Here is a 288,358-nt window from a genome sequence, read left to right on the forward strand (position 1 = left end):
TTCACTTTGGCAACCGTGTTAACAGGTTAGAGCAGCCAAACAGCCTGCATGAGATGTGCAGCTCACTCCTCACTGCTGCGACGCATCATCTTTTTTCAGCTTCTCACCTATTTTTCAAGTGTGATATGCACAGTTCCCAGTAAGAATAGACAGGGATGAAAAAAAAAAAACAGGCCTATTTTGCCTCTTAGATTGAGGTTCCAAACAATGCAGTGTTTTGGGCAGCTGGGTGACTCTCTTCTTTACATTGGATCACAGATGAGTTTTCTTTTTCTCCAAGAGACAGTCAGTTGATGTAGGACTCAGTCAATGATTTGAATGTGTGGCAGCTGTAGGTTTGTAACTAAGCAGTCAGATGATGCCGTTTTCAGTCAATTGTCAGTGACAAACACCTACACATTTACCGTCTTGTCTCAATGCACAAAGCACATCAGGGACTGGACGAGAAGAAGGTCTGTCTGTCTTTCTTCCTGCATTTTTACTCTGGTCTTTTTTTTCTTTTTCTCTCAGACTGAGAGAGAGAACTGAGGGTTTCACTCTGACAGTCCAAAACACACAGCGACAGAAAAACACCCACTAACACTCCCAACCATGGCTAATGTGACAGCCCAGGCTGCTTTTCATTCACTCAGTCACACTCATACATACACACGCACCCACACATACACACACACACAGCCAACACCCCAGTGGCAGTCAATGCCTTTTTAACACATGCTTTCACTCCAGTTGATAATGTGACAGGAAGGTGATGGGAATCCCTCCCACACCACTGCTTTTTACTGGGATTATTTTCATTGTTAGTTAGCCTTCAGTACAGTTCTGGCATTTTGTAGCTGTGTTTATTCTACAACGGCAACCACTTGCTCTGCATCATATTTTTTTATGTTAGCTTTGCATACATAAGTTTTATATATTTGTGTCATAAAGATGGTGAAATGAACACACCAAAAATGCACTATCAACTTTAACACCTAAACGTTTTTAGATATGAGCATTCTTTTGTTTGAAATAAGCAAGTTTGGCTGATTTCAACTGGTTGACACGATGATGATACTCCAATGCCAATACAGTTTGCTGCTGCTGCTCCTTCCACCTTCTACTCCATATACTTACAGATATAACCACACTGCCATACATTTTTTGGTATATCTAATGTTCATGTAAAAAAAGAGCCTTTTCTGCTAAGATAAACTACTCACACACTCCTGCACATATACTATTGTATATTTTAATTTTTTATTCTGGTGTACACTGAAGGGATGTTATTTAAGACTAATTCTCCAAGGTTAAATAAACGTAGTGAAACTGATGTTTACTAATGTTGCACCATTTTTGCAGTTGGTATACAAGAAAGCAAGGTACTGTAATGTTTACTAAAAGGAAGAAATTAAGAGCTGACAGACACAACAGTAACTTTGGAACTTTATAGTTTCAACTTCAAATTAAAAGATTTCAGTCAAAGATTTATTATTTTATTCTTTTTTTATGAGATGTTGCACCAATGCGTAAAATTTTTATCCTATCAATATGCTGGATCAATGGCTGATCGAATATTTGGCCAATTCACTTTGCAATCAATAATCGCAGTGAAACCAACCAAATTGGGCTTCATTCACTGTTAACCTGTGCCTGCCCATCCTACTGTACACAGCATAAAAGAACTTGGTGCAACACTGTAGCTTTCAAAGCAACGTGACATGCATGTCTGTTCAGATTAGTGGCTTGGTGATCGTCTTATAAATCATCTAAAAGTGTCATTTCATGCAAATTATGAAACATATTCTATTTTTTGACTTACCCCTAACACTATCTAACCATTCAAATAGTTGTGGTTTTATTTTATTTAGCTTTTTTGGTTTTGAGATATGTGTCTCTGAGATTACTGCCTCCACTCCAGGTAAAAGATAAATGCATTTTTGTTTTGTTCAACTATTGGAAATGATATTTTAAAAAGTATCAGCAACATATCTTTCCTGAATCAAACATTTCACAGTGAGGTCTGTGGATTATTCAGAATAACTAAACTTTTTCTCTTGAAAGACAAATATCAAAACCAAGCAAAACATACAAATAAAATCACAATTATTTGACTGGACAGATACCACTGGCGGTACAGGAGAAAATATGTGTTTTGCAATTTGAGTGAACTGACCCTTTAAAAGACTTGACTTTTTCAGTGTATAAAATAGCATGGCCGCCTCTGAAAGCTCTACATCATGTCTGTGTGACAGTGCGCTGGCTGCCCTGGCAGACTGCTCTAGTCCAGCTCCATCTACGTGCCTGCAGGCATATTAAAACTGAGTTAATCAATGTGTTCTGGGGTTGACCTCTGTCTGCCCTGACCTTCACCTGCTTCCCTGACCACAAGCTTTAAATCAGCCACTGCACCCCATTCACAATACTGGCTGAAGGTCCTGAAGAAAGGCCAGCATGCCCATTCACAATGCAGGACCATGAGCCATGAGAAAGGACAGCGCTAGCCAGGTCAACCCAGGCTCTTTGTAGGAGCTGGAGCTAATGGCACAGCAAGCCCTTAAGGAGCCTGAGAGTGGCAGAAAAACATACAAAGGATTTAAAGAAACATACAGAGCAACGCCTCTTTAATTGGGATGTAGACTTAACATGTTGTGAAGGATGTCTTTACTCAGTCACATGTGATCTATTAATTTGTAGTCAAATACACAGCCATGATTAGGCTTGCCTTAAGACCACGTTTGTAGTGTTCCTTGCCTTTTGGCCGACTGGGGAAAAACATGAAAAACACACAGGACCACCGAATTAAAAAACCTCAAATTAGAATGCAGCATGAAAAAAACAAAGCTGGCATACTGTATATAAGTCTGAGCTGGTTCATATTTGGTCCTCCAGTGCCGCAACAGCAATTGGCTGAACTTGGCTGACTACCTGACAGTGCTCACCGTCTCTATTATGAGGAGTAGACTACTTAACTCACTTTATTTATGGCATTACAAAATATGAAAACATAATAGATTAATTCTTGAAGTTCCTGATGATGTTTCGCCTCTCACACATTTCGATGAGAAGTGAAACGTCTTCAAGAACTTCATGAAAGTCCAGCTGCCTTCACATAGCACTTAGAATTTACAGAGACAGGCACAGCGAGGACACAACACCCTTGTTCAATGGGTGGTATATTGATGGACAACACTAGGCTTCCTCTGCCATTGTCTTTTTGCTGAACTACTGGTGCAGAGCAGCCAGGAAGACTGACTGACACACATTTTTGAAATGTGCATGCACATCATTTCTCAGATAGCCTTGAGGAGGGTTAGACAGTGTTTTAAGGGGTCTCAGGGCCAATCATAGGAAGCTGACATAAAACATAAAAGATGTGAAATACAAGTGGTTAGGAAAAGACAGAAAGTGTACAAACATTGTACCGCATGAGTATTAAATGTATGTACTAAAGTACACTGCAAGAAATATTAATATCTAAAATAATATAAAATCATTTGTACATACACTCAAACAAAGTCATCATTGTCATATTTACCTCATACAGAACTGTTTGTGAGCATGCAACAAAATCAAGCATAAATATGTATTAATCTCTTCATTGCCAGTGTGTTCATTCTTCTTCATTCCACATATACGCACACATATCATTGTGAATTAGTTACTTCCACTCGTTTTTCACTGCAAGACATTTTGATACGAGCAGATCAAGGTTCACCAGGTGCAGGTCCTTTTAAGCCCTACTCGTCTCACCCAGCTTTTCACTTAACCAATGAATATTCATACTGCCATGCTGATTCACTGAGACTTTAATTTGTCTTCTCAGCCACGGGGAAAACAAATGCATTCACTGCACACACACACACACATGCAGCTATACAAACACTCACATGCACCAAGGTCTCTTCTTCTACCCTTAGAAGGATTTGCTGAACATCATTTAGGGGAAGTTAAAGCAGAGAAACACAGAAACTCTGTTGTGTTTTTATTTTGATTAAACAATGGACCAGAGTTTAATTAAACATGGAAAATGCACCCAAATCACAAACAAACCCAGATTCTCATTTATTCCTAGGGACTTCCTGTGAGGCAGATGGTTTTAGCTTTTTTATGCTGAACCTTTAATGTATCTACAACAATGTAGGTAGTAAAACCTGTACTCCATTAATAGAGAGAAATGGAATTTCACTTGGGATGCTCACAGCACTGACTAATGGCAAGTTTATACTTTTCTTTGGGACTATTTGTTTGGTACAAAACAATCATTTTCACAGCCAACATGCACCTCGTTACATTATGTGCTCCATTATCGTTACACATGTGCTGTTCATTAGACATGTGTGTCTCATGTCTGACTATGCTCTTCATGGGTGACAATATGAACATCCAATATGTAAAAGGGCATTATATGAAAAAATAGAAATCAAATGAGAGCCCCAACTTGGACTGTAATAAATGGTAAAACTGACCTTTAAAAGGTATTAGTGGATTCCCTGAGGATGAGCATCTCTCAAGCTTACAATGATCATTAATTATGTTTTCAATGGCATAATAGGTTTTAAACTCTAACAGAGATATGTGAAATACTGTTGCCCCACTTCCAAACTCACTGCCATTCTTCAGCGGTGACACCACTTTCTCTCGCACACCAGGTGACAGATATTACGCAAGTGCTGTGGCTATAGCTGCAAAAAGCCTCACATGTCTGAATAAAGTCATAACAGAATCCTTACAGTCTGAAAAGGGCTTTTTTTTAAAACAGGTGCAATAAAATTTTTAATGGCTCTATGATTAGTGTTAGTAACACCTGTGCTTTTTCTACTATGGAAAGTCAAAACATATGCTGTAGGCCTATAGTCCCAGGGAAAACCTTAGCTCAGTGTATGTTTAAACTGGTTCATACTGAGCGTTGTCTAAACACATTCAAAGGCAGAAGAGATTACAGTTTTTCGAACTGCAAACACTAAAAGCAGTACAAAAAGCCTTCCGCCATAAAGAGGGGAAAACGCTTCAAAAGTTGGAATAATGCCACGTCATATTGTTTAAGCCAATATTATGACCAGCCAAGTGGGAAGAATCATTCAGACACTGACTTGTAATTCCCAGTTTTGTACAAATCAAGTATAAAATTCCCTGTTTTTGTTTCTCTGGGCAGTCTGTCTGAGCCAAGCTGCGAGGGGAGGGATAGTAACACAAAAATGGAATTTAGTATTAAACAGACAGTACCTTTGGAGGATACATGTCTAATTTAGACTGCTGAAGTCTAATCTTAACTTCAGACTTTGGACTTTATTTTACACAGAATTAACAAAATTGTCTTCTTAACTATGTTGTTTTGCCTGATGTCTCCTCTTGATTCCAAAGAGGTTTCCAACACTGTTAGATGATCTTACAAGCCACTTAGTCACATTAGTTACATCTGCTTTCCCTGCAATGGCAAGTCAAAAGTCTGTAGTCCAGGTGAAAACTATCATTGGGGATGCTGGTTGATCTAAAGTCATGTAATCTTCTTCAATCCAAACTGTAAGCAGATTTTGTGATTTTCTTTTTGAAAAAGGGAAATTTGAGCTTTAGTAACTTGGGTTTAGTTTGAAGCCATTTATAATCAATACAGACGTCACAAATCCTTTTTCAAAAGCGAGATCATTTGTCAGACTTCGCATGAAATATACCTCAAATTAAATTAGTCTACATTGCTTGTCACCATTGACACCTGGCAAAAAGATCATGGCTGTGTTTCCTCCTGAAGCTCCTGATAGGATGCTAGGACTCACAATGACCTGAACAGCTGAGTTAACTGCAATAATCTGCTGGTCTGATATTGATTTAGTGATAATTGGTCTGTGGGCTTAATGAGTTTATTCTACATGACTTACACAGATAAGTCCCCCAGTATGGAAGCTCAGACCATGGCCTGAGACTGAACTATGATGCACTGAAACCAGCCTATTAATCTGAGCAGATTATACTGCTGTTATACTGTTTATACTGCTACCAGCCCACCTCATGAAAAACAGTATGGATTACATAGTTGATGTGCGAAGTGTAGAACTGCGAACAATATATTTTCTGCATTATCAGAAGTGCATCTCCTAATCACAACATCTTGTTTGAACAATCAAATCTTTTCATTACTAGTGTTTAGATTAAATAATAAACGTACCAGGGCTCTGAACCAGCAGCTGTGTGGCATGTGGCTTTTATCTTAGATTATGTATGACTACTGTACATCCCATGTGAAATCTAGGTCTATCTTAAGGTACCTTCACAGATGGAGGTTTCATATACAAAACATGGATAAAGCATACCATCTTTTAATGTAGCTTTACAGCGTACACAGACATTTTTTGAATTGAAAGCAATTGAAACTATGTCATTAATTGATCTACTGGCAAGTATGATGAAAAATACTTACAAGGCAAGGCCATGTTTGTGAGGTTTGTGTTTATAACACTGAAGACAAAGGAATTACCATGTTGACAGGCAGTGCATGAATATGAAGGTGGGGGTCATCGATACCAACAACAGTACCACCTGTTGCCCAGGTGTGATTTGAACTATCGCTAGCAACTGAAGTTAGCAATGGCCATGCAGAAGTTATTTGTCCATGTTTTAAGAAACCTTGGATTTCTAACAAACTGATCAACTCCTACTTTCAATGAAAACCTTTTTAAGGACTATACCTGAACATAGAGTCCTCTTTAGTAAAAATACTTTGGAGGATTTTATTCTTCTGTTCTAACACTTTACTGCTGAGACACATAGATGCTTAAACTAGATGTTCCTTTTAAGCTAGCTTCATCTGTCATCTTTGTTCTCCAGTTCATTTTTCAGCAATCAGTGTCTTTTCCTTTTTCTCCTTAACTATGAGTCATATGACTTATGATACAATTATTTGGTGTTATATATGTGTATATATATATATATATATATGCACATGGTTTTATATATTTTTATATATTATAACTGACTTTCTTGGTTGTTGTTGCTGTCATGAAAAATTGCGTCTTTTATGTATGACTATGCACTGAGACATTTCCTAGCACTTTGATTGATTTGGCAGTAACCCTTGGGTCCTCTGTTGGTGATCAAAGAGCACCTCCCTCCACATCCACATGCACTGAAACAACTATCAATAGCTCAGCATATGTCTGACCATCTATCACTGCGTCCGTCCTACTTGTGAACAGAGCTCTATGACTCCCTCTGTGTGCTCCGTCCACTCTGCGCTGAGTGCTGCAGTCAAGTAGAAGTCAACGGGGCTGACAGGGAGTGTGCTGGAGGGCAGCCGCCCTTGAACAGGCCTCCAGCCACTTACACTCTGAAAGATACAATGTGATCCAATGAGCTGGCCTTGCTAAACTTTACCTTCCCCCTTCCTCCTATAAGCACCGTCACCACAAGTTTTGGGTAACTTTATATTAGCCCAGTGTATACACACACACACACACACAATCACACTCACCCACCATGACCCAACCATGTGGTCCCAGGCCACCTCCAGCCAGGTCCCAAGCCCCTCACCTCCTGCCCTTCTCAGCTCATTGATCACTGCTGACACATCAGTAATTGAGCTGGGATAGATAAGGGCCAGCAGACAAGGCCCTGGGGTCCTGACACTACTGAAAAGCCCAGAACAAACACTGTGTGTCACTATACAAGACCTGTTGGCTCTGCTGCCACTCGTTTCCCCTGCTACTCTGTCGCTTGGTCCATCTGTTTAAGTCCTGATAGGACTCTGGTCTGAGCTGCAGTCAAGATCAACACATGTCATTTCTTCAGTGGTAGTAATCCAGTGAGACGTCATGTGAAGCAGAGAAGAAAAAACACTTCAGTCCTGATTGTTGTACCCAATAGTGTTGCCCAAAATATTAACAGCTTTCTGTTGTGATGTCATTGTGTTTGTTCATCACTTATTTTTCTTTTCCCATGGTTTAACCCAAAGTGATATTTTTTATGTTTATATGCAACTGAAAATACATTGCTTGTATTTTGTCCTGAAACCACCAGTTAATCAGAACCGATAAATCGATTTCAGTGTTAACTTTGGCACCTGATTTTGATTTAGTAAACAAAAGTTAAGACTTTAGTCTAGTTTTCTTCAGTGATTTTTAAGTCTCAGTTTTATCTTGCATCTTAAATTCTTATGTCCTCTAATCATTCTACAGCTGTCACCATCTTTGATGTGCACGATTAGAATAACAGGTTATGAACAAGTCTGCTCAGCCACTGTTGATTTTGCTCTCCACTGCAGAGCAGCTGATCAGTCAGAAGCTGTTCACTGCCTGGGTTTACCTTGTGATGAATAGCTGAAACCTAAATTGGAAAAAACTGGGACAAACCACAGGCAGGCTAGGATGCTGACATTTACAAGGAGGTAAGCTAGAGTTAACATTTAGGGGAAGACTTAGATGACTGATAGCTTCCATTAACTGGACTCATTCCTACTGGTACTCAATAAACACAAAGGATAGCCAACTTAAACTCACCATAATGATACCATAAATTTGAGAATGTTAGGTTAAGGTTAGTTCACCTTTCTATAAAAGTCGACGTTGGCCTTCCTGTTTATGTGGTTTATCACAGTTTTTTTGTTGCTGCTTTTTGTGTAATATTCAGCAGATTTGTTGAAGCACTTAATCCGTGTATTACTATTTACATTCAAGAACCAGATATATTTGCCAACATTACTGGCAGAAAGATATCATTAGGAGAATGCAATATGCTGCTCATTGCAGCAACAGGTCAAAGAGGTAAATCAGCTTCAATGATTCATGTATAATTGTTCATAAGACATTGTTATTTATTTCATCATAGTTCTCATTTTCAAAGATTACTATTTATTTCATTTTCGTTTGTTAAAAAAATGTTGTCGACATATATTTTTCATCAGGTTTTCAATGGTGAAAATAACAATGATCAAGAGAAAAGAAAATTAACTAATTTTGATGATGTAGTAAAAGCTCATTAATGACCTCAAAACACAGAATACTACAAATGTTTGTATTTGCTTTTTCGCTGTTTCACATAACTGTAAATTGAATATGTTTTGGTTTGCTGATTGTTGGTCTGACAAAATAAACAGTTTGAAGGCTCTTGTAACCTGAGATGAGTGTTGGTCATTACGCTTCACATTTTATAGGCGGACCAATTCATCGAAAAAAGAATCAATAGACTAATAAATTATGAAAATAGTTATGAGTTGCAGCTACACTAAACAAAGCATGCTATTACCACTGTATGCATGTGTTTGTTATCAGTGTTTAAGCTTCAAAAGCCAGAAAGGCTAAAAAAGAATCAGGGTTTAAATAAAAAGAGAGAGAACATGTTGTTAGCAGGACATACAAGCGTGATAAATTTCCGTTCTTCTTTTGTCAGTGAATACGTCTGGGCCCATATGCTGGACTACAAAGCTATGTGAAAGCAGCGTTTAAAAAGCCAGGCCTACCACATTAAAGCCTATAACAATCTCTGTTCATGGTAAGTTATCACTCTCAATTAATCACCTCCCACAATGGGATTTCTGATGTGTTCAAGCCCCCTGAAAGCTGCAGGTCAGGCTGAGGGCAGACTGACTCTTGGTTCTCCGTTCTCCATCCCCTCACTCCCCTTTCACATTATCACAGCTCTCAGGCACTGCCAACTGGAGCACCTTTACATTTGTCTTATTCCTTAAGCTTTCTGAAAGAATGAGAGAGTCAAGCATCACACAATCCAAAACAAACACAGAGCGATAGATGTAGGTGTGGAGATGTGGGGCTTTATGTAAAGCAAGGGCCTCTGTAGTCTGACTGACTGATTGACTAGCTGAGAGCCTTTCTGCCCGATTAGAACCCCTCCCTGGTCATTCCACTGTGTTCCACAGGCTGTGTAAGCCTATGAATGGTATTGTATTGTTAGGGCTCTCCCCATTCCTGCACTACTGAATGGGTTTAACCACTGGTTTAGATTCAGTTACACGGTTTTGGTTGAAAGTGTCTCCCTCCCACTGCTTTGGATTCCATGGTTCGCTTGGCTGACCTGTTTAGAAGCTGCCGTGGAAGTGTCATGTTGCCCCTCCTATGGGCTGGACCTGACATCCACTTTGATAGGTAACAAAAAAATGACTTGGGATGGGATTAAATCAATGGCTCTTTTTTAACAAGAAAGAACTGCCAGTTTATTGTGGAACAGTGTGGTGATGGTGGACTTTGAATTGGATGATGTGGTGATTCACATCTTTACCATATCAGGAACGAGCATTGTTGGATTCGTGGAAAGTTAAGTATTACCTGAAACAGACACAGTTTATGCAAAAATTGAAAAGTTTTGTAGCAAAAAAAGAAATTTTTTGAAACCTTTATCAAGAATATACAGATATAAAGCATTAAGTCATTTCTCCATTAACCTTATTTTATTTTTTCAATTGAAAAAGGACATGAGGTTGACATTGCAAACAATGTGTGGGTGCAGAAGTAGTTTTTTAAGTGTAGGTTAAATCTTAATCTATATACAGCATAAGAGATGAAACCAAGAAGAAAGAGGAAGAAGAAATACATGAAAAACAATGTTAATCAACCAGGAAGTCATTGAAAACTAAGGGGGTTTTCATAAACATCAAAGTGCAAAAAGCACTTGTGAAACTAGCTGACAGTGAACTATAATTATACATGAACTATATGGAGTCTGGTCTAGACCTGCTCTTCACAAAAAGTGCCCGGAGATTACCTTTGTTATCATTTGGCGCTATATAAATAAAATTGAATTGAAAAAAATTAAATTGAATTATTTTTTGCATTATTCTTGTAGTCTCAGAAGTCAGCCTCATAGAAGATGAATTTGATGATGATGAAGATGATGAGCTGCCTTGAGGGCTTCGTCTCCCTCTCCATGTCCCGAAATAAATGCATAGGTTCAATTTATCATGAGAATGTAGGGCTGTAAGAATGGTAATGTCTGTCAATGGGCCAGTCAATCCGTCCAACACTTTGGTCCACAGATGATTGCCATGAAAAATACAGGATACATAGGATGGATCCTAATGTTGTGGTATGTTTTTGAGCTTTTGTCTAATGTAATTATAAGGACATTTTTGTTCCTGACCCTACATTAATTTATCAATAAATTATCCAAATATAATGGGAAGTTAGTCATGAACTGTGCTGAGGCCAGAGGATTAACTCTTTTCTGTTTGAAAACTCCATCAGCTTTCAGTCTCAGGTTTAAAATATCAACTCTGTGCATAAGAAACCTGGTTTCTGTAGGAGTTGTGTTCTGACATACAGTGCCAATGCTCCATGCTAACGCAGTTCATGAAGCAAACCAGAATGTAAAGGTGTGGAGGCTGGGGTGGAGACCCACCTAATTTTCATCAATGAAAGGCGTATGTTTGTTACTACCAGGAATGTTGTATTGGCGACGCTAATAAACATTGCTGCCTATAATGGCCACTAAAAGGGTTTTGGATCAGTCTTGTTTCCATTTTGAGTGTATTTTGTGCATATCCTTCATTCTTAGAGAAATTAAGACAATGGCAGCAAACGGCACATGTTAAGTATTCAATTTTTATCACCCAGTGGTCCTGTATTCTAACTGCTAGCAGGACCCTTTACCAACGCCACTGCTCTGTGCTCAATACTAAACATGTTGAATGTTCAGTCACTATTGTTTCGGACGCTTTTTTCTTGATGCTAATGTTTAGATAATGACCATACTCACACATTTAATTTGGGCCAAAAAAGTTATTGATGCTGCCCCAATTAGTGACTGACAGGATGCTACTCTGTTGAAGCAACACATAGCCTAAAAAGAAATATGCATTATTAAGTCAAAACTTGCCAATACAGTACATTCACTGTAACTAGCCAATTCATTACCCAAAAGCTGTAACACACTATTACTATACTGATGAGTGAACTCTCTACTGTTCTCCTGGCCACTGCTGATTGTGTTTGACTGTTAAACTGAAGAGCAACCTGTAGCTTTCTTGCCTCTGTGTTACACAAAACACAGAGGAATGCCAACAAGGCTCTTTAAAGGAATTTTTTCTTTCAGTAACAGTTAACAGACACACAATGAGGCCCAGGGAGGAGGGCATGATGCAGACCTTTCTTTACATTGAGCCCAGTTTAGGACAGGAGAAGCTAAAACTAAACAATCCCTCACTTCTTTAATGGGATACAGCCTCTGTGGAACTGCATTTGGAAGTCTGAGGGCCCCCTGCTGTGTGGTAGGACGTTTTCAATACAAAATGTCAAGACACACAACTAACAGCTTGGTTTATTTATGGCTCCTTAAAGAACTGGGGACTTGCTAAAAAGAACTAATTTCAAAGAAATATACACAAAAGTGTTTCCTAAAAAAACAAATTCAAGTGTACACACTCTCTCACACACAGTCAGACACAAAATTTACCTCAGTCTATTTCCCATCAGTCCCCTGTTGTGTTGGAATAGGACAAGCCTATAATCAATTAGCTGTTCTCTCTTCATGTGGCTGTCAATTAGCCTTGCCAGTGATTTGGGATATGACTGCTTTATTAGCTGAAACAGCTGCCCTCCTCCTCTGCTTACTACATTACTTACAACTAGTAACCTAATAACAACACTTTTACTTGACATTTATTAGACAGATGCCTCATGCTCCTACTCTAAGGACCACACGATGGAGACACAATAAAAGCAGTACTCATTTGACTTTTGACTGATGGATTCTAAGCTAGAGAAGCAGCCTTCTAATGTTTCTCAATTGGTGTTTTGTCAGCACTCAAATCTGCGTTAACTTTGGCTTCCTTTCATTTTCGCTCAGCTTATTTGAAGTGGTAATGTCATCCTAGCCTGTATCTCATCCAGTCTGGAGGCTCTTGTGGCAGTAAAGGAAAAATGGTAATGTGTATCAAGCAGACTTTTGTGAATTCATTTATTATAATGTTCCCATTTCATGCACACCCAAAATTTGGTTACAGTGATAAAGAATATTGAATTTTAATGAATACCTTATCTCTATCCAAGATGTTTATCTGGCCTAGTTGTTTTTGTACAAGAGCCAAGTCTAAGAGAACATCCATAGCCCCTTTTACAAAGCCTGTTCAACAAAGAAACGAGTATTGAGTTGCATCAGAGGAAATGCAGGATCAGGAAGTTTTGGAAGCTTGAACCATACACAGGAATAGAAATCAAGACATCTCAGCCTCTGCTGCTTTGCTTATCATCACTTAAAAAAAAAAAAAAATGTCCATTGTTAGTCCCCAAACTTTATGGAAGCACAATGCTAAAGCACTGGAGCACCCCTTTAAAGATTCATTACGTTGATGCACAAGAAATAAATTAAGCAGAATGAAAGTTCTACATGACTGCGTTTGAGAGTACCATGTTTTTTGTTTGTATTTAGGCCATTTGCTACGAGTACTGCTTATCATTTCCCAGAGCATATCTTAGCTTAGTATTGTAAGATGTTGAATGTGTTGTTCAGAGTTGAAACTTGCTGAAGTAACAGTAGTAATCATTTAACATCCGGCCCAGTTTGCTAAAAATTACATCCATACGGGATCAGATCACAATTTAAGTTCAATGCCACAGTTCACTGCTAATGCAGCAAGCAGTGCCCCCTTTATGTATCAAGGGCAGAAATGAAGGGTGTGCAGGTCAAGTTGGTGTATGAACATGTGGTGCTTTTATGTGGTAAAGTGTAGTGTGCATTCTGTCATAGACCAAAAGTTAACTGCAGCTGAGTTGCCATGCACAGATATTGTAGAAAAAAAGAATTTTCAAAAGACTGGCATTAGGCACAATCCAGGGTTTTGCAAAATCACCCAATATTAACATTCTTGTAAGATAACATTGGCTGTTAATTGACTCACAGCATCATTACTGTAATGTGATAACACATTGAAGATTTCAAATAAATCTGCTCTACAAGTAATTCTGCATCTTTAGCTGCAAAAGTACTGTCATTTTGACAACAAATATTGCAGTCACATTGTTCACAATTACGGTCTACCTTTCCTCCAAAAATTTGAAAGTTTCTGCATGGTCATAGACACCAATGATGCTAGGAAGGTGGGGAAACACGCTGTGAAAAAGTGTAAATTACAGCGTGCTTCGGAAACTGTTCAGTTACAAATTACGTTTTGCAAACAAACTAAAAATGCATTACAAGTGTGAAAATGCTTGAACTAAATAAAACACTCAAACATCTGGATTCAATAAAGGCTGAGCTGGTTTCAGTGCTCTGTAGTCTTAAAGAAAGTAAGCACAATGTAAAAACAATAAAAACTGTGCAAACTGGGTTTGTGTTTACATTTTGGCTACAACTAGGAAAAGTCAGTGATGGCTTGACAACTCTAAAACTGTTTTGATATCAAGTTAAAAAAATGGCAATAGTAATAATATACTTGAGTTTTATAAAAGGTTTTGTGTGTCCCTCATGCTGCTCTCACACATCAGTGGGTCTCCATGGATACTGACTTTAGGTATATTTTACAGCCTGTTGAAGCAGCTCAGGAGGGTTTCCTACTTTACGTCTGCCTCTCCTTTCACAGCCATACTCTATTGGTCTGCAACAAAAACACATATAGTGTTGGCACCGAGGCTTGCTGTAAAAGTAATTGGTTTCATTGGAAAGTGGATAAATAGCAGTGGCTGGTTGTGGGGGGCTTCCTGCCGAGTTTGACCGATCCTGGGTTAATCACAGTCGCTCTGAGGCTGGAAGCTTTCCCAGTCAGCACTGGCCACCAGCCACTGGAAGCTCTGACTTGCAGCACAGCCAGCTGGGGTTCAGCTGCAGGGAAGAGGAAGAGAGGACTGTTAGATGGGAATTTTTTAGTGCTAATCCTTTTATTATGCCTTCACCAGTGTCATCACTTGTGTGGGAAGAATGTTCCATGTATACTGTATTTAAGAAAATTTTTAATTGTCTATTTCCATGTTGTGAAACTTTTTTGCCTTTTTTTACCTACGTATCAGAAGAGAAGTTTTAAATTGCTGTTCATTGAGTATTCTTGTAGACTGACTGACTACATTGTTGTTTACAATATTCCCAGTGTTTCCACACTTGCATTGCTGTTATGCAGTAACTTATTAACAATGAACACAATAAGTGATGTTGTCTGCAAAACTGGTCAGGAACTCCACAGTGCGAATTCACGGAGTGGTGTGGCTCAGGTGACAGCATGGGTTGTCTGTTACCGTAGGGTTTGAGCTCTCTTCCTCCAGTCCTAGTGTGAAAGTATAGACTGAGACACTGAACCTCAGCGTGATTTCAGTGACCAGACCAATGATTGAGGAATGCAAGATTGAAATATAATTTACAAAAGACCTAAAAAAAAAAAACTCGGCTGAAATTATTTGGCTTAACCAAAAAAGCAGGTTGACTTAATTGAAAGAATTAATAATTCATTCATTCAATTATTCAGTCAGTCACTCAATTACCACATCTTTTGAGTTAAGTCAGTGTTTTATTTATTTATTTATTTTTGTCATCTAAACATGGCAAAATTATAAACATTCTTGCTTATGTGGTAACGCATGAATCATTTAACACTCTTCATTAAGGGTACTTTTCCTTTTAATTCTCAATGTCACCTCTACTGCTCATTTTAGTAAAACATTTCATTGCAGCACTTTTATTTCTGCTCTTAAGAAGGAACCCAGTTTCACCACCACTCTTTTCATTTTTCCATATACCAAAACTACATTTTGACAAATTCTTGTGTAATCCTAAACAAACTGTCCTCTGTGTTTTCTCGTTCCTTAAAAAAAACACACGTAACTTCAAAAGAGCTGTCCTTAGCTTCAGTAGACAAGTGTCACAGAAGAACTGTCACTTGTTTACTAGAAGTTTGCTGCGTGTCTCTTTCACGGTGATGAGGCTGAATCTATGTTTATCCTGAATGAAAAACACCCAGAGTGGAACATCTGCAGGGCCTTCAAGTATCTAGCCATTTTCTTTACCTATGTCGACTACACCAAGCATGTTAGCTTGCTTTGCAGTCTTGCCAGTTTGACAAAAAGTAAGCTGCTATTTCAACACCATAAACTCAGTATTTTTTGCATGCGGCTTTTGTTTTTGATTGATTTGACGTCCGCATAATGCTGACTTTCTCCATCCCATCGGCTGACTGAAACGGCCTTTTTGTGCCACTTGACTCCCTCTCACACACACAGCTGCATTTGTCTTGCAAATCCGTCCCCGCTGCGCCGCGTTGAGACGAGGAAAAGAGAGCAGTCGGACATCAGTGAAGTTCAAGCCAGCGAACAAGCGGAGAGGCTGTTCCATAGCAGCCGCTTTTGTTGATATCAAAACGTAGAGCTGGTGAAAAATGATGCATGCTTTTACACCTCTGAATCCTGGCAACTGACAGAGCGGTGGGGGCAAAAAAAACGAAAAAAAAAAACTCTTCCCTTCCCTGGAGGCTGAAGACAGTGTTGGAGGCGAACAAAGGAGTCCCGGTCTAAACGGGTTGAGTGTCCTCTAGCGCACGACGGGGATCAGCCGCGCAGAATGTAGGAGATGGATGGTGACGCACACGTACAAACGGCCGTGACTGAAATTAGCATATTAGTAATTTATCACTTTGTGGAGTTATTCAAGGATTTTTTTTAAGAGTTAAAAAGAAAATCGATCATTTGTCAACGTGTGCGGTGTGTGCGCTGAGGCTGAGCTTTTCTACAGAACGTTTATGTGTGAATGGGTGAAAACGAATCACTGGTAAAGGCATGAGATCATTTCTGTTCCCCTGAAAAATGCGATAAGTGGTTACCTACTGATTTGTTTATTTATTTTTGGCTTTTTGTCTTCTGCGATGAAATCCGTCCTGACATCAGTCCAGTCTACTTCATTTCCATATCTTTTCAAAGGAGCTTCCTCGTGAATAGACTGTAATATTTCATGATGGGGCACGCAAAAGCTGTGCACAATGCTTCTCATATCCACCCTGCTTTCAATCGCAAAAAAGATCATAGCAAGACGTCTTTGTGGCTAATTCAGTCAAAGGCGCATCTCCCGTCCTCCAGCGCGGAGGTCAGGCCGCCGTGTTCCGTCCACCAGGGGGGTTTTCAGAGGCCAGACGCAGCCAGCTGGCTCCGTCACACCGACACCACACACACTCACGCTCATTTTACCGATATGACTATTCAGTTATTTCCGAGGCCAGAATGCAAATATTACGTGTTTCGGCTCCACCTGTTTTAAGGTGAGGTCGAAGATAACAGAGCTATGAATTTCACTGAAGGAAAGATTTCCAAAACCCGTTAAACTGGCCATTTTTTCTCGTCAGAAGAAAAGACAGCTTCGAGAATACGTGTATTTGCAAAATAATGAAAACAATATTTGCGTAATTTAGGCTTTAGTAGATGGTAGGTAGATGTGAGACAAGTGTTTTTTTTCCCCGGAACCAGATGGCAGTGTCATTATTTACAAACAAGTTTTCTCGTCACGTCCCACTCTTTACCTCCTACGCTGAACTGTTGGTAAAATGATCATGTTGGGTTAACATTATGAATCTGTCAGGCCGCACTAATGGACTCATTGCTGAAATCACACAGAGAGAAATGCCAAACCTTTTGCCCTCCTTCAGGCTGACAACTGTCACCTTATATCTAATGATTCCTCTTAAAGTCATACATTGGACAAAGAACTGGCCCTATATGTTGATAGGGAACATCGCATGTCTCCGTTGCTCTCACGGAGGAGTGAGATGGAGTCAAGTGCATGTGCTTTAGACCAGTGCGCGGCAGACGCACCATTACGCAATAAGGCAAAACTGGAAACACTCCACCAGCTTTTACGCATGAATGCACTGCAGCTGAAATCAGAGTTAATAGGGGGCATGTGGTTTTCATAGGAAGTTCCAAGGTCAGATTTTAATGTAACATATTGTTAGTTATCCTCTTTTACTGAAATTCAAATTACATTTGTACACTACAACTGACACATTACTTTGACAACACATAATTTATCGCGAGGGGGCTGCAAAGGTGACATTTCCGAGTAACTGAGCGTATTTTATTCAAGTATTCTAAGAGAGTTCAAATCAAGTCCGTGCGCACTTCACTACAGCCCCATTTTATCCTGCGTTGTCATGGACATTCGTGCGCCAAAGAAACAGTCGTTTGGAACAAATCACAGTTAACGCATCTCTCACCAAGCTCAAAAGTATAAAGTAACTACCATCAAATGTCGGACAGTGTATGCCATAAAGAAATAAATTTCTCCTCTAATTATTTACCCACTAATTTTTCTGTCTTAGCCACCCTGATTTTTTCAATGGGGGGAAGCTGTTCGTGCGCCCCGGAGCCACTTGCTGCCAGCGCATAAAGTTGGAGCTTTTGAGAAGTTAAATATCCCGGAAAGAACACAAGTTAGTATCTCAAGGGCTTCTAGGGGACAAAAGATGCAGCGCCTTAGCACCATATGCTTAATGGCTACAGCCGTCCAGCTTTTATTAAAGGTAAAAAGTGGTCCTTTAAAAGTTGGAAAGGCTCCTTTATTTGAGTTAGATGGAGCACTTGCGCACAAAACCAGAAGCGCGCATTGCCATTGACTCGCCCCCTTTCTCTTTCTTTCAGGAGTCTGAAGCGGCCACCGTCATCGCCCGTTTCACTCCAACATAAGCTTTTCATCACCCGGCTTTGTTCTCGGTGAAAGTAATGCTGCGAATCAAAGAGATGACAATATTTTCCATCAGCTAGGAGACCCTGGACAAGAGCCCTCGAGCTTTGGCAAAAATCAAGGCCGGTTATTCATCCTGTCACTCCGCACCTGTGGTCCCGCATTCAAAGTATACAAACCTGTCCCTATTAACATTAATTATTCACAAACAACACAAAGGCTGAAATAGAGCAGGTTGAAGTCTGTTTATGGCTCCTAAATGTTTTATTCCTCTGAAGATGTGCCCAAAGCTTTTTTCTCTCCCTTGCTCGCAACCGAGTGCCCGTCTCTCTTTCAGCCTTGAGTAGCCCTACAGTTTGGATTTTACAATCGCAGCATCTGCTTAATCTTGCGGATGAAAATATGACACAAAACATAGCTAACAGAGGATTTGTTAAATCCCAGTAATGAGTGATCAACGCGGGAAACAATGGTGCAGGGTGGTGAGAGCCGTATGGTTCCGGGGGCACCCGGGACAGTTTGCTCTCTTGTGCAGAAAGCGCCAGGTGATGGCTAGAAAATCGCCGTTCCGAGGAGAACACACCAAATCCACCTCCTTTCTCTCCTTGAAAAAAATAGAAGACATAAATTTAATTGGCTTATCAAGGCGCAGCGAAAAGACCTCGCTGTTAATTGGCTGGGGGCGCACAAAACAAACGCAGGGACACGTTTAGCAGGGCTGGCCCGCGATGCTCTTTCAGCCCGGTGTCACATCATTGAAAATGTGTTTTATTATTGCAAAACGTCATGCTTTACAGTTGCCATATTGTGTCCTGGACAAAGGCTGATGGAACATTAAAGACGTGGAAAACGGTGCCAACCCGTCTCGAAGACACTGCAAGGGCCTCTCTCTTTGCTTGCTTTTAGGCAGCTGCTGTCCAGGGACTCCGGCGCAAGGACATGAAAAGAGACAACGTTTGAGCTACCAGGTGCATCCCCGGAGAACACGGCAGAGACCGATCTGTTCCAGAGGAACAAGGAAGCTCTTATAAAGATGTAATTTAGATTGGAAGGTCACATGCGAAAGAAGAGGGCGCACGGGATGAATGAATGATCCCAGCTACGTCCTCCCCCTGCCTCACATCTCCCCTTGCTTCCGAACCAGGCAGAAACCTGTTGGTTACGACCGGCCCACTGGGGCCACAGATCTGCCACCCTACTATGTAAATCTGAGCGTCCTGCCGCCCGCCAGGCGCCAGTAGAGCCGAGGGTCTGGCCAGGGTAGCCTGAGAGCTGACACATCGATGCCATGCTGGACAGGACAAAAGCAGGGAGTCAGAGGTATTAACCTTCCTATAACTCCAGGGGCCGTGTTTCCGCAGAGAAATGATCTGTGGCTCCTGTTAGGCGTCTCTCCCAGCGCGCTAACATGCGAGCTTAAAGCGGATTTGACAGCATTAGAGGAGATGCAAACTCTTACTTTCTTTTCATTAATGTATCAGTCAGAGCTGTTTAACTAAAGCTTCACGCCTTCACTGATGTACTGGACCCGATGGCCTTATCTCTGTATCTCTTACTAATTCCCTTTCAGCCGTGGATACAAACCAATACACATATTCGGGACTACTGGTGCGTAAAAGTGCCAATCGCTGCATCTCCCTCCTATTAAGACATCGCATGACCTTCAGCAGTATGACTGAGTCGCAACAAAGCTCTGCCATGAAAACCAAAAAGCAACAAATGCCTCAGGGTGAAAGAAGGAAATTGACTCACTGATGTACTCCCTGGTATTGTGCCCATTATTAGCACCAGATTTCTTTAGTGGTGAGCTGGGAGGAAATATATGGAATGGGTTTTACTGGTTGAAAAGTGGCCGGTTAGTCATTATGCAATTTATAATTTAAATTACATGTAACTCCTGAAATCCCAGGGAGAATGTTAATCCTGTTTTACTACGATTAATGTGAAATGTATTTTAAGAGTTAAAGTAACCGAGTTGGATCATTTATGAACATATCGAAGAAAGCCTTTATAGCATATTTAAGTGCCCTTTGAGCTCTTAAAGTCGTAAACTTGTAGATGCAGTAAAATCGAATATTTCTATATGAATAGAATGTTATTTATGCTGTCACATTTATGTGTCGGAGCTCTTTTTTTTAAAGGAAACTAGATCAGGTACAAACATCAGACCCTACTCGCTCTAAAGGAAACTGTTGGTGAAAAAGTCCTAAAACGCTTCAAATAAAAGTATGACTAGCACAGTGGCAAAATGCTGCATTAGCCGGCACAAAAGAGTTAAGGTGCGCGTCCTGCCTTCAGTATTTTACTTACAGGTAAATATTATTGCTGTATAATATCAGCAATAAAATGTACCAAAGTAAAGAAACACATTTTAGAGAACGCTCACACTCAGAGCCTTAAATAACTGATGGGTTAGTGTGTCATTGCAACCATAGGCCTAATGCTGTAGCTGTAACTAGTGCTGGATTAACTTTTTATCTCTAATTTTAATATTCTATCTCCAGGTATGCATCATGAGTTCTTAAATGACAGGCTAAAAGCAGCCATCAGATAGGCCAAATGTAGCGGAGATTTCTCTGAAATATGCAATAATGTAGAAGTATAAAGTGGCACAGAATGAAAATAATGGAGTTCTTAAGTAAAGAACCTGAGTAAATCCACTTAGCCACTGCGTAACCGGGTTGCTGTTGAACAAAGCAGTAGTTAGGCACATTTATAGAAGGACAACGTTTGGTTTAATACACTTTGAAACCTTCCTATAAATTCAACCTTTGTGGAAGAGGTTATCGGTGGTTTTTACTCAGAGCTGTGAGTTTGAATATCCGAATTCCAAACATAGACTTTAATTTCTGAATTGTTTTTACCTCTCTGAAAAATGTCTATAATTGGAATTTAATTGTAGATTTTTTTTTTCTCTTGTCAGTTGTCAGACAACTTTCAACAATCCGAATTTATTCTCACAGTTGTTCTATCCTCTGAGAGTTTCTGGGAGGAATCTCAGACGTAGAAGACGCTTTTCAGTCCTCGTACACTTGTACACATCCACTGTCAAAGCGGTGTGTTCCGAGTAAAGCTCTCTGCTGTCCGCCCCGTACGGCATGCTGTAGGTATGAAAGCGCGCCGCCTGTCTATATGGTGAATCAGCGGCCTTTGAGCTCAGCGCCGAGCCTTTCTCAGCCAAATTACCGCTTGGCGTGGCCCAAAGTGTCCAGTCCCGCTGAGAACTAAAGGAAATAAAACCTGTCAGAGAGCAAAATGGTCGTGTCCTTTTAAGCTTTGCCAAGCCCGTAGCCGGAGTGACAAGATAGCCGGGAATATTTCAGCCTGTCCCTTCCGCTTGGCTGCGACTGCACCAAAGGATGTTGAGAGGCGCTCTGCGCTCCACACTCTAACAACCATCAAGGACACAAAGGCGTTAAGGTGCGAGAAACTACAATGCTACCTCTGTTTTAACCCGAAGTGGAACCGGCCCTCCTGCCAAAGAGATGAAGTTGCCCAGTATTGAGTCGCTAACATTTGACTTTCTAATGGCTGTAATAGGATTACATGCTCCTGACGCGCTGGTAATGACAAGCGGACGGACTCTCAGAGGACCTGGGGAGTTTGTTGAGGAGAGAGAGAGAGAGAGAGAGAGAGAGAGAGAGAGAGAGAGAAAACACCCGGGCTGAACCTTCAAATGAGGTTAAAAGCAGTATAATATGGAATCCTCAGATTTTCACATTCCAGGATTTTTGCTGTTAAAAATTTAAAACGTATGAGAATAATCTAAATTTAGTTATGAAATATAGAAATATGAGATAACTCACCTGTTATGCTGGAGGTTTTTAGAATCCAAAACTCTTAGAGTCCTAAGAACAGCCTTGCAGCCGTGCCTTGCACATCGCCCCAGCCTTGTGTTTTGCAGATTTTGGGCCCACTTGGTTGATATATGCGGGTGTGTGTTGGTGGGTTGTGGGCGGCCGCAGACGAACCCGTGCGGACACATGTTGGAGGGATGCCGCTACCACGGGAAAATCTGTCCCAGCAGCACCTGGCAACGCAGAGCAGCATTCAACTGCCTCCCACCATACTGCTGCACGCCCGCCTGTGCTTTAAACACCTTCAGCTGTTGTGGGTATACGGTGTCTTCTCATTAGCATTTCATTTGCATATTTATGTCACAATATTGGGCTTATTAGTTTGGGTCAACTGACAGCTTCCTTTTCTAATTCTCACTCAGTCTGGCTTTTAGTTAAAATGTCGTCTATCCAGTGGCTGACAGGGTTGCACCTTGCAGTAGGTAGGCTACCATGCTGGCACTCACCATAATAACTGTATGTACAAATGATGAATAATAAGATTCTCAATTCATTTATGTGTGCATTTTATATAATTTATTATTTGAAGGTCCAACATTTACACTGATGTAAAACAAAATAAGGTTTTGATCTGATCTTTCCATGATAAGAATAAAGAGCTGGCGATAAAACCAGCCAACGATAAACTTTAATATGTGCGTTCCGTCAAAAAAAACAAGCAATAGAAATGCCAAAGTTAATATTATGTTTCATTGCAGCGAAAACTTTGCTCTCAGATGTGTTTTTCCAGTCAATCTCCATGAAAAACATGTGACAAAAAGGACCAGGAGCTTTCAGTCACGTCTCTTGGACGTCGTTAGCAGTTTACTACTAACATCTCCCACTTACTTAGAAAATCCCCGTGAGTGAACCTTGATCGAGGAGTTTCTGTCAGACAACGATTTTCAAGCTCAATATTTAACCAGATAACCAGATAATAATAATAATCACACACACACACACATTCAGCTTCTATCGGTAGGTGCTTTTATTTGCAGATTGTATATAAATATAAATCAACGATACAACGATATAAAAATATGTTTTCTCTCATCATCTTCATTGCAATTAAATTAAAACATATATTATCACTTGTGAAAAAATAAATACATGATTGCCAGTTGCCTGAATTACAAAAAAAAAAGAAAAAAAAATTATCAACATGATAAAACTATTTACAACACTGTAAACAATATCGGAAACTGTACAGTGAGCTTTACAATGCGCCTTTAAGTGCGCATTAACACACATTAACATAATCCACTTCGTAGCATTCACATTTACAGTGTGCGTTTTACAACACAAGTCAGAAGGACTGGTGTTTGTGTTTAGGCCACAAGGCCGAAAGGAGGCTCGTTTTCAATATCTGTGAGGCCCGGCTTGTTGTGCAGTTTTCGGGGGTCTTCCGGTGTCCAGACCTTGGCGGTGCGGATGATGTTCTGCTCCCGGAGTTGTTTTTCATCCGACCAGGACAGAGAGTGACCGGCCAGTGGAGGCAGGCCGTAGTCCGGGTCGCTGGGGGAGGGAGACCCTGGGGAGGGAAAAGGAGAACAAGACCATTCAGCGAGAGAAACTCATGAGCTGTGCATTTCTCTGCGTCTGTTTCACAAAGCCTCATCATCACGCAACTTCTAAAAAAAAAAAAAAAAAGAAAAGATTTTTAAATGCACCTACTTGTTCCTCTGTGGCAGATAATGACCTTCTTGGGTTGCCCGTGCATCTCGCTGCTGGAGTTTCTAATAGGCAGATCAGACTGCACGAGCTCAGCGAGGAAGTTAATGTAGCCGATGGCGAGCCGTAGAGTGTCCACCTTGGAGAGTCTTTTTTCATAGGGCAGAGTCGGGATGTGGGAGCGGAGCCCCTCGAAGGCGTCATTGATGGACTGCATCCTCCGCCGTTCCCTGACGTTGGCCGCCTGCCTCAGCTGCTGCATCTCCATCTCAGACCTCATCCGCCTCCTCCGCTTCAGTAACGGCACGCCGTGATGTCCCGTCTGGGGGGAGAGGTCCGGGGTGCTGTCGGCGCAGCCGTAGGAGAAGGTGGAGGATGAGGAGGAGAAAGACAAGTTGCCGATGTCGTAGTCTCCATCGTGAGGCGCTGCTCTGCTGCCGCCGTCTTTGCTGTAATAGTCTTGGAAATGACTGGTGAGGAAGTCGACGTCGTCATCCAAAAAGTCATCAGTGTCCAAGTGTCCGTCTCTCGAGGACTGGTCAGTGAAAAACTCTTCATCGTCGAAATAAGTAGGGGAGGAGAAAGACTCGAATCCGGAGAAAGGGTCCAGCACACTGTCCATCTTTGTCTGCGCTGCTTCTTTCTCCTGTTGTTGCGATAACAATGACAAGTTCTTTCTCCTTTTATGAGCTCCTTGCTCTGTGCTCACGGTCAACACTTACTTTAAATTGAGAAACGGCACGCGAGGGTTCTTTATAACTACATCCATAGTCGCGTGCCGTTTGCTAGGAGGGCCAACCAATCACAGCTCGGTCCGCGAGGCGCACCTCGAGATAATCCCCCAGACTGCCACGCCCCTTGTCCTCCACTGTCCGTGTACAACTAACATCTCAACTCAGCGCTGACACCGGCTGTTCTCCTGCACCGGACTCCGTTCACACATCAGCCCATTTACACTCCCTAGTTTGACACAGTCTAAGTGTTTTCTCTGACAGGTGTTAATGGATCATTCGCCTGAGGTGAGATTATATTCCTTACACCTTTGTGGCACTGCCCTTTTTTTTGACTGAGTAGTGATACAATGTATAGCCTACTCCCATAGGTCTATTTACAGAAAACATATTTTTCCCAGAAATTGCTAATGTCCTGTCTTAGACTAAAACGAGTCAACGTGTCAAGTGCCCGAATTAAGGCATGTTCACAGTGTTTTACTTAAAACAAACTGGTAGCCCGGTAAAACCCGAAAACTACATGTTGTTCAAGCTTACGACAGCACAGTTTCTCTTTCCACGTGACTTGCAGGATAAGATACTGAAGGACATGTTTAGTGAAATGTTCAGGCCGCAGCGACAGGTTTGGTGAATCCGTTCAGTTTTTCACTGATAATTCGAACACAGAATACCACTAAAATAGCCATAAGAGGCCAATGCTGTTTTATTCCTATATCTTAATTAGTAATATTTTTATAGCCTGTGCTAGTTTGATATTACACATATTACACATTTGATATTAAACTTAGAATAAAGCTGCTATTTTCTGATTAAAGCAACAGGTTTCACTAACAAAACAATGTTACGGTAGCTACATGTTTTCATAGAGGACGAGGTGGTTCAGCACCCCACGTCAGTGGACTCCCTGCGCCTTGTGGTACAGTGCAACAAGTGAATCCGCTCAGCTGTGAAGCTTTTCCTTTCAATTACTCCGAAAACCAGTCACGACACGTGAAAATTGTGCGGCTATTAAAATTGGTTTATAAACGGTAACTACAATTGCACTGCGATGTGGACGTAATGTTATTCACCATCTTCTTCTTCTTCTTCTTCTTATTATTATTATTATTACAAGAAGTAGTAGTAGTATGTTATGCTCTATACTGTATGTGCTACGTGTTTAACACCTGTTTCTATTTATCTCTAAATTCTTGTCTAGTGAAATATAATTGAATACCGTATATATTTAACAGCATCTTGGAGCTTTTCACAGCAGTGACGCAGTAAAACAGAAAGAGGGCAAAGCTAGACATTGTAAAAAATTAGTCTTTCAATTTACAACATTTTAATGACACTTCCTTGATCATCTCTTACTTCGAAATAGCTTTTTTTCCCAGAGGAAAGCAGTGTATTGAGCGAACCAGCGTGCAATAATAATAATAATAATAATAATAATATACAAGATTTCGAAATTAACAACTGATGCTTCTTTTTAGCCTCTACACTGGAGCAGTTTGTTTCAATCGTCAAATGATTTAAAGAGAGAGACAGATTGCATTGTGCCGCCTTTTTTATGAAAGCGATATCAACGAGTCCAGAATGGGGAGAAAAGCTGTCAACATGTTGCTATGAGGGGCTGCTCCTCCTTCATAAAGCCTGTGCTGCAGGTGATGTGTAGGCTAGCAGATCCCTCAGCTCGCTCAGTCATTTATTCAGCAGTAAGTGGGCAGCGCTGCTGCCATAAATACATACACCAGTAGAGTGGTCGATGCGCCACTTGTGCCAGCCAGTGCGGTTTTGACTGGGAGAGCTGGTTGACAAATACATGCACAGTGGTGGGGCCCGGGGCGCGCGCCTCTCTGACACCTCAAGCGACAAATTACCACTCCCCGCCGAAAGTAGACTGCCCACCGGCCTGTGTCTGTACGTACTCATCTATTCAGTCCATTCAGTGAAAAGACTCACTTTGTTCTGCGGAGAAAATGGAGTCTTTGCAGGGCAGGCTGTGTGCGCGCGCACCGCGTGTTTGTGGATGTCGGTGGTGGGATAGAAAGCTGCAACACGGGCCGTGGCCGTGGGAAGAAGGCCACTTGCGTCCCTATCGCCAGTCAATGCAACATGTCGCCCTATAAATGTGGTTTATGTTGCTGTCTACATAATGAAGCTGTAACCAGGAGCCCGCGTGCCTCAGAACAGACACACAATGCACGCACATCCCGGTACCAACCAGGTGCTGAACACAACACCAAACACCGACAGGGACCCTGCGTCCATCTCAGGAAGAAATCATCGTCCACAGGCCCACATCACAGTCTCCCATCAGCTTCATGTAAACGTTTCATAAGACTGTGACAGTGGTTGAAAAACATTAGCCAACATGGAGCAATTCATCCCAATGAGGAGAGCGCAGACAGCATATAGCAGTTTAGCATACTGACGGGGGCGGTGTGGAAAATCATGCCATCTCCATCCAGTGTTCATTTTGACCCAGCCTATGAAAATCAGGTCCATAGTTTTCCACTGATATGTAAGGAGACGACAAAAGTGGGCACTAAAACCTCAGATGCAACTCACATAGCCCCCAGATGGTACCCTGATAAAATGAGAAAACAGAACTAAAAGGGAAACATATAGTGTGAAGTTTTTTTTTTCAGCATTTCAATGAATAGAGAATAGCATGATCAGGGTTTTGATGTAAAAGATGTTCTTCTCCTTCCAGAAAATGTCTTCCTATTTGGTGTTTTGCGTTTCCTTTCACACACTTCGTTTCTAGTAGCTCGTGGTTCATCCATGCATTACACTGTTGCTGTTTCGTACATAATAACACAAGGAGGGCTTGCCAAGATATTCTTCTATTCTTCTAGTCTCCTACATAACTTACACGTCATAAGACATGATTATATGTTACTAAACTGAAAGCTTGTCTTTTGAATCAACGTTGACAATCATTTACGGGTGTACGTTTGTACATTTACTAACCTATAGGAATATATCATACTCTCGAAGTTAACCGTAAATTAATTTCTCCCGTTGACAAGTCTGAAAGTCCTGGTTTTACCTTTGAAAATATGCTCTTTTTTCTCAAGTTTAAAATGCCCCTTTACCATATGGTCTACCCTCTCTTTTCGTAGGCGATAGTAAAGAGTGCTTTGAACCGATGCCGTCTAAATCTTCTCAGAATGTGGATGTGATGACATATGTGATATGCAACATTTTTTTTAAAATATTATCACTTGTCTTATTTTGCATGCAGACAGAATCTGAGGCTGCACTCGTTTTTCTTTTTTTCTTTTTGCATTCCCTTCGGTTATTACCTTCTCTCCTCATTTCCAGGGAATAAATACATCAACTCCCATGACAGGGATGTCCTTGCGCTGGTTTTCAGCTACATTAGTAGGAACCAAACATGTACAAGGGGTAAAAAATAAACTTTGTCATAACTTCAAGATTCTAACCGCCTGGTATTTGTTTTTTTTTTTTCCAACAGTCTCAACTTGGACCCTCTTTCAGGCTATATCAAACTATATCACTAAGGCAACAGTGTGTGTATGCGTGTGTTTTGCAATGATATGTTAGAAAAGTGTGTGTGTCCCACCCCTGACTTTGCTGAAAACCAGATGATAATTCGAACCGTGCAGGTTTTTAACGCGCCGTGACCGCGCGCTCCACGCCGTCTCATTGATGAACTTGCTGTCATTCTGAACGGGTCGACCTGCGCGCGCGGAACAAGTGTTTCGGTTCCCAGGCAGTCCCTCGGTCTGCAGCTTGCAGCAGGCTGGACGGTGCATTCAAGCCGGCCACAGCGGTCACGATGCACGCCAGGGGTGGTGGTGTCGGATCCTCACAAAGATAGCAGTACATCACACACGCGCGCGCGCACAAACAACAACAAGAAAACCTCATACACACACATACAGTTACTGCTGGTCGGGTTAAATTGTAATTCTTGCCCGGGCCTCAAAACAAGCAATAAATGAATCAGGAAATAAATACATTAAAACCAGTTACCGGTTTTAATGTTGCGGCTGAATGCTGTGAATGAATACACAAGTGTCCATAATTTCCAAATAGTTTTTTAATAATTTACTTTAAGTTTCCAAGACAGAAGTACGTAAATTTAAATGTAAATTTATAATTTGAATCTTCATACTAACTTAATATGCTTAATATGATGTACTGCTTGCCAGAATTTCATTAAGATGACCAGCTGCACAAAAACATGAATTGATTGCATAAGTACAAAACTACATATTCTTTTCAGGAAATGATTTTGAGACCCATAAATGAGACCCCTAAAATAAAACTTTACTGTTCCTGACGCACAGGAGAAGTTTGTCCTCATTACAGTCCACTAAGATGTTGAAAGTCAACCAAAACTTTATACAGTTTCAACCTATAAATTTGGTGTAGGTTTTTAGTTTCCTCAGTGGTGCTGCCGTGGTGCCTATGAGCAGCTCGCCTGTCAGGAACTGGAAAAGGAAATCCAGAAAGTGAACTAAAGCAGACAAAATGTGAGGAATTAGAGCTGGAGTTAATCCTCCCCAACAGTGATTCAGTGGTAATCCCTGTAATCTCTGACTACAGGGGATTATCCATCTGGATGACTAAAACAAATTAAAAGGATTTACTGAACAGTAATTTAACAACTTGATTAGATGCATCTTCACCATAACCTTTGCTAGTTGGCCATTTGATGGTAGCTGCATTTAGCTGATTCTTGACATAGATGTTTAGAAAACTTTTTTTTTTCTTTTTTATCATCAAGGTCAATTGTTGCAAATGTGGAGTCAAGGAGCTTTCAAGGAACCTGAACGGGTTCCAGGTGACAAGGTTTTATAACTGTATTCTACCATTTTCAGTGTATATATCACATGTAAAGTTTAGTTGCTGGACATTTCACATGACATTCTCGTAGTTTTTTGTTTTTTTTTGGCTTCTCCTTAACGTTAGCAGTCCTGCAGCTGCATGGAGTCATGGAGGTCATGTCTTCTGTAATATTTCTGGGGATTTGAGGGTTTTTTTACTAAATACGCCACATGTTTGGTTTTAAACGGCTGGTTCTGACATTTTAGACTAAGCATCTTAGAATTTGACCATACCTGGCAGTGTAGAAATGTCATTATGATCTAAAAACATTTAGATCATAATGTGTGCTGGTACAATTTCTCAGAAGATTTAACTGAACATTGTCAAAGAAAATAGTCATACATTTTTACATCATATGCTTTGTGGCTGGTTGAATGTTTCTTAGGTGGGTGGGGTTGTGGTGGGGAAATTTAGACTCATGACCTCAGTATTTCTTAAGTCGTGGCAACAGCTCTGAATGTTATTTTGTTATTTGATCAGGCTCCACTAGTTATTAGATTGGTTTTTGCAATCTTTCACTGGATTCCAGGTGTCAGTGAGGACGATCTAGAGGTCCTGGGTTCTTTGGCCAGGTTAAAATCTTTGGTTTTAGAGTTTCTTGACTGAGGGCATCAGTCTTTGAATGGTCCTCCTTCTACAATTTAAATCGACAAGGATCCTCATCAGACAATATGAAGTATGACAAGTAAATCTTGTTGGGTCCCAGAGGTTAACGTAAAGCCGTTTAAGTCCAACAATCATTCCCTAACCTTAACATATCATAGACAGAAGATTTTTTACACATTTTCATTAAAAAGAATCTGGGGTTTTGAAGAATCATCCTGTATGTTGACTTGCTGGTGATAGATTTGTTACATTAAAGCATCTTCTCAACTCTACTTAGAGAATAAATTAGGGAATTATTAATGGTATGTTCACCTTTATGGCAAAAGCAAACCGATGTTGAATGTTGGTAGGAGAATGGACATGAACAGTAGTCTCTAGTGTCAAAGACAAAGACATTGCAATTCATTTCACCACCCTGACTTCAACACCCTTAGTTTTCACTAGAAAAATGTATGTCACACAACCTTCTGCTTTGAAACTCTACATACCTCCTGTGGTGGTTTTAAGCTATTTGACCAAATGACTGGCTTTCCTCCAGAGAGGCTGGTCTCCTGTGGGTTGCTGTGTCTTCAGCAGCAGCCTAATGACATAGATAAAAGGGGGTTGCCTTCACGCTTTAACTGATAACTGCTGGACTTTGACTGGCGCACCAACCTGCACTTAACCAGAAACACTTTCTGAAGCAGCCACCACCATCATTTCTACACACCTGTTAACTGAACCTGCACATACTCTCATAACCCTCCACACTCTTTCTTTGTCTCTGTCCCACACACTCACACACTGCTGCCTTAGCACCAGTGAGGCCCACTAAAAATAATCAAGTTTATTTTCATTAAGGTTCTAATATTCAATTTTTTCTCAAATTACTGTAGAAAGCAGCTCCAATCAAGGTTATGCTCATTTTGGGGATATATTGAGGGACATAAAATATACTGTATAAATGACAATACAAGCAACCAAATAAAATTATGAATGAGGAGGAAGGGGAGTAAACGACACCCTACCACACTGAAAATATGAAAAAAATTATGCACATCATAAGAAAGAAAACATATAAAGAAAAAAAGTATTGTCTTTCTTAGAGCAAATCGAGCAGATCTATATTTATAAATGTGTTTAACTGTCTGGATTTAAAAATTACAGATAATGATTGACAAGCTGGCGGAAATGAAAGAGTAGCTAAATGTGTTTGTGTACTATTCTCTAACCCACACAGTGCTTTTATAGCTGAAACTTAATTTCTGACTCAGACTCTAGGTCTCACAAGTAATTTGTATCAATTTGTACAAATGATTCCTCACCGCCTGAAAAGACATCTTTACATTAACAGTAAGTAAATTCATGACCAAATGTGACCTTAACTTAGTCAAAATAATTTGACTTATGTTTCACAACACAAATCTGAACTAGAAAATGTGTTCAGTAGAGCACATACCTCTGCCGAGGCCATTGTCGAACAACATAGACCAGACTTCAGAGGAAAAAATTCAAATTCATAGTAAATGATCCCGATCAGTAAATGATCGGGATCATTACTTATTGGAGGTGGAGCAAACAATTCTGTTCAGCTGCTTCCTCTGCTGAGCTGTGGAGTAGCAGCACCACACAGATATATAAAAAGGTGAGAACTCTTCCTATTGCAGCTCTGAAGAACTGCAGCATACCCTTTTTGGACACCCACTACTTTTTGCGTAATCCCTCTGACAAATAAACCAACAAACAAACCTTAAACAGAACTGGGTGAAAAACTACAACTTAAAAATGGTGTGGCAACATTTTTGCTTTATCTCATGTCTCTGAACACTAAACAGCTTTTCTGGGTAAGTAAGAGGTTCATTGCTTTGCTCAAAGACACTTTGACAGTAGCTGTTGGAGGAAGGGGGGTCATTTCTACTTCTTTCCCCACCCAAACATTTGCAAGCATTCTTGTGATTCAGAATCACTATTCCGCTTCTTCAACCTCTAAACAAACACAACCTCATGACGAGACAAAAATACCCCTCCCATTTCTTTTCCCCTACAAGATGACAAGTATAAACACCACTGAAGTCTATATTATAATCCTCAAAAGTCCTTGAGGGTGTTAACTGGGTGGGGGGGCTGGGGTCAGTCTGGGGGGGTAATTGACTCATCTGCTGCTGGCTCTAATTGATTTGGGCATTAATCTGGTAGCTCCAGACTAAGAGCCAGGCTAATATGTGAAAAGACTGGAGAGAGTCCAGATCTGCCTGGGGGCTGTTGACGGCTGCAGGGAGGATTGAAGAAGATTAACGGAGATTTCTGAGCGTCCTGCAGGAACAACTCAGCTGAACTGTTTGTCTGCTTGTCTGTTGGAGCAGCAAGACAGGGTCAGGGTCTGGGGAAAGTCCTACATGCAAATTTGAACACATTTACTGTACATTAAAGATTATTGTTGACAGTGTTTTTGGAACTGTGGGCTTCCAGGGTGCTTTCAGGGTCCTTGACTGGCTCCCGTGTGTCAGGCAGGGGGTTCTGGAGGTCCTTCACAGGGGTTCATGGGGTCTTTTATTGAGTTCTAAGTGTCCTTGGCAGCATAGGTACTAAAGATTTTGGACTGGGTATACAGGGGATCTAAAAGTCCTTGACAGGGTTGTAGGGGTCAATGACTGGGGTCTATGGTCCTTAGATCAAGGGTCCTTGATTGTATTTTGGAGGTGCATTACTTTGTTCTTGTAGTTTTTGACTGGGATATTATACCTTTTCTAGATTCCGAGTTTACACTATTCCACTGTGTTTTGTCTGGTCTCTTAATTGACATTGAGATTCAGAGCATTATCTGAGCATCCTGCAGGAACAACTGAGGTGATCTGTGCCTCTGCCTGTCAGACAGGTATGGGGACTCGACTCGAATGAAAGATACTTACCTGACCTCTGTAGCCCACTCGCTGCATTGGTTTTGTCCATTGTGAGTCTGACAGTGTTTTAGGAATGAAATGCTAAGTCTGTGGAGGACTATTAAAGCAGCAGTGATCAATGACAATTTGTCTTTATCATAACAAAACACACTGTAAATTTGTTGTTCTAAACACAGGGTGTCTTTGGGAAAAATGTCATTGAGTGCAACAAATACCACGGCAATGAGCTCCCAGCACCAAAGAGAGTTTGGCTCCTCCATTAACAGGGCTGTTTACCAAAAATGACAGTGAGGAAGGCCCACTGTGATGAAAAGAGCTCAGAATGGGCTTCTGGTAATAAACAGTGAAGAGAGAAATGTAACAAAAAAGCAAATCAACTGCTAATTCTGTTTCTCTAAGTACATTTTTTTTTTTAAATTGGACAAGGTTAAATTCACAGCTATTGGGAATTATTTTCGAAATAAATCCTGATAAATCCCCCATTTTTTTTAACCAAAGTCGTACATAATACTAAAAATATTTCACATGTGATTGTCCCCAAATGTATGTGTTGCATGAGAGTGAAACAGTAACAGAAGGCACTGGAGACAAAGGGGCAATTATACTGTACTTTGAAAGCAATGGGACAAGCAACATATTTTCATCAGGTCTTAAAAGAGGTACAGATCTGTATGAATAATAACCAATCTATACACTTTAAATTCATCCACAACACCAGGAGGAATCAACATTACTGAGAGAATAAAGAACATAAGTTGGTAACATAACCTCAGGACGAGGACGAGCACTCGAACAATTCTTCAATTTAGCAGGCCAAGATATCCGCTGCTCTAACACGAACAGTATACCTATGCCAATGTGGCCAGTAGTTTGCTGTCCATTCTGTGTGGCTGCATTAAGTCTGTCTCAAACAATAGTCAGGTGCCCATATGAACACTGAAACTAGTTTTGCTTGCAGTAATCTTTCCTCCTGTTCATACTGGACAGAGATCCCTCTCCAATGCACTTCCAATAGTGACGGAGCACAAAATCCACACTTCTTGTTCTGTGCAAAAATAGAAGTGGCTATCTTCCAGGGTCACAGTGCCTTTAATACAGAATTCTTTCCATGTGTTTCCGCAGACTGTTTCTGTATTAAGCTGCAGTGGAGGGTTACTAACACAAAGAGGTAATTTTGTAATAAAAAGGCTGGAGCTTTGGAAGAATCTCACTCCAATTGTCTAACTCAGGCTGTTAAAGCCTCACATCAACTTCAGATAAACTCTGGATTAATATTTGTATACACCAGCACTGTGGATTTTGTCACCCATCATTTACATTGGAAGGATGTTGGAAGGGAGGAATGATTACAGCAAGTAAAACGAATTTCAGTATTAAGATAACAACTTCTCATTATAAATGAATAATTTTTGTAACTGATGGACATTCTGACTACTACTACTGGACAGTGAAAAATCATTTACTGAAATTTGTGACTGTCTTGTTTTTGTCTGATTCCTCTGGAGGACAAGCAGTATAATCCTGCAGCAGATTCAAGTTATTTAATCGTCAGTGTACTACCACCATCATGTGGTTACAGGGGAGAACACATTCAGATTCAGGCTGCAGGTTGATGGCTGCATCTCATCCCACCACTCTTACCAGACTGAGTTCATTCTGATATTTTGTCATTCGCCTTTTAGCAGGCTGGGGAGGTTGCAGTTATCACTACACCCCAAAGTGTGTGCAACAACTAACAACATTTTGCTATTCCTAGAGCTACAATAGAAAAGGCATTTGAGTCCTTAAAAAGAATGACCTGGTAGCAGGATTGTGTTTAGTAAATTTTTCATCTCATTCTGCCTATGAGATGGTGACATATGAAAGTTGACCTTTTGGCCTGAGGGGGCAGTAGAATATATGGAATAATAGAAATTTCAGCAGCCATTTGTTACATATACAATTTAAAATTTTAATTTTCAAGTTTGAAAATTAATAGGCAAAAATTAAAATCAAAATATTTATCTAACCAAATAATTTTCAGTATAAACCCAAAAATGCCATAATTATGATGAAATTTTGGAATGGACACTTAATTTTGTTTATTTTCAAATTAGCAGAGAATTCAAAGAAATTCAAAATTCAAATTTTGCTTTCTTATTTGAATTTGGATTTTGTCATAGTTTTACCTTCGTATAAGTAGTTATACCCTTCGTTTTGACTGTTCAGTTATCTGTACAAAAACACAATCACAGGTAGCTTATATTTTATCATGTTTCTGTCTATTAGTTGTTATTCAAAGAGACACGAACAAGCCCAAGGATAGCACAGACATGTAAAATCAGGACTAACCCACAACCCGATGATTGTACGTTCATGTTCAAGGAGCTATCTAGATAAACAAGGCCAAATTTCCATCAGAAAGCCAAAGAGTGGAATGGTGTCTGACCGGGTCATGTCAGCCAATCGGATGTTATATCCCACCTACTGGGTTTGATAGGAGACTTTGACAGATGCCACAAAACAAGGTAGGAGAATTTCTTGTGTACACGTCCAAAGCAAATCTGAGGAAGTCTTGTTAGGATATCTTGTTCTGAACCAGAGTTTTGGATAGACAACGGACTGTTCAATCTTTAGAAAAAAAAATGTTTTTGTTGTTCTTTTCATTAGGTTGGGAAAAATACTTGCACATCCATTTTTCTTATGCAGGTGGAGGAGTTCGAAATATGGCACACATTCATTGCTATAGCTGGTTTGTGTGGTTTTCTCCCCTATTACTGCATTATTTTATGTCTAAATATAATTTATTTCATTTTTTAAAATTGATTTTCTGACCCTCTTTGATGTGTTTTTAAAATGTTTTATTGCATTTCTTTGCATTGTATAAAGCTGAAGACATAGACTTGAATGGGCTCTGCTCTGTATTTTATATGTTGAAAATAGGTATAGAGATCAATCATGGAAGAAGAGTTCATAATTAATTTTATTATGGGTTCATCAATAGTTATGGACATATAATCATCTTTTTACAGTACAACATAAGATCAGAAGAGCATGACCGACCACTTCAACAGAATCCCATAGTTTAAAAAATCAATAAATAAGAGCATAAATAAACCAAATACATGTTTTCAACTTAGATATAGGTTCATAAGTACTAATATTGTGTCTGCATGCTTCATGAAACACCCTCAACCATTTTCTGTACAAACACGAGAGATCGGTCGCAGGTACAAGAGACAGGTACAGGTGGACAGTTCACATACAGAATGATTCTATGAGGCTACTAGCCCGTACTAAGGAAAGGCCTGACGTAGAAAACAAGGACTCAGGAAGCACTTTATAGAGACCTCACACACACACACACTGCATCTTCCATTATGGTAATATATACATAACACATATACTCACATATACTCTCTCTCTCTCTTTCTCGCTCTGTCTCACACACACACACACACACACACACACACACACACACACACACACACACACACACACACACACACACACACATACATACATATACACACACACACACAGTGTTTGAGTAACAGACCACCATGTCTGGGAGACCCTGATTGTATAGATTACATTTCCAATCTCTTCCTGAGAAAAAAAAGCACACAAAGCCAGCTCAAGCACACCACTGGTTGGAGTTACAGGGGTTTTCAGCAGCATTTATATCCAAGGTGTGCTCTCTGAAAGTTCAGGGCTGCCGGGACTGTTTTAAAAAAAAAAAATCAATATGTAGAATTGAAATTTCATTTTCTATTTGTGTACACATCATGGATGACTAAATTTAAATCTAAAGTTAAAAATCCAGTTTCATGGTCATGTTTGATAATGAATAAAGTGAAAAATCTTAATTCAACCGACAAATAATGGTCAGGCATAACACTGGCATTTTGAAATATGTCCTTAAAAGAGGTCATCTCATTTCATTTTCATTAGATATGAACTTAATTTTGGCTATATCTCAAATTCAAAATGAAATTCATGTTAAGTTTTGTTTGTAGATGATACCAATAAGATTTCATCACATGCAGACTTTGGATACTAATAAAATCACTGATAAAGAAATGGTAGAAGTTGCAAGATGGTTGCATTACATATTACAAAGTCAAATTTTATTATATTTTACAGAAAAAAGCAAAACTTACGTTAAAGATGATGCTCAAGTGTCACGAAGTGGAATTCACTACACACATTATCAAACTGAAAAACACACTGATTCTTACTTGTTGATATAATTATTATCAGCTGATTTGTTCTGCATTGCTCTGTTGATGTTATATGTCTCTTCTTCTCCTTTATCCCTTTTGAATGTATTTTATTGTTTATTTTTGATTTGGGGAGGGACTATAGTAGAAGCTATGGCATCTCACAGTTCGCTATGTTATCTTTAGCAGCAGTGACAGCGTGGCTGGTAGTGTTTTCCCCTAGTGAGTGTTACATGTGTGTCTGTCTGTCTGTCTGTGTCTCTCTGTCTATTCTGTGTATGTCTGTCTGTTTGTTTCTGTCAGTGTCTCTGTCTGTCTCTGCCTGTCTCTGTCTCTCTGTCACTGTCTGTCTCTGTCTGTGTCTGTCCGTTTATATGTCTGTGTCTGTCTTTCTATGTCTGTCTGTCAATGTCTGTCTCTGTCTGTTTGTCTGTGTCTGTGTGTCTCTCTCGGTCTCCCTGTCTTTCTGTCTGCCTGTCTTTCTGTCTGTGTCTCTGTCTGGCTGTCACTGTCTTTTACTGTCTGTCTCTGTCCGTCTGTCTGTCTTTCTGTCTGTGTCTCTGTCTGGCTGTCACTGTCTTTTACTGTCTGTCTCTGTCCGTCTGTCCGTCGTCTGTCTGTCTGTGTCTGTCTGTCTGTCTGTCTGTCTGTCTGTGTCTGTCTGTCACTGTCTGTCTCTTTCTGTCTGTCTGCGTCTGTCACTGTCTCTCTGTCTGTCCGTCTGTCTGTCTGTGATACCATCACAACTCTGCAACATACAGTTAAAAAACTTCACAGGGGTGTAGTTGAGATCTAAATGAAGGCTGCGTTGGAAGATGGGTGTGGTCTGAGCAAGGACGTTGGAAGTCATGGATCACTGAAACCCAGTTTCAATCACTCCTGTCCACTCTAAGATATTAGGTAAAACTACAGACCATCTTACGATGGGATCACACAGTTAGGCATATTAAATAAATCTGGCACAGTTCAACTGCTTCACCAAACACACTTCTCCCATGTTGTGTGCTCCATTGCACCATACACACTGATCTGGCATCACAGCTAGTGTGATCCCAATGCAAGATGGTATCTAGTTTTTAATCTCTTTGAATTTTCCGAACAAAACTGAAGTGTCATTTCATTTTCATGTTTTTTGTTGCACAGTCTCTGCCAATTTGAAATTGTGAATCATAATATAATATAATCATGTTAACCTTCTGATCAAAAATTATTTGTCAAAGAAGTTTTCTTTTTTAATTTGGCAGTGGTAAGGCATTTACAAACAATTTTGTCAAAGATCACATGCAAAAAAAAAAAGAAAAAAAGAAAAAAGTAAAGAAAATTTCAATTTGATTTTGAAGATTTTGTTTCAATATTGGCAGCCCTGATCTTACATAGATTAAAAAAAGGTGCAAACCTTTTTGGTTTTATGGTTCACATTTGTCACATTTGACACCACGACTTCAGTTTCTGGCTGTTCTCTGGCAGCCATTTCCCATTATCAACTAGGTAGCTACTGGTTTTACTCTAATATGAGTCTTTATGTCTGGATAATCATCAAGGTTTTCATTTGAGAAGCTTCCAGAGCCTAAAGTAGAGCATTAAAGATTCACTATGTACATATCTTCCTGTTTCCCTGGTTCACATTCATGTCATGTTGTTCCTATTCTACTGTTCCTCCCAAACACACAGGCAGTAAGCTTGCTACTAGAACACTAAAAAAAAAAAACCTCACTCAGCATCTGTATGGCCATTTCCTCTCAATAAGAAGGGTATTTCACATTGATTATGGCTCACTGTCATTGTTACTGTCTTCATCATTTAAACACAGAGGTAATCAGATCCTGTGCAGATCCTTTCTGTTATCAGCTTTTTGTCTCCAAGCCCAAGATGATATAACCTGGATGACATCACGGTGACATTATCAAGGTTATTTTCTGAGACGTGACGAAGATCAGAGACATAGAGGATATTATACAACTGTTTTCACAGGCTGAGTGGGACTCCAAAGATGAGTAAACTGACTTTCCACTTTAAATTGATGGTAGCAGAAATTATGAGAAGGATGTTTTGTTTTTTAAAGATGCAGAATCCAGAACATGATTTATAATTTTGTTTCATTTATAGTAGAAAAATCAATGCTGTAATACCAAACCATGTTAGCTGAGCTTAACATGGCAATATTTATTTATTTATTTATTTTGGTCATCTAACCACCAAAATAAAAAAATAAAGGCACAGAAGTTTCAGTAGAATTTCAAGAAAAACATACATTTAAACTGGTTTATTTATACTGGATTATCACATTCAATACAGAGCTAAAATTGATACTCATTGTAAGAATATATATAAAACGTTTGTTTTTTTTTGTTTCGTGTCATATTTGTGTCACTGTAGCTGAGGAATTTAATGAATGAATACTATATTTTAAAGAATTTAAAATGAATATACACTGTAGATCAGTGGTAACTTTGGTTGCATAGTGTTGAGGAAATTAGATTTCCTTTCTGTATGCAGAGGAGAGGCAAATGTCAAAATGTTGGCCAAATTACAGTGAAATTCATTAGTAGGGTCTAAGAGCATTTTGATGCTAAATGTATTTGCAACCAACTGCTTGCGGCAGTTTGAATGTATTTGTAGCATTGAAATATTTGTTTTCTTTTTTAAGATTAAAAGCCCACATCATAAGCCTTTTTTTTATATTTGCTAGTGTGGTCGACTTAAAGCACCTCTTCAAATCTCAAAAAACTAAATTAGATTTTAGTTTTGTGAGTATAAACAAAACAAGAATGTTTCACAATTAATTTTAGTCACCAAACCATATTGTCAATCTGTTCCTGTCATTCTGACACACAAGACAATTCAATAGTGTATGGAAAGTTTAGACAACTATTTTTCCTACTTAGCCAGAGTCACGCAAACACTTACATACATACATGAAACTACACCCTCATCTACTAAAACATAATTGTCTCACAATTTCAAATAGCTTTCACAGGAAAAAATCACTCTGGGTAATTGGCAAAAAAATAGGACAATTTCCTATTTTAGGGTATCGTCTAAAATAGTAAAAAAGGAAGCCGCAATGGTAAACCATCAGCACACACAGAGATGTTGACTAATATAACTTTTCACAGGATTTCTGTTTACTGTAACTGACAGCCTGGTCACCCTAACACTTATGACAGTGATATTTTCCACTAAATTTAATACAGCTGAAGAGAACTATCGTGAAATGTACTTGCTCACTGTTTTCACAATATATTCTGATATGTGAAATATCCCTTTAAACCAGTAGAAAAGATGCATTGACTCTCCTGACCTCTGAGCGGGATGCTGCAGAGTCCAAAATGAAGGAGGCCATCTTTTACTCAGCAGGTTCTATACAGTTAATGGCTGCCACTGTAGTTAATGAAATGACTCGGTTGCTATCTTGAATGATAGCGAACATCTGCCCCTGTCTGTAATTGCAATGACATGTGAAGGAAAATCAACTTGCCAGTGTTTGATGTGACCAGGCCCTTGGTCAGCAAAGTTGAGATATCTCTCAATAACATTTGGAGCTTATAGACAAAGCGGACTCCTATTAAAACCATGACAGAAATGTAGAAAATGTGATATACAGTAGGTAATAATGTCAGGCCATCTCGGACATCCTCATATCATCCAGTAATGACTTTCTGTCAGTTTTTCTGTCAAAATTGGCCAAAGATGCAGTGTAGATTAAAATGGTCTCATGTCTGTAGAGCTTTGAATGAAGGCTATATTCAGTGGATGTTCAGTGTTGTCTAATTGGGACAATCCGTTGTCATTTTGTTCAGGAAGCTTTTAATTACTTCCAGGTCCCAGGAAGCTCTTGTTTGGCAACTATTGGATTACTACTAATTAACAGATATATTGCTCTTTGTGTAAACAATTGTCAGATGGCTGTTTACACAAAGATAAAAGGCAGCTTCAATGTTTTTCTGAAGAAGCTCTTGTCTGTGTTATGACCAGTTTCAGTTCTACTACCTTAAATCTTGGCATGGCTTGTCTTAACATCTATCTATCAAATGAATAAAGAATGTACTTGAACATCTTAAAATTAGAAAGGTCAATTTATTTTTTAAACTTAAGAGATTCTTAAGCGATGCCAGGTGATTAATACTGCACTGCATATTTGGCTCAGTCTCATTCCATCTTATCAATCACAGGGTATTTTGTAACATAGTAAATCTCTGAGCACTTCCATAAAAGTCACTCCTCCATCTCCAGCTCCACTAAATATTGCTTAAGTGTATTTGTACCCTGTAAAAGATTCATCACCCCAAAATTCAAGAAGAAGGGATGTGGGGATCAAACCAAAGAGGGAGAAAATGTGTGACCTGTGCACACGTGGCAGTTATACAAACACCCAAATCAATGCATTTCCCAAAATTATTACGCATTGTTTGTTAGTTCCCCCCATAATATACTGTCTCTGACAGTATCAGCACTTATAATCCACTTAATGGCTTCCTAGGAGGTTTAAAAGAAAATTCGGTGTATTTACAATTTAACCTGTATTTTTGTTGTTTTGGTCATCAAAAGCTGAATTGCTAAAATACACATAGGGCAACCACATGAACAATAAGTTTTGAAACAAATCCCCATTTTGAACCTTAATAAGTGTTTTAGAAAAGTTGGTCATAACCTGTCTGATGGCTCCTGTTTGCAGTGCCCTGTGGAGTCCCTGTGACCCCAACAGCCTGCAGTATTCATACAGCCACAACACCTGAAAGAATGACCTTTTACTGATGATGTGTACAGTATGTGTAAACCATTGTGCATGTGAAGTGTTTTCTTATTACACAAGGTTATGATTGTGTGTTTACTGCTCTGTGTGTGTGTGTGTGTGTGTGTGTGTGTGTGTGTGTGTGTGTGTGTGTGTGTGTGTGTGTGTGTGTGTGTGTTTGTGTGTGTGTGAGATTGTCCATCACCTCTGTACATATACATCTTTGTCTAACATTATAAGGGACCCACAGAGAAAATCTTCAACATCTACTAAAAGTCAAACCAAGTCCTGTATGATCTGACCAAACTTGTAAGGCTGAAAACACACCTCCACTACTCTGCAGCATATGACATATAGTACAACGTGTAAAGTGGGACTGTTGGCTGTACAAAATCTCTTTCAACCCTAATGGGTGAAGTATGTCCAAGTGCTTCTAGCTGTTCTACACTGGAAAGCTGGGTGAAAGGCCTGTCATCATAGCCTCCTCCAGGCTGCACCCCAAAGCCTCACTGAGTTCTCTCAACAACTTTGTCTTTTGTGTGTCTTTGTAGTCTAAACATAATGGATTGTACTAATGGGAATAACTGTGCACTTCTCCCCTCAAATGTATTCATGATGTTACACTTGTCTGTTCACATGAAAAGTGACAGAAGTACATGTGTGAAGAGTGCAAAGAGAGCTGAAACTCTGCTTCCTTTCACACCTCCACACAGCTGGCTAGTCAGTGTGTGAATTGGATTTGACTGTCTTTTGGATGGAGAGTTACAAAATTGTTGAATGCAGCCCCCTCCCAGTTCGGCTGTAAGAGAGGGGGGTTTACATCATTCTGATGTGATGTCTTCACCCTAATCAATTACCACAATCTTTCACTAACCTTAACCAGGTAGGTGACAAAAAATATCACCACAAAGTCCATTCTGTCCTGTTTTAGAGCTCCTGGTCACATGTTCTTTCTCAGCAGATGGACAAGAAGTCCATAAAGGCCACACAAAAATGGAAATTTAATGTGGCTAAAACTAGACAATTTCTGCTTGAATTCAGCTTATTTTAAGAGGTCTTTTTTTCTGATGGTGAAGTACACATTTTGTGGCGAGCCACTGTAACAAAGCAGTAGTTGTGGCTTTATAAACAGTGACAATTAATCATGTGCCTTGATTATTGCACACTGGACACATATATTCAAAGGCAATGTTCAACATTACAGATATGCTGCATGCATCTAAATCATAGGTCTAGACTGTATATTGTTGGTGTATTAGAGGTTTGGACAGCGCTTACATGTCATGGTCAACTGAAGCTGCCTACTGAAGGGTACAGTATTTAGGATCTTGTGGGTCTTGGAAATTCAAATGCACATAGCTTGGTAGGGGAAGTAATGCAAAGCTGTTGTCTGTATCTGGGGAAATATCAGTATTTTAAGTTGTGCTTAATGCTGTTTATATATACTCAACCTTATTACCGATGTTTTTCCTTCAATTTTTTAACAGCCACCTTCACTGTATTCAGCACTGGAGCAGCGAACAGAAACATGTTGTGCTCCTCTGCCTTGGGCTGTCCTCCGTTTCCATCTCCCTGCTCTGTTTCAATCACAGTTAGTTTTAGAGCTAAGTAATTTTGAGACGAGACTAGGTTTGTGAATTTTACAGCCTGATTCTACTGACACCATTGCTGCAGTGATGTACTGGTGTACTTAAAGACTCAAGACATCACTGTTCGATGTGGTTACAAGTGAAACAGAGCACATTTCTGACCATACCCAGCCACATCTATCAGAAGTGTGTTCAGAAGTGAAACATGCCCAGAGAGTAGCAATATTACATTGAAGATTCTCCGTCATTTAGGTCATGGTATTTCTAAGTGCTACACAAAGGCCACAGGACTTGCTTGAGGTTCTTGAAGATCTGAAGAAGCCTTTCGGATAACAGGTGAATCATCTCCAAGAACCTCAAGCAAGTTCAAGTGCCTTTGTATAGCACTTAGAAAAAGGCCAAGAAAGGGCAGAAGAATACAGCTTTTCCGTCTGCTGTTAAGTTACTCTTAGTTAAGTTAAGCTGCCAACAAAATAATATAATATTTTAATCATGTACCTGAATCAGTCAAATAATAAAACATGATTTTTATTTGAATTCTACCTTCAATTAAAGAAAAAAGTAAGTCTAAACTGGAAATAATTGGTATAAATTAGGAGGGGAGGTTAGTTGAAAACAAGTAAGATTTGCACTGGGCCATATTGAAATATTAATTTTAAAAACTGAAGGTTGTGTTTATAATGAGAGGAGGTTCAAATGAATATAAAGTTGGTCTGAAGTGTCTATGATAAAAAATGATAGAGCATGTTGACAGAAAAGGGGCTACGAGGGCTCATTGGACCATATTGCATATTTTTGTTTATGAAAAGGAGATGTGAATGCAATCCAGATGAAAACACATTTTGCTTGCAATGCCTATTAAAAATCAGAAAGTAAATGAAAAGCACATTTGGCCTATTAGCATGTACTTCAAGGACAGTCCCTAATTTCACCGCTTCAGTATTCTTTGTTCTGTCATTACCCTTTGGCAATGACATGGGGACATCAGAAATCCTGCCACCACTGTGAAGAGTGATTGCAGCAAGGTGTGTATGATGTTTATTATGAGTTGTGACTCTGAGGAGAAGTGGTATCAAATTTTTGGTACTTTGAATCAATCTGGAGACAGGTCGGGAGAGTGGTGGGAGCCGAATATGAGTGCAATAATTTGGATGTTTTTCGTATCTGTTGAAAGCACACTGTCTGTGCATATCTCAATAATGTATAATCATATAACAACCCTATACCTTGGTGTGGACAACCATACATTTTTTTGTTTGTATTGTGTTGTCTTTGGTGTGTGTGTGTGTGTGTGTGTGTGTGTGTGTGTGTGTGTGTGTGTATGTGTGTGTGTGTGTGTGCGTGTGTGTGTCAACCCTGTGTATGTCCCTAGTAGTGTCCTCATAGCCTTGTCTGTGCCTCTGGGATGTAGATCTCGATGCTGTCAGCGCTCTCCGTTGCAGAGTTTTGTCGTACAGATGCAGCTCTCTTGGCAGCCATCAGGCGCTTCCTGGCCTCCTGCCGCTGTTTTTCTGAGCTCTCCAGTGAGCGATCTCTGGCCAGAGGGGGGTGGTGGTGGGGGCCCTTTGGTGGCTTTTTTGGCACTGGAGGTGGGAGCCGCCTCTCCTAGTGGGAGAGGATGTAGGGGAGGGAGGGCAGAAAATTTCAGGAAAAAGAGTGACGTGTGTGTGTTTGTGTGTGTGCCTGCGCTGCCCATTGCAACTGCCATCTTTAATGCAGTAGGCTTATGGTTTAATATTTGCTTGTGCACATGTATGAGTGTGTAATAAGTAAAGAAGAGGTAAGATGAATGAGAAATTCTGTATAATTCTCTTTTTGATAATCCTTATATAGAGCATGTAGCGATTCGGTAATACTGTAGGTACTTTGCAAGTTGTTTAAGATTTTTAACTTGTTCGCTGCATGTGTTAATTCACACATTTGTAGTTCAACAGAACTGTTCCATTCTCTCTATTATTAAACTTTCCTTTACTGTACAATGATCTATCTAAAATTGTACCTCCTGTGCATTACTGTTAAAGGTGTCCTTGTGTGTGAGACAAATCTATACAGGTTTCATGCATGAGAGGCAGGTTTTTATAGTTTTATAATAGGCCATTTTAGTTCATTGCTTGCAAGTCTATCTTTTGGTAGGGTCTGTTTCTGCACCTATTGTATTTTTTCATTAACTGTACATACAAACGCAGAGCATCACGCTCACTATTATGCAGATGACAAAATGCTCTATCTTTTTACTGCCACCACAAATGTCCTTAAAGAATAATTCCGGCTTATTGGGTCCTATGTTCATACTACTTCTCTCCTATAGATCTCTCTGTGCTAATTTCAACAGTTTCTTCATTTAAATCATCAACATGTCTTTTAGATCCTATTCCAACTAGACTGTTCAAAGATACTTTACCTTGAATTAACTCTTCCATAGTAGATCGGATCAATTTTTCTTTAATAAGAGGGTACGTACCAAAGGCCTTTAAGGATGCAGATGTTTTAGTTAACTATAGACCCAACCTCCCCTTTCTCTCTAAGATCCTTGAGAAAACCGTTGCCAACCAATTGTTTGATTAATTGCCTGGAAATGGTATTTTTGAAGATTCTCAATCATGATTTAGAATACATCATAGCACAGAGACAGCACTGGTGAAAGTTACCAATGATGTTCTCATGGCCTCAGACAATGGACTCATCTCTATAATTGCCGTTTTAGATCTTAGTGCTGTATTTCACACCATCAATCACAAGATTTTAATACAGAGACTGGAACATGTCATTGGGATCAAAGGAACCCCAATACGCTGGTTTAACTTATATTTATATGATAGATTCCAGTTTGTCCATGTTAAAAATGACTCTTCCTTGCACACAAAAGTTAGTCATGGAGATCTACAAGGTTCTTTGCAAACGGTACTTTTCAACCTATATATGCATCCTTTAAGCAGTATTATCAGGAAGCACCACATAAATTTCCAATGCTACGCTGATAACACTCAGCTGTATTAATCTATCCTTTCTTCTAATCTGAGTTTTTATCCCCCTATGAGCCAGGACACAGTCTGAGATCCTCTGGTAGTGTGTTGCTGGCCACTCCAAGGTCTAGGATAAAAACCAATGGTAACAGGGCCTTTGCTGTCAGGGCACCAAGACTTTGGAAAAACCTGCCAGAGGAGGTCAGACCTGCAGAATCAGTTAACTTCTTAAGACACATTTTCCTAAAAGAAAAAAGCTTTTATTATGTGATGTTTATTTTAATTTTAATTTTTTCTGTTGGTCTGTTATATATTGACTGTTGTGAAGCACTTTGTTACCTATATTGAAAAGTGCGATTCAAATAAAGTCATTGTATTATTATTATTATTATTATTATTATTATTATTTTAATAATAATAATAATAATAATAATAATAATAACAACATTGTTACCCCTATAAGTATCATTATTAATATTACCATTATAACGTCCAGGTTGACAGAGCTTGAATACAACAGGATATACAGCTGTTCCTGGTGTCTCTCTCCCACTCTCCCCCCTCTTTCTTCTCTCTCACCCATTTCTCTCCTCTCAACACAATCGGTCGAGGCAGACAGCCGCCCACCCTGAGTCCAATCTGTCGGCAGTGTCTTCCTGTTAAAGGGAGTTTTCACTCTTCACTGTCGCCAAGTGCTTGATCATGGTGGGAACTGTTGGGTTTTCTCTCTCTGATATTGTAAAGTCTTGACCTTACTCTGTAAAGTGCCTTGAGATAATGTATGTTATGATGTGATGCTATATAAATAAAATTGAATTGAATTGAAATTGAATTGAATTGAATTGAACTTTTGTCCATCATTTCTATCAGTCATGACAACATTATACTCAGTGAAGTAACTGATGAGATCTTGGAGCGCATGGCTTCAAAAACATCTGTGGGGTCATGAAATACAAGCAGTCAGATGATCCCACAGGTGGTAAACAAACCAACAGTTTATGAAGATGATCTAACCCAGTTTATCTGTAGGTCAAATTAGAAGTGACTACACCCGGAATGTTGCCAATAATCCTTCTGTGTACAAGAAAACTGGTTTCACACAACTACAGTGAGTACAGTGGGAAAAAATTAAAGCGGGAAGTGGGTGTGTAAACTGTGATGGATGTTTACAACAGACAGACAGGATCATTATTTTATGTTCACCTGTTTTTTTCTCTTCTAAATAAATTTGACTATCCATGTCTGCTTGCTTATGTTGCTTCACCTGTTACACTACTATTTTTAACATTTGTTGATATGTTCCTGGATTTCAGCAATTACCTCGTGAGTATGTTTTGTTATGTTGTCATTACAGAACTATGAATATTAGACTCATGTTGTAATAAACCTGATTACCTAATACCCGTTAACAAAGTGACCACACAACATTTACAGGACCTAAAACCACTAGATATCAGACCCCCTCACTATTTTCACATTTTGTTATGCTGCAGCCTTACTTTAAAATTGTTTAAATTTAATTTTTTCCTAATTAATCTACACTCAGTACCCCATAATGATAAAGCAAAAACATCCATCCATAAGCTATACCGCTTATCCTTTTAGAGGGTCAAGGTGGGGCTGGAGACAATCTCAGCTGACGTTCGGTTAGAGGCGTGGTACAACCTCTCGCCAGTCTATCACAGTACCGACATATAGAGACAAACAACCATTCACGCTCACATTCACACCTACAGACAATTCAGAGTCGCAGATTAATCTGCAACTCTTTGAACTGCCGGAGGAAACCCATGCCGGCACAAGGAGAACATGCAAAGTCCATACAGAAAGGCCCTGGCCAAACCAGAATTTGAACCCAGAACCTTCTTGCTGTGAGGTGACAGTGCTGACCACAGCACCCCAAAGCAAAAACATAATTTTTTGCAAATTTAATAAAAAGGAAAAACTGAAATATCAAATTTACATAAGCATTCAGACCCTTTGCCATGTATGTAATTTAGCTCAGATGCCTCCCATTTCTCTTGATCATCTTTGAGATGGTAAATTGATTTGATTGATTGGACATGATTGGGAAAGGCACACACCTGTCTGGATAGGTGTAGGGCTCACAGCTGACAATGCATATCAGAGCAAAAACCAAGCCATGAGGTTGAAGGAACAGCCTGCAGAGCTCAGAGACAGGATTGTGTAGAGGCACAGATCTGGGGAAGGCTACAAAAAAATTCTGCTGCATTAGAGGTTCCCAAGAACACAGAGACCTCCACAATAGTTCAATTGAAGAAGTCTGGAACAAAGAGAGAAACTTCCAGAGGGACAACCTTCACTGCTACACTCCATCGATCTCGGCTTTATGGCAGAGTGGCCGGACAGAAGCCTCCTCTGAGTGAAAGATGCATGAAAGCTGCTTGGAGCTTTCAAAAAAGCACCCAAAGTACTCTCAGACTGTGAGAAACAAGATTCTCTGGTCTGATGAAACCAAGATTGAACTATTTGGCCTCAATTCTGAGCACCATGTCTGGAGGAGACCAGGCACCGCTCATCACCTGCCCATAGTCGTGGCAGCATCATTCTGTGGGGGTGTTTTTCAGTGACAGGGACAGGGAAACTGGTCAAGGTTGAGGGAAAGCTGAACGAAGAAAGTTTTCCTTAATGAAAACCATGTCCAGAGTGCTCAGGATTTCAGACTGGGCTGACAGTTCCCCTACCAACTAGAGAATGACCCCAAGCACACAGCCGAGACAATGCAGGAGTGGCTGAAGGACATCTCTGTGAATGTTCTTGAGTGGCGCAGCCAGAACTCTGACCTGAACCCAATCGAACATCTCTGGAGAGACCTGAAAATGGCTGTCCAGCAGCTGTTCCCATCCAACCCAACAGAGCTTGAGAGGATCTGCCGAGAAGAATGGAAGAAAATCCCCAAATCCAGATGTGCAGAGCTTATCGCATCATACCCAAGAGGACTCAAGGCTGTGATCGCCACCAAAAAATGCTTCAGCTAAATACGGAGTAAAGTGTCTGAATACTTATGTCAATGGGATATTTCAGTTTTTCCTTTTTAATAAATTTGCAAAAAAAAACACCAAAAATTCAGTTTTTGCTTTGTCATTATGGGGCATTGAGCGTAGATTGATGAAGGAAAAAATGAATTTGAATGATTTTAGCACAAGGCTGCAACATAAAAGAAAAAAAAAAAAGTGAAGGGGTCTGACTACTTTCTGAATGCACTGTAGATTGCGGCTAGTTCAATGCACAGCAGCTAGGTTTCTCATGAGAGCCAATTATTAGAATTAGCTGCTCTGATTTTAGCTTCCCTGCCCTAGCTCCCTGTCAAATTTTGTATTCACTTATTTATTGCTGATTTTGAAATCATAGGCTGTACAGAGCTAAGTCAGTCCAATCAACCAATGGGAAGACAAAGGTATCCCAAACATATTAGAAATTGGGTGAATTACTTGGACCTACTTAGCATACCCATGTTTTTACTGGTGTTTTAACATAGCTGGTTTTATTTGCCTCCTTACTCCCTGTTCTTTTGATGTTTTACGGTCGTAGTTTATGCACATCCTTCTTATTTCACCTCCTGTGAAGCTGCAGTGTAAACAGTGCACTCCATACTGCAAAATGTACTTGTGGAGCACGGATATTGGCTGCACTCTCTCCTGTCCATCTATCTTGACACTGGCAGCTACAACACACAAAACACAAAGACACACGTGGTGAGGTGGTTGCCGGCAGCAGAGGGAAGGAAGGAAGGAAGGAAGGAGAGAAGCATGGACAGATGGATGGAAAGACGAACATGATGGATCTACGGAGGCCCAGAGGTGTCAAGGCCCTGTGGTGTTGGCATTGCCGTTATGCTGACTGATGCATGGCTGTTTGCAAGCGCCTTCACTGTCAACACAAAAGAGCACAAGAAAGAAAAGATAACAATGAGAGCAAATGAGGAAGCTATCAGAGTCAATAATTACAATGATGCAAAATCACAGCAGACATTGCTGAAAGAGAGCAACAGACCAAGCAGAAGACATCTTAAAAAGATTTACAGATACACACAAAGATGTGCAGAGGGGAATGTATCTGTATTACCATATAGACCAAGTCAGACAACCATGTACCAACTCTGCACCATGAGAGAAAACCTGTGTAATGCTGCTTTATTTGCTTCTGTCATTATCATTTTGCCTAGATACAAGCTATTTTAAAGTGAGGCCATTAGAATTAGAGTTAGACTGCCTCCTGACTCCCTGTTCTTTTGCAAGATCATATCACCACCAAACCCCTATTTAAAGATAGCATAAAGAAAATGTGCAAAGATTTTATTATTCAGAATGTCTTCTGTCACTATGTTAACACTGTTCATTATAACCTGCACTCAAACAAGCGTGGAAGGCTTCAATCCAGGAACCTCAGGTGTGACTACACTCTAATTATGAGCTAACTAAGAGCTTTGGAGTGCAAAGGATGAGTTTTGCAGTTATTGCAGTCATGTGAGAGGACATATTTTATGTCAATATGTCAGCAACAAAATGGTGTGCAAATAAAGGCCCCTACACACTATGCAATAACAACAATCTTATTGGTTCATGTCATGTCACACTGTTTTAGATGGTGTAATAAAGTCCTGGTCTCAGTCTGCATCAGATTATGATCGCTATTTAGAGGCATGTCAGACTGTGCAACAAATGTGAGAACCGGAGACATGTCATAAACCAATGTCATCCACCTGCATCGCTCTCAAGTTTCAAAATACAACAAAAAGCAAACTGAGACCATAGAGCTGGCAGTGCTTTTTTGTACAATCTATGTCTGTACAAGCTATACAGTGTGGCATTAATCAGTGTCAAGTGTCAAGCTATATTCTTATTGGGTGATTTATAGATATGGTTGTAGCAGCAGTCACACCACACTCTGAGAACTTAGTTGGTGACACTTTGAGGCAGGCTGCTTTTGGTCTAAAAAGCTCCAAATCAGCCACAGGTGAATGATAAAAACTTTGACAACCTATCTTTTAAAGTGATGGCTTTTTGTTATTCAGACATAGTTGAGAGTGAGAGAGAGAGGGAAAGAGAGAGAGATAGTGTTATTGTAAGGAGGATGAAAAGTGTTCTCTGTTCACTTTAAACATATTTTGCCTTTAAAGCTTTAATTAATGACCAATGTGTGCATGAGGGACACTCACCTCATCTTCTCGCAGTGAATCTGATATGTTTTCTCATCTGTTTCATTTATTGTTAGAGTGAATTCTGACACTGGTTTCGTAATACCTGAAAGAGCACATGCACTGAATATTGCGACTCTCATTTAAAGAGGTACTGCACACTTAATCATGTTTTTTGAGCTGTAAACTACATAATATGACTGCACTGTGATGAAACACATCAGTGCTGGTGTTGATGGTGACGTTTCTTGCCAAAATGATAAAAATCAGCATTTTATTGGTTGAAAAAGACTCAACACACCATATACTGTTTTAAATCATCCTGAACCTTGCAAGACCAATGCTGACATAGCCGTTAATGACTTATTAACTTAATGAAATTTATATATAAAAAAAGAATGTTAATGCTCTCTTATCAGAGGTGGGTGGCGCACCTCCCCAAGCACCCCTCCTTGAGTAGGAGTCTGTGAAACTGCGCACATTTTCTAATATCTACTGAGTTTATGCTATATTTTGCTCACCCTCTTATTAGTATTTTTTAATTTTGACGCAGTGATTTGGACCTTTGCCTCTGACGCCTGTAGAAGCACCACCGGAATACATCCTTTCTCTTCAGACCCTCATATGGCTCGGCAATGGTTGCAGATGGCATCAGGTCCCTCGATAGCAACACACTGCTATGTACATTTGCAATCGGCATTTTTCATGAGAGTGCTATTCTACATGCTCCGCTCCAAGAACTCTGGCTTTGGGCATTACTGGGGCTGGAGTCAACGGCCTCACATGCTGTATGGGAAGCGATTGACTGTCATAAAAGAGACCTTGGTTGCTTGTTCAGACATGAGACCGACATGTTAACTTGCTATCAGATTAATGTAAAGGGTCTGAAATGGGCTTAAGACATTCTAAAACCTCACAGTGTATAAGGGCCTATTCATCTTTCAAATCTTCAAATGAGTTCATAGGCACCAAATGTACACCACGCAGTCTGACATCAGAGCTATCAATAATTCTGAGTCTTTAGGAAAAATTTAATCTCACACATATGGTGCAGTGCCCCCTTTAAACCAATCAGTGTGTTACTTCAACAATATAGATTTAGCAGTACTCAAAGACAATTGCTATGGTGTTCAGCAATGATGTGACTATACATTTTTTTTTACAAAGCATGGCATAAGAAAATGTGTTGTCTCACAGGGCCCGATGCATACTGTATACAGAGGTATACAGGTCTGGGGACAACTTTGGTAGTATTTGGCTTGATATCGGGTGGAAAAATTAAAACAGCAAACCCCGTTTTGTAAACCAGTAAATCATATATGATGTATAGTCACAAAGTGACAGAATCACATCTGGCTCCACGAGACTATTGGTAGCGTGATATAATATGGAAGCAATCTGATTTTGGATATAACTGAGGGATATTTCATATGGTGGTATGGTTACTGGAATGACATTTATTGCTTTCACTACCCACAAAAATCATTGGAAATTTTATGGAAGCCAGCAAAAATTGTCCTAGCATGATTTGAACTTAAATTTTTTCTTTTCTTGAAGGTCACTGCTACAGTGAGGTCTTGTTCATTTCAGTTCTTAAATTCAGGTTGTCATGTCATATCTACTGTATCAGATATTTAGTAGATATTGACTGGCGCATAGCATTTATTATAGGAATTTCTTTTACAAAAGTTTGTGTTTTAAGGACATCTGAAACACATAGTCTGTAGATACATATATTAATCTTAGCTAAAAGTCTGTTGGTTTCTGTTGAGCCTGGCTAGCAAATTGTGTGTTTCCACTGGGTGTTCACCTTACCTAATTTGACATCAAAGCATTGGGTTTGAGCAGAGGTTAGGCAAAAGACAAGATTCAGTTTTAGAATAAATTCAATTTTGAAATATCTTTGATATAAGAGTATAACAGGAGTGCAGTGAAATATCCCTTCGTGTAAGATAGACAGTAGTCATGTATGGCCAAATGAGACATTCGTGAGTCACATTCATAATAGCCATGCAGTGAAAGAACTAGCTCACATTAAACCTGGCGCTCAGGTGAGGGTGTTATTCCTGGTCAACCGGGCATACTAGAAGCTTATGTGTGTGTACCTTTCTCTCAGGGGGATCCAGGGGTCTCCAGTTGTTGGCTCTGAGCTGGTGAAGCTCATCAAACTTCAGGCTTATGTTCTCGATTGACAGCTGAAGCATATCCCAAAAACCAGCCAGGTCTGAGGCCACGGGACGAGGATGGGCTTTGGGGTTCTGTGACAATAGAAAAGGAGGAGAAGGTGGGGAAGAAGTAGTATCAAAGATGAGATCCAGTAAAGAGGAAAATTAATAAGAATTATTTTACACAACATGTCGTCACCATCAAGCTAGTTTGCAGAGCAGTTCAAAATGTCTTGCAAAAAACATAAAATAAAAAATATTTTAAAAAGATGAAGATATGTTATGTTTCATTTAATTTGTCTCACCATTTGCACCTTTTTATTCAAAAGGCTGTTTTTCATATTGCTAATCAGTGTTTCACCACCTTTAGATAGCTAAAGAGCTTTTATAACACCTGGAATGCCACCATATATGGAGGTTTCCAGATTAAGTGTTGGGTGGCACTGAAAGCAGCTTAACAGTGATGAAGATGTAAGTTCAATAAATAATACTCAAGGAGCTTAAAACTTTTAACCCTAAGAGATACACATGGTCCTGCAGCACAAGTAAACCTGAGCTTTCACTTCAATGAATGACAGTACAGCTTTGGGAAAAAGGTTTTATTGTCTTCAGTGAATGGCAATCAACAGGAGGTATAAGACACGGGATGTCCCATAACTCCACTGTGGCTGTCACTCACTCATTATTCGTCTAAACCATGCTTCCAGCACTGTGTTTGACACTTAGCATTGTTTTTCATTTTATACTGATGTTTTTATTACATTCATGCATCAGTGTAGCAAAAAGTGTGTTATTTTTCGTCTACTGACATGATATTCAGAGTAGCACATTCAAGTTAGCATTGATGGATCTGACACAGTGCTCATTCTTTTTTTAGTAACTGAAGAAATTTTCCTTAATTCCATTGGTCAACTCCAATTAACTACCTCCTAAACTTTACAAAAATCATCAAATATCATATTTTTTATATTATATTAAATATCAGACTGTATTTTCGGTCTTCTACTATGTGAGTTCTAAAAATTTGGTTTTATTTAGGATTAAGTCTCTTGGCACTCTTTGAAAGAAAACCGTGGTAAAAGTTATTGTCTCTCACACATTGTGTATTCTTGTATTCTTAACAAACATGTTCAATACAATACACATTATCTAAACATGGCTATCCAGGGAAAGAAAATGGTATTGCTATATGTCAGAAAACCAAGTAAGTATCAGGCCATTGAGAAACCAGAGTAGATTAAATAATAAGGTTGAGGGGAAAGGTACAAAATTAAAAAAAAAGAGGTGACAAGAGAAAAATTGGAGGCGCAAACAGGAAAAAATTGTATGGATAAAAGAAATCAAAAGTAACTGGCTTCCGGAAGAGAATATGTATCTCAAATCTTAGTTTGTTCAAAAGTCTATTACACAGAAACATGGCTGTAAACTCTATGCATGTTCTCAGTGTGAGTAAAGGTGTTTCAGACTCACCAGGTTCTCCTCACACAGCTCCCTGAACTGTTGAAACTTCTGGGACATTAGAAGCTGTGCACTTCCTACTGCACTCCTCATCTTCCCAAGGACTACAAGCAAAGACACAGAATTTAGAAAGAGACTTAGCTACAGTCCAACCATTTGTTTTTGAGAAAATGTACAATGTACTGTTTTAACCACATTTTATTGTCCTGCTCACCGAGGAAAAAGCATCTCCATGTGCTGATGTACAATGGGCCATGGATGTTCTTGTTTCAATTATTTGTTTTTAACTCATGACAACACCATTGCTAAGCAATTGACAAAAAAAGCTGATCTCACATTTAACCATTTTTGACCTGAGGAGCTTTTCTAGGAGCTCAGGAGCCTTCGAGGTACTCAGGTGCTTTATCTAAATGTGGATATACAGCAGACTTTAATACTGTCTCCAAACAAACACTCCTGCTTCTGAAGCTGAATTTTCTGAGAGCTGGGACCATACTTAGCAGTACTGGATGTCACTGCCTGGTCATACACAAACCTTAAGACTGCATAATTTCATTTCAAAACTCATTTAAAAAAGTTTTTAATAATGGACTCCACAAGAGGTCAAGAGATGATTATTGGGAAAGGAAAGATAAAATCAGATACACAGAGTTGGGTTTTTTTGTCCTTTTTTTTTAAACTTTTGTCTAATCTTTGCTTTGTTCTTGTGAAGTACTGTTTTACATCTTCAAGCCTCTAAATCACTTTTCAATTGAGGTGTTCACAATGTAGACATGCACCCTACAGGTAGACATGTTTTCGTATTTAGAGCTTACAAGCAAAAATGGTTGGAAAGTGCAGGTCTATTTTTTAAGTGCTGGTATATTTTTTTACAGTGAAGTTCTTCACTTTTAATTTTGGAAACACTTTGTGATTCAGCCCATGATTTACAGTGTAATTTATTTGTGTGAATCAGGTACCAGTTAAACTGGTCTCTCGAGTCTCTGTAAATATAACTATAAAGAGTATGGTCTAGAACTGCTCTACATGAAAAGTGCCCTGAGATAACCTCTGTTATGATTTGGCGCTATATAAATAAAACTGAATTGAATAGAATTCAAACACCGACTGGTTCCTACTGGTATTTAAAAGTATGTACAGTGGAGGAAAACAATACTGTGGGGAGCAAGACAGTAACAAGTGGGTATTATAGGCGAAAGGAGAAATAAATTATATTAAGTTATACTACTATACTTAAGTATTTTTGTAATGACTGGGTATATACAGCGCACTGTACTGAAATAAAAAAATTAAGTTTAGGCAGAATGGTTTTAAACACCTTGTTCTTACACTGTAATTTAAAAAATTAAAATAATAATTACGAGGCTCCTCATCAAACATTAAAGACTGGCCAAGTTTAATCATCCCGTTTTTGTAGAAATTTCAATTTTATACTAAAGCATTTTGGTTAAGATTAAGGAAAGATGGTGGTTGGCTGAGTCACCCGGTAGGATGGGTGTACAAAGTGCATGATTGTCCCACCAGAGACCAGGGTTCACATCCAGAGTCTCGTCTATGGTTTAGACGACAAAAGCGCTTTGGTTAAGGTTAGGGAAAGATAGTGGTTTTTATTAAATTTAAATAAACAAGTTGTGTCTAAAGTCACTGTCCTCTAGACCAGGATTCTTCCCAAATCTTAAGTACTGTGAGAGTCTAAACAGAACCATTAAACAGTTTAATAATGCAAGATTAGATATTTTGGTGGAAAACAAACACATTGTCTGTGAATATTTAACTGATACGATACAGTATCAATGTATTTGCGACTTGTTAAATATGTAAATTATCAACATTTGTCATGTTAATAGAACATGTAATCTGGTTGCAGTCATGTTTCCTATAAAACAGCAGTATTTGCTGTTGCAGTTTAGTTGTATAGAAATGTAACTTTAAGGAGAAAGGATTGGTTTAATCCACCTACATCTACAGTTAGGTCCATACGTATTGGGACAGTGACACAATTTTCGTAATTTTGACTCAGTTGACCACCACAATGGATTTGAAATGAAGCCATCAAGATGTGACTTAAGTGTAGACTTTCAGCTTTAATTCAAGGGGGTTTAACAAAGATATCACATTAACCATTTAGGAATTACAGCCATTTTTTTACATAGTCCTTCATTTTCAGAGGCTCAAAAGTAATTAGACAATTTACAATTGATCAGTTTCATGGCCAGGTGTGGCCTGTTCCTTCGTCATTTCATGACAAATCAAGCAGATAAAAGATCTGGAGTTGATTCCAAGTGTCGATGTTGCATTTGGTAGCTGTTCAAAATATGAAGGTGTTGATGCAGATGAAGGAGGCCATCACTAGACTGAAAAAACCAAACAAACCTATCAGGCAGAAAATTTAGCAGTGGCCAATACAATGATTTCGTACATTCTTAAAAAAAAAGGAATGAACTGGTGAGCTCAGCAACACCAAAAGGCCTGGAAGACCACGGAAGACCACGGAAGACCACGGAAGACATCTAAAGTGGATGATCACAGAATTATTTCCTTGGTGAAGAAAACCCTCCCAACATCTAGCCAGGTCAAGAACACTCCAGAGGAGGCTAGTGTTTCAAAGTCTACAATGAAGAGATGCCCTCATGAATGTAAATACAGAGGGTTCACCACAAGCTGCAAACCACTGGTGACACTCAAGAACAGAAAGGCCAGACTAGACCTTGCAAGAAAAAATCTAAAAAAAAGCCTAACCAGTTCTGGAACAAGATTCTTTGGACAGATGGAACCAAGATGAACTTGTACCAGAATGATTGGAAGAGAAGAGTATGGAGAAGGAAAGGAACAGCTCATGATCCATAGCATACCACATCATCTGTCAAACATGGTGGAAGCAGTGTTATGGCATGGGCACGTATGGCTGCCAAAGTTACTGGGTCACTGCTGTTTATTGATGATGTGACTGCTGATAGAAGTAGCGGGATGAATTCTGAAGTGTATAGTTCAATACTATTTGCTCAGATTCAGCCAACTGCTGCAAAACTGATAGGACGGTGCTTCACAGTACAGATGGGTAATGACCCAAAACATACTCTGAAAGCAACCCAAGAGCTTCTCAGGGCTAAGAAATTGAATATTCTTGAATGGCCAAGTCAGCCACCTGACCTCAACCCATTTCAGCATGATTTTCACTTACTGAAGAAAAAAATGAGGGCAGAAAGACACACAACCAAGCAGCAACTGAAGGCGGCTGCAGTAAAGGTCTGGCAAAGCATCTCAAGGGAGGAAACTCAGCATTTGGTGATGTTCATGGGTTCCAGACTTCAGGCAGTCATTGACTGCCTAGGATTTTCATCCCAGTATTAAAAATAATTGTCATTTTATTTACAATTATGTTGGTTTGTGTTATATTGGACCTAACTGTATATAATATACCATACATGACTTTTTTAAGTTATAGGTTTTCCTCCTTGGCGGACAATAGAAACTTTCCATAGCTGTGCATTTTAGAAAGGTATGTTTGTTTTCCATTACAGAGTACCTGTTATGAGCTGGTGTCCTCCACAGTCTTGTTTTCTTCCACTGTACCTACTGTACATTTAAGTACCATCATGAACCAGGTGGTATTTTATTAGTAACTGATTCATTTAACAAAATTACACTAAAAATTGCAGGCTGTATTCTAAAGAGTTACCTTATTTTACCAGAACAGAAGTTGACTCAAATATGATGTGATGAAGCATTTTATCTTAAGACACAAAGACATACTGATGTCTACTGACTACTGATGTCAGATTTTATGAGATGAAATTATGTCTTTCTTACATAGTAACAAAAGTAAGTAGAGCCTAGACATGGTGAACACACACACAAAGACATACTATCTTCAGGTAGGTCATTCTCCTGCTGGTCGAGCTCCATCTGCCGACACCAGCCCTCCATGCGGTCGGTCTCGGCCTGCAGCAGTTTCAGAAACCAACGTCCGTCTCTCTGACACACTGAACGCTGCACTACCTGTCATTCAGACATTCAGACATTCTCAACTCGTAGAGACACACCTGCACAGGCAATTTTTATATTTACAATAATGTAACCAAGCCAATAAAACTGTATGGAAAAATCACAAAGGTGATGTCTAAAGAGATAATATTATATTACTTATTACGATTCATTTGACATGGATTTACAAGATCAAAGTCCTGGAAGGGCTGATAAATTAAGTATCATAAAATATAATTTCAAGAATAATATACTGTACACTTGTAATCTTCTAAGATTCCCGGCTGTTATTACACTGTATATGTTACATTAATGACATTACTGCTTTACTGTTATGGTTAAGGGAGAAAAACTACTGCATATACTTTACATTTTTTCCGAGCATTTTCAAGGGCAGGACATACAGTTTTATATTTCTAGGTATGTTTTTCTTTTGTTCCAAGCCTCAATTAATTTCTGTCAGGTATGAAAATCAACTAGTGGACTAGTGAAATTTTCTTGAGTTGTATCATGCATCATAGGATCAATTTTGTCGACGTTACATTGTTGTTGCATGTTAATGCAGTTTAAGTGCAGATTGATTTAATGTATCTGCACTGCATTACCTCATATACCATTATGAAACACTGAGGAAAATCAGTGTTAATGTTTACTCTGATGGTACTAGCTATACTAATGAGTTTTACATCATTAGTACAGCTATGGAGCTGCATTTTTATGAATAGGGCCTGTTTTGTTTTTATTTTGTGCTTGCACACAAGGACAGACATACCTGAGTGAGCCTGCGAGTAATGCGATACACATTCCTATTGTTATGCTGCTTCATTGATTCAAAGTTGGTGGCAGTAATGCTCAAAAGAAATATATCAATGTGCCAGGAAAGGGAAGGAAAAAGACTGTCGGCTAACAAAGCTGAGTGTAAACAGGTATTTGCAGGTTTCAAAAAATGATTTTTTTGAGGAAGCAAATGGATTCAGCATGTTTATTATGCTCTGAAAATATACAATGGGCCTCCACTTGTACAAACAGGTTCACTCTTAAGTGGCATATACAAGTAACTTAACTTGTGGCATTCACCAATTTTCTTGAATTTTCTATTTGGTAAGTACAAAATGCACAAGTGGTCCAGACCTGTTGTGAGTCCTGTACAGAAGGTCTGTCCTTTGGGGAAAACACCTGCTAACTTATAAACTTGTTAAGCTTAACTAAGATGCTAAAATCAACTACAATAAAAATATATAACAAAAATAATCTTATAGCAAGTTTTATTCACAAAAATCATCATCATTGTCATGACTTGTAATAGTTTGAGAAGTTTTTTTTTTTTTTTAGATTTTATTATTTTACTGTAATATTTTGGCATGGCAACATGTTTTACACTTAGTAGTAGTTGTTGGAAAGCTGTCTCACTCTGTCAGCTGCACTAGGCTTTTTTTGCAGGTCTCTATCTAGGTGAACAACCTCCATTACACTAAACAGTGCAACATCACTGTTGGATACTATTCTCTCCTGTAGCTCCATTCGCGTCACATCCCTCATGGACCGCTTTCCCTTAGCAAGATGTTCTTTAGTATATCAGTTCATGTCAAACCATTCCCTCCTTATTTCTGTCACAGTACAGCTCTTCTCTTGGCAGACATCTCAGCTCTTCTCTTGGATGACATGGCAGCTGTATTAATTGTTTGTGGTCCCTAATTATGACTACTGAGAGCAGAGTTGAAGCTCCATAGTGTGAAGTGCTTCTTTTTAATGAACTTTCCCACAGAGTGGAACGGGCAGCCTTACATGGCTGTTTGTGGGCATCAATTATTATAATTTTCAAACCTCACAAATGCATAGTTACTCATGAACAAGTGGTACTCATCAGGTTGAAACAACGAAATGTAAGACGCAATTGTGCAGTTAAGAGAGTTTGATGAATCTGACTAGGGACACTGCAGACAGTAAGAGAGGTTTATGAAAAGAATACAAAATTTTGGTGACAAAACAGTAAATTTGAAGATGATTTTGTTTACAAAAACTCCAGTACATTAACTATGGATTTCAAGATGGCAGCACGTATAGGTGCGGCGACCAGGAGCTCTCTCATCAGCCAGATTACAAACAAGGATGAGATTCATACTGGGATGAAGTTAGCAATCTTGCAGGGTGGTGCACAGACAACAACGTACTGCTCAATATCAAGAAAACCAAGGGGCTGATTGTTGATTTTAGGAAACAGGAAGCAAAGACACACACCCCTGTATACATCAGTGGAGCTCAGATGGAACAGGTTCAGGTTCCTGGGAATCGACATCCAGTAAAGCAACAGCTATACTTGGTTACGTGTATGGTTAAATATGCAGAGATAAATTTATATGTTTTCGTAGAGGCCCTAGGTTGGGGGGACCTCAGAGGAGGCCTCCCAACCTGAAAAGAGACTCAATGCTTTGTGATTGAAACCATACGTTAGTGACATCTTAGGAAATCAACTGCCTTATTTAAGAGTTGGCGGTCAAGACTGATTTTCAGAGCGGTTCATTGGCCTCCCACCCTCTCATGAGCAGATCTGCAGGTGCTTGATTTGACGCTGTACGTCTTTGTAATAAACCTTAATATGCAATCAAGACGGTGTCAGCGGAGTCTCCTTCATCCTCTTCACATCATCAACTACCAACTACAAGTATTTTGGCATCACGGACATGGTTGTGTTGTGCCCTGCAGCAGCTTCACCAGCGTCAGCGCTCCCCGCCGGCTGGGGCGCTGGTTTGTTCGTTGAGGCTGTTGTATTTGCTGGTTGGACACACTGCAAAAGAATCATTTGTGTGTTTGTGTCATGATGTGTTGATGGTTGATTCGGGGCTCCGTTCCAGACTTGGTTTTGTTGCGTTGATGGGCAAAGGGGGGAGTAGTGTAGTAAAGATGTGAAGAAAATAAGAAGTTAAAGTAGAAAAGACGTGAAGAAAAATAAGAAGGTAAAGGAGGAATCTGTAGAATAGCCTAATTAGTAGTGGTAAAGTGTGCTAAATAAACGCCATGCGAGATTAATGAAGACAGGGCCCTTATCTTTCTTCATGGTAAGACATGCATATTAGCCACTGTGTGAACGTTGGCTTTTAAAGAATAGTGGAATTTGACTGGAAAATAGAAAAGTAACTCCAGGCCTGGAGGAATTAGGAGAAATTAAATAAATTAACAGTAACATGGTAAAAGAGGTAATGTAAAGGAAAAGAGAAAATACCGAGGTCATGTCGCAGATTTGGATGATTTGGATGTTAGACGGGCCATAAAAACTGGAATGTCACTAGGGGATGTGTCAGGTCAGTTCTAAGAACTGGAAGTGCAGAATGAGAAAATTCAGATGTAAGCTCCCACTCGAAATTTGTTGTGAGCTTTTTACTTTGTGTAATCTGCTCTGTGTATTGTTTGTTCAACGATTGGTCTGTGTGTGTGCCTGCTGCGTGGTGTGTCAGCCGTGTTTCAGCTGGTTGTGACTGGCTGCGGAAGGTTCATGTGTGACAGCCACACATAGGTTGTGGTTGAAAATAAGTGATTTATTGAATCATAAGGACAGATATGTTTGCTGTTTAAAGTTAAATATACATGAGCCTCTTTCAGGCGGACGTTTTGATAAAAATCATGAACCTCTTTCAGGGGGACGTTTGAAACTAATGATCTATGAGTCTTTAAGGGGAATTAAATTATTAAAAATACATACATGAGCCCTTGAGGGATGATTGATAATATTTATGAGCTTCCATTGAGAAGACGTATTGAATCTGCTACATAGAACCCTGAGAAGAACATTTGTGTTGTGAAAAGAAGTAGGAAGAACAGCGAGGATTTTTTGTGTGCACAAGAATGAGTAACAAATAAGAAATGAAGGGAAAGACAACCTTCTGATAAAGTTTACCAATATTAAAATATGCATTTGGTTTTGATGGGGGATTGATTGGTTGATTGATGGGCGTGCAGTTTTTCTCTGTTTTTTACTCTTTGCCTCTCTGTGTGAGAGAGAGGGAGTGAGTGAGACAGTGCTACCCCTTATCTTCCCTCTTTGTTAGAGACTGAAGAAAAAAAAACAGATGATTTGGGTTTAGAGTAAATTGACAGTCTTTAAGGACATTTGAGTCATTTAAAGTAGAATAGCTTGGAGATTTAAGATATTAGAATGGGAAGTTAAAATAAGACTTTGGATTCTCTGAAGTTGGCAAATTTATTTCACTTTTTGTTACTGATTGTGGCAATACAGTGGTTTATAATTTATTTAAATTGGAAACTAAAGAGAGGAATAACCTAAATAAAATTTAATAAAATTGATTTGATTTACAATAAAGGGACTATAAGGGAACCATTACAATGTCGAAGAAGGACGCTAATATTCAAAAGCAATTACTGTGGTTGATGTTGTGCAGAAGAGTAATCCCCTAATTAAAGGTATAGAAAAAGATCGGAAAAGTGGCATAGGCATTGGCCCGAAATTGACCAACCTTGGCCAGTGGAAGGGACTCTCAACCCAGATGTAATTAAAACAATGCAGAAGGAGCAGAGGTCCATGAAGACCTCCAGACTGAAGAGCCTGAGGAGGAGATTGTCCATGTTGGGGACAATGGTGATGACCTTGGGCTCACTTCTGATGATGCCAGGGATGACTTTGCAGTCGATGGACAGGAAAGAAAATTTGAATACATTGATTTCCAATATGTCCCAGAAACAGCAGAGCCCATTGCTGTGGGGCATGATGCATCAAAGACACCAGAGGGCTGTTAGCCCACTTCAGGAGAATCCAGAGATTCGGTCAGACGAAGGAGTCCAAGGCCAGTTCGGAAAAGGGTCAGACCAAGACGTTACGAGAACTAGGGTTGAAGTGCCCTTGGGAAAGCCAGCTCAGCTCCCACGTCAGTGTACGAGACAAAATAGTGGCAAAGGGAAATTCAGAGCTCAGTGGGAAGATAACCATGGAAAGATTCTTGATCTGTTGGGAGGATCACCGCTAGGGAAGTATGTGTTAATTAATGACCAGAGGAGAATAAAGATTGAAGGTGACTTTAGCCTTTATATGTACGAGGGCTTCAGCAAGAGGATCAAGGTTATTATAGGTGTTCTTATTATGATCCACAAGCTCAGAGTGAGGGGTCAGAGACAGGGTTTAGAACTAGGATAGTGACTTTAGTAGTAATAGATGTAAGTAAGATCACACAACTCCAAGTTGTTAAAGAAGTAAGAGAGTTGACAACTACAGCGTCAACTCTCCGGCCGGAAATTGGGAAAAAGGAACAGAAACCTATCCTTCCAGTCCTGAAGGTAACTGAAAGTACAAATGCATTGCTCTTAACAAAAGTTGCACCTCGAACGACTACACCAACACCAACTTCTGAGAATTCTGTGATTAGGGTAAAATTAGGCAGTGCAGCTTATCTTCCATGTCAATGTGGTAGATGAAAAATGGAAGTGGAAAAATAATCGCGGTGAAGACATAGTGTTAGTAGGACCTGATGTTGACATTGTGCCTCCTGATCGAAGGAAGTATGTGCTGTCCAATGACAGGAAGTGGATGAAAATAGAAGGTGATTACTCACTTGTCTTGAAAAATGCTACTTGGGAAGACCAAGGGGAATATAGATGCACTTATTTTGAAAGACAATTAAAACTTGTATCATTTCGAAACTATTGGATAGAGGGATATGTAAACTCATATAGTGACACTTGTGATAATAAGTTTTATTCCTGTTCAAGTATCCATGGTTGTTAGAAATGTTCAGGAGCGACTCACCACATCAATAACTTTGGGGATATATAGTGGACAGTGGACACCAGACAACATGACTGAATCCTACCAAGCATTACAGAAGAGAGAAACTAAGTGGAAGGCATATGGATTTGACTCCTCTGTGTTACAAATTTGAGACCCACGGGCAGGTAGAAATTTATGGTTTCAAGAGTTGACTCATTCCGTAAGATCGGTTAGGGACATGAATTGTCCATGTGTGGTGAGAGTTCCACCACCAGGCACATGGCCTTCAATTATGGAGACAGTACCAGAACCGCTGCTTCCTAAGTGTCAATCTTATGTGCTATCATGATTGTTGTATCAGCAGATGTCAGGAGAAGATAGAGTTATGGCTTTGTTAGTACATCTGTTTAGACCAAGACTTGACTGCTCTTGGCTGAGAAACTTACCATATGTAAATTTACTCGACAAACACGAGGATGTGACAACAGCAGTTCCTGATGGACTGGAAGTGACACCTGTAAAAGCTGAAGACTGTTTTTGTTCGAAGGAAACGCATAATGGCCTGGTATGTTTATGGGAATAGCAGACTGTGATAAATATATGATGCAATTCAATGGGTGTGAACACAAGACTGGTGATGTTTTGTATACAGTGACCTTTCATACACCACAACGAAAAACAGAGTAGAATTTTGCCTGCAAAATGTGACTATAAGGAATTTAACAGACATTTGGTGGGTTTGTGGTGATAAGGCATACTTATTTTTGCCATATGGATGGACCAGATGCTGTTCAATGGCAAGGTTAAAGCTTCCATATGAAGTTCTTGCCCTCCAGAAGGGACAAGCATTTGATAAGGTCAAATCTACTGCTGTTCCTGGTAGTAGGGAGAAAAGAGAATTGGCACAATTTCATAATCTGGAGTCCTATCATTAGTCTTGGAGAGAAATGGGGTATAGGAACATTGCTGTGGTATGGTGTACCATTTTTGGCTGATCATATTGATAATATTACTTACACTTTACAGGGTTTTGCAAATGAGGCTATAAAAGGGTTTGAATACTTGTCAAATACTCAAAGGAGTCACAGACTGACGTTGCTGAAACATGATATGGCTCTTGATTATATTTGGGCCAAACAAGGTGGTCTATGTGTGGCTTTGAACTTAACTGGGGATGCCTGTTATACTGTGATTCCTGACAACTCTGATAATATCACTAGTGTTGTAGATGCATTGAAGCACAGTAGGGATGCGTTTGGCGCATCGCAAGGAGCTGGATGATCTGCTAAAGTTTGGTTACGAGACAGATTCGGGGTGTTAGGTGCAGCGTTGATTCAGATTTTGATAACAGTTCTTATATCACTGTGTATGATGTTTTGTTTTTGTACGCTACTACTGACCTTTGCGAAAGCTATGATATTAAAATGGGTTGGAGTTGTGAAGCCTGGAGGTTAGGTTCAGATGCCACTACTACATTAGACTGACCCAGATGACAAAGATGAGGAACTGGTGGTAGAATGCAAATTGATTGAAAAATATCCTTTTTGAATATATAATCTCATTATACTTTATGCATTTATTCTTGATATTATTTAGTTGTTTAGTAGTCTCTTACTATAGAGTGGTATAATCAAAGGGGGGAAATGGAAATGTGAATGTTAACTTGGGATAATGTGAAAGTATGATTTTGTGAATTTCACATCTCATTATAATGTGATGATCTGTATCTGATGTTTTTTCTTTTTGCAAGATACTGGTTGCTGTTTTCTTTCTTTTCTCCTAGAATGGTATTGTGGAAAACCTCTGTGAGGGTGGCTGACTGTTCAGGGACCCCAATGTTCTCAAACACTCAAAACAAGGACAGTGGAAAATGGATCGAGGGCCCTGAACAAGGACACTGTGGAAATAAAATGTCTGGACTCAAAACACCATCAACAATACAACGAGAGTCGACGCTGCCTAGGAGCTGCAGTGTGATACCTTCTTATGTCTTCTCTTATATATATACATTCTATAGTGTTAGATGTAATCTCTGATATTGATAATATTACTTACACTTTACAGGGTTTTGCAAATGAGGCTATAAAAGGGTTTGAATACTTGTCAAATACTCAAAGGAGTCACAGACTGACGTTGCTGAAACATGATATGGCTCTTGATTATATTTGGGCCAAACAAGGTGGTCTATGTGTGGCTTTGAACTTAACTGGGGATGCCTGTTATACTGTGATTCCTGACAACTCTGATAATATCACTAGTGTTGTAGATGCATTGAAGCACAGTAGGGATGCGTTTGGCGCATCGCAAGGAGCTGGATGATCTGCTAAAGTTTGGTTACGAGACAGATTCGGGGTGTTAGGTGCAGCGTTGATTCAGATTTTGATAACAGTTCTTATATCACTGTGTATGATGTTTTGTTTTTGTACGCTACTACTGACCTTTGCGAAAGCTATGATATTAAAATGGGTTGGAGTTGTGAAGCCTGGAGGTTAGGTTCAGATGCCACTACTACATTAGACTGACCCAGATGACAAAGATGAGGAACTGGTGGTAGAATGCAAATTGATTGAAAAATATCCTTTTTGAATATATAATCTCATTATACTTTATGCATTTATTCTTGATATTATTTAGTTGTTTAGTAGTCTCTTACTATAGAGTGGTATAATCAAAGGGGGGAAATGGAAATGTGAATGTTAACTTGGGATAATGTGAAAGTATGATTTTGTGAATTTCACATCTCATTATAATGTGATGATCTGTATCTGATGTTTTTTCTTTTTGCAAGATACTGGTTGCTGTTTTCTTTCTTTTCTCCTAGAATGGTATTGTGGAAAACCTCTGTGAGGGTGGCTGACTGTTCAGGGACCCCAATGTTCTCAAACACTCAAAACAAGGACAGTGGAAAATGGATGGAGGGCCCTGAACAAGGACACTGTGGAAATAAAATGTCTGGACTCAAAACACCATCAACAATACAACGAGAGTCGACGCTGCCTAGGAGCTGCAGTGTGATACCTTCTTATGTCTTCTCTTATATATATACATTCTATAGTGTTAGATGTAATCTCTGATATTGATAATATTCGAAGGAGAACATTTATATGCTAGTGAGTCCAATATGATATTTTGCTTTACTCGGGGATCTTTTCACTTTAATTGCTTTAAGAATGTTGTTCTCTGTCAGTATGTAAATACACTGGGACCTCATTTGTTTTCTTTTTCTCAGTGCTGAGGGAGATTGGTGCTTGGCAGGGAAAGGTCCATTGGAGAGTCAGATGGTACGACCAGCCTGAATTTGGACATTATTTAGTTTTATTTTCTGAGGTTTCCATATGTATTTGCTTAAGACATATCTGTATATATATTTTTCACAAAACGTTTTTTTAATTGGCTTCGAGTACTATATGTGGTCGTTTAAAGGCAGCGAGGAATGTGAGAAGAATTTCCTGTCTTGATTGATTGAGGGAACTTGTAAGAAAGGAAGCTGCCTGAAAGGTTTTTGCTCTCACACTCCACAAATTTGTTGTCTTGCTAAGGTTAAGCTGCAGCAAGCAGTATAGGAGGAACTGTCATTCTTATTACTTTTGTAAAAAAAGCATGCGTAATTCTTTTCCTTTTTTGAGGCTCTGCAAGCCTCAAAGGGGGAAAATGAGGTGTATGGTTAAATATGCAGAGATAAATTTATATGATTTCGTAGAGGCCCTAGGTCGGGGGGGATGTCAAGGCTGATTTTCAGAGTGGTTCATTGGCTTCACACCCTCTCACGAGCAGATCTGCAAATGTTTGCTTTGACGCTGTACTTCTTTGTAATGAACCTTTATATGCAATGAAGAAGGTGTCAGCGGAGTCTCCTTCATCCTCTTCACATCATCATCACCATCTAATAAACTACAAAACCATCCTGACTGGGAACGTAACAAACTGGACAGGGATGCGCATGGCCCAGGACCAGAAGGCTTTGCAGCAGATGACAACAACTGCCCAGAACATCATTTGTAACCATCTACCAAGCATCAGTGATACTGGTGAGAAGAAGCACCTGCACAAAGCAGTTTCCTGCAGTACATTACACTGATATTATACATATTGCACATATATCTGTGTATTGTCTATATATATGTGTTAGGGTTGTCAAAATAATGCATTAATTTTGATTTATTAATTATGGAAAAATAACGCGTCAAAAAAACATTAGCACAGATTAATCGCACTCTATGATGTCCTTTGACGCCATACAGCACTGTGCATAGCACAATTTGAACATAAATACAACTTTCCACAGTAGCTTTGTAAACATATTGGAAGCGGATGAGAAAACATTGCTTGGCCCAGTGAATGGAAAATTTACAGCTCTATTTTGAGAAACGTGAGGGTAGCGACACCAACGACCATAGACAAATGTATTCCTGGGGCCAGAGTGGGCAACGTAGAATCGTATTTAAAACTGCTGGCTAAGGATAAACGTACATATAATAAGAGTGTTATTCACGTCGGCAGTAACGACACCCGATTACGCCAATTGAAGGCTACAAAAATTAATGTTGAGTCGATGTGTACATATGCAAAGATAATATTGGCCTGCATACTTTTCTCTGGGACCCTGGCTAATCTGACCAGCGATGACATGTATAGCTGCATGTCATCATTCAACCACTGCCTCTCGAAGTGATGTCCAACGTGTAGATAATTTTCAGACTTTTTGGGGAAGACATTGTCTGATTAGAAGAGATGTCATACATCCCACTTTGGATGGAGCAGCTCTCATATCTAGTAATCTGACTGAGTTTATTAGTAGACCAAAGCCATGACAACCCAGAGTTGAGACCAGGAGGCAGAGTTGCTCTCTTACACGCTTCTTTGAGCTTCCATTACAGCAGTCCACCACTGCAGAAGTACAGCAAAATAGGAGAATTAAATGTGGACTCTTAAACATTAAATCGCTCCAATCCAAAGTCATATTAGTAAATGATCTAATATCAGATCATCATACTGATATACTTAGTCTCACTGACACCTGGCTGTGTCATGATAAATATGTCAGCATAAATGAATCCACTCCCCTCAGTCATATTAATACTCACATTCCTCAAGCAGCCGAGGTGGAGTTGCAGCCATTTTCAATTCAACTGTAATAATCAACCCTGAACCTAAACTCAATTATAACTCATTCGAAAGCCAGGTTCTTAGTCTCACCACAGAATCCTCTTTTATTTGGTAACTAAACAACCCTAGATTTCTTTTCAGCACTGTAGCCAGGCTGATAGAGTCAGAGTCATAGCTCCATTGATCCATGAATTCCTATAGCTCTCAATTGTGATGATTTCATGAGCTTCTTTAATGATTTCTCCCATCGTCCTTCACCAAATAACTTCAACAATGTCTTCATCTAAACCATCAACATGTCTCTTATGTCTCTCATCCCTACTAGGCTCCTTAAGGAATTTTTACCCTTAGTTAGCACCTCTTCACTAGATATAATCAATATGTCTTTATTAACAGGCTATCTACCGCAGTCCTTTAAAACCCCTTCTTAAAAAGCTTACTCTTGATCCAGATGTTTTAGCCAACTATAGACCCATATCTAACCTTCCCTTTCTCTCTAAGATCCTTGAGAAAGCTTTTGCCAACCAGTTGTGTGACTTTTTACACGATGATAGTTTATTTTAGGATTTTCAGTCAGGATTTAGAGTGCATCATAGCACAGAGACAACACTGGGGAAAGTTACAAATGACCTTCTTACTGCATCGGACAAAGAACTTGTCTCTGTCCTTGTCTTGTTAGACCTTAGTGCTGCATTGGACACTATTGACCATCACATCCTATTACAGAGACTGGAACATTTAATTGGCTTTAAAGGAACCGCTCTAAGCTGGTTTAGGTCCTATTTATCAGATCAACTTCAGTTTTCGCACATTAACGATATATCCTCCATGTACTCAGAAGTTAGTCTCAGAGTTCCACAGGAAACACTCCATAAATTAACATTGCTATGCCGATGATACCCAATTGTATTTGTCTGGTGAAACAAGTCAGTTAGCTAAACTTCAAGCATGCCTTAAGGACATAAAGGTCTGGATTTCCAGCAACTTTCTGCTGTTAAACTCAGATAAAACTGAAGTTATTGTACTTGGGCCCCCTCAGAAACACATTATCTAATGATATAGTTACTCTAGATGGCATTGCCATGGCCTCCAGCACCACTGTTAGGAATCTCAGAATTCTCTTTCATCAAGATATGTCCTTTAACTCCCACATAAAACAAACTTCAAGGACTGCCTTTTTTCACCTACATAATATTGCAAAAATCAGTCACATCCTTTAAAGACATATTGATTATATCTAGTACAGAGATGCTATATAAGGGTAAAACTTCCTTAAGCAGCTTACTTGGGATTGGGTCTAAGAGACAGGTTGATGGTTTAGATGAAGACATTATTGAAGTTAGTTGGCGAAGGTCAGTGGGAGAAAAACTGTCTAAGTATACATCAGGTGTTACAGCTGTTTCTAAGGTGCCTGTGTTTAAAGATAAATTAGTGCTGGTTGAGGGCAGGAGGTGGTGAATTTTGTCTCTAATAGTTAGAATTTTATCACTAAAGAAGCTCGTGAAATTGTCACTACTAAGAGCTATAGGAATACATGGATCAATAGAGATATGACTCTCTGTCAGCCTGGCTACAGTGATGAAAAGAAACCGAGGGTTGCTTTTATTTTCATCTATTAGAGATGAGTAATAGGCTGTCTGCCCTTGCTCGCAAATATCTGGCCACCCCTGCCATTTCGGTCCCTTGTGAGAGACTTTTCTCACTTGCAGGCAACATAATTCAAAAGAGGGCACTCTTCGACTCTGAGAATGTAAACAAACTAGTTTGACTCAATGACTGGCCAAAGGACAATTAAGAGGTAGGTTGAGGCTAATGGGTCTGTTACTGTTAAGTTACACTACATGTTGATAAATCAAACTGTTATGGCCTGTGTTGCTACAGAGATTGTTGTTTGGTCTGGTTTCTTTTGTCATACAGGATATTGGAGAAATAAAAGGAACTGAGGTCAATGCTAACTGTTGACTGTTTTAGATGGTCTATATGTTCAATGAAATGAAAATGTTAAGCCCGGGATTTGAAATTGCACTATATGTTAAATGTTTGAATATTATACAGAATACGTTTGGTCTGTGTTGCTTAAGTTTAGTTTGGCATATAAGATATGGTATTGGAGAAATAGTATTGAGGTCAAAGGGACTGTTAGCCTATTAGGTCAGGTTATAATTGTGGCCTAAGATGCGCTGTATCTTCAATGAAATTAAAATGTTATGCCTTGTGTCTTAAACTGCAGAATATATTTCTGTTAGTCTATGTTTTGCTAATTTTATTTTAGTTTTTTTGGCATTTAAAATAAGACACATTAAAAATATTACATTGTCAAGGATAAAATGAGAAACTTAAGGACTTATTTTAATCATTGTTCTTGCTGAAACATTTCTGATTTCTGAATTGAGGAGATAACCTCAATTCATGATTGCTAATACCATTATTGTAAATGAATGGTAAAAAAATGTTCTGAATGTATGGTAAATAAAAGAGATGTTGACCTTTAAAGTTAATAATGTCCATTGATTCTGATACCAAAATCCATTTGAACTGAAATATTTTTATATGCTTCTTAGGGCAAATGTCGATTAATGATTAATTTAGATTAATTACTCATAAGGTATGTAATTAATTAAATACATTTTTTCATCACTTGACAGCCCTAGTATTTTTATATGTAACTTTATATCTTTCTTTTTTATTTGGTATTTTCCTTTAATGCTATTTTGAAAAAAACAAAAAACTTTGTTCTATTTTATTAGTTCACTCTTTTCTAATTGAAAATATATGAATATTTGTTTTTACATTTTCTGTGTGTGTAGCAGGGTGGGGGCTTCAACTGCATTTCAATGTACAATCCTGTATTGTAAAATTGTACACTTAATGTCTGTTGTTATGAGATCTAAAATAGAATTTGAATATTTTAGTTTTCATCATGAAAAACCAACAGTGTTGGTGATGAAAACAAGCCACATTTTTAATAGAAATAACACCCCTGAAAATACTGAAACATTTGGATCACCTGGGGCAGCTGACGTCATCTGCTAAGAAGTGGTTTTAAAAACAGCGTCAATTGCTGTCTAACAATCCAGTGCAAATGCAATTACTGTCTGAAACAGTTCAATCCCTGTTGGAGAGGGGAGCAGAGATAATATACTTGAATCTGACAGTGAGACAACCAAGGATTGTTTTTATTATTCATTAATCCATCTTTTATCTTTATGATTATTTAATTAATTCTAAAAAAATAATATTTCCCTGAAAAAATGACAAGTGACCATCAGAAGTTAACAGACCCCTGTTGTTAATTTGATGCTAGTTTATGATTCTTTGTGTTTTGATTACTTGACAGCATTGAATAAATGCTTTTTTGTAGCTAATACATAAATGTAATGTAATGCTGAGTTCAGTATCAAGAAAGCAATAAAGTAACAAGGCCCCATTTACACTTTTCATTTCAAGTGTCTCATATCCAGAATCCAGATAAGATTTAAGACACTTCCATTTACACTTACTGGCACATATTACAGTCACTCTGTATGCAATTTCATCAAGTTAGCACTGAGACTTTTAAATTTGGATTAAGTGTGGCCACTTGGGGGAAGCAGAACATGTATGTTATGAATGTAAACACAACATTGATATATCATCACATTAGCACTGCAGCTGGAAATCAGGTTGATGAGAGCACTGAGAATGACCAAAAGTTGCGGAACTTAAAATCAAAACAATGCGTTGTGGCTAAAAAGCACCGTAGAGATGAGGGAACCTGCAGAGTTGGTGATAAGATGATAATTCTCTGTTGGTTAATTACTGCAAGCAACCCCTTTCACATTACACATAGTAATTTCTTCCATTTCTAATCCAAAAATATTCACAAGTTCACCTTTAACAATAGCTTAACATTTTAAAAGTGTGGAAAATGTAGTAATTTTCTGGAATTAGTTAGTGAGTGGCAATAGTATTTCTGACATGACAACCGTATATGTAAGAAATTAATGCAGTCTTGAATGTCCATGGACCTGTTCTTCTAATATATCTGAATAAGCTCCCACTTACCTCCAGTATAGTAGAGGTATTGAAGTTGACATCAAGTGGGTCATCTGTAATACTGTCTATCCAAGGATCTGGAGGGGGGAGGATGGATGGGTCGAAGCCAACATCCTCATAGTCATCAGAGGCACAGGCATGGTAGTGGTTCCCTGAGCCCTGGATGCTGACAGTAGAGGTGGCAGCATCACGGGAGTATTGTCGAGAGATGGCAACAGATGACAGGACATCCATGTCAGTGTCTGGGGCGTCTAGAGGAGTGTCCAGCAAGTCGGGCATGTCCAGATCTGCCTAGATGGGATAATGATTAAATGTTAATAACTGACTAAATGAAGAAATGGTGGTTTTAGTAATACCAACCCTGTCTCCTAAAAATTACATTTCTATACAAATAAAAACTGCAACAGCAAATAGGAAACATAAGTGTGAATAAGTTTTCTATTGACATGATGAGGAAATGCTGTGAATTTGATACTGAACGTTATCAGTAAAATGTTCACAGACAACATATTAGTTTTCTTCCAAAATATCTGATCCCCACAATATCCACTTGTGGCGACTCCAGCATTATTAATCCGTTTCATGGTTCTCTTTAGACTCTCATAGCACTTGGTTAGGGTTATGGAAAGATCTTGGTCTGGTTTAATACAGAAAAAATTAACAGTGCCATCAGACACAATTTGTTTACTTAAATAAAATAAAAACATCCATCTTTCCCTAACCTTAACCAAAGCCCTTTTGTCGTCTAAACCATAGACAAGACTCTGGATGCAAACCCTGGTCTCTGGTGGGACAATCGTGCATTTTGTACACCCTTCCTACCTGGTGACTCAGCTGCTGTTAATAAATGTAGTTTAATTCATTCAAAAAATACATTGCCTCTGAACATAATCTAGCCAGCGAGAATGTTTCCTACACAATGTATTTGCTGTGTGTTTTATTTGTACGGAAACATAATTTCTATGAGACAGGGTTGGTAATACAGGTTTGCTAAATCTATGTCAGGCCACTAGAGTTCCACTTACTTCCGAATTATATTCAGTCTAACTGAGCAGGGAACTCCATTGTAATGCCATGGGTCTCAGGTCTGTGTGTTTATTAGGAGGAAATGAAGATTTTCATGACAACCAGGAGATGTATCATCACAACCTTGATGTACTTCAGTGTTCTGTTCAAGGTACTAATCTTCACTACTACGCTGAAGATACTCGGCTTTATGTGCCTGTAAAGGCGAATGATCACATTTATATCAGAAAATTAAAATCTTACTTGGCTGCTGTGACAAACTGAATGCCATAGTATGACTTCCTACTTATATATTCAGAAAAAAAACTCAGATGCTGATCATTGGTCCAGCTCAGCATAAACATCAATTAAATCAGCAATCAGAACTATATGATCTCTCAAAGTTTGACAGTCAAAAATCTTGATGTGACTTTTGACCCTGCCTTCTCCTTTGATCAACACATTAGAGAAATTACCAAGAATGTTTTTTTCCACCTATTGAACATTACTAAAAGTCAATCTTTTCTGTCCACGGCTGATACGGAAAGACCCTAATCCATGTTTTTGCATCAATCAGATTAGTTTACTGTAATGTGTTTTACAGCCTTCTTTCTCCATTCAGGCCTGTTTGGGTTGACAGCATTTTGGATATGGTCTAATATTTCTGAGTCAATTTTGAATTGTGTCTGACTGTCCTTGGGTCATTTTTGGATTAGGTGTCATTTTCTTGAAAATGTATTATATGAGCATCAGGTTCATGTAGGTTTTCCATGGCTTCATTTTGAAATGAGTCTTAATTTTGCCCCCTAATGAACACAGTTTCATAAACACAGTCTGAAAGCTTTCCAAGGAAAATGTGTCCATCACTGGCATTCTGTAAGTGCTATGCAAAGGCAACTGGACTTGCTTGAAGTTCTTGAAGACATTTTGCCTCTCATCCGAAAGGCTAGTATTTTTATATGTAACTTTCTATCTTTCTTTTTTATTTGGTATTTTCCTTTAGTGCGATTTAAAAAAAAAAAAAAACTTTGTTCTATTTTATTAGTTCACTCTTTTCTAATTGAAAATATATGAATATTTGTTTTTACATTTTCTGTGTGTAGCAGGGTGGGGGCTTCAACTGCATTTCAATGTGCAATCTTGTATTGTATAATGACAATAAAGCTGAACCTTGAACCTTGTAACTGAATCGCATACTGTACAGAAATTTGATGGAAACAAGTGGGTGCCTGGAACTGAACAAAAGGGATATTTACATTTCTAAAACACATTAGTGATATAAAGTGTGTGATTTTGCATCTCTAACATCAAAAACACTGTTAAAATCTAATGTAATGCCTATTTTATTTAATGATTCCCAATTTAAATACCCATATCCATATGAGTTTGGAACAAAACCGAAGCATTTGTAATTGATGTTATCTTGTGATAGTTCTCTCAGCAATTTTATGTGGTTACCTTGGTATCTACAGGCCTAAGCAGGACAAATTACTTTATTGTAAATGTAAAAGGAATTCAAAGATGATTATTATTATACATGCATAATTTATATTTGAATTTCTGTGAATTTTTCAATAATTTTGTATAAATACACCACACATTAATAGTTACTATTGATACACTGATTATTGATCCAATATGTCTTTTAAAACACTTTCATTAATGTCTGTTGTTATGAGATCTAAAATACAATTTGAATATTTTAGTTTTCACCATAAAAAACCAACAGCGTTGGTGATGAAAACAAGCCACATTTTTAATAGAAATAACACCCCTGAAAATACTGAAACATTTGGATCACCTGGGGGAGCTGACGTCATCTGCTAAGAAGTGGTTTTAAAAACAGCGTCAATTGCTGTCTAACAATCCAGCAAATGCAAATACAGTGTGAAACAGTTCAATCACTGTTGGAGAGGGGCTTCATCCGAAAGGCTTCTTCAGTTCTGACAAAGCCTTTCGGCTGAGCATACCATCATCTGAATGACTGAGAATCTTCACAGACATGTCCATCACTGGGATTAGTGGAGAGTTAAATGTTATTTCAAGGGATTTCCCAAGAATCCCCACTGTGAGGGAAACATGAATTGTGTGCCTAGAAAGAAAAGGAAATTTCTGTCCCGCAGAAATTTTCAGGAAATTTTTAACTCAAAGATTTTTATAATGTTATAAAATGCCAACTGGTTCTGGACTTAGATCAAAATACAAATAGTGACAATCATGGCTAATTTCCACTGAATTTCATTATGATTCAGTTTTGAGATTCTTTGTTAACTGGCAAAGAGTGGACAGACAGAAAAGTACACATACTGTAAGTCCTTGCAGGACATAATAATTTGAGCTTAATAACTCTATAACAAAATAGTGCTAGTGGAGGCTTACCTGTACAGCTGTTGTCACACTGTTGGAGCGCTGGAACCGACGATACCTAACCACCAGAGGAAAACAAACAGTAAATACTAACCACCATAATTTTTCCATTTGTTATCCCAGAGAACAATTTAAAGATCCAAAGTTTTGTTTGCTACATACTAATAGAGAAATATCAGTGTTAACGGTAACTCCCAATGATCATTGTGACCACTGATGTTACTACTAGAACTGGGTTGTTGTTTTCCACTCACCATCTTATCATGGTGGAGAGATTTGTGCATCTCTGTGAACCTGGGTGCTGTATTGTTGGGGGCAAGAGCTTCTGGTAGGGTCTCCCAAGGCAAATTGGTCCCACATGAGGGGCCATTAGAGCACTTCACAGACCCTAAATGAATCAGCCATGACGGAGATTCGACAAGATAGGAAGATAGCTCATCGGCAAGCATCTGGTGGCCAGGCCTTGACCCATGGGGCCTTCCTGGGCACAAGAAAGAACTACATGGAGCCATTGCCCTGTGGACCTACCAACTGCAGTGATAGGCATTAGGGTTGGGCTCATTGACAGTCAGGTGGCAGACAAAGATGGGGACCTAGGAGTGCTGACCTCTGGCATTGTGTACTGGTTCTAGGGATGTGGAACATCACCTTTCTGTCAGAGAAGGAACCTAAGCAAAGGTGGGAGGTGGAGCAGTACCAACTAGATATAGTTGGGCTCATTTCTATTCACAGCAGTGGGTCTGGAAATGAACTCCAGGAGAGGGGCCCAATCTCTCAGTTTCCAGAATTGCCTGGTGTGAAAGGTGCTAGGCAGGTATGGGGACACCCACAATACCCTGGCTGACCACTGCTGTGTTGGAGTTTCCTCTAGAGAAACAGAGGGTTGCCTCTATGTGACTATGAGTCGCTGAGTGGAAGGCCTTCTTGGAGTCTTTGGTTTTGGCCCTGAAAAGGGTACTGCCTAAGGACTCTATAGTTCTGCTGGAGGACATCAACACTCACATGGAAAACGATGGAGAAGCCTAGAGGGTGGTGATTGGGAGGAATGACCTGCCAGATTTGAACTGAGAACATATGGCTGACAGCCCTATCTTCGAAGTCTTTAACCCCTCCCCAAAAAGAATTTCTCATGCATCCTGGGGGAGGTTGGGAACGTGGAATTTGAGTAGGCCATGTCCGCAGATACCATTGTCCAGGCAGCTGCTTGGAGGTGTCAGAAGATCTTTGGTGTGTGCGTGATGCTAAACTGAGGCCATGTAGAACGACTTTCAGTTGGCCTAAAGGAAATTCTGGCAAACTGGCCTGGCTTAGGCTGTGTTCAGCAGGACAGAACAACTGCTGACGATGACCCTATTGGTTCTCATATCTAAAAGGGGTACTGGAGAGTGTGCTTCAACAATCGCACAGCTCAGCCTACTTGGGAAAATTCATGCCAGGGTACTGGAGAGGAGGCTCCAGACGATTGTCAAACCTCAGATTCAGGAGGAGAAATGTGGATTCTGTCCTGGCCATGGAGCAGTGGACGTCTTCCTCCAGTGGTGCTCTTCACCCTTGTAGGGTTACAAGAGGGGTTATGGGATTTCGCCAGTCCAGTCTACATGTGTTTAATGGACCTGGAGAATGCTTACAAATGTGTCTCCTAGGGTGTCTTGTGGGGGGTACTGTGGGAGAATGGGGTACCAGGACTGTTCCTATGAGCCATTCCTCATATTACTGAAGTGAGAGCTGTATCCGTATCCTTGGCAAGAAGTCAAACATGTTTTTGGTGGTTGTGGGGCTCCACAAGGGTTGTCCCTTGTCAATGATTCTGTTTCTCATCTTCATGTATTCATGGAGAGGAGAGTGTCCATTTGGCTTCATCAGACCATGACCTTGAGCACACATAGTTCTGGCGGTTTGCAGTTGAGTGGGAAGCAGTCAGGCTTACAGTCAGGAAATCCAAGTCTCAGGCTATGGTTCTCTGTTCACAAATGGTGGTTTTCTCGCTCTGGGTTGGGAGTGAGTTGCTGCATCAAGTAAAGGCGTTCAAGTATTTCAGGGTCTTGTTCACGAGTGAGGGTAAAATGGAGTGTGAGATCAATGACGGATTAGTGGTGGTGGAGCAATAATGCCGGTGTATGACCAGACTGTTGTGATAAAAAGGGAGTTGAGCCTGAAGGCAAAGTTCATGATTTACCAGTCGATATACAGTACATTCCAATGTTCATCTATGAGTTTTGGGCACTGACCATGAATTAATGAGAATATGAATAAATATAATATATGCTTGTATCCAGAATGAATGTGACTGTGAATGTGATACAAGCGGCTGGCTGGGCTCACCCTTAGAGACAGGGAAAGTAGCTCAGACATCCGGGAGATCTGGGTATAAAGTTGCTGCTCCTTCGTATCAAAAGAGGTCAGTTGAGGCAGTTCGTGGATCTGATAAGGATGCCTCCTGGGTGCCTCCCTCTGGAGGTTTTCTAGGCATGCCCAACTGGTAAGAGACCCTGGGTTAGACCTACAACACGCTGGAGAGTTTGTAAATCTCATCTGGCTTTAGAATGGGATTGATTTACATATCTAATTGAGCCTGGGAAGGTTTTATTATCCTCTGGGAGGCTGGGATGTGGAGGATGGGGATGTTTGGGCTGTCTTACTTTGCCTGCTACACTCAGAGTGTGTGGGTGTTTGTTTGTAACCAGAAAGAGAAGTAATTACACGACAGCTGGAAATGATTCAGCTAGATTTCAAAATCTGCTCAAATCAAATTCTGAAGGAAAGCATATTATATGCTACATGACATCTGTGACTGAATATATAAACTAATCAGATAACAATGTTTAAAATTGTGACTAACTAAAAAACATGTATAAAAGCCAGTGATCTTTATCTCTTACACAATGTGCACACAAGCGTAAAATACAGCAGTATTCTGGCTACCATATTTTTGTTAATACTTTATTTTTTCTCCAGTCTCTACTCAGGGTTTGCCTATGCAATCAACAATAGAAACGATGAACAAAACTACCAGCAAAATATCTTTTGATGATAAAAAGCAGATGGTTAAGGATTTAGAGGTTTGAGTAATGTCTTACATTTTCCAACCTGTTCTTAAGTGAATTCATCCATCCATCAATCCATCCATCCATTCATTGATCCATCAATCTATCCATCCATTTATCCTATAACATGTATACACTATGTATGTATTTCTACTCACAGTTATTGAGTTGCTAAAGGCATGGATTGGTAGTGGAACCACCTTGAAAAGGTTGCCAGGGTAGTGCCAATATACTGACATCATTCACCACATTCCTTTACTTACAGACAATTCATAATTCTTTGAACTGTTGGAGGAAATGCACGCAAACAAATTTTGTCCCCCATCACTTACATTGTAAAGTGTTAGAAAGAATTTTTTAATGGCTAGTATTAACTGGAGTAATGACTACAGTGTGCAAAACCTGTTTCAGGGTTCATATGGGCCCCTGACAATTATTTTAGGACCGACTATATTCATAAATAAATGTGTTTTCCTTGTTTCTTCTGAAACCAAATGTTCAGCCTTTTTCCTATGTACTGCAGATGTTAAATGGTCAAATCTTTACTTAGTAAAAAGTCAACAAAAGAGAAAGAAAAGATGAAAAGTTAAGAAAAATGTGTGCCTTACCCTCTGTCATCCTCCACTTGCACCCCTACAGAGGTGAACTTGGATGGGTCCTCTGGATCCGGAACCTCCTCTGGTCCATCCACCTACAGGAGACAGACAGGATAAATTCCGAATAGTCAAGACTAGTAATAAAAATTTAAGCATGATATTTCATAAAACTGCTTTTGGTGTTTTTTGTCCTCCTTTTATGTAAAGTGAGCTTGTGAGCAAATATGCATATGCAGAAACATGGATATACAGGCTCTACAAAATACCTGGATGCCTATTGAGAGACATTTGCCCTTCCTGAGTGCTTCTTTCCTGTATTCGTCGCGGTGGTCTTCGACAACTGGCCCCCTGCTAAGGACTGATGGGGTGGGGGTGCTGACTGTCATGGTGCTGTTACTGACATGCTGACTGGCCGGTCCATGGACCTACAAATGAATAATGAGAGCAGACATTAAGGTCCTTTTGAATGCAAGATAAAGAAAAGCAAAAAAATGTATTTATACAAATAATTGCTTCCCATAATTTGGAAACATTTTTTGGGTGGCTATTACAAAGTTACAGCCTGTTTAATTCACAAATAAAAAAGCACTAACCTGTGCATTAGCAGCTTCTATTGCAGCTGTCAAGGCCTTCATGCTGTCGATGCTTTCTGTTGAGTTACTGAGCCCTGATTGGATGGTCATGTCACCTCTGGGTCCCTCCTCTTCCATGTAAGCATCCTGGTTGGTTTTAGAAATTATGTAATATTGTTTTCAAAAAGAGTGTTAATATGACCATTAATATTCCATAGTGTTACTTGTGAAATTTTAATTTTGGATGAAAAAAAAAGGAAAATGTTGCAGCCCAATGACTGATGCAGGTGCCAGCAGTAGCTGTTAATAGTATTGTGTTGAGATGAATCATTGGTTGGCTCCAAAACACATTGAGAAGACATAAGAAAAGCGAACTTCGACAACATCAAAGGCTCATTTTGTATGTAAAATTTATTTATTTATTTATTTTTCTATTTATTCATTCGTCCATTTATGTATTTGTTGGCCGAGGCCTCTTGTATTTGTTTCTGTTAGCATCTGCTTTGCTGTCATCTTCATAGCATTTTCCACTCCAGCTATGACAACAGTGAAATGACATTTCAGTTGTAGCCACTGAACTAGGAAACCTCTAGATGCGTAAAAAATGGTGCTATACACCAAACATCACCAAATTATTTTCCCTGAGAGTGGAAAATTGTATGTACTGTACACCCACGGGAGTGTGGCCAAAACCTTACCGGTCCAGCGAATTTAAAGTGGGACAGTGAAACTTTTGCTGAACGGTAGCCACTGTGGTCACAGGTAAAAACTGTATGGTCAATACTAAATGTTCTATAACAGTAGAACAAGCAGAGAGGAGTCATAAAGTCTGTGAACTGACTCATTAATGTCAGTTACGCAGCAGTATCTATTTAACATTTGCTAACATTAGCTACCTGTCATACCAGAAGTAAGAATGTAACAGCAAAACTGCTGAGTACTTAAGTGAGGGAGAGTTTTATTGCTCATGAATTTAGCTTTATGTTTGTAAGAGAGAGTGTGTTGTTCCTCCAAAAAGCTAATTTGGTTTTAATCTAATTATTGTGGACATCTATCAAGATTTGTCTCATTGTACTAATAAAACCTTGTGTTTTGAGTAGTTTCCTCATGTTGGGTGAAAAGTTTTCCTGGAAATGTATTGGTAGTCTCAAGCGTCCTGGTGCAGGTGGCTCTACCTCCAGAGCTGAAGTGGTGTTCTTCTTTCCTGTCCAAACAACCTGAACTACTGAGGGAAACTCACCACACTACAAAGTGTGTTCTTCCATATATACTATGTGTAAATAAGCCCTCAGGGTAGTTTCACCCTTTCCTATGATGCACATTGTTTCACAGATAGATGTTCTGATGTTCTGTAACTACACAAAGGTCACGTTAACATAATAGTCCCTGTGCAGTACCTGTGCGGACTCTGTGCTGCTCTGGGCTGTGATGGAGATATACGGCTTGGAGGCTGTGGAGCAGGTAGAGGTTCGGGGTGGCACTGGTGGAGGTGTTTTCTTATAGGTAGTGATGCAAGATGAAACTACAAAGAATGACAAAGAAGGAGGGAAAATGAAGGTAGTTACATTTCTAAAAGCAGGCAATCGTGTAGCAGTGAGGGTTCAGAGCTCAGACATACATACATAGCCAACCAAAAACATATGCAGCACAATAACAAACATCAAAATTTAAAACTTTTCAGTTTGAATTATTCAAAAAATGTATGAATACAGCAGATGATGACTGGGTCCAGCAGATTGGAAATCATGCTTGACTTATCTCAGTAAAGTGTATAAGGAAATGGGAACACAACAGTTACTTGTGTCGAATCCAGTCCCAGAGGGGGGTTGTTGGTGATATTCTGCAGACACAGTAATTTAGAGATAGTCCTTTCTGGAAAAATGACCACAATGTTCATTTACACAAACACTCCAAACCACCAGTGGTTATATTTTCCTTGCAAATGTGGTCATGAGAATAATGACTTATGTCGATGCAGTGTACAAAGTGGAAAGACTTTGACATTGGAGACAGCAGTTCACATCTCATCTCATACCAACAATAAACACTGGATTTTTAGTGCATGACCAAGATCTTTCTCTTAACCATAGGGATGAGAAATCAGAAAACACTCAGATGGCAGTGACATCTGGTTTTGTTGTTTCAGTTGGTCCCATTAAGGAACTGGAATCACAAAACTATCAATTTTGGGCTAAATTGCAATACTTAAAGGGGAACTCCACCGATTTCCTACATCGGCATGTGTTTCCAGGTGTTGGGGAGTGCTACTGTGTGTGTGAAAACAGTGTACAATAGTACATGGGGTTTAGACTACAACACACTGAATGAGGTTTCCTGTAAATCACTAAGAGGATTATTCATAACAACTCTGGGTTATGATTATCTACTTTGAACTTCCCTCTGTTACCAACAATGTCAACTTGACCCAAACAGTAACTTAGTGGACCACAGCCAGAACTGTACCTTAGACTGCTCTATGCTCCTCTGCTCATCAGAATCAATGAAGTGCACAGACTGTGCTAAATTGTTACCAAAGATTGCTGTATTCAAGACAAAAAGCAACTTCAACCCGGACATGTGGCAGACAGCCAAAGGTGGTCATAAACACAGACCACAGTCACCCCCAACACTATGACTGGAAAGCAGGTTTGAACAATTAATAATCTCAATGAGACAGAAATGGAGATTGATGCTGATACGTTTGGACATGGGAGTATTATGAGGAGTTCCAGTCATTAGAGAAAGGCAAAAAAGGTTGTGTAGAGCAAAGAGTTAAAAAAAAACAAAACATCTATTCAACTTTGGATTCAACTCCTGTGTCTCTTGCAACTCTGGCAGCCTATGTTTCCGAGAAGAAAATTCCTTAACCGATAAATCAACACCCCTAAAATAAATTAATCAACTTATTCTACATATGGGAATCAGTGATGTTTGCACAGAACATCAGCAGTCACAGTCTGTCTTCAGTCATGTTGCAAAAAAACTTTAAATTTGCTTTTAATTCACTAAATTCGGCTTTATTTAAACAGGTCTTTGGAAAATCATTTTTAATTAATGATACAATTATCAAGCACAATCTTGATTTTATGTTTTGAACTGCAACCTGGTTGGAACAAGATAAATGTTTAACAGTACTTAGCTGTAAAACAGAATAAATTAGAATAGCACATTTCTAGTCTTATCGACCACTCAAAGCGCTTTACACTACATGCTACATTCACCCATTGACACACATTCACACATTGCACCCACAAACACACTCACACATACTGATAGCAATTTGGGTTTCAGTATCTTGCCCAACTCGACATGTGGCCTGGACAAGCCGGGGATCAAACCACCAACCTTCCAGTTAGTGGGCAACTCGCTCTACCTTCTGACACACATCCACCCCAGGGGGTATCGAGTCAAACCCTCCCAGCTTCAGTTTTATGAGTGAAGCCAGAGTACATAAGAAAGCTGGTGGATTGTTGTTTTGTTCAATAATTTTATCATGTGCAAACAGATGTTTTATGGAAATTTTGCATCTTTTGAACCTGCTGCTGTAGTCTATTAGATCTAGCTATTTTTAATAATCATGTGAATAGTTTGCACACAGAGTTTATTGTATGTACGTAGAAAGGCATTGGCATTGGCTTATGAAAACAGGCCATTCCGTAGGCAATGTCTTAAGGAGGACAGTTAGATGGATACCATGCCACAACCATAAAAGCGATATCTGATTATTCATGTAAGAACTCTTTCTGTTGTGCAAAGATATAGATGCGGAAGGAACATCATATACAACAATATTTTGCACTACACCCATACTGGGTCATGTCAGATGAATAAGTCAAAAACAAAACATACAGAACAAGCTTCACGTGAGGGAGTGCAGGGTTTCTTCCTGTTTAGGGCACTGTCTCTCGTGACTGGTGGAAGCCTGTGGAAGAAAAGAGGGACCAACTTATCCGCCAGCCATGGGAGCGCTAAGCCTAAGCCACGGCACTTCCCCAACATTCTTGACCAATCAGATAGATGCACATTCCCTTTGAAAAACCTGTGTAGCGCTAAGTCAGACACTCTTTTCTATGAAGTTGGCTAGAGTGAACTGCTTGCAGACTGTGGTCTTCTGTATGGAAAAGATCCATGTACATTTCAATTTGATTCTCTGGTTTGTAAGAAATTGTTAAACTGAGAAATAACTCATCTCCTGGATTCTCTTCCCAAATCAAAGAACCCGCCGAAAAGTCTTAAACATCTACAGGCAACTTAAATATTGTGCAAGCTTTTTTGGATGACTTTGCTGAACTACTGTCTATCATTTACAGTGACTTTGACCGTGCAGTTATTGTTAGTGATTTTAGCATTCATGTTGACAACCCCCAGGAAAGAGGCACAATGGGAAAATGCCACACGGGCAAAAAAAAAAAAAAAAAAGACAGTTGAAAAGCTGAACGGCGGTGGCAAAAAGACAAATCTCCAGGTTCATTATGATATCCATAAGCAGATATTGATAATTCAAAACTGAGAAATGCATGGCAGTCTTTCTTCTCTGATGTCATTGCCACAAACGACAACAATGCCTGTGCTTTATTTCCTACACATATATATACATATATATATATATATATACACACACATACACACACACACACACATATATATTATATATATATACACACATACATATATATATGCCCTATATATTGTAGGTAAAAATGATGAGTAAGACCATATGTTCCTTTGTTCCAAAGAGAAAGGACGGCTATTGAACCCAGGATCCTTCACCTTTTCACACCTGGTCATGAAACTCCCCTATTGACCCAACAACCAGTTACCATCGGTCACTGTTTGGCCTAGGACCCATGACATCATGAGCTCAACAAAACTCCCATGCCTTGCCCTTTCTTCTCCTCACTGCTCCAGCAGGGGCAGCAATAGCTCTCTTTATGGCTGTCTTCACTGCAGGCCTGCTTATAGAAGACTGCTACCTTGAACACTATCAATGGCAGCGACTTGAGAGCTACTGAAGAGTAATCGATAGTGAACAAGTTTATTTAGCAGCAGCGGCTACGATGCAAACCCTGCCAGCTGATTTTGCAAGCAACAGGAGACATGAAGCAGAGTTAGCATCAAGTGGCTTACTCTGACTAAAGGAGCAACCACTGATCTCTTCAGCAACACAGCCAGTATGACTGCAGCTCGCTGGATTTCCCACAGCAGCATGCCAGAAGGAATCTTTCTCCCTCCCCAGACTTGGTAAAGTTAACTGGGCCTAGTGTAGTGTAGCATAGCATGGCTAAGCATAGCACTGTTTAACTTTGTCAACGTATATGTATTGATTTGGTTAATCTATCAACTGAGCTTTATTGTTATGTCTGTTCAGAGTTAGGTTATTTGATAGCCACACCGTTAAGTTAATGCCCCCATTAATGTTCAGTGGGGTTAAGGTCAGGTGACTGGAGAAAAATCCATGACCGGACTCCTTGGTCTTCAAGTCATTCTCCCCAAGCTTTGAGGTGCGTTTGGGGTCATAATCCTGCTGCAGTATGAATTTTTCTCTACAAAGATGCAAACCAGGGTACAGAATGCCTGGAGAATGGAGTGGTACTTCTCCTTGGTCAGGGTGTATTCATTTCGGTGTAGGTGTCCATCTCCAGAGTAGACGAAACATCCCCAGACTTGAATATTCCCACCACCATGTTTCACTGTCTGTTTGATACACTGCGGTATCATTCTCTTTCCTGTTCGTCTCCTTACATACAACCTTGTGTTATATCCATAACTCTCAAACTTGGATTCATCAGTAAATAGGACTTTTTTTCCCCAGTTATCCACTTTGAAATGCTGATAAAACCGAAGCGTTTGGCCTTGTTTCCCCTCCTGATAAGTGGTTTAGAAACTGCTACTCACTCATTCTCTGAGTGTAAGGACAGGTGTGTGTGGATCCAAGTGCAAGAGAGAGAGTCAGGCCGAAGTACAATGTCCAAAATCCAAATCTTTAATCCGAGAGACGTAGCAGAGGTCAAAATACCAGGAGTCATTTAAACCAGGCAACAAAGGCAGATCAGGAACAGGCAGAATCGAGGGTCACAAAAATACCGGAAAAACAGATCATACACAGGGAATCAATCAGGACTAAATGCGAGAGAGCTTGAACACAATGGCAACAAAGACAATCTGGCAAAGCATGAGAAATGAGGCGGGGTTTAAATACACAGAAAACAATACACAGGTGAAAGACATTAAGGTGGAGACAGTAATCAACACAGGCGGGAAAAACCAGGAAGTAAAACAAAAACAGTAACAACAGAACCAAGAGTTCAAAATAAAACAGGAAATGAATACAGATCCTGACAGTACCCCCGCCCCCAAGGGACGTCCCAGGAATGCCCGGATTCAGTCTATGAAAGTCCCGTATCAGAGTTTTATCAAGAATGTACCGAGCAGGAACCCAGGACCTTTCCTCTGGACCGTACCCCTACCAATCAATGAGGTACTGACGGCCCCGGCCCCTACGACGAACAGCCAACAATTTCTTTACCGAATAGACAGGACCACCATCAATGAACCTGGGCGGAGGGAGGAACCAAACGACTGGTCTTGACAGGCTTGATTCGGGAAACATGGAAGGTGGGATGGACCCTCATGGTCAGAGGAAGACGAAGGCGGACAGCAGCAGGGTTGATGATCGCAGAGATCGGGAAAGGGCCCACAAACCTGGGACCCAGCTTATGACACTCCCCCCGAACTGGCAGGTCTCGAGTGGAGAGCCATACTTTCTGGCCCACGTGGTAGCGAGGAGCCGGTCTGCTATGACGATTAGCGGACCTCTCGTATCCAATATTGGTGCGTAGGAGGGCTGGTAGCTGGGAACCTGGGGCTGAGGCCTGGGGGGCGTCGGGAGACCTTGCCCAGGATGACAGCTAAGAGGAGAGGAGTGCCCTCATTGCAGGACTCGGGAACGGAGCGGGTCTGGAACAAAGCCGACCAGGAGGACAGCCATCAGGAACCTGGGCCTCCGAAAGGGCGTGCTGGACCTCCTGCTCAATGTCCCAGGTCACCGCTGCGACCACACAGTCAGGGGGCAAAATGGGAGCTGCATCCTTAGGGCGGTCTCCTGCCTCGAACTGCCTTGAAAGAGCATCCGGTTTGACATTACGAGTTTCAGGGCGATGTGGTGGCAAGGACGTGGCATGAACCTTATTAACCTCCTTCAGGTCTAGGTAGACTTCAGGCAGCCTGGACAGGTCTGGAAACTCAGAAGAGGAATCAGCAGGCGGGGAAACCGACAAAGACAAACAGGAAGACTGACAAGTAGGACTCCACTGTAACACTCTCCCAGTAGACCAATTCACGAGAGGGTTGTGTTTACACAGCCAGGGATAACCCAGGATAAGGGGGTATTGAGACTCAATAATAAAAAATGAAATGTCTCTGTGAGTACCTGACATCAACAGAGACAGAGGAGGGGTCTGGTCTGTGACCCAGTTGAGCAGGTGACCATCGAGAGCGCTGGCCCGGCGTGGCTTGGACAAAGGGTGGAGTTGCAGATTCAGCTGGTGGGCCAGGTTCAGATCCATGAAGTTTTCGTCTGCCCCGGAGTCAATGAAGGCTGTAAGGGCCAGGGAATTCTTGGGAGAAGTGATGAGCTGAACAGGGGTCAAGGAGCGTGCTGGTGTAGAGGCAGTCGCAGGGTGGCTCACCAGTAGGCCTCCGGTTACTGGTGAGCCAGGCCCTTTTACCGGGCACTGAGCCAGGAAGTGCCCCATTTCCCCACAGTAGTTACTGTTGGCTCAGACGGGTACGACCAAGCTGCATAGGTTCCTCCTGGGGACTAAAAGGCGCAGATCCAGGGTCTGTAGCTCCTCTGAGCCGCTCTCGTTCCTGCATCTGGTTGTCAATTTTAATAGCAAGTTCCACAAGACACTCATAACTTTTAGGAAGATCAACCATGGTAAGTCTGTCCTTTATATCTTCAGAGAGACTCAGGAAAAAAGTGTCTGCAAGTGCTTCGTCGTTCCACTGACTCTCCGCAGCCAGAGTGCGAAATCTGATGGCATGATCAAATACACGGCTTCTACCTTGCTTGAGATTACCAAGTGCACGGGCTGCCTCACGGCCCGGGACAGGTTGACCAAAAACCCGACTCAAAGCAGCAGAAAAAGTAGCTACAGAGTCACAGGTAGAATAATGTCTCTGCCACTCAGCCGTGGCCCACTCACGTGCTCGCCCCGTGAGATTAGTGATCATAAAGGCTACTTTAGAACGCTCTGTGGCAAAGGTAAGAGGCTGCAGTTCAAAAGTTAGCGAGCAAAGAGTCAAAAATGAGCAGCACGTTTCAGGAGTGCCATCATACCTTTCGATGGGGGGTGCTCTGGGTTCTGAAAAATGAACTGGAGGATCCCTGGGTATTGGAGGTGGAGCAGGAACAGCTGGGCCTGTTGTAGCAGAAGACATGGAATCCAGACGAGTAACCACTTGGCAAGTCTGGGCAGCCAGGGCTTGTAGCTGCTCAGACAATGACTGAACTCCCGGTCCCAGGCTGGAAACTGCCCACTCCAAATCGGTGAGACGCTTCCCTTGAGCTCCCAGAGCACGACAAAAATTCTCTCCCTCCGCTGGGTCCGACATGGCCAGATTGTACTGTAAGGGCAGGTGTGTGTGGATCCAAGTGCAAGAGAGAGAGAGTCAGGCAGAAGTGCAATGTCCAAAATCCAAATCTTTAATCCGAGAGACGTAGCAGAGGTCAAAATACCAGGAGTCATTTAAACCAGGCAACAAGGCAGATCAGGAACAGGCAGAATCGAGGGTCACAAAAATACCGGAAAAACAGATCATACACAGGGAATCAAAATCGGGACTAAATACGAGAGAGCTTGAACACAATGGCAACAAAGACAATCTGGCAAAGCATGAGAAATGAGGCGGGGTTTAAATACACAGAAAACAATACACAGGTGAAAGACATTAAGGTGGAGACAGTAATCAACACAGGCGGGAAAAACCAGGAAGTAAAACAAACAGTAACACAACAGAACCAACTTCAAAATAAAACAGGAAATGAATACAGATCCTGACACTGAGAACACTTCAAGACAGCCTTTTTTTAACAGTACTTCTGCTGATTGGTGTCTTGCATTCTTTATTTGGCAAATTCTGTGTCTGTGATGCCACTGCTTTTCTATCTCTCAGGGAACTAAGCTTGATGTATTGATCTTCTGATGGTGTGGTCACTTTCGGTGTGTCAAGTCTAGTCAAGTTTTGATGCTGAGAAATCCCCTCTTTGCTTGGAATAATAATTTGACGTCTAACACCTTCATTTAGTTCTGATGCCATTTTTACCACTATCAAAATGCTACTTAGTAAAAAATAATCTGCTGGAAATTTGAGGAACAGCCTTATTTAGGGAAGGCAAGGCATATTTATTTGTATAGCACATGTCATACCTACAGACAACTCAAAGTGCTTTACAGAATACAAAAAAAAAACAATGATAAAAACTTTTAAAAAAGGCAGGTACAGGCACAAAGAGTAAAAAATAAACAGTCGATAGCACACAATAAAAAAAGTAGAAGGAAACAATCAAAATCATACAATAAAAACAATCAAAGAAAACATTCAAAAACACACAGGTGTTAATTAAAAGCAATTGTAAACAGGTAGGTCATTATTTTGGATTTGAAAGTAATCAGTATTATCTCAAGTGTCAGCTCTTCTGGCAGTTTGTTCCATATGTGAGCGGCATAAAAGCTCAAGGCAGCTTCATCATGTTTAGTTTTAAGTCTGGGAACAACCAGTAATCCAGATTCAGTGGAGTTTAGAGGGTTCGTACTGGATTAGGAGATCTGATAAGTATCTTGGACCTAAACTATACAGGGATTTGTGGACAAGCAATAGTATTTTGAAGTTGATTCTCTGAGAAAACTGGAAGTCAGTGTAGCGATCTGAGTACTGAAGTTATATGCTGAGCTTTTTTGGTCCTGGTTACAACCCTCGCAGCAGCATTCTGAATCAGCTGGATCTGTCTGATAGCTGCCTTCAAAGAGACCTGGGAATAGACCATTGCAGTACTCAAGCCTGCTCGAAATAAATGCATGTACAAGTTTCTCTAAATCCTGTTTTGACATAAAGTCTCTGATCCTGGGCCCAAAGACAATAAATTCAGTTTTGTCCTTATTCAATTGGAGGTAATTCTGGAACATCCCATTACTAATTGGATTAATGTACTGTCCCAGAGAGTCAACTAAACTATAGTCATTCGGTGACACATCTATGTATATCTGTCTATCATCTGCATATGTATGATATGAAACCTTGAAGCTTTGGATGATTTCAGCTAGTAGAGGCATATAAAGGTTGAATAACAGAGGTCCAAGAATTGACCTTTGTGGATAGACGCTCTGATGCCCAGTTGCCAATTGATACAAATAAGTTTCTGTCTTACAGGTAGGACTTGAACCATTTCAAAACCATGTCTGAGACACCAAGCCAGGATTCAAGTCTATCAATTAATATACCGTGGTATACCGTATCAAAAGCAGCAGCCAGGTCCAATAACACAAAAACAGAGACCTTACTGTAATTGATATTAAGGTGAATGTCATTTAGAACCTTGATGAGAGCTGTCTCAGTAGTGTGGTGGGGCCTAAATACAGACTTAAACATGTCAAGAAGGTTATTTACTGCTAAAAAATTGCTGAGTTGTCTAGAGACAACTTTCTCAATAATTTTTGCTAATGGTAAGAAGGTCTGAAATTGGTCTGTAGTTATTTAGTGCAGATGTATCCAAAGTTTTTTTTAAAAAGTGGCTTAATCACTGCAGTTTCCAGGGCTTTGGGAAAGACTGCTGAATTCAGACAGCTTTTGACTATTCATAAAACATCAGTTGCTAAGCAACTAAAAAGGCAGTATGTGGAGGGTTTGAGATGCAGGATAACTTCTCCAAGAGTTGAGAGGTATATCGCATCAAAGTGAGTCATTTTTGCTCAAATAGTTCTAGTTAATGGCTGAGGCCTGTTACTTAGAATGAGTGAGGGAGCACTTATGAGTCAAACGATGTAGTTGAATACTTTGGCAGCCTATAGATATTTAATGGAATGGTTTTAGCATTGCTATTTAGTACAATGGATACATATTCAAAGGAGTTGTATGCACCAAAGGATATCTGTTTACACACGAGCACATCTTTGAAAATAACAGCTACACCACCTCCCCTCCTTCCTGTTATAATTACATACGCAAAGTTACAGCTAGGGGGTGCTGACTCATTAAGAACTTCTGCACTGTTATTTTCATCAAGCCAAGTTTCAGTTAAAAACATAATGGCAAGTTTATGATCAGTAATATAATCATTTATTAAAAAAGATTTGCCTGCTAGGGATCTTACATTCAGCAAAGCCAAATGTATTGTTTCAGAGACAGCAACAGAGATTGTAGTCTGTTGGCGAGGAACAACAATTAGATTTGACACTTTGTTACTGGGAATGGGTCCGTGCCTGATATGTACAGGTATTAAATGAGTGGAACTAATCTGACCTGGGCTCGGACTTGCAGGACATGAGAGAATGCTGGTGGGGAGCTGGAGATGGTGATGGGTAGCAGGTGTGTGTGGAAGCACATGGCTGAAGGACAGTGTATACTAGGTTGTCAGAGAGCACCCTCACACCAGCTCTACTTTAAGTAGAGTCCATCTGCAGCAAACAGGTGACCACAGCTCAAGAAAAAGTTGAAATTATCAACAAAGTGGAAATAATTTGTGTGACAGGCAGACAATAACCATTTTTTTTAAAGCTGACTAAGCGCATGAAGCAACCCGTGGGTTGTGTTTGAGTGTAAGTTGGACCGGACTGTTTGAGGATGTTAATGAGATGGGTGAAGTCTCAGGATAACAGCTTGGACATCTGTTTACGGATATCGTTCATGCGACAATGAACTGTCAATTTTTGGATATGAGCTTAAAATGTATGGGATTTTATTAGCAATGTCCTGTGCAGTAGCGCCCAGGGAACAGATTGAGTGTGCTCTGCTGATTTTTTCAGATTTGATAATCGAGTCACCAATAAGAAGAGTTTATGGCAGAGACTGCGCTTGCTGATGGGGTCTATGGGGGCAGACACCAGCAACGGAGGTTACTGGACTGCTTACCGGCTTGGTGTGGAAGTGGTGGGATGAAGCCTGGCGCTGTGACCTCTATCATTGGACAGCAGCTGGTCATGGCCGGTTAGCTGACTCTTCCTGCAGGGCATCCAGACCACCAGGAGATGGAGCTGCAACTGTATCCCTGTTGTGAGGTGGAAATACAATGAAGTTGGCTGGAGACCAGTGCCGGGATTTTGATCTGGGAGGTGGAAGAGAGGGAAAAGACCGCAGGCTTGCAGCTGGTGGAGGGAAATCTTCACGCAGAATGTCAAAGTGGTTCACCGGATAGATGTCCTGTGCTGCGGTGACACAAGAGGAGGGAAGGGAAAGTCTTCCCCTCTTTTTGTGGCCATCGACCACTTCCCAGTGCTCCGGGTGTAGTGGAGTAGAGCAGCTGGCCAGGGATTTCAGTTTGGCCCCGAGAATGAGCCAGGGGTCCTCAGGGACAGAGACCTTGCAGCCTGGAGCAGCAGCAGGAATAGGCAGATTAGAGGCAGCGACCGATGGAAAGGCTGCATCAGCCAGGCAGGAAGCGGCACCAGCCTGGCCCTGCCAGAAGACAGTTGTTTTCCAAGAGCCTCCCAAACTGTTTTTAAAAACATTTAAAAACCACTCTGCCGATGGCTAAAATCCTTTATCTGGTAAGAGATACTGTTAAAAAATAGCCGATATCTAAAAATGTGTCTCGTAAAAAGTAGCTCAAAACCAGATAAGAGTCAGTATAAAAGTCAGTTTTAGGGAGAGGTTCTGGCACACAGATGCCGACACATAATTACAGGTGAAAACTGGTGGAACACTGGCAAAATGTTTTGTTACTTGAACGAGCCTCTGTTGAGTATATCAAATCCACCTGAGTGTCGTCTGAACACATGCTTCAGAGGAAGAGATACAACTCAAGGAAATCTGACCTTTTGTACAAAGAAGTTAAGTTTGTCTGGCTTAAATTTGATATATAATTGCAGACCTAGAAGTAGTGCAGAATCTTCAATATCATTTTCTTCATTTTACATGGCATTAACTTCTGTCATTTTACTTGACATAACTATGTATAAATATATATATATATATATATATATACACATATATATACATATATAAACTTTGGGCACCCCAGGTCAAAATTACTGCTACTGGGAGTGGTTAAAAAATAAAAGATGATATATTTCAATTCAATTGACATTCGATTTTACTTATAAAGCACCAAATCATAACAAAAGTTATCTCAGGGCAATTTTCATAAAGAGCAGGTCTAGACTTTACTCTTTATAGTTATATTTACAGAGAACCAACATTCCCCCATGAACAAGCACTTGGCAACAGTGGCAAGGAAAAACTCCCTTTAATAGGTAGAAACCTTGAACAGAACCAGGTTCATGGTGGGCGGCCGTCTGCCTCGACCGGTTGGGTTAAGAGAGACAGAGGGAGGGGAAGAGAGAGAGAGAGAGAGAGAGAGAGAGAGCAGGAGGAAAGAGTATAATGCACAATGCAGGTTCCACATGAAAATGTATAAGAATAATAAGATTAATTATAAAACTGATAATTTTAGGGCTAGTGATAAGACTAAGGACAACAATAGTCAGACTAAATATAAAATTAATAATAAGGCCAATAATAACAACAACAATAGTAATAATAATAATAATAATAATAATAATTGAAGTAGTGTGTGTTGAGGAGGCTCATGGGGGCAGTAGGTGGTTTGCAGTTACAGATCCAGACTCCAGCTCAAGAGTCAGATGTACCTGAAGAAAGTCACAGGAGGACAGAGGAGAGGAGAAAGCAAAACTATGGGAAAGAAAAGGAGCCAAGTTAGTAACAAGTATTAATGGGATATGAATACGTATGGATGGAGACGAGAGGAGGAGAGAGGAAAATTAAGAGACTTTATTAATTTTAGTTACAGCACTAATAGATAGAAATCTAGTAAAAAAAAACATTTAGGCCTTATGGTGTTTAGTCCAGGTCTTCCCCTTAAAGTCCGCAAATTATCTACAAAGCCCACGTTGTTTTCCAGACACCACCTCGGCAACCAGCGGTTGAATGATGACATGCGGCTATACATGAGAAAACTATGGAGTCCGCCATTGTCTTTGCATATGCACACACCGACTCAACATTAATTTTTGTGACCTCAAAACCTCAGCTTGTGCCTCTCGAGGTATTCCATTGTGGATTTTGGGGGGTGTTTAGGATCATTATCCTTCCTTATCTTCGGCTTTTTTAAAGAAGCTTGGATGTGTACTTGCAGAATTAGCTGGTAATTAGCGGAGTTTGTTCTTCCCTCTATCAGTGAAATGTTCCCCCTGCCAGTGGCTGCAACACAAGTCCAAAGCATGATTGATCCACCTCTGTGCTTAACAGTTGGAGAAATGTTGTTTTCATGAAATTCTGCACCATTTTTTCTCCAAAAATACCTTCACTCATTTTGGCCAAAAAGTTCTATTTTAACGTCATCAGTCCACAGCACTTGAGGATGCAGGAAAGGTTTTCTTCTGGTGACTCTTCCTTGAAGGTCAAATTTGTGAAGGTGTTGCTGCACAGTAGAACAGGTCTCTACCACTCCAGAGTCCGCCAAATCCTTCTGAAGTTCTTTAGCAGTCAAACGGGGGTTTTGATTTGCCTTTCTAGCAATCCTACCAGCAGTTCTATCTGAAAGTTTTCTTGGTCCTCCAGACCTCAACTTGACCTCCACCATTCCTGTTAACTGCCATATGTTAATTACATTACACACTGAGGAAATTGCTACCTGAAACCTCTTTATAGCCTTCTCCTGCTTTGTCGGCGTCAGTTATTTTAATTTTCAGAATTCTAGGCAGCTGCTTAGATAACCTGCCCCTGTACAACATGGAAGCTCCTGTCAGGCATCATAGCGACTAAGATGAATAGGCACAAGCCAATTGCAGAAGTTACCGTCAAGTGCGGCATATACCAAAGTGATGCACTATCCCCACTGCTGTTCTGCATAGGCCTGAACCCCCCTCAGCCAGATCATCTCAAAGAGTGGCTACGGGTACCGGTTCCGAAGCGGAACAACCATCAGTAAACTCCTCTACATGGATGACATCAAGCTGTATGCCAGGAAGGAGCGAGACATCAACTCACTGATCCAACTCACCAGGATCTACAGCAACAACATCGGAATGTCATTCGGACTAGATAAGTGTGGTCGGATGGTATCGAAGAGAGGGAAGATGATCAGAACAGAGGGGGTTGAACTACCAGATGGTAGCATTGCAGATGTTCAGGATTGCTACAAATACCCTGGGATCCTGCAGGCAAATAGGAACCTTGAGGAGGCGGCAAGGAAGTCAGCCACAGCCAAATACCTAAACAGAGTAAGGCAGGTCCTGAAAAGTTGGCTGAACGGGAAGAACAAGATACGGGCCATCAACACGTACGCCCTGCCAGTCATCAGATACCCTGCTGATATAATAAGCTGGCCAAAGAAGGAGATAGAGGCCACTGATATCAAGACTAGAATGCTCCTCACAATGCATGGAGGGTTTCACCCCAAGTCCAGCACCCTGAGACTGTACACTGAGCGGAACGAGGGAGGCCGAGGACTGGTGAGCATCAGAGCCACTGTCCAGGATGAAACAACCAACATCCAGGAATACATCAGGAAGATGGCCCCCAAAGATGAACTGCTAAGTGAATACCTCAGGCAGCAGAAACCCGATGATGCAGAGGAGGAGGATGAACCATCATGGAGGGACAAGCCCCTACACGGCATGTACCACTGACAGATAGAAGAAGTGGCCGATATCAAGAAATCCTACCAGTGGCTGGAAAAGGCTGGACTGAAGGACAGCACAGAAGCACTAATCATGGCAGCACAAGAACAGGGTCTCAGTACAAGATCAATAGAGGCGGGGATCTACCACCAGACAGGACCCCAGGTGCAGGCTATCCAAAGATGCTCGTCAGACAATTCAGCACATAGTAGCGGGGTGTAAGTTGCAGGCAGGAACAGCGTACATGGAACGCCATAACCAAGTGGCTGGCATAATGGACAGGAACATCTGCACTGAGTATGGGTTGGAGGTCCCAAGGTCACAATGGAAGACACCTCCTGGGTGGTTGGGAATGACCAAGCCAAGATCCTGTGAGACTTCCAGATTCAGACTGACAAACTGGTGATGGATAACCAACCGAACATCGTGTTGATCGACAAACAACAGAAGAAGGCAGTAGAGATAGACATAGCGATCCCAAGCGACGGCAACATCAAGAAGAAGGAACACGAGAAGATCGAAAAAATACCAAGGGCTGAAAAAGGAGCTAGAAAACATGTGGGGAGTAAAGGCAACAGTGGTACCAGTGGAGCACTGGGGGCTGTGACCCACAGACTGAGAGAATGGCTCCAGCAGATTCCGGGAACAACATCTGAAGTCTCTGTCTAGAAGAGCGCAGCCTAGGAACAACTAAGATACTGTGCAGAACCCTCAAACTCCAAGGCCTCTGGTAGAGGACCTGAGCTTGAAGAAGACACACCACCACCCTCCATGGGAGGGGAGTGAGAGGGAGGTTTTTTATTTATTTATATATATATATATATATATATATATATATATATATATATATATATATATATATATATATATATACCATTCAGCCACAACATTAAAACCAGTAACTGGTTTTAATGCTGTGGATGATCAGTAAATTGTATGGCATCAGATCTTATCAGTGAACATCTCTGGAATCTGGCACCTCTCTACTCTCATGCTGTTTCTCACAGGCCCTGAAAACTAGAGTTATCAAGCCACTTTTAAAAAAGAACAATCTAGATACCTCACTGATGATCAACTACAGGCCCATGTCAGACCTCCAATTTGTTTAGTAAAAACATTGAACAGACTGTTTGTCAACAGCTTAACACTGTCTTGGCCTTAAATAATTCTTTTGATGTTTTCCAGTTAGGATTTTGACCAAAGCACTGAGACTAATCTTGTTAAGGTCCTGAATGACATCAACTTAAACAGAGATTTCAGTGTTGGTAATTTTAGATCTCAGTGCTGTATTTGACATGGTTAACCACAACTAGAGAGAGTAGAAAAACTGGGTAGGACTCTCTGGAACACTACTAAACTGGTTGGAATCCTATCTGAAGAACACGAACTATTTTGTGTCAATCTGTAATTATACATCTGAGTGTATAAAAATGAAATGTCGAGTTCCCCAGGGCTCCATCCTCAGGCCTCTTCTGTTGAACATCTACATGCTTCCACTGACTCAGATTATAGAAAACAACGGAATATCTCACCATAATTATGCAGATGATCCACAGATTTATATAATGTTATCACCTGGTGACTATGGTTCCATACAAACACTGAGTAGACTGGTTGACTGGATGTGCCAATATTTCCTCCAGTTAAACACAGACGAAACTAATATGATTGTTTGTGGAGCCAAAGAAGAAAAACAGCATTCAGTCTATAAGCTCCATATATCTGAACAAACTCCCACAAAACTGCAGGTCTGCTCCAACTCTGTTTGGTTAATTGGGAATTTTTATTCTGCTTTTTAATCTGTCTTATTCTATTTTATCTTATTTTTATCTCCTATTTCATTTAACACCTTTCAAGTTCTATTTTTATTTCTTTTTATACTGGCCTGTGTTTCTTATTCTAATGTATTTATGTCTTATGACAAACCCTGAGATGTGATAGAAAATTCTGGAAATATATAGTAAGAGGATCTTGATTTTGTGTCACTACCTCTTGAAGAATAGGCTACAATTACTGTGTGAGTGTATGACTCAGCTGGCTGGTTCTGAGGTCTCTCACATAAACAACTGATTTTATAGAGGCCCCATTTGCTGCCTGGTTGACTGTAACTTCGACAATAAGGCACTATTATTATACAATGTTATTTAAATTTGGAGAAGCAGAAGCAAACAATCAGAAAACAAAGAAAGCACAAAAAGCAATAAGGTAACCCTAAATTACACAAAGCAGAAGACTCAGGTCATTCAGGTCACCATGTGTAATATGGCAGCTGTTTTCAGGTAAGTAAAACATATGAGATACCACAATATGACAAAAAATATATATTTTTTAAATTATCTTATTCTCCCCTCTTCTTTCCCATCTCTTATTTATCCACTCATTCTCTCATCTCTCTCTTCCTTCTTCCTTTCTCTTAAAATTTTTTTCGTTTGCATTAAATATGAGCAAATTAAAAATATGTCCTACTTTATTTTCTTTTGCCAACTCCAGGTTTAAATTTGATTCAAGAAACAGGCTTGGAATCCAATTCATTGTAATTGACTTTTAGTTTCCATATCTGGAAATATCACTGGAGGAGATTAGAGAGGAGGGAAAAGAGAGGAGGGAAAAGTTAAATTCATGATAATTACCCTGGCTCAATTGAACTGTAATCCATTTTGTAGAGTGGATGAGTGAAAGCCTTGTTTGATTACCGTTTCTTTGAAAGTGGAGTCTGTCCTCTGCAGGTACACTGGTGGAGCTGTCACTAAGCATGCACAAATCCTACAGGACATCAATTTCTTTCTTTCATTCATTCCATGCAGCAGTGGAACACATCAATTTCCTCTTATCTATATCTGCATTATTTGCAGCCATGCTTCTTTTAAGCCAGTGGCTCCAAAAAATCTAAATATGGATGTAAAATGACATTTATTCATGTTCATGTGTTTATAAATAACATGCAGCCTGAGGCAGAACTAAACCAGATATGCAGCTAGCTACTCATGTATCTCATTATCAATGCACTGCTCTCTCACATATAAATATATAACAGTCACTACTAAAAAGACTCTCCAAGGCTCTCTCCTGAAAGTCTCATCAAGACTAACCCAGCTCTCTACAGAGCCACACTATATTACAAAATTCTTAGTCATGGTTGTGACGTGTCTTCATGGACAATATGTTGGTCAGTCCATATTTTTTATGCAGACTCAAATATCTCTAACCATTGGATGGAATGCTGTGAAACTGTGTACACACATTCATGTTCCATTCAGGAGGAACTTTAATAACTTTGGTGATTCTCTTTTTGTTTCATGCCATTATCAGGTAAAGATGTATTCTGTAAAATGTTTTGGTTTATGACCAAATACCTGCAAAACTAATGACATTCCAATCAGCCTCAGTTGTATATTTTTTTGTGCTAATTAGCAAATGTTAGTGTAACATACATAGGCTGGCCTTAGTCCCTAAGCTATTAAAGAGTTCATGGTAAGGACATTCAGAGTTTATGGACGTTGAAGTTTTGTGAATTATGTACTGAATTGAAATCCGCATCTGTATTGTTCATTTCTGTCATTAATTGCGCCATGGAGTTTTGTGAGTAAACTCCAGATTTAACAATTCAAAAGTTGTAAAGAAAATTACTCGCTTCTCCAGCTGAAAAAAAGTAAGTTCTCTCCAACCATTGCCAAATTTATCATATTACTTACTTTATCAGCTATTGATTAACATTGTTCTGTTGCTCCAGTTTGCGTCTTGATTATTAGTCATTACATTTTTCCTGTGTTAGTAGAAATTAATTTTCTTTATTTGGACCCAGCTGCTGCTTGTGTGTTCCTTTGGAGTAGAGGGTGGAGATCAATTGACCCTTCGCTAAGCCCTACCCCTTTGTTATTAGCCGCTGCTGGTCCATGAAGCTGTTGGAGCCAACTCTGTCACTAACTGCTCTCCCTTAATTAATTCAAGTTTTGAAAAACGAAAAAGCAATTTCAGAGAGTAGCATACAGAAGGGTCTACATTATGCGTTTGAGGGATATATCCAGGATGTGAAACTGACTCAGCAGCAAAAAAACATTAAAAAGCAAAAGCAGCATGTATATACATTCAGTATACCTTCAGTAACTAGTGAACCATAGAAGTGCTAGTTAATAATTGATGTTCTGTACTGTTCTCTCCACAGGTTTTTGCGTTCATCTGATCAGACTTACTTTGATCGGTATCACTGTTACACATCCCCAGGCACAGCATTTAACCATGACTATCTCGAAATCCACAAAACCAGCCTGAAAATTACGAAAATCCAAAAGGGTTCCAAGACATTCTATGGAGCACAGCCATATAGTTTTCGTACCCTGTTCGGAGCTGTCCAATGCTACGCTATGTTTGACCAGTCTGCTCTCAAGGGGCGGGACTTAGCAAAAAGGTCATTTGAATTGGGAAGTAATGGCTTCTAGAATTAGACTGATTGGATTCACTGAACAATTTTCTCTTTGGAGGTTGTGCCCCCCTAAATGAGTGCAAATATGAATAAAAAGTAGTTCATGATACATTAGCATTCTAACACGCTATGGTAAGTTGGTAAACATTACACCTGATAAACATCTACATGTCAACACTGTCAGTGAGCATGTTAGAGGTATAACAGTTGCTGAGAACACGGTACCTGAGAACATGGTAAGAATGGAGCTTATTCATTGGTGCACCTTTTGCAGCTGTGGATGTAGATGAAAGATACGATGAGACATCTGTGCATCTGTGTTTTTGCAACACTGTCTCTAGTAGCTTTTTCCCTGTAGCATCATGATCTATACGGACATACCGGAGAAGAAACAAGCTCACTCACATTAGTCTTCTTGCAGGGTAACAGAGAAAAACTATAGTAAAAAGCTGAGAACATCCAGGATCTTGTGTGTTGCAGGAAAAAGTTTGGTTCCATGCCAGACTTTGTGATCTGTAGGGGAAACATCTACTTGTGGTTTTAGTGGAGTTCTGGAACTTTTCTCTTTTTTTTTTTTTTACCTTTATTTAAACCAGGCAAGTCCCATTTAGGCGGAAAATCCCTTTATGAGGTACACTTGCAAACAACAGCCATGTGGAGTAACTGTGTGTAGCTTACTGAATTCTTGTCATCACAGTGAGGTTTTCAGGTTTGGTACCATTGTGCCATTACAGAGACCAAAACATGCAAACCACACCATAGCCAAAACAGTGCACTCAAGTGCCTCAGGGCAGATGTTGTACAGAAATTTCTGTTTGTGTACAGATACAAGATACAAAATGTTAGCTTTTCAGGTTCGCCCGTATGAATCAACTTTATGTCGGAGTACATATACATTTTCAAATTGTAGTTACATGTCTACTTCACCTGTAAAACTGCACTGAACAGAGCTGAAAAAGTTGGTCCAGGACTGAACCTGATGCCAGGCAGTCACAGCTGTTACTTTTGTTATTTTTCATTGGGAAAGTTTTTAACAAGGGGCACCATACTAAGATTATAGTTTCTTCAGTAACTGCCCTTCTGAAGCTTATCTTTTAATATAAGCATGCATGGTGGCACTTTAACCAAAATGTTCCTTTTGCACTCTACTGCATTTCCATGAGAAATTTACATTAACATTCCCTGCAGACAAACACACTGAGCGGACAAAGTACTCTTTTTAAAAGTGCAAGTTTAAATGTGGAAAAGACATAATTCTATTGACATTACTATTTATGCTTTCAAAAGATGCTCCAAGACGTACACAAATCGTCAAACAGAAAGATGCTAACAGTAATATCAGAAAACAAGAAGTAGAATAATAAATACGAACTTTAACAGTGATAACTGATTGTCAACCCTGTCTCCTACAAATGACTTTATATAGTGCTAAATAATTTTCCAAGTTGTATTGTGGTGACAAATGTTATCTCTGGCTGGATTATATTGATGAATGAAACACTATACTTATTAACCGCACCGAGGTTGCAGGGTTTAGGCAACTGTTAGGGAAAAGGGGAGTTTCGGGAAACATGCTGGTTTTGGTTAAATGTAAATGAACTGGTTGTGTTGAACATTTTCTGTATTAAACCGTACCAGGATCTTTCCCAAACCTTAACCAAGTGCTATGAGATTCTAAACAGAACCATAAACCAGTTTAATAATGCTGGAGTCACTATAAGTGGATATTGCGCTGCAAGATCAAATATTTTGGTGGAAAACAAATGAAATATTCTGTTAGTAAACATTTTAGTGAAACACTCAGTATCAGCAATTTTTTTATATTAGCAGAAAATTTAATTGAGTCAGCATTATGTTCCCTTCAAAATAAATGAGCTTTTTCAAATAAGTCATATATAAATGTCATTTCTACAGACAGTTGGTGGACTGTAATCGTGGAAACCCTAAAGATAAATCAAAGTAGTCATTACCTACATCTGTGTTCATCCTCCTCCATCCCTGTCTCTCTAATACTTAGAAGCAAACTTTGAGTGCTGGCTCTAAGGCAACCTTAGGGCTAAACATGGAATATGAGGATAATCCTCACTGAGGGAGGTTTATACCCTATAAATTTAAATTTGCAGGGAGAAAAGTGTTCTTCCTCCCCCGTCTCTGTTAAATCAGTCTTCCACAGTGGTGAACCCATCTCCTCTTCCTCTGTACATCTCCAGACAGAGCTGGCTCGCCGCCACTCAAATTTTTCAGCAGAATATTCAGGTTCCTTATGGACAGGGTCAGGGCAGCTCAACACTTGGTTTTTGATGCATCAGCGGAATGCTAAAGGGTCACTGGGGCTTCTTTTGAAAGAGGGATCTTTAGCTTCTTGCTCTTGGAAGTCAGCTCCTTTGACTGATACGTAATGTGGTGAGAAACTGCTTGGCTTTTTGTACGTTAAAGGATATTCTCAGATTTTTTATGGCTTGTCTTAAAGGTGAACTCCACTGATTTTCCATCCTCACTGTATGTTTCCAGATGTTGGGGAGTATGGCTGCTTATGTGAAAACAGTAGTATGAAGCCTTGAATGTCTCCAGAGGGATCTGTGTGATGTCTGATAAATGTCCTTAGGTGATGTCACCTGAGTCAGTGTGGGTTGGGTCTGAAGACTATGAGTTTCAAAAGTAAAATAATCTGTGGGTTTGGAGTTAGAAAAAAGTGAGATCACCAGACCTCTGTAGCCTCTGATAGAACTGTCAGGGGTTGAGCTGCTTTGTGGGTAATATAGGTGCGAGGTTTTGACAAAGAAGAAGAATGTGTGGAATAAAAAGATGAAAACTCTTGTTCTGCTGTTCTTCTGCATCCGTTTTTTTTAAAGAAAAAATTGTCCATCATGAGTTTGACATTGGACCTCACGCAAGAACATTTTCATATGAATAGGCTGTTCATGACGATGTGCATGTTCTAGAGATTTCATTATTAGCATGATCAAAACCAATAAAATTGCCATATAAGGCTACCCATTCCACTTCATTGGTGGGAAGTTTCATTCACAGAAATGTCATAGAAGAGTAAAAAGAAGAATTCGACACTGTGGATCTTCAAGTCAGAGATTAGCAAACAAATTTAGTAGTATCCATATAGTGGTATCAGAGGAATAGAAAATGTTAATAGTATCATCAGGCCATTAGAGCAGCCCTGTACTATGACAGAAATAAAGAGGGAATGGTTTAACCAGCAGGACACAGGAAGCCACCATAATAATATTAAAAAAATGTCTTTCTTAAGCAAAGTGGTCTTTGACTAATATGAGAGGTGTTCATGTGATAGTCACTGAGATGAGAGAATATTACAGCGTACAGTTGGTGACGTTATACTGTAAGGTACTGAACAGAGACCTGCAGAAAGACCTAGAGTCAGCTGAGTGAGAGAATTTACCTAACATATACTGAAATTTAATGTATAAGCTGCTGTGACTAAGTATGCCAAAAAATTGTAAAATCGAAAAAACCTCGAATATAACCTCAAAATTCACTGAGGTCAAGGCATTGAGATTTCAGGTATATTGACCTGCCCTGTGGAGAGAGAAAGTCTACTGTATGTGTACATAACTCGTATGACTGGTCTGGACCACTTATTAACTTTTTTGTACCCAAGAGAAAATTCTAGGTACACGAAAATTGGTGAATGTCAAAAATTAAAACTGGTTCTTGCATGACACCTCTTGTTATAGATGTGCAATGCTAAATAAATGGTATCAGTACTGTTTTTATCAGAACTCACGTGCCATACGTTCATTGAGAGAGTTTTTGTCTCCATATTGCTTGTGGAGTGATTTTTCTTAATGTGACTCCAACACAAGAGATGGACAGCAAAATCCACAGCCCTTGTTCCATATAAAACATCAACTAAAGTTCAGCTGAAGCTCATTTGAGGCTTCAGCAGCCTGAGTTACACAAATCAAGTGTGGATCTTCATCCTGGTAGTTATGTGTGGGTTTATTGTTGCTGTTTTGTCCCTGTAAATACCACGGCTCACCAAGGGAACAAAAACTGTGGAAAGACAAAGAGGGAATTTTGTTCTAAAATGATCCGAAAAAATTATCAATATCTCTCTATTGGAGAATTGTGGAATTTACTTGCCTTTTTCACACTAGAAGCAAGACAAAGCTTTAGTTTCAGGCAGAAACAACTTTTAAAAAACCCACCCATCCATTTAATGCTGCTTATTTAGGTTTGGGGAGTGTTGGCTACAAACTAAGCACAGTCAAAATGCCTTTATCCCTAGCTACTTCATTAGGGTGCCCCCAGACCAGCTGAGGTATGTTGTGTTCCCCTAAGTGTGTTCTGGGTGTGCCTCCCGGGTCTCCTCCCAGTCAGATGTATCTGGGATACTCCACAGAAAGGCATCTACAGGATGCATATTAATGTGATGCCTGAACAACCTCAACTGGTTTCAATTAGTAGTTCTACTCCTGGCTCCTTTTGAATGTCAGAGCTCCTTATCCCGCCTGTAAGGGTGACCCAAGACACCCTGCCAAGGAAACTCACCTTGGCTGCTTGTATCTGCAATGTCATTCTTTTGGCCATTATAGTATCATCATAGTATCATCAGTGATACAGACCAATCCACCTGTCGATATTAAATACCATCTTGCCCTCACCCTGGAACAAGCTCCGAAGACCAACTTCATCATCAATCCATCACCAATTTGCTCTCAGCCCAAAGCAGGATATGAGAGTTTCCAACAGAGCGGCATGACCTCAGAGCTGGAGGTGCTGACTCTCATCCCAGCCATATGAAATCCTGAGGTCACCATAGGACATTTTACTCGAGTCAAAATCTTGATCCTCAAAAGGTGTGACACTGGATGACACAGTTCAAATGATGGAGCTGAAATGTTCTGCTTGTCCAAATACAGGTTAAATCATACTATCTGAAATAAGATTATACTTCAATTTGGCATCATAGAACACTGCTGTGCTGTGCAGAGCTAACTGTGTAGGACCTGGTCTCTGAACTAGATGCTAGATGCTAAGATCTCAGTTGCAGCAAAGCTTCTCCCCACCTCCCTATTTCCTTAAGCCTGGTTACTTCACATTGTTTCTCTTCTCTTAAGCCTTCAGCAGTCTGTGAGTACTGTTGTCTGACTCCCACTCAAGGGGGAGTGAACTTTTTTTCACATACAAGGCAGGCATAACCTCTATGGGAAATTACTTTACTTAATATTATATTATGCAGAAGCCTTTTCTTTTTCTGACTTGCATGAGTCTCCCAGTATGGGACATGACCTTATACAGTGGACATCTGTAACAGCTCCCCTCCCTGGCCTCTCCACTGCTCAGATACATTTATCTCCAACTTTGCCTAGTGCCATCAGCTCAACTGGCCTGCATGACCATCAGCATCAATGTCAAGTCAATGTCAGTTGCTCTGCGACTTCCATCTGTGGGTAAGTAGCTATCACTAGCCAGCTGTAAAATTTAATGCACACTATAAACAGTTCAGTTTGAAATGAATGGGCTCTGGCTATCTGTATTACTGACAATATACATACTGCTGAAAGAATTATCCACGTAGAGTTTATATGCATGTGCAAACAAATCATACACTAATGGCTGTTGCCAACAGAGGGTTGCATGCTTATACTGTCCACTTTCCCCGCCAACTCTGCACATTCAAACCAATGAATCAAACCACAAAGGCTTGATTACCAACAAGCAAAAGAAGACAAAAACGGGAAATGGCCCAAGTGCCTTCGTTGCTCAGACCCTCCAGGGTCCCAGAAGCACCAGGCTCATTGCCTGGCAATTAATTTGTGGTTTGATTGATATTGTTTGACATCTTTTATTATGCTCACATGGTGCATATTCCCAAATAAATATGCACCATATTCCCAAATAAATTAACATTTAATCAGTTTCTCAATAAAATAAATTGTGGGCTCAATACTGCTCCCTTCTTGCCCCAGGCCCTCTTTGCTGGGTTAATCTGGCCCTGCCAACCACAGAACAAATATTAAAAAATACGGCCCTCAATCAGTTGCCTGTTTATTAGGTACCCTTAGCTTAAACTAATGTATATTTAGTCAGCCCTCACTGATTTAAATGAAGTGGTAAGACTGGCTGAAACTCCTGCCAGTATAGTACATTTATGAAATTATTGCAGGGCCATTAGATTAGACTGCATTAGTTTAAATTGTAAAAATGTTAACTGAGTGTATAAATATACATACTTAAACTACACAGTAGATACTTGTGTGCCTTTCCCTGACAATGTGTGTGCAATGCAGAGAGACTGGAAGGACTGAGGGCTGATGTGAAAGTATTCCAAAAAGGCTTTCTCAAGCATATTACATGAAGGCTAATCTCTTCTTTTCTTTATGTGATATTAATAAAGTGATAGGGCTGATTTCAAGTGTGCCCTCAGCAGCTAAGTAGCGAACAGAGAGGGGGCTGATGGGAAGGAGAGGAGGTGATTATCTGAGCTTGCACAGCTCATCAGCCTGCTCTGCTTCTTAATTTTCATTCATCCTCTCTCATTAACCAAAAATGCCACTATGCTTCAGCTGTCACACTGCTCTCTCCTGACAAGGATATAGGCTGAGAACTACAGCAGGAGACCTTTAAAACGCACGTTGAGACAGGTTCCACTGATTCAGCTCTAATAATATTGTCTATCCACACCCAAGTCAAATCATCCAATCTAAAATAACAATCTGCTTCCATTTGGCATCAGAAAAAAAACCTAATTTCTTTAAGCCTTTCTCACTAGTTAGTAATTTTGAAGATAAACTTGTATTTAGACAAATGGTTTCAGTTTTTATCTATCTAATATTTTGGCTTGCATTCCAGAGCTTGCAGTATGTACTTTAATTATTTCTTAGCGTACATGAAAAAATAAAAAGACATGACAAATAATACATCCCAGATGTGTAGAGAGCATGTGGTGAAAATCTGCACACTTCATGTACTGATTAACCCCACGTTTCCTTAGCAACAACAGAGAATCAATGACAACCAAGGGCACGATGATAAAATATTTAATTGAATTTTATGTTCTGGAATCCTTTTATTTTGTCATTTATTGTGGAGAAAAACCAAGTGTAAAATCAACACTTTGTGGTTTTATATTGGCTAATGTGCCTGGCCATGTTTTGGCTGGCAGCAGTTGCCAACAGCAGCAGTAGATATTAATTGTGCTTTCAAGACAAGGTTTTTTGTCTTGAAACCTCAGAGCTTAAAATAAACGTCAAAGCAAAGTGGAGGTCCTATGATAAATGTGTCCCTTGTATGTAGCTGAACATAACGCCAAATAGGATAAAATTGCTAATTAATACAAGACAAGCAACATTTACTTGAATGAAGTCCAAAACAGACTTGCATAGTCAGCGCTAGATAATCCAATCCCTACTCAAAACAAGGAAGACTAGATTTTAAAAGGGCAGCCTGGAAGATTTTAGGAGCAACCACAGTGAACTGTTAGATGAAGAACTGCAAGCAACAGGCTAACAGATGAAAGAAGATATCTTCCTTCTGGTGACTGAATATTGACTTGTTTTCTAAAAATTGTCCATCCATTACGTGAGAAGTTGATTTCTATGGTGGATGCTTGCAATCTTGCCCTGGCTGTGACTGGACATACAAGAATTTCTACAACCATTGGTGGTGTTAATAATTCAACATGTATTGATCATAATTTCACTAATGTACATGAGCTGTGTTCACAGGCAGCATCAGTGGCTGTGGCATGCAATGACCATCCTGTGACTGCTTTAACAAGAAAGACTAAAATGCCATAATGTGGAGTTAGGATTGTTTACCACAGGTCATATTTGTTAATGATGTTAATGATTTACAGTGGTCTGATGTTTGTCAGGAAAATTATGTAAAAATTGCTTTGAAAAATTTTCTGGACAAATAAGTGAGGTTGGTGGATGAGCACGCTCCACTCAGAAGAAGGTCTGTGAGGGGCAGTAGTGCACCATGGATTGATGTTTTAATGCTTTAAAGGGACAAAGCCAAGGTAGCTGCTCATAAATCAGGGAACTTTTTAGATATAAGTTTTTATTGTAAACTGGGAAATAAGGTTACCAAGTTAAATAAAATCAAAAAGAAATACTATTTTACAGAAACAATTTGGAGCTCTATATGTTAAAGAAGTCACACAACTCCCAAAAGTATGTGGAATGTGCACGTCAGTTCATCACCAGGCCTTATTATGTAGCTAATCACTGAAACAAATTCTTTATCAACAAAGTAGACAGCTCAAGATGTCACATGCAATTAGATGATTTCAACATAAAATGAAACAATGTTAACAGTATTATGAGGGATAAAACATATTGCCTTGCATTTGATGAGGTTAACCAAGACACAGCTGTGGAGATGTTGTGAGATGGAGTGGAGATGCACTCACTCTTGGTATAGAAAATCTGGATGGATTTTTTAAAAATTGCAGACACATTTCTTTCTAAACCAATACCTCAGATGTTTAAAAGATGTCTACTCAGTGGGACTTGTCCTAAGCTATGGAAAGAGTCTAAAATCAAATCCTTACCTAAAGACTGTAAAGCAGGTTTTACTGACTCTAGTTGTAGACCTAGCAGTATACTCCCTATGCTGAATAAGATACTCGAGAAGAACATTTTTAATCACGTTAAATTATTTTAGTAGAAATGGACTATATACAATAACACAGCATGCTTTTAGAGCAGCGCACTCTATTAGCACTGCGTTAGTACACATGACTGATCAGTGGTTAACATACAGTATATTGATGACAGAAAACTAGTTGGAGCTGTGCTCTTGGATTTTACTGCAGCTTTTGATGTCATTGACCAAAGTATTGTTATTGCAAAGCTCAAATGTTATGTTTTCACCTTTAAATTGCCCCTTTCAATAAAAATATTCGATTATTTGACTCACTTAGGAAAATAGGGTTTTGCAGTGCATAAATGCAGTGCAGTGTTTTTGCTGTTTCCCTAGTTTCAGTTCTTGTGCTAGGCTAACCTAATCAGCCGATGGCTGTAGAGACACAGGATGGCAAGGCACCAATGCTAGAGCGCGCTTTTGATGTGGAGTTCTTTTCCCCTCCAGAATACCCTGAAGTGGACATGAGTGTGTTGGAGGACGATGGTGGTCCCAAAACATATCATTTCGAGCAGTTGGCTCCAGCCACAGTAACGCCCGACTCCAGAGCTCTTGGAGCGGAGCATGTAGTTAGAATAGCACTCTCATGAAAAATGCCGATTGCAAATGTACATAGCAGTGTGTTGCAATCGAGGGACCCGCTGTCATCTGCAACCATTGCCGCACCTATGAAGGTCTGAAGGGAAAGGATGCAGTCCAGTGGTGCTGCTACGGTCATCAGATGCATAATTCCGAACCTCTTCATCAAAATTAAAAAATATTAATAGAGTGTTGGCAAACTATAGCGTAAACTCCTGTGAATGATAAATCTCAATTGGTATATATTTGAAAATGAGCGCGGTTTCACAGACTCCCACTCAAGGATGGGTGCTGGGGGAGGTGGGCTGCCAACCTCTGATTAGAGGGCATTAACCTTCTTTTATATTTATATATATATATATATATATATATTTTTTTTTTTTTTTTTTTTTTTTTAAATTACTGTCTTTATCCCCTACACATTTTTAGGGGGAGGTAACACATCTGGGGTTTGTCCAGGATTGAAGGGAGATTGGAAATTGATTGTTATTTTGTTGATAGACCAGAGGTTTTGTGTGTTTTCTCCGGTGGCGGTCGTGGTAAGTACCAGTGTCGGGGTGTCCACTGTTTAGGCGCATAGCAGCTTCTTCAGCTAGGCAGGTGAGTGTTCAGCTGGGATGTATTGGGCTTTCCATTGGGCACTCATTTATTATTTTGCCTTTTTTATTTTTGGGGTAATCCCTGGATGATAAAATGATAAAGTTCACTTGCAGAGGTAGGCGTTTCAGGGCTCCAGCCTCTGAATAGCCACCTTCAAGTCGCCTCGAGCCCGGCAAGCCCCAGAAGACTGGTAGGTGAAGTTTGGGTTAGGCAGGATCTGGGGAAGTTTGTTTTTTGTGAAGCTTTGTGTTTGTGTGTGGCATCCAGCATCGGTGTCATAGTGTCAGCCGCTGGTACATGTGAGTGTTGACTGGAGTGATATGGGTGAGTTTGTGTGAATGGGCTATCGTGTTAGCCTAGCCTAGCAGCGGCGCTGCAGGCTACAGGTGTTTGTCTTTTGTTTGCTTCGTGGTTAGTATGGCTGCGTTTGTGTTGGCTGGGTTAGTGGCCAATCCCACTGTAAATCCGCTTGATAAGTGTAGAAAAGCTGATTCGTGTGAAATTATCCAGCATTATGGTGTCCCTGTTTCTAGCACTCTCATTAAAAAGGAACTGAAAGCTGTTCTCCTGGAGGGCTTAGTTGATGAAGGGGTTCTTACTTTACCGGTGTCTGCTGAACCTCCCAGTGCAGTTGCCGGTGGTGTGGCCAAAGTGTCTTCGGCTGAGAGGTTAGCTTCACTCCTGGTTTACATGGTGTGGCGGAGGAAAAAACAGTTACGCTGCCGCAATTTGATCCTTTTTCTATTGAGTCGACTCCTAGTTCTAAGTTGGATGCACGGTTGAAAGTTCGTCTTGCTCATCTCCAGTTTGAAGAAGAGGAGCAGGAGAGGGAATTTCAGCTTCACAGGGAGTTAGAGTTGAAGAAGTTGGAGTTGGAACAGCAGTGGAGTTCAGGTTTTGCTGGAGCTGGTAAGTTGACACTGTCTGGCTCTGCAGTTGCATGTGATATTAGTGAAAACATTCCTTTAGTCCCTGTGTTTCCCAAGTCTAAGGCTGAGACTTATTTCACTGCGTTTGAGGGCATAGCCTCTGAATTAAGCTGGCCGCCGGATGTGTGGGCCAATTTGGTACAGTGCAAACTAACTGGCAAAGCTCAGGAAGCGTGCGCTTCACTTTCTTCTGCAGGTGACCTGGTTCATGCCAGAAGCTTATGACAGCATTTCAAGGATCTTAAGAAACCCCCCAGTCAGACATATGCTGATTTTTCAAGGGAGAAAGGGCTTATTTTTGATCGCTGGTGTTTGGCTGGTAAGGCTAATGATTGTTTGGAGGAATTTAAAAACTGTGTGGCTGAGCGTATAGTGACTTATTTAAATGAACAGAAAGTGTGCACTCTGTAACAGGCTGCTGTGTTGGCAAATGAGTTTGCTCTTATGCATAAGAACAGCTTTTTGAAGCATGACGTTTTTCACTCCGTGATTCCTCTCCAAAAACTAGTAACTGGTGTTACACAGGCTTCACACCTTTGTCAAGTCCAATCCCAAGGATTGATAAAAAGCTGTGCCTCCATCTCCAGTTATCCAGCCTCCAGTTCCAAAAGGGCCAGATGAATATTTCAAACCTTTCATTTTCCTAAGGTTTATATCTCTTACAGGCAGGGCTGAAGATCAGTGTCCAGTCACCATATTGCGAAATAATGTTGGTTCCCAGTCCTTCATTCTTTCTAGTGCCTTGTCTCAGGGTAAGGAGTCTGCCTGTAATGTGGGCACCGTAGTCAGAGGGATTGGAATGAATTTTGTACTTGCACTTTTCTCGGTGTCCATGTGCAGTCAAAACTAGTTACTTTTTTTTTTTCTGTAGCTGTTCATTCTTCTTTTCCAATCGATGGCGTTGACTTCATTGTGGGTCATTACATAGCTGGAGGGAAAGTCCATCCTGCACCTGAGGTCGTGGATGTTCCTATTTCTGTCTCTGAGCCTGATGTCTTCGCACAGAAGCATCCTGATGTGTTCAGTATCAATGTTCTGAGCAGAGCTCAGGCCCGTAAGCAGGGTCAAAAAGTTGATTTGTCTGATTCCTTGTTTGTTTCAGCCCTGACCGAGGACAAGCTGCCCCCTACTGGTGAGTCAGTGAATTGTCCATCCAAACGGCCTGAGATTGTAATAGAGACTGTTGCTGCTAAAGATGTGAAACTGCTACTGACTCGCGATGTACTCATCCAGGCTCAAAAGAATGACCACTCTCTGGCCAAATGCTTTGCTGCTGTTGTTGATGGCATTGATCAGTGTAGTAAGAAGCAGTCCTACTTATTGGATGATGCTTTGTTGGTGCATAAGTGGGTTTCACACGTGGGAGCTACAGTCTGTGACATAGGTGAGGACTGGAGGTCAGTTCACCAAATAGTCATTCAGCCTAGTTGTAGGCAGTATGTGTTAGCGTTGGGACATGAGCATTTATGGTCTGGTCATCTTAATGTAAAAAAAACTTTTGACCGTATTTTGAAACATTTCTTTTGGCCAGGAATGAAAGCCGACATGGCACGTTTCTGCAGAACATGTCATACTGGCCAGCTTGCAGTCAAGCCAAATCAAAAGGTGCCTCCAGCCCCTCTGCGTCCCATTCCAGCTGTTGACGCCCCCTTTGAACATGTTATTGTAGACTGTGTCGGTCCCCTGCCCAAAACTAAGTCTGGTAACCAGTTCCTGCTGACCGTGATTTGTGTTTCAACTTGGTTTCCTGAGGCAATACCATCAAGGAAAGTTATTGCATCAGTTGTCCGTAGAGCATTAATAAAGTTCCTCACTATATTTGGGGTTACCGCATGTGCAGACTCTGCAGTCTCTAGGCATTTCACACTCAGTAAGTAGCACTTACCATCCCTAGAGCGCTGGCACCAGACTTTAAAGTCTATGTTGCAGATATACTGTTAAGAGATAGGACAGGATTTGGAGGAGGGTCTGCCATTCATGCTTTTTGCCATACGTGACGCAAAACAAGAGTTGCTTAGGTTCAGTCCAGCTGAACTTATGTTTGGTCACAATGTGATGGTGTTGAAGGTGTTACAGGAACAGTTTATGTCTGGTTCCTCCTCTGAAACTAATGTGTTGGACTTTTTTTCATAGTGCAGAGCACGGTTGCATAATAAAACTTCGTAGTGAGGGAGGCTCTCTCTTCCTCCCAGGGGAGCATGAAGAAGTGCTTTGACAGCAGGTATCAGATAGAGATTATATCGTCCTCACTCCTGAGCATAGGGGGAAGACACGGTTATGTGATGTTAACATGCTTAAGCCTTACTTCCCCAGAGCCACTTCTCTGGTAAAACAAAAAAGCTTTGAGATGTCTGCTTCCTTGGTGTGTGCTGATACTGTAGCTGATGATGGACTCAACACACCCGATGGTGGCCAACAAAGTGATAGGTTAACCAACTCTGAGTTTCCATCGGACGTTGACTGCCATCTGTCTTTCACTTGTTTCCCACTTTGTTTGGTGATATGCTGTCTCATGCTGATGTCATATAGCACAACATTAATGTGGGTTGTGCTGCTCCTATCAAACAGCATGCCTACCGCTTCTTCGTTGAGAAACATCAGGTCACAAAAACTGAAGTTGACTATGTTGTGAAAAATTAGTTAGCTATATTCCCCGTGTTTGTTGGCTCCTAAAGCTGATGGGACACCCCCTCTGCACTGACTTCAGGAAAGTTAATACAGTTACAGTGTCCGATTCTTTCCCATTGCCCCACATGGAAGACGTGTGGATAGCATCGGTCCTGCTACCTTCATCACAAAACTTTTGAAAAACATCCATTCCTGCCACCAGGCGTGAACTTTGGCATTTTCTGGGCATGACAGGTTACTATCAGTGTTTTTGCAAAAAACTTCTCAGTGGTAGTTGCACCCCTCACCACTTCGTGTAGCCCTAACTTTCCTTTTGTGTGGACTGCTGAGTGTCAGCACTCTTTTGAAGCTAGCAAGACTCTCCTTTGTAGTGCCTTTGTCCTAGCCACTCCTAGCTTTTTCCCTTCCTTTCAAGTTGGAGGTTGAGGCTAGTGCCTCTGGAGCTGGTGCCGTGTAGAGGATGATGCAGACGGTGCACCTCACCCTGTATGTTTCTTTGTTTCTGCTAAGTTCAATCGCCATCAGCTGAAATACTCAAGCATCAAGAAACAAAGCTAGGACATGTTGCTTGCCTTGCAGCATTTCGAGGTGTACGTGGGTTCCAGTGCACTACAGTTTCTGTATACACCGACCATAATCCCCTGGTATTTTCGGCCCAAATGTACAACCACAACCGACGGCTGATGTTATGGGCTTTGTTGGTACAGGGTTACAATATTGAACTTAAACACAAAAATTGAGTTGACAATTGTCCTGCTGATGCACTGTCTATTGGGTGAAATACCTGGAACTGTTCATGGTGAGTGAATAGTGACAATGTGATTTTTATTTTGGTTATGCATACTCACCATGTAACCCTATTATCCTTAACTGTAAATAGTGCTGATTTTGTATTGTTTGTTTTAAACTATGTAAACCTTGGTATTCAATAAACTTGGGTTTGTTATTTATGGGAGGGGGTGGTACGATCCTAGCGCCGTGGATTGTTTGATTTTGTGTTGCTCTCCTCTCTCCTGTGCCTGAGTACTGCCCCTCCTCCTGGCTGTGTGTTTCTCTTAAAAGAGCTTGAACACATAGCAATGGAAGAGCAGCAGAGACTACCAGCAGACAGGTGCAAGAAAGTTCTAGATGGATACAAAAAACATTTAGAGGCTGTCATGGTTCTGTTTCTTTTGTTCAATAACCTTGGATATGTTATTAAAATATTTTGACTATACAAAATAGGTTCATTTACATTTATTACTGAAGATATTAATAAGTCTGTACTTAAAATTCAGGATGCCAATAATTTCAATCAGGACTTTAGATGACTCAACAATTAAAAATGAAGCTGTAAAGGTCCTGAGTGGATAATTGAGTTCAGAGGACATAGGAGCAACATTTACTAGCACAATCTCCAGTCATGCGGAAGTGGAGTTGACCATCTACTGTATTGTGTGAATGCAGAAGAATCTGTGAGTGTGCATGTGTGAATGATATATACTGTACATACACATTTGTGCTTACAATATCTGTATGTGTGTGTGTGTGTGTGTGTGTGTGTGTGTGTGTGTGTGTGTGTGTGTGTGTGTGTGTGTGTGTGTGTGTGTGTGTGTGTGCATGTGTGTGTCCATGTATCCTCTTAGACCATATAAGAATTCCCGGAGGACCAGCAAATGTAGGTAATCTCCAGTTGATCACTTTGAAAATAAAGAAAAACCTAATACCAAACAGTCAACACAGTCCCCTGTTGCATCCACTTTGGCATGTTCACATCTGAATACCATACATGAAGACAGCCTTTTTTTGGCTTTTACAAGATTTTCTTTGTAAGATAATTGGTTCATTGTTAAAGAGTGTAGAGTGCAGTATTGCATTTAACTGGAACCCCAAGCGTTTTATAATTCTTTCTCTTGTTATGTGTGTAACCGGACAGTGTTGTATTGGACTGTAAATTCTATCAAACAGCAGACACTAGTGCAGACACTAGAAATAGAGTTAATCACTGAACTAACCCATTTAAAAACACTTCTAATATGTTCCCATTTCGACTATAAAATCTATATATTTTCATTAGTCCAGTTGCAATAGCTATTAGTCTGAAGCAAGCCAAAAAAAAAAAAGTGTGACTAGCTTTTTCCCCAAAGGGATCTCTGCAGCAAGCAGCCTTCTACTTGTAATCTACAGAACTGAAATCCAGATTTGAATTGATCCTTGTTAAACCAGAGGCCTACTTCTTTTTCATGAGGTTCCCTGGTTGTTGTTTTCAACCAGTCTTACACATTTGCAACCATACACAGACGTGTTTCGCATGAAATAAACAGCTTTTCTTTTTTTTTTAAATCACTTCACCACTGACTGCAAGGTCATATTTATAAAGGTTTTTAAAAGCTGCCATGGTCCATTTGCATGTAAGAACCTGGGAAACAACATTCAAAATACACTACAGGATACCCACGAGAACACTGCACTCCCAGAACAGATGCTTACTTGTGGTTCCTAGAGTCTCCAAAAGTAGAATGGGAGGCAGAGCCTTCAGCTATCAGGCTTCACTATTTTGGAACCATCTTCCAGTTTGGTTCTGGGAGGCAAACACCCTCTCCATTTTTAAGAGTAGGCTTAAAACCTCCCTTTTTGATAAAGCTTACAGTTATTACTGGCTCAGGCTTGTCTTGAACCACCCCCTAGTCATGCTGCTATAGGCCTAGACTGCCGGGGGACTTACCATGATGCACCAAGCTCCTCTCTCCTCCTCCTCCTCTCATCTGTACACATTCATATGGCATCAATGCTCGTTACTAACTTGACTTCTCTCTCCCGCAGTTTTGTAATTTCTCATCTCTCTCCTCTCTCTTCCTGTCTCTTTCTGCAGGTCTTTCTGCCCCTGGTGCTAGAGATTCTGAATCTGTGACTGCAAACCACCTACTGCCCCATTGATCCTGCTCAACACCCACTGCTTCAAATATTATGATTATCAACTATTATTATATTTAGTTTTTTAGTATTATCATTCACCCTATTATTATAATTATAAGTTCCAATATTAGTCTCATTATTGTTACAGATCTTTATCTTATATAACTACTGTGCTAGCCCTGTATTTATCTAATGCATTTATTTTATGAAAGTGTCTCTGATGCAAGACTGTCCTCCTGTAAAAAAATGAGCCAATAGGTTGTCTGTGCAGCAGCTTAGTACACCCCATGGTTACGTTTTATTGTTAGGCGACCTCTTGTGGCTGTAGTAATTATTAGCAAGACCATGTTAGAAGCAGGTTGGGGTGGATGGATGGTTCAACAAAACACAGGACTTTCACAGGAGACCGTCTTGTGTCTCCTGTGAAACTGATAGTGTTGTTTCTTTTATTAATGACTGTTCCACAACCTTAACTGCGTGTTTATTTATAGGTCCTCTAATCTTAAGGAAGTACTGATTTTAATCCAAAGCACAATCTTTTCCTAAACCTAACCAAACCATGTCCGTTGCATGAGTTTATTATTGTTACCATGATGACTAAGGTCCTGGAATGCCTGCCGCTTGTACGCTCCTACAGGTCACATTACTGTTTGCATGACAACAGAGGTCCAGTGCATCTGCAACTGGTATGCTCCTATTGGTCGTATCCAGGTGTAAGGACAAGTGACCTTAATGGTAGTATAGGCTGAAGGACTTGTTGTTCACTTGTCATTTTACTTATCATAGTTCTGTGAGACCAATCAGATGAGGCCAATTGTGTTTTTTTTAACACATCAAGTTCTGCGCTGGGTGAATCTTGAGGGGAAGGTGACCTTCTCAGGAAAATTTCTGACAATTTCACATTAATTTAAGGAAATTTAAGAAAAACATGACATACAGAAGTGAAGTGCACAGTTGAACTGTGTTGAACTGATACTGTCGTTATTATTCACTAACTTAAGTGCTGCTTTGCTGTACTCTGTTCAGTGGTGTCATTGAGGTTATACTTCATGAAGAAAGTAAGAATTCACATAATTGTCTGACCACAAGTAGCAGCACCAAGTGTAACGCTAATGAAGGTAGTGCTGACACAAATGGATGACAAATGAAAGTAAGACCCAACATGCAGTGTTAGTCAGCTGTTGTTCCACCTCAAGCCTCCAGAACACCTTCACTGGTTCTTGTAACAGATAATCCAATTGTGTGCAACTCCACTGGATGGATGGAACAGCATTCTTTCAAAACATATTCACTGGTGTTTTGATGATGGTGGTGGAGAGCGCTGTCTCACACGTCGTTCCAGAATCTCCCATAGGTGTTCAATTGGGTTGAGATCTGGTTACTGAGGAGGCCACAGCATATGATTCACATCATTTTGATACTCATCAAATCATTCAATGACCCCTGTGATCAGTGGATGGAGGTACTATCATCCTGGAAGAGTCCACTCCCATTGGGATAGAGATTCCCCCCACAATGTCAAGGAGCCACTGGACCCCTCCACTATAGGGGTCAAACATTCAAGCCTGTATTGTTGGTGTACACCACACATATACTCACTCACTTCTTGGGAGTACTGATCTGGCAGTATATTTTTTCCACCTCTCTGCAGAGGAGTGTCTACGGTTTTTGCACAATTAAACATGAGCCATGCATATGAACCATATGTGCATTCATCGCTAATAATAATAAAATCATATTACCACAGATTCAAGTGTACAGAACAAAGTGCTTAAAACTCATTAACTTAGTTCCTGAAATTAAAAGGCCCATGGGCTTGGACTAAATATTTTTTTCTCCTTGTGGCCCTTGGTATGAAATGTTTGGACATCCCTGTCTTAAAGGCAAAAATTCACACAAAAACACATTCAGACTGAACATCCATTTCTGCCTTGTAGTGCCCTACCTGTACTGCTCTGGATGGTCCTTACAGTTGTGGCAGATGTGCGTGGTGGGGAGGATGGGAGCAGGAGCAGTGGCCTCCCTCCTTCTACTTCCTCCTCCCCAGCACAGCCCTGGTCAATTGCCCTCACATAGCTGTGACTCCGCATCCGGAAGCATCCCGGCATTGGCAGGGTGTCCATGGTATCCATGCTGTCCATGGCAGCCTCCATGGCCTGGGACTGCATCTCACTGTAGACCTGCTCACATACCTGCTCAATCTGCCCGTTCACTTCCACCTCACTCAGCTGGAGGAGGAGAGGAGCAGGCAGAGAGAGAGGAGGAGAAAAATAGAGGAAAGAATGAGGAGGGTGAGCACTGGGGAAACTTTCAAACTATTCTCCTTCAAAATATATAGTTTTTTAAGAAAGGCGCACTATTTTTAGTCACATATTAAGTTGCGAGAGGTACTTTTGGAATGCAGGTCAAAAAGAAGTTATTGAAGGCTCTTTTGTTGGCATGTGGGACTTCTACCCCCATGTATGCTGGCACAAGCTACACATTACAGGAGTTCGGCTAGGACTACCATCACAGTGGGCAGGGCTTGCTGCTGCTGCTTCAGTGGACCAGGACTGGGGATGTTGGGGCGGGGCTATGACCATCAGTGTGGGTGGAGCTGCAACCTTTCTAACCACATTGCACAAGGGGGGTTGGAGTCTGCCCACCAGGGGGGTGTAGTTTTGGAGCTTCTGTTGCCGGGGGCCAGGGATGCTACCTCTGAAGAAGAACTGCTAAAACCTTCTGCCTGACCCTCATTCTAGCACCTCAATTTACTAAAGATGTGCATTAGATGGGAACTAAACCCTGCCCTTCCCATCCTCAGCTGGCAGTTTTAACCACTGCACTATAGAGGCACTGCTTCACCTTCCTCATTGAAATTATTGTCTTAATGAGGGCTGTCACTTTCCATTTTCTCCTGTGCAACTTTTCTGTTTGTTGAAAACTTGGAAGGTTGGTGAGAGTTCTCCTTATAAAACTGCTGGTTTGTGGCTCAGTGGTTAGAACAGCTGCCTCACAACTAAAAGGTCCAGAGAGCAACCGTATACAGCCAACAAGCTTGATGGTTCTAAAAAATATCTGACTGCTCTTAACCAAAGCTTTGGCCTAACATTTGGAGCTGGCTGATTTCAAACTTCTGCATTGAAGCAATACCTTTCAGCTCAACAAAGACTTAATGCTCAATTTTCCTGAAACAGGATACAAATGCAAGTCTAAACTCCCAGTTTAGGCCTTTCTTATTTGTTGCTTGTATTCTTTCACCTGCAGTTACAAAACAATAATGTAAACAAACAGTATTTCCTGAATGAGAGCCCAGTCCAACCCCCTCTCTAAAACCGGATGGACATTGGAGAGCCTCATGATTTTGCAGGTCAAAATTTGATCAGATTGAACTCTGAATCAAAGGAGGTGGGTTGGTTCACGACTGGAAGCGGTTGTGATTTGCCCAGTTCCAATTAGACTTGAATGGGAAGCAAAACTTTCTATTATTTATTTATTATAGACATAATTGAGTCTTTTTGCAAAAATATCAGTCCTTATTAATCTAACATAAAAAAAGAGACAGTCCTCATATCTTTAAACACACAAGTACAAAATGGGGCCTGGAGGTTTTCTAGTTAGTGTTTAGAAAAACTTGAGTTCTAATATTGTTAAATCCCAGTGTTGTATTAGAAAATTTAAATAACAAATGAAGGTCTGTGCTGCGCCAGCTGTGCATAAAGTAAGCAAGATTTTTGGAGAGGTTTGAGTGAGATCCTCTGCCATACAGTTGGTCTGAGCAGGAAGGAGGATGGAAGTAAACATAATCTGCTGAAAACGTGTGTGGAACTTCTTCTTCCTCAATATGCATGTATCTGTGCTCTTTTTATTACGAGCTGCAACAGCGTGGCTAGTATTGTTTTCACCTTGTGAGTCACCGTAACAATGTCACAACTATGCGAGATACAGTCATCAAATTTTACAAGTGTGTTGTTGGGATAAAATTAAGACCGATTTCAAACATGGGTGTGGTCCTACCAAGGGTGCCGGAAGTAAGGGGGTTGGGAGTAGGGAAGGGGCCATTGGCCCCCCCACTCTACGCCCCTGGTCCACGTTTGTTTTAAGTCACGGATTACTGTATCCCAGTTTGAATAATTTCCATCCACTCTAAGACACTATGTAAAACGGAAAAGAAAACCATGCAATGGGATCACACCAGCCGTGACGACTGTCAATAATGTAGTAATGACTGCTGAGCACTCATGGGTCGGAACGTCAACATGTTGACGGGTGTTGCAGCTGCTGTGATCTCATTGCAAGATGGTCTGTAGTTTTAAATTTATTGATTTTTATTGTTTAATTATTTTTCCTGCTGTCGTGCACTCCCACTATATCCTGCATTCAGAGCTTTTGCCTGCCAATGTCCAGCAGCCCCTCTGAGCCCATATTTGATTACAGGTCAGGTCAGGTCTTATATTAAGTTTTATCAGCAGGTCGCATCAGGATTGATTTACAGTTGATTTTAGGTAATAGATCACTTCTTGTTGAGCTGTGCAGTGCAGGTCTCTGATCAAGAGATAAAAAATGATGAAAAAATGTTTTCACTAACATTCTTTATTTGTTCATAGCATGTAAGATGGATCATCATCTGGTACACGGAATGTGTGTCTGATGTAGGTGTACTCTGTTTTGGAGGGACTGCATACAGCACGGGAATCCATGTTGCTGTAAATCATTTTACTGTGAGCAAAAATGTTTGAGTCTGATGAGTAGAAAAAAACAGGACATTAGTTACTTTTATATCCTGACCAATCCTGTGGTCGTGTGCTGTGCCATCCATGTATAAAATTACACCCAGCCCATCTCTAAAATCACAGACTGTAGATGAATCACATTTATCATCCCTGCTGCTGTGAGGTAATATTATTGGTATGAATCCTACTCATTCACATTTAAAAATGTAATTTGATACACATATCAGTCAGCAGTACACGAAAAAAAACAAAGCTTACCAAAAGAGGCAAAACTTAATATACTGTACTTTAAAGGTTTATAGTGATTTTGGAGAGGTCTCTGCATGCAACTATGACAACTGAAGCTATGAAAATTTCTCTGCATCTGTGACAGAGTTGGTCTGAGCAGGATTTAACACAAACACAATTTTGTGCGAAAATTAGCACCAAAATATAATTAAAACAGAACCTTAACTGTGCTTCTGCACGAACACATTCATATGGTACCAGGAAATTATTAAACATGGACAGACACAAACAGATTGACTGAAGAAAATTTAGACTGTGTTGTAGTGCTGGCTTTGCAAGGTTTTTCAGCTCAAGATAATGTTTCTACAAAAAGGTCTCTCGATTATGGTATTTAATATATTCTCTTTAAATTTCATGTAAATTAGATACATTCTTGACATCTCTCTCTCTTTAACACATTGCATGCTGCAACATCCCATTACTGGGATTCTATTTATCATTTACAGTATATCCCTCTATCATGACCTTCATTTTCACATTGACTTACACTGACTTGCAAAACAAATTGTAATTGAACCGATCTCAAGACAAAAAAACATTTTGGCAACTTTTTTATTTGGGGGGGTTATGATTAGATCCATGCAAAGGAGAGTATCAAACAGTTAATAAAGGCAATTCTGTATGGAAAAGGTAGTTAGGGACAGGTTCAGGATGAGTAACATAAGTGGAGGTTCAAGTTAAGGTTAACATGGGAGAAATGAAGGCTTATCGGGCACAGCCTCATTTCACTTTCTGTAACTTTGAATAGAAGCTTAAACAGTAACCTGCCATGAGGAAGTCAAGAGTAACATTCCTTCTAGGTGTCAGTCACAACTGCTGCAGTGGGGTTATTTAGGGGGCTAACATTTATTCTAAGGTTACCAAAGTGGTGCCAACACAGTTTTCATTTAAGGAGTAGATTACCTCAAAACATGAATGAACAATACTTATATTTTGATCATGACCATGTGGCCATGATTTAAGCCAGGTAATCACCTCTGATGTGTAAAGGTAAGAAAAATAACTGCAGGAGCCACCACAGTGCTGTGTGCTGTTTCTACAATAACAATGCAGCCATTCATTAGTTATCCGCTACATAACTATTAACTATCAGTCAGAAAAGCTGCCTACCTCATTAAGTTAGATATATATATTCAAAGAGGAATACAATGAAAAAAAATGTGCTGCATAGTCATCTTTTCTGGTGTCATTCTCTATTTTTCTTATTGTCCATAATTACCATGAAAAGAGAAAAACAGACAAAAATGTGCCTCAATACTTTCAGACTTCCCTAATCTGTTTTTGGCTTTCAGTCCCAATCCCATTGGTTCCTACTAAATATGTAAATCTTTACTACCTTATGCTCACAGATGCATATTTTCATTTCTAAAACAAAGATTCAGTAATGAAAACTCGGCAGATTAATCCACATTTGGCGCTGTACTGAGTATTTGGGGCAGCAGGATGGTGTGTGTGGGACTGAGTCAAAATATACTACAGTGTGTGTGTTCAAGGTATTGAAGGAACGTGTCACCCAGTGCAATGGTGAGACTCACTGACGTGTTTTAATAGTTTTTGGAAACAATGGAGCTCTATGGCTCAGAGGAACAAGCTACATCAGTCTTTGACACACACAAAGTACTTGTTAGTAGGATTCTGTATTGGTTTGAATCTGCATATGGGAAATGTTAGAAAAATATAGAATCACCAGACTCATCTTTTAAGAAAACACTTGTTATGTGTTGGATGGATTTGTGGAATTGTAAACATGACACTCATCCTCACAGCAGGCCTTATAGTGTAGACATGCTGGTGGTGCACTGTGCACAGACCTGGGGTCAGATAGTATTTGAAACCATTTTCAAACAAGGGCCAATGCACTGATTTTCATCCTGGACTCTATTGTGTCTTATCATTAGTTTTAGCCAGTGATATAGTGGTGTCTTGGAAAGTAGGTACACTGTGGTCTACAATAACTCCTTTAATTTATCCAAGATTCTGGTTCAGACAGACATCAGCACTGCATGAAACAAAACCCAGTTCTCTGATTGAATTAGTTGAATGAGGCGACTGTGTCTATGCAGTGGGGGTAGCTAACACAGAGGGCTCTGGCAAAAGAAAAGAAAAAGAAACCTCTGGGTCGTACAGCAAAAGGTCATTCAGCAAGGCACTGTGCTAGATGACTGGTAGATAACTTTGTAATGCGAATAGTGAGTTTTGTACTCTATACCTTACTTTCTTTCTGTCTGATGAAGTCTTCAAACTCATGGATCTTTTACTCAAACTGGATCCTATTTCATCTTGTCATTAGTACCTTAAACAACATGCCCTCATAAATACACTATTTTTTTAACACTGGACTGTTGTGTCTGAATCCCTGCTCAGGACAGTACTTCAGTTGCCTAAAATAATATTTACCCTCAAGGCCTTAGCCAGAGAACAACAAATTTACATGAAAGACCGTAGCATCATGGGTTGTAGCCTTGCTTTGCAAGATGGACACTGATATACATGTCTGGCTATTTTTTAGGTGGCTATATGATAAATCCCCTTACCCAGCTGTTTATGCAGTAAATTTGTATAAAGGCACCACTACACAATTTGGAACAGAGTCAAGTCCGTACGTGCCAAAACCTTTGGTACACAGGAAGACAGTCAGTGGTACTGGCAGGGAATACACTAAGCCTAGGTCAGAAAAACTTGCTAGGATCATGAAATCAAGAAAACTAAACTCAATGAAATAATTCTAGAATGCCTGACTCAAAGGACAAAGACAAACCGGCACAAAGGGAAGGAAGCACAGAGACAAAATACACTGGGGAGGGTAAGACAATGAGACACCGGTGAAACTAATCACACTGGCGAGAGACAGACCAGGGCAGAAAGTGAAGGATCTGGAACGAGAGGAGGTGGGTAACACAAAATAAAACAGGGCACAATGCTTAAATGAAATAAGAAAAACATAATCTAGGGAGGGGAGAGAGTAATGACACTCTCAATCCTTTGGACTTTCAAACCTCAACAATCTTATTTTCACAAGAAGGCAGGTCTCCTTGCTGATCAGGACTGTGCAATATGATAGGCCTAAAGCAAAGCTGAAGTAAAATGCTAAAAGTCTCAAAAAAGAAGGTAGAATTGTGTTATGTATAATTATAAATGATAGTATATATTTTAATAAGGTTTGTGTAAAAAAAACAGTGAACCTGTCCCTTAAACACATTGAATGAGAAAGAAATACAACATGTAGTACTGTACAGTATGTCATGCCCAAACTCTCAGTAGGTTGTATGCGCTTGGAGTATAGTGCATCTCATTTTTTATATTTCATAAAAAATGAAATATAATGGCATTAAGTAAAGGGCAAGGATTTTTATTTCAAACTGGTGTAGATCACTAGCCACAAATTCCATTTCACAGCAGAGTGCATGAAAATGATTTCAAACCCAATCACATCAATCCAAGTCTTTGTGTGTCTGTGGTCACACAACTAGGGGGGCATACTGTAAATATAAAGGCGGCAGTGTTGGCAACCAACCTGACTGATGGTGCTCATGGCCCTCATGTAGCTTTCATTGCGTGAGCGGTATTGGGGTGAGGACAGCAGCGATTTGGGGTCGAGGAGGGTTTTGGGGTCCAGGGTATCCAGGCTTCTATTGATTGAAACCTCACTCACCGCACGCAGGTAACTGTGGCTCCTGATCTGCAGTTTGGGAGAGTGGTCCGTCGAAATCCTGGCAGAGGGAGGACAGGGATGTAGAGATATACAAGAGGTTATCTCTGAACTTATTCAGCATCATAATACTCTGTTTTAGTCAGAGCAAAAAAACATAAGACAATCAAATACAAAGACGAATTAATTTGTGTGTTAGTGTGTGGGGGCACATGTGTTTAGATGTCGGAAGACCCTTGACCCAGTCAGATCTGATGCACCTGGGCCCAATGGTTCCTAGGATACAAAAGGGCCAGACTTCAACTTGGCTCTACCTTGGCCCTGCCTGCCACCCCTTTCTATTTTTTTTGGCCTTTGGTTTGTTTCTAGACCTTACAACACCTCTCACTACATTGTTCACACGCTTCCACATTTACACCACTGATGTTATGGACTCACACACAAGCCTCACATTCCAAAACTATTTTCTTTACTATAAACAATTACATTTTCTGGCACTTTTGTGTTCAATCCCTTTTTTACATGGCCCACGGACCTTGTTAGAACATAGAATAAAAAACTAAACCAGGTCAAATCATAAAATTTTTGGAACTACTATCCAGTTTGCACAAAGAACTTTGTTTAATTAAGTAATTATGAAAAGCTGAATGAAAAATATTCATTTCAGTCCAAAAAAACTAAAAAAATTAAATAGCTGATTATGGTGGACAATAAATAACCCCCTTTTTCCACAACTGATAGATCAAAACAATAAAATTCTAAATAACATTGACCATAAGACTGTAGGCTGAATTACATCCACTTTTACGCTTCTCTGAGCTTCCATTACAGCAGTCACCCACCAAATACCCCATAGAGACTGTTTCTGCCCCCAGACCACCTAAATTAATTAACACAAAAATAAACAGAAGAAGATGTACACAACCTAATGAAAACTAATAGTACAACAAAACAGGAGAATTAAACGTGGACTCCCATCCAAAGCCATATTAGTAAATGATCTAATATTAGATCATCATAATGATATATTTAGTCTCACTGAAACCTGGCTGTGTCATGATAAATGTGTCAGCCTAAATGAATCCACTCCCTTCGGTCATTTTATACTCACATTCCTGGATGCACCGACCGAGGATGTGGAGTTGCAGCCATTTTCAACTCAAGCCTAATAATCAACCCTAAACCTAAAATCAATTATAACTCATTCGAAAGCCGGGTTCTTAGTCTCACCACAGAATCCTCTTTTATTTGGTAACTGTTCAATTCCTGTAACTGGACTACACACTATTAGGCACAAATGTCTTTTCTAGACTTCTATCTGATAATGCTGTAGCTAAATTTAAACAAGTTTCAATATAACAGAGGACTCCTATGCTAACTTTAGTCCCTCCCAAATTGATCATCTTGTTGATAGTGCTGCAGGCTCAATGAGAACAACACTGGACTCTATATCCCCTCTAAAAAAGAAGATAATAACACAAAGGATGTTAGCTCCATGGTTTAACTCCCAAACCCGCCTATTAAAGCAAACTATGTGAAAACTTGAAAGGATATGGCGTTCTACCAAACTGGAAGAATCCCACTTAGCCTGGCACAATAGTCTTAAAACTTATAGGAAGGCCCTCTGTAATGCCAGAGCAGACGATTACTCATCTTTAATAGAGGAAAATAAAAGCAACCCTAGGTTTCTTTTCAGTAATGTAGCCAGGCTGACAGAGTCACAGCTCCATTGATCCATGTATTCCTATAGCTCTCAGTAGTGACGATTTCATGAGCTTCTTTAATGATAAAATTATTAGAGACAAAATTCACCACCTCCTACCCTCAACCTGCACAGACTTATCTTCTCCCATCGACCTTCGCCAACTAACTTCAACAATGTCTTCATCTAAACCATCCCAACTAGGCTGCTTAAGGAAGTTTTACCCTTAGTTAGTACTTCTTTACCTAGATGTAATCAATCTATCTTTATTAACAGGCTATGTACTGAAGTCCTTTAAAACAGCTGTAATTAAACCTCCTCTTAAAAAGCCTACTCTTGATCCATATGTTTTAGCCAACTATAGACGCATATCTAACCTTCCCTTTCTCTCTAAGATTCTTGAGAAAGCTGTCGCCAAAAAGTTGTGTGACTTTTTATATGAAAATAGTTTATTTGAGGATTTTCAGTCAGGATTTAGAGTGCATCATAGCACAGTGACTGAACTGGTGAAAGTTACAAATGACCTTTTAATTGCATCGGACAAAGGACTTGTCTCTGTACTTGTCTTGTTAGATCTTAGTGCTGCATTTGATACCATTGACTATCATATCCTATTACAGAGACTGGAACATTTAAGCTGGAACACTGGAACACTGGCATTAAAGGAACGGCTCTAAGCTGGTTTAAATCCTATTTATCAGATCAACTTCAGTTTTTGCATATTAACGATAAATCCTCCATGTACTGAAAAGTTAGTCATGGAGTTCCATAAGGTTCTATGCTTGGACCAGTTCTATTTGCCTTATATATATGCTTCCTTTAGGCAATATCATTAGGAAACACTACATAAAATTCAAATGCTATGCTGATGATACCCAATTGTACTTGTCAATGAAGCCTGGTGAAACCAATCAGATAGCTAAACTTCAAGCATGCCTTAAGGAAATAAAGACCTGGATGACCAGCAACTTTCTGCTGTTAAACTCAGACAAAACTGAAGTCATTGTACTTGGCCCCCAACATGTCAGAAACACATTATCTAATGATATAGTTATTTTAGTTGGCATTGCCATGGCCTCCAGCCCCACTGTTAAGAATCTCAGAGTTCTCTTTGATCAGGATATGTTCTTTAACTCCCACATAAAACAAACTTCAAGGACTACCTTTTTTCACCTACGTAACATTGCAAAAATCAGGCACACCCTGTCTCAAAAAGATGCAGAAAAACCTGTCCCTGTTTTTGTTACTTCTAGGCTGGATTATTGCTCCAATTATCTGATATTAGCAATTCTCAGGCTGTCCCAACAAATCTTTAAATACTTTCTAGCTTTTCCAGAATGCTGCAGCGCCAGTACTGATAGGAAAAAGAAAAAGAGATCACATTTCTCCTGTGTTTGCTTCTCTGTACTGGCTCCCTGTAAAATTCAGAGTAGAATTTAAAATCCTACTTCTCACCTACAAAGCCCTTAATGGTCAGGCACCATTATATCTTAAAAGAGCTCATACCCTGTTACCCCACTAGAACACTGTGCTTCCAGAACGCAGTCTCCAAAAGTAGAATGGGAGGCAGAGCCTTCAGTTATTAAGCTCCTCTACTATGGAACCATCTTCCAGTTTGGGTCCGGGAGGCAGACACCCTCTCCAAATTTAAGAGTAGGTTTAAAACCTTCCTTTTTGATAAAGCTTACAGTTAGTACTGGCTCCGGCTTGGCTTGAACAACGCCCTAGTTATGCTGCTATAGGCCTAGACTGCTGTGGGACTTCCCATGATGCACCGAGCTCCTCTCTCCTGTTCCTCTCCATCTGTATGCATCATATGGCCTCAGTGCTCGTTACTAACTTGACTTCTTCTCTCTCCCATAGTTTTGGGCTTTCTCGTCTCTCTCCTCTCTCTTCCTGTCACTTTCTGCAGGTATTTCTGCCCCTGGTGATGCAGAGTCTGGATCTGGGACTGCAAACCACCTACTGCCCCCATGATCCTGCTCAACACCCACTGCTTCAATTATTATGATTATCATTACTATTATTGCGTTTAGTTTTATTAGTATTATTATTCACCGTATTATTATAATTATTAGTTCTATTATTTGTGCCATTATCATTATACATCTTTATGTTATACCTGTACTGCGCTATGTTCTAACCCCCCCCCTCTCTCAACCCAGCTGGTCAGGGCAGACGGCCGCACACCATGAGCTGGGTTTTGTTCAAGGTTTTCTACTTGTTAAAGGGAGTTTTTCCTTGCCGCTGTTGCCAAGTGCTTGCTCATGGGGGAATGTTGGGTCTCTGTAAATATAACTATAAAGAGTACGGTCTAGACCTACTTTATATGAAAAGTGCCTTGAGATAACCCATGTTAGGATTTGGCACTGTATAAATAACACTGAATTGAATTGAACTCTACATTCAATGGGCAGTTAGTGTTTCTATATAAACTGTTATATATACTGTTATTCTTCATATTCACACTGCTCTTCAGCTTTTGTCAGTATAGTCAGTAAACTCCACATAAAATTATTGTTAATATTATCATATCAAGTTGTTCTTAGTGTCACTCTCCATCCAGTTTGTACTTTGTTAAGTTAAAGCATTTGACTTTTCATATTTCCTACTCTTTGAAATCCTCAAAATCTCACAACCAAGGTGTAAGAATACATCCTTACCTGAGTTTATTACCTATTACATCTTCTCTTACAAATTTTACTTCTACTTCTTCAGATGTTCAGCTTAGGTGGATATCCACACTTTGTAACCTTGATCGTATTTAGGTGATAAATTCCTTCAAGTCTTTCTTGAACGCTTCTCTTCTTTCTGTCTATTAAGATGCAGTCTAGTTCAGTGTTGAACAATGACTATTTATACAGCATACAAGGATAATTTACCTGATAGTTGGTCCATCACTTTGTATTGTATATATAGACTGGGGACCTATCCAGGGTGTCCCCCACCTCACACCCTATTTCAGCTGGATTGGCTGCAGCCCCCCACAAACCCCCTAGGGATAAGTGGGTATAGCTAATGAATGAATGGATTATATACCATTTCATAGACCATGCATCGTCTTAATTTCATAGAGATTTTACTAATATCAGGTAAATATTGCCTGGAATGTGAAGGAAAAATGTTTATATTAACATTTACAATCAGAAATAGAGGACAAGCACTTTCCCACCTGTTCCACACCTGTGTGCTACATCAATCCGGACTACTGTATTTACAATAATGTATACATATATATATACACATAGATATATACACATATAGTTGTAATAAGCTGAAATCACATTTGGTGTTGACAGTCATAAGTTATCAGTCAGTGTGTGTCGAGCTGAGTTACTGAACTCAGTACCATGTCAGTTTAAACCAAACTACTTGCCTGGATGAGAAGATTAGATATGGCCTAACTTTGCTTTGTTGGAGACTAACCAAAAGATACAAAATGTAAGCCCAAATTACCTGCCCAAAACAATTTTTAACTGGCCAATTAAACAAAAAGTAGCTGAATATGGCAGAAAACCACCCAGTCTGGTAACAGTGTAGCACTACTACGGTCAGTGATGGTGAATGTAGAAAATTAAACACACTTACTGACACAGTAAGAGGAGACAAAGAAAAGAACAGAATGGCAGCCTGAGTCCTTTCACTACTCACTGTAATTGCTCTCACTATTTAGAGAGCTGTGAAAGCTTAATTAGACAAAGCTGATATTTCTGGTGTCCTGTTGCTGATCAGACTGAAGATTACACATCTCTAAGTGGTAGACCTACCGAGCCAGCCTTTAGCAGCCATATCAGGTCTCCAATATTTTATGTTGCTTCAACAGAATACTTCAACAAAATTTTACTTAAAGATTTGGATTTGAGACAAGGGTTAGGTTTAGCCCTTTCAGACCCTGGATCTACTGTAATGGACATCCAATACATATTGGTATCAGCCGATGAAAATACACTGATTTAGAATTAAAATTCTGCTGAATAATAAAGTAGTTTTTAACTAACCATTTAAGGTCAATTTTGAAATAAAAGATGCCATGTGAGGAATTACACTGATTGTAATATTAATTTACCAAATACATTGGATTAAAAGTCGATCCCTGAGGAAATCATGTCTAGAGTGACATAAAAAAAGATTTTGATGACAACATCATTATGACGGCTTATGAAGGCAGCACAATCATTTCTGCCATGGAGACATTTTTTTTTTCATCAGATAATTTTAAATGATATCAATCTAATATTTAATTTATCAATTGTGTTTCTCTGTAATATTTGGGGAATATCTACAGGGAAAAAAACGTAAGAACCTTGAATATGATTGTGTGAATATACACATCAGAGAAATAGCTTCTGTCAATGGAACAAACTATAATACAGCACTTTTAATGTGAACTTATTATAGAGTACATACAGTAGAACTAAATCATAAGTATAACGAGCAGCTACTGTCCTGTCCACCTCTGTTTCTTACTGATATGAGTTCAGATTCATCCCTTACAAACAAGCCCCATTTGTATCTTCAATAGCTAATCATTAAACAGTAAACAACACATCTGCAAGTTTCATATGATTGTAACATGGTGTCAGTGACAAATTGTAGGGTTCATCATGATAACACTTGAATAAGGATCACAGTGGAAATAAACTGAAACTGATTCTATTTCATTGTAAGGTTACAAAAGTAAATTTATAAGTAGCCCAGGTTTCCTGACTCCCTGTACCCAATGCTGTTTTTTCAAACAATGTCTACAGCTAACTTTTAAAAAAATCTCACAATCATCCCTTTAAAAATATTACATTATAAAATGAACACTGCAAAGCCATGTTTAACCACAACAACAGTCTCTAATTCTATGGTTTTCTCCTTAAAATTTTCCACAAATCTCTGTGTTGTTTATAGAAAGGAATATGATGAAATTTAACTCTGGGTTAAACACTATGTTCGTTTGTTATAGGGGAGTGTTTCTTTGATAAGAAGATTTCATGTGAAATAAGTTACTTTAGCAGTCAATATTAATGCATTTACATGCTAGCAGGAAAGAGAATAAAATGTTTTTTTCCTGCCAGTATGGTGGCTGTTAAAGGCTGCAACATCAACTGCAGGACCTCAATATGCTCAATGCCTTCTAGGAAAGTCTGCTTGTACAAGGAAATGAAATTCAATTTTACAGACAATTTTAAAAACAAATTAACAAACAAATAAAACAACAAAATAATAGGCCTGTCAATGTGTATCATTAAGACATTGTTTCAATCATGACATTTGAGCAATATGTAAACACAGGATAAGGGTAAGAATAAAATGAAAATGAAAAGGAAAAGGTCTGAGACTCAGGGGTAACTATGTCAGAACAGAGACAATCAAATCTTACTGTAGAGTGGTCATCTCAGTCAGTGATGGCTGTGTGGCTTTCAGGTAGCTGGCCCGGCGTGCCTGGATCTTAGGGGAGGGTTTGGGACTCCCGTCAGAGTCTCCGCTGTCGTCCTCAGCCATGGCTTTAACATAGCTGCCGCTCCTCATCCTCCGACAGGGGATGTCATCCTCCTTCCCCAGAGGAGAGAAGCCACTCCACTCATCCTGAGGTACCTGATGACCAAGCAGAAAGGACAGAGCAACGCCGTCAGGAGGATCCACTCCAATTCTGTCTGCGTCCCAGCTACCAAACTTGCTACCTAAACTGTTCATGGTACCTATAAAAACAGAGCTAACATGCAGTGCAATATAAACACAGACTGGGCTAAATTCCTGGCATTTTTCTTAATCCATCCCTCTCTCACACATATGCATCCATGGTGTGTGTGTGTGTGTGTGTGTGTGTGTGTGTGTGTGTGTGTTTTACTGATAATAACTGCACGAATTTAGTTTGTGCTGAGAGTAACCAAGATTGCTTTTCAAAGTCAAGTTGCGGAAGAGTTTTTCAAATGAAATCTTTCACTGCTTTCAGTACCACAAACAAAACTTCACTTCCATTGTATTGGGGTGGCTACAGAACTTTCAGACATGGCTATGGAAAAATTTCAGCACATGAAAATGAAAGTAGTTGTGTGGCTACATAACACTAGAATTAAGTGAGGAAATATGACACTTAAAAGAATTAGCCTAGGGCCCCTAATGGAACGCAAAAGAGCCCAACCACCCGTGCCTCAAATGTATCTAATAGATTCACTTTCACAGTCCCTGACTTTCAGCTTAAGTCAGGGATTGCTATTTTTTTGATATTCAGGTTTGTGACAGAGAGGAATGATCTGTATTTGGAGTTAGAGGATACTTGACTACATTAACAAGCTGGTGTAGGCTGTATTGGATGTCAAGAACAACAGGTCACTGCAGTGACTGATTACAGGATGATGTACCATATTGGCTAGTGACTAATGAATTTGGATTAAGTTTCCTCACAGTAACAATACTGTCGAGCAGTCTGAGGTAATAATGTGTGAATGTTAAATATTATATATAGAAATGCTATTTTAAGACCATGCAATAAAACATTACTAGTACTACAGCGACTGGAGATCAATACTGTAATTTTACAGTGTACAATATAGCATAAATATAAACTGTGTGTGTCAGTCTTTAATATTTCTGCCAGTCTAAAGGAGAACACAGATAAATAATACAAAGATAACACAGAGGATAGAGCAAATAACAGGAATCAAAGATGAAAAACAGCAATAAACCCTGAATAAATCTGAAGCCTACAATTTGAGGGTGGTTAATTGGTGCAATTGGCTAATAACTGCTTTCTTATAATAACCGTTTTCTCTTAGTTTGACATGGGCACCAACAAAATGTCCAAGATACTTTACTTTAATGTAAATGTCCCTACAATAATATACAGTATAATATACTGTATAGAAAATGAGATATGTTAAGCCACTGATATGTTATGGTCACTCTACTGTAAAGTACCATATACAGTGCTTTAGAAGTCCTACATTTCTCCTAACACAACGTTAACTAGCAAACAGTACCAATGATTTATAAAGAGCTTCTTTTTTTTTGATTCCTCTTTCCTACATTATGGATGGTAACAGCTTTTTATGCAGTCCTGCGTTACCATAGCCCTCGCGCACAGTGGACATTTTGACTCTTAGTAGGGGAAACACAGGTAGAACTAATAACAGTAATAAGGCTCTGTTCCATTTAGCTGTGCCACTAAGCCCTGACAGAGAGCCAGCAGGCACCACACTTGAACCCTGGAATTGGCACCTCTTTATTTGAATACAGCCATTATTAATGTTATTATTTACACCTGTGTGTGACAAGTCCAAATGTTAAGCAAGACAACACTCTATAACACTTAATCCACATTTTTGAGTAAGTAAATGACATGCACCCTGATAGCTTTTTTCCTCAGACCTTCCAGAAGCCTATACATGGGCTAACATACATGTGATCTCTTTTGCTGAACTGTAACTTTACTGTTAATAATAGTATATTAAGCTGTGATGAGGCTCCATGATGCCAGTATCTGTATCTTGTAGCCTATGGTTGGTTTGTGTGTGTATATATATATATATATATATGAATACATAAGCCACTACAGCTCGTTAATTTTAATTAGCCCACACCTTTTTAGTGTAATAATGCCAGCTGGAGCAATTCCAGCACTGTGTGTCAAACTTGTGAGGGTGCAGTGCATTCAGGCTGGAGGCCAGAGTGTGAGAATTTGACAGACAATTACAGAGACAGACAGCAGGAGAATTGCACTGCTACACTGACTAATTATATCTGAATCACTGAGGGAAAGAGGCTGAACAGATCTGTGGGGCTAAATGTCTCTGTCTCACTCTCTCTCTCTGTATGTGTAAGTGTATGCGTGTATGTAGGTATATGTGTGTGTGTGTGTGTGTGTGTGTGTGTGTGTGTGTGTGTGTGTGTGTGTGTGTGTGTGTGTGTGTGTCTGTGTGTGTGTGTGTGCCTGTGTGTGTGACGTCAAAGAGACACAAATGAGCAGTTTGGCTATAAAAAGAGATTGCAGGGAATGGACCAGCTGCAGTAGCATCAGCAGCGCCTCTCACCCACGCACAGGCCTCACTTCCACTGCAGCTCAACACTCATTCTACTGTAATGGCTGAAGAACAGCAGAACACTGCTTTGTATGGTTTACATAATATAGTATAGTATAGTATAGTGTAAACCATCATTTGATACATTTTATGAGGTTTAGCAATAAAACCAATACTCTATCTAGAAATAAGTCACTGTGCATGTGATATTCACAGTGACTCACAGTGTGTATACAGTAGGTCCTGTGTTTCCACAGCATCTACTGTGTATTTCATAATACAGCCAGTACATTGTTTCCTTGGCAACACTTGGCTGCTTTGATGGCTTGAGGCAGCAGCATTAGAAAGAACAGGTACTGTAACCATGCAGCTAGCAGCCATACTGTTGAGATGCTGAAGATAATAATTTTCGGACTGAACACACACAGCCAAGGGAAATGGGGATAGCTTTACTGTGTTCTCTTGACAAGACTGATATAGCAGCTCTGGCGTGCTGCTCGTAGCTGGTGTTTGCCACAATCAAAGAACTAATTTGTTTGAAAGCGAAATGCAGTATTTTCCTCAGTTGTCCTTTTCATGCTTAGCCTTTGCATGTGAATGCTTTTTTAGCTTGTGTTTTTGTCTTGTCTCTGTGCTTCATATTTGAAAAAAATAAACTGAAACTGTCTCTCTTTCTGTAGACACTTCAGCGCTGTTTATTAAAATCAGTAGCCCAATAGCAACATGTCCACACAGACAAATGACCCACCCTATTGTCCTATCCATGTCCATTTTGGAGTTATTATCAGAGCCTTTAAGGAGGAGGTCTGGCACACAATGTGTGTAACTTTGACTTTTTGTCAGTGTTGGTTTCTTTTAATCATGATCTCCATGGTTCCCTAAACAGTTTTCATTGCCTAACTGTCAACAAATAAAAATAATGCAATAATGTTAACTGCTAAAATGTAGTGGAACAGTAGCACAAGTGGAGAAGAGTTGTAAAGTCAGCAAACTGACTCAGTAATGTCCGTCACATAGCAATATCTTTCTAAGGTTTAATACCAGCCAGTGTATTGAATTGAGCAAAGGTCTGTTTTATTGCTCCTGAATTTAACTTTTCACTTCTAAGAAGATAATATGTTATTGCTTCCTTTAAAAGGTATAATCTGGCTCTGTCAATAGAGCTATCAGATCAGAAATGCTCATACATGGCATTTTGGAAGGCACTGACAAATGACCTTTTTTTCTTCATATGGTATAATGATTTATGAATATGTAAATCAAATCCTCCTCATGCCACTATTAATCAAAACTAGGGATGGGCGATTATACAGTGTACACTGTGTGACAATATAAATTGGTCAACTTTCATCAATTTGATTAAGTGCCTTATACGTGAGTATTTAATTTGCTGGATTAGCCAGAAAACATACATTGCTGTCTGGTTATTTCTCTGGTACTTTCATTCTTAATAAAATTTCCACACATTTTCGATTTTGCATTTTTTCTCATTACATACCACTATTGCAAAAAATAATATATATAGTGACTGAGGATTTTAATGTCTACTCCAAGTGAAAACTGATGTAAAAAATTGATGTCATATGGACATTTTTACTGGAGTACTTTACTCTATGAAACTTTTTAACAATACTTCAGAAAAGGTGGCCGATATTGCTCATGAATTTCTAGTTCTTAATTTTGTTAGCTGAGGCAATGAGCACAGAACTGTCTAAAAGACTGCCTTTAAAAATGTGGAATATGCCCAGATAATATTGAAGATAATCAGACCTGGACAAAAACTTTTGTTCTTTCACTTTCTGTCAAATGCATGACATGCTTGCAGTATTTTTGAGAAAAATTCTGTCTCAGGGTTAATAAATGAGTCACATTGCTGCTTATTGAGACTGACAGAATGCAAAGGGACAGCGCAGAGAGTGGATGTGACACAACAATTCTGAGCCACTAAATGATCTCTTTGTCTCCTGCCCACAGACGTCTACTCCTGAAATACACAGCACTTCTGTTGGTCCGGCTCATCAGCTGAGGTCAGAATATCCCAAGTTTTTGCCTGTAATGTATTAGGTTGCCAAGGTAACTATCAGTTTCTCTAAAAGGTCATTAACCGGTGATGTTTGAAAAACACAGAAAGGGTTAAAAATCTTTTGTGTTATTCAGTGGAAACAAAACTTGTTGTACGATCACACATTATACTGAACTTATCGAGATAACAGGTAAACCCGGGTGAAGTGTTGAGTGTGCATCGATTGGCAAACAGCATCAAAAAACCAAATTAAAATATAATAAATACAAACCTGCTAGAAATATTGGTATGTGTATGTATTCTGATGTACATCATCAATGTATACTGTAAAATAAAATTCCTAACCACACACACACACATACATTCAAGCACAAGATTATCCCACACGGCAGAGTACAGATAACAAATAAACAACAGCAGTGGGTGCTGGGGGGGCTATTCAACTTTTTACAGCTACCAGTTACAACACATTGGAACAAGGTGAACTTCAGCCCCTCATTTGACTTCTCATTATTTCCAAGACACAGAATTTATGTAGGGTAACCACCAAAAGAGGTTTTCTACTGTCAATAATCAGTAGGGAAATTTAGCTAAAACATTATTTGATGATTGTCTGCCAGAAAACTACATTTAAGAGCCATCCTGTAGCCTGGAAATCTTTTTCTTCCTGCTTTTCTGCATTCCTAGGGCTGGGTGCAATAGAATTTTATCAAATCTGAAGTACTGAATGTGTCATATCTCCAGTTCAGCTGTCAACATTTGTTAGTTCAGTTAAAAATAACTCAGAGTCGAAGATTCAGCTGAGACTTGTAATAACATTTTGGTCACTGAGAAGGCAGAAAGAGCAGTGTTTTGATGCCATTAGCAGGACAATTTGGAACAAATGTTGGAAGAGTCAGAGCAAGGCAGCTATGCAGTGGGTGAACCTATACTGTATGTGTGACAAACCAACCCGATTTCAGTGCTCTCTGGCAGCTACACAGTAAAATTGATGAAACTCTTCATCCCTCCTTACTCGAATGTTTGGTCTAGGGCTGTGCAATATGATCAAAATATTATAGGTCATTTCATATCCAGATGACGATACATTCACAAAATAGCAAATTTTCTTTAAATTCAGTGAATAAATAGTTCATATAAAATGACCACATGGAAAGGCCTATTTCTTATTACATTTTGAATTATGTAAAAGGTACTTACTCATATTTAATTATTTTTATCCTTTTATTTGGAACCTTACTGCAATTTTTCAATTAAGCATGTAACAAAATATGAAATATTAATGTATAAAAAATTTAAAGCAAAATAGAAAACACTTCAACTATTGTTTCAAACAAATTAAATATAGGCCTAAGATGTGAATATGGCAAAAAAAATGTAAAAACCGAACTGTATATACTTATACTCTTTACAGTAGAACTGTTTGAATTGTAGCTGCAAACAAAAATGAATACAAGCCTAACATAAATATTGGTATATAAAATACTAACTGTAAAGTGAGGTTTTCTGGTTCAGAATTTTCATACCCAAGCCACGTCCATGTAATAGAAAGTAGCCCATCTTTTAGGTACAAGCTCCTGGTTTTGTCTTGGCTGGTTGGAGTCCCAGATTTATCCCGTTCTGTCACATTCACTCTCCTCCATTTTTGTTTGTGCTGCCTTCATGTAAGTTTCCTGCCTGCATCTGTTCCGAGTGGAAGAACGCAAAATGTCCTCCAAATGACTAAAAATATTGCCATACAGAGTGTGACACAACGAAATAAACAATAGAGCGCAATATTAAATAGTAAGACATTTTTCAAGTGTCACATGGTATATATCATCATATCACACAGCCCTATTTTCTCTCAGGTGTTTTTCATGGAAAAGAGTCTATCCAATCAGAAAAATTTGGAGGAGGAACATCTGTCCTGCTGACGGATTCAACACAGAAGTATACAGTAGGAATGTATATCTCCACTGTGGAAATTATTCCAAGGACACAAAGTGTTTCAGAGTGAAATCATAACTACTGTGTGTTTTGGTGGGAATTTTACGGTGAGTGTCATCACCAGCACATTTCCCTTAGAAAATTTAAACATTTTGGCAGAATATCAAAAAAGCTAAAATAAGGCTGCATGCTTCAGGATGCACTAACTGACTGGCACTAACAGAAGGGGTAGTGCAGATAGTAGTTATTTGGCATAAACACGCAAAACCACTAGTATAGTCCTTTAAGCCTTTACAATTTTGCCATGTACTCACTGTCACAAGTTTCTTCAGCCTGGCAGTTTACTCATATTAAATATTGTAATAAAAAGGGAGGCTAATAAGCTCAGAAAAAATTGATAAACTCAAACCCCATTCAAATTTTAATTGTGTTGAACTTCACTGGGTAACTAGCAAATATCTTTAAACTCTTCTACTTCCATGTAGCGTGTATTTATACACCTCCCCAACACATAGCACAGCTCTTCAAAGAACAGCACAGCACAATAACAAGTCATCAAGAAAAAAAAAATTGAGGAAAGGCATGATAACTGGCACAGAGGTACGGAGGGAAGCACTACTAAATTAAAAATGAGGTCTACAAACAGGAAAGGAATTCATTCTTCATGAGTTCATGTAATTACCTAGCATTCAGAGAGTAAGGCTGCTACTGGCTCTGCACTTACTTCTCTCTTCAACTCAAAAGGAGGACAGAGGAGGAAGAGGAGAAGGAAGAGGAAGGCTCTCCAAACCAAGAGGAAGTAAAGGAGGTGGAGGTGGGTTGGTTGGTGGCAGGAGGTTGGGTTGCTAAGAAGAGGGGGTCAGTTGGGTGAGTGAAGAAAAGGCAGGAGGGGTGGAGTTGTGGAGAAGAGGGAGGAGGTGGCAGTGGGGTTCTTCGGAGATCAGAGTAATAAACTGGTGATAGGGAGCAATGTTCCCTCTAAGGCAGTGGATACACTACAACCTGACCCTTGATACATACTGCACAATTAATCTATGAAAATTAGATGAGGATGGAGTACAGCCCTACAGCCCTGCTTAGATATCCATTCTTCGATGCTTGGAGATTTTACTCATTGCATTATTTCACTGTTTAACACCAGTCCAGTTTTAGGTCCTATTATTTAGTAGTCAAGCCCCAGACCTAAATCTGTGTGAAACCTCATGACTGCTGTTGAAACCAAATAATAAACTGGTTATCTTGTCTTTACTGGTCTTTGGTGGCGGGGGAAGCCATTATGTTGATATATCCAGTGAGATGAATAAAATTCGTCAAGCACTAGAGAGTTTGCTATATTGTTGCTATTACGGTCTCTATTCCTTTGAAGTGTTTGACTATGTTAGACCATTGCAGGCAATGTTCCAAATCTCTCTCTGAGCATGACTGCATTATGACAATATTGGATTAGCAGGATTTTTCCATCAATGTGATGAAATTCTTTCATTTGTCAGGTATTTATTGCACTAGATTTACCCAAATTTGAAGTGTTTGACTATGTTAGACCATTGCAGGCAATGTTCCAAATCTCTCTCTGAGCATGACTGCATTATGACAATTTTGGATTAGCAGGATTTTTCCATCAATGTGATGAAATTCTTTCATTTGTCAGGTATTTATTGCACTAGATTTACCCAAATTTATAAACAGTTTCTCACTTAAACTTCCAGAAGATTTACTCCATTATGTTATCCAATATATCACTGTCACAATCTAAATGACATATAATATGACAGATTTCATCCATAGCACTCACCCCTAGTTCCAGGTGCTAAGAGTGTGGTAGATGGCACTGCAGACCAGCCAATAGCAGAGGGTCACTTCAGTACCTTCTTTTATCCAACAGATGTTAGATTTCCCAGTTTTCGGTCTGTTTTTTTTTCTTTGGTTTGTTGTTATAAGACTTTCTCTACATGGATATTCTTAATATCTGTTTTTTCAAAGTAAACTTTTCTAAGTATATTTTGCGATCCGTTTAAAATTTCTCATTATTGTTATTAGTATCATCTTCGTCTTCAGTGGGGATAGTTACTGACAGATCCTATATCTAATCCTATATACTCAACATTAAAGGAATCGGAATAAAACCAAGGACACAAAAAATAATAAAAACCCTCAATAGCTTTAATTGTGGTGAACACTCAAATAACAAGTCACAGTTAAAAACAGTTTAAAAAAAGAGCAAGGATAATTCTCTTCTGCCAACTTTCCTTGTGCCAGGTTCACTAAGCCCTGAAGTGTCACAAATCTCCAGATCTGTCTCCATAATGGAGGTCCAGTGAAAATATTAGCCAGCAAACTAGCTCCGGGGCTATTTAAAAAGCAAAAATGATCAACTACTATTAATGCCAGCTACAACTGATTGATAATTCAGCTAGTGTGAAAAAATAAGTGGTGTAATAAAGCAGAAGAACAAACTCAAATCTACTGCATGTGAAGCCTTACATGAAATTTCCATTTTCAAGTTCCCCTTACTTTCTCCATGCACGTTGGCAGTTGATAAAATAGTGCGAGTCAAAAATCTGCCAGGTGACATCATCATCTACTACAGAGAGTAACATCACCAAATACCAGCCGATAAAGAAGGTAAATTTCACGACCTGATTTTCACAAGTAGACGTGAGGATCCACACAGTTTTAGTTTCGATTACTCTTTTAACAAAAAACAAGTAATTACTCACATAAAGCACATAGCATTTTTTAACCAATGTCATCCAACAATATGCTAATTAGAGATGAAATGATTACTTGATTCATTGATTAGTCCTTTAACAAAATGGATAATCAGCAACTATTTTCATAGCTGATAAAACTTCACAGTAATTTTTTTTTGAGCAAAAATGCCAAACATCCCTTGCTTCCAGCTTTTCATGCTTAGCTTATGTGATTGTAAACTGAACATCTTTGTGTTTTGGACCGGTAGGAAAAACAAGCAATTTCATGACATCACCTTGAGTTTTAGGAAATTATGATTGGCAATTTTTCAGTAAGTTCTAACATTTTATGTTTCAAACAATTAATTAAAAAAAAACAGCACATTAATTGATAATGAAAGTAAATGTTAGCTGCAGCCCTAATGCTAATTAATATACAGTCCCAGTTGAAATTATTGGCACCCCTTAGTTTGAAGTACAGAATTTAGAATATCTTTGAAAATATGTGCAAATTAATCAATTTTGTATTATCAGAATATTTAATAAAATGTTCAGTTACTGAACAGAAAAAAAAAAAAATTGCATAATAGTGAAATAATACAAACACAAAATGTACCCCAGACACAATTATTGGCAGCCTTCACTAAGATTTGGTTGGAGAACCTTTGCACCTGTTGGCTGGTAGTTGCTGCCACTCATCCGTTGATGTGTTGAAGCTCTTTTAAGTTTGGAGGAGTCCTTTTTGCAATGGTAGATTTCAGCTCTCTCCAAAGCTTTTCAACAGGATTTAGGTCAGGACTCATTGCTCCATCTTTTCCTTTTCAGCCATTCTTTTGTGCTGCTGGTTGTGTGCTTTGGGTCGTTAAGCTGCTGAAAGACCCAAGACCTTAACCTCAAAACTAGTTTTCTGACACTGGGTAACACATTTTGCTCTAAAATACCTTGGTAATCTTCAGATTGCATCATTCCTCTGATACATTCAATGCCTCCAGTAAAGGACCAGAAAAGCAGCCCCACAGCATGATAGAGCCACCACGTTTTACTGTAATCTTACTCATAAAAGATGGTTAATTTGCATTTATTTCTAAAGGTATTCTAAATTTTGTATTTTAAATTCAAGGTTGCAAACAATTTCAAACAGGACTCTACTATCTGCAATACATCATTTCAAATCAAATTAAACTATCTAAACAAACTGAATAATTTACATTGCATTCAGAAAATATTCAAACGCCTTCACTTTTTTTCACTTTTTTTTATGTTGCAGCTTAATGTTAAAATCATTTAATCACTTCATTTTTCCCTCATCAATCTACATCCAGTACCCCATAATGACAAAACGAAAACAGAACTTTAAAAAAAGGAAAAACTGAAATATCACACTGACATAATTATTCAGACCCTTTGCCCTGACACTTGAAATTTAGCTGAGGTGGTTCCCATTTCTCTAGGTCATCTTTAAGATGTTTCTGCGCCTTGACTGGATTCCACATGTGGTAAATTCAATTGATTGGACATGATTTGGAAAGGCACACACCTGTCTACATAAGGTCTCACAGCTGACAAAAGATATAAGAGCTAAAACTAGGCCATGAGGTTGAAGGAACTGCTTGCAGAGCTCAGAGACAGGATTGTGTTGAAGCACAGATCTGGGGAAGGCTAAAAAAAAATTTCCACTGCATTGAAGGTTCACAAGAGCACAGTGGCCTTCATAATACTTCAAGAAGTTTGAAACAAGCAGGATTCTTCTTAGAGCTGGCTGCCCAGCCAAACTGAGCAACTGGGGGAGAAGGGACTTGGTAAGAGAGGTGACCAAGAACCCAATGGTCACTCTGGCTGAGCTTTAGAGATCCTGTGTGGAGATCGAAGAAACTTCCAAAAGGACAACCATCACTGCAACACTCTACTGACGTGGGTTTTATGGCAGAGTGGCCAGACAGGTGCCTCTCCTCAGTGATGGACACATGAAAGCCACTTGGAGTTTGCAGAAAAAGCATCTATAGGACTCTCAGACTGTGAGAAACAAGATTCTCTGGTCTGATGAAACCAAGACTGAACTGTTTGGCCTCAATTTTAAGCATCATGTCTGGAGGAGACCAGGCGCCGCTAATCACCTGCCCCTGGTGGTGGCAGCATCATTCTGTGGGGGTGTTTTTCAGTGGCAGGGACAGGGAGACTGGTCAAGGTTGAGAGAAAGCTGAACGAAGCAAAGTTCAGAGATAATCTTAATGAAAACCTGGTTCAGAGCTCTCAGAATATCAGACTGGGCTGAAGGTTTACCTTCCAACAAAACAATGACCCCAAGCACACAGCCAAGACAATGCAGGAGTGGCTGAGGGACAATTCTGTGAATGTCCTTGAGTGGCCAAGCCAGAGCCCTGACTTGAACCCAATCGAACATCTCTGGAGAGACCTGAAAGTGGCTCTCCAGACCCTTCCGGACCTCATCCAACCTGATAGAGCTTGAGAGGATCTGCAGAGTAGAATCGGCAGAAAATCCCCATATGGTAAATGGACTGCACTTATATAGTGCTATTCTGGTCTTATTGACCATTCAAAGCACTTCACACTACTGCCACATTCACCCATTCACACACATTCATAAAGCGCTTTTCTATACAAACACACACACACACATTCACACACCGATGATACATTGGAGACAATTTGGGGTTCAGTATGTTGCCCAAGGACACTTCCACATGCAGACTGGAGAAGCTGGGGATCGAACCACCAACCTTCTAGTTAGTAGCTGCCCCGCTCTACCTCCTGAGCCCCTCCTGGTGTGCAAAGGTTGTCGCATCAAACTCAAGAAGACTTGAGGCTGTAATCACTGCCAAAGGTGCTTCAACTAAGTGATTAAAAGGTCTAAGTGTGTTTTCACCTCGTTGTTATGGAGTACTGAGTGTAGAACAATGAGGGGAAAAATGAACTAAAAAACTTTTAACATAAGGCTGCAACATAACAAAATGTAAAAAAAGTGAAGGAGTCTGAATACTTTCTGAATGAACTGTGAATAATGGGCATTTGCAAATTGACGACAAGTCCTACTGGCTCGAGGTTATGAGTGGCATGTCAGCGGCTCAATAGAAAGCGACAAAAGGAGCCGAAGTCTGCAGGAGTGATCATCTCTGACCATTTTGCTCATAATGATGAAGTAACGAGGAACAACTCAGTAACTACTAGAATGACGTGTCACCACTTAGAGGAGCAGAGAGAGTAACTAATGATTAAGTAATTACTAATGAATGAGTCGTTACTAGTTTGTGCCTCAGCAGTTGGTTCAGAGTTAATCAGGAATGACTTATGAGGAAAGTGGTCATTACTCCGTTTCACAGATAATTATGAACTATTCAATACCTAATGATTAATTAATATAGTATCTCCCAGTCTGTTCTCTAGTAACTCATTATCTACTATGTGGTCCTCAATTCTTAGTTATTCAGGAACTTCTCATTAAGGGATAAATTAATTATCGGGTTGTTCCTGATTCTTTCCTCACTTGTTCATCAGTAACTTCTCACATTTTTGTGTACACTATTCTAAAGTGTTACCAATAAATTTAATGAAACATTTCCAAAACCAAGGAATGGTGGTCTGTGATCCTGTGCACAGAGAGGGATTGATGGGACCCAGCAGATAGTAAAAATATATTATTTTAATTTTTAAATTATATCTAAATGGCTTAAAGCTCTCTATAAGTTCATGAATGTGGTTAAAATTGAATCATACATAAAGCCCTCATATTACCAGCTCTAGTGTGTCCCCAGCCTTAGCCAGTGATATCCAGTCACGGTTTCCAGCCATGTAAATCTGCAGTTGTCATTGCAACCAAACACTAAAGCAATGAAAAGGCTGAGTTAGAAAAGACTCTGGACTTTGACTCAGAACAGCCCACCAAATGGGCATGCAGATCCACTGATCCCTGACATACTTGCCATGTAAAGCTACATTTACTAAAATTGCTGATATAGAAAAGCATGAAAAATGTATAAAATCGGGGATGCCCCTGCCCTAAGTAGCAGTGATTATAGCCCCTACCCCTGCAACCCTTTTTAAATTAGACAATTAGCCTCCTGTACAACTATGAGCAAAAGACAATACTGTTAGGTTTTGATGACATTGGAGCCACAAGATTATGCACTCTGGAAAAAGGTCTTGTAGACTCAGTGGCCACACTGCAGGATACACGGTGCAGATTTATCGTCTTGTAATGACTAACTTTATTGTTTTCTGCTTTTATTCATATTGACAGCTGGCTCTTTCATCTCACTATAAGCTAACTATACCAATCTTTTAATGATAGAATAAAAAACTTGATCTGGTTTCTTTGCCCAGTGTATTTTGTCTTCTACTTAGGGCTTCAATAGATTCGACCAAATGTTAGATTAGTACCATCTGCTTTTAGATCTTAGCATAATTTGATGAGTGTTATCTCTAGATTAAAAGGTATTGTGTATCCCAATGCCAACATTGTTAAAGTACTCTGGAGGTTCAGCTTCCATGAAAAGCTCCAGAATACTTGTATAATGAAATACTTGTAAAGCGAGCAGACTTTTGCTCAATCTGCTCACTGACTTTAAAGGGCGTCAATACAGCTCCAACAGGCCCTTTGAAATTTTGACACTGTCTTGGCAGGTTGAACACAGCTTTAGCTAATGCAAAATTTAAGGCTGCGTTTCAAATCACTCTGTAGTTCAGTATATAGTGAGTCACAGTAGAGGGGAGTTTGTTTCTGGTTGGACTGCACAAAATAATTTGAGAGCAAGAAATTATAGTGACATCTGCAGCCTCCATACGAAGACACCAGCAGGCTCCTTCATCAGATGTCTGTTTTTCTCCTGAAATAAACCAAAGAACTGGAGATGGAGTAGTGAAACAGCAAAAACTTTTCAAGCTTGCACTTTGTCAGCCCCTAGGAATATACATAATTTATTTCCAAACCATGTTTGCTATGAATACTATGTTCAGTACATTATTCGCGCAGTGGGGACATAACATGAGTTTTTAGAAACACTAGCAAGGTGTAACAATGAGAATCTTTCTCATAAATTGTGGCAACAGATGGCGATAATTCTTACTGTAAATAACAGATCATTCTGGGAATTTTTAAGGAGATATATCCAGTGCCTTGAAATAATTTTGGCATCTGGATATCTAAAACTCTGACAGGTAATTCCTGCTAGTGCTTAATGACTTTTGTGACTCAATAATTAACTGAATGTGCCAAGACAGCAGCTTTGCATGTCCTGGAATTCGTGGCTTTCTCCTTAGTAAACTTTTGAATGTCCAATCCAATAATTGGTCCCATTCAACACTTAGGCCCTCTCTAACTGAAACTGAACTCCTTCAGTGAAGTCAGAGAGAAAAAGTCAGGACAGGGCACCACTGAGTTAGAGGAAACATTGGTGAGGAGAGAAAGTCTTAGAGAAAAGCGAATCAACAGAGGGGAGAAGAGTGAATCAATTGGTTTTGGATGGGAGTCAGGGAGGAATTATTTACCTGTAAGAAATGGCAAGAGCGCTCCTGCTGCTGACTGCCCTTAGATTTGACTAGAGCTCTATCTAGGTTTAGGTTACCGGATCCTGCGCTGGCTCGTAGCTGGTTGTGGCTGCTGTTGTTGGTGTAGACCTCTCGGGCCCTGCTCACCGTTAGGCTCGACGACCATGCCCCTTTCTTCACAAGGGGCCCGTCCACAAGACCCAGTGGCAGCAAGGGGCCACTTCCTCCACCGATACCACCACCGCTGTTATTGCTGCTACCACTAACTGGCACACATGCCGACGATGCTGCATACTTCACATCGTTGTTGCTCCTGGAGGCTTTGAGTGCAGAATGGTGGTGTGTGTGGCCATGGTGTGTGTGGATGTGTGTGTGATCGTTGAGTGTGCCGTAAGGGTCCATCATGAAATACTGCTGGGACTGCGAGGAGGAGAGACTGGGGAGAGGGGTCTGGGGGAACTTGTCAGGGTTGTTGCCAGGATACCGGCCCATTGTCATGGCGATGGGCGAGGGGGAAATGGAGGGTGAGGGTGAAGGTGGAGGTTGGTGGTGGTGAGGGTGGTAGAGACACAGCTCCCGTTCCAGGTTGTCATCTGAGCTCCAATATCCGGAGCCCGGAGCAGATGCTGAGCCATGGAGCTGGTGGTGGTGGTGGTGGTGGCTTCGATGCTTGGGCTCCGCTGATCGACAGCGCTCACGGCTTTTGCTGCGCTTCCGGTGGCGCACTCCCACTGTTGGAGTTTCACCTTCTGGGCTGGCCCTTGAACCACCACCACCACCTCCTCCACCACCACCACCACCATTAACACTCCCATTATTGCCCCCCTTGGAGGACTGTGTGTGGTGTGGGCCCTCCAATGAATGTGACTTGGTGAAGAGTTTCTGGACTGAGTGGACGAGGTGGCGAATTCTCCCTGGGCTGTCATTGTTGTTGTTGGCCCCCATCCCCCCACTGTGGGCCAGCACTCCTCGTTTGTACTGCAGTGTATGGTAGCCATCTCTTGAAAATGACAGCTGACGCTCAAACGGGTCCGCAAAGTTTGCTGGTACCCTGGTGGGCGTTTTACCTCCATAGCTTCCTCCAGCTCCTCCTCCCCCTCCCCCCCCTCCTCCTACATATGGTACCATGGCCATACACTCATCCTTTACCTCAGGATGGTGAGATGAGGAGGTGGAGTGGCACCTCCTTGGGAAGGTTCCATATGGGACGATGCTGTTGCTGTCAGAGGGGTACGAGGTACGCTGAGCATTGTAGTAGGGCAGCTCAGCTGGATGCGGCATGGGGATGTGCACAGGCATGTCCATCTGACTGATCAAATATGGCTTGCGGTCAATATGGTGACCCATGGCATCATATGATGGTTCATAGGAGACCACGTGATGGTGACTCCGACTATTGGACAGGCCTTTCATGACAGGGGGAAGGATGGGTGGATGGAAAGAGAAATGATATGGATGAAAGATGTCAGGCAGGTCTGTAATCAGCGAAGGGCTGCAGAAGACTGTCCCTGAGAAGAGAGCTGTAGACTCTGGAAGACAGAAAGAGAGAGGAGCGACAAGACAAGCAGTTAATGCAAGGTAACAAGTCCAACACAAACAAACAATTGATACATGACCTAGGATCAAGTGTATCAGGACACAACCCACTGGGTTTAATTAAATTATGAGCCAGGGAAGAACCCATTACATTTTGGGCCAGATTCGAATCATTTACTAGGAATTTGATTTTTTTTTCCTCTGAAGTCTGGTGTATGTTGTTTGACATTGGCCTGGTGGAGGTCTGCCCTCTACTGAGCGCATTTTTTAGTTATTATTATTATTATTATTATTATTATTATTATTTGTCACAGCTGAAATTGCAGTGAGCTAGAATGAGCAAGAAACATGAAACTTGGCCCAATAACAATGTGCAAATGTTTCCCAATAAACATTAGCCCAGTTGGCCAGATGGCAGCACTGTAATTAAGGCCCAAAAATGCCTTATTGACTTGAAATATGACATATAAGTCCAGCTCAATGTGCTCTACAAAAAAGTCTCTTGAACCATAAAAGTCCACCATGATGTTTTTTTTGCTAATTTGCATAATGTGAAAAACAGTAAAATAACACCTACTTTTTGGATTTTTACTGTATCAACACCAAATTTGGGACATAGCATTTCAGGACTGAGATACACAATTCTACTATAAATGGGCAAAGATCGGTCCAAAAACATGGCCGCCATCAATGAAAAAACATTGCCAGTCACGGAGCTTATGGGGGAAACTTGCTATAACTCATTAACGATTTGTGCAGTCATCATAAATATTAGTTAATATCTTCAAGCCATGTTCGGGAGTAGACCTAATAAAGCATTTTGAGCCCAAAGCAAAGAAGGCGCCACAAATACAAAAATGTGTACCTCAAAACCTTGTGGACAGAATTTCGCCCATTTTTGTGCACATGCAAGTATTAACTAAGATCCAAAGTATCATATTCATTGATGAATGTGGGCATGGTCTATTTATCAATATCTGCCATCTTACGCTGTTGCTCAATTTGCCATGAGCTGGAACTTGTAAGAGACATGAAACTTGGCCCAATAACAATGTGCAAATGTTTCCCAATAAACATTAGCCCAGTTGGCCAGATGGCAGCACTGTAATTAAGGCCCAAAAATGCCTTATTGACTTGAAATATGACATATAAGTCCAGCTCAATGTGCTCTACAAAAAAGTCTCTTGAACCATAAAAGTCCACCATGATGTTTTTTTTGCTAATTTGCATAATGTGAAAAACAGTAAAATAACACCTACTTTTTGGATTTTTACTGTATCAACACCAAATTTGGGACATAGCATTTCAGGACTGAGATACACAATTCTACTATAAATGGGCAAAGATCGGTCCAAAAACATGGCCGCCATCAATGAAAAAACATTGCCAGTCACGGAGCTTATGGGGGAAACTTGCTATAACTCATTAACGATTTGTGCAGTCATCATAAATATTAGTTAATATCTTCAAGCCATGTTCTGGAGTAGACCTAATAAAGCATTTTGAGCCCAAAGCAAAGAAGGCGCCACAAATACAAAAATGTGTACCTCAAAACCTTGTGGACAGAATTTCGCCCATTTTTGTGCACATGCAAGTATTAACTAAGATCCAAAGTATCATATTCATTGATGAATGTGGGCATGGTCTATTTATCAATATCTGCCATCTTACGCTGTTGCTCAATTTGCCATGAGCTGGAACTTGTAAGAGACATGAAACTTGGCACCACCACAAATATGATTCCAATCGGCCTGATGGTGGTGTTCTAATTAACAGCCAAAAAAGTTAAAACTATGAAAGTCTGGGGGGGGGGGGGGGCGTTAGAACACAGCGCAGTACAGATATAACATAAGGATGTGTAACAATAATGAGACTAATAATAAAGCTAAAGATTATAATAATAGGGTGAATAATTATACTAAAAAAACTAAATATAATAATAGATGATAATCATAATATTTGAAGCAGTGGGTGTTTCTTCCGGTCTGGTTACCACTGGGTCAGAGCAGCAGCCTTACATCTGCCTGTGGCTGAAGGGGGGCAGGGATTGATCAACATCCAGTCCAAAATGGCCTAATTTAGACTCCAGACCGCGCAAAGGCTGCTGTACAACTGTGGCCCAAGCTGGTTCGACACAGCTCGTCTGCTGCTGAGGAGAGCCGGTCGACTGGGCTACGACACAGAGCTTTTCCTCCTCCAACCGGAAACGGTGGACCTAACTTGATTGACACCTTTTTACTGCTCTGTCCTACAGGCGTGGCAGATCTTTAAGATCACACATCGTACAAATGAAACTCCGGGTATGTGGTTGTTTGAAGAACCGTTGTTTTTCAACAACTTTATACAGACCCAGACGTTGCAGTCTGCCAGCTTGCGAGCCGGTCTCAGGGAGGCCGGCTGCACCAAACTAGGACATCTGATGAAGGTGACGGCAACATCGGTGGACGACCTGGGAAGGAGGAGCAACATCACCTCTACCAGGCTGATTTACAGAGTGGTGAAGGAGGTCTGTGCTGCCCTGCCACAAAACCTGAGAGCATTCGCAGAAAACAGAGACCTGTGCAAACAATGGAGCGAAGGCTGTGAGTACAGCTTCCCCTCTCTGTCCGTCACCCCAGCTGTGGGAGAGTGGCAGGAAGGAGGAGGACAGCTGCTGACGTTCACAACCCCACACCTGGACCAGTTCCAGGCTGTAGGGAAAAAAGCAGCCTATCAAATCTGCGTGAAGGTTCTGAACCTGCGCTCTGTGGCGGGGATGAGGGAGTCGAGGTGGACTGAGTTTTTTGGTCCAGGCGCTTCCCCGAAAGGCAGCTGGCGGGCCCTATACAAGCTGCCCATTGAAAAGCGGACAGCAGACCTCCAGTGGAGGGTTGTACACGGGGCGATAGCTATGAACAGATACAGAGCGCACCTGGACCCTGAGCTGGGGGAGGAGTGTGTCTTCTGCTCTCAGGCGGAGACCCTGGAGCATTTGTTTGTTCAGTGTCCTCGGCTGGTGACGCTGTTCGAGCTCTTAAAAAGGTGGTTTCAGGGTATCGGGGAGAAATTTTCTTTTGAGTTGTTCATTTTTGGCCCCAGGTACAGTGCTAAAAAGAAGACGGCACATACACTGGTGAACTTTTTATCTGGTTCTGCCAAGCTGGCCATCTGGATGACGCGCAGGAACCGGGTCCAGAACACTGGCAACGTGGAACCTGTGCCGGTTCTGCAGGGACTGTTGAAGGCCTGGCTGAGAGTGGAACACGCTTATTATATAATGATGGACAACGTGCAGGACTTCAGGCACATTTGGGCTGTGGGAGGGGTCTTATGTTCTGTCGGAGGGGAGGGAGAGCTGATTGTTAATTTCTGAGAGAAAATGTTTTTTTTGGCGACAGTTTTTTGCTTCTCTTTGTTTTGATATTTTTCTTTCTGGTCTTTGGGTGATTATATGGGTTTAATAAATGTTTTTTAAAAAATCAAAAATCTCTCTCTCTCTCTCTCTCTCTCTCTCTCTCTCTCTCTCTCATATGAAGGTCTAAAGGGAAATGATGCAGTCCAAAGGTGCTTCTACGACTGTTAGAAGCACATTTCCAAACATCTGCGTCCAAATTGAAAAATAATAATAGAGGGTTGGCAAAATATAGCGTGGATGATAAGTTGCGATCAGTAGATATTTGAAAAAAATGGCTTAGGATCATAATAGCACCCTCCATTGCATTACCCTTTTTCTGTTTTCATAAGCCTTTCATTAACTCCAGTCAAAGTATTTACTTTTGCTAATTCTTTTTGCAGGAAAATATTGATTAACAGCAATGAAGTAGATTCTTTTCATCAATGAGTTCCCCAATGCATTTACTATGTGGTAACCAAGATAAGATGTTATTTAATACATGGACACTTTGTTGAACTTAGAATTTTTTTTTATGCATACATTGTGATGATGAAACAACTGTGTGATTGGTCTCACTCCTTATTTAAATTGAATTAAACTAGCTGAAATGATTCGGCTTTGTCAAGCCTGAAACCCGCTCGTTGCTGCTCACGGCTTTAATTTTGGGCGATTGAGCTGATTCTTTTTGTTGAGCTCAAAAAGGTCAGAACCCGCAAAATGACGCTTGCAGCTGCATTTTTGATTTCACTTTCATTCACCCTTCTATCATTCCATCTAACCATATAGCCTCTTATCCTGTGTAGGACTGGAGGGACTAGAACCTATTCCAAAATACATTGGGTGAGAGGCTGTAAGAGCGTAAACAGATTGCCAGTCTATAACATATCACATATTCACACTCACAGTCACACCTACTAGCGTAGAGGTTCCTGTTCACCTGGCCTGCATGTGTTTGGGCTGTAGAAGGAAACTATAACACCCAAAGTAAGCCCACACAGACAAATGGAGCAAATGCAAACTCCACACAGAGAGGTTTGGGTATTGACACACAGTGGTAACCCCAAAGCTGCCTTTTTTATGGCTGAACCACAACAGCGGGGCCAGCCCTATAATCGCAAATGTCCTTGACTGTTGAGCGAGTGACTGAGTGAGTGAATGAATGAGTGACAAAGTTACATTACTGGTCGGCTGGCCAAGTGTTGATGTTTCCCCATTGGTTGTTGCGCTTTCAAAATGAGATGGCGCAAATGGTTTCTATTGCGTCATCAGGGGTACATTTACTGGCGGTGTTGCCAAGTTAGCGCCTTTGTCGGTAGATTTAAATTTACAGACCTTTCTGACATTTTTGTGACTTTTCTTCAAAAAGTCACCTTGCAACAAATCTAGCGACATTTTGGACAAACCTTAGCTACTTTCCGTAGAAGAGGGTCGCCAGTATTGCCCCTTGTGCACAAGGTCAGACTTTCCCTCTGCGGGCACACCTCTCTATGCGTCTTATTCAACTGCAGACATAACAGCTGACACTTACATGAATGAGTTTCTAACTTTCTCTCTGAGTGATAATTTTACAAGTAAATATTATTATATCGTTATTCATACTTGTTCATTTGTCTGACAAGAACAGAAAAACATGTCTATGTGAGCACAGACAGTAGGAGAAAAGCAAACAGATTAAGGGCAGTCCAGCCATACACTAGGTTTTGACCTAATCTTGTTGTGATACATTATGTTACCAACAGAAAAATGCACAGTGGTTCCAAATAATACGTGGTAGAAGCTGGTAGGCTACGACTGGCTTTTGGAATGGACACAGTTTTATAATCAGTGCAACTTGGAAATACTGTTTTGTTATGTTTTTTGTTGTTTTTTTCAGGTAGAAAATAGGAGTTATTGCAACAGCCTGGTCTATTTGAGAACCAGGCAGTTGTTGGATTTTGATAAAATAGCTCGACTGACTAGGTGTTTATACTAGCCTGCTATACTGCAAGATAAATTCACTTAAGAATGAGGTAGTGAGCATACTGAATTTTTTTACAAAGAATTCAATGTCATGAGCAACGAATGAGTACAATGATGAAAGTGTTGATTGCTACTTTGTCAATGATGTTCTGATCTGTGCGACTCTGGGGCATCTTAATACTAGGGGCGGGTGGTTCAATCCCAAAATTTCAATACTACAGATACCATGTCTCGTTTTTGAAGATCGATTCTAGCGTCAATAGGATCGATACCAGTTTCAGTTTCTCTCCTCTACGTTGCACCCGCTTCATCAAGGAGTAGAACTGTCTGTGCAAACAATGCTCCATTGTCTTGAACACATATAAGTGCCTGCACTCTTTGCTACTCCACTGCTTTTGTCTTGTCGTGTGCACTCAAACATGGTGCGCACCCTGACTGACACATGAATGCAGTGATGGCTGAAAGAGGAGCATGGTGTGGAGGTATTTTATAGCTGTATGAAAACATTTCGAACTGTGATGTATGTAAGAAGGCTTTTCTCTACTGTGGCAACACCAATTTAGACATTTTAAAAAGTCATGAGGAGGAAAAAACAGAAGGAGCTGGAACGGAAAAGAAGGGAGGAGGAAGGGAATGCCTCAGACTGTCCCTTATACAGAGACAGAGAACCCTGGCACTCTTTTCAGAGAGGCAAGGAATATCCAGTTATGTTAGTGAAATTAATATTTTAGTCAAATGTGATCTTCAGTATTGGTTTCTGTTACATTTTCAAACTGTAATCGGTCGACATGAGCTGTTACTTGACCAGACTGATTAAATATAGACTATATTCAGACATTCAAATAACATATTCAGACCACTGAAAATTTATATCTAAATTCATTATTTTAATGGAATTGAAAAAAATATACCTTATGTATGTATTAATATTTACACTATTCATGATGCATATACATCATTAATCATGATACACTGCCTCCCCTACATGAAAGTACATAAGCCGCTTTTAATAATAAAAAGTATTCTTTGGATTCTTCGGATCAAAAAGAAGTTTTCCGATATTGCCCACCCCTACTTAATAATGTCATAATCTATAGTCCTGCTCACAATGAAAGCAAAAAATTACTGTGACGTCATGCTGCCTTCATAGATTATAAATATATATTCAGCACAGCCATCAGACCTTAAACAGCCTACAAGAACAACGCTGCAGAATGTCTGCAGAATGTCTAGTGTAATGTTGTACTAAACAGGGTGATCACACACACCAGAATAATGACTTCTTCATTTTTTCTAACATACTGTAGAGCACCAGTGTTTCTATTTGTCAACTATGCACATCCACATAGTAAAAACTGAATAAAGGTGAACTCTGAACTGCAAGTCTGCTGGAGCTGACTGGAGATGGAACAGGAAACGCATGCTTGTTTGTTGTTTGAGCTGAATGGAAGATGGAGCAAACATTCATGGGGCAAAAGTGTAATGTGACCATACTTACAAGGCACACACATTACAAGGCTCTGAGTGGCTCAAGCTGGTAACCGAGAACAAGCCGTCGCTTGGAGCAACAACAATCCTCTAAATCACTGGACCAAATTTAAAACACGTTAGGGTGATTAAGGGACCGGCCAATGAAGCAGTTTCGTCCAAATAATAATAATAACAATAATAACAACAATAATAATAACAATAATACTAATAATAACAACAACAACAACAACAACAACAACAACAACAACAACAATAATAATAATAATAATAATAATAATAATAATAATAATGTTATTATTAATATTATTATAGGACTTTCCTTAACAATATTACAAAGTTCTTTCACAAAGGAAATATAACCCGTCAAAGGCAAAAACAAACATGAGCACAGAGGAAGTAAAAACAATAAAATGAATATCATCAAATAAACAGGAATAAAACAGTATAAATAAAAACATTTCCAAAAGAATTTAAAAAAAAGAGATGAACTTTAAGAAGAGATTTAACAGAAGCTAAAGACTTGGTGTGTCTGAGTTCAGTAGGAAGAGAGTTCCATAGTTTGGGGGCTCGAATAGTGAAAGCCCAGTTATTCTTTGTCATAAACTGTAACCTGGGAGAAACAAGCAGGGCTCCATCAACGAATCTCAATGATCGGGAGGGCACATACAAGGTCAATAAATAAGAGAAGTATTTAAGTGCTAGGGCATTTAAGGCTTTAAAATTGAGCAGTAAAAATTTTGCATTTATTTTAAATCTAATGGGGAGCCAATGTGGGGAGGTAACCACAGGATTAATGTGGCCATGTCTCATTGTCCCAGTAATGAGTTGAACGGCAGCATTTTGTACTAACAGCATAGGCAGCCCTGGCTGATACCCTGAGTAAAGTGCAGTAATCGAGTCGAGAAGAGATAAAAGCATGAACAACATTCTGTAAGTCATTAGTTGATAAAAAATGACCTAATTTTAGAAATTATCTTGAGATGGAAAAAGAAGACTGAACAACATTTTTGACTAACAGATGTTAGCATTAAATATTACCCCTAAATTTCTAGCCGCCTGCTTAATATTATTTGACAGACCGCCGAGATTAGCACCAATAGAGCTGACGGGATTAGGTTAGACTGAACCGAATGACCTCAGACTTATCATTGTCAAAGTTAAAGAAATTTTGGGACATCCAGAATTTAATATCAGTGAGGCAGGTTGTGAGATTAGCTAGGCTGCTAGGATCAGTAGGTTTTAAACGCATGTATAACTGAGTGTTGTCTGCAAAAAAAATGATGAAGTACATCGTGACTTTGAATAAACTGGTCAAGAGGGAACATGTATATGAAAAACATAAGAGGGCCAAGAACAGAGCCCTGAGGGATACCACATCTCAGCTGAGAAGTGGTGGAAGTGGAGCTAGCCAGGGTGACAGAAAAAGTTCTATTGGAAAGGTATGAATGTAATAAGCTAAGAGCCGTATCCTTCATTCCTACCCAAGTCTCTAAGAGATGAGGAAGGATGCAATGATCAACTGTGTCAAAGGCAGTACTGAAATCTAAAAGAACTAAAATTAAGCAGTCACCTCTGTCTGTAGTTAGCAATAGGTCATTAGTAACCTTAACAAGTGCTGTCTCCATACTATGAAGTGCCCTAACCACACTGGTAACTGTTAAAAAAACTATTGTTGTTCATAAAAGACATCATTTGAGATGAAATTAGTTTCCCCGGAAACCAGATAAAAAAGAGAGTTTGGAGATTGGTCTGTAGTTAGTTGTCTGGAAAGGAACCAAAGGTCACAGAATTGTTAAAAATGTGTAAAATAACAGGAGTAACAGTGGAAAATACCTCCTTGAGCAGTTTTGTGGGGATGATGTCTAGGATGCAGGAGGGGGAGTTCATGTGAGAGACGGTACTCTCTAACAATGAAATTGTAATGGGTTGAAACTGGGTAAAAGGGGTAGAATTAACTTTGGGAATAGAAAGAATGCAAGGATCAGGCTGGATTTGAGACGTGATATTCTCCACCTTATCGACAAAATGAGAGAAATTTTTCGGACTGCTCAACATCGGGTTCAGGAAAAGAGGTGGAAAGACCACTAATGATAGAATTAATTAATTTAAGAAGAACAGTATGATCTTTTTAAAGTAATTAACTGTGGGGTTATTTCTAGATATCAATCCAGAAAAGTTAAAAAAACAAAATTTCGACATAAATTCAGACAACAAAGGAATGGCAGGGATTAAAAGTGGAAGTCTTTTTCCCAGTTGAAGGTCTGTCTTTTTCATTCTACTCAGTATACTAAGCAAGCACACATCCATTCAGCCTGAATTTATTAGTGCAGGTAACAGTACTTTAAGAAGTCACCTCTCTCTAACCTTATATAACAGGGAGTTCACATCTCAGGAGACTATGGGAAAAGGCTCCAGGGATCAGACTGCTCACAAGGCAGTTTTATTACAGATGAACAGCCATGCGGGGCTACGGTGTTGGTGTCTATGCTGCATATATGGCTCTGTGTGTGTGTGTTTGTGTGTGTGTGTGTGTGTGTGTGTGTGTGTGTGTGTGTGTGTGTGTGTGTGTGTGTGTGTGTGTGACAGTTTCCTCTGTCCTACTTGCCCCATGACACAACTGCTTAACACAACCTGACAGCCCCACTGGTAGAAGGACTACTAACAAGCTACAGTAACTGTCCGTGAACTGGAATAAGCCAGTCACTCACACCCACACAGAAGAGAACAGTGAAGCCCCACTCTCCCTCTGCAGTTCCATCATCATAAATCTAACAGATATCCAGATATCACATACAATTTGTGGGTTGTGGTTCCTTCTTTGAAAAGATGTCTTTCAAAATTAAATCATTACTGATGATGTGCAGCAAAATAAACAACTGATATTGTCTATCAGTGTGTTTAAACATATACAGTATAATATTATGTCGTTAGTTGTGAGTTTGGAATATGTCTTCTCCAAATCAGAATACTGTAGAATACAGTATACGGTTAGACATCTTGTATAATTTAAAGATAAAAAACATGAAAGCTGTCACTTGAACCCCGTTGCTGACCAAACAGCTGGACTGAGACCATCGAAAAACGAGGGTCTTGGTGTCGTGACTCTAGTGCGGCTTGTTTGAAAGGTAAACAGGCCAACCACAGGATTTTTTGATAATAGGTAGGTTTTAGAATGATTTCAAAAACAAAACTACTATTAAATGTGTCTGGGGGTCAATAACTTTTTGGGGAGCAATTTTATATTTGATCTGAATAAGTGATATATATATTTTTGTAGTGGTCCTATGGGTAATGATTATATATGTGTGTTCACCTGACCTGAATGACCCAATGAATGATGGTTTTACTACATAAAAAGAGGCTGATTAGATCCAGTCCCTTTTTCACAATGGTTAAGACATGAGAGCTGTCTGAAAGCATCAGAAATGCTATCATCAATAAGGAGAACAATTCCAAACACTGCAATGCAATCAGCAAAGATCTTGAAACCACTGTTTCAACAGTTCATAATGTTATCAAGAAGTTTCACAGTCATGAAACTGTTAAGACGCTTCCAGGACGTGGTGCTAAGAAGAAACTCAATGAGAGAAGTTTGCGGAAGTTGATGCGGACTGTGGAAAAAACACTGCGCAAGATATTTTAAAAAGCTTCAAGCTGACCTAGAGCAACCTGAAGTGGTGGTTTCAGCCCGTAATATATGCCACACACTAAACCAAGTGGGGCTCCATGGACAAAGGACCAGGAGGACACCACTATTGAAAGAAAGACAGAAAAAGGGAAGACTAATGTTCTTCCACTGATAACTTCCATAGATAAGCCACAGTCTTTCTGCGATAATATTCTATGGACATATGAAACCAAAGTAGAGCCTTTTAGGAATGCAGTGCATAAGTTTGTTTATAGGCGTCGAAATGAAGCCCATAAGGAAAAGAACACCCTACTTACAGTAAAGGTGAAGGGTGCTCATGGTGAAGAAAAACCCTTCACAACATCTAGCCTGGTCAAGAACACTTTCAAGGAGGTAGGAGTATCATTGTCAAAGTCTAGACGCCTAAATGAAAAAAAATACAGAGGGTTTAAAACAAGGTGCAACTTAATGGTAAGACTCAACAACAAAAAGACAAGACTAGACTTTGCCAGAAAACACCTAAAAAAACCTGCCCAGTTCTGGAACAAGATCTTTGGACAGATGAAACCAAGATTAACTTGTACCAGAATGATGGGAAGAGAAGACTATGGAGAAGGAAAGGACGGTCGATGCGGTATGCTTTGGATAAGCATACTGCATCGTCTGTCAAACATGGTGGATTTGTCATGGTGGTCAGATTCAGCCAAATGCTGAAAAACCGATAGGACAGTGCTTCTCAAGGCAAAGAACTGGAACATTCCTCAATGGCCAAGTCAGTCACCAGAACTCAACCCAACTGAGCATGCTTTTCACTTACTGAAGACAAAACTGAGGGGAGAAAGACCAACAACCAAGCACCTACTGAAGGGGACTGTAATAAATGCCTGGCAAAGCATCTCAAGGGAGAACATTTGGTGATGTCCATTGGTTCCAGACTTCAGGCAGTGATTGAGTGCAAAGGATTTTCATCCAAGTATTAAAAATAATCCTTATATTTATAATTATAATGAGATATTTTTGCAAGTCTCTTGATTTAAGGCTGAAAGTCTACACTTCAATCACATCTTGATGGCTTCGTTTCAAACCTGTTGTGGTGGTGTACAGAGGCAAAATTACAAAAATTGTTCCAGTGTCCAAGTACTTATCTTAATGTATATATTACTGTTTTTCTGCTGTCAGACAACTGAAAGAGCATAAACAGTACTTATACAGAGATATAAAAAATACAGGCCAGGGGCTTTAGATATGTCTACTTAACCAGACTTATGAGATAACCAGTAGTGTAAATACATACTTATGCAGTATGCATGTATGTACAAGTGCTTAGTACTAGTATATACATCGATCGTTGTATGTACTGTATGTGCATGTGAAGTTTAGTAATTTTGGCCTAGACGGCTTCTCATGGGGAACTGCTGGGCATTTTTCACATTTTTCACATTTTTTTAGACCAAATAATTAACTGAAAAAATGATCAGCAAATTAGTTGATAGTGTTGTAACCCTTCACATCCCCACTCTTGCAGGAGATTGTTTCAGATGTACTTTGCTACTGTGTTCAGTTGGTAACCAGCGCCATTAAAGTTTGGGGGGAAACCAATAACAAAAGGTTACCTTTTCTTTCAGTCCCCCAGAAGTAGTGTAAATATTTCCATTCAGAATAACTCATAAAGTATTGTTCAGGCCTTTTTTTCAAAAGAAAAAAAAAGCTGCTTATCTAAGCTTCTCTTATTTGGGTTCTTGTATAGTAATGTCTGCCTTCACTAACACATCATTTGAAGTGGATCACTTCGTCTCTTGATTCAGTTAAGTTTTTAGACTTGCGAGTACAATGTCTTTCCAGTGAGGCATCGTAATTCGGGACTTCCTACCCATAATTATCCATAAAGCAGGCATCCAATGTTCAGTCCAGGGGTATTTTCAAAACTAAAGACACATTAAAAGAGGAGAAAGTAATGGTGCTTAATTTACACTACTCATCTCATAAGTCTGGTGAAGTAGAAAAACTTTAAGCCCCTGGCCTGTATTTTCTATATCTCTCTATAAATACTGTTTAGGTTCTTTCAATTCAAAACTGTATTTTGATATTCAATTTTGGCCTAAACGTCTTCTCATAGTTTCCTAATGTCCAAGGTGACATCTTCAAATTGTTTATTTTCTCTGACCAAACCAAAGCCAACCAAACCCAGTTTACAATTACACTAATCAAAACAGGACAATATAAACCAAGATGACAAAACAACAATTTGTTGATCTTTAACCAATTCAACACACCCAACACATTAATTATTTTCATCGCCATGTATGATGATGGTTTTTTTAGTCTTGACAGTTAGAAAGAACCCCATACTGAACATCTGATTAAATACGGAGGACAACACATTGAACAACGGGGAGATTACGATTCAATTTGTGTTGCTTGGCAATACCCTACATCCGGCAAGAGCATGGATTTTTGTGATCATTGAAGATCAGAACAGAAATGACATCCATCAGAAAAGTTTGCCTTGCTAATTTATGTTGCAGTTTGTACGGAAGTGGAAAAGAAATTGAGCAAAAGAACCATATTTGGATGAAATGGAAATGGTTCCAGTTCCAGTCATAAAATTTAACAGCTTTAAAGAGATAGTTCAACAAGTTGAGAAATGTTTATGTTTTCTGTCTGAGAGAACGATGAGAAGATGGATATCAATCTCATCTGACTACAGAGCTGGAGTTGGGACATGGTTAGCCTAGTTTAGCATAACGACTGGAAGCAGGGGGTACACATACTAACACCTTGTATCCTGTTTGTTTAATCTGTGCACAAGCAGAAAAGTAAAAATGACTGTTTGTGGTTTTATGGGGAGTTAAAAGCCAGGTGCAGTGACTGTGTGCAGCCTCGTAAAATCTTGTTTTCACAGTTAGGCAGTCAAGTCTGACACCATTGTACCGGTGCAGAGACCAAAACCAAAACCCATGCTCACGGACCATATCTGGCAACCTGCTGTATAGCCAGAGACTCTGCACAGAAGTACTAGGCAGATGGATAAACTGATGTTCCTCAAAAAATAATTTCAGCACATAAATTCCCATTTAACAAACCTTTTTTTTTTTTAATTCCAGATTAACCAAACAAGGTACATCATGTTAATCACTCATCTTTAGAGGTGCTTAGGTGTATTACTGAACAATGGACAAAGCCAGGCTAGCTGTTTCCTTGCGCATCCAGAGACTCCAGCTCTGTACTGAACACACAAACATGAGAGTGATACTTGACTCACAGAAAATGTTATTAAGAGACCCACTGTAGTTCAAGTAAAGTGGCTTCTATGACTTATTTAAAAAAAAAAAAAAAAAAAAAAAAGCCAAACATAAATGCCAATCAAAAGCACTTATAATAGTGTTGCCCATTGAAATCCACGTTCAATTCTGGCAGCACAACTGTTCGTGGGTGGGAAGCTGGTGAGGGATCATGTCATGAAAAAAAACAAAAAAAAAACAGAAAGAGCTGCAGAAAGAAGACAACCAAAGCCACAAATCAGAACAGGACTAGAGTGTCAACTGGTGTCATCGAAATCTGATCATCGTTGGCATGATTTTGTTTTGTTTCCTAACTGAATGTAAGCTTACTTATCAGTTACACAGAGAGTTCCCAATATGCTTTCCTAGAATCAAAATACTTCAGGAAGAGCAAGACCACATCATCCTCTGCTCTTGGTATTAGCTAATTATACAACTGACACTTAAAGGGGCAATATGGAAACATTTCAGTTTAAAACATTCAAGAATTAACTAAGATTATCAACAGAACGTGAAGAAATAACAGTGCTGATGTTGTGTCAAAGATGTCTTTGTATTGTGTTCCAGAGATATCAACTGAAGTTAGCATGCTAACAAGCTAGCCCCGTCCTGTCCTATCTCGTAACTCTCATAGCTCAAGAGGCGATAGTGAGACACTGTCACGTCCAGTCTGCCCTCAGTCCAGCATGACAGGATGAAGAAGTAGTAACTTTGAGCAGGTTATAAACTTGTGTTGCAGCTCGTCCTCTACTCCACCACTGCATCTTCCCTGTTTCTCGGACTGAGCAGACTGGGTGTGCAATTGTCATCGTCAGTCTGACAATAACCGAAGAAAATAGCCCACCAGTTACATAATCAGACACGAATAAATTTGTGTGGCAAACATTATTCCCCAATCCATGCAGGTTTGGCAACATCTGCCCTGTGCTGAGGTTAGATTTATTCAAGTTAACTTTACCTAAACCTGAGGGTGAGGGCTGAAACTTGGTTGTGATTGGCCATTGAGCCCAGTCCTGGAACACCCTTACGTGCACCCTGAATGTGTGTAATACTGCTTTCTGTGTGTGTAGGAGGAGGGAGAAATGAAGATAGGGCTGAGATCAAGTTATTTTGGGCTACATGGAAGCTGGTGAACAAAAAGCCTTTGAGTCATCCTCTGAGGGTGGATACCAGCACCGGAGGCAGACAGGATACTCATTTAATATAGCCCAATGGGCATTTCCTTCCATACACAATGAATTAACCTCAATATCCAATCAAGTGAAGTACTAATTTTATGTCTTTCACAGGAAAGTGGTTATATTGAATTTGTTCTGTGCTATTTTTAGTGAGAAGGCTACAACATTTTCTTATAGCCTCACTAACCACATCAGAATTCTGGGTATCAAAAATCAATCAAATGACTATGTGCAAAGAAAAAAGGGGTTGTCTGTAGGGTTGGGTTTACACTAACATAGCCATCCATTTAAATTCACAGGTTCAGAGTTATAGTTAATTAATCAATCAATCAATAAATCAATCAATCATATACCTCAATTTCTCAGGTGCTGTATTAAATTTACTGGATTTCACAAATCAGACATTCCAGTCTGGCCATAGACCCTGTCGCTTAGAAATTATATTTCTATACAACTAATTTGCAACTTCCATGGTGTGATAATTCCACCAGGACAGCTTCGGCAAAGGTACACTGTTAGCCTGGCTGCATTGTCTTAGCCCTTTCTATACAGCTCTTACAGTGAATGCAACTAAGAAGCCAGTGCTTGTATTTAGCAAACTACTAAAAGTAAAGTTTTGAACTTAAGTGAAAGTAAAAATATTTCAGGTTTACTCCTACTCACAAACCTAAGAATAAAAGTTAGTTATTCAGTTTATTTACTTACTGAATAATATTTTACTTACTTAAAAATACTGCAGTGGTCTCTTAAATCTGCTCAGATTAGATCCTAGATGACTGCAGAGGTGAGCAAGCATCTTCTGACACGTTTTGGAGTAATTGCACAAAATGTCATTGGACATGATTAATAATACGTTATCTGAAACAACATGAATAATTCTGAATCAGGTAGTTTTATCCAAGTATTTGTGTTTGATATTAACATTTGATAGGATGTTACACCACTTGTTCTTCTTTATTTGCATTTATCAGGTGTGCAAACAACAAGAAGAAAGCTGGAATTGATTTTGTTTGCAAATAATATATGTTTTGGCAGAATAAATTATCACTAAGTAAAATGTAAGGGTAAATCCTTGTCTCTGATTTTCTTTTCTTGCCTTGTTTATACATATGAATAAACATGTGATCACTTGAGAGTTTCTTTTACATTCCACACCAACCTTTCCCTGTCAGTAGAAGTAAGTAGCTTAATAAATGTGTCTTATTGCTACACTCAGCAAAAAATTTTAATTTCTCAGTTGGCTCTTCAGAGCATTCTTATTAAGTCTAATTTTAAGAGGTTTGATAAATATTGATCCAGAGCTGGAAGATCCCTGATACCATTTAGAACTACAGTCTGGAGGTGTTACAGTTTTCCGGTAAGTCGCAGCTACAGTGGATAAAGGGTGGACTGCACAAAAATGATCCAACTAGCTACATCATTTGCGATGGCATCACCCACATTCATCGATTACATGGCTAGAGCAGTGCTTTAAGGTTCCTTCAAGTGCGCAGCAGTCTGTCGTAATTGCAGTGTATAAAGGAGTACAATCTGCACTCATCTCTCATCAGTTATTCTCGTCACAAATGGATGGACCTCAGGGACAACAGGGAGGACAACTTTACAACGTAAAACTTGAAAACGTAGTGAGTCTTGACTGAGGATATCCTTAAGCAAAACCTTAAGATGCACATCTGGATTTTGTGTAGAATGAAACCCTTAAAAATAATCACCTAACTCCACAATTCCCATTAGCCCGATGGAGCTTTTTAGCCTCCTTCGGGTCACTGTTTTGGTTTTGCAGCCTACAAACTTTGTTCTCATCAAGCTTGATTCCTGCATCAGCACGCAGCTGCCTGCTTATTGAAACAGTGAAAAAGTTCTGTAAGAAAGCACTGATAAACCCACTGTTCACTACCTGCCCAGCGCCAACCAAGCAAATACACAAAGATGGCAGCTGACTGGAGAACATAGTGGAGCATTTAGCAGCTAAAGACCCTGATATTTTTCTCAGGTGTTGGTGGAGACCCAACCAGAGGGTAAAGCAGAGCAAATATTGGAAAAGGAAGGAAGGAATTAATAAGTGATAAGGAAAATTTCAGAGGTGTTTCTTCTGTGGTTCTTCCGCCCCCTGGTGATAAAAACACTAATGTAGCTTTAGTGTTGCTATATTGTCCTACAATCACATACCCACACAATAGTGTTGTACATTACTAAATATGAGTTATGTTTATGTTATATATATGTTTACATTCCTTTCAGTCTGAAAATCTACTGGCAGAGACTGAAATCTGGCTTGAGCTATGTTATCCTTTACAGCAAATTACATTATGGTGAGAAGCTGTGAAATGAGAGAAATAAGAGTTGGCTGCTGAACATTGTTGAGCTCTGCTGTGAGAAAATCAAACCCAAGACACATTTCTTCTTGCGAGACAAGAAGAAATGTGTCTGCTAACTGAAGTCAACATCTGTTTTACAGCAGCAGCATTGTGTATAAACTTAATTTTGTCATACTGTAGATCCATACATCCATATAGAACACATCTTGTGGCAGACTATTCAGTGAGTCTTTATAAAATTAATAGGAGTTCCAATGACCTAAAAAACACCCCTGCTTTTATCCAAATTTGAAATAAGACAAACTTTCCTGGCAAGAGGCTACAAATTCAAATAATGACATTAACACACACAACAACACACACGCATATACACCGCACACACACACAATTAGCCCAGATTAGAACACATCTAAGTGTGATTCAGGCTATAATTGTGCGAGATGGGGCATAATAAAAGGTATAATGGTCTTTAGTTATAGACTACACCTGGAGGACTGTCATTGTCAACCAATCACTGTTCAGACATCATGGTGCAGGCGGAGAAAAATCAATACAAAATGGGATCCCTGGCAAAGCCACTGAAAAGAGCAGAGGGGGACCATGTTACGATTTATTGATTATCTCTCTCTTTTCTCGTTTGACACTCTTTGCCCAAAACCCTTCCTCAAAGGCTTTTGTCTTTTGTTATCTCACTGTCTTGTGTATCAGTGCATGTCACTGAACAGCGAACACTGGCCTTCCTGCTAATGAAGAGCTATGCTTTATGTACATTGTGGCCATATTTGATGTACGTGATCAGCAAAGATGGCAAAGCAAATGCAGACACAACCTAATAACACTGAGGGCTGTAGTTTCACTGCAGTAAACCAGCAAAACAACCACATGTGTCTTCACTGTGGTCTTCACAAAACCAGTAAGCACTGGTCCACAACACCATGCTTTGTGTAGTGATCCTGTTGAATGAATATTCTGCCTACAGTATTAGTTTCAGTGCATAACCACATATGACATAACTGGTGAACAAATCTCTTCCCCCATCTTACTAATAACCTTATGACATCTACTCATAAATACAAAACATATCATAAACTCACTACTGAGTAGCTATAGACAGAAAAGTAACATTAATTTGGACAAAGTCCTAAGGTATAAATACAATAATGAGGGAAGGAAAATATTACAGGACTATTTCGAAATACTTGATGGATGTTAGAAATGACATAGAATGTAAAGTGTGTTAAATTTCAGCCTAAAGACACTGACCTTACCAGATATGGCCTGAGTCGCTGTAGGGATATTACAGGACTACTGGTGTTTGAAATGATAAACTAAGTCAACCAGTGCTTTTGTTTTAATGTTTCAGTACTTCAGTATTGATAGCATTTTCTAACCACATTCTGCTTTAATGTTTGATGCAGTCTTTCTGAAAGAGAAATATAATAATCGATCAAAAAATCAATAAATCCCATCTTTAGACTAATTTTTATTTTGTATGCAACTTTGCAAACAGAAATGGAAAAACACAGCCAAAGTCAACATTAATATAAAGATGACTGAATGAGTGTTTCTCCTCAGATGACCTAAGTTGATGGTGTGGAGGATGATGGACCTCAGCAGTGAACTGAAATGTTACTAATAACCTCCTGTTATTTTTTCATTAGGTTTATGACATCAGTAGCTGAGATGACTGGTAGAGGGACAACCTACACAGCTCAGTATTTTTAATTTGCTCCACCATTTCAGTCTTGTTACTGCTAGCTTTGCACATACTGCTGCTACTCTTTCTGGTAGCACACACTGCCGCACACAGCCTCCATAGTGTTCCTTAGAGCCACTTTCATATTGTGGGCTATAACTGTTGGAAGTAACATCTACCCAGTTTATCTAAGAATGACTTTATAATTGACATAATATCATCTGAATATTTTAAATATTTTGTCTTATCACACTGTTTGAGTTTGAATTGACTTTGCCATCTTCAGGGTTTCCCAATTCAGCTGCAGCTACCATGTGACCATCCACTGGGAAGGAAACATTAAAACAACACATCACGTTTGTGTGTGTGTGTGTGTGTTTGTTTGTTTGTTTGTGTGTGTGTGTGTGTGTGTGTGTGTGTGTGTGTGTGTCTGTGTGTGTCTGTGTGTGTCTGTGTCTTTTCCAGAGATTTCCTCTCCCTTTCACTTGTCTCTCTTTCTGTTTCTCCTTGCCTTGAAAAGAGAAAGGATATGTCACCATGGTAACCACTGCAGTATGTGAAACTGAAATGAGTGAACAGAAATTTAAAATGGAAAGCATTCACTATACTATGTTCTGTCAGTACCATAGAAACCACTGCCTATAAACAGCTAAGGCATGAGGCTTTTCCTAATGCAGTTTGAATTTGTTTGAATATGAGCCATAACTGTGGTTCAGATTATTTTTGTTTAATGTTATACAGTTTTCAGACACTGCAGATACCAGTGGTGTGCTGTCAGGACAAGCAAGACAAGCAGTTTTTGACCAGTTAAAGACAAAAAAAAGCTAAAAATAGACATCAGTTAGATCGATACCAAAGTGGAAGCGTTATATGTCCGTACATCTCAGAACACCGTTCTGTGCCATAAAGGATCTGATATGGCCTGTTTGCATTCATCTTGTAATTTGCTGCCCTCTTGTGGCCGAAGCAGGCTACTGTCTCTGGGCGCTCGGTTGACTACCAGCCGTCTATCATTTCTGCCATTTTCATAGCTGTGGCTGTGTCCCATTGATAAAGGCTGGGGCTTGTCAAGCAGAAGGGGGAGCAGAATTTATTTGGATGTTTGTGCATGCGCATTGTGGATAATCCTGGGATCTTTGACGGGTAGCTAGCTACAGACAAGTGTGCTTGTCAAGTTGCCCTTGACTCCGCTTCCATTGCTCTGAGATCAGTTATGATATTGTACGCATTATTATACACATGTGTAGATGTCTGTGGAAACTCTACTTGCGCATTACAAAATTACATAACATAGTAATATCCGAGCCTTTTAATTCTGTTCTGCTTTTAGTTATTGTATTAATATCTTTACCTTTCTGTTGATCACAGTTTGAAATTAGTTTGAGGTGTCTGAGACAGGGTATCGAGGCAGGAAATGACAGTATTCTGCATTGCCACTGGAGTGTATCACTGTCACTTAATGGTAAATATCTTGAAGAGTACCACGGAAGTGATTTTTAGATATTTTTCCTCTATACGGCACATTTCATATGTATACCATCAGTTCAAAGGAATTATACTAATACTTCTTCAGCCAGGAAGGAGTGCAGAAAGGTGAAGATGTCCAGGCAGTAGTTGTGGTTCTATCTGCCCTAGATGACCTTAGGACATAAAAAACCCACCTAACCTTCAACTTAGGTAGACTTGGTGTGACTGACCGTTATGCTTTTTACTGTTAATTCCCTTTAAATGTGCTTATGACGAAGATCAACTGGAACTTGATTAAGATTGCTTGAATAACAAAGGTGCTAAATCCATTATTGATCTTTGTGTGTGACTTGTGTGACTGAATGGAGGACAGAATCTCTGTCTCTAATGTGACTGTAACCTGTTGTAGGTGAAGACAGTGGGTGCTGAATCCTCTTCAGCTGCTCTCAGATATTTATATCAGTGCATCTATCACAAGGTCAGAACTTGGAATGGGCGCAACATTATGAATGCCGGTGCTTTACATGAAGAAGATAGGACAGGTGAGGGGAGTCCAGGGAGAAGCCCTGGTTGCTTAGCGCTTTCACTGTGGGTTACAGATGGGTTACAGCTGCATTATGCAAGATTTCTATTAAAAATACATTCAGCATCAATCAGTGGTTCTCAGTCTGTTTCTTCAGGGCCCAGTGCCATACTGGTCAATCTAGATGCCTACTCATGTAGCGGTTTCTCTTAGAAGAAATAAAGCTACAGAATTATAACACTGAGACTGAAATCACAAATTGGGCCTGCGCAAGGAAAAAACACCTCTAACTGGGATTATGTCACCTGAGAACTTGTTGAAGTTGAAAATTAAGCAGTGACCCAGCACTCCAGAAATATGTCTTCTCTTGCCCACTCTGTGTCAAAAAGACATGAATCTTTTGCTTTTTTTTTTAGAGTCTACAGCTTCACTGCTGGATCTGTGAGGCTGAAGTTTAGCTGTTTAAATGCTTACAATGTTCACAGTCTCAGTTCAGTGTGTTAGCATGCTGCCATTTCCTAATTTGTACTAACACAAATGTTGTGTCCCAAATCCAGACTAAATACTAATGGTAAGCAGAATTTTTGTACGTAAAATAAAGTACGTAGTAGGTAAATAAAGTGTACTCAAACCACACAGCATACATACTAAATAAAGTTGATTTTTGAGTATGCTGTTGACACTATTCTACCACAATCCAGTGCATAAAGGCAATGGAGGAGCTATTCACAACTGGAAAACATTCAGATAATATGTGGATGGTGGTGTCCTTCAAGTGACATTTCAAAATCGCAGCTTTCCTGTTAGTATAAGATGGTAAAGTAGGTTGATATTTTTGTGTTCTAACTGCTAAAACCATATATAATTACAATTAGTATGTAGTACATACTGTAGGCTACTCTATAGAATTACTATCTATTAGTAGAAATTTGGGATACAGCCAAAGTACAACTAAAGGTAATAGTAATGTTATTAGTTTTGCACATACTTTGGTCTTAAACTAAAGTAATGGACAAATTAAAGTTTTGGAGGGTTAAATCACTGTGCATTGCCAATATAACACCATATCAGTTACATTTGGGTTTGATTGCACTGAACAGCTGTCTTTGACTTACTTGAGGCTTCATATTCGTATCAGAATTTTCAGAAAAATCAGTCTTCCAGTCATAATAATCACTTTGATGGTGATGTGAACACTAGTTACAAGTTGGAAACTCATAATTGCAGTACCTCTGATATGACATCTAATTGGCATCATCAATGCATGTGCATTTGTGTTTCTGTAGAATACCATGGTGTTATCATTAAATGTCAACTGACTGCTCAGTGCTCATGTACTGCTCATCTGTGATTTCTGTAAGAACATAGTGTTAATGCTTGGGGATTAGTTTGTCCCTCCTGCCATGGCCACAGAGGTTCGGATCTGGGTATTTTTCCAAGGTGTATATAATAAAAGTCGTGAAATAATTGCCTAACAATAACTCTACTTTGGTGTTGCAAAGATGGCATACAACACCAAGATAACGATTTTCTCATCTGATAACCTGCATCATTGCTTGTGTGTGTGTGTGTGTGTGTGTGTGTGTGTGGATGTAGTGAATGATCTTGTCATTACTACAAAAATCTTTTTAGTCAACGCAGTGGTTCTTTGATTATATCAACAAACCGGACAGGTAGCTGAATCTGCTGAAAAGTGATCCAGGTAAGTAGAGAACTTTACTAGTGGACTGCTTGGTTCGGTGCTTCATTAATAGCTCCTGTGCAACAGTGGCCGTCCACCATAATGCCTGCTAGTTAATTTCACATGTGTGAATTAACTAGCTAGCTAGCTAACATTATTATATCCATCCAATGTCAAAACTGATAAACTTTCATGGAAAGTTGGAATGCTTTTCTTTCCATTCAGTTCGCGTAAAGGGTTGAAATGCATGGTAAAATGAGGTACACCTGTATATTTTCATTTTCATTATAAGATTATCCTAGCGGAGGCCGTTAACATTTGCATATAATTATCAATTGACCCCATGTTTACTTTCTTCACTGACACAGATGAAAATGAACAGACCGCATCAATCCAAGCTCAGCTTTGGGAAGGGAAGAGATACGGGCCAAGATGAGGAGACTGAGAGAAAAAGAAAGAGAGAAGGTGATGGAGATGAGAGAGGAAGAGCAGGTACTTCCCACTTTGCCCAGGGTAGGATTAGCATTATGTACCTGTGTTTTTCAACACTAACAAATATGACTTGATCACATTCAAATGAAATACCACAGATATATGTTCTTTGGTAATTATAGTGGAACCTATAGTATCAATTTAACAAGACAAACCTAGCATAATTATAGTGTAATAATATAATATAACTATATAAATACATTATTGTATAAAACACATTTTGCTGATAATTCAAATCTAAAATGATCTAAAATGGCTCATTGCAACATTGACAGATTATTTATGTTACTATCTACTGCATGGTTTTAAAGGTATTGTCCAATTTTTGGCCTTCAAACGTCTTAAAATTCACAATTGTAGATCAGGGATATCAAAATTTCCCTGAACCCCCATAGCAAGCTCAGTTTTTGGACCTCTGTATTTCTAAAACCTTGTGTACAGCCATGCCTCTTGCTGCTCAGATTCTTTTAAAGCACCCTCTCAGAGAAGAACTTTTACTGCCAAAACCAGCTGTAAGACCATTTGCTATACTCATTTAATTCCCTCACGGAAGTATTTCCGACTGAATTCTACTTCTGCGTTGAAGAAAGTCGTGAGGATTTCATCCAGCCGGATAGATTTTATGAAGAGACAAAACAGCCATTAAAATCCCATAGAGAGAGGGAGCACTTAAATAATGCTGCAGGCTATCAACAACTCCCTCTCCATCCCTCCCTCTCTTCCCCTTTCTGCCATCATCCCATCCATACGACCCAGAGTTGACTAAAGATAGACGTCAGAATCTGCGTGGAAATGAATTTTTTTTCTTTGTTTTCGCCCACTGACTGTTATGATTCAACTCAGCCTTTAGAGCAGGGTTGAGAAGAGAAGAGAAGAACGTGGGCTTAACCTGCTTCTCCCTGTGTCTCTCTCTCTATCTCAGTACCTGCTTCCCTTCTGAACAGAGCTGCAGAGCTGCACTCTTTTACTCAGAAATTAAATCCTGGGTTTGTGCATGCCTATGAAGCCTACAATAGACCGACAGATAGAAGGGAACAGCTCAGTGGTGGAGTGTATAAAGGAGGTGGGGACCGAAACAACCAGCTGACTGTAAAAGAAGCGTGAATCACACCTATCTTCTCCTGACGTATTCGTCATAACCTATGGTAGACTGATTATATTAGACTGCATATCTTAGGGTTATTTTTTACAGCCCATGTATTAACTGTGTGCTGGACCATAAAGAATGCAGAGTAATTGACAAGGAGCACTGGAGCTGACAATAAATGTTGGTTTTTACTTTCATTCATTACCCCTTGGAATTGCTCCTAGATATGGCTGGGTTTGGAGGGTGCTTCAGCTCATGCCCAGTGTTTGCACCCTAAATCAGTACATACAGTGTCACTCATCATAAGTCAAAAAGCGTTGCCTGACTTTGGCCATCAGTGGTTTAGCAGACTCATGATAATTCACAGTGCCCTCCCAACTAGCTAGCCAAAAAAGACTTGGTCCCATAGTTTACACTTTAGCTGATCGATCTACTGTCAAGGATGTCCAACAAATGTTACAGCCATTCTCTGAAATATTGTTATCACAGAGAACTTAATCAAGAAGTGATCAATTTATTTCTCTCTATCAAAAACTGATGTAAGAATATTAGGTAACGTATTAAGGTTTTTTACTATTCTCCAGTGTTGGTGAAGATTACTGCCAACAAAAGCAGATTAACTAGCAGATTAACTCTTGAGTATTCTGGGATACCTTTGAAGACATAACACCCATATTCTGGCTGATAACAGCTGCTAAGAGTGAAGCTAGCTAGGCTGCTGGGGAGCTCTAAGGAATTTTTGGCTCACTGGACACTCAGTGCTTAGACCTGCTATTCACACATAAATCTGGTATCTATAGGAAAGCCAAGAGACTTGTCTGAAGTTGATTCCTCTTAATCTAGAGAGGTGTGGTTGAGTTTATGTAACTAAAACTACTTGGTTAGTGTTTGGAAAGATTATGGTCATGGTTGAGGTTAGGCAATGATTCCTTTCAGGGTAACAACAAACCAACACTGACTATGTGTAGGAGACACTGATTCTAAAGAATATATTGTGTCACTTTACAATAATAGGAATATGATGCTGAGGCTCTAAATTCAGTTTCTGTGGAACATGCTAGATGAAATCCAACCCTCTATGGTCCAACCACAGAAAACGACATGTTGACAGTACAGGTTATCAACAACCCGTCTTTATCCACTTGAATTAACCAGGCTCATTCTAATTTTGGGTGAGTATAACCCTGGCTTATCCGTACCGTATCTGTACTATTTTAATCCTTCGCTAATAATAAACCCTAGTTAGTCTGGGATGGGGCTGTCCAGTTTATATTCCCCAAAATGTTTCTTGACTTGGCAAATAAGACTGTAGAAACCCCATTTTGGGGTTAAAAAACAATGCTGGTCAGCAATGCATGACGGTATTAAACCACATGAGCAAGCTAAATTAAGTGGTGGAAGTATTCAGTTTTTCCAGCTGTTATTTAAATTTACATAATGTATTAGAATGTCTCAGTGTTTCTGAAATTAAAGCAGCGAAAAAAATAATAAAGATTAAAAAAAAAAAAACAAGGAATCATGGAATCTTAAATCAAAAATTGAATAAAATTTTTTGACTCATCCAGCAGCTGAACACACTTCTCACGTTCTTTCTAGAATGGAAATCAAATATTGTTCAGGAAGTTCATCCCAACACTGTTGCAGAAGTTCCCACAAATTTGTTGCACTTGAAACTTGCTTTGCTTTCACCCTCTGTCCAGTTCATCCCAAACCAGCTCCATGGGGTTTAAGTCTGGAGACTGTGCTGGTCTTCCATCATGTAAAGCCACCATCATGCTCTTTTCTTCTAACGTTCTGGGTCAATATCTAGTTGTAGGATGAATTCCTGACCAACCAGTCTGTCTCCCTAAATGACAGAGGATGACATGATCGTGACATGATCAAAGGGTTGTGTCTCATTTCAAAAGAAAATATGGTTACCGAGGTTACAGCAAATGCAGTTTAAAATAAATGGAAGCATTTCTGTCTGTTGATTTTTTTGAGAACTGCTGATCCAAAAAACTTCACAGTCGACATTGCAGTTTCTTGGGCCCTCAGCAGTACACCCATGAAGTTTGAAGTCGATTGGATGAGCAATTGTTGAGAATATTGACAAACAGACAGAGAGACAGACAGTAAGACAGACAGAGATTCCTCCATTTATAGTTAGACAACTAGTAGCTGCAGCAGGTAAAGCTCACTGCTTTGACACTGTGTCCACTCCTCTATCTATCATCTTTGAACTGGTACACTTTGGTCACCCCACACTATGATTTCCCTGTAGGTGCTCAAAATTCCCAAGGGTGTCCAAGCTCCCAAAAACCTCTACAGGATTATATGGTTATGGCTGGAAATCACAGATGCAGATCTCGACATCAAAGTATTACACAATTCTCTCAACACTGAATGTTCTCAAATCCATGTGTTGATAAAGTCAGAACAATATTTCCAATAGTTGCATTTGGATCCAGGCACGTCAAGTCATGTGAAAGGTCTTTTTCTTGTCTCTATTGTTTTTCATTTTCCAAATTATTTACCTTGCACAAGCAGCACATGCAAAAAATTGAGTACTGAATTTAAATGCAGTGGAAAGTGTGCATATTGAGTTCTCAGAGAGCAGTTAGGACATTTTGAACACATGAATTTTATATATTCACAATTTTTTATGAAGCTGTGCAGCTCAAGGCTATTTTCCATTGGCCATCAGCCATTGTAATGGCTGCTTGGTGTGTACATACAGGCACATAAAGACACACACACACCAACAGCAGGTGCTTGATTGTCTACAAATAAGCAATTTCTAGTTCCTCTGTTTCAAATTCATTTGTTAATTGTCTCAGATTTGTCCAACAGCTGATGATGGGAAATGGCACCCAGGGGCCCTGTTAAGACTTTTTTTCTCTGGTGGAAACCTGGTGAAGTTGTTGCCTGGAAACAGGCTCATTAGAAACATGCAGCTTTTGCAGACCCCAAGTTTGAATGGCAAACGTGTTTAGCCTATACTCTGTGTGATAAAAGGATAAGAGAGCTACTGCACTTCAAACAGTTGACTGTAAGCAAGCTACACCACATACAGCATATTTACATATGAAAGCCATGCTCTGTTATTTTTAAAATATAATGTGTTTTTTTTAAAGTTTTTATTTACTGCAGTGTAGGGTTTAAATATGACCCACAGTTTTACTATAAAACCTTACCGCCTGAAACATGAGGCCTTTCACAGTAAAAGTGCTCAAAGTTTGAACTTTAGGCGGTTTAGGCGGTTTAAACTTGGCAATTTCCGAACAGGACACGTTATGCTTAATTTGCAAACAGGGACTGCAGCTCAGCAGGGACCTGGTGAATACACTTGAACGTAACTGAATATCCGTTGTGTACCGAAACAATTTCAACTCAATGGTCCACTTACTTGGTTTTTCTGAATTTAATGTAATGTTTATTTACAATAAAACATTAACATCATCCTTTATATACAGTAGGTTTCTAATGTTTACTGAAGTCTGTAGAGATCTGTACATATATAGAGCCAGAATTCCGTTAATATCTGTTATTCAACATAAGTGTCTAATAACATTGTGAACTTTACTCTCAGACAAACCAAGTTGTGAGCAACAAATATTGGATTTTAACTTTGAGACCAAAGCTAATTTTTCCAAATAAATTATATCTTCTGTTCAAAACTCTACTGAGACATCAGAGTCACAAGTAAATTACCAAGTGCCCCACTAGCAGTTGAAAATGGTGGGCCAAATTTTTAAGTAAGCTCTATTTTGCTATATACAGCTCAAATCTAACCAGTTTATTTCTCTGCTTAAAAATTCTAAACTAAATTTGGTGACACAAGAACATTTGTATTAGGGATGTCCTGATCAGTTTTTTGGCCCTGATCCCAATCAGTGTCCTTTAATATTGGGTGTCTGCTGATTCCAAGTCTGTTCTGATACTTTAGGCCCAAATATTTAGGCCCCCCCCAAAAAACGTTATCGCACACATTGAAAGAACGGCTGTAGATCCTAAATCTGACACATTTTTCACGAGCTACTGGATCCAAAAGCTGAAGGTCCTTAAACTAATAAGCTTAAATTACTGATACGATATGAATGAAAGTATAACTGACAGAATAGTGACTCCTGAAATTGGCATGACGCGGTCAGCTACAGCGAAGATGTTTTACTCTGCTGGAGTTATTGGAACAACAGAAACAGGGAGTCCACTCACAGTTGTAGAGTGGTGTTAAAACCCGTTCTAATTTCCAGCTCTTCCATTACTGATGCTTTGTCAAACTGCTGGCGTCTCAAAAGAACATGCAAGAGAGCCTCTGGCATTTGTATAGTGACACACCGGTTTTTCAGTTGACTCCAGTGTTAACTTGCCCGTGGAAATATTAGACACTGAGATTCCCATTGGAATGCCAAGAAATGACGCTGAGTTTCTGCCCAAATAAAGGATTCAGTGGGAGGATCCAGCACCCAGATGTACTTTCTCCACTATAAAATTCATGTTTTCTTTAAATATCCCCAATATTCCAAAACAGAAAAACATGGGAATCCCTTTGATAGGTATATGATAGGTTTACTTGATGGTCTTCAGTCTAATTATTTCAAATTGGTTTCGCAGGAATTGTGTTTTTTCCATCAGTTTTGGATGGCAGAGGGCTCTGGATGCTACATGAAATCACCAGTGTTACGATGGCAATGAACACCAACACCACTTTTTCTAATATATTTCAAGTTGATTTTCACCCCTTTGCCTATTTATCTTTGATACATAATTAGTGTATTTACATTAAATTAACTTTGACAAATGTAGTGATCATGAATTTATCTGCTCTCAGTACATTGACCATCTACACACATGGACCAGAGGACCAAAGCAGCGCCAGGATTTTGAGAGTAAACCCGATATCAATACTTAGGATCTGCTCAGGACATCTCTAATTTGAACACTACAAAATAATCATATCTTAATATCTTCTGCCGTCTCCACTAGTTGATGGGAAATACATGCTGGAATACTTGTCCCAAAACATCCTGGATAAAATGGGCGGAACAAGAACTCTTCCAGGCATTTCAACTGTTCCTGACTAAATGTGGACTTTGAGTGGGGACAGTATTTGGATCATGCCTGATGACATCATCAAAAACACTGAGACTTGAGATGTATTTAGATCTCTTTATCTAAAGGTGAGATGGAAATCAAATGAGCGTATTTCCCAATATTTTTATTCCTTTAATTATGGTTATTATGTTATAAGTGAGAAGTAATTGTAAAAAAAAATAGTGTGAACTTCATCACATTCCGGCAAAAATCTGAAAAATCTAAAACTGCCATGAAACAGTCCTGTTCAGTGATTTATAACACTGCCCACAATTGTCCAATCCCAGCAGATATTGTTAGATATTAAAGGGATCGTGACCACAGTATAAATCTCTGATGGTTTACAAACTTATATCCAACCACTATGTCCTTGAATTGCCCAAGCCTGACTAAGAAAAAAAGAATATGGTGTTGTGTTCCTAAATTGGTATTGGAGTAGTTAAGTTTAGTCTTTAAATATAATCCACAAGACACATATGCTGCTGTCCATAAAAACTAATTTTGTTGTTTTTGTCTTTTGTGTCTGAGGGTTGTTTATGGTGTACCAGAGAGGAACCTGCTTCAGACAGTGAACTGGGGGTTTTGTGTTATTTATGAGGGGGTAGGGGACTGCTGTGCTTTTGGGAGCTAATCATCTCAGAGTTTTAGTATGATAATCCCTTAAACCATTTTAATCCCTGCCCTCAGCCAAAACATCAACACAAAAATGCCACAAAAGAGATTCAGCTCAGCCTGAAACAAAAAACAGCCCAAACACTATCAACCTTTAACTTAAAAGAGGTCATCGTGTAGACATTAAAAAGCTACTCAAAAACAGCATGACAAGGACGTCAGTATCCTGCAGGTTATGTAAGATCCAACACTTTATCTGAAAATGCTGTTATATTTTGAGGTTTTAATGAAACTACAAACACAAATCATGTCTCATGAATGTGAACAAACTTATCTAAATGCATCATTAACTTGCAATCTCTACATATAAACACAATCTGCATATAAAAACAGAACATCTCTATGTAAAATAAATATTTCAAATGGACAACGCATCTCTGTGGGTACCACTGCAATACACAGAGAGATGGATTGGAAATAATCAACAATATGAGAGCCTTGTTTCCATTACAATATTAAACAGAGCAGACAGCCATTACCCAAGACTATGGCATTGGGGCAAAGAAGGCTACCAGTGGAATTACATATCAAGTCAAACAAGTATAAATATAAAGTCAAAGAGGGCATGAAAAGTATAATTTCTTCCTTTTATTCCTCCTGTTTCTTCAAGTGTAATGCAATGTATTGTAACATGGTTTAAGAGGAGCTGAGAAAAAAACATGTGGCCATGACCAAGACACAGGGAAAGGCGGAAACACTAAAATGAGTCAAGAAATGACTAAATTTCCTTTTATCAAAAAACAAATTCAAGAAACATGTTTTAATGGAAATGAAAAAGATAGAAGTCATTAAATAAAGTGCTTTGGGAGCCTGTCTGTCTCTGTCTTTCTGTCTGTCTGTGTCTGTTTGCTTCTGTCTTTCTGTCTGTGTCTGTTTGCTTTTGTCTTTCTGTCTTTGTCGGTCTGTCTGTCTGTCTGCACCTGTCTGTCTGTCTGTGTCTTTCTTTCTGTCTGCCCCTTCTGTCTGTGTCTGTCTCTTTCTGCCAGTCTGTCCATTTCTGTCCCTTTGCATCTGTCTGTCTGTCCATCTATGTCTGTGTCTGTGTCTCTGTCTATGTCTTTCTGTCTGTCTGCATCTAGCTGTCTGTGTCTGTCTTTTTCTTTTATGTCTGTCTGTCTTTGTCTGTCTGCATCTGTCTGTCTGTCTGTCTTTCTTTCTGTGTCTGTCTGTGTCTTTCTGTTTGTCTGTCTGTCTGTCTGGCAATGTTCTGGACAACCACTCATCTGATCAACTTCAAATTTGCCGCATGTTTTGCTGAAGATCCAAGGAAGTGCAGTGTGGACTGTGAAGTTCTTTGGATGGGCGGTTCTCAAGAGAGCTTCAAACATCACTTTTCTACATGATACTTGATATGAAGAAAAAATTAACACAAATGAACGCCATAAATAATATTAAAATATATGTATTACATTATGTGTAATAATGTAAAAAAAAAGGTTTGTGTGGAAAAGTCGAAACCTCAAATATATTCAGTTTAAAATAATATAAAACAGAGAAAAGACAGTACATATTCATACTCGAGAAGCTACCAAAGTTACTGATTAATTTTCTGTTGATCAACTAATCAATTAATTTACTCACTGTATCAGCTCCAATCTACAGCTGCAGTAATACATTTATATTGCTCACGTCAAAAACACAGTGGTGTGATTTTTTAAGCTGTATCCCTCATGTTTTATCCAGGTTATGTTTTTTAACCACGCCATTTAGATTGTCATGGTTACAGGTTGTTATTTTTTCATTTTTGATTGGTTGTCAATCTCCAGAGGGTGGTTCTTGAATAGTATGAGCCTTCCAGAGGGCAGACACCAGAGAGGTAAGAGTAAAGAAGGAAGGGAGGACAGCAGCAAACACAAGTCTTTTGGTTGATACCGTGATGGGAAATGAATGATAACCAGCTGGTGTTGTCCGAGCCACCAACTGGGGACCAGTACCAAGTGTTAGACGGGGCGCCGACTGGGTACCAGGACCTGAAGTCAGTCGAACCACCGACTGTGGAGCAGGCTTGACGTCAGCTGACCCAGGAACAGGCTTAACCTGGGCCAACTCATAAAAAGGCTCGAGAACTGACGAGGTGTCGGCTGGAATGGCTAACTCAGGAACAGGCTCGGGAACAGACATCAGCCAGGACAGCTGACTGTTGGCACTGTACAAAGAGCTGCAAAGTCCATGTAGGGAGAAGCTTTTCTTTGCATTAAAAAAGCATTTCCCATACAGGTAGATTAAGACCCACCCTGGAAGATTAAGACCAGCCCAGGTAGATAAAATCACTCGGATTCAATTTAGGTAAAGGTCACATTAGAACACCTTATTTCCCTCTTTTCAAATTAACTAATTCTTGGCCACAGAAATTAGTTTTCAAATGAACTAATTTTTGTTGCCAGAGATGCCTCCAGTGGCACTAGAGGCTTCTCTGTGCATAGCCACCTAGCTAGCGTTTACCAACAGTTTACATGTGAGGCGTTTAGGCGATATCTGTAAATTAGAGCCACAGAAAATAACCTGGTTCACACTCTCCCCCTCTAAACTGCATGACTCTCTGCATGAAAATCCATCACACGCCGCGCCACGCACCACAAGTAAATTCTCAACCTGTGGAAAATACTGTTAAAACCTGCTCAGACCACCTCTTATCGTAGATGCAGGGCAATTTTCATGGCTTTCATGGCACACAGACTTCTTCAAAATCAATGAACATCTTTCGCTGAAGTCCTCTTTCCATTTGCTGCACTATTTTTCATCTACTGCAGATTCATATGTGCCTCAAAATAAGTCTTGGGACTTAAAAAGACCTCAATACTGGGTGAGCTGTCTACAATAACTTGTAGAGCTTCAGATATTTTCTGTGAAGTGAATTAAACACCTGTATTTGTCACACAGAAATGATACGTTTCATTTGTAGTCTTAGATTTGAGAGAGAGGCTGTGCCTAATTTTACACATAGATAGCACAGCAGCATGACTTCAGTAATTATTTAAATCTCCAGACACAGGGTCAGGATCGGTCATGATCTAACAGTAAATATTGCTTTGTGTTTTTCTAAACATCAGACTGGAACGCTTTCACCAACATATTCCAAGTTTAACAGTAAAATTATCTGGAGTAACGTGGCTGTCCTCAGGATAAGTCCTGAGCTCCATCAGATTTGTCAGGACATTTAATGAAACACAAAATTCCAAACACTGAATCAAAATATTTTTTCCGTCATGTGAAGATGATCATTACACAAAGTTTTTTGTTTAGCCACTTCCAAACAAGTTTATAAATATTTGCTGTTGTGGCTTATACACAGAGGAGCATATCCATATGATCAGTAACAGTATCAGCGTCTGATACTGTACATCAGCTGCCTGTTAATTCTGCCACTGAGAGCATATTTGGGGTAATTTCTGTATTCCTCCCACAAGTAATGTATTCAGCCAGCTGCGTCTGGTTGCATCTGGTTTGCACCAGAATTGCAAAAGAATTGCTGGCCACACTAATTTCTGTTTATACGTGTAGATTTTGCTCGCATTTTTGTGTGCGTCCTGTTTCAGGAAAATAGAGCCCCAAGTTGTTTTTGTGCCTTGTGGGTTAGTAAGGTCTTACACCCCCTACTAACCCACATCTGTGCTCCCAATGACAACTGATAATGGGGTGATAACATTCAAAGCAGGTGTATACCATATATCACAATATTGTATATTTCCTTAACAAATATTTGAGAAACTAATGTGTTTATAGATTTACAAAAAAAAAAAAAAAAAACAGATGGGAATGTCTGTTTATGCTTAATTTGGTTAATGAAAGTCCTGAAAAATCAAGAAACTTCCTCATATTAATCCAAAAATCATATAAACAGAATTCCCATAAAGCAGTTCTACTCAGTGATCTAAAACAGCGCCCACACCAGGCACTGTTTACAGTTGGTATTTTTCTCTGCAAAAGCCATTTAATTTATTTATATTCAGGACTTATCTCTCTCTATAGAAGTTTTTATTGGTAGTGGTAGAGTCCGTCATGTCTGAGTTGGATTAAGTTAAATGCCATTGCTTTGCATTACGAGCATTCAACTGGCGAAACACGGGGTGGCTTTCATTTTGAAGAAGCCACAGGAAATGTATTTGTCACCAAGGTTAACACTAATTACGACCCTTCACTAAAGTGTATCTAAAACACAGTGTTCTTTTTGTTGTAATGTAATGTAATTTAATATACTGTAAGTTTTTCTTCTTGTAAGTTGTAAGGTTTAAGTTGTAAGGTGTTCTTTCACTTGACTGTTTTTTATCTTTTTTTTTGTAAAGCACTCTGTAACCTTGTTTTTAAAAGTCCTACATAAATAAAGATTATTATTACTATTATTTTGGATAATGGATCAGTTTTAAATACTGCAGAGCAATAGAAGAGTTAAGAGCTGCAGGCAACCGGCTACACACATCCAGCTCCTCAGCACCAGAACCAGTGTCTTTCAGTGAGTCCTGCTGTTGTCTAGAAAACTACTGGCTGTGTGTGCAGCATGAGATCAGATGGAGCTTGTGATTATTATTGACTGACGTCTTCATTTAAACAATGTGAGTTTCTTTGGCTGCACTGTAAACAGATACGTTAGCTGCTCTTCTGCTGTATATCTGACTAAGTAGCTGCTCAGCCAGTGTTTGCTGCTTCCACTCAGGTGTTTCTTTTGATAAGAAATCAAGAGGATGGAGTGACATAACATATACCATCACAACATATAGACAAAGACAACACAGATTAACACTGTTAAAAAGGTTTTCAGTTGTTTGGTCAAAACTCAAAAACTTAATTGAAAGTACCTTCTTGAGTTGGTGAATTAAGAAAAAAACAAAAGAAGTTGAGCAATGTTTCATACTTTTTACATCAGCATCTGTGGAGGGGGCAAAATGTTACTTAATTACATAGTGGACACTGTACAGCAGAAGTTTGCTGGCAATATCAAAGACAATACAGGAGACATTACAGACAAAACACAAGGGAAGATACTGAGTCAGTGGGGTAGCATAACACCACAAACATCAAAACACTGGAATTTAATAACTGAACAAGGAGGAAGTTAGAGCTGTCACTCTTTAGTCAAACCTGAAACTGCTGTCTGAAATCAAGAAAGTTTTAATCTATAATCATTTCCATCCTCCAAAATTCAAAGTGTATAGCACAACAGGCCATGTCTTGCGCTCCAGTAGAAGGTGTTCCTAAAGTATACTGTGAGTCTGACCACAGGGAGTTCCTGTCTCCCTCAGAAAACTAAAAGACTGTTGATGTCTTCACTAACAGAAATGGAGGAAACCATGCTGAACTGGCTAATCATGACACCAAACCATCTGAGAGGTAATGTAAAAAAACGGCTAAATTGTTTTTTAGCTGTTAGCTTGTCACTAAGGCACCATGAGGCAGCAGAGGCACCGTCAACGAGCGGACCAACATCTGTTCTATAATTTTACAATTGAGCTAAATGGGTTGCATTCAAAATGAATTCAAACAAATTCTATATAGTTTTCATTCACTTGAACTTGATTTCTTGAGCATTTTGGCCTTAGTATTGTGCAGGAGACCACTCTATCACAGTTCCTTGGAAGCAGACAGAATGATAAGTGTAGCCCGTCTGGGCATACAATGTCAACTTTCCCTCGTCTCTGAAAAAAGGCTCACTGAAATTTGTTGTACAATGATATGGATTTTTCCTGGACAACACAACATTTTGGGTAAATGATGAGGTCCTTTATGAATTCAAAGGGTTGTGGAAGATTTTCTACAAAAGACTCTGAACACACAAACACACAAAACACAGACAGGGTTGAGGTGAAATATATTATAAGTTACAATGTAGGAGACAGACAAACCTTATCACAAGCAGTCGAAGGAGAATCTTTCAATAGAAAGAGTCTTACAATCATCTTTTACACTGTTTCTTGAGACAAAGAACTTAGTCTCAATTGGTTAGCTTTACTTCAACCCACACACATCATCCAATAAGGTAGAAACATATATAATGTTCACGCTATGCCCATGCACTGGTCATAAATTGCTCAGACACAGCATAGCTTGGCTTATTTTCATTTATGGTAAGGCTACAGGCTGCTCCATAGGTAGGCCCCCCCCTGGACCCATAAAACATCTGTCTAAGACCCCTGGGAGGGATCTTGAAACTTCTATAGGAGCATCACCAAAAATGAATAAATGATAAACCAACTTTTCCTTCACAAAAGCTATGTTAAAGATTGTGTATCACAAGTGATCGTACACCAGAACTTGAATTGGATAAATTCATGGTATCTCTTGTTTTTCTTTTATAGGCTAGCTGTGTGAATTAAGCTTACTAAAAGGTTTTTTTATGCTAAAACACATTTTGATCAAATAACCAAATTTGTTTTCCCCTCCCTCTGCAGCTTAGGCTCTTAGCTGGAACCATTCCCCCTGAAGCTTCCCTGCTCTTATTATCCACAGCCACATGGCAGCAATGCACAGCTCTGTAATCGTATACGAAGTTACACAATGTGACAACACTGTAGGCAAGCAGACAATCTACAGGACTTACACAGCAGCTCAACATGCCAGTTCATCTGGAAAAGCTGTATTCTCCCAACTGACAATTAAGCAAGTCTTCTTCAATCCCCTCTCCACAAAGATTCTAAAATAATTTGAATGCAACACTCAGTGTTTGTGTAGTTTTTATAGAGATATGTATTTGTGAGGAACTTTTGAGAGTCTGATTTTGTTTGAGTGTTCCTGTATACATCCAGGGAACCTACTGTCAATCCAACATTTCCTCTGAGAAGTATTAGTATGCTGTGTGCTGAGAAGGCAACATCTTTCACTTCTGTCAGCTCTGTGACTGCTCCTAAGGAGATTAACATTTTCTCTGTGTCCTGACTGTCAAAGACACCAGCAACCTCAACATACAGAGATGCTCCATTTTGCTAGAGCCAATTTCTCTTTTTCCCTCATACCAATAAAATTTTAACATTTAATCACCTGCTTTTCTTCATGCGCTTTTGGGTTGATATTTGGAGTGTCTACTTGCAATTTTGGCTTCTAGAAGGGACAGCATAACATTGGATCATACAGGAGAAAAATGAAAGTTGTAAAGTAGATAAAACATTAGAACTTAATGTTAAATCACATCAGTTTGTTTTGTACATCAAATTGTATAAAAAAATCTTTTCCACTGGTAATTTTTGAGTTAGGAATGATATGTACCAGGTCTGCACCTGCACGTACTGCTTCCAGGAAATAGCCACAGCCTCACACTCTGAACCCAACACTGACAAAAGTTCTCACCTTCTCCTTCCTGCCTGCAGAATTTATGTTACCAAGCTAACTCTCAGCCATATAAATGGAAGTATTACAGGCTCAGATATCGTTAACCACTCAAATGCTCACTCAAGGTCTGTGTTACAAAGTTTAGCTTGCTTTAGTTAATCACCACCCATTCATTCTGATCTACAGAAGTGGCGTACTACACACACACACACACACACACACACACACACACACACCCCTCAGTGACTGTATCACTTTACTCAGGTGCAGTGGAGCTCATTTAAACACAAACATGATAAATCAGCACCACTCTCATTTGCCTTAAAATATGAATGAATACTATTCATTTACAGAAACATATCAGATAATTTCCTGCTGCCTTTAATATAATTGTAAATATTAAAAGGACCAGGGTCAAGGATTTAGCGGTATCTAATGGTGAGGTTGCAGATAACAACCAACTGAATACCCCTCCCCTCACTCCTCCATTGTAGGAGAATGTATGGTGGCCTTCAGATAATGTAAAAAGGTCCTCTCTAGAGACAGTGTTTGTCCATTCTGGGCTACTGTAGAAACATGGCGGGCTCCATGGAATAGGACCTATGCAGATATAAAGAGCTTATTCTAAGCTAACGAAAAGACAATGATTCTTAGTTTGAGATGATTACACACTTATGCATATTATATCCCATTTCTGCCAGTAGATTGCCCTAAATCCTACACACTGATCCTTTAACTCAGCTTAATGTGTTAAAGGCTATCCTTATACACCGATCAGCCACAACATTAAACCAGTTAATGGTGTATATATACAGTATATATACATATAGGATATACTGTGTATATATATATATGTACTGTGAGTGTGTGTGTGTGTATACTGTGTATATATATATATATACATACATGTATATTATTCAATAATGCTGATAATAATTAAAATATTATAATAATAACAATAATGATGCTTCTCCCATTTTGCTCAGACATTCACATCTACATGTTTGTAGCATTTTGGTCAATCACATGGTAAAAATTTATATTGATCGTAGCACAACCTACCTTTAATGAAACAGACCAAGATCCTTTTTTTTTGCTGTTTGAACATGGCTAGAAATTGGCCTGATGCGGACTGCGCCTTTATGCATCAGTGTGTCCTCACAGGGAAAGCACAAGAAGCTTATTCATCTTTGGGCCTTTAGGATAGCTCTAGCTATGCTAGAATAAAATCCACTGTGCTAGAGGAATATGAACTTGTGCCAGAGAGGTATCGCCAGCGTTTTTGGTCCTGGGAGACGGAAAATGGTCAGACATACGTGAAGTTTGCGTATTTTGCAGAGTTTGGAGACGTGCCAACTCACTTTAAGGCGGTGGTAAACTGCCCTTGATGTCACTACTTTGATGGTCTTTGTGACTTGATGATTTTGGAGCAGTTTAAAAACTGTCTTCCAAAATGCATTGCAACATATATAAGTTATAAAAGTTACTAAAACTGTTGATGCTGCCATGTCAGCTTTAGATTATGTGTTGCTCCATAAGAGCAGTTTCAGGGAGCGCTTGGTGCATCACGATGCTTTTGGTTGGCCAGGAAATAGTTCTGACACTTTCAATTGAAATTTTGGTCGGTTGAAATCTGACTTTAAAGTAAGTAGCAATTTTGACACTAGTAACATCTGCAACTATTGCCACGAGAAAGGACATTGGAAGGCAGATTGTGCTATACTAAAGGCTAAAATCAAGGGAGTGAAAACTAATGTTAAGCCTGCTGCGTTTGCTGCACGTGTTAAAAACTGCTTTGCTACTGAGGTGCTCACCACTCACGCTTGTGAACTGGGGGTTTTGGTAGCTTATGCTTCCTCTATTCGAGATTTGTCTGTGTCCTTGGTAGGAAGTGATGTGAAAGTCCTGATAAAAATCTTAAGGGATACAGGAGGCTATGGTTCAAGCATTGTTGGCTCTGTCTTGCCTTTGTCCAGGGAGAATGATATCTGGGACCGTGTTCTCAGTTGTGGAATGGGGTTAAAGGTTCTCCCTGTTCCTATGCAAAGATGGCTCTTGACTGTGACCTGGTTAAGGGTGAGATAATTGTTGGTGTACAGCCTGTTGGGCAACAGCTTGGCTGGTAGCAGATTATGGACCGACACTCACCTGGCCGCTTTTTGTCCATCTGATTATGTGTTCAAGGAGAGCTATAGTGGATTGCAAGAGGTCTTTTCATCTTGTGTGGTTACTAGTGCTATGGGCAAATCAGTTCACAACGTGTCACCTGACAGTAACAGTGTTGGTGTGGTTTTGGAGGTCCCATCTCTGTCTGAGCTTCCTTTGTCACAAAGTAAGGTATAACAAAAGCAATGCAACGATTCTTATCTGAAAGAAATATTTGAGCGTGTTTTGCCGGATAAGTACTGCTATGAATGGATTTGTTTTGCATAATGAATTGCTGTTCAGAAAATGGGTTCCTGTGGGTAAAGATGGGGTGAAAAAAGGTGATTTCCAGATGGTGGTCCCATCTATGTTTTGTGTGGACATTTCAGTGTTCAGAAAACGTACCTTAACATCCTGAAACATTTCTTTTGGCCATGTGTCAAAAGGGATGTGTCTGCATACATTAAAACCTGGCGTGGGTGCCAACTAACATAAAAGCCAAATCAGAGTGTCAAATCTGCACCACTGCAGCCTATTCCAGCTGTGAATGAACAATTCACACACCTCATTGTGGACTGTGTGGGTCTGTTGCTGTGTGCCAAGTTTGGTTGTAGATATTTGCTTACAGTGATGTGTTAGAGTGCCAGGTATCTGGCTTCGTATCCACTCTGGTCTATAATGACTAGGGATGTGGCTGAAGCATTGTCACAGTTCATTTCAATATTTGGCATTCCTAAAGTAATCCAGAGTGATCAAGGGTCAAATTTTATCATCCCATGTGTTTGGGCAAGTGTTGAAGCTATTGTGCATTAAGCAGATCCAATCATCGGCTTATCATGCACAAAGCCGAGGTGCCTTGGAAAGTGTTCCATTATTCCATTATTGAAAACAGGCCATGGTCGCTGTTGTGAGGGATCCAACCAGAATGAGTAGATGACTGGAAATGCTATGTTGCACTGCGTGAAACAAGTGAATTCTGGATAACTGGTTTTGATCTAGAGGCAATTGTGGGAGTATCAGACAATTGTTTTATCTGAGCGGTGATAGAAAATAAAAGCTCTCTTGAGACTGATCAGCATCCACTTGGAGATTTTTGCAGGAAATTATTGTTTTGATACCTAACTGGTGCATGGAACTGAAGACGACAGCTCTGAATGTGGGGTGTTACGTAGTTGAGCTCTGCTCTCATGAATGTGCCTGCTTTGAGAGCAAATGGGAGAGTGAGTGGAAGTTCAGGAGAAAACAGGAAATGTATGATTCTCCTTTACCAGTGGCCGCACGTCTTCGAGTCAGGTGAAGGAAGCTCCCCAGTGGTTCTCCAGGGCCAGGGCTCAGGCTCCAGGTCTGAGGCGTTTGGAGTCTTTGGAGCAGCCCGGATGTTTTTCGAGGGAGGACAGCAGGTCTGCTGGATGACAGTCAGCTAAAGGAGGTTAAAGAACTGAAACATTTCTGTTTTAACTATTGGTGGTAGATTAAGTTTGTTGCGGAAACAAAATAGAGTGAATTGGACGTTCGGAGACTTCGTGCATGGAAAACAAGAGTAAATTGACGAGAAGGGGAGGAAAAACTTTCTAGATGACAGGAGTATTTCAATCAGATCAGACCTGTTTTGGTGGACATTTTAACTTGTCATTGCAGGTTATGCACTATAATATTAATAATGGCTCCATACCACCAATTATTGCAATGCAACAATTAAAAAGGTTATTGGTGACACTTTTTTGACAAGTCAAAATGTTTGCTGTACAAAACGGTCTATTCATCTTTGTCACAATGGCCCACCCAGCAGTTTGAGAACAACTGCACAATGGGTTTAAGTGTAAAGAAAGGGTAAAAAAAAAGGACCACACAGAAGTTCCCACTCTTTTCAGGAGATCAATGTTGAGAAAGTGTCTTTTTTTGATACTATCACTAGGAGCTTCAAAAGTGCTCAAGAGAGGATGACAACTAAACTTTGTCCTTCCTAAATGCACATAATCCTCACCAATTAACATTAGCACCAACAGTGACTTAGGTTTTAAATGTATGAATTATCTAATTTACTCGTCACAGTGTTCTCGTTATCTTAGAGTTAAACCTGTCACCCAGTGTTATAACTGTGCTACTCTGCTGGATAAGCAAGCTATTTCACAAAAGTCCTTTCACAAAAAGGGCTCCCCTCTCTTATGTGTCTTGTTTTTTCTGCCAGATACATCCAAAGCTTATCTGCATTCATCGCAGCGTTTGAAAGTAAAGTCAGTGTCAATCTCAGTCCATTCAGCTGTCTCTCTGTCACTGTCCTTTATTCTTACCAGAACAAAATTAGTACTGATGACAGGATGTGTTACCAAATCCTAAACACAATTAAAAATTTTCAGATATTTTTTTCAGATAAACGTACTGTCTCCAGGGCATTTTGTAGAATGAGTGTTGCATCATCAATGCACAGCAGTGGCTGCAATGAGTGCTAGAGACATCCCATCCAACAAAAGAAAAGGAGAGGGGTTTTGAAATGGTGATCACAAAGCTAGTGTAACCAATGCGTTGGACAGTTAAGATGTGCAATTCATGGACATGTGTTGATAACTGCTGAAGTTGGGGGGTGGTTTTTGGACCCTACAAGTTTCAATGGCTGTTTGAGGGTTAATACTTGGTTTAGGTTAATGTTAGGCATTCCGTTGTGATGGTTAAGGTTAGGGTAAGGGGTTAGGGAATGCAATATGTCAATGACGGGTCCCTGCGAATATAGTAAAACAAGGAAGTGTGTGTTGCTTGCGTGTGCAGGTGTGTTATAGAGTGTGTGTGAGAGAGACAGATGAGTGCAGAAGGGGGAAAGAAAAGCTAAAGTTGGTGCTTGACTCTTTCTACCAAAAACAACAACAGTACTTAGTATTTACTCTGTACTTGGCCCATGGTCGTGACCCCCATTACCTTACACTTACACTTGCTTTTGTTCTGGTCCTTTCACACATACAAGCTCCCATGCAGGACATCTCCACCCTCAGCCCAGAGCTAACTAAACCTATTGTTTTAACTACAAATAAGATTCCTTTATTGTTATTGCAGAGTACAACAAAACCAGACAATCCAGACAGTGCATTCCACACAACAAACAGCAATTTAAAAGAGAAGAATTCAAACAAAACTACAGTAATTTAAAGTGCAAAATATAAAAGAAAATTTAAAATGTAAATATTTGCAGAAACCTATAAAACAATAAGAGGAGATAAGGCCTCTCCCGTCCACTGCTGAGCAGACGGCGTACCATGCAGAGATGCAGTACATGAGCAAGCTCTAGATGGAGCAGCAGTAGGAGACGTTGGTAATGTGCTGGATGCCGCGCAACATCCTCTGTGGACCTGAAGGTGATGTTGCGGTCCTAGAGGAGAGTTTTGACCTTTGTCATCCAGGGCTTCTGGTTGGGGTACACTCTGATGTGTTTGTCAAAGCTGACAATGTCAACACAGTTCTGTCTTTAGCAGAGTCCAGCTGATGTGTACTAATCCAATTCATCATCCTCAAAATGTCCCAAATTAGTCCTTTCAAAGCAATCCTGCAGCTGCAAGGAAGCTCCTCCAGGCCATGTCTTAAAGGTTTTTGTGGTGGGTTGAGCTTTTCTCCTTAGGGGGGTATATGCTGGGGCAGTGTTGCACAGTTTAGACAGGTATATACTATATTTATATATATATATATATATATATGTATATATATATATAGACACTAGAGAGGTATCACAATACCCTGCCGTTGAAAATAGCAATATACCTAATTTTATTAGTACAGATACTTTAAGAATGACAGTGTTTTAATGAGAGTTGTATTTCCTGAGTTCCGTCGATGTGTGACAGGGAGCAGTGTGTGTGCGCAGCGCCCTGCTTCCACTCTCTACACTTCCTGCACTCTGCTTCCACTCACCATGAAAGTAACAAAACAAGAGGCATGGCTACAAATACAAGTGCTCTTGTTTACCGTCCACGGCTTGTCAACAATGCAGATGCACAAAGCAAAATAGGGCATTATTTCGTTTACATAGCCGACAGTCAGGGCAAGCCAATGGACACTACAAAGTCCATCTGTAAAAGTTGTTTTAAACCAACCAAGGAATCCAAAACGCGCAATTTAGCAAAGCATCTCGCCGAAACAAATGCCGACCTGTTCAAACAATTCAGAGAGCGACAAGTTAGCGAATGTGATAGATAACATAATTACTACGGCTGTAGTCAACCAAAAAAAAATCTTGGTCGACTGAAATCATACTCTTCAACCAGTCGAAAAATAATTTGCACATTATCTCTAGATTAAATAGACCTACCAGACATACTTGATAGCCTTATTAGACTACATGAATTATAAATAAACATAAAAAGCTAGTATTTGCAGCATATTGAAATCATTTTAACCTGATTATTTCATACTGAAATGATAACAACAGACCCAGACCCGACCAGCGTGCACCTGCCCATATTCATATGATTTCCAAAAATACAACTATATCAACTGATGATCCCAGCCCAGCAACTATTGACGAACATACATTCAAAGCCTCAAGCATTAAACACGGGGTGTTAGCCTACCGTTTTTTAGATGATACGCAACATTGTTTGTGGAGCTGTGATATGCAAACTGCTGTTTGCAGAGTTTGAATTCTAACATTTTGTCAACAAGTTTGGAGCCAACTCCATGTAAACATTCATAAACGTTAGGTATATTGGACCTAGCAGTCTCCATTAGGCTGGGCGAATTTAAGTTCCCCTTCATTTTCACAGGTAGTCTGTCCCTCCTGCCACTGCAGTAAATAATGGATTCATCCTGGAAGGCTATTGATGAACTGCTTTTCTCCTTATGAAAGTAACACAAGCCATGTGTCCGACCAATGAGAATTTGGCCAGAGAGTATATCGACCAACTAATCAATCAGTCGACCGGGAGACTACAGCCCTATTAATTACATCGTGCCTATGCCCTCAAATATTCATCAAACAAGTGTGGTTTATTTTGTGAGAAACAAACTTTTTTCACCATCGGAGGTTGATGAGGCGGTAAAGGGCAATGATAACTGTTTTAATTTTATCAATGTGGCAAACATCTCTTTATGCAAACGAAACTTTCACACTGGTAACATTAACTTTACCATAACTTGCAAGCTGCTAAAAGTCAGGCGTTCACAAGTATGCAGTTCAACAACACCAGTTATAGATGATCAATTTATACTCTAGTTTACTAGTAATTTCTATTACTAGAGAATGTGCTCAGTAGAGTGCAGACCTCTGCCAAGGACATGTATTGAGTCTCATTCAACGCTCCTTAATAAGGGAAACCTGGTTGCAAGAACAAAGGTAACTATGAAATAAATCAAATAAACTCCTGTATAGAAGAAATTAGATCACTGCATACAGCTTAAAAGCTTTAATAACACTATGAAGTTGATCTAATTAATTACAATCATCCAATTATTAATGGTATAAATGTACTAGTTCATTGTCAAAAACAAACCTATGTGTATGAAAAAACAAACAAACAAGAAAACACTTAACAGTACATAAATAACATTGTTATTGAGCATGAACAAAATAAACATGAATGACATTAACTGTAGGTCTCAGTATCAGTATCGAGATATTTCAGCGGGTATCGTATCGAAGACATAATTTTGGTATCGTGACAACACTATGCTGGGATTAAGAGTACGGATAGGCGATCTGACTGTCCTCAGTGTGGTAGTGGTGTTGACCTAAAGCCATTCTTAAGGTTTGAATAAGCCTTGTCTAGTGTATATTCCCTCCTGGTGGCACATCTGATGTGTTGTTCAAATTTTGGGAGAACTGCCGTTAAATCTGCATGGTTAAAATCACCGGCTATGACATGAGCTGCCTCGGGATAGGTGCTCAGCTGTAAATTTATAGCAATGAGCAGGTAGCCTAAATCTATCTAGTGGAATGTAAACAGCTGTGACTAGAACAACACTGAGCTCGCATGGAAGGTAAATGGGCCTGCATTTAACTGTCAGGTAATACAAATAGGAAGTTCAGTGTCTGTCTATGATGTTGGTATTAGTGCACCAGGTGTCTTTAGTAGATCAGTTGTTGACACCCTCATTTTTTCAGTTACCCCCTTAGGTTCTTTTGGTTTTATGTGATGAGGTTTTCAGATTACTGTTGGCTTCACAATACAATGAAGGTAAGTGGTAGTCTGACTCTGTCATTCAAATCACAGAAAAAGTTAGGGCTTCAATTTACTGATCAATTTACCAATTAATCTGTTGATCAGTGATTGATTTGATTGTTGAAGTGAGAAAACATCCCAGTGCCTATAGATAAAATTGCTCAACTCATCCACACAGCAACAACAAGGCAAAATCTATTCAACAGCAAATCCTCATATGTGAAAAAAAAATGGAAAAAAAAATGATGCAACTAAATTTCTGTCAATCAAGTCATTGTTTCAGCTGCACACAAAAAAAAGCACTTGAAATGCATATTGCCTTTCAAGGGTACATGTCAAACTAAATATTCCACAGACCTCATTATGACAGATTTCTTCGGAACTACTTTGTGCCTGTGTGGGTTTTTCTTGCCTGTTTTGAGGGGGTGTGTACTTGTTTCCTGTCTAGTGATGCCACGTGATGTCATTTTCTTATCACAATTGGATAAAAAACCAGCGCAACAGAATTTGACTGTATTAAGCACCATAAACACAAAAATGCTTGGAACCTCTCTACTAAGTGATTAATCATCTCGTATCAACATAGAAGATATGGGGCTTTATGGGTCCATCCTGTAAGAAAGAAACTAAATTAATGTGATGTGGTGCATAACTGATTCCGCTTTCCATGTCGAGGGGGAATATAATCCTACAAAATGACTCCTTTCAAGCTGACACGCTGCCCACACTCTTAACATTACCATTTGGTCTACGTGCTGGATCTGCATGTCCTCTCATCCTCAGCCACGGGCGACAACTGACGCTAGCTCCTCTGAGCTTACAACTTCTCACTGAAGCGGAAGACTCAGCGCGCACAACACCTCTGAAAATTGCTGCACAACACAGCACTGATGACACCACACGAGTCTTCTGTATGTAACCTAGGGCTCTGCTAGTTATCGGCCAGTATAGCGGCTGTGTGAGCTTGTCTTTCCTCCATAGCAACCCTCAGTCCAGCTGTGCTAGTACCGTCTGCATATGAACACTCAACCCGACAGCATCAAGGAGATATTACATCGTGTGCTGGAGACCCCCTGTTACAGTGGCCGTACGACGTGGAGCGAATGTCACATCACATTTCCTACCATTCACGGTGATGGCTTAAAAACTACTGACACAAACCCTGTAATTTAGGCGATTATCCAAGACGGGAGCCCCTCTTAATTTCGCCGGCATGCCGTGGCTATTCGTCAACACTATTCTCTCCCAATAAAATGCTCGCTAGCTAGCGAGCTGCCATGGCTTCAATCAAACCAGAGACTTTGACTTGTATTTAAATGAACGGCGAGTCTCTGACGACTTTCTGACGAGTCATTTGACGATTGTTCGCCATATTTTAGGTGGCATTATATGATGTTACACTTGGAAAATTGGCGAGGACACATGAAACTGCCAGAAAATCTGAAAGGTGAAAGCAGCGGGACTCTCCCCACGCGCGGGGATGGCACGTCTCACGGCTACTGCTGAGGTGTCCGTTAACGGCAGAGCAGCTGAGAACAACACGAACGTGAGACACCATTAACGGCCGTTAATGATGCTTCACATCACAAAACACACCGTTTCAAAGAGACATTTCTTGCTGGCGTGAGTCATTCGTTATTGAAGAGCAGCTGAATCCTGAGCCCGTCACGCGCTCCAACCTGAATCTCCCAACACACGGTTTAAAGCCCGCCTTACCTGTAGCGGCTCTTCACAGCATCGCTGAACGCAGGCGCCGGCTGCTAAATCCAAAAGCACGTCCGTTTTTGGAAGCGGGACGATGACTACAGAGAGTCACTGGTGGAATGTTTGTGTGTGTGTGTGTGTGTGTGTGTGTGTGTGTGTGTGAGAGAGAGAGAGAGAGAGAGAGAGAGAAAGATTGAATGTGGGGGTATCAAGTGGCGCAAGCCTGCGGTCCGTGAAATGCGGCAAGTTACCCACAGATAGTCAGGATGAAACCGGAAAACAGGCGTTCTTGCTCTAAAGAATAAAAGCACATATACGCTTATAGTGCGACAAAGACAGAAGTAAAAAGTGGAACTGGCTAATTTAATCACAGTTATCTACTAAATTAAATTTTCTGTGTGCAGAAATACAGAACACATTTAATGTATCAAATTAAACCTGGGACTAAAGAAAATGAGGGAAGGGACCTTTTAAATTTGAGCAGTCTGCTGTTATATTTTGACTGAGGTGTGGTTTCACAACATCAGCCTTCCATCCAGGGGAGGACATTTATCAGATTAGTTCTACGTAGGATATGTAATATGTTGACACCTAGTGCAGATTTAGTTCTTTGGAGTACAAATACATATAACAGCATATCTACCTTGCAACATGGACTTCCAACCCTTGATAAAACTGAAAGAGAAATTATTAATGATATTAATGTAAATGATGTACAGTATGAGCAAGCATGTGCAACCCACTTTACTACAGGGCAGATTATCCTAGGAAGGCCCCATTCCCTCTGCTCCCTGTGCATCATATATGATCCATGTTGCTTTCTAAGTATCTATCAGGGACAGTGTGCATGGCAAGCAACACGCTACAGCTTCATTAGATTGCACATTGAAACCAGCCATACCCTTCCCCAATACTACCTGCTCCAAGTTTGCTTTGGCAGTTAGTTTTTTGTGATTTTGTTAAACTGAAATCTGAAGAGTCAACCGTGTAAGCGCCATATCAAGTCAAATAATAAAGTAATGGTAATATAGTAATAGTAATCAAATTAAATTACATTTGTGCATCAACAACATTAACACATGCTCCCTCAACAAGACTGTAGTTTAAGATTAGGTGAAAATGCAGGAGCCACCTCAAGGCCCTTATCATAATAGTTTACATTATATTGTCCTTTAGTGGTGCATATTACCAAATGCATTTGGGCCATTCCATCCCAACTCACCCAGAACCTTTTCCGGGTTCAGTCATGGATTTCCTCCAAAAAAAATCTGTTAAATTCAACCATGTAGTGCTACTCCAAATACTTCTTAGTGATTGATTAATTCCAAATGGCTCATCCCATACCACCTCACCTAGGGCCTCCCAGTGCATATCATGGATTTTATTGAAAAAAATGAATGTAAAAACATCTATTAAATTCATGGGATCATGCAAAATCCCTATAGTGCTGCTCCAAATACTTTTTTAGTTGTGAATTTTTGAAGTTTGGCTGTTGGAGCTAATTATAACATTTCCACCATCTTTTGTAAGCCTCAGTGATTGTTTATTTTTCACTGGATTGGAATGAAATTTGTACTGAACATTCAAAAAACCCTGAGGATAATTTGCAACATGTATTCATGCAAATAGTTGTTGCTGATTGTTTTACAGTAATCAATTAATAAAGTTAATTTTTTACCCACACAAAGAATCTATTATTTTCAAAAAATAAGCTCAATACACATATATTATTTCGCAATTTCAAACTTTTCTTCCTGTGCGTGTTGTATGATCCCTTCCTTTCTCTGTAGTTATGATCCTCAGTGAGCGACTTCATTAGCTGCTGGGATCCAAGTTGAAGGTTTCACAATACTCTTTCTTAAGAAAGCTGTATTTCACCTAAAAGTACTTCTGGTGATGTAAACAAACTGTGGCTTCATCTGTCAAGTCAGAACATCCACTTCTCAACTTCAATAGTTCCTTGTCTTTTCCCAACTCAGCCAAATGTGAAAGATCAACTTTGCCATTAGTGTAGGCTGTCTTCAGACAGTTGGTTTCTTCTTCTGGGCTTTTTCCAATAGAGCAGGGCTCCATGATCTCACTGTGACATCAAACTGTTTAATGATTAATTGAATTATGATGACACTCTTTTATATACTGTGTATTGAGCTAAGGAACTAATATTAATATTTTCTCTAGAAACACAGAAGTTTAGTTTGACTATTCTATTTTATTTCATTTTATTCTATTTCATCTTACTTTAAGTTTGTTGCACTTCTGTCTAATTTCGTCCATTTTTGTGTCCACTGCTTGGTGGGGTTATTGTTTACATTTGAGGGCAATTGTTTCACTGTAAATATTTACACAAAAAATCTGTCATGTAAATAGACTGTAAATATGTAAAATGCTTTATGAGTCCATTTGATGATAAAAGAGAAAAAAAAAAAAAACGTGGAACAAGATGACAACATCTAGAATGCAACAAACCAAGCCATTTCAAGCTGCAAATTTCCTGAACCCAATGAAAAACAGGTTCAATAGGAATCACAAAGAGATAGAAAAACCTTGAAGTAAACATAGTACAAATAACGACATATGAAATAAAACCACTAAATGTAATACTACTGCCAGTGAAAAGTACAAAAAAAAATTTATTTTCAAACAAATATTGCATTTATTTTTTGTATCTGCAATGAATATTAGCACTTTCCCATAAAAAAGGTTCAAGAAAATTAAAATAACCCCTCTCGGAAAAATCTACAGTCAAAATATCTTAAAATGTGGGTTTTTCAGCTTCAAAATCTGTGGCACTCACTGTTTTATGCAGGAACAAATAACTTCTAGATGTGATAGAACTATATTAATACTACACAGAAACAAAATTTGGTTGTAAGAAAGTGAAAAGTAGTAGCGATATGGATTTTTGAAAATGAAAGATTCTTTGTTTGTGTAAAAAAAATGAATTTGATTAAAACAATCAGCAACAACTATTTGCATGAATACATGTTGCAGATTATCCTCAGTGCTGAATGTTCAGTACAAATTTCAGCCCAATCCAGTGAAAAAGAAACAATCACTGAGGCTTACAAAAGATGGCAGAAATGTTATAATTAGCTCCAATGGATGTTTTTACATTCATTTTTTCAAGAAAATCCATGACGTGCACTGAGAGGCCCTAGGTGAGTTGGGATGGAATGAGCCATTTGGAATTAATCAAATCACCGCAAACCACACAATGGGGCTCTGGCCTTTTCACTTGGTATTTCAGGCTTGGTCCAAATTATACATTATTGATTTATGACATATTTATGCTTTAAAAGGAGTTTATTTTGAAGCAAAAGTGGAAGTAGAATTTAGTTAATGCAATGCACTTCATTCTGGCTGATTCATACAGCTGTGGGAGAGAAAGAGAAAACATTTCTTCACATACCACTTCTAAAACCAGAAATGGAATCATATTTATTCATTTCAATTTTTGTATTCAAGTGAATGTTTACTGCAAAATGGAAATCCCAGTAAAAGGTATTTAAGGGTAAATGATTAATTTCATCACAAACTTGGGAAAAATTAACAAATAACCTTTTGTTTGATGTTGTTGTGCATTCATTCTTGATGATTATCATATATGGCAAAATAATCTCAAGGCAAGGTCCAGCTACTAACTTTTCAGAGCTTTTGACCATATCAAGCTCTTCTTTTCCTTCAGAAGATGGACTGTGAGATGTGGTTGAAAGACATGAAAAAACTAGTAAGTGGACCTCTGACTTTTGTTTTTGACTATGTATTTTATTTTATTGGATTTTGATATAAAAAAGAGGGGGGTGGGTGAAATGCTTTATATTTCAAGTTCAAGTTATATTTTCAGAAGTAGCCTACATGTACCAGTAGACACACATTTAGATTCAAATATAACCATCCACCACCACTTCACCACTTGGATTATTTCATAATTTCATGCTGTTTCAATTTACTTTTGAACACTTTGGGTCTCCGTATTCTTCCTCCTGGAAAGAAGTATCACATTTTTGTTTCCTAGCACCTCATGAAATCAGTGTGTTCATCTGTTGATGTACCAGGAGCTTCTTCAGTTGTCATACCAAGGCACATGCATATAGATGTTCACCTGTACAAACATGCATGCACAGTCTCATCTGTTTGAGTTTGTGTCATGCTTACAAAAGAATTTCCCATCATGTTCTAAATTCTGCTCATCAAGTGAGGCATCAAATGCATCTTGTCTTTCACCATGGGAGGGACTGAAGTGACAGGCATATGGAGTCACAGGTGGAATTTCCAAAAAAGCGGTTTTATTTACCCAAAAATGAAGAAACGGTTTACAAAATAAGTAAAAAAAATTTTTGAATCATGAAAGAGGTCAGCTAAACAGAACTAAACTCTAAGACTAGGACAACAGGAACTGAACAAACAGAACTGACCTCAACAAAGGTAAAACTGACCTAACAAACTGAACACAGAGGGGAACATATAAATTCAGACTCAGACAGATCAGACCTTTTTGGAAACAAAGTCGTAAGACAAAGACAAACACTAGCATCTAAACTACAGATACAGCAACACAGGGCAATCTGTCTTGTCAGTTTAAATATTGTAAATATTAACTAAAACAATAGTACAAAAAAATGGACTGATTGGCCACTTTCTTGTATTTTTTGCTCAAGCCTGACCAGGTGTCCCTGGCAAATAGCAGCACCACCCTCAGTACTGGTAACTGAAAGGAATAGAAGTCAGAATAATAATAAGGATGACATGCAACATCTGACACCAGAGAATATCTTTGCTCTGGGGGAAGACTGTTGTGGGTGAAAGTTTTGGAAGAAGCTCATGTGTGGACCTTTATTTATTCATTATTTAAAAGTATTTCAGCAGTTTCTCTTGTATAAAACCAGAGCTGCTCCTGGTCAAATAAGATGCCTGAGGCCCTGTACAGTCTTCTGTGTTCTGCTCCTACTGGGAAGCTGTAAAATTCTGGGCTGCAAAAGGTGAAAAGGTCAGGTGGCCAGGATATAAAATTCTTTTTTAGCCAGTTTTTTGTGACATGTCTTCATAAGCAAATTGTAAATCCAGATTCAAGTCATTGAGGTTTGAGCAGAGTAGTCTGCACATAAGAATGATTGTAGATTTGAGTCAATAAATGTCAATAAATTGACCTGATGTATATCTGTAATTAAAAATCTCTTGTTGAGCCACAAGATGGCAGCAAATAACTAATGTATTTACTGACTGTGACGGTCCCTTTTCTGCAACATACCTAGAAAGTTAGTTTTTTAGAAAGATTAGAATGAAAATCAGGTGTTCACTCAGAATACTACATCTATGTTATTATTGTTGTTATTATTATACATGCATGTACACAAATAATGTCTATAAGTCATGCGAGATTTGGATGTTGACAGGGCAAGTTTATTAGTATAACACCTTTCAAAAACAAGACAATTTGACATTTACTTAAAACATAGAAATTAAGACAAGATATAAAAGAAACACAAGGAAATATGGAAAGACACATGTAAATAAGGTTTTAAAGAGTAAAATAAAATAGAATATACAAATGATGTCCACTGGTGTCTAATGTGAGTAAGTACAACTTTATTTATATAAGACTTTTCAATACCAGGGTTACAAAGTGCTTCGAAGACACATAAGATGATAAAGCACTCACATAAACAAAATACAACAAACACAAGCAAAATATTTTTTTTCTAAGAAATAAGGCAAATCAAGGCAAGGAAGCATCAATAAAATGCCTTTGTGAATAAATAGGTTTTGAGAAGAGATTTAAAATACTCAACAGAGACTCAACGGATCTATACTCGACTGTTCCATGACTGTACCATAATCTAGGAGTCAGGACAGCAAAAGCCCAGTCTCAACGAGTCTTGAGCTTTGAGTGGGGCACAACCACAAGCCTTTTTCTGTTGACTTGGGAGGCCTAGCGGACCTATAACGGATTGGCAGCTCACTGATAAATGAGGGGAGAACATGTGTAATAATCAGTGAAACTGTTAGGGGGTGAGTTGTGGTGATGGATGCTTTGGGCCCCAAACAGGCTCTGTACGGCCCTGCAGAGAGCCACAGGCATACATATCCCATGCAGCATGGTGTCTTCATAAAGCAGCACACCAGGAGCCGAATAACCAAGATGAATGAAGGCTGGCAAGAGGTGAAAAGAAAATGTCGACTTCAGGATACTGCGATCAAATCTGCTGGACCGTACGAGTCTCTTAGCGCTGCTTCTAACACTGATCCTCACAGCTGAGAGCAGCGTGGGTCTTTGGGATGGAGATGATGGATATATGTGGATGATGTGCGCGCACCAGAGACTAATCCGTCTCCGCCGGGAGAGGTGAGACTCAAGCATAAAAATCACAGTCGCATCTCTTCAACAGTCTGCCTCTGAATATTCCGGAAAAAGGAGGAGTGGACAGCAGGGTAGCAGAGGAAAGGAGAGGAGAGGATAGGAGAGGAGAGGTGGACGCCACCATTGCATCTCCGGATGGCTGCAATGTTCTCCTGATTGACCGGCCCGCTGAAGGACCGGCAAGCCAAGCCCACTGGTGTGAGCACTGAGAGAGCCTATATAAAGCCCAGCAGCGACATCTCAGCGGGTGTCTGTCACCAGATCATCATCGTCATCACTCCTCTGCCTCTTTTCGACCTGCAAACTGACTTGGATTAATCATTCTTTTGTGTTATCAGGATAGCATACAGTAGGAGCAGTCATGTCTCATGGATGGGGATACGGACCATCTAACGGTGAGGATCTCACAGCATCCAGCCGGGTTTGATGTACTGGATGTTCAGGTTTCTGCGTAACAGGTTAACAACATGCTGCCACACTCTGAACCGAGTTTTCTCAATATTGAAGTCACCAATCTGCCATTCAGCAATAGCAATTTAAACACGAAAAACAATGACATTACTACAGTGGCATCCTTAATGTGCAATTTCATAGTCAGATTAGTAGTAAACTGAACATTTCAGTTTTAACCTACTGCGTTACACCTGGAAACACTGTTCTTTTAATTCCATACTTTTTCAGAATCTGTTGGCTGTAATTCAGTTAGTGAAACAATAATTTCACATGAATTTTTGATCGTTTTAATGCTCAGTAAAATGGGTACGTTTTTAAATGTGCAACCTTTACTGTTAATTGACTATGGATTCCAATATTTTCATGTTGAGGATCTGAAAATTGCCTGTAATAAAGTAAGGGCCACAACAGAAGTAAGCACAAACAACATAATTATTTCTCTCGCTATCAGTGGCGAAATGTAAAGAACATTTATTATTTAATTTGCACAAGTACAATTAGGACTAGGATTAGGATACTAGTAGGCTACTTTACTTGAGTACTTCCATTTTTCAAGTACATTTTACCAATAATACTTCTGTACTTTTACTTACATTTAATGAGTGTTTTCGCACTAAGGTATCGCTACTTTTATGTAAATGATCTGAATATCACACTGTTGCTAAGTAGAAATGAGTAGATTTTTGAATGTGGAACCTTTAATGATCAACCTTGTTTCATGCATTGTTATTTTTCATCCGTGGTATCATAACTGTTTCATAAATCTAGTAGAATTACTTTAAAGGCTGAATCATCTGGATGGCATGGTAGAGACAACTTAGTGGTCGACACACAAAACATAATAGAATAGGAAATAACTCTGAGCGTGGTATTAACACACACATATTTATTATTTGAATATGTATTCATAGGACCTGAAAAATGGGTGGAAGGTTTTCCTGTAGCCAACGGGCCCAGACAGTCTCCTATCAACATTGTACCCAAGGAGACCCAGTATGACTCCTCTCTGAGGACTCTGAAAGTCAAGTATGACCCCTCCAATGCCAGGGGTATTCTCAACAACGGACACTCCTTCCAGGTGGATTTTGTGGACGACACAGACAGTTCCAGTAAGCACAGCTCACCTCCTAGTGCTAGGACATAGAGCCACAAAGAATACATTTATTCATTCACTTATGCACTTATGTAGTTACATTTATATAATATAATATAATATAATATGATATAATATAATATAATATAATATAATACGGTTATTAATATATAAGGTTACCCACAGGAATATATGTATGTGGGTAACTTTATATATTATATTATATTATATATAAAAGTAACTACATAAGTAACTACATATTTCCATTTAATTTCCATTTAACTTTATCTAGTTGTCTTGTTCATGCCTCCACCCCTGCTGTATGCACTGTAGCAGATAAGAGCATCTGATGATGTCAACACTCAGTTAACCCTGATCAACCTTGTTTCATTATCTGGAGGTCAACAGGACATCTGCACCACCTCACCCTGCTGCGCTGACACTGTTTATTCAACATTCATCCAGCAGTGAAAATCAAAAAAAAGCACATCAGTATGAATTAAATGATTGTTTATAGCATCAAATATTGCTCCAACCTTATTATGTAAAGCAGTAGCACCAGCTATGTTTTAGGAATGAACAGAAAAAAAACACAAGTTAGCATGAGCAGCCAGGTTCCATGAATTACCATTATGGCAGGACAGACAAAGAAAGGACAGATATTTCAAGAGAAAATCCAATTAAAGGGATTCAACTGTGATTCAGTATTCACTTTCATAAAGTTGGGGGCCTCACAAGAGAAAGATTAAAAACAGGATGATCAAAACTGAAGCAACAGAGGCTGAGATATCCTAGGTTACACTGGTATGATACAAGCTCCAAAATCTCTGGATCCTACATTTCCCATAATGCAACTCTGGTGTCTTTTATTAGACCCTCCTTGACTGGTAAACATCCACTTCTTTCAAATGCCACACCTCCAGTTTGTGACAGAGGCTTTTTGTTATAAATTTGTAGTCTCCAAGCCCTTCCAAGCTGGTGACATCACTGATGACATCACTATGGCATCATTACAGTTATTTTCTCAGGCTTTACAAAACTCTTCCAGAGAAACAGACAACGTTAAACAACTGTTTTCACATGCTGAGTAGGACTAACCATGATATGTACTGACAACTGACCTTTATGTGAAAAACTCAGTGGAGGACCCTTTAAAAAGATGATTCATTTTCTTTCTTGACAGTAAAGTTTCACTAAACATGGTTGCCTGCGTCCATGGTTAAAATAGAGGACATATACCATTTGAAACCCAATTCCTTTGAGCAACGAAAGTTATAGAGAAGGATAAAAAAGGTGAATGTACATTTGAAATAAAATGTAAAAAATGGAATATAGTCAATTGGAAGCAGTAGAAACATAAAGTTCCAACATATTATTACTGACTGTTTGATAATGTGAAGGTTATTAATGGGCATAGATTTACTTAGGTGTTGATATTAAATCTGTCTTTTCCTGAGCACATTTCTGAAGATTCTTTTGTTTTGTTCTGACCAGCCCTGACTGGAGGCCCTATTTCTGGAACATACCGTTTGAGACAGTTTCATTTCCACTGGGGAGCCAGTGATGATAGAGGCTCCGAGCACACTGTCAACGGCATCAAGTTCCCTTGTGAGGTACTGAAGCTACTGGAGCTTCTGAGGTTACCTGAATAGAGATTAAAAGATGCTTACAACAATCACATACAGTAACAGATCCTCGATCCACGTTATGGAATAAACGGCTAGGATGTATGGTGTTAATGGTGGCACTATCCCATCTTTGTCAAGAGGCTTGGGAAAAAAGAGGAAAAGTAACAAATCTGTTTACAATGGTTCTTTTTTTTTTGTCATATACAGTATTTTTCAACATCACAGGGGATTGGGAGAGGACTGTGATGCAGTGGTACAGCTACCATTGAAGTCAGTGATGCTGTATTTTTTTGGGGTATTTGGGGGTTTACATTCTACAATTACAAATTTCAGTGGGCAATTCATTGGTTGATTCCAGTATCTTTAGATCCAGTATATTCAAATGTGACTATTATTGTCCCAATAAACAAAGAAATAAAAGATTCAGTATTCCCAAACAAGAACTGAATTCCTTGCACTTTCCCCTTAGTTCTCTCCCACCATCCCACATTTCTGGACCTTTCATAATTGCACACAGTGATTTGTTGAACACAACACAGGTTTGTGAACAACACTGTTAGGGCGTGTGCCCATATAGTGTTTCTCTTTGGCGGGGCGCTGTGGAGCGCGCCATTCCAGCGTTCTATCAAAAAAGCGCTGTGCGTGGGTTTTGTTTCAATGACAAGAATATCTTGACAAGATGCAAACGGAAGCAAACTGACGTGAGCTACGTACCTGACTTAACGCTACGTTGGCAGAGGGTTGACTACACAGCTAACGACAAGCTTACAACCTGCAAGGTGATAAATGCACAACACTGACCAGCAGAATTCAGTGTTCGGCCGATCTGCTCCCACAAATGGGCTTTTCTGCTTTTGCTGCAATAGTTTCTGTCTGACATATCATACAGCTTGGGATAGACGGAGCAGAACTAGCTTCTCCTCTATTTTTTTGGTTACCAGGTTATGAGTCCCGCCCATCTGATTGGTTGCCTGACAACACCAGGGCCTTTCTGAAAAGGTCAGACATTTTCGACTGAGGCGCTCGGAGTGGCCGCACAGAAAAGGCAGATCGCTGTAAAAAAAAAAAAAAGACGCGGGGTGCGTCGGCCGCATACATGCTCTCCTCATTGAGAACAAAGAAAGAAACACTCTATGGACACACGCCCTTACAGACAAAATGAAATGCCTCTTTGCTGAAACAAACTTGCAGTTGTGTTATGTGAACATATCTGTTGCTTGCCATAACAGAAATTGGCTGATTCTGTAGACCACTGTCTTATTATTTGTACAATATTCACATTATTGCTCAAGTTAAGTTTCAGATAGGATGACACACTGTCTGTAGCCTGTCTGTCAAACTTGCCTCTCTTTCTTGTTAGCTTCACCTAGTACACTGGAACACTAAATACCCTAGCTTTGGAGAGGCAGCCAGCCAGCCTGATGGACTTGCCGTGGTTGGGGTCTTTCTCAAGGTGAGACAAACCAGCAGTCTGTTACTTCACTGCAGAGTGGGGTTGGAAAGAAACTCCAAATAATGAACAATATTTGAAAAAAAACATTGCAAATTAAATTGTGTGTGTGTCTGTGCTGTGCTCCAGATTGGTGCTGCCAACCCCAGACTTCAGAAAGTTCTGGATACCTTGGATGCTATTAAGACCAAGGTAAAAACACCTGTCCCGCAATTCACAAAACAAAGTTTGTGGAATGCAAATGTGTTCATACTATCTATGAAAAGCATTCTATAAGCGTGGGAAACTAACAGCTTCATTGTCATGGTCTTTCCTTCTTTCTTCTCCTCCTCAATCCCTCTCTTCTTTCCTTCCTTCTCTGACACCTGCAGGGAAAGCAGACGACTTTTGCTAACTTCGACCCGAAGACTCTCCTTCCTGGTTGTCTGGATTATTGGACCTATGATGGCTCTCTGACCACGCCCCCCCTGTTGGAGAGTGTCACCTGGATCGTCCTCAAGGAGCCAATCAGTGTCAGCCCTGCACAAGTAAGTAACTTACATCAACTACTTACTCGCTTCACCAACATAAAATCAAAATTAGTAAGAAAAGTCAAACTTCTGACAAAGGTCCTTCACAGAAAATTAGGACATATGGAACCAGCACATAACTGAACTTAAAGCATGGCTCGGCAGCTTCATACTGTGAGAGGACAGATAAATGTGTCATCAGTTACATACCTGAATGGTTTGCTTATTATCAAAAATATTATGTCACCTCTGTTTTCTGGTGATGTCATGAACACTCACAACTGAGGTGATGGACCTAGAGGTGCTGCTGTGTTTTGCTTTTCTTTTACATCAAACATTTAATTTAAATAAAGGTCATTAATGACAAAAAACCGACCAAGCAAAAAGAAAAGATCAATAGTTAATTTGCAAATCCATAAAGTACACAGTATGCAAGTAAGTATGTTAACATTCATTGCAGTTGTTTGTCTGTAATTATACATTCTTTAAATCTAGAATATCACAAGCCTTTAACTGTGAAAAAGATATGAATATAACATTCAGGTGATAGGCATATACTGCTGTAATGTGTCACAAAAAAATTGCGTGCATGAAGTCATAAAGTTACAGATCTAAGCAATTTCTGTTCCTGACTTGGGGATGGATTCTAGCTTGTTGTTGTTAGTTTGTTGTTTCATAAGAAAAACATGACAACCAAAGCTTCAAGTGAAGTGACACGAGGCTTGCACAGTAAATTTTAAATGCTTTGGACAACTTCTTGAGGCCCCAGTGGCATTTGTTTGAGCTATCGCTGTTTTCAGGAAAGGTTTGTTCTGCTGTATATAACAGGATAAAGTAACAAATACAAGCAGAATTGAACTTTTTGAGAGCCAGACATAATGGCAACTGAACCGAAGCAGCAGCTGGATTACAAACTAGTTATAATGTAAAGATAGCTAGGAAGGTCATATGGGTATGTGTGTTTCACTGCAAGTATACATTACATGCGTTTATGTATGAGAATGTGCCCACAATAGCCTGTGTGTATTAGTGACAGTCCTAAGTAAAGACATTTTCTTGGCAGTCTACCTGCTGGTATGTGGGTTGAACATGCTGCTTCGGTACAGCATTCCAGTCATGTAGTCTGGTGAGACTTCTGCTGAATTTTCCAGGGGAAGCAGAAAGCGTTCACCTTGAATTGAGAAAATAAAAGGCATGATGCCTCAGGGAGTCTGAGAAATCAAAAGACACAGCCAATCACTTACTGCAAAGTTAAAAGAGCTGGCTATTTCCTCATAAGTCTCTCTCTCTCTCTCTCTCTTCTTTTTTACAGTATTTTTTAAATAGCGTCATACACACTTAAGACTTTGATTTGGCAATCATCTCATTTAGTAATTGTGAATGGTTTAAGAAGCCAGAATGTTAGTTCAAATATTGTGAAAGTCAAGGGTGAAAGATATTATATCATGCTTCAGTGCAGGGTGGGTCTCAGCCTTGAGTGCCTTGTGTTTCACATAGATTACACTGACTGCCTGTATCTCCAGTGGGCAGTAAGTGCCCTGTCTCTTTACATAATTAAAACTGCCACATTGTAACTTCATGTGACATAAAACCCACAAGGAGTGGTCAATGGGCTTTTTCCTCTGAAGTTTTAATGCTCAGTTTTCCTTCCTTAAGTAGAGCTTTGACGTACAATTTTAAGATGTGCTTTTGTGGAGAAATATTTACTTTATGCAATGTAGAAATTAATACAGTGATACACTCAAGTATAGTGTAACATGTACTGTGACAATACGTGACAGTCCGAAAGGAGTGAAAATGCAAGCATTGCTGACTGAGCCTGCTAAGGGAAATTAAATCCAAGTTCACCAGCTAGCTAATGGCTAAATGAACCCCCAGAAGAGTTGTTGTTTATGCCACAATGCTGCTTTAGTCATTTTACAAACACGCACACAAACACACACACACACACACACACACACACACAAAGCCAAGGCTTTCACACCCACTATTCCAACTAATATGTACACTCGGTTCCAATAGGCTGTTTCAATATTTTGACAGTTTCCTTAGACATCTTAACACTACCATGTGCAATACAAGTTTCAGAGCCAAGCGGGCTGTGTTTTGCACCTCCATGTGCACATGAGAGAACCACCGTAGCAGGAAGGTGTGAGGTGGCTACCTTGCACTGTATTGAAGATAATCTGGAGCAAGTGAACCATCTGATTGCATTAAAGTCCACCAGCTAATCATTTAACATGATCCATGTAGTCATGGGTTCTATCAGTCCCAGAGATTGTGCAGTAGTAGAATGAAAGCTACTGTATTGCAGGCAAGAATTCAAGAGCTCATGGTTCATATGCAACACACACTTTGTGTCCCATTTGCATTCGAGAAATTATTCTAATATATGTTAGAAACAACACATATAGTATGATATTTCAGTTATACAGCAAACTAATTTGCATTATATTTCAGCTACTCCTAATGTGACTAAGTCCATGGAAAAATCAGACCTTATTATCTTTCTTTCTCCTTGCCTCTCCTTTCTCATTAGATGGCCAAGTTCCGCAGCCTCCTCTTCACTGGAGAAGGAGAAGCTCCAAGCTGCATGGTGGACAACTACCGACCTCCGCAGCCTCTGAAGGGCCGTAAGGTCCGCGCCTCCTTCAAATAAACCCTGCTTCATCTTCATAGCTCCTTTACCCCCTTGCTTTATCTTCCTTCTTGTTCCCCACATGCAGTCTTTACTTACCTTATTTTAGCTTTAACAACATAAACTTTGGAAAGTAGAATAAAAATCCATCTGCTTACACTTTCTGTGTAAGCAGATGGTGCTTACACTTTCTGTGACATAGACTACCAGGATGTGTTTTGAAAAAAAAAACTTAAAAAAGTTATTCTTAAGCTTTGACACTATGTGCACACATAAAATGTCTCACTAGCACAGACAAAAGTAGCATAAAAAAATTGATCTACCCCAGCTAACACAGGTACCAAGGGACTACTAACAATGGGACGGGAATTCTGGCCCTTTATCTCCTAATGTTGTCTGTAAATTGTTGTGCATCCCATATTCTCTGTCATGTCTACAATTAATAATCAAAATTATTTTCTTATATATAGTGTCTGTTGATGTGTGACAAGGCAGTCTGCTTTATCAGAGGCAGTCTATCCAAAATATAATTTAAAATATGTTAAAGGTAGAAGGTATGTATGTGTTATTATAGGAAATTTGAATAATAATAATAATAATTTTGAATAATTTTAAACATTTAGCTAAACCCATCCTTGATGGATGTAACCCTAAATAACATGCAGGGATACTAATCCAATAATAATAATAATAATAATAATAATAATAATAATTTCTGCATCTTTTTAAAAACGGAAATAATATCCTCTGCCTTATTTAAAAATGAAAGCCTTTATCAATTTCCTGAAGCTCTTTCTGTGCATTCTATTGTGCTGTGAATTGTACTGCAGACAGTTGCTCAGATTGTTAAAGCCATTTTTTTTATCGATGCCTCATTTTGTCAGTTTGAGACAAAATGATTATACCAGCAATGACAGAGATTGGATGTGACATTTTTCAGTGGTGACTATACATTGTGCACTGTGGCTACCACCCATGAACTGGCGCTTATGCAAGTAGATTTTAAGACCTGTGATAACCTCATGGTGATAATACTACAGTATGCTGTGAAAGATCCTACCTAGTATTGGGTGATAGAAAAGCCTGAGGCCATGTCCACATTAATGAATGTAAGTAGAAAATACTTTTTCTCTGTTGAGCTTCCATCCACATGGAGCTTTTTTTTGCAAAAAAACAGCCAGAACCCCACTGACACATCTGCATCGCTGTGGACATGGCTTTAGCTATCTCATTCTATCAGTGGCTGTACAGTACAAGCATCATACCATTATTATGAGAACTATGACGACCAAACTACCTATCACCACAGTGCATTAAACATTGTCTTTAAGACTCTTGTAAGATGGAGCTGTTATGTTGGACAGAAGTTAAAGTATCAGTTTATGGCTATACATTAACACAAGCTTCAGTATCAACATAGGTCAGTGAATTTTTCATCAAATTATTATACTTTGTCAGCAATGTCTGTAGTCATTACTCCATCTACCTGAACTGAGATCAGTGACAAGTATTCATTAGAGAGCAGAGCAATGTTATTTTTTAACTTTTATATCAATGTTATTTAAAATGTTTTAAAAAATCAACTTTCAGTGTGGCTACCATGAAACAGCTGTAACCATTTTACGTGTGTCACTTAAAGCTGCTTTCGCATTACAGATGGAAAAATGTTTTGTGCTATTCTGTCATGTCATAAATGGTAAAGAATTTTATCAATAAAAACATTTTAAATTTTCAGATGTCTCAAATTTTCCTTTTTTTCGCATCTCAGTGGAATTGTGTACCAACATTTATGGATTGCCCTGAATTTTCCTCTAGATCAACCATCACGTTGCCATTTTTGTTTCATTTGTGAAATTTCTCCACTGTTTTTGGATTGATTGCCATGAAATTTGGTACAGATAATCATTGTGTCAACATCTCATTTTTTTCGACCAGCAGGTCACATTTTTTCACTTACAGTAAAATATCTTAACATTCAAGAGATTGATTGGCATATGCACACAGTTATGGTTGGTAGAAAATGAATCCTTCTGACTTTGCTGATCCTTCTACTTTTCCTCTAGTGCCACCATGGGGTTGACATTTGTAGGTTTGATTGAAACATCTCAAAGACTTTTGGATGTACTGCCATTAACAGTATCCGTGGTTGCCAGAGGATGGATTGTAGTTATTTTGGTGATCCTCTGATTCTTTTCCTCTAACACCATCAGGTCAAAAGTTTCAGTTTGTCGAATACATTGGTTTACGACCAAATACCTGCTAAACTGATGACATTCCCATCAGCCTCAGTTGTACTTTATGTGTAGTGCCAGTTAGCAAATATTAGCATTCTAACATGATAAACTAAGATGGTAAAAATAGTAAAAATTATACCTGCAAAACATTAGCATGTTAAAAATGTCATTGTGTGCATGTTAGCATGCTGACATTAGCATTTTGCTCAACCCATCAGTATGCTAACAATAGTCTCACAGAGCTGCTAGCATGGCTGTGGAATCTCAAGCACATTGAAAGAATTGCTGAGTCAATGAAGTACTTAAGCTTACACTCATTGAGCACTTTATCAGGAACACCATACTAATACTAGGCAGGGTCTCCCTTTGCTCTCCAAACAGCCTCAGCTCTCTGTTACATGGACACCTCAAAATATTGGAAACATTCCTTCGAGATCTGGTCCACATTGACATGATTGCATCACATATCTGCTCTTGACACCAAATTCTGATACCATGTGCATGCCTCAGCAGAAAATCCGGATTCATCAGACCAGGCTACATTTTTGCAGTCTTCAACTGTCAAGTTTTGGTGAGCCTGTATCAACTGCAGCCTCAGATTTCTTTTCTTGGCTGACAGGAGTGGAACCTCTGGAATGGATTTCTGCTGCTGTAGCCCATCCACCTCAAGGTTGCACGTATTGTTCATTCCGAGATGAATTCTGTAAAGAGTGGTTATCTGAGTTACCGTAGCCTTTCTGTCGGCTCCAACCATTCTGGCCAATCTCCTCTGACCTCTCATTAACAAGATGTTTCCATCCACTGACCCGCTGCTCACTGGATGTTTTTTGTTTTTGACACCATTCTGAGTAAAAACTCTAGAGACTGTTGTGTGTGAAAAACCCAAGAGATCAGCAGTTTCAGAAACAAACCAGCCCGTCTGCCACCAATAATCATGCTTCGGTCAAAGTCACTGAAATCACATTTTTCCCCATTCTGATGTTGGATGTGAACATCAACTTGAGCTCCTGACCTGCATCTGCATGATTTTATGCATTGCCACAGGATTGGTTGATTGGACAATTGCATGAATAAGCCGTTGTACAGGTGTTCTTAATTGTGTGCTCGGTGAGTGTAGATGTAGTTTACCTTTGAAAGATGCCCATTACGTTTAATATTAGCTCAGTTTCATCAGTTCCTTTGAAAAAAATTTTTTTTGACAGTGTCTACACCTGAAACCAGAATTTTTGCTTGGTTTTACAAAATTGTAATGAGGGAGGATGGGATGCTGTGTTGGGATTTAGTAACATATGGCCTTTTGGACATGCTGCTTCGGTACAGCATTTCAGTCATGTAGTCTGGTGAGACCTCTGCTGAATTTTCCAGGGGAAGCAGAAAGCATTCAGCTTAAAATGAGAAAATAAAAGGCATGAACTGTTATGCCTCAGGGAGTCTGAGAAATCAAAAGACACAGCAAATCACTTACTGCAAAGTTAAAATAGCTGGATATTTCCTCATAAGTCTCTCTCTCTCTCTCTCTCTCTTCTTTTTTACAGTATTTTTTAAATTTGGCAATCATCTCATGTAGTTTTTGTGAATGGTTTAAGAAGCCAGAATGTTGGTTCAAATATTGTGAAAGTCAAGGGTGAAAGATATTATATCATGCTTCAGTGCAGGGTGGGTCTGAGCCTTGAGTGCCTTGTGTTTCACATAGATTACACTGACTGCCTGTATCTCCAGTGGGCAGTAAGTGCCCTGTCTCTTTACATAATTATAACTGCCACACTGTAACTTCATGTGACATAAAACCCACAAGGAGTGGTCAATGGGCTTTTTCCTCTGAAATTTTAATGCTCAGTTTTCCTTCCTTAAGTAAAGCTTTGACGTACAATTTTAAGATGTGCTTTTGTGGAGAAATATTTACGTTATGCAATGTAGAAATTAATACAGTGATACACTCAAGTATAGTGTTACATTTACTGTGACACACGTGACAGTCCGAGAGGAGTGACAATGCAAGCATTGCTGACTGAGCCTGCCAAGGGAAATTAAATCCAAGTTCACCAGCTAGCTAATGGCTAAATGAACCCCCAGAAGAGTTGTTGTTTATGCCACAATGCTGCTTTAGTCATTTTACAAACACGCACACAAACACACACACACACACACACACACACACACACACACACACACACACACACACAAAGCCAAGGCCTTCACACCCACTATTCCAACTAATATGTACACTCGGTTCCAATAGGCTGTTTCAATATTTTGACAGTTTCCTTAGACATCTTAACACTACCATGTGCAATACAAGTTTCAGAGCCAAGCGGGCTGTGTTTTGCTCCTCCATGTGCACATGAGAGAACCACCGTAGCAGGAAGGTGTGAGGTGGCTGCCTTGCACTGTATTGAAGATGATCTGGAGCAAGTGAACCATCTGATTGCATCAGCACCAGTTAATCATTTAACATGATCCATTTGGTCATGGTTTCTATCCGTCCCAGAGACTGTGCAGTAGTAGAATGAAAGCTACTGTATTGCAGGCCTGTTTTCAACTAAGAATTCAAGAGCTCATGGTTTATATGCAAGATGCACTTTATGTCCCATTCGCATTCGAGAAATTATTCTATGGCCAGACAAAACATTTGGGTCTGATTGGTTGGCAGGTGTTGAATAAAGTTGTATATCTGGGATGTCCGAACAATAATTTGGTTGTTGGCATAGCCTATTTTTTTAGTGCAGGTCATGCACATGTTGTGTTTAATAACTGTTTTTTCTGCAAAAGTTTGTATGTACCCGTTTGGATTTGAAAGGTCAGCTGAATTCTCTGGCTCCTCCCTGATATGATGGTGATATAGGCAACACTCTGAAGGACATTTTGTACGTTGAGCCCCGTCCACATGGAGCTTTTTTGCAAAAAATCAGCCAGAACCCCACTGACACATCTGCATTGCAGCATTTAAAGTCACTGAGATCACATTTTTCCCCATTCTGATGTTGGATGTGAACATCAACTTGAGCTCCTGACCTGCATCTGCATGATTTTATGCATTGCCACATGATTGGCTGATTGGACAATTGAATCAATAAGCCACTGTACAGGTGTTCTTAATAAAGTGCTTGTGATTGTAGATGTAGTTTACCTTTGAAAGATGCCCATTACGTTTAATATTAGCTCAGTTTCATCAGTTCCTTTGAAAAAAAATTTTTTTTGACAGTGTCTACACCTGAAACCAGAATTTTACTTGGTTTTACAAAATTGTAATAAGGGAGGATGGGATGCTGTGTTGAGATTTAGTAAAATAATGCATTTCACACTAAGTCTTTACATAAAGCACTAACACACTTACATAAACTTTCATATTAACAGAATGCAATTATGAATTAATCTTCTATCATGCGTGTATTATAAAAGAGTGCTGTTGCATTTGGCAGGGGATGTGTGGTGTTGGCTGTTGATGGCTTTATGTAATATTTCTAGGCTGTTTGTTGGTGTCTCTACCACCACTCCTTTGTTAGAATCCTTATCATCACAAACCATTAGCTGGATGGTCTTTGTTGGACAGTTGGCAATTAAAAAGCTACTTTGTCTCTAACTGTCCCTTTCATAGCTGTAGTGATAGATGGGAGAGGGAGATGATGAATGAGACTTAGAAAAAGAGACAAAATCAGAGAACAAACAGAGACAACCATAAACTTATGTAAAGTAAATGGGCAGTATTTTGTTAACTGATATATAGTATTTTTGTATTATGTGGCAAGAAGTGAAAGATCCTTAGGTACACACTGCTCAAAGATTCAAAACCATCTGAAATTATGAAACAATGTTACATAAGTAAACCTGTAACCATGTGACTATCACCCTCAGGTCAGGAGCATTATACCAAATTAACCACACGTGTGGGGGCAAAATCAGCTGCTGCACACCGCATGTACTGTATGTCATGTACCCACACACTCACCCTCTTTCTATCATCAAGGTTGAAAGACCTCATGCCAGTTGGTTCTCTGATTTACGTCACTTAACCATCACAGTTTTGTTTACCTGTAATGGGCTTCCTTGTTCCAGGCACCCCCTCAGTGTGCTTTGAAAATGGGGGGTTGGTTTTGTTGGTGGTGATTGTCATCGATGCATGCAAAAGTATTTTTTGGCACCAACTTGCTGTCAGCTAACAGTCTTCTTCTCTGGTGATAGGTGTTGGGTGTGCCACATGTTATGTCACCAACTATGCCTCTGGATTGTTATTGCAATCAGGTGCCGGGATTGTTCTTTCTCTTTCTATATTCATGGTTACAACAAGAACAGGTCAAAACCTAGTATATTGCTGGACCGCCTTTTATCTGTTTGGTTCTCTCCTACTATCTGTGCTCACATATACAGTATTTTAATACAGCTGAATTCCCCATAAAGCTGTTTTCAGTTATGTGTTTTTCTGTTTCTGTTGTCAGACAACTGAACAAGTATGAAATAGTGACTGAAACGCAGTCACTATTAAGACTACAGCAGTCACCTCCAAGCCATTTCCAAGCTGCTGCTTTACACTGCTAAAATATTGATTTTATAACCATGACATCGTCTGACAACATCATCACAGGCATAAGTTAAAGACAATGGCTGTGCTATGATTTCAGCTATATTTACTTTTAAAATGATCACTCAGTCAGCTGCCGTGCGGTCATTGAATGAGGTGTATACATAGGTGTGCCAGTGGAGGGAAAGCCTGACCTCATGCTTGTGGGGCAATACAAGTGACTCTCTTCTACATAAAGTAGCTAAGGTTTGTCCAAAATGTTGCTAGGTGTTTTTGTGAAGAAAAGTCGCTAAGGGTTTTGAAAAGTCGGTAAATCTAGTGACAAAGGACCTAAGTTTGCAACACTGCCTGTAATATTAGTATAATTATTGATACCCCTGATTTTAAGTACAAATTTTAAAGTCTCTTTAGAAATAAATGCAAATGAACCAGTTTTGTATAATCAGAATATTTAATAAAATGTCCAAAATTACTGAACAATAACGACAAAAAATGCTTTCATATATGAAATCATGAATACAGACATATAATGAACACTTGATACAATTATTGATACCTATTGGATGAATTTAAATTAATTCCTCGAACAAAATAAAAATCAAATAAGACTCACCTCTGCTAAATTTTCAGCGTCCACATGACTTGAATTAACCAATGAATTATGGTTTTACTGCATAAAAAGGGGCTGATTGTTTAAAGTTTCATTTTCACAATGACAAAGACAAGAGAGCTATCTGTGAGCATCAAAAATGCTATTATCAAAAAATATAACTACAAAGCACTCACAAAAGATTCTTAAATCCCTGTTTCAATAGGTTGGAAATGTCATGTAGAAGTTTCACTGTAATAAAACTGTTAAGACACTTCTACGACGTGAAGCTAAAAAGAAATTCAATGAAAGAAGTCTCCAAAGGTTGATGCGGAAAAAACACCACACAAGACATCTAAAGAGCTTCAGGCTGACCTGGAGCAATCTGGAGTGGTGGTTTCAGCCCATACCATACACCTCACACTAAACCAAGTAGGGCTCCATGGGTGAGGGCCCAGGAAGACACTAATATTTAAAAAAAAAAGGCAAAAAAAAAGGCAAGACCAATTTTGCAAGAACTTTCATAGATAAGCCACAGTCTTCCTGGGATAATGTTCTATTGACAGATGAAGCCAAAGTAGAGCCTTTTAGGAATGCAGTACATCAGTTTGTTTATAGGTGACAATGTTAAGCACATAAGGAAAAGAACACCTAGCCTACAGTGAAACGTGGTGGAGGTCCTATCATGCTGTAGGGCTGCTTTGCTGCCTCTGGTACTGGAGTTATTTAAAGTATCAAAGGAATGATGAAATCAGAAGATTACCAAGATATTTTAGAGTGTGTTACCCAGTGTCAGAACACTTGGTTTGAGGGGAAGGTCTTGGGTCTTTCAGCAGGTCAACGACCCAAAGCACACATCAAGCATTTCAAAAGAATGGTTGAAAAAGGAAAGATGGACCATTTTAACCTGGCCAGTAATGAGTCCTGACCTAAATCCCATTGAAAACCTTTGAAGATAGCTGAAATCTTCCTTTGCAAAAAGAACACATAGCATTGGAAGAGTGGTAGAAAGTACCAGCGGGCAGGTGCAAAAAGCTTCTAGATGGCTTCAAGAAACGTTTAGAGGCTGTTATTTTTGCCTAAGGTTCTGCAACCAAATATTAGTGAAGGGTGACACTAATTGTGTCTGGGGTACATTTTGTGTTTATATTATTTCACTATTATGTAAGTTTTGTTTTTTTATTTTCTTTTGTTAAGTAACCTTGGAATTTATTAAAATACTTTTGATTACACAAAGTTGGTTAATTTGCACTTATTTCTGAAGATATTATAAATACTGTACTTGAAGGGTGCCAATAATTTCAACCTGGATGGTATGCATCCACATCCTGATGCTGTGTCTCTTGCTGCCTCAGGTAATTTGGATAAGGCCGTCAGCTCTGGCTGTGGCTCCTCTGGACATGTGGATGTCTATGAGGAGGAGGATGAGGGTGGCACAGACTGCCTGGAAGGTAAGGATTGCAGTGAGTAGTGGTATGTCTCTGTTTTCCCTGCTCTCACGGGTGGTGGTAGCTGCTGGCCTTCCCTCCACTTTTCCACGTAGAGTCTCTGCACTGGCTGGGCACCCTAGGAACCAGAGGCATGCCATGATTTTGTCAAGTAGCTGCAAAAGCTTAGGGCTCTACCCAGGGAGGCTACTGCTCCCCGCTTTGCACTTAGCATCCTGAGTGGACGTGCAAAGCAGCACAGGCTGGATGGTACAACATAAGTGGGCCTAACCTTTTGCGCTCTACAGACAGTAGAGTTGCCCGTTTCCCAAATGAGAATTGCCAATTTTGGGTCATGCACTGGTGGTAAGTCTTACCAGTCAGCACACCATTGCGCTTCTGCAGGTTGACCGGGGGGGGGTGGGTTTAATAAGTGGCTTGGATTCCAAGTGCAAGTACTGAGTTGGCATATTTGGGCAGTCTGGATTGGCAGATGCGGACGGGGTGATCAGGCCTGCCTCAGAATTGGATGTGCTGGATGACACCCAAAAAGTCAGGTTGAGCAGTCCATACATCACTCTAACTATTCAAGGCCTCTAGCAATGTTTTGCAGAACAGGGCTCATCTTGAAGTTCTTGAAACTTGGGGCGAGAATGAGGGTTTGCAACCCCTGATGCCAGCATTCTCAATCACCCATCTCAGTGGTTGGCATTGGTGCACCTTTTGTCTGTGGGTAATCAGTACTCTAGAGTTTGGGGGCCACCTTCAATTAAGGACCTGACCCACTTGTTTTCGAGGGGTGTTGGAGACAAGGTAAGGGACAAATTTTGTTCTGCTGTTCTGGCCATTTAAATTTCTGCCTTCCAGGGGAAAGGTGCAATATAGCCTCTGTCTCCGGACAAGCTACTTCCTCATCCCCAGGTGGAGCGGAGGATTACGCCCTATTCTTGATTTGAGGTAGCTGTTTCTCAAGTGTTGCGCTTATTCCACTGTGTCAGGGGGGTATTTGGGTGTTCAAATATTAGGGCGACTGGTTGGTGTATGCTCCATCAGAGAGACTGGCGCAGACCCAAATGTTCAATTCAATTCAATTCAATTTTACTTATATAGCGCCAAATCATAACAGAGGTTATCTCATGGCACTTTTCATATAGAGCAGGTCTAGATTGTACTCTTTATAGTTATATTTACAGAGACCCAACATTACCACATGAGCAAGCACTTGGTGACAGCAGCAGATTACTGTGGGCCCAGGTGCTTTTGGTGGCACCAAATTGGATAAAGAGACTGTGGATGGAAGAGATCAAGGAGCTGCTGGAGGGCAGCCCATGGTTTCTTCCATTCAAGCAGGATGTTATCCCAGGTGTAGGGCAGGATATGGCACACTGGTCTACCAGTCTCTGACACCTGAGTATCTCCAGCGTGGGGTGGTTCAGTGGAAAGGCGTGTTTCAGATGGCTTGGTAGACAAGGGCACTGGATTTCCATTCTTTTGAGGGTGAGGTGTAGCACTAGGTTGAGGTGTAGTATTACCTGCACTCAGGTGAGGTAACACAGGGAGGCTGGTGGGAGAATGCACTGCAGAGCCTGCAGTCTCCTGATGTGCTTTGTCTGAACGTGCCAACATCTGGTCCTCATGGTGTTTCCATACTCTTATTACATTTACCTTGTATGACACTGGCCCAGTATGTGCCATTACGAAACCTTTTTTCCACTTTGCTCCCTTTCAGTAGTCACATACAAAGACTGGCTGTCCAAAATCAGAATGTCTGGCCTTGGGGTTTTTTTGGCGGCGTTGTTGCTGGGGATCCTGTGAACACTGCACCGCTCCAGCCACAACCGAGGAGCTGGCAGCTCCTCGGTTGTGGCTGGAGCTACATTATGGTACATTAACAGTGTTGTGGTATATTTTATTGTTGTATTCTGTGTCTGGAAAGTGTCCTAATGACATTGACATGGGCAAACAGGTGGTACAGGTGAGACGCGGAGTGAAGACATGCAGTCACTGGGAAAAGATATGCTTATATTTTATTTTTGGGATCTGTCCATGTAGGGACACCATTACGTTTAAAAATATTAAGGAAATGACAGGATGAAATATTTCAGCAGGCCAACAACAACAAAGTTTGAAAACCTAATAGTGGAAAATCCTTGAGAAGGTGAAAAAGGTAAAATGATCCCTGAGACAAGCCACACCACAGGGAAGGTTTAGCACACCCAAGGGAATACCAGCCAAGGTATATAAGGTGAGAAGGTTTTCATTCAGATTTAGTGTATATGTTCATGAACCAGGGGCCTGCAAAGTTAACATGAATCCTCTCCCAGGGAGTAGAAGGCCACATCCAGGGATGCAAGACCTGTCTCTTTTTGAACTCGCTGGCAGGAGTGGCAGGATTTAGCCTGGAGCTCTATCTAGAAGTCAATGCCTGGCCACGAGACGTAACGTAGCATAGCGTAGTTTGAGTGGCACAATCACTTGTATGCCCCACATGAGGCAACCTTGCGGTAAAGTGAGGTCATGCCGATAAACCAGGAAGGGTGACATTGTCATCAAAGTCTTTTATGGATGGAAACCAAACCATAGTGACCCCCTCCAGGACACGAGACAGAGTAGAGATATGCAGACATGGTGTACCATCTGACCTCAGTGCTACACGTCTTTGTGTCCTCCTTCTCTTCATGAGTGTGGGGGAGTGGTAGCCGAGAAAGTCCATCTACACTAGCATGTAAGGCTGCCTTCTTGAATTCGAAGGTGCAGTCAAGTACTGACAGGAGGAGCACCCAACACTGCTGCCATAGGTGGTGTACTTTTCTGTGGACTCAGAATGGAGGTCAGTCGGCGATGGTCAGTGAGTGTAAACTGATTCCAATAGACGTACTAGTGGAACTTGCGTACTCCGAAGACTATTGACAGCGCCTCACTCTCTCTGGGCATAGTTGTGTTCTGCCTTGCTGAGTGTTCTCGAAACATAGGTGATGGTTTTTTCCTCGCCATCAGGCATAAAAGGAGTACAGCACTGAGTTTACTGCAGTCGACTGTAATTTATGTCCCTTATGGAACAGTGGATTCAGCGAGTTCAGGATAGTGGCTAAGTTGGGAATGAACCGTCCATAATAATTGATCATTCCTCGGACAGAATGTAGTTGGCTGATGTTACTAGGTGCAGGAACAGCCACAATAGCACATTCCTTCTCTGGTGACTTGTGGAGCCCTGCAGCATCTATGATGGGACCCAGGTACTCCACTGACTCCTGGAAAAAAAGACAGTTCTCCTATTTGACATGCAGGCCATACCCCTCCAGCCCTCCCAGGATTGCATCCAGGGTTTTTAAGTGGGTTTCCTCATCAGGCCCACTTATAAGGAGATCATCCAAGCAACGGTTAGTGAAGGGAAGCCTGAGGAGAACTTGTTCCATAGTCTTCTGGACAATACCGGTGTGGACGCTATTCCAACAGGTAAGCATTTGTAGCAGAAAAATCCTTTCTGTGTCGGGATTGTCAGAAGCTTCCTTGACTATTCTTTGACTTCAGTCTGCAGGTAAGCATATGACAAGTCTAGCTTACTGAAGCTTTGGCCATCAGCTAGGGAAGCAAAAAGGTCCTCAATGTGTGGAATAGGGTATCTGTCCACACAGAGAGCTGGTTTAATTGTGACCTTGAAATCACTGCAGAGTCTCACTGTGGCATCCCTCTTGCTGACAGGAACCACAGGTGTGGCCCAGTCAACTCCACTGTTGAGATCACTCTTAGCTCCATAAGACATGTCAGTTCGGCCTCGACTTTAAATCCTTTCAGTGTGCCAAGTTCATTGGAGAAAACAGCAGAATATCTCTTTAACATACTGCATAGACTGTCTTTCCCTTCCAGCTGTGCTACATACAGAGTCTTTAATTCCTTCCAGTTCAGTCTAATGGCTTTTGGCCATTTTCTTCCAAACAGTGATGGTGCAATCACTTTCACTACATAAAAAGGTAACTCAGCATTTACCTCTGTAGACTTACTTGCATGCCTTTCTGCAAGAGGCTCTCCCGCGTATGTTTTCAGCACAACATCAGTAGGGCTGCAAGGTTACATGTCTCAGAGATCTTTTGCACTGTCTCCAATAAATCAAAGAAACAGCACCTCTGTTATCCAGCTTCATCTCAATTCTTTTTTCTATCAACCATAGGCAACACAGAGATGCGTGCGTAAGTCCTTTTTTGTAGACAGCATGTTCAGTCCAAGTTCCTTATTTGTGACAGATTTTGTTTTATTGCTTTCATTATCACTTGCCTCAACATGATGCATTCTCCTTTCTCTCCCACTGTGCTTTGTGAAGTTATCTATATACTCGTCGTCCCTCTCTCAGTTTTCTCTCTCGGTTGCTTTTCATCTTATTTTTACACATGCGCCCAGTGTGGCCTTTCCTCCCAAAAGTATAGCAGTCTTAATCCTTGTACGAGCAGTCATCAGTAGGAGTCATTTTTTCACATCGTCGACACTTGTTATGAAGTTTTGGGGAGAGAACAGCATACACCTTGAGTGAGCCACTCAACTGCTGCGTGTCACCCACTACCATCTCCATTAACACAGCGTAACTTTCTGGAAGGTAAAGTTTTCCCTCGTCAAAAGGCACCTCTGTACTTCACTGTTTAGTTCACAAACAACTCTGTCCCTTTGTGCATCCTCCAAATGTGCACCACATGAACAATGTTCAGAAAGTCTCTTCAATAATGCCACATACTGTGCCATAGACTTAGCGTCCTCGTGGTTGTGTTTGTGGAAGCAATACCTCTCTGCTATCACGAGGGGTTTTGGGGCAAGATGGACCTGTAGTTCATCCACAATACATTTATAGTCCATATCCCCAGGCTTTGCAGGGCTGATTAGACTGTACAGCAATCCATATGTTTTCAGGCCTATCACGCAAGGCAGGACTAGCACTTTTTTTAGCATTCCTGATCTCACTAGCCGGGATATAATGGTAAAAGGGTTCAATATAGAGATGGGTTACAAATTAAAGAAAAACCAACACAAAGTACCTTCTAAAAAATATTCCCTCATTTGGTGTTTTGATGATGGTGGTGGAGAGCACTGTCAGTCCAAAATCTCCCATAGGTTTTCAACTGTGTTGAGATTGGTTTGAGGCCATTGCATATGATTCACATCATTTTCATATTCATCAAACCATTCAGTGACTCCTTGTACCCTATGGATGGAGGCAATGTCATCCTGCATTTTTCAGGTTTATTCCTTAATTTTTTTCACCTGTCTGTATGTTGCCCATGACTGGCTCAGCACTAGCTCCACATGCACTTAACTAGCTAACAAAGAGCATAGCTTGCTAACTTTCGCGGCGTGGATGTCCTGTGTTGTCCAGACCACATTCAAAGGGTGAAATAGCGCTAAACATGTGAGTAAATGTTTCTGGACTTAACTCATCACTAGTTTGGGTTATGTTGCTTCCTTATATGTCTATGTGCAAACAATTTTGACACACGCTCAGAGCTACACACAGACACATTTGCTTAATCTCAACTCAGACTTACTCTGCCGAAACAGCTCAACAGGTACAGACAGTCATACCAAGGCTAAGAGCGACAACTACAATTCACCATGCCGAAAAATACTTGGCCATTAAACATTGGATTAAGGCCCGGTCTGCTCTCCTTCACCTGCCACCTGAGGAATACCAACCACCACTACACCCATCGCCTCACTACTTCCAAGGACAGAAGGTGTGACTCTCCACTCGGGACCTTCTGTTGAGGGTGGAATCATGGAAATTGGATCTCTGATTTATATGCTCCTTCCCCTTCTCCAAGGTCATCTATCCACTGCGTTCCAATTCCAGCTCCCTCAGTCTACGAGGATCCACCTAAACTTCCATGTCTCCTCTGTTTCAAAAGATTGTTAAAAATATCTGAAATTTTTTCCTCCTCACTCCCAGTTACTGATTACCCTCACTTACCATCCACACCAGACCCTTCAGACCACAAAAAACTACAGACCTGTCTCCTTCTTCCCTTTCTTTCCAGCACATGGGAATGTTCTGTTTTTAACCAACTATCTGCTTCCCTCTCAGAGAACGAGCTCCTAGACTCCTCTGCCTCTGGATGTTTAAATGTCGCATCATACAGAAGACTCTGTGGTTGCTCATCTTGGTCAGGGCTCTTTTCCGTTCTGGCTCCACAGTGATGAAATGAACTCCTTACCAAAGTCCAAACAGCAAAGTCTCTGCCCATGTTCTGAAACCAGAACATGGGCATGGGCCACACCATTTCAGATTACATCTAAAGAACCCTTGCTAGCACCTACTGGATGAAAGCTCTGTAGAAATGCAGTCATCTGGTAATCATACAGTTTTTAATGTTAGTAATGAGGTTTTTTCTAAAACTCATCAAGATGTGGGAGATATTTCCCACAAGGACGAACATCCACAGTTCTGTTTACAGAAAAACACATTGCCCAGTCAGCCTGCAAAGCTCTCGGCCCCTCTCTTTTCCATATTTTATGATATGAACATGCAGTTGCCATGGTTACTGTTGCCACTCATCCATGGAGAGAATGGCATTGTATGTTACTTTGGAGTGGGGGGTTGGGTGGTTGTAGCGGTAGAGAGAGGAAGTTGGTGAGGGAATCCTTATATTATGTAATATTTGGAGTTAACACAGAGGATTAGTCATGCATCTCTCCATCAAAGCAGAACAGAGTCTGTAGAGTAGCAGATTTAAAAAAAAGCATATTTACAGTAACAACACAACCTTAATTTTCATAAAACCATCTTCAGTGAGAATTCAGTTTCTGTGTCCTCCCTCTGTCTGTTGATCTAAAATATTGGCCTAGTCTTTGAAGCAGAGAACCCATTCAGATTCATCAGAGCCCCTTTTATATCCTGACAGCCACACACACACACGTGCGCACACACACACACACACACACACACAACACACACAACCACTCCAGTTTGCCTTTGAAGTGAACGTGGCATTGTTAGCCATTTTTTAGCTCTGTGATGCTCCAGATTTATCAGACAATAGGCAGAGACCAAGGACATGAAAGACTGGAGAGAGGATGGAACCTTAACAGGACCAAAAACAACAGTATCACAAGTTAAAGGATAATTACATTTAAAATCACGTTTGTAGTTTTATACAGTGTATTAACCACTATTGGGGAACAAACAAAGATTTTGAGAATGAAATATAAAAATTAATATTAAAAAGTTGTAATGTTTTGAGAAAAAGTCACAATAGAACATAAATAAGGGCATAGTATTTCCAGAATAAAGTTGTATTACTGTCTAATGAGATTTGAATAGTCTGCCGTAGAGTAGGTTTCAGATGAGCGGTGTGGAAGACCTGAAGTTTATCTAGATTTTAGATGGTGACACAAATTGTCACATAACCAGACATGTTTTGAAGCTGCAGCTGAAGTACAGCTGGAACTTTGCTTCCTCCAGACATCTGAGACACAAAGTTGAGAAAACTAATAATTTCAATGCAACAACCTTCAATAAAGTTTTGATTTAGGGGATTTCATTTAATTTCTTAGGTTTAGGGTTTTATGTAGGCATGTGGGTGAATGTGTTTCAGGAGTGTAAGGGTTTGTGAACACTGGCTGTAGAATGATAACAGAGGGCAGACCTCACCCATCCAAGGGGGATCCCAAGGCATTCCCAGACCAGATGAGATATATAATCTCTCCAATGTGTTTTGGTTCTACCTACTATCAGCTGGACGAGCCAGGAGAGAGGCATCCTAATCAAATGCCTGAACCACCTCAACTGGCCGCAGAAGGAGCAGCGACTCTACTCCAAGCTCCCTCTGGATGTCTGAGCTCCTTACCCTATCTCTAAGGCTGAGCCAAGCCACCCTGCGAAGGAAACTCATTTCAGCTGCTTGTATCCATGATCTCATTCTTTCAGTCACTACCCAAAGCTCATGACCATAGGTGAGGGTTGGAACGTAGATCAACTGGCAAATAGAAAATTTTGCCTTTTGGCTCAGCTCCCTCTTCACCACAACAGTCTGGTACAACACCAGCTTTACTGCTGACACCACACCGATCCACTCTCCACACTCCCACGTCAATCTCCCATCATACCCTCACTCTTGAAGACTCCAAGATACTTACATTCCTTCACTTAGGGCAGAAACTCTGTCCCAACCCCAAGGGGGCAATTCACCATTTTATGGCAGAGAACCATGGCCTCAGACTTGCAGGTGCTGACACTCATCCTGGCCACTGTACACTTGGCTGCAAACCACCCCAGTGCATGCGGAAGGTCGCAGTGCAATGAAGCCAACAGAGCCACGTCATCCGCAAATAGCAGAGATGCAATTCTGAGGCCCCCAAACTGGACATTCTATTCCCTCCGGCTGTGCCTTTAAATTCTATCCATGAATATCACAAACAGGATTGGTGAAAAGGGATAACCCTGCGGAGGTCAACACCCACTGAAAATGTGGTTGAGAATGCGGATACAACTCTCACTCTGGTTATATAGGGCCTGAATGGCTTGCAGTAACAACCCCAGAACCTCATATTCCCCCAGTACCCCCTAAGAGATCCCCAGAGAGACCCAGTCATAGGCTTTCTCTATGTTCACAGACCACATGTAGACTGGATGGGAAAACCCCGCTGACACCTTGAGCTTCTAGTCCTGAATGTGTTGGTTTGACGATCGGTTGGAGCCTCCTTTCCAGCACCCTGGCAATAACTTTCCCCTGGCGGCTGAGTAGTGTGATACCCCAATAATTCGAGCACACCCTTCGGTCCCCCTTTTGAAGAATGGGAACCACCACCCTGGATGCCAGTCCACAGGCACTGTCCCCAACCTCCATGTGACAGTGAAGAGGCGTTTCAGCCAAGACAGATCATGTCGAGAGCCTTCAGCATCTCAGGGCAAAATTCGTCCACTCCTGGCGTCGTGCCACCAAAGAGCTTCTTAACTACCTAAGAGACCACTGCCAGATATGTGAGAGAGGCTTCCCACGAGTCTTCAAACTCTGCCTCCTCAGAAGACAAGTAGGTCGGGTTCAGGGTTTCTTAAAGTGTTCCTTCCATGATAACTCCAGCGCAAGTCAGCAGTTCTCTTCCCCCACTAAAGAAAGCCTGGGCCAAGCCCTGGTTTTCCTTTCTGAGTTGCTGGATGGTTTGGCACAACTTCCTTGCGGCTAACGGAAAGTCCTTCTCCATGGTCTCCCCAATGTCTTCCCACACCCGAGTTTTTGCATCTTCGACCGCCGCGGTTGCAGCCCCTCTGGCCTGCGGGTACCTGTCTGCTGTTTCAGAAGACCCCTGGGCCAGCCAGGCCCAAAAGGCCTCTTTCTTCAGCTTGATGGCCCCCCTCACCACCGGTGTCCACCAGTGGGTTCTCAGGTTGCCGCCATGACAGGCACCGATGACCTTTCGACCACAATCCCTAACTGTTGCGTGGAAGCAATGGAGGCTTTGAACATGGCGCACTCAGATTCCATGTTCCCAACCTCCCCTGGGATGCGTGCAAAGGTCTGTTGAGGGTGGGACCTCACAGACAGAAGCCTCCTCCAGCTGTTCCCAGTTCCCCCTCACTACGTGTTTGGGTTTGCAGGGTCTGTCCGGATGCCTCCCCCACCATCTGATCCAACTAACCACCAGTTGGTTATCAGTTGACAGCTCTGCTCTTCTCTTTATCCAAGTGTCCAAGACATACAGCCACAGATCAGATGATACAACCACAAAGTCAATCATTCATCTTCAGCCTGGCAGGTCTGGTACCAAGTACACTTATGAAGCACCTTTTGTTCGAACATCATGATTGTTACGGCCAATCCATGATTAGCACAGAAGTCCAACAACAAAACACCACATGGGTTCAGAACAGGCAGGTCATTTTACCCAATCATCCAGGTTTCTCCCATGTTACCCACATGAGCTTTGAAGTCCCTGAGAAGAACTATAGAGTCCGCAGGTGATGCCCTTTCCAAAACCACCCACAGACTCCAAGAAGGCCAGGTACTCTGAACTGCTGTTAGGTGCATAAGCACAAACAACTGTCAGAGCCTTCCTCTCAGCAAATTAAAATCGCATTGAGGTGACCCTCTTATTCTCCTGGGAGAATTCCAACACAGTGGCACTCAACCGGGGGCTCATGAAGTATCCTCACACCCACTCGATGCCTCGCACCCTGGGAAACTCTGGAAAAGGATGCAGCACCAGATTTACTAAAACACTGCACTTAATAAACAAACATCCATCAGGATTATGTGAGCACTGTCGAATAGAGGAATCAGTGGAGCATGTAATTTTTCACTACGAAAAGTACTCTTGAGAATGGGAAACATTAAAGAGGGAAGTCAGGAAGCTAAGCTAAAAACGTATTTGCTATCGGGTTAGGGAGTCTATTCCATTATTCGAAAGAAATGGGTCTGATCAAAAGAATTTAGTGTTCAGTGAAATATAGAAACATAATTTGCTTTTTTATGTATGTTTTATGTATGTCCAACATAGTAGATGACAGTAATGCACCTTAACGCTGGTTGCCAAATGCCATAAAATGGCAAAGAGAAGAAGAACAAGAAGAAAAGAAAAAAGGCTTTGGTCTTAAGTCCGCCTCTTATTTATTTATTTTAGTTATTTAGTTAATACTTCTTTAATTTTAGTATATGAGTGTAAATATTTCAACACAGCATTAACCCTTGTCCTTTAATGCGTTAACCCTTATCACACAGTGTTAATTACACAACTACACTTTGTACACAACTCCAGTGTGTAAGTGTGTACTCATGTGACATATCTGTGGAAAGCTAAGATTCATGTGGTTTAGTTTTTGCAAACTATTTCAAGATATAATCATAACAGCCGGTACGCCCCTGTCAGACCACCAACAAAGAAACAATAACAAAATTGATGCTACCCACCTATGATGCCTCACAGTACTCCACTCTGATAAAACTGACAAAAACTGGCTTGTTACATATGCAGAGGTCTGTTTGATCCAATCCAGTAAAGTATTTAGTGCAAAACACATTATTACAACAGGAAATACACACAGACCGCTGCTACGTCATTTCAAATTGCCCAGCAGATGTGCATAATTTTCCACGTATCTCACTTTATCCAATAGGAGCTTCCATGTCCTGTCCACAGCCTACAATAACATACGAGAGTCTGCGTTGAAAGGAAGTACCCTCCCGTGTAAAGTCTGAGCCAGTTGGAACCGATTATGCTGATGACTGGTACTGTGTATAGCCACTGAAATTCTGAAAACAATGATATGCTGGTTCAGTGGGTAGCTTTATAGCCACAACAAAGAATCAACAATCTAACTAACAAGCCAGTGTCGGCTGCGTTCATGCATAAAAGGCAGAAAGTGTGGTTTGGTTGGTTTTGGAGAGTTTAGTAAAGAAAATAATATATTACTTTATATTTCAACATAAATAAGCTTTGGTTTGAGTTATGAATAATTTAATGAATTAAATTTTTTTATTGTCTTTTCATCCTAGGTATGTGACCATGGTGACTAAGGGTCCTTAGTAACCATGTGTAATATATGAATTTTCTGTGGTATTGTTATCAAGTTTGAACTTGGACTAGGTAAAGCTTCATGCTGTGGTCCCATTGTGTTTTCCAGCGACAGTCCCAGCGACAGTCATCTGCAAGCATTAGCTTGCAAAAAAAAAATTTCTGGGAGAAATAACAAACCTTCTGCTGCAGCTTGTTTAAACTTCTATTACTCAATGCCAGTAGCATTTACATTGATGCTGAGTGTTTGAGAAAAAAAACTTCAGTGTTACCTTTTAAAAGCAACCAAAACTATGTATGTATTCCAAATGGTTCAAGAACAGCTTTCAATTTACTCTTGGTTTGCCTTGGATCGGCATTTTATGCTAATTGGAATGTTAAGGGGTTAAGAGCTACCTATTATCTTGGTTGATACAGATGTTAAGGGAAATATAACAGCATGATTTTAAGTACATGTTAATTGTACTCTTATGTGTATTTCCAGTTTTCCAACATAAAGGGCAAATCATGTTTCTGAAGACCACAACAGTAAACAATTAAACATTACTTCAGCGTCTGAGGATTCATTAATTTGAAATCAGTGTTCATTATCTATTGAATTTGTGACCTGTTTACCACAATGGGAATATAATAAGTGGAGTTATTAATTTTGCTATTACATGGTCTCCTGCTAGCTAACGTGTAGTGAGCAAATAAAAGAAATGGATCGATTTCTAATCAAACAAAGCCACCGACCAGATGGAGAGAAAGGCAATGTGTCAGTAAGGAAAGTGAAGAGTCAGAGCAGCTCTGAAAATCAAAACAGAGATGCTGCGGAGAGGACTAGCAGGCAGACTGCTGGTCAGAGTATAAGGATTCTTCCTTGTACTCTGGTATAAGGAATTAGCATAGGAAATTTGAAGAAAAATGGAGATATTTTTTTTTAATTCATCCTCCATGGATCTAACCCATTGTGTTTAATATGCAACCAAACCTACTCTGGTTTAAAACAAAGCAACTTACTGGCATTTCCAAACCACGCACCTAACATTCCATGGGATTTGTTGTTTCATGGTAAAAGTGATTCTTCTATTGACTGTGTCCTGCCAGTGTGGCTCAAATGTAAAAAAAATGGCAGAGCACTGCTTTAGATGATGGCCTGCGAAGTACAGCACAATTCTTCCGAGTGTACAGCGTACGTTTTTCGTACTTATGGTGTACCACTACAGCACATACCAATACATACGTGTAGATACAAGGGAACAAGCCAAGCCATGCTCGCTCTCTAGACTTAACCAGTTTATTTTTGTATTTAAACCTAGCTACACTTTAACCATACCTGTACAAGATTAGAACTAAATTAGTTTTATTTCTGCAGCAGTGATTTGTAACAGTTTTGGAAGACAAAATGATATTGTCCTGCGAATAACACCATTAGATCAGAAATTGCTTATATATGTTCTTCTGGGTGTGGGTAGAAATAATACATTTTGTTGTGTATTGCTCTATAATCTTAAATAATTCACTCAGGATTCCTTCTATCTAGCGCCTCTTGTAGAACTAATTAAGAACATCCAGTAGGTATTAAGATATGTCCCTCTCTCACTCTTCTTTTGGTGCTTAAATGAGGTGCTCACTGCAGCACAGTTGAAGCACTGGGTGGCTGTAACTCAGATGCCAGACTGATTGTCCAGTAATCATAGGGTTGGTGGTTCATTCCCACTGTCTGCATTTACAAAGTGGAGGTAAACAATCTTTAGTTGATCATGATGCAAAGGCAGACCATATTACTGTTAATGCTCCTTGTCCATTGTAGCTCTGCAGCCTTTCACCCAAACTGTGCACTCAGTTTTGTGTTTTTGTACCTCCTTGGCTACATTCATAGTTCCAGCTGCTGCTACAAAAGCCATTGATGTCAATTTTTAACCTGTGGAATATAAGAATGCTCATTCATAAATGAATAAATTATTTTCCCAAAAGGCAGGATGGGTTGGTCCATAATGTAAGCCTTTCTAAGCTGTCTTATCAGTATAGGTCATTAACTTTTATCCTCAACAGGATAAAAAGGTATTAGGATATTAACTTTTTATCAACATACCATGGTGGCTTAGACCAGTTCTGAGACAGATGCCTGAAATGAAAAAAGAAAAATAGCAGATTGGAAGAAATTCTGATGAAATTTGCCTGTGTATGAAACATTGCTTTATACTTCTTGTATTCCACCCAGTGCTGTGGGGAGTTTTCCAGTTGGCTTATATTAGATGACTGCTAAAATCATATAGTATATGTAGACATGTCAAACATACTTTCAGTCAACAATTTAACCAGCATTTGAAACCGGTGTGTGAGAGATATTTAACAGGAGGTAACCATAGTAACAATACTCATGCTTCATACCATAAGACTGGCCTATCAATGGATGACTAAGACACAGCTTTCCCATGTGGTAAGTGGCAATGGTACAAGTGTGATAATGCACTCAAATGTGTCCATATTGTATATAGAAAATAATTTTGAAGGAAAAGCCACTGTGCTTGGCATTGCAGTATAGGCACAGATGTGATAGGTAGGAAAAGATGTGCAATGTACAGCAGGTAGCCCCTGTTTCATGGTTGATCCAAATAATTAGTCATTTATGTCCTTTTCTAACCACTTTTCCTCCATCTTGGTGGACGTGAGGTCATGAGGTCATGCGTTTGCCATGACAGTGGTGCTAAAAGGCCATGGGATTGTAAAAATCAATAGATTTATCACATTTGAGCATGAATGTGTTTGGCTAATATCACCAGTTGATCTGTTTATTATACTGTATGTCTGCCAATAATGTTCCTTCTTGTGTGCAAAGTTAAAATTTTTCTAGATGGTGACAAGGAAATCTGACCAGTATATTTTAAAAGGCATCTTATTTAATGTGCTGAATACATCACACTGCTGTGTTATACTCTAACATGGTGTAAAACTATATGGTTTGGTTTCTGTCTTGTGTCATGAATGTTAGCAAAGGTCAAACTCAAGGTACAATCTTTTCCCTCTGAATATGTTTACAGTGCCAATACTGACATTTAGATAATACAGCAAACATAAACATACTAGACCTCACAAGACTCCAAGACTGTACTGTAAATCTCCACTGAAAAAAAAAAGATTTGCCCATAAGATATGGAAGGGAAAGTCAAAGAGAAAATACCTCTAGGTGTTTCTGAATTTAATTTATCTTGTGTGGACAACAAAACTAATAAGGTAAATTTTCTGGGGCATTTGTAATACAATTTTAAGGATGATAAAGAATGACAACCCAAGGCTTATACTCTAGATCCATATAATCCATGTTAAATAAGAAAGATTCATTGTCACCAAAATTCTTAGACTCAAATTAAGGTTTTTGAAAGTTGAAACAAGAGAATAACAGAATTGTGTCTGTTAATTGAGTAATTATAGACTTTCTTGGTGTTTAATTATATATTAAAGTTGAATCATTAAATAAACTGTTGGAAACTGATTAATCAAATGTGCACCTAAATTATGCATTAAAAACACTGAATGCTGAGCCATTCAGAGCTCCTGCAGCTGTACTGTGGGTTGATAAAAAAAATGATCATAACAGGGAAAACTGTAAATGTTAAATCAGGAAACAAATTTATTGTGAGTTGGAAGGGATGGGCAGATAGATTGATAAATGGAATGACAAAAAGTGATAATAAAAAGCCTTTTTAATATTTAAAAATTCAACTAGAATTCATCATTTAAATTGAATTATTTTTAAGTTTAGTTTTTAATGCATAAAATGTTGATGATAGCACATATTGATTTAATTAATCGACCTAAGGTTACAAAATGTGTGTTTATTAACAGTTTGTAGTTAAACAGCAAAAAAATAAAAATAAAAATATATATGTATATATATACTCTTCCCCACCGTTAAATTTGCTAGTCTATTAGAAATCCCTTAGCATGGTGAAACAGGGATAGGCTGGAGAGTTTGGGGACAAGTGGGTTTCCATCTATTCAGATGGAGAGGCTATGACACTGAAAAACTGTGCAGAAATAATCTAGACAAATAACTGGTAGAAGACTGGACTCTATAGTAGTGTTCAGAACAGCCCCTTGTTACTGGACTTTGGCTCCATCTATTGTTCTGATGGCACACTGACATTCAGCCCTGCAGGAGGCCTCAGTGTTGCTGATTGGCTTCGAAATTCCAAATCAGCTGATGCTGCACACACTTGTCTGATGAGCAGCTACTTAAACTCAGGTGTGGCAGTTGTTCACTTTTAAACGCTTTACTTGTTGCTCTGTGTTTTTCACCTCCAAGTTCTCAACAAGGTAAAGTGACTCTACTTTCTCTACAAACAACATGGAAAATACATGTGAAAGACTTTGAACCCTGATTTTTGGGTGGTGGCTGTAGTGCTATGAGCTTTAAATATTAGTATTGTAAATATTTTGAATTGAATTTTTCTTAATTAAAATAAGTTCCCTCTTTAGTGAGTCAGTTCAGGATTTGTTGAATCTTGAATGTTTTTTGTTATTCCTCACATTAGATTAGGGCATCGAGTAATAACATTGGGAGACCGAATAATATACTAACTTAAAATACAGATTGTGTGTGCGTGTGTGCGTGCGTGCGTGCGTGCGTGCGTGCGTGCGTGTGTGCAACTTTCTAATAGATCACCTTCCTCCACCATCCCGTGTAGGTTGAATATGACTCTTCCAGGACCAAATGGAGGAAACGTACAGTGTGGTGCTAACAGTGTACCAAACTCTGGGCCACAGGATCCAGGGCTGCACAGCAACAGTCAAGAGCCAGGACCTTCATCCCATCCCCTACACCATTATTCTACCCGTCCTGTCTTCTATATCCATGCTCCACCCCCACCCCCTTTTCTCCACTACCAGTGGCCCATGCCCTTCTCCTATAACCCTTTTGCTGGCTTCCCAGGCATGGGTAAGTTTTGTTGATTTTTAAATTTTTGAGGGGGGTATTTCATAATTCAGGTTGTAAGACTTTCCAGTAATCTTATTGTTACATTACCATACCTAAGGTAGAAGACATTTTCCTACTAGGTACACTTTGTTTTTAAGAGTATGATACAAAGGGTGGGCACAATAATATGGAACACCTATATAATGCTATTGTCCATTACAATAGCAAAAAAACATCTTCAACTTTTCTTTGTAAACTTGGTTGATGAAATCTACCAATAAAGTGTGGTGTTGATATTGTAAGGTAGTTATTCATTACATTGCCAGCATTTTTAAACTTGAACCATTATCTGTTCATTTGGCCAATATGTTTTTTTCTACCTCTCAGGCTATGGTATGGTCATGCCCCCATTCCCAGCCACCCCCTACATGGAGACTCCAGCCTATGTTCTGCCCCACCCTCACATCCAAGCAGTTGACTATAGACGCTTGCTCCACCCCCAGGTCCATGCTCACAGCGCACTCCACCAGAACCCAAACCAGACCCGTGGATTTCGACCGCCTCATATTGTACCTGTTAGAGAAACTGTGAACTCTGAGGTCCAGACAGAACCGACACACAGAGGCGTAGGTGGTTATGGTGTGGGAAGCCAACTCGCCAGCTCAGATTCTGGGCATGGAACTGCCTCAAGCTCGCCATCTTCAAGCTCCAGTTCCCAAAAACGAGGTTCTGCCAAAGTTGAAAACTCTACCTTACCTAGTGGTAATGCAGAGGACTTCCAGGTTAACAGGACAAGTACAAGCAGCACAGTCAAACATGGCTTTAACATCCCACATCCTACAGGAATAGAGACTATCCAATCATGTATCAAAGCAACTCCAAAAACACAGAGCTGTAAAGCCAGTGTTAGTCAGGTGAATGTTCACCCTTGCAGAAGCAGTCACTGCAATATGTGGTCAGTGAGTTCTCAAGATAGTATGGTCCCTGTATGTAGCTCTTCTCAACAAGAGGACGAGGTTGTCAAAGAGAGACGTGTCTCTATTCCCGACATTCTGATGAGTTGGGGAGTTGGCACACCGCAGGCAACAATACTGAAAATGGTAGACAAGGTGCTGCCTCCGAATGACCACCAGCTGCTGTCTTCCAAAACTGAATTAGAGCATGAAAAGTGTGTTTACCAGAGTCCAGCTGAGACCCAGAATGAGTCAGTGGTAGCTGACAGTACTGATGCTGAAGGTATCTTAAGTTCTAAGGACAGTGAAACCCTTTTCAAGATCCTTAAACTACCTTTTGCTCTTTATGATCCTCTCTCAGATTCCAGGGGAGACAATGAGCCTGTGGAATTGGTTGGTTCTGTAAGGCATTGCCTAACCTACAGCGACAAACTGTTGCATTCACTAAACAAATCCCATAAGCTCCCTTTTGATGAGCAAACAAACGGCAAAGAGACAAATATACATGATGACACTACTGAAATCATTCCCTATCAAATGCCTTTAAACAGCTGTCAGACGAATAGAAAAATGAATGAGTCGGTTTGGTCTGTGGAGTCTCTAGCCCCTTTTATCCCCACAAAGGAGTGGCTGCTGCAGAATGGCATGTTTGACCCTGAAGTAATTGTTGAGATGACAGAGGAAGCTGAAAGTTGTAGAGACTCAACCCAAAATGACAACCTAATTGTCAAACCTAGTAAGAGGAGGCAGACTTGCATGTTTTCATCTTCTGACTCTGTTCCAATGTCAGACAGCTGGCTCATTTTCAGTACCCCAGCCCAGAATCTAAGTACATTTAAGAAGCCAGAAATTCATGTTTCTGAAATGAGAGGGCAAGGCAAGAGAATGGATCTTTCAATAAAGGATCCCTTAACTTCCCCGACTTGTCTGCAGAGTAAAATAATTGCACTTTTCCCCACTGCAAACGCTGTAGATGAATATAGGTCTTCTGAGCCAGGGGCTAATCAAAGCCCAAACCTGGAATCTCTTATTGTGAATGTGCAGCAGGAGAAAAACCCCTGCTCTCCTGAGAAGGAAGCAACTCTCCCCTTGAGCTCTGCAGCAGGAGAGAAAATATCATCTACAGGCCATCTGATTGTCCAAAACAGAGCTGACATTGAAGCAGGGAATGGAGCTTGTGGGAACGAAGAAGTCAGTCAGCTGAGAAATGAGCAGCTGTGTGTCCCAATGACTGAAGTGTCTCCATCAAAGGCACATTTAGTGGATTGTGGCATCCAGTGTACTGAGTTTCAGGAGCCGAAGTGTTCATGTGAAAAGTTGAAGGGTGGCATGGTACCAAACAGAAGACCTTCTTTTAAATATACAGGTGATCTCCACCTTAATTCAACAATGAATGTTTTAGCTGTAGGCTATTGTGTAGTGTAATGCTTTAACTGTTGCTTGTTTCATAGATATGAAGAAAGCAAATGATGGCAACACTGAAGGATTCTACATGAATGGACACATGCAGAAAAACCAGAAGAGGCATGGTCAGTGGAGGAACAGAGGTTCAGGTAATACATGTAACCTAGAATGGATGTAGACGATACAGCAAACCATTTCAATTTTACTTAATTTTTGATCAAATACCTGCAAGAACCACACTTTGAAAATCCCATTTCTTTCATTTTCATGTCTCGATGGATTATTAAAACACTTAAAGTATTTTGTTGTAGTTTAAAATTTTAAATGTAGTCTTGTATACAAAACAAAGACTTGGTCTACACTGAAGTATGCATTTGGGTACAGGGCTGATAATTTTGTGTCCACGCACACATCAAATGATGGATATAAAAGGTGTACCTTCTGTCCATTTTATGAAAGTTCAGTAATCCTTTCAATCCTACAAAGTGGTGTAAAGTAAATCATATCAGAAAAGAGAGATTGAAAACAAGGACAATACTTTTTTTAAATGTTTTTTTAAATAATCCCTCTGGAGACATGAAAATGCAAACAAAAGTCAGAAAATCTGTCAACTACAGTGTTTTTTAAATTGGCTAGTCAGCTACAGGACTGTGGGGTTTGAACCCCACCCACTTCAAACCAGTAAGATGAGCACAAACATATGCAGAAATCTCTGGGCATTTTACCATCTGTATGTCTACAGAAAAGCACAGCAGCCAGCAAGAAGCCTACAACGGCTACCCCGGCAAACTTGGGAAATCTAAAGGTGAGAATGGCAGCTTGAACCTTGCTGGTGTCAGAATGGTTGGTGATCATGCAGTGCAGATTGCCTTCTTAAAAATTGAGGCTTTCATGCCAGCCAAAGACTAGAGTGAAATCTTGGTGTTGGTGAAAAGTTTTTATATTTTGGTGCAGACCAAACATTAACAAAGATCAAATGAACACTAAATTGCTAATAGATAAAGATTAACCTATATTCTTTCTGCCTATTAGGCATTCCAATTTCACTACAGAACACATTTCTTTATTTCTACAAGTAGCTGCCCATTTGAATCCACCAAAGCCATCCGGACTGATGCTCAGAGAGCACAAATTATGACTGAGCAGTCTGGTGCAACTTGACTTTTGTCAGTCACCTGAATTGTATTGCATTGGTGTCTGCACGTGTCTTTTTATAAATTAAACCAGATGACATCAGTCTTGCATACTTTTATTTATGAACATACGAACAGATTTTATTACATTGTACAAAGGCATCTTCTTTCTACTCACTAACTAACCTGCATAATGTATTAGTGACGTAACAGAAGCAAGCAGGTTTTCTCTGCCTTTTGTTGCTTCTTCCAGGTGGAAATGGAAGGAATCCGCGGTACTAAGCACGAGCAGTCTACAAGACATTTGGTTTTTAAGAATCAATTCAATATTAAAATAAATTTAAAATGGCAAATGTAATAATGATATTCAATGTGTCAATATTTTTTTTTTTTTTTTTTTTTTTTTTTTTTAATAAATGGCTTAAACTCTTAACAGCAAATTGTGGATGAGTTATTAATCCTTTCGCTTAAATCAGAATAAAATGTTTGGGCTTCTAGGTTCCCTTTGTGCCTGTTTTTACTGAACCTGCCAATTACAATTCCTGCTTGTATCTACTGGATACTACCTGTAACTTCAAAATTGAATATAAAACAAGGACAAGCTGGGACAAAACTCAGACTGATTTTTATTTTTTATTTATTTTTTTTAAGCAGCATTTGCATTTCATCTGCAGAGCTGAGCAGTATCTTATGAAATTTGCCACTGATTATTAGAAGCAGTGCTGGATTGAATATATTCCATTAGTAATTTAGTACGATATTTAAAGTTGGATGTGAACTTTATTTGGTGTTGTAGAATGTATCTTCTATCAAAGTATATTGCCATCTCCTGGCACATCTTGGTAAAAGATCACTGAATATGCAAATGCACCCTTAAGCAGAGTGATAATTTTACAGCGTGAGAGTGTAAAAATGTGCTTACAAAGAAGCGACAAAGCAAATAACTCAAGTCTTTAGTCTTATCTGTATCTCAATCACCCCCCCCCCCCCCCCCCAATTTGATATGCACCTTGGAGACTCCTTCAAAGCCTCTGACACAACTGGGACACTGTCAAGATGGATAATGTTTCTTTTAAAATAAGTGTGAAATCTTTTTTTTTTTTTTTTTTTTTTTTTTTGTGAAAACCAGCTTTACTTTGTTAAAGACCAGCAGGTGTATACATGTTAATATATACATTCTCAGCAGCTGTTTGGAAGGGATAGGAGGTTAAGCAGTGAAGATTTTGTCTAGAAATGTATTCCCAAGGTGAACTAATAACATGGTATACAGTATCTAAAGGGACATGAAGACATACAATTTACATATATTCAGATTTCAGACTCTTAAAAACTTAAATAACCTGTTTACATAGCATATGGGCTTGTAGATTTGAGGTGAAACACCAATTGCCAGAGTATAAATGATAGCCTACGCTGTCTGTCCAAGGTTGGAAATGTGCTACCTTATGCTGTAGGACAGCAATGTTGTACAATGATCAAAAGCAGTAATGTAAAGCGGAGGCTGTAGAGGATAGCTGCAAGTAATTGTCAAAAGCCTTTGCCCCAACATTACTGTCCGCAGGCTGGATGCAGTGTAGGCTAATTGCTAAGTAAAACAGTGGTCTCATAGTCAGATACACTAATTTCCTTCAAAATGGCATATATTATGGTGAGATCAAATCAGAGGTCACAGGTCATTGCCGAGCCGGACAATCTCACCCAGCAGGAAGTCAATGTCCTCTTGCTGTGTAGCAGGATTGGAGAACACACACCTGAAGAAATTGACTCTGGCTCCCAAAGGCTGGTAGCCAATCAGAACAGAGCCCTTCTCCATCATCCTGCCTTTGATTCGAGGAGCTACCTGCAGAGAGACAAAGTGAAGATCACCATCGGTATGAACCCTTTTTTAAATTGTCATTCTCCTTTTAAACTTTTTTCACCCATTTCTAAATATTTATTATGAAATTAGTCTGTAGCTGTGGTGCTTGTCTGTTACTGAATGAGACCACTGAGGTTCTGTACTGACTTGATGGAGTCTTGTATCTCTGTCAGGTCCAGGTGGCAGGCCTCGCAGACTGGGAGGGATGTACCAGAAACACACATTACTATGCTCTGGCTGTGTGAAAGAGCAGAGGACAAAAATGCCCAGTAAGAACTCTTCTGATTCAGATAGATAAGGAAATATATGAAGAGGGGGATAAGAAAATAGAGTAAGAAAAACAAATGTCTTAACTAGGAACAGAGAGAAACAAAACTAGAACCAAATACATACTAGAACCAAATTCATTTGTACGCAAACATTTAGTTGGTAAATTATATATTTTTGATATCTGAAGTAAAAAGTAATAACCCCTGCAGAAAAGAGAGTGTGCTGATATTTAGTGGAATCCATTCTTCCCTCCCTGCCACTGGCTGCCACACAGTCATTTCCACCCCCCATGCTGAACAGTTGCCAAAGGTGTTCTTTTCATTAACTGCTGCTCCTTTTCCCTCAAACGCTTCTTTGGTGATTGGGGCCAAAGCGCTTGGTTTTAATGTCATCTGTCCACAGTACTTCCTGTATTTCCAACACCACTCTGGCTTGTCCAGATGTTGCTCTGCAGACTTCAGATGTTGACTTTTGTGATGAGGTGGCAGGAAAGGTTTCCTTCTGATGACTTTTCCATGTAGACCTTGAACAGTTCACCACCACTCCTGTGTCAGCTAAAACGTCCAGCAGCTCCCCTGCAGTCATATGGGGATTTGGCTTTGCCTCTCTGCCCAGCAGACCTGCAGTTTTATCTGAAGGTTTTCTTGGTCTTCCAGATCTTGTCTAGACTTTCACACAATTTATCAAGCTCATCAGTTGTCATTTGTTGGGTAAAAGGGTTCACATGCCACTGTTTGTTTTTTCTATTTTTTTAAGTTCATGAAATAAGTACCACTTCATTAGCTTTTGAAGAAACCCTCATTTTAAAGTAGCAATGTATAAGAATTGGCCAACTGTCAAATTCAAACAAATAGGGGGCAGCATATTACCAAAAAGTTGGGGTGTCCACCCCTATAGTAAGGATCCAGGAAATGCACTCTTTGGTCCCTCCTCACCCCTCCCCTTCTGCTGTGCCATAGTCAGACTGACCATCAGGCATACCTGGACAAACCCCAGTGGGCCGCCACATCGATGGGCAGGTGGCCTGTCAAAAAAATCCAAGTTTTTACCGGCCCTCTCTGTTTACCTGTCATTCAGAGTGCGCACGAGGGTGTGCTCCATGCGTGTTCTGGGACTGGGCTCACTGGCCAATCACAACCAAGTTTCAGCCCTCACCCTCAGGTTGAGGTAAAGTTAACTTGAATAAATCGAACCTCAGCACAGGGCAGCTGTTGACATTTTGCCAAACCTGCATGGATTGGGGAATAATGTTTTCCACACAAGTTTACTTGTCAGTCTGACAAAAACCGAAGAAAATAGCCTACCAGTTACATAATCAGACACAACGACAATTGCACACCCAGTCTGCTCAGTCCGAGAAACAGGGAAGATGTAGTGGTGGCAGGAGTAGAGGACGAGCTGCAACACAGGTTTATAACCTGCTCAAAGTTACTACTTCTTCATCCTGTCATGCTGGACTGAGGGCAGACTGGACGTGACAGTGTCTCACTATCGCCTCTTGAGCTATGAGAGTTATGAGATAGGACAGGACGGGGCTAGCTTGTTTAGCATGCTAACTTCAGTTGATATCTCTGCAACACAATACAAAGCCGTCTTTGACACAACGTCAGCACTGTCATTTCTTCATTCTGTCGATTAGTTAATTCTTGAATGTTTTAAACTAAAATGGTTTCATATTGCCCCATATTGTCTGTTTGCTGCAGGGATTGTATTTACTACTTTTTACTTCAATAATCAACTATGTAAATTAAACAGGGGTAGCCAAACTTTTGGATAAAACTGTTTATACAACAATAGTGCCTGGTATGATCTGTACATGATTAATCATTAATGATTAAGTTTAAATGCACCTGTCTTGGTTGCACCTGTCACCTCCTTGGTTGTTTTAAAACCAGACTAAATTACTTTAAAAGTGCAAGCTTTTTAGATGTCTACGATACATATATTTTAAGAGAATTTCAATAACATGTAGTCAATTATGTTGTTGAAACAATTGTATGTAATTTTTTCCTGGTTTTTAAATAGATGTTTAGATGTCGTTAACAACCACTGCCACATCAGCAACCAAATCAATATGCTGTAGCTCATCTTTATTAGATGATTTAGTTCTATCTGTATCTCAATCACCCCCCAATTTAACATGCACCTTGGAGACCCCTTCAAGGCCTCTGACACAACTGGACACTGTGTCAAGATGGATAATTTTTCTTTTAAAATAAAACAATAATTTGAACACAGCACATAGTGTGATAAGAAATAATTATCCTTTTTTTTCTGTGAAAACCAGCTTTACTTTGTTGTTAAAGACCAGTTCAAAGTCTGTCCTCCTCTGTAGTTGATCGTACAGATACTCGGCATTCTCTAAGCATTCGTTGACCCGAGATCCAAAGCCCTCTGAACCCTGAGAGAGACGGTGACAGACAAATTCACAGGTAAACACAAAGTTATAGAGGCATACAAACATCTTATTACACAATCTTACAAAAGGGGTAAATTGAGACAATTTAGCAAAAATGGAAGATACTGTAAAACCTAACTGCACCTAATGTAAAAAGTACTTTCACCTAGTAGACACACACATCTCAATGGATTAATCAATGTTCAGTTAAACCTTCAGTTAACATTTTTGAACAGTCCTTTAGTTTTTTGTAGAAGTACAGTCACCCACAAAAAATATATAGAATGCTGTCTGACATTATATTCTTAAATTCTTATCTGTGATATTGTATGGAGTCCTGGCTCCAGTTTAACTTCTGTATATCAACATGGTCTGATACATTCCTTTAAATTGATAAGTGTGTGTGTCTCTGTGTGTGTGTGTCTCTCTCTCACACACATACACACACACACTATAACAGCAGAGTATTCTGGGTGCTCTCTCTTCATGTTTGTGAAGTGTGCATGGACTCGGGACCTGCCAGGAGATGTCATCCTGGACTGTGGTGACCGACTCATTTTAGAAAAACTGATTTATTTGGCCATCGCTAAAACCAATCTCAACTTCACCCGATTCTTCTGTGTCCAGATGCCGTGGAACTGGACCAGGAGGTGGGTTATGAAACTGGTCATCAACATCCAAAAAAGCTGGTTACAGCTTGATGCACTTGTGCATTAGTTTTGATCTTGCATAATTGCAGAGATTCATGATAACTGAGCCCTCAGCCAGCAGCCCAGTCTGAAAAACAGTTGGTCTAAAAGTATGTAAAGAAAGAAAATAAATGAATTTACTGACAAACCCTGGAAAGAAACGTCTCTGACATTAATAAGAAAGGCTCATCCCTTCTGTCCCTCAAAGATTAGATTGAGTCTGAGGTGCTGTGTCAGAATGAGAGAGAGGAGTTACACTGATAATGTGCATGAATACCTTTGCCTTCCACATGAGCCAGAATTTAAAGACATCAACATGTCGGCCACACTGGATACTCTTATCTCCAGTATCATAGCTGACATCGTAGGGTTTGTCTGTCTGGAAAAGATACTCAGCCCCCAACTCATTACACTCTTGTAAGAGACCCTGCAGAGAAGAGAGAGATGCAACATTATTGCAAAAGACAGCCACCCGGAAAGTGGCTCTACAGAGTGGACGACAGTCATGATGAATAATTAAGGTAAAAACGTTAATGTTTACCTCCATTTGAACCTCCGAGTAACTAGCTATAGCTGTGTACAGGCTGTTAAAAAGAAGTCTGAGGTCTCCGTGGACTCACTCAAGATCATGTGATGATTAGACCCAGGTTGTTTGTAAAAAAGGAAAAATAGAAATGCTATTTAAGTTATCTTTTCAGGTATAGCTTCCTAATAAATGTCCACAGGTTCAGGATGCTGTGGCCTTGAAAATAGAGACTGAATCAAAACTTACAAGATGGCCTTTGAAGGCTTTTAAAATTTGCGAAAACCTGTGATATTCTTTGTGATAAATTGTATTCTTTCAGTGTAATGCACATGTAATGCTGCTGGGATTATAATTTTATCAGCAAAAAGATGAAACATTTTCATTTCTTGCTAATTAAAGTATGATTAACTCCGTTAATCTCGGTTAGTCTGTTTAAACTAACCCGTCCTGTTGTAAATCAAAGCACGTAATTTTGACAAGAACAGCTTTTCCTGGAGCTTTCACATTCAGGTTGTTGTCAAGGCCAGGGAAACATGGTAGTCTTGGTGAAATATTGAAAAAGTCAACAATGACTTGAAGCATGAGACAAGACGTTTACTTTTTAGACAACAAGCCAACAAGTTTCCCAAAGCTTAACCTACCAGCAGTTGGGAAACAGGACACCAGCCCCTGTCCCTGGTATGAAAATACTGAGTTTTATATGCTAACCATCTACCCCAACCACCTCCATGTGACTTCTGTTCAGTTTACGAATGTGACACTTCCTGGATTAGACAAAACATTCCACAGAAGATTATCCAGGTAGCAGATACATTCCTTCCTAATCCATTTGGCAAAATATGTATTACAGTATATAGTTATTACACAGTGAACTTGGGTCAGCTGGGGGTCTTGGCCCCTGCAGATGGCTACTTAGCCTGGTAGGTAATTCAGTCTTTACTTCAATAATTAACCAAGAAACTGCACTGAAAACACCTTAATCATAGTGAATTTTATGGGAACTTTTGGCGGACCAAAATTAATAGTCAACAGCCACACTAACTGTTTGGATAGATTGGAATTTTAAAAGAAAAGTCAAGGGATCATCAAAATTCCTCAAATTCATGAATGTCTGAACCATATTCCATGGCAATGCACACAACAGTTTTTGAGACATTTTATTCTAAACAAAAAATTTCAACCTCTTTGTGGCACTACAGGACACGTCAGAAGATCATCAAAGTCACTAGATTCCCTCTGGGATCCATAAATGTCTGTACATGGCAATCGATCATATAGCTTTTGAGAAATTTCAAGTGCTGGACCAACGGACAACAGACTGGCATTGCAGTCCCTGAAGCCAGCTGGCATGCTGGCATGAAAACATTCAGGAAATACTCCAAAGGTAGTTAGGTATTTTGTAATGTACATTTAAACTGAAGAGGAGAGGATCATTTCTTACTCTCTTCTTAACCAGTATGACGGAGCACTGCAGAGGGACGCCCATCATCTTGTGAGGATTCCATGTTACAGACAAGGCTCTGGGGGAAAAAAAAAAAAAAAATTCAAACAACAGCAGTTAAGTCCTAACTGACTGATTGACATTGGCAACCTTAGACCCTGCTGCTAACCATGCAAAAACAGCATCTTGCCAGGGCCTCAAACAAGGGAGCTTTTTGTTGTCTCTCATAGAATAAGTATGACACACCACAACCATGCCGAAGTAGCATATGCAAAATTATACACAAAGTAATGCACACACATAATTTGTGATGAGCTGCAATAAGACTGATGTTGTGGAAAATAACAATGCAAGGATATATAGAAAGGAAATCAGGACCCATGGTGGGTATCTTACTTATCATTTTTGTTCAGTTGGACCAACCAAATTGATTCAGTGTTTGCTGGCCATGTCACTTGGCAACACACTTTGATTTACTATTCAATCTAAAATCGGAATGAGTTGTAGGCTTACAGAGGGTTTGTAGTGGTGTCCCATAGAAATTCCCAGAGAAAATGCCTTGTGATGTGGTCAGGTTGTGTGCTGATGCAGTTACCGTTCAATGCCCTGTAGTTTCATCCTGTGTCTGTCTGACATCAGCAGGCCTCCACCCCACGCTGCCTGCAGGACCAGAGTGAAATTCCATGACACAGAGTACTCGCAGAACATATTGATTCATATAAGTCCAACACATTCTGGCTGTATCAGGAAGTGCATGTATGTGTGTGTTGGTTACATGATCCAATCAGGTGTTTGTTTTCTGTACATACAGTATGTCTATATAATGTGTCTGCAATAAATATTCATTGTGATGCAGTATTTGTGTGCTTCTGTGTGACTGTGTGATCAAACAAAAGCTTTTTAAGTTTCATTGAAAATAGCAGGCCAATTTGTGGGTCTTGACAGCTAACAAGAAAAAAGCTAATTTATTTGCCAATATCCCAACATAGGCTGTCTGAAACTGTCTCTTAACAAAAAATGAACTACTGAGAATGCTTTAGTGGCCATCCTTTTTTAATTCTACATCCTTAAAACAGAAGTTTACAACATAGGACAACTTGTGCTTAAATTCCAGATTTACACTTACTGTATACCGTCAACTCAAGAGCACAATAAATGGCAAATAATACTAGTGCATGACAATTATGACATGCAGTATCTTTATGGGTAAGTGTTCTATTGTGTTTGAGTGGGATGTCTTAAAGGCTAGCCAAAACCAAAATCTCTGAATGAGTGAGGTTTTAATGTTAAAGAAGAAATATACAAAACATTTAAGAACCAGGTTATCAACTGACTCTCTTCCAATCCAGCAATGAGTGACTTAACTTAAAACAGGTAGATTTATTAATTTAACCTATAAAAATGTGTACCGCTTTTAATTACTTTATTGTACAGTCAGTACTTTTGTCCCTGTCAGGATCCTGTAGGGATGATGGTTTTGGTTTTTTAAGTGATCTGATTGGTCACTAGTCAGGTTGATGTCAGGTTTTGATCTGATCCTCTGAAGTTCACCTCCTTTCGAGCAGGTTAGCCATACAGCATAAGTTACCATGGGGATCTATGCCGGTTTAAAGTAAGCCCGCTTCATTATACTGGAAAACATAAATTAAGCCCAAAGATAGCTGGATAACCCACTAATCTCATTGCATGGTACCGACCCCCAGTGTGCCAGCTGTGTGTATTGGGGCCAAGACAGAAGCATCCATGATTGAAAAGGGGTATTAGTAATGGTAGTGGCACCATCTGGACACCTCGATCAGTCCACTACCTTAAGTGACTCCAGTAACTATAGCTTTAGAATAAACAAAATAACTAAATAAATTACAAATTTTAGAAATTAAAAATAAAAATACTTACAAGCATGGTGGATTAAATGTTGTTTAATGATGGTCTATTATGGGGCTGTTATGGTACAACTGTGAAAAATGTACTTTTGAGTTCAAAAATGTACTCCTCCTGTACTTCTATTTTTAATGGATGCAGTAAATATTTTCAAATGATTGTTATATTATTATATTAACTGTTGCATTAGTAGCATGTTTGGTTAACTACATACAGTGGCTTTAGAAAGTATTCAGATCCCTTCAAATTTTGTAAACTTTATTGAGTTGTAGATTTAACTTTAAAATGGATAAAACTGCTATTTTTGCCCATCAGTCTAAACTCAGTAATACATTATTCAAACATAAACCACTGAAATCTCTCATTTACAAAAGTATTCAGAGCCTTTGCTGAGGCACTCCAAACTATGTTCGGGTGCATCCTGTTTCCATTAATTATCCTTTAGATTTGTCTAGAACTAAGAATTGGAGTTCACCTTTGGAAAACTGACAGAGCTTAAGAAGTGTTCTGCAGAGATGGGAGAACCTGCCAACCGTCTCAGCAGCTCTCCATCAATCAGGCCTTATGGTAGAGTGGCTAGACAGAAGCCATTTTTAGTAAAAGGCATATGACAGGAATTGGAATTGAACTCTTTGGGCAGAACTTCAAACACCATGTGTCATAATCTGCCCCGCTTTGTGACTTTCAGCCTGAACTCTATGTTATTATTTCCTGTTTTATTTTGAAATTACTTGCCTTATGCATACGTTGTGGTTGTACTTCTTGTCTTTGTGTATTTTCTTACCTTTGTGATTGCCTGCACCTCCCGGATTAATTTAATGTATTCCCTATTTCACTTGCCTGCCTTGTGTAATTAAGTCTCTGTATTTCCCTCAGTATTTGTCAGGTCGTCTGCTTTAGTTCTTGTTCCTGTTCCTTAGTGCTACTGTGTATTTACCTTTGTTCTTGCTCCAAATGCTTGGATTACCAGTTTTTGGATTCCTTTCTCCTGTACCGTTTTGCTTGCCTGTCATCTTGCCTGACAGTTTGTTCACCAGTCCACCTGTAAGCTAGTTTTTAATTATTTGTTAAAGCAACTCCTGTGCATCAGCTTGCCTGTGTTTCTGCATTTGGGTCTTCCTCTGCTGACTGTGACAGTGGGAACTTACCTTTTATAGACCCAGCAGACAATTCTTTCAAAGATGGACTTTACAAACTGTCATACACCCTCATGCTCCTATATCGTGAGTTGTTAAAGGGCCTTTGATTGGAGCACAATGAGGCTGTTCTGACGAGGGCACGCACGGAAGTTTCCAAAAAACCTTGGTTGAGGAATTGTCTGCCTGACTGGCTCTAGAGCCTTGTGGACCCCTGATTACCAGCCAGTCTCCCGGCCGGCTAGCCTCCAGCATGTTAGTCACCAGCATGCTAACCTCCAGCCTGCGGGCCACCAACCAGTCTCCCAGTCTGCTAGCCACCAGCCCATTCCTGAGCCAGCTAGCCTCCCGTCTGTATCCCAGTCATCTAGCCTCCAGCCTGCCTAACAGTCAGCTAGCCTTCAGCCTGCTAGCCTCCAGCATGCTAGCCATCAGTGTGCACCTCTGCCAGTTCAGCTCGGGTTTGTGAGTCTGCAACCTTCCCCTCCTGAGCCAGCTAGTCTGCTGTCAGCTCCTGTTCCCAAATCAACTAGCTTCCTTTCTGATACTGAACCTGACATTAAGAAATCACCTTACTAGGAAACTGGTAAAGGGATTTCTGGGAGCCACAGAGACCGAACTGCCCAGTGCCCCTGAGTCTGAGCTGCCCAGTGAACCAGAGCCTGTTTGGTCTGTTCCTACGTTGGGGGTCCTGGCCCATGTCTCCTCTGTTGCAGCATCAGGGTCCCAGTAAACATCTTGTCCGTTCCCATTTCTGTTCTTGAGTCGACTGCCCTGGTTAGTCTCACCTGTTCTAGCGCTGTTCATCCATCCCAATGTACTGTCTGTTCCTGCGTCAACAGTCCCAGCCAATGTCTCATCTGTTCCTATGTGGGGGGTCCCTGTTCCTGAACCTCTTTCTGAGCCTGTTCCTGAGTTGGACATCCCAGCCAACGCTTCATCTGTTCCTGAGCCTGTTCCTGAGCTGGCTAACATAAACCCTGCTCCTGAGTCGATCAACATCAAGCCTGCTCCTGGTCTCCAGTTGAAGGTCCAGCCAACACCAGCTCCTGATCTCCAGTCAACAGTCCCTGTTGACACACAGCCAGACCTCCCAGATCATCAGTCAGCCATCTTTGTCAATGCCCAGCCAGCTGACCGCCTCTGCTAGTCCTGCGGCCTTCAGCAACCTGCAGCTGAATCTTCTGGCTCTAGGTGCCTCTCCGGAACTCCATCCTCGTCGCCGGCCTTCAGAGTGGTCCTGTCTACATCGCTGGTATCCAGGTCATCCTCCAGAGTTGCTCCATCTCAATTGCTATCGCCATCCTGCTCTGCCTCCAGAGAGTCCTCACCTTCAACTTGCTGACCGACCTCCAGAGGGATTCCACGTTCACCGTCAGCCTCCTACTTGACCTCCAGAGCATTCCAGCGTTCATTCCTGCCTACGTTCCTGCCTTCGTCCCTGCCTCTGCCTGTCTGCCTTGCCTCTAGGTCACCATCCTGAGTGGCTCCACTTGTCTGTTCAGCCTCTGGGCTGACTGCCCAGGATTCTCAGCTCTTCTGCTCTTCAGCCGTCAGCCCACCCGCCTGATGTCTCCTGCTCTGCCTCTGTCCTGGCCCCGGGCCATCCATCTCAGTTCTCCTGTTCATCGGGGACAGGGAGTCTGGTCAAACTTGAGGGAAGGATCAATGCAACCAAATACAGAATGGTCCTTGAAGAAAACCTGCCCCAGAGTGCACGCAACCTGATACTGGGCGACAGTTCACTTTTCAGCGCAACAATGACTTGAAGCATACAGCCAAGACCACACTGGAGTGGCTTCGGGACAAGTTTCTGACTGTCTTTAAGTAGCCCAGCAAGGTGCAGGACAAAGAAAAACACAAAGAAACAAAGGTGCTCGGCAGCAAGGAGGATAGCTTGCATGGATCCCTGGAAAAAACTATGTAAGCTGAGCTCAAGAAGTCAGTTAAAGAATTATGGGAAAGTATTGAACTGGAAATGTTAAAAGTATCTTAAAACCGCAGTTCAGTTGACTTGAAGAAAAAATACAACCAGCCCCAAACTTTCTAATAAATGTGATCCTGATGTGTCAGTCATGATGGGCCTGTGAAGACTTGTTTGAAAAAATCAGAGTGGTCTGAAATGTGATCCTGTACCAGAAAGTATTGGAAGCTTCAAATGTGACTGAGTCTGTGTCGGACCTGCAGAAAATGTTAAATGTGGTTGGTTTGTGTTGTTATAGTTGGAGACGGCCGACTACTCCCATTCCTCGAGGCACCGGCCAAGTAGGTGGAGCTGCAGCCATTTTCAACTCAACCCTAATAATAAACCCTAAACCTAAACTCAATTATAACTCATTCAAAAGCCTGGTTGTTAATCTTATACATCCCTCATGGAAAACTTTAAAGCCCATATTATTTGTTATAGTGTACCACGCTGCTGGCCCATACTCTGAATTTTTATCTGAATTCTCAGAGTTTTTATCTAGTCCTTAGTACAGATAAAGTTATCATAGTGGGTGATTTCAGTATTCATGCGGACGTTGATAATGAGCCTTAAACTGCGTTTATCTCATTATTAGACTCAATTAGCTTTGCTCAGAGTGTAAATAAACCCACTCACTGTTTTAACCACACGCTCGACCTCGTTCTGACTTATGCCATTGAAATTGAACATTTAATAGTCCTTTCACAGAATCCTGTTTTATCAGACCATTATTTAATAACTTTTGAAATCCTATTACTGGACTATACTCCATTAGGCAAAAATGTCTTTTCTAGACTTCTATCTGATATTGCTGTAGCTAAATTTAAGAAAGTGATTCCATCAGCACTTAATTCAATGTCATGTCTCAATATAACAGAGGACTCCGATACTAACTTAGTCCCTCCCAAATTGATCATCTTTTTGATAGTGCTACAGGCTCAATGAGAATGACACTCAACTCTGTTGCCCCTCTAAAAAAGAATATAATAAAACAAAGGAGGTTACCTCTACGGTTTAACGCCCAAACCCGCGTATTAAAGCAAACTTCGCGAAAACTGTAAAGGATATGATGTTCTACCAAACTGGAAGAATCCCGCTTAGCATGGCATGATAGTCTAGCAACCTATTACTCATCTTTAAGAGAGGAAAAGAGAAGCAACCCTAGGTTTCTTTTCAGCACTGTAGCCAGGCTGACAGATAGTCATAGCTCTATTGAGCCATGTATTCCTATAGCTCTCAGTAGTGACCATTTCATGAGCTTCTTTAATGATAAAATTCTAATTATTAGAGACAAAATTCACCGTTTCCTGCCCTCAACCAGCACCGATTTATCTTCAAACACAGGCACCTTAGAAACAGCTGTGCAACCAGATGTATACTTAGACAGTTTTTCTCCCATCGTCCTTCGCCAACTAACTTCAATAATGTCTTCATCTAAATCATCAACTTGCCTCTTAGACCCCATCCCAAGCAGGCTGCTTAAGGATGTTTTACGCTTAGTTAGCACTTCTTTGCTAGATATAGTCAATATGTCTTTATTAACAGGCTATGTACCACAGTCATTTAAAACAGCTTTAGGCAGCTATACACCCATAACTAACCTTCCCTTTCTCTCTATGATCCTTGAGGAAGCTGTTGCCAACAAGTTGTGTTACTTTCTACAGAATAATATTTAATTGAGGATTTTCAGTCAGGATTTGGAGTGCATCATAGTACAGAGACAGCACTGGTGAAAGTTACAAATGACCTTCTAATTGCATCGGACAAAGGACTTGTCTCTGTACTTGTCTTGTTAGATCTTAATGCTGCATTTGATACCATTGACCATCATATCCTATTATAGAGACTTCAACATTTAAGCTGGAACACTGGAACATTGGCATTAAAGGAAGTGCTCTAAGCTGGTTTAAGTCCTATTTATCAGATCGATTTCACTTTGTGCAACTTAACGATAAATCCTCCATATACTCAAAAGTTAGTCACGAAGTTCCAAGAGGTTCTGTGCTTGGACCAGTTTTATGCACCCTATATATGGTTCCTTTAAGCAATATTATTAGAAAACACTACATAAACTTCCATTGTTATGCAGATGATACCCAATTGTACTTATCAATGAAGCCTGGTGAAACCAATCAGTTAGCTAAACTTCAAGCATGCCTTAAGGACATAAAGACCTGGATGACCAGCAATTTTCTGGTGTTTAACTCAGACAAAACCAAAGTGATTGTACCTGGCCCCGAACACCTCAGAAACACATTGTCTAATGATATAGTTACTCTATGTGGCATTGCCATGGCCCCCCGCACCACTGTTAGGAATCTTGGAGTTCTCTTTGATCAGGATATGTCCTTTAACTCCCACATAAAGCAAACTTCAAAGACACAGATTGTACCTGCCCCCCCCCCCCTTCTCTCTCAACCCAGCCGGTCAACCCATTAGCAGGGTTCTGTTCAAGGTTTCTACCTGTTAAAAGGGAGTTTTTCCTTGCTGCTGTCGTCAAGTGCTTGCTCATGGGGGAATGTTGGGTCTCTGTAAATATTACTATAAAGAGTACGGTCGAGACCTGCCCTATATGAAAAGTGCCCCTGAGATGACCCCTGTTATGATTTGGCGCTATATAAATAAAACTAAAGTGAAGAAGTGAAGATTAGTCAGAGCAAAACACAAATAATGCATTTCAGAAAAAAACATATGGTAAGAAGTACACAATAAATTACTTTCGGCTTGGTCGCAGTTAGAATATGTTAGTGCATACAAATACTTGGATACTCTTGATGAATTTATGACTCATGATGTTGGAATTGGGTCCCTTGTTGACTCCACTCGGACAGCACTAGGATCAGTTATTAATCAACGATTTTATGTAATGATCTTGGATTTTCTATGTATAACCAACTTTAAAATGCACGCATCTCCCCCACACTGAACTATGCTGCAGGGATATGAGGCTTAAAGAAATCTAAAATTGTAGACACTCTAAAAAATAGAGCTATACAATGTTTTATGGGGTTCACAGATTTGCTCCTATTCCAGTAATTCAGGGAGACATGTTCTGGCTACCAGGATCAGTGCAGCGAAAATGTGAAATGATCCAACTGTGGAATCATCTCATCAAAATGGCAAAAATTTTCCAAGAAATGTCTTTGTCTCTAAAGCTTGGAAAAGAAGGCCAAATTGATTATTTAATTAGTATTTATTCTGATTTCTCTAGTATTATATAATATATGTGTGTGTCAGTGATAATATTTATTTGAGGATTTTCAGTCAGGATTTGGAGTGCATCATAGCACAGAGACAGCACTGGTGAAAGTTACAAATGACCTTCTAATTGCATCGGACAAAGGACTTGTCTCTGTACTTGTCTTGTTAGATCTTAGTGCTGCATTTGATACCATTGACCATCATATCCTATTATAGAGACTTCAACATTTAAGCTGGAACACTGGAACATTGGCATTAAAGGAAGTGCTCTAAGCTGGTTTAAGTCCTATTTATCAGATCGATTTCACTTTGTGCAACTTAACGATAAATCCTCCATATACTCAAAAGTTAGTCACGAAGTTCCAAGAGATTCTGTGCTTGGACCCGTTTTATGCACCCTATATATGGTTCCTTTAAGCAATATTATTAGAAAACACTACATAAATTTCCATTGTTATGCAGATGATACCCAATTGTACTTATCAATGAAGCCTGGTGAAACCAATCAGTTAGCTAAACTTCAAGCATGCCTTAAGGACATAAAGACCTTGATGACCAGCAATTTTCTGGTGTTTAACTCAGACAAAACCAAAGTGATTGTACCTGGCCCCGAACACCTCAGAAACACATTGTCTAATGATATAGTTACTCTAGGTGGCATTGCCATGGCCCCCCGCACCACTGTTAGGAATCTTGGAGTTCTCTTTGATCAGGATATGTCCTTTAACTCCCACATAAAGCAAACTTCAAAGATACAGATTGTACCTGCCCCCCCCCCCTTCTCTCTCAACCCAGCCGGTCAACGATTTTATGTAATGATCTTGGATTTTCTATGTATAACCAACTTTAAAATGCATGCATCTCCCCCACACTGAACTATGCTGCAGGGATATGAGGCTTAAAGAAATCTAAAATTGTAGACACTCTAAAAAATAGAGCTATACAATGTTTTATGGGGTTCACAGATTTGCTCCTATTCTAGTAATTCAGGGAGACATGTTCTGGCTACCAGGATCGGTGCAGCGAAAATGTGAAATGATCCAACTGTGGAATCATCTCATCAAAATGGCAAAAATTTTCCAAGAAATGTCTTTGTCTCTAAAGCTTGGAAAAGAAGGCCAAATTGATTATTTAATTAGTATTTATTCTGATTTCTCTAGTATTATATAATATATGTGTTTGTCAGTGATTTATGAAATCTTTTGACTGATTGTGAAAGGTGTTTAAGTTGCTTCTCCATTTCCGGACTCTCTGTGATTTTGGAAATTTATACGCACACTCTAGTTATATGCATGACACAATAATAAAATTTAATTCCTTCATTTTATTTATAACAAAAAAGGGATTGGTATGTGTGTGTTTGTGTGTGCTGGCTTGTTTTACTATACTATATTAATGGGGTCCAGCAGCTTTGTTGTGACCAAAATGCTGGACCCCCCCTAGTTTAAAGGGCTGTTTGAGAGTTAAGACTTAATTTTAGGATTCAGGTTAGAATCAGGTTTAGATTAGGGTTAGGGTAAGGGTTGGGGTTAGGCATTTATTTGATATAGTTAAGGTTAGGGCAAAGGATTAGGGAAGGCATTATGTCAATGACGGGTCCCCACGGATGTATTAAAACAAGGATGTGTGTGTGTGTGTGTGTGTGTGTGTGTGTGTGTGTGTGTGTGTGTGTGTGTGTGTGTGTGTTTTTGAGAGAGAAAGCGAGAGAGAGACAGAGAGAGAGAGATGTGGGGCTCCTTACATCAACATGCATCCAGAGTTTGCGTCTATGGCAGATGTCTGCGATGGCACTGAGAGGATCAAAGGCACCATAAACTGTGGTACCTGCTGTTGCATTCACATAGAATGGAACCAAACCCTGGAGAGAGAGAACTGGCATTGGCCTCATCATGTGTATGTACTGTACTGTATGTTCCAGCAGTCTGCACTTTGTCAGCTGTGACTGTATTATACATAGAGACAACAAATTTCAGAGAAATTTGGTGAGAAGATTTTGGTGAGGAACCAGAAATTTAAAGTATGTCTTGATAAAGTATGTCTTGATTTTGAACACTTTTAGTATTATATCATAAAAACATTACGGAAAATGTTTTTGCTTTCCATTCATACCTTTTCTTCAGCTGTAACAATGCAAGACTCGAGTTCAGCAGGAATCATTTTCCCTCTTAAATGAACAGAGGAGAAGAAGACAGAGGTTGAGTAAACAGTAACTAACTGTGCTCCTGTATTAAAGCATACTGTATCTGACATACCCACTATTAAGCACTCTTAAAGACTTCAGTCACCATACTGTATGCACAAGAGATTAAGAGAATTCTGTAAATATATATGTTTAAACAGCAAAATACTTTAAAGTATTCTAAAAAAGAAGAATATACCATCCAACATATATGTAATATACAGTAAATTTACCAGCCCACTTGAATGGAAAATTTTCCCGAAAACACACACATGGACACATATAAAGCTGCAACAGGTGAGGAAACATTTCTTTTGTCACGCATCACATTGACTAAACACGTGTATTTAGTGAGTGTCTAACTTACCCACCTTTCATCACATTTCACCATGACCACATTCTCACTGCCCATCCCCAGCACGGCTACAGATTTCTTTATTGAATAGTGACTCTGAATGGGTGAAAAAAAGCTTTTCATCTTCATTTGTCTCACTTCAATGACACTAAGCTGACAGAATTGTTTGGTTTTGAGAAGAAGTTTCCAGGTGTGCCTGTTAAGTGAAACTGGATACAGAAAGCATCAGTGCATACTGCACAAGAATCAGGAAAGGAAATCAACAATCAATATAAAGCTTTCCTATGAATATTTACAAAACGCATGTCTAGGAACAACCCTCATTACAACATTAGATATAAGAGTATGCAAAAAAATCAATCCAAACGGCTTCTCTCTGGAGCAACAGTCTGTCTCTGTTCCCTCCACACTGAGGCATGTTGACCACTTCTATTCCCATAATTCTGAGGTGCCTAGGATTATTTTTATGCTCATATCTTTAAACTGCTGAGTGACTGGAGATTTAATGTCTGTGTTACAATTAGCAAATTTATCATTTAGATGTCCTTGTTTTTTGGTGCCTTTTTGGTTTTACCAACGCTAATGACAGTACACAGACATCTTAGCATATAAACAACATATGTGGAATTACATGTGATACAGTTTTTTTATTATCAAGGTGTTGCCTGTGTGTGGATGTGCGAATGTCTTCCCTTTGGTGATAGATAAGCAATTAATACAAATATGACAGAAAATTACCATCTGGAATGTTCATGGAATCATTTGAAGATTTCTTTACAAGCAAATCAAACTTAACTGTACAAACTCAGACTGGGAGATCTTTTATTACCAAAAGAGATTTGTTGGGAACACAACATGCATGACCCTCCTGGACATCAGTGGATAGAATGTGCTGTTTTCTGACCAAATTATTAATATTTCCAATGATTGAGCTATATGTGTTGATGAAAGAGGGCATTTTATTTGGAGAAAACAGAGCTTGGTGATACTAGCTCTCTGAAGACCTAACAATAAGAAGTTTTTCACAAACTCTTCCCTAAAACCATTCATATAAGTGCTTTGTATTAAAGTTAAAGGACCCATGGATATCACAGATATGTTTTGCTCTGACAAAGTAATATAAACTGACTATAGGGCAGGCTTTTTGTTAGTGGCACGATAGCTGCAGAAATATATGAAATTGTTACTTTTTATAGATTTCAGTTCATAATGTATCACATTCACATAATGCATTGAATAACTGCATTTAAAAGGACTGGCCATGGAAGTGCCAAAATTGTACATCAAATTTGGATAGAAAATCACAGGGAGTTACATGACAAGAGCTTGATTTTCTCAAAACCTGTAGTGTCTTTATGATATGAGGGAAGTAACTGGAGTTATGTTTGGAAGTTCTAGCAGCCATGCACAGCATTTGATAGACGAAGAAGAGAGCCAAGTGCCTACCTTTATATTCATGAAATCCTTACAGCAACAGTTTTATTTTAACTAATGTATTTAATAACATTATGTATGTATTTTTTATTTTCTATAGAACCAGCATAAATTTTATCTAACCGTTAAAAAATGATGACTAAAACCCACAGGTCCAATTAAGGCTAAAACGAAATACTCCATAGAGTCTAATAGTGTGTGAGGTGTGATTACATGCTCTGAAGTGAAGAGGGCCAGCCGAGGGAGAGCTTTCATCCCTCTGGTCTTCACCTCGGGGTAGAAGTGATATCTGGCCACTAGGATGCTGTACAGGTTGGATATTGTGCCTCCTTCAGAAAACAGAATGCATACTTTATGGACAAGTAGCAGTCACTATTATATTTGTACTAAGCCTCAGTTCATTTGTTTGTTGTTGAGTCTCAGTTCTAAAGCAGTATCCTAATAATATAAAGTATAAACTATAAACTGTATATTGATAGTGAATGGTAGCACAGATTCTAAAATTCTAGGTAGAGAAAACCTTTGGTTCCCTGGTTCAGATGAGTTCTGTTTAGCTTCAGCGACACTGTCCTACCACTGAACTCTGGTCAACAGATTTGTCAAAGTCAGCGTTTATTATTAGCAATGACAAGGCAGTCAAGGTTGTTTCAGAACAATGGGCTTCAATGAATACCTCCACAGCTGTACAAACTGATAGTCTGGACACCTCAGTTCACACTGAGGTGGTTAATGTCTAGTTAGAGGAGCTACTGCTGTTAAATTATTGTTTAAATAGAACAATTTGTGGATTTTTCAGGCAAAATAAAGGTTCCATAATAACGGAAGCTTTTGTTAAGTGTTACCTTTAACTGCTTTTATCAAAATACCAGTTCATCCATCCCCCGACTTCTGCTGTACCTTCCTTACATGTCTTACCTGGACAGAAGATTCCATCTCCCTCATCATTAGACCATCCCACAATGCTCTGCATCTTCCTCAGCAGAACCTCCTCCATGAGGATGAAAACAGGTGACACTTCATATGTAAACCTGGTAAAGACATGCATTGTATTTTGTTGTAAAGACAAAGACTTCACATTGTAACTACTCTAGCTTCTTGCAAACACCTCATATTTAGCTTTTTGAACTGTAGATGAAATGAAACAAAGAAATTAAGCTGTTTTGGAAAAAGTTATTTTTCTAAACATTCAACAGTCAACAGTGACTTTTTACTATTGCAAATTCGTTTAAGAGCATCCCTACCTGTATGATCAGTTAGTGTCAAGAGTGCACAACCAGAGGTGCATGCAGTGGCAAGTTTACACCTGCACTTATAGAAGGTGCATGTATGAAGAATTGAAGTGATAGAGCATTATGAGCATGTGCAACAACAGCAGGAAGAACATTTGTGAATGTTTCCCCTTTTTCTTTTGAAGGTAAAATGTGGGTAGAAGAATAGAATAAATCATGGAAAGTCATCAATTCTGGGGTCCTGTGCATCAAACAGAATACATTGCGCACAATGTGGTACAATAAAGATTTAACCCCACAATAAGTGCTAATCACCAATGAAGAAAGATCACATGTTTGGGCCACTTTTCCTTTGCCTTAAACTCTGCCTAACTCAAAGGGTCTGCAAAAAAATAATGTGAGTGTTCCGAACAGAGCTGGAGTGTTAAAACTGCTCACTTACTACAAGGAGCCAGTAAGAAGGTGTCTCTTTTGCTCTTTTGCTAATCTGCAATTGCATACACTGTACAAGGTAAAGCTAATTTGTGAGGGGCATGAATGCATGCAACAACAATGGAAAGATGGTAACAGATGCAGAGCCACCTCAGGCAGCATTAATTCTAGTAAAGACACATTGGTTCCACTTGAAAATGTTTTAACTTGATCAAACAATTTATGGTTATCTCAACTTGAATGACCCCATTTCATTATTGTACAGAGACAGGGTACAAATCAGAGGTCAAATAAAACCACTGGATTGACTGGTACACAGTAACCATTTGTGCTGTCAGTCAGGGACCACTTCCACTGGCTGTCTGTGGCTGAAAAACACATGCAAGTACTCTACTCACTCTACCATTTAAGGAGTCAAATTCTGATAGACACCTTAAGTGCCTAATCACTGGAGCAGAGCTTTGACGCAAAAACATCGATGTCCTGCACCTGACAATGTGTTTTGCAGCAGTAATCAACAGCAGTGGAAGATATAATGAGATCTTTTAGCCGAATATCACGTATCCACCATCACCATCTATCCTCAACACACGTATATTTTTACATATACAATGGTTTTTACTATGGACAAGAAGATAGTAGCCCATCCTCATTTTATTTTGTTTATTTTATGTCACGGAGGCAGCTATACACTGCTGTACAGGCCCCTCCAAAGGGTCGTAGGATAAACCTGAGGGGTTTAAACCTGAGATGATTAATGGGAGAGGAAAGATGAAATAAACAAAGCTCTGCTGCAAAAATATGTATTTTTTTTCCATTGGACTTTTTTGTAATCTGTGATCTAATTTTACTGCTTAGGGCCTTGGAAAGTTATTTTAAGGGTACCATCTGAGAAGATTAGTGTGGAAATTTCTCTTTACTGGAAATCATAGACATATAGGGGCCCCAACCAGACACTGCTTTTTTATAGGGGCCCACAAGACAAAAAGACTGGAAACCACTGGTTTAATCTTTAACAAAGTATTGTATTTCATAAATTTACACTCTTTTTTTGTATGATCTTAATCTGAAATTTAACTAGTAACTAAAGCTGTCAAATAAATGACGTGAAGCAGAAAGTACAGTATTTCCCTCCGAAATGTAGTGGATTATAAGCAAAAAGTAACATAAATTAGAACTTCTTAAAACACTAAAGAACAAATACCTCAAACTTGTATTTTTGTATTGTTATTTTCCACCACTGGTGATAAGATCGTACATGTTAGTGTTGGCTGTAGAGGTCAACCACTCGCCAGCGATACCAATTACATCCAGACCTGAAGACAACTGGTTGAAGAAACGGGGATGACCTGGAAAAACAAAGGTCACAGGTCATAGGTCGAGCAAGCAATTAGTTAAAGAGGGATTAAGCTGCTGCAAGCGGTGGGTGAGTCATGCTCTGACTGATATGACCCATAGGAGTGTACCAGCAACAGGCATACCGGACCCTTGTCGTCATGGTAACAATAATAAACATGCAGTTAAGGTTGTTGAACAGTCATGGATAAAACAAACAACAATCAGTTTTACAAGGGAAACAGACAGCGGTCTCCTGTATGAAAGTCCTGTGATTTATGGACGCATCCACCCACCCCAACCTCCTCCCATTTGGGCAATGACACAATTTTTGTAATTTTTCCTCTGTACGCCACCAGAATGGATTTAAAACAAAGCCATCAAGATGAGATTGAAGTGTAGACTTTCAGCTTTAATTCAAGGGGTTTAACAAAAATATTGCATTAACCGTTGAGGAATTACACCTATTTTTTATACATAGTCCCTCATTTCCAGAGGTGCAAAAGTAATTGGACAAACCAACATAATTATAAATATAAGAATTATTCTTTAATACTTGGATGAAATCCTTTGCAGTCAATGACTGCCTGAAGTCTGGAACCCATGGACATCACCAAATGCTGAGTTTCCTCCCTTGAGATGCTTTGCCAGACCTTTACTGCAACCGCCCTCAGTTGCTGCTTGTTTGTGGGTCTTTTCTGCCCTCGGTTTTGTCTTCAGTAAGTGAAAAGCATGTTCTGTTGGGTTGAGGGCAGTCAACTGACAGTCAGGTGACTTACTTGGCCATTGAAGAATATTCCATTTCTTAGCCTTGAGAAGCTCTTGGGTTGCTTTCACAATATGTTTTCTGTCATTTTTTATCTGTACTGTGAAGAACCGTCCTATCAGTTCTGCAGCATTTGGCTGAATCTGAGCAAATAGTATAGAACTATACACTTCAGAATTCATCCCACTACTTCTATCAGCAGTCACATATTCAATAAACACCAGTGACCCAGTAACTTTGGCAGCCATACATGCCCATGCCATAACACTGCCTCCACCATGTTTGACAGATGATGTGGTGTGCTTTAGATCATGAGTTGTTCCTTTCCTTCTCCATACTCTTCTCTTCCCATCATTCTGGTAAAAGTTCATCTTGGTTTCATCTGTCCAAAGATCTTGTTCCAGAACTGGACAGGCTTTTTTAGATTTTTTTCTGGCCAAGTCTAGTCTGGCCTTTCTGTTCTTTAGTGTTACCAGTGGTTTGCACCTTGTGGTAAATCCTCTGTATTTACATTCATGAAAGCGTCTATTGATTGTAGAATTTCACAAAGATACACCTACCTCCTGGAGATTGTTCTTGACCTGGGTAGATGTTGTGAAGGGTTTTCTTCACCAAAGAAAGAATTCTGTGATCATCAACTTTAGATGTCTTCCGTGGTCTTCCATGATCTTCCAGGCTTTTTGGTGTTGCTGAGCTTGCCAGTTCATTCCTTCTTTTTAAGAATGTATCAAGTTGTCGATTTGGCCACTCCTAAAGTCTGTGCTATCTGTCTGATAGGTTTTTTTGGGGTTTTTTTCAGCCTTATGATGGCCTGCTTCATTTGCATTGATACCTCTCTGGAACGCATATTGAGATTTCCCATGAAAAGCTATCAAATGTAAATTCAACACTTTAAAACAACTCCAGATCTTTTATCTGCTTGATTTGTCATGAAATGGAAAGGGAAAAGGCCACACCTGGCCATGAACCTGATTGTCAGTTAGTTGTCCAATTACTTTTGAGCCTCTGAAAATGAGAGACTATGTATAAAAATTGGTCAGGTTTGTTAGGACAACAGTCTCTGATAAAAGCCAGATGGAAAAAAATTCTATGCAATTATTCCTTCCTAGGTTAAGGTCTCAGGTCCCAGATATGTGTGCCCCAAATTCAGAGCAAGCCTATATAAAAGTCTATTTATTTATTTCTATCCACCATAGCTGATCCGGCTCTCTCTGTGCTCTTTCACCGTTTTACACAAATGCAGGAATTTGACAACATGATTGGATATCTTTTTAAAACTGTGTAAAATGGAAGAAACTGATCTGCAAAGGAACTGCAACAGACTAAGGGGCATTATTGATGATTACTGATCATACATTTATTTGTGTTACACAACATGACAAGATTTTTCACAGTGCTACCATGGTAAAACATGACTGTCAGAAAACTTTCTAAGAACACAGCCAACTGTTGCCGTTTGCTGTGTAATGCAGTATAAAAGTTATGCATAATTTCACTGGCTGAATGAAGTGTGGTTAAACTTGTGGATAATACTGCTGCATGTGCTTAATTCTGCTTAAGGTGAGCATTCTTCTGTTTTAGCCGTGTATAATGTTGTGGGACTGTCCTCCCATAAAAATGACCCTTTAGGTTGTCTGTGAACGCAGCTTATTGCCACTCATAGTTATGTTTTATTGTTAAGAGACATCTAGTGGTCGTGTGAGACAGCATCAGTGATTTCAGCAAACGCCCCAAAACAATACGTTAACATTCAAGTGACAGCGCTCGCTATTGATTAAAACGGGAGAAAAGGAGAAAGTTAGGTGGTTCACAGAGGAAAGAGGTTGGGGTGGATGGATGGGGCTACAAAACACTCAACTTTAAAACGAGAAATCACTGTTTGTTTCCTGTTTCAAACCTACAGTTAACATTGTTTCTTTCAACCATGACCACAATCAATCAATAATCATCTTTATTACTGAAACCATGATGACAAAGGTCCTCTACCGTTATCAAAGTATTTATTTTAACCCAAACCATGATCTTTCCTTAAACCTATCCAAGTTGGATTTGTGCCTAAACCTAACCAAACCTTTACCATAGCATTGTCACCATTATGAACGATTAAGTTATTTATTTTTCAACACTGATTTGTAACAGTTTATCTATGGCGCTGTATGTGTGCTAATTCAGGTAATGCTCCTATGGGTCGTATCAGAGGGTTGGGACAAACCACCTACTGTATATGATCATTTAGGTTGTGGGACTTGTTAGCTGTTGCAGAGACTTACAGTGCACACCTTGTTAACAAGTTAAACACGCACGTTTATAGCTGTTCATGTATGTTCACCCTTTTTGTTGTATTATATATATTCATCTCCATTTAAAGCACTTAAATGCAATGCAAATGGAATGCATTTCTCTGACATTGTGCTGCACAAGTAATCTTAAACTAGTGGTTCATGTGTATTTATGTCATTGGCATAGGCTATGACATACATAGGTTATCACATACATAGTAACATACATCTGTCATAGCCTCCCATGCCAAGTTCACACAAAGTCTTGCACCCCTCCCTAGATGACTCTGGATACAGCAATAAATACAACACTGTGGATGATAAAAGTTGGTTACTGGGCAGATTTAGGGGATTTTATATTTATCATTTATTTTACATATAGTTATTCAGGTGTAAATTGAACTGTAGTAATTCCACTTTACAGAAACGACAATTCCTACTGAGGCTCTGACCAGGCAAGCATAAATATTTCTTGATTTTGTACAGTGTTCAATGTTATAATGCTAGCATCATTTTTGGACATTTTTATATCATTTTCTGTATTCGTAAAAATTAAAGTCGTACACACATACACACACACACACACACACACACACACACACACACACACACACACACACACACACACACACACACCTGTACTGACACCATACTTGAGTGTGTCTCTACAGTCCACTAGTATCTGCTCCACAGTTTCTGGTTTATCTGGCAGGGCCAGACTGAAGCCTTCCAGTCCCTCCCTCAGCTGGTGAGGATGGTGGAAGTCCAGGACCTACAAAAACAGGCAGCAGTATTTTGTGTCTCATATTTATTAATGTGAGCGGCACGGTGGTAGTGGTTAGTACTGTCACCACAGTAGGTGGGTTTCTGTTTAAAGTCTGCATGTTTTCCCCGTGCCTGCATGGGTTTCCCCCAAGTGCTCCGGTTTCCTCCCACAGTGCAGATACATGCAGGTTAGGTTGATTGGTGACTCTAAAGGTTTGAATGTCAGTGTGAATGGTTCTCTTCACACATTTTCACTTTTGTCATATGGGCACATGTTTAAGCAATCATTTCTATTTCATGGATAATTTCAATCCTTTCTATTCTGTTCTGTCAAATTCCTCTGCATATTTCAAATATACACACTGAGCTCATTTCAAAAAGCTTGTACTTCTTGCACTCTGCGATTCGGAAAACAACATAGTACTGATGGAATATGCAAGTATTTATCAGGTGTGCTGTGTCTTGCTTTGGCTTTGGTCTTTCAGTCTTTCACTTTTATTTCTTTCCTTTATCTTCCTTCTTTCTTTATTTCCTTTTCATGTCTGTCAGCAGTATTCACTAACCCTAAATATCTACTTCTGGAACTGTGTCGTCTCATAATGAAATGTCCCTTTACTTTTATGCTTTATTATCTATTTGCTTATTATTTCCTGTCCAGCTGATAGGTTGGAAAGGTTTGAATTCCATTGAGCAGCGTGTTGAGATAGTGTACAGGATTCAAACACAGCAGTCCTACAGTATATTATTGTTTATTATGTTGATACAAACAGTTAAGTACCTTGGAGCTCCTCTGACCTGACTTGCAGATATAATCCAACAAGATGTTAACCAGCTCCTGCAGAAATCCCCTGGTCATCTCCTCACCACCTGAAGCTGGGAGCAGGTCTGTACACACGCGCGCGAACACACACACACGCATACACACACACACATACAAACAAACACATAGTATATCTCAGTCAAATGACAGTTGCCTAACCTGGGCACATATTTTCATAAACATAATTAGCTATAAGAAGCTATAGAGAGCTGGCTAGAAACAAGCAAACTTAGTCACACACTGCTGACACAGACAAAACAAAAGTAGCATTCTACAATTTTGTTGTCAATAAATTCACTGTAGTGTTGCCACTCTGTCTCCTAGAAATTAAGTTCATATATTGCAAATTCTCTATGGCAAAGACATTTTTTCAGCAATGTAATACTGCCCAGATAATGTTTTTTTCAACATAATGAGGTTTACAGTCATGCCCTGGATTGGCCCACAATAACAAAACTGCTAGAGGACAGGAATGGCCAGAACTCATTAACATGCTTTATACAATCAATTTGCAACTTGACTTGGGTGGTTAAGATAAACCTTGCACAGCCAAGAACAAACATTCTGCCCATCAGTGACACAGCATCCAGTGCTGATCGCCCCTCAGACTGTCAGATGGACCAAACCTAGACAGCCTGAGCTCTCACCTTTGTTATAGATGCTGCTGAAGGCAGCAGGTGTCTGTCTTCTGTCTCTGACTGCTGAAGAGTCATTCCACTGTTTGTCCATCCCAAGTGATTTATCAATGATTCCGTCTGAAAGTCCAAAACATACAGTATATGTTAGTTAGCAAATAAGCTAAAGCTGAATGTGTTAACATAATGTTACCAATCAGTCAGCTGCAAGATTTGGTTCTCTCTCTCCGTTTGATCCAAGAGAGTGCATAAAGTTCACCTTAGTCTGCAACTGAGGAATGTTCTAGTTGACAATGTCAATGCCATGTAAGTGTAGCAGACCAACAACAATGAAGTAAAAGAACTTTATGTATCATACTAGCTGCTTATTTGTCTTTGTTTTAGTTTGAATGTGTGTAGAGTTACAGAATATAGTTCTATATCGAGCTGACTGACATCATATTGCGTCACTGGCCGTCTGTGACATGTCTCCTCATAATGGCTGTAGGTTCTCAACAATAAATAAGTTGGCCATTAAAGACTGAGGCAAATGGTAAGCTGGTAAATGGATTGCACTTATATTGCGTTTTTCACATCGGGGGCAATTTGGGGTTCAGTATCTTGCCCAAGGACACTTCGACATGCGGACTGAAGAAGGAACACACCATAAAGACCTCACCATTTTGATGACAATATGATTGCCACAGTTGAACTCAAATATGATTCTGAATGTGTTAAGCTCAGGAAGTGGAGCCAAGAAATGCATCATGTTTCTGGAATGTTTCTTCTCTGAGAGAAGTTCTAAGCAACTTGACATTAAATATTTTTATCTTGTTCAGTCACCCTCATACTGACACAGAGACATTAGCAAACTACAGCAAAGTTACACAGTAATCATAGTGCTGTAGAGAGAAACCCAAAAAGGTGATCCTGTCTGTAAAAAAAACTGTAAAATTTACAGTAAAATTCCAGTCGACTAGTTGATTGGTTGGTCTCTTGTCTGACCAAGTTCTTATTGGTCTGTAACATCCTGTCCTGTGTCATGCAAATTTCCTGTTTTATTTTGTGGTACCTACCTCTCTAGTCATTTCGGTTCCTTTCTTTGAATATTTCCCGACCCTTAATCAGCCACACCTGTTGCCAATTACTCATCTTCCTCTGATGTTCCTCGCAGTCATTCCTGTGTATATATACTTCCCTGTTTGCCAGATTGTTGTTGTTCCCTTGTGTGTTCACTGCTATCTAGCATTTTTTTTTTTTGTGTGTTTGCTTTTATGCTTTTCATCTTTTTTATTTATGGATTTTTGCCAACTCCCTGCCTGCTTTGTTTGCTTTTTTGGGAGTGCCTACCTGTGAATGACCTTTTGAATCATCAGTAAAGACTTTGCCTTTTTAAACTCAACCTTGCCTCCAATGCGTTTCTCTGCATCTGAGTCTTTGTTCCTACCAGAGTTGTTGCAGTACAATCTGGCCATGACAGACTTGGCAGAGAATGGCACTCTCTGCACCACCCTCTGTTCTCAAAAGCAGCAACTGCCAGACCAAGAACAGGAGTTGACCAAGCTCCATGTGTGCCAAGACACCTTGGAAGCTACCATGAACGAGCCTCTCCAAGTGCTTACAGCCCAGACACAGCTGGTTTCAGTGTGACTCGACCACCAAGCTCAAGCGGCAGCCACCGCGACCCCTCCTGCTCCTGCTGACAATGCCTGATCTCCAGCTAGTCCCTCACCATGTACCATATGTTCAATCCATCGAAAGGTATGATGGTGATTCTGGGACCTGCTGTTCCTTTTTGTTTCTCTGCTCCCTGATGTTTGGCCTACAGCCATCATCATTTCCCCACAGAAGATTCACATGTTGCCTTCATGATCACCAACCTCACTGGTAGGGCATGGGAAAGGGCCACAACCGGGTGGGACAGACAATCTTCCGTTTTCCAGTCCCTCAAAGCTCTTTCAGAGGCTTTAAACAGTGGAGTGGCAGACCACGCCATTCGTTTTTGGACTCTATATATATATATTTATATATATATATATATATATATTCCTGCAACAGCCTCTCTGCTGAGATCAAAGATCATGTAGCACCATTTCACTTACCCACGGACTTAGACTCACCGGTTTCACTAGCTATCAAGATAGATAAGAGTCTCTTTGAAAGACAGAAAGAGAAGAGTTAAATCGAGGGGACACCTCCAGTCCAATGGGGGCAGTCCACTTCCTTGCCTCAGACCAAACGTCAGTCCAATCCTGTTGTAGGACCCAGTGAGGAAGGTTCAGCACCTCCTGTGGGAAAGGAGGCACCAATGCAGGTGGGCTGCACCCGTCTTTCTCCTGAGGACCGACAGCGCCAGGGAGGGAGGGAAGATGTATCTACTGTGATCTCCTATGACATTTCCTGGTAGTATATCCAGTAAAAAGCTGGGCTCATCAGTGACTGAAGGGTTGCTTGTGATCTGAATTTCCTCTTCAAGACAGTCCCCATGCACAACCAGTATCTCCCTCGGTTTCCCCGTGGCTGCTTTCTTGGACTCTGGAGCTGATGAAAGCTTCATGGATCAAGGCCTCAGTCACCAGCTCCAGCTGCAACTAGAGCCTCTCCCATCTCCCCTGGTGGTCCAGGCCTTGGATTGTCGTCTCCTCTGCCATGTGTCACTCCTCCCTGGGGCTTTTCCTCCCAAAGGCTGCCTCTACTCCCTGTTCATCCTGGAGAGAGAAGCCATGAATCAATACATCCAGAACTCCTTAGCTGCTGGCATAATCTGCCCTTCTTCATCTCTTGCTGGTGTTGGATTTTTCTTTGTGGAAAAGGACATGACTCTGCATCTGTGTATCAACTACAGGGGCCTCAATGACATCACCATTAAAAACAGGGCCACCATTTTCACTAAACTCAATCTCAGAAATGCAAAACCCCTAGTGGCCATTAAGAGTACATGGTGATGCTTTTTGGACTTACTAATGCCCCAACAGTCTTCCACTGCCTAGTGAATGACATTCTTCATGATATGCTTGATTGCTTTGTGTCTGTCTATCTGGACAATAAACACAATTTTTTTTTTTTTTTTAATTTATTTATTTTTCTCTTTCTAAGAGTAAAGAGGAGTATGTGCAGCATGTCCAACAGGTTCTTCAGTGGCTGTTGGAGAATAAGCTGTTTGTCAAGGTGAAGTCTGAATTTCACCAGCAGTCAGTCTCCTTCCCGGGATTCATCGTGTCGCCTGGAAATATCCAAATGGACCCTGCCAAGTGCTATTGCTGACTGGCCGATACCCACTAACCGCAAGCAACTGCAGAGATATTTGGGGTTTGCTAACTTCTACAGATATTTCATCAGGAATTACAGTTCCATAGCAGCCCCTTCACATGCCCTAAATTCTCCTGGTTCTAAGTGTCTGTGGAACACTCAAGATGAAGAGGCCCTCAACACCCTGAAATACCAGTTTGTCTCCTCACCATGCCAGACCACAAGTTTGAAATCATCAGCGAGGTTGATGCCTCGGATGTGGGGGTGGGGGCAGTTGTTTCACAATGCTTCCCCATAGACAACACGGTTGGTCCATGTGCTTTTCTTTTCCAGAAAATTGTCCCCAGCAGAAGGAAACTATGATGTGGGTAGCCAGGAGATGTTGACTGTCAGGTTGGCATCAGACGAGCGGAGAAACTGGTTGAAAGGGGCTGAACTGCCATTCCTATTGTGGACCAACCATAAGAATCTGGAGTACATCAGAACGGCCAGGAGGTTGAACTCACGCCAAGCCAAGTGGACTCTGGTTTTTCAACCGTTTTAACTTCACCCTGTCTTATCACCTCAGCTCCAGGAACACCACACCCTCTCTCGCCAGTTCGAACCCGATGACTCTCCCAGGGGCCCCACTACCATCCTGCCACCTGCCTGTGTGATTGGAGCTGTGACTTGGTACATTGAGAGTGAGATGAGCTGGTCACTGGAGGGGGCTCAGTTTCCCAACAGATGTCCACAGAATCCCCTCTTCGTCCCTGTCCTGCTCCGTCCAAAGGTGCTGCAGTGGGATCAATTGTCCAGGCTCATCTGCCATCCCGGAGGACTTGAAATAAACTTCTTTCTCCTCCAAACTTTTTTTTATTTATACAAATTGTATAATATCCAAAGTACATATTCTCATAATTGTACAGTTAATTCTTATATTGTATCTTCAGGAGTTTTTTTTTTTTTGTGTGTATATTATGAGATTCATTATATTTTGAATCTAATCTGTCTTTGTAAAGGGCATAAAATTTATCATACTGACTTCAAAGTTAAGAATTAATTAGTGTTTGGTTCAGTGTATATTAAAACTATCATAACATCTTAGTTGATAACTCAATATACTTTATTTTTGACAAAACATGCCATGTTTCAGTAGTGACTGCATATGTTTGGTAGTGACAGTAATGTTTCGGTAGTGACAACAATATTTTGTTTGCAACAGCTGAATCAGACTGTCAAAATTTTATGTTAATAAAAATAACACATAAATGCTGCGGCCAGCACATATAGCAGACACACATCTGACAGTTTTTGTTTTTTTTTAATTACAGTGACAATGTCTTATTGCAGATTGGATTTCCTGTGTATTTTTATTCACTTCTTTCTGTACAAGCCACACTAATATGATGTACTGACGTAAAGGCGTAGTCTTTGATTGTTCCCAACCAATTTGGAGCAGATGTCACTGTTACATAAGTAATAAGGAATACTCTATGATTATTGGAATAAGGAAAAAACATGCTTTGTGGTGCCATTGGATGTTGGAATAGGAATATTATAGAATTATAGATAGAATTTTATAGAACACCGTCGTTGAAGACACTTTTTGAAGCTAAGTGCAGATGTTTATAGATGAAACGAACAGACTGGACTGATGAAATCTCCACTATTTATCACACACAAAAGGCAAAAGCAATGATTTAGTTAATAACGATGAGTCAGTAACAGCAGAAACCACAAAGCTGGCTTTCCGTGAATATATCCTCACGGTCCTCCAGCTGACTGTTCTGTGTGTGCGGTCAAAAACACTCTGGTGTTCATAGACAGTCCTGGGTCTCTAATGGGAAACAAAGTGGCACGGCTCGAGCCATACACTATTTGAGCCAATGAACACGTTGCCTCAGAAGCACAGAAAGGAGGGTTGTAATTTGATTTGCTGTTGGGCTCAAATCAAAGACCTTTCAATCATGGACTGCACCTTTAAATAAGTATTATATTTCATCTGGTATTTAAACCATTTTTAACTGACATGGAGTTTATACTAAAGTAATTTTGGTTAGCATAACTGTGCTCAAATTTTGTTTATATCCCCCAAATAAAGGATAAAGTGTTCCCTTTTGTTACTTACAATCATGTCACAACCAAAACCTCACCACATTTTGGTCATGACTGTTTCGGTAGTGACAATATTACATAATTTTGAGCCTGTCCCAATTGCTAGTCAGTACATGGTTAGCTAGCACAGTTCTGTACAGTTGTACACACATAAAAACTATATTTTCTGCAACAACACCTAAATAGCTTAATTGCAGAAAATAGACTTTTGAACACATTTCCTTCTAAATGATGCTACTTATTTACTCACCATGCGGCCATTAGCGAGAGGGATGCAAGCTTACTTTAAAATCAAAAATGAATGGGTGTGGCTAAAACCAGTCACAGCCCATGGACACAGCCGCTATGTATGTATGTATGTATGTATGTATGTATGTATGTATGTCTGCATGTATAAAATCCCTGTGCCTCTTGGCATTCATAATCAAGAGAAATGCCCAAGCATCAGTCTAACAACTTTAGTGACAGTTTAGATAAAAACCCAAGGATTAATCTGCACTGCAAAAATCAGTTTACAAAGGTATTCTCTTACAGTTACACACAATGTATCTGTGTACATTATGTATATACTTTGAACTTGTGTACATATTTAAACTATATATGCCCATACTTGTCAGGATCTGTAGTCATTTCCTGTTTAATTTTGAACTCTTGGTTCTGTTGTGTTACTGTTTGTTTTACTTCCTGGTTTTTCCCGCCTGTTTTGATTACTGTCTCCACCTTAATGTCTTTCACCTGTGTCTTGTTTCCTGTGTATTTAAACCCCGCCTCATTTTTCATGCCTTGCCAGATTGTCTTTGTTACCCTTGTGTTCAAGCTCTCTCGCATTTAGTCCTGATTGATTCCCTGTGTATGATCTGTTTTTCCGGTATTTTTGTGACCCTCGATTCTGCCTGTTCCTGATCTGCCTTGTTACCTGGTTTAACTGACTCCTGGTATTTTGACCTCTGCTACGTCTCTCGGATTAAAGATTTGGATTTTGGACATTGCACTTCTGCCTGACTCTCTCTCTCTTGCACTTGGATCCACACACACCTGCCCTTACAGTACAATCTGGCCATGTCGGACCCAGCGGAGGGAGAGAATTTTTGTTGTGCTCTGGGAGCTCAAGGGAAGCGTCTCACCGATTTGGAGTGGGCAGTTTCCAGCCTGGGACCGGGAGTTCAGTCATTGTCTGAGCAGCTACAAGCCCTGGCTGCCCAGACTTGCCAAGTGGTTACTCGTCTGGATTCCATGTCTTCTGCTACAACAGGCCCAGCTGTTCCTGCTCCACCTCCAATACCCAGGGATCCTCCAGTTCATTTTTCAGAACCCAGAGCACCCCCCATCGAAAGGTATGATGGCACTCCTGAAACGTGCTGCTCATTTTTGACTCTTTGCTCGCTAACTTTTGAACTGCAGCCTCTTACCTTTGCCACATAGCGTTCTAAAGTAGCCTTTATGATCACTAATCTCACGGGGCGAGCACGTGAGTGGGCCACGGCTGAGTGGCAGAGACATTATTCTACCTGTGACTCTGCAGCTACTTTTTCTGCTGCTTTGGGTCGGGTTTTTGGTCAACCTGTCCTGGGCCGTGAGGCAGCCCGTGCACTTGGTAATCTCAAGCAAGGTAGAAGCCGTGTATTTGATCATGCCATCAGATTTCACTCTGGCTGCGGAGAGTCAGTGGAACGACGAAGCACTTGCAGACACTTTTCCTGAGTCTCTCTGAAGATATAAAGGATAGACTTACCATGGTTGATCTTCCTACAAGTTATGAGTGTCTTGTGGAACTTGCTATTAAGATTGACAACCGGATGCAGGAACGAGAGCGGCTAAGGAGCTACAGGCCCTGGATCTGCGCCTTTTAGTCCCAAGGAGGAACCTATGCAGCTTGGTCGTACCGGTCTGAGCCAACAGGAACGCCAGCGCCGCCAACGTGAAGGACTGTGCCTCTACTGTGGGGAAATGGGGCACTTCCTGGCTCATTGCCCGGTAAAAGGCCTGGCTCACCAGTAACCGGAGGCCTACTGGTGAGCGACACGGTGACTGCCTCTACACCAGCACGCTCCTTGACCCCTGTTCAGCTCATCACTTCTCCCAAGAATTCCCTGACCCTTACAGCCTTCATTGACTCTGGGGCGGGGCAGACGAGAACTTCATGGATCTGAACCTCGCCCACCAGCTGAATCTGCAACTCCATCCTTTGTCCAAGCCACGCCGGGCCAGCGCTCTCGATGGTCACCTGCTCAACTGGGTCACAGACCAGACCCCTCCTCTGTCTCTGTTGATGTCAGGTACTCACAGACATTTCATTTTTTATTATTGAGTCTCAATACCCCCTTATCCTGGGTTATCCCTGGCTGTGTAAACACAACCCTCTCGTGAATTGGTCTACTGGGAGAGTGTTACAGTGGAGTTCTACTTGTCAGTCTTCCTGTTTGTCTTCTCTGTCGGTTTCCCCGCCTGCTGATTCCTCTTCAGAGTTTCCAGACCTGTCCAGGGTGCCTGAAGTCTACCTAGACCTGAAGGAGGTTTTTAATAAGGTTCGTGCCACGTCCTTGCCACCACATCGCCCATACGACTGTGCCATAGAGCTCCTCCCTGGTGCAGCTCCACCCAAGGATCGTCTGTACTCCCTCTCCCGTCCTGAGAGAGAGGCCATGGATGACTACATGCAGAGGGCGCTGTCTGCGGGGATCATCCGTCCTTCCTCTTCCCCTGCAGGATCTGGATTTTTCTTTGTGGAAAAGAAGGATGAGACCCTTCGTCCTTGTATTGATTATCGTGGCCTGAACGACATCACAGTGAAGAACCGTTACCCACTTCCTCTCCTGTCATCTGCCTTTGAGCTTCAAGGGGCCCACATCTTCACTAAGCTGGACCTCCGCAACGCTTACCACCTCGTCCGTATTCGTGAAGGGGACGAGTGGAAAACCGCATTCAACACACCCAGTGGTGATTATGAGTATTTGGTGATGCCATTTGGACTTACAAACACCCCAGCTGTTTTTCAGTCAATGGTGAACGATGTCCTCAGAGATATGCTGAATGTCTGCGTGTTTGTTTACCTGGATGACATTCTGATCTTCTCCCAGTCCGAAGAGGAACATGTGGGTCATGTCCGTCGGATGTTGCCGCGGCTGCTCCAGCATCAGTTATTTGTGAAGGCGGAGAAGTGTGATTTTCACCAGACCACAGTGTCATTCCTCGGGCTCGTGATTTCACCAGGACTGATCCAGATGGACCCAGAAAACGTCAAGGCTGTTTTAAACTGGCCTGTCCCCACCAACCGGAAACAGCTCCAGCGCTTTCTGGGTTTTGCCAACTTTTATCGCTGTTTCATCCGGAACTTCAGTCAGGTCGCAGCGCCTCTACATGCCCTCACCTCCTCAAAATCTAAGTTCTCCAGGTCTCCTGAGGCTGAGGCAGCCTTCTGTGCCCTCCTGTCCCAGTTCTCCTCGTCACCTATTTTGCAGATGCCCGACTCCAAGCTCCAGTTCATCGTGGAGGTGGACGCCTGTGATGTGGGGGTCGGGGCCATTCTCTCGCAACGCTCTGCCAAGGACAATAAGGTTCACCCCTGTGCCTTTTTCTCCAGGAAACTCTCCGCCGCCGAGCGCAACTACGACGTGGGGAATCGGGAGCCGCTGGCTGTGAAGTTGGCTTTGGAGGAGTGGAGGCATTGGTTGGAGGGGGCAGAGCAACCATTCCTAGTCTGGACTGACCACAAAAACCTGGAGTACATCTGTGGAGCTAAGAGGCTCAACTCCAGGCAGGCCAGGTGGGCGTTGTTTTTTACCAGATTTAACTTCACCCTCTTATCACCCTGGAACCAGATGCCCTTTCAAGGCAGTTTGAGGCAGGAGACCGCCCTCAGGATGCAGCCCCCATTTTGCCCCCTGACTGTGGGGTCGCAGCGGTGACCTGGGATTTGAGCAGGAGGTCCAGCACGCCCTTTCGGAGGCCCAGGTTCCTGATGGCTGTCCTCCTGGTCGGCTCTTTGTTCCAGACCTGCTCCGTTCCAGAGTCCTGCAATGAGGGCACTCCTCTCCTCTTAGCTGTCATCCTGGGGTGAGTAGAACATTGAGTTTTATAACTCAACGCTTCTGGTGGCCCTCCCTTAGGGAGGATACCCGGGATTTTGTCTCTGCCTGTTCTGTTTGTGCCCGCAGCAAGGTCTCCCGACGCCCCCCTACTGGTCTACTCAGGCCTTTGCCGGTTCCACAACGCCCCTGGTCTCATGTGTCCATGGACTTTGTCACTGGGCTGCCTCCCTGCGAGGGCAAGACGGTCATCCTCACTGTCGTTGACCGGTTCTCCAAGATGGCTCACTTTATTGCCCTGCCTAGGCTGCCCTCCGCCAAGGAGACAGCGGAGGCAGTCCTGTTTCATGTGTTTCGGCTCCATGGTCTTCCTCAGGATGTTGTGTCTGACCGGGGTCCCCAGTTCGCCTCACGTTTCTGGAAGGAGTTTTGCAGGCTGCTTGGGGCATCTGTCAGCCTCTCCTCCGGCTTCCATCCCCAAACCAAATGGCCAGTCGGAGAGCTACAATCAGGAGATGGAGACGGCCCTCCGGTGTATCGCCTCCCAAAAGTCCATCCAGTTGGACTATATATAGATATAGAGATAGATATATAGATATAGATATAGATATATATAGAGATAGAGATAGAGATATCTATCTATATATCTAGATATCTATAGATATCTATCTATATATCTAGATATCTATAGATATCTATCTATATATCTAGATATCTATCTATAGATATCTATCTATATATCTAGATATCTATCTATAGATATCTATCTATATATCTAGATATCTATCTATAGATATCTATCTATATATCTAGATATCTATCTATAGATATCTATCTAGATATCTAGATATCTATCTATAGATATCTATCTATATATATCTAGATATCTAGATATCTAGATATCTATCTATAGATATCTATCTAGATATCTAGATATCTATCTATAGATATCTATCTAGATATCTAGATATCTATCTATAGATATCTATCTAGATATCTATCTATATATCTAGATATCTATCTATATATCTAGATATCTATCTATAGATCTAGATATCTATCTATATATCTAGATATCTATCTATAGATCTAGATATCTATCTATAGATATCTATCTATATATCTAGATATCTATCTATATATCTAGATATCTATCTATATATCTAGATATCTATCTATATATCTAGAGAGAGAGAGATAGATATATATATATAATTTTTTTTTTTTCTCCTCAGTCAACAATAATACAAATGGATGACAAATTAAAGGAAGAACTGAATAAATGAGTAGCGAAACATGATGAATGAAGATGCTTCTACACAGTCCAATGCATCCAATCTGTGGCATGTATAAAACGTTGAGCAGGCCTGGTTGATTCTGATTTTGTATCACGATGGCAAGAGGAAAAGATCTAATTTTGAAAGAGGGTTCATTGTGGGTGCATGGATGGCAGGAGCTTTGGTCACAAAGACTGCTCAACTGGCTCGTGTTTCAATAGGAATAGTGACCAAAGTGACATCTGCATTTAGATCTATACAAAAGACATCAGTAAATAGGGTCAGAAACTGTGGTCAACAGCTCATATATCCCTCCAGTAGAGTTCCAGAAACCTTTAGAATCAATGCCAAGGCGCACTGAAGCTGTTTTGGTGGCATGTGGTGGCCCAACAGCTAAGATATTTTACGTTGGTTTTTCCTTTAATTTGTCCCCTGTATGTGTGTATATATACAGTTTATATACACAGTAACATATTTTTTGAAATCTTACTCAATCTTGTTTTGCATTACTGTATTTTTCCCACATAGGACTGCAAGACTACTTCACAGGAGTGGCAGAGGGCCACTTCTCACAATGGTCATGTGCTGTACAACGGTCATAGCAAATAGTGCCATTAGACCAGGGAGAAACAGAGTACCAGTACCAGAAGACCACAGTGTCTTTGAAACATCAAATCTGTTAGCATCTCAACTATCGACATGGTGCTGAAAAGACACCAGATGAGCATGAAACAGCTGTACCATGTACCATTTCAAAGGAGTGGTGACAGAATGAAGGAGCTATGGTACCACTATGTCAATGTAAAATATCTATTTGCATACAGTAAAAAATACAACATTGTATAGTGATATACAGCACAGTATGACCTGTACACATCTGCTATGGCTATAGAAAAGAACATGCAATATGTATACATTTAATGTAACTGTATCTTGTCCAAAAGGAAAATACATGTAATTCATAAAACTCATTTTGTATCTTCTGAGATATAGCATGTAATGGAGCTGAAATCAATTGCACCACCTCAAAACTTCATTTACCTGGATGAGGCTGGCTTCAACTTGGCCAAAGGCAGAAGGTGTGGTTGAAATGTCGTCAGCCAAAGAGGTATTGTCAATGTGTCAGGCCAACAAGGAGGGAAAACCACTGTGAGCTGCTATCTCAGAGCATGGTGTGCTAACTTGTATTCCAATTATAGGGCCATACAACACACAGCATCTCCTCACCTTCTTAGACACCCTCTACGGGGATCTCATCCATGATGATGAGAGGGACTGATTAGAGATGATTCGACAAAATATATGTTAATTTGGAATAATATGAGTTTCCATCACTCAAACACAACCTGTCATATTGGCTATGCTTCTCCCATTCCTGATGTTTCTGCTGTTTTTTTCTGTCTGCCTGTCAAGCTGATATTCCTGCTCCCTCTGCCTGCCCTGCTAACCATCAAATCTGCTTTTTAACCATTGAAAGTCTTTGTCTGTGTTCTAATTTTGTGTCCCTAATTAACTGAACCCAACACCATCAGGCCAAGATTTGTGGTTCACTTCAGGATGCTGATGGAATTTCTGCCACCCTATTATTCCCCCCTTAATCCATCTGAATCTTCTACTCTACTTAGAGAGGTGGAATGTTTGATATGCATGACACATACTCAGATGATCCTGTTGGCTGCCATGGATGCAGCATGTGAGGACATCACAACACACACTGAGACCTGATGAGACAGACATTCAAAAGATTCTTTTCTTTCTTTTTTTAAGTAAAGTAAATCCTCCTGATGTGGGATGTGGATGAGTTGTTCCCGACAGACAGGAATGTTGGGAGGGAGGAAGAAAAAGACTTGTATTGTTCCCATACAATGCAATGCTGCATGTTCTATTCTATCTAAATAATAAATTCTTTCTAATTTTTTTTTTTTTTTTTTTTTTTTTCCATGTGTGTTAGTGTGTGCTTTAAAAACAGTCTTTTTTTTTTTTTCCTATATCACACCACCACATGGTCAACTACTACCTTTGTAAACTACACACAAGTATTTCTCTTCTCATTCTGAATAAAGATAAGAAAGATAAACTAAGGATTATGGGCAAGTCACGGGCTTTTGCAAGTAATCCAATTGTATTTTTTGAAAAATTTTTGTGTTTGAGAAATGCACTCTGCTGGCAACTGGTTGATATGATTTTTGTACAATTAAAAAGCCATTGAGAAAAAAATTGTCATTTATAATTTATATATTATATAATTAATATAATAATGCTACATTTCTACAGTGCATTACACAATTGTGTGATTCTTCTGTATATGGAGAAAATAAAATAAAAAAGTAAGTTCCAAGTCACTCATTACTAACCATTCATTCATTACTTATGTTTTTTTTTTTTAGTTTTGGTTTTTAATGTTTGAGCTGAATGGTGTATATGTAAATTAAGTTATTATTTCATCTGAAATATATATACAAATCAATACAAAACATTTGCAATAATCATATCATATTATTAGTTTCAAAAAAATATTTAAACATTATATACTTACCAACTGTTCAACATGGTTTTGAATACAACTTAAATACAACTTAAAGTGCATTAGATCTTAAATCATCAATATCAACCAAAAAAAAAAAAAAATAAAAAAAAAAATTAATTTTCTAATATTTTTTTTTTTTTTTTATTTTTTTTAACTTCATTAACTATGAAGTTAACCAAGATTTTATCTAGTTTAAAAAAATAAAATTTCTTTCTTTATATTTCTTAAATATATAATATAAATAAGATGATCTTTAAGTGTAATCTCAAGATCAAAAAAAACCAAAAAAGTTGATGATCTGTCAGATCATAATCACCCGATAAAAATAAAAAAATAAGATATATTAAATAGATAAGATAGATGCAGAGAGCGAGAGAAAATGTCAGTTTTCCTTTTGACTTTTTTGTTACTCTCTCATGCCAATGAAACATCTGAAAAGTATCAGCAAACACATATGCACAACATTTAATACACATGTACAACACAATCATCATCATGTAACCAATGAGAATCAGCTGATGACAGCTACCCTTTTTTTCAGCATATAATCAAGTTTTAGGCTTGACCGTAAAAGCGGGGCCAGCCCTGTAAACACAATGTCTGTCGCTGCCTGACTGACTGAGTGATGAAGTCACCATTCGTCATGCAAAATGCCACATGACTGAGTGATGAAGTTACAGCATGTGTTGGCTGGCCAAGTATTGGAGTTTCCCCATTGGCCACTGCTCTTTCAAAATGAATTGGCACAAACAGTTTCTATTCCATCATCAAGGGGCGTTCACAGGCAGTGTTGCCAACTTAGCACCTTTGTTGCTAGATTTACTGACTTTTCAGACCTCTTCAGCCACTTTTTTCTAAATAACCTCATGCCTTTCTCTCTACTATTTGGCTGGACCACTTCCTGGCAGATCCTCTCAAGCTCTGTCAAATTGGATGGGAAGTGCCTGTGAACTACCATGTTAAGGTCTCTCCTCAGGCTGGGCTTCGGCTGGGCCACAAAAGCTCAGTCAGAGAGTTGTCCCAAAGCTTCTCCAGCATTTCTTGGCTGTATGCTTCAGTTCATTGTCATGCTGAAAGGTGAACCATACAGCAACAACCAGACAAACTGACACTGACTGAGAAAAAGGGGCTGGAATAAGTACTGGCTCGGGTGATGAGGGAACCGGGATCAGGTGTGTGAGTGGGGAGGGAAGTTCAGGTGAGTGGAGATGGGAAACAGGTGAGCAAATGGAAGTGGGGACAGAAAGAAAGTCTAGGGACATCTTGTGGGTGGAAGGAGGATTGCAGGTCTGAAGGGGAGAACATGGAGTTGGGAGAAAGTGAGCAAGGGCTGGAGACAGGGGCGAAGGAGAACTAGGATGCAGATGGTGACATAAACCGGATTATACAGTATTCAGGGCTGTCTCTAATGTTTAGTCCACCACTACCTTCATATATGGGAGAACACAATTACAAACACCGTTAATACTAAACATTCCAACATGACCACAAACGGCAGCCTCAAAAATGGGTTTAGTCAACTCCTCTCTTGCTAAAATGTATTCATTTAATTTTAATATTTGAATTTGTTGCACAGTAGATTGTGTTAGAATGTACATGGGATTCACATTTTTTCTGGTCACTCAAGTGTGTGTGTCTTGATTAACTTGTTCCACGTGCAATGAAATGCAGGCTTCCAAGTATTGTGTGTGCTGCTTGCATATCTGCTGCTGTGGCACATTGCTGTCAAATCCCCATTCAAATTACAATTTGCCCAGTGCCTGGTAACCACACAAGCCTAATATAGGAAACATACTCCCATACAAGGCAGACATCAGCTCAAAGAGAGATGCTTAGATGTTGACAAATTAACATTACTTGGTAATTTTAGCAGAAGTAAACACGTCCACATACAACTGGTTGCATTAACTGCTTGGGTTTGCACTACCTGCCCTAATTTCAGATGTTGAAAATAACGTTGAAAATTATGTTAGATAACGTTAGCATTCCTGACCTTGAGAAATAACATTAGTTTGATAACCAAACTGAACTGTTGTTTCACTTTGTATAAATCACTAAAATGTGGGTTTTGATACAGAGGTCTTGAAACAGGGTTGTGAAACTTAACATTCTCATGCACGTAGGTTAGTGTCATGCACAAAAATAAACTACATTCCTACCTAAACGACAGCAACAGGGACAGTATCGACTCAAACTGAAAGCTTCAGCATCATGTTTCTGTTAGCTAACGCTATGTATTTAGGCAAAAAATCCTGTGAAGTTAACTAGGTACGTCAGCATCGGCAACAGCTAACCTAATTTTGTTAGCACAACCAACAAATATCATTACCTTTACCCTCACAAAGATAGCTAGTTAGTTATCAGGCTTGAAGAGCCAAGATACTAAAATAACATTTGAATCAAATGTTTGTAACGAGCCACGTACCTTAGCTGGCTGTAAATCCATCCTCTTGCCACCAAGGTGATCCTGACTGGTCAGTGTCCTACAATGCATCTGTATATTTGAGTATACAGAAGTATACTATAGATGTGGCCTAGAGGTCCAGTTATCTGCTGAGTACTTACAACAATATGCAGTATTATTGAAAAGCATCCAGCTTTCTGTTGAATCGTGATGTGATTTGTACAGTATGTCATTACAGTGTAATATTCGTGCAGGTGTTTTCTGTCATGAATCTCAAACAGTCAGATTAGCTTTGCTTTTCCTTATGAAGGACACTCAAATTTTAGGTGTGAACTGTGACTCGCTCTGTGTCACAATTATTATCAACTCTTTGGGAGACTATGAGCAATGATGAGACTCAAACCGATGAATTGTCCATACAAAAATCTTGCTGACTCCTAAGCATAATGTACAATCACATAGAGGCTTGACAATCATAACTCAAGAAATCAGTGTAGCCTGACTTTCTAACAGCAACCATCTGTCCTACTGATCATGAGTCTCCTTATGTATCTAGGAGCACATGTGCTATCTATCTATCTATCTATCTATCTATTTACCTAGCTACCTATCCTCTTTTTTCTCTCTCTGCCGTACCACTCTATCTCTCTATCAAGGGCACATCAAAGGTATTAGTGTGTAGGATATTAATCTCTTAAACATTTTGCATATTACTCAAATTGATAGAAGTACAATGTTTTGATGAAAAACCACCAATGCTGCTTAGTAATATTAAGTAAGTATGACAAAAAGTTGTTTCTTTAATTAAATTCACATATTAGAGCAGGTAAATGCAAGAGGCTATAAAATTCTCATGTGGTCATTAACTGATGTGTCATCATTTCCAACAATGTCTCTCTAGAATTTATCAAGGGCTTATTAGAAACAATGCAATATTTTTGGAGGTCATGGCACTCTGATATTTTACAATCAGCATTTTAGAAATTTTACAGTCACTGTTGAGCTGTTGAATAATAGGCATGGGCAGTTATTTATACTAGTCATGTGTGCAACAATTTCATTATGGGTTTGTTTCACTATTTTCACTGAGGCATGGTTTCATAGCAGACAACTAAACAAACAAGCATAAACACCCTTTTGTAAAGGAAGAGGAAACATTTCATTTATGTAGCTTTTTTTCACTGTGCTTTTTAAGAGCTCTGAAAAAATATTTTCATGTTCTGCTTCTTACTATGCATGATGGAATCGTGCATGAGTACAGTATTAAGTTTTGGTTGTGTAACACGGCAGATTTTTGTTTGTTTGTTCGTTTTCTCTCTCTCTGGGTTTTTCTCATTGGTTTGAAGGGGGTGAGCCTTTATTTGGAAAAAGGTGATCTATATAACTGGTAGAGAAAGAGAGAGCTTTATTAAGTTATGGTTGCCTTTAATACCAAATATTACATGGAAAAATAAAAAATCTCACCGTTTAGTGAGAAATTTAGGCATGTTTCTCATTTCATAACTAATTTGTTTCATAACTTATTTGTCATTGCATGAAAAAATCACTGTGGAAGGCTGTTGATGAAATAAGAGGAGGTGAGCTCCAGTAGCCAGTCTTTGAGATTCACAGATCTGAAACCAAATTCACGCACAGTAATTGTGCGCAAAACAACACAGGAAAGCAGCTTATGATTCATGATAAATAAAACACACACTGCACATGTCCTGATCAGTCAAAGTACAGGTATTATTGACCGCAGATAAAGTCAGGTGCCCTGATGATGACAGAGCTGCATGATTCAGTTAGGACCTGATAGTTGATGAGTCGTTAATAAGTAGTTGCCTAATGACTCCAACACCAGGACTATGAAGCAGATAATGATGAGTTACTAGGGAACAGACTGGGAGAAACTATATTAATGAATCATGAGGTGATAATTAGTTCATAAATATCTGTGACTTGACATACTGACTACTTTCATTAGACATTCCTGGTTAACTTTGAAACCACTGCTGAGTAGCACAAAACTAACTGCCAATGCATTACTGATCACTAAAACATTACTCTTTTCTGTGCACCGTAAAGTGATAGTTCCTACTGTTACTGAGTAGACCCTCATTACTTCATCATTATATCACAATAAGTTCCTAAACAACAAATCAAGCGTCAGGTCCACCACTCACACACACACACACACACACACACACACACACACACACACACACACACACACACACACACACACACACACAGCTAAAGCTAAAATACTAAAATACATTTTTTATTAATTCACTCTTAGAGTAAGTCAGCGTGAATATTTGTTAGACTCCTGACCAGAAGCTTTGTACTAAATACATAGTTTATGATTACTATGTAGCAGTACTAGTAACAGTGTTAGTTGACTGTACGTCAGGTCATTTTGTGCTTGGACGGGTTATTGCAGAGATGACTGCTTGAAGATCTTTTTGCTTCCTACTGGACTGCTGGCATGCCACTCAAAACCTCAAGCAAATAATGGGTGTTTGCAGCCATTATTATCATGTCAAGAGGATATTTGTTTTCCCATTAATGTATTAAATTGTTATTATTATTAGTAGTAGTAGTTCTATTAAATTAATATTAATTTAAATTTTTCGGCATCCCACAGATATAACTGACACTTGTGACAATCAGCTTTTTCCCAATTGGGGACATGGCTTTTGTCCCCAACTGGACACGCCTTCCCCAACTAACTGGTTTTACTAGTCTAAAATTTATCCCTGAAAGTAGACTATAGGTGTAGCCCATAGATGTGCTAACTGATGCTAAGGTAGCCTGATGCTAACTTATGCCAAGGCAGCATGATGCTAACTGATGCTAAATTAGCATGATACAATCTGCTAGTCATCTGTAATGATCTGTTCAACAGTTGAAACTAAAGCAACCAGCGATGTAACACTGTACTGGAATGAAGGTTCATTTCTGCTGAGCTTGGGACAGTCTATTTTTTTGCTTTATTTTCTTTGATAAAATGGAAGTAAAAGGATGATTAGCCTGTTTGCCTAAACTTTGGTAATCCTTTGTGGATACTGTGAGGAAAAGAAAAGATAAAGGGACTGTAAGGTTACAGTTTTGCCCATCGACACACATGACAAATCCACCAGGAGAAATATGTTGGATTGGTTAAGGTAACTTTCAGTGAGTATATCACCAGTGTCTACGAGTCATATTAATTTTTAAACTATTTATTATGCTCCAGACGTTGGAGCATTTTGTAAATATGTAAATACTCAATATTTTTGTAAAAGCACTGTTTTGCATAATTTACTTTCCACACAGATAAATGGTTCAGTCTTTAAGTTTAGTTAAAATGATAGTTTATTGCATTCAATTTTTAAGTCGTCATTATTACATATGCATCAGAATATATAACATGGATGTAAATATTAATGTATATTTAGCCTTGATATTATAATTAAAATACTTATACTGTCTCTGATTTGTTGTTAAGGGATTTATTGTAATATTATGATGAAGTAATGAGGAACGACTCAGTAACAACTCCGTTTGATGTATCCCTTTACTATAGGGGGCACAGAAAAGAGTAATGTTTCAGTGATCAGTAATACATTAGCAATTAGTTTTGTGCTACTCAGCAGTGGTTTCAAAGTTAACCAGCAATGTCTAATGAAAGTAGTCAGTATGTCAAGTCACAGATATTTATGAACTAATTATCACCTCATGATTCATTAATATAGTTTCTCCCGGTCTGTTCTCTAGTAACTCATCATTATCTGCTTCATAGTCCTGGTGTTGGAGTCATTAGGGAATTACTTATTAATGACTGATTAACTATCCGGTCCTAACTGAATCATTCTCACTCGTTCACTCACTCATTTCACAGTTTTTTGTACTGTACTTTAAAGTGTTACCATTGAATCATATACACATTTATACTTTACTCATGTTTTGTATAGACAGTGTCATCAAATTACACTTACCTGGCAGCTGTAACAAATCCATATTGATACAAATCAGTGTCAGTTCTTCAAAGATGTTTCAAAGCAATGTAGTTCAGTTCCACTGTAACTGTTCTTACACAGTAGTCAGATGCGTTACCCCAAACAACAAATTTCTCTATGTGTATAAACCTGTCAGCCTGGCAGTTCCCTTAGAAGTCTGTGCTTTTAATTCATGCAAGCTGAATCACACTGACAGTGTGGTGTCAGGCTGCTAAGTTTAAAGATCATCAGATAAAGGGAGGTGTGGCCTGCAGCCAGCTGCTGTTTGGCTGTCACTGAATAGCAGAAAGACATCCAGCCAAACTGAAGACCGAGGAAGAAGGGCCTTGATCAGGGAAGTGGCCAAGAACCCAACAGTAACTCTAGCAGAGCTTAAGAAGTCCTCAGAAGTCCATCAGACCTTTATAGTAAAGCGGTGAGACGGGAGCCACTTTGAGTAAAAAGCATATGACAACCCGCTTGGAGTTTGCCAAATTGCATTTAAAAGACTCTGAGAGCATGAGGATAAACATTGACTGGTCTGATGAGGCAAAATATGTAACCTTTTGGGCAGAGCTCCAAACACCATGTCAGGCGAAAGCCAGGCACTGCTCATGACGTGGATAATACCTTCCCTGCGGTGAAGCATGGTGGTTGCAGTATCATGCTATGGTGGAGCTTCTCAGCAGTAGGAATAGGAAGAATGGTCAGAATTGAGGGAAGGATGAATGCAGCCAAATACAGAGAGGTCCTTGAAGAAAACCTGCTCAAGATTCACTGGACCACTTGACCTGAGACTGAGACAATGGTTCACCTTTCAGCACGACAATGACCTGCAGCATACAGCCAAGACAATGCTGGAGAGGCTTCAGGACAACTCTCTAACTGACTTTGTTTGGCCCAGCC

General features: G+C 39.9%; 5 protein-coding genes and 1 long non-coding RNA gene across 8 annotated transcripts; 3 read left to right on the top strand and 3 right to left on the bottom strand.

The window, feature by feature from the left end:
• Positions 1–23,731: 23,731 nt before the first annotated feature.
• On the bottom strand, positions 23,732–24,696 carry ptf1a (pancreas associated transcription factor 1a). The gene is made up of 2 exons (XM_040144516.1): positions 24,078–24,696; positions 23,732–23,934 (listed from the first exon to the last, which is right to left on the bottom strand). The coding sequence occupies exons 1-2, from the start codon at positions 24,694–24,696 to the stop codon at positions 23,732–23,734; spliced, it is 822 nt and encodes a 273-aa protein (XP_040000450.1).
• A 20,342-nt stretch (positions 24,697–45,038) lies between these two features.
• Positions 45,039–197,668, bottom strand: dlgap1a (discs, large (Drosophila) homolog-associated protein 1a). Its single transcript, XM_040144422.1, has 15 exons — positions 197,575–197,668; positions 148,859–150,387; positions 134,077–134,291; positions 126,872–127,067; positions 120,303–120,585; positions 83,222–83,346; positions 81,846–81,971; positions 81,519–81,677; positions 81,265–81,347; positions 77,625–77,670; positions 74,280–74,531; positions 59,269–59,401; positions 55,415–55,506; positions 53,885–54,037; positions 45,039–45,263 (listed from the first exon to the last, which is right to left on the bottom strand). The coding sequence occupies exons 2-15, from the start codon at positions 150,269–150,271 to the stop codon at positions 45,039–45,041; spliced, it is 3,501 nt and encodes a 1,166-aa protein (XP_040000356.1). The 5' UTR covers positions 150,272–150,387; positions 197,575–197,668.
• A 6,388-nt stretch (positions 197,669–204,056) lies between these two features.
• cahz (carbonic anhydrase) lies at positions 204,057–213,384 on the top strand. Of its 2 annotated transcripts, XR_005708797.1 has the most exons (8): positions 204,057–204,315; positions 205,285–205,482; positions 206,961–207,079; positions 208,455–208,547; positions 208,674–208,736; positions 208,916–209,071; positions 211,593–212,096; positions 212,576–213,384. XR_005708797.1 is itself a non-coding variant. In XM_040144206.1 (7 exons), exons 1-7 carry the CDS (start codon positions 204,282–204,284, stop codon positions 211,710–211,712), a joined length of 783 nt encoding a protein of 260 aa, XP_040000140.1. In that variant the 5' UTR covers positions 204,057–204,281; the 3' UTR covers positions 211,713–213,384. The 2 variants fall into 2 exon arrangements, 1 of the variants encoding a protein (XP_040000140.1); XM_040144206.1 differs by having other exon boundaries at positions 211,593–213,384.
• Positions 213,385–236,135: 22,751 nt separating this feature from the next.
• On the top strand, positions 236,136–240,695 carry LOC120798457. Of its 2 annotated transcripts, none has more exons than XM_040142700.1 (6): positions 236,136–236,246; positions 236,618–236,868; positions 237,235–239,166; positions 239,252–239,353; positions 239,947–240,009; positions 240,591–240,695. In XM_040142700.1, exons 2-6 carry the CDS (start codon positions 236,625–236,627, stop codon positions 240,617–240,619), a joined length of 2,370 nt encoding a protein of 789 aa, XP_039998634.1. In that variant the 5' UTR covers positions 236,136–236,246; positions 236,618–236,624; the 3' UTR covers positions 240,620–240,695. The 2 variants fall into 2 exon arrangements, with proteins under 2 accessions (XP_039998634.1, XP_039998633.1); XM_040142699.1 differs by lacking the exon at positions 240,591–240,695 and adding an exon at positions 240,237–240,529.
• Positions 240,696–242,003: 1,308 nt separating this feature from the next.
• Positions 242,004–268,969, bottom strand: gad3 (glutamate decarboxylase 3). The gene is made up of 16 exons (XM_040144512.1): positions 268,871–268,969; positions 267,945–268,052; positions 267,256–267,362; positions 266,349–266,484; positions 262,591–262,681; positions 260,587–260,699; positions 259,885–260,000; positions 258,254–258,333; positions 257,813–257,867; positions 257,445–257,561; positions 248,115–248,179; positions 247,520–247,598; positions 245,830–245,979; positions 244,759–244,866; positions 242,343–242,432; positions 242,004–242,177 (listed from the first exon to the last, which is right to left on the bottom strand). The coding sequence occupies exons 1-16, from the start codon at positions 268,953–268,955 to the stop codon at positions 242,004–242,006; spliced, it is 1,674 nt and encodes a 557-aa protein (XP_040000446.1). The 5' UTR covers positions 268,956–268,969.
• Positions 242,075–244,902, top strand: LOC120799382. The gene is made up of 3 exons (XR_005708830.1): positions 242,075–242,208; positions 242,369–242,464; positions 244,801–244,902. It is a non-coding gene; the product is annotated as an uncharacterized LOC120799382 (long non-coding RNA).
• Positions 268,970–288,358: the final 19,389 nt, after the last annotated feature.

Source organism: Xiphias gladius, chromosome 14, assembly GCF_016859285.1.
Source record: "Xiphias gladius isolate SHS-SW01 ecotype Sanya breed wild chromosome 14, ASM1685928v1, whole genome shotgun sequence".
In the NCBI taxonomy this organism is placed as follows: domain Eukaryota; kingdom Metazoa; phylum Chordata; class Actinopteri; order Istiophoriformes; family Xiphiidae; genus Xiphias; species Xiphias gladius.

Coding starts and splice junctions, on each gene's coding strand:
- gad3 (XM_040144512.1), bottom strand. CDS start 268,955: ATGACACAGGACAGGATGTTACAGACCAATAAGAACTTGGTCAGACAA. Junction 257,562..257,812: donor TTGTTACAGCTGAAGAAAAG/GTATGAATGGAA, acceptor CTCTCTCTCCAG/GGTTTGGTTCCATTCTATGT. Junction 242,433..244,758: donor AACTGGTCTTTAACAACAAA/GTAAAGCTGGTT, acceptor TCTTTCACACAG/CCAGAGCATAGTAATGTGTG.
- dlgap1a (XM_040144422.1), bottom strand. CDS start 150,271: ATGAAAGGCCTGTCCAATAGTCGGAGTCACCATCACGTGGTCTCCTAT. Junction 59,402..74,279: donor TTACAGATGACCCACTTGAT/GTCAACTTCAAT, acceptor TCTGAATGACAG/GTAGTGCAGCGTTCAGTGTG. Junction 45,264..53,884: donor TGGATCCCCCTGAGAGAAAG/GTACACACACAT, acceptor CTCTCCCACTAG/GAGAGGCGGCTCCCACCTCC.
- ptf1a (XM_040144516.1), bottom strand. CDS start 24,696: ATGGACAGTGTGCTGGACCCTTTCTCCGGATTCGAGTCTTTCTCCTCC. Junction 23,935..24,077: donor TATCTGCCACAGAGGAACAA/GTAGGTGCATTT, acceptor TTCCCTCCCCAG/GGTCTCCCTCCCCCAGCGAC.
- cahz (XM_040144206.1), top strand. CDS start 204,282: ATGTCTCATGGATGGGGATACGGACCATCTAACG. Junction 204,316..205,284: donor GGGATACGGACCATCTAACG/GTGAGGATCTCA, acceptor ATGTATTCATAG/GACCTGAAAAATGGGTGGAA. Junction 209,072..211,592: donor TCAGTGTCAGCCCTGCACAA/GTAAGTAACTTA, acceptor CTTTCTCATTAG/ATGGCCAAGTTCCGCAGCCT.
- LOC120798457 (XM_040142699.1), top strand. CDS start 236,625: ATGACTCTTCCAGGACCAAATGGAGGAAACGTACAGTGTGGTGCTAAC. Junction 239,354..239,946: donor GTGGAGGAACAGAGGTTCAG/GTAATACATGTA, acceptor GTATGTCTACAG/AAAAGCACAGCAGCCAGCAA. Junction 240,010..240,236: donor CAAACTTGGGAAATCTAAAG/GTGAGAATGGCA, acceptor TCTGCCTATTAG/GCATTCCAATTTCACTACAG.